General features: G+C 36.7%; 44 protein-coding genes, 3 long non-coding RNA genes, 8 other non-coding genes and 3 pseudogenes across 76 annotated transcripts; 22 read left to right on the top strand and 36 right to left on the bottom strand.

Moving 5' to 3' along the window:
- Nucleotides 1–3559: 3559 nt before the first annotated feature.
- Nucleotides 3560–7098, bottom strand: LOC147551394 (tlg2p-like protein a). The gene is made up of 8 exons (XM_086670339.1): nt 6674–7098; nt 5266–5542; nt 4896–4985; nt 4732–4809; nt 4402–4479; nt 4250–4315; nt 4084–4164; nt 3560–3997 (listed from the first exon to the last, which is right to left on the bottom strand). The coding sequence occupies exons 1-8, from the start codon at nt 6862–6864 to the stop codon at nt 3890–3892; spliced, it is 969 nt and encodes a 322-aa protein (XP_086526465.1). The 5' UTR covers nt 6865–7098; the 3' UTR covers nt 3560–3889.
- Nucleotides 7099–7446: 348 nt separating this feature from the next.
- LOC147551393 (protein DEHYDRATION-INDUCED 19 homolog 4-like) lies at nt 7447–10806 on the top strand. Its single transcript, XM_086671428.1, has 5 exons — nt 7447–7856; nt 7931–8073; nt 8726–8803; nt 9165–9430; nt 10394–10806. The coding sequence occupies exons 1-5, from the start codon at nt 7790–7792 to the stop codon at nt 10503–10505; spliced, it is 666 nt and encodes a 221-aa protein (XP_086527554.1). The 5' UTR covers nt 7447–7789; the 3' UTR covers nt 10506–10806.
- Nucleotides 10807–12784: 1978 nt separating this feature from the next.
- On the bottom strand, nt 12785–16918 carry LOC147551392 (uncharacterized). The gene is made up of 6 exons (XM_086671629.1): nt 16247–16918; nt 15805–16019; nt 14258–14507; nt 14086–14171; nt 13893–13984; nt 12785–13673 (listed from the first exon to the last, which is right to left on the bottom strand). Exons 1-6 carry the CDS (start codon nt 16556–16558, stop codon nt 13411–13413), a joined length of 1218 nt encoding a protein of 405 aa, XP_086527755.1. The 5' UTR covers nt 16559–16918; the 3' UTR covers nt 12785–13410.
- Nucleotides 16919–23112: 6194 nt separating this feature from the next.
- Nucleotides 23113–27174, bottom strand: LOC147551391 (uncharacterized). Of its 2 annotated transcripts, none has more exons than XM_086671627.1 (4): nt 26882–27174; nt 24773–26441; nt 23676–24559; nt 23113–23481 (listed from the first exon to the last, which is right to left on the bottom strand). In XM_086671627.1, the coding sequence occupies exons 2-3, from the start codon at nt 26432–26434 to the stop codon at nt 23714–23716; spliced, it is 2508 nt and encodes an 835-aa protein (XP_086527753.1). In that variant the 5' UTR covers nt 26435–26441; nt 26882–27174; the 3' UTR covers nt 23113–23481; nt 23676–23713. The 2 variants fall into 2 exon arrangements, with proteins under 2 accessions (XP_086527753.1, XP_086527754.1); XM_086671628.1 differs by having other exon boundaries at nt 24773–26460; nt 26882–26957.
- A 728-nt stretch (nt 27175–27902) lies between these two features.
- On the top strand, nt 27903–34767 carry LOC147551390 (kinesin-like protein KIN-14G). 2 transcript variants are annotated; one of them, XM_086668986.1, is made up of 18 exons: nt 27903–28384; nt 29170–29336; nt 29465–29593; nt 29686–29937; nt 30039–30107; nt 30295–30363; nt 30487–30564; nt 30640–31035; nt 31116–31197; nt 31295–31390; nt 31486–31662; nt 31757–31863; nt 31954–32134; nt 32218–32374; nt 32656–32909; nt 32999–33162; nt 33244–33887; nt 34326–34767. In XM_086668986.1, the coding sequence occupies exons 1-18, from the start codon at nt 28273–28275 to the stop codon at nt 34456–34458; spliced, it is 3267 nt and encodes a 1088-aa protein (XP_086525112.1). In that variant the 5' UTR covers nt 27903–28272; the 3' UTR covers nt 34459–34767. The 2 variants fall into 2 exon arrangements, with proteins under 2 accessions (XP_086525112.1, XP_086525113.1); XM_086668987.1 differs by having other exon boundaries at nt 28071–28384; nt 29686–29941; nt 31954–32132; nt 32216–32374.
- A 1185-nt stretch (nt 34768–35952) lies between these two features.
- On the bottom strand, nt 35953–36033 carry LOC147551389 (small nucleolar RNA SNOR75). Its single transcript, XR_015239093.1, has one exon. It is a non-coding gene; the product is annotated as a small nucleolar RNA SNOR75 (small nucleolar RNA).
- A 386-nt stretch (nt 36034–36419) lies between these two features.
- Nucleotides 36420–39142, bottom strand: LOC147551388 (putative protein phosphatase 2C 73). Of its 2 annotated transcripts, none has more exons than XM_086671625.1 (6): nt 38790–39142; nt 38216–38463; nt 37767–38078; nt 37522–37639; nt 37177–37400; nt 36420–36844 (listed from the first exon to the last, which is right to left on the bottom strand). In XM_086671625.1, the coding sequence occupies exons 2-6, from the start codon at nt 38456–38458 to the stop codon at nt 36662–36664; spliced, it is 1080 nt and encodes a 359-aa protein (XP_086527751.1). In that variant the 5' UTR covers nt 38459–38463; nt 38790–39142; the 3' UTR covers nt 36420–36661. The 2 variants fall into 2 exon arrangements, with proteins under 2 accessions (XP_086527751.1, XP_086527752.1); XM_086671626.1 differs by having other exon boundaries at nt 38216–38518; nt 38604–38935.
- Nucleotides 39143–41642: 2500 nt separating this feature from the next.
- Nucleotides 41643–43757, top strand: LOC147551387 (fructose-bisphosphate aldolase 3, chloroplastic-like; annotated as a pseudogene). Its single transcript, XR_015237872.1, has 5 exons — nt 41643–41925; nt 42018–42051; nt 42413–42467; nt 42766–42858; nt 43064–43757. The product of XR_015237872.1 is annotated as a fructose-bisphosphate aldolase 3, chloroplastic-like (transcript).
- Nucleotides 43758–46454: 2697 nt separating this feature from the next.
- LOC147551386 (phospholipase D zeta 1-like) lies at nt 46455–53429 on the bottom strand. Its single transcript, XM_086671624.1, has 20 exons — nt 52729–53429; nt 52471–52572; nt 52223–52338; nt 51966–52107; nt 51661–51831; nt 51320–51493; nt 50948–51190; nt 50725–50841; nt 50266–50405; nt 49995–50144; nt 49733–49889; nt 49176–49646; nt 48906–49016; nt 48670–48816; nt 48394–48591; nt 48135–48236; nt 47832–47963; nt 47679–47744; nt 47378–47439; nt 46455–47297 (listed from the first exon to the last, which is right to left on the bottom strand). Exons 1-20 carry the CDS (start codon nt 52975–52977, stop codon nt 47045–47047), a joined length of 3303 nt encoding a protein of 1100 aa, XP_086527750.1. The 5' UTR covers nt 52978–53429; the 3' UTR covers nt 46455–47044.
- A 3376-nt stretch (nt 53430–56805) lies between these two features.
- On the bottom strand, nt 56806–56896 carry LOC147551385 (small nucleolar RNA snoR53Y). Its single transcript, XR_015239082.1, has one exon. It is a non-coding gene; the product is annotated as a small nucleolar RNA snoR53Y (small nucleolar RNA).
- A 166-nt stretch (nt 56897–57062) lies between these two features.
- Nucleotides 57063–57167, bottom strand: LOC147551384 (small nucleolar RNA snoR69Y). Its single transcript, XR_015239123.1, has one exon. It is a non-coding gene; the product is annotated as a small nucleolar RNA snoR69Y (small nucleolar RNA).
- An 876-nt stretch (nt 57168–58043) lies between these two features.
- Nucleotides 58044–60912, top strand: LOC147551383 (uncharacterized). Its single transcript, XM_086671623.1, has 2 exons — nt 58044–60106; nt 60245–60912. The coding sequence occupies exons 1-2, from the start codon at nt 58120–58122 to the stop codon at nt 60571–60573; spliced, it is 2316 nt and encodes a 771-aa protein (XP_086527749.1). The 5' UTR covers nt 58044–58119; the 3' UTR covers nt 60574–60912.
- Nucleotides 60913–61491: 579 nt separating this feature from the next.
- LOC147551382 (uncharacterized) lies at nt 61492–63811 on the top strand. Its single transcript, XM_086671622.1, has 3 exons — nt 61492–62189; nt 62611–62671; nt 62965–63811. Exons 1-3 carry the CDS (start codon nt 61939–61941, stop codon nt 63709–63711), a joined length of 1059 nt encoding a protein of 352 aa, XP_086527748.1. The 5' UTR covers nt 61492–61938; the 3' UTR covers nt 63712–63811.
- Nucleotides 63812–64096: 285 nt separating this feature from the next.
- On the bottom strand, nt 64097–67148 carry LOC147551381 (Tetratricopeptide repeat (TPR)-like superfamily protein). 2 transcript variants are annotated; one of them, XR_015238538.1, is made up of 3 exons: nt 66761–66899; nt 64794–66669; nt 64097–64752 (listed from the first exon to the last, which is right to left on the bottom strand). XR_015238538.1 is itself a non-coding variant. In XM_086671621.1 (3 exons), exons 2-3 carry the CDS (start codon nt 66640–66642, stop codon nt 64361–64363), a joined length of 1500 nt encoding a protein of 499 aa, XP_086527747.1. In that variant the 5' UTR covers nt 66643–66669; nt 66761–67148; the 3' UTR covers nt 64097–64360. The 2 variants fall into 2 exon arrangements, 1 of the variants encoding a protein (XP_086527747.1); XM_086671621.1 differs by having other exon boundaries at nt 64097–64534; nt 65317–66669; nt 66761–67148.
- A 1840-nt stretch (nt 67149–68988) lies between these two features.
- Nucleotides 68989–69763, bottom strand: LOC147551380 (L10-interacting MYB domain-containing protein-like). Its single transcript, XM_086668562.1, has 2 exons — nt 69638–69763; nt 68989–69552 (listed from the first exon to the last, which is right to left on the bottom strand). Exons 1-2 carry the CDS (start codon nt 69761–69763, stop codon nt 68989–68991), a joined length of 690 nt encoding a protein of 229 aa, XP_086524688.1.
- Nucleotides 69764–71942: 2179 nt separating this feature from the next.
- LOC147551379 (exopolygalacturonase-like) lies at nt 71943–74247 on the bottom strand. Its single transcript, XM_086671619.1, has 5 exons — nt 73907–74247; nt 73280–73597; nt 72891–73180; nt 72555–72780; nt 71943–72471 (listed from the first exon to the last, which is right to left on the bottom strand). Exons 1-5 carry the CDS (start codon nt 74072–74074, stop codon nt 72229–72231), a joined length of 1245 nt encoding a protein of 414 aa, XP_086527745.1. The 5' UTR covers nt 74075–74247; the 3' UTR covers nt 71943–72228.
- IBR3 (acyl-CoA dehydrogenase-like protein) lies at nt 74084–82668 on the top strand. Of its 2 annotated transcripts, none has more exons than XM_086671616.1 (17): nt 74084–75232; nt 75341–75475; nt 75688–75828; nt 75998–76129; nt 76442–76618; nt 76981–77058; nt 77279–77398; nt 77946–78044; nt 78138–78255; nt 78953–79182; nt 79303–79497; nt 79704–79846; nt 80509–80593; nt 80700–80909; nt 81056–81208; nt 82023–82127; nt 82240–82668. In XM_086671616.1, the coding sequence occupies exons 1-17, from the start codon at nt 75098–75100 to the stop codon at nt 82429–82431; spliced, it is 2448 nt and encodes an 815-aa protein (XP_086527742.1). In that variant the 5' UTR covers nt 74084–75097; the 3' UTR covers nt 82432–82668. The 2 variants fall into 2 exon arrangements, with proteins under 2 accessions (XP_086527742.1, XP_086527741.1); XM_086671615.1 differs by having other exon boundaries at nt 78929–79182.
- Nucleotides 82669–83380: 712 nt separating this feature from the next.
- On the bottom strand, nt 83381–86131 carry LOC147551377 (endoglucanase 17-like). Its single transcript, XM_086671618.1, has 8 exons — nt 85693–86131; nt 85377–85583; nt 85036–85236; nt 84842–84934; nt 84566–84727; nt 84376–84475; nt 84068–84231; nt 83381–83962 (listed from the first exon to the last, which is right to left on the bottom strand). Exons 1-8 carry the CDS (start codon nt 85930–85932, stop codon nt 83630–83632), a joined length of 1500 nt encoding a protein of 499 aa, XP_086527744.1. The 5' UTR covers nt 85933–86131; the 3' UTR covers nt 83381–83629.
- A 7900-nt stretch (nt 86132–94031) lies between these two features.
- LOC147551376 (pectinesterase-like) lies at nt 94032–96939 on the top strand. Its single transcript, XM_086671617.1, has 2 exons — nt 94032–95464; nt 96052–96939. The coding sequence occupies exons 1-2, from the start codon at nt 94396–94398 to the stop codon at nt 96753–96755; spliced, it is 1773 nt and encodes a 590-aa protein (XP_086527743.1). The 5' UTR covers nt 94032–94395; the 3' UTR covers nt 96756–96939.
- A 104-nt stretch (nt 96940–97043) lies between these two features.
- On the bottom strand, nt 97044–98327 carry LOC147551375 (F-box only protein 8-like). Its single transcript, XM_086668561.1, has one exon. It carries the CDS (start codon nt 98325–98327, stop codon nt 97044–97046), a length of 1284 nt encoding a protein of 427 aa, XP_086524687.1.
- A 9136-nt stretch (nt 98328–107463) lies between these two features.
- LOC147551374 (putative pectinesterase/pectinesterase inhibitor 58) lies at nt 107464–108021 on the top strand. Its single transcript, XM_086668560.1, has one exon. The coding sequence runs from the start codon at nt 107464–107466 to the stop codon at nt 108019–108021; it is 558 nt and encodes a 185-aa protein (XP_086524686.1).
- Nucleotides 108022–108432: 411 nt separating this feature from the next.
- Nucleotides 108433–109716, bottom strand: LOC147551373 (putative F-box protein At1g46984). The gene has a single exon (XM_086668559.1). The coding sequence runs from the start codon at nt 109714–109716 to the stop codon at nt 108433–108435; it is 1284 nt and encodes a 427-aa protein (XP_086524685.1).
- Nucleotides 109717–112346: 2630 nt separating this feature from the next.
- LOC147551372 (uncharacterized) lies at nt 112347–113575 on the top strand. The gene is made up of 3 exons (XM_086668558.1): nt 112347–112413; nt 112470–112660; nt 112737–113575. Exons 1-3 carry the CDS (start codon nt 112347–112349, stop codon nt 113415–113417), a joined length of 939 nt encoding a protein of 312 aa, XP_086524684.1. The 3' UTR covers nt 113418–113575.
- Nucleotides 113576–124511: 10936 nt separating this feature from the next.
- Nucleotides 124512–125753, bottom strand: LOC147551371 (F-box only protein 8-like). Its single transcript, XM_086668557.1, has one exon. It carries the CDS (start codon nt 125751–125753, stop codon nt 124512–124514), a length of 1242 nt encoding a protein of 413 aa, XP_086524683.1.
- A 1350-nt stretch (nt 125754–127103) lies between these two features.
- LOC147551370 (pectinesterase pseudogene) lies at nt 127104–130713 on the top strand (annotated as a pseudogene).
- A 51-nt stretch (nt 130714–130764) lies between these two features.
- Nucleotides 130765–131992, bottom strand: LOC147551369 (uncharacterized). The gene is made up of 2 exons (XM_086668555.1): nt 131083–131992; nt 130765–130796 (listed from the first exon to the last, which is right to left on the bottom strand). Exons 1-2 carry the CDS (start codon nt 131990–131992, stop codon nt 130765–130767), a joined length of 942 nt encoding a protein of 313 aa, XP_086524681.1.
- A 1399-nt stretch (nt 131993–133391) lies between these two features.
- Nucleotides 133392–134444, bottom strand: LOC147551368 (F-box/kelch-repeat protein At4g19930-like). The gene has a single exon (XM_086668554.1). The coding sequence runs from the start codon at nt 134442–134444 to the stop codon at nt 133392–133394; it is 1053 nt and encodes a 350-aa protein (XP_086524680.1).
- Nucleotides 134445–137606: 3162 nt separating this feature from the next.
- Nucleotides 137607–138044, bottom strand: LOC147551367 (F-box protein At4g19940-like). Its single transcript, XM_086668553.1, has one exon. It carries the CDS (start codon nt 138042–138044, stop codon nt 137607–137609), a length of 438 nt encoding a protein of 145 aa, XP_086524679.1.
- A 1695-nt stretch (nt 138045–139739) lies between these two features.
- LOC147551366 (epoxide hydrolase 3-like) lies at nt 139740–141534 on the top strand. The gene is made up of 4 exons (XM_086667605.1): nt 139740–140291; nt 140392–140574; nt 140842–141083; nt 141169–141534. Exons 1-4 carry the CDS (start codon nt 140007–140009, stop codon nt 141419–141421), a joined length of 963 nt encoding a protein of 320 aa, XP_086523731.1. The 5' UTR covers nt 139740–140006; the 3' UTR covers nt 141422–141534.
- Nucleotides 141523–143368, bottom strand: LOC147551365 (large ribosomal subunit protein eL18y-like). Its single transcript, XM_086667606.1, has 5 exons — nt 143170–143368; nt 142975–143064; nt 142740–142868; nt 142470–142652; nt 141523–141828 (listed from the first exon to the last, which is right to left on the bottom strand). The coding sequence occupies exons 1-5, from the start codon at nt 143170–143172 to the stop codon at nt 141670–141672; spliced, it is 564 nt and encodes a 187-aa protein (XP_086523732.1). The 5' UTR covers nt 143173–143368; the 3' UTR covers nt 141523–141669.
- A 1489-nt stretch (nt 143369–144857) lies between these two features.
- TRNAD-GUC (transfer RNA aspartic acid (anticodon GUC)) lies at nt 144858–144929 on the top strand. The gene has a single exon. It is a non-coding gene; the product is annotated as a tRNA-Asp (tRNA).
- A 2278-nt stretch (nt 144930–147207) lies between these two features.
- LOC147551363 (glyoxysomal fatty acid beta-oxidation multifunctional protein MFP-a-like) lies at nt 147208–153358 on the top strand. Its single transcript, XM_086666737.1, has 18 exons — nt 147208–147961; nt 148885–148956; nt 149065–149130; nt 149220–149276; nt 149366–149433; nt 149534–149615; nt 149792–149847; nt 149936–150238; nt 150335–150421; nt 150659–150833; nt 150942–151063; nt 151145–151308; nt 151606–151860; nt 151941–152062; nt 152204–152325; nt 152494–152642; nt 152746–152884; nt 152976–153358. Exons 1-18 carry the CDS (start codon nt 147865–147867, stop codon nt 153018–153020), a joined length of 2181 nt encoding a protein of 726 aa, XP_086522863.1. The 5' UTR covers nt 147208–147864; the 3' UTR covers nt 153021–153358.
- Nucleotides 153359–153594: 236 nt separating this feature from the next.
- LOC147551362 (putative F-box protein At1g32420) lies at nt 153595–154914 on the bottom strand. The gene has a single exon (XM_086668552.1). The coding sequence runs from the start codon at nt 154912–154914 to the stop codon at nt 153595–153597; it is 1320 nt and encodes a 439-aa protein (XP_086524678.1).
- Nucleotides 154915–159034: 4120 nt separating this feature from the next.
- Nucleotides 159035–161026, bottom strand: LOC147551361 (putative F-box protein At1g32420). The gene is made up of 2 exons (XM_086669976.1): nt 159280–161026; nt 159035–159149 (listed from the first exon to the last, which is right to left on the bottom strand). Exon 1 carries the CDS (start codon nt 160717–160719, stop codon nt 159427–159429), a length of 1293 nt encoding a protein of 430 aa, XP_086526102.1. The 5' UTR covers nt 160720–161026; the 3' UTR covers nt 159035–159149; nt 159280–159426.
- Nucleotides 161027–164124: 3098 nt separating this feature from the next.
- Nucleotides 164125–167111, top strand: LOC147551360 (exocyst complex component SEC15B pseudogene; annotated as a pseudogene). Its single transcript, XR_015237075.1, has one exon. The product of XR_015237075.1 is annotated as an exocyst complex component SEC15B pseudogene (transcript).
- A 715-nt stretch (nt 167112–167826) lies between these two features.
- LOC147551359 (serine/threonine-protein phosphatase PP1-like) lies at nt 167827–171300 on the top strand. The gene is made up of 4 exons (XM_086666734.1): nt 167827–169251; nt 170047–170606; nt 170686–170889; nt 170990–171300. The coding sequence occupies exons 1-4, from the start codon at nt 169062–169064 to the stop codon at nt 171008–171010; spliced, it is 975 nt and encodes a 324-aa protein (XP_086522860.1). The 5' UTR covers nt 167827–169061; the 3' UTR covers nt 171011–171300.
- Nucleotides 171301–171665: 365 nt separating this feature from the next.
- LOC147551358 (folate receptor family protein) lies at nt 171666–174651 on the bottom strand. Its single transcript, XM_086666735.1, has 4 exons — nt 174496–174651; nt 173439–173797; nt 172028–172365; nt 171666–171944 (listed from the first exon to the last, which is right to left on the bottom strand). Exons 1-4 carry the CDS (start codon nt 174554–174556, stop codon nt 171806–171808), a joined length of 897 nt encoding a protein of 298 aa, XP_086522861.1. The 5' UTR covers nt 174557–174651; the 3' UTR covers nt 171666–171805.
- Nucleotides 174443–177912, top strand: PHR2 (photolyase/blue-light receptor 2). The gene is made up of 4 exons (XM_086666733.1): nt 174443–175840; nt 176765–176994; nt 177084–177185; nt 177547–177912. Exons 1-4 carry the CDS (start codon nt 174863–174865, stop codon nt 177626–177628), a joined length of 1392 nt encoding a protein of 463 aa, XP_086522859.1. The 5' UTR covers nt 174443–174862; the 3' UTR covers nt 177629–177912.
- Nucleotides 177913–178197: 285 nt separating this feature from the next.
- On the bottom strand, nt 178198–179876 carry LOC147551356 (large ribosomal subunit protein eL22y). The gene is made up of 3 exons (XM_086666736.1): nt 179718–179876; nt 179375–179618; nt 178198–178542 (listed from the first exon to the last, which is right to left on the bottom strand). Exons 2-3 carry the CDS (start codon nt 179602–179604, stop codon nt 178398–178400), a joined length of 375 nt encoding a protein of 124 aa, XP_086522862.1. The 5' UTR covers nt 179605–179618; nt 179718–179876; the 3' UTR covers nt 178198–178397.
- Nucleotides 179877–180442: 566 nt separating this feature from the next.
- Nucleotides 180443–184007, top strand: PPAN (PETER PAN-like protein). The gene is made up of 8 exons (XM_086669544.1): nt 180443–180685; nt 181105–181167; nt 181320–181496; nt 182302–182532; nt 182982–183074; nt 183181–183365; nt 183447–183640; nt 183728–184007. The coding sequence occupies exons 2-8, from the start codon at nt 181150–181152 to the stop codon at nt 183847–183849; spliced, it is 1020 nt and encodes a 339-aa protein (XP_086525670.1). The 5' UTR covers nt 180443–180685; nt 181105–181149; the 3' UTR covers nt 183850–184007.
- A 233-nt stretch (nt 184008–184240) lies between these two features.
- Nucleotides 184241–186548, bottom strand: LOC147551354 (LYR motif protein). Of its 2 annotated transcripts, none has more exons than XM_086669545.1 (2): nt 185633–186548; nt 184241–184575 (listed from the first exon to the last, which is right to left on the bottom strand). In XM_086669545.1, the coding sequence occupies exons 1-2, from the start codon at nt 186354–186356 to the stop codon at nt 184463–184465; spliced, it is 837 nt and encodes a 278-aa protein (XP_086525671.1). In that variant the 5' UTR covers nt 186357–186548; the 3' UTR covers nt 184241–184462. The 2 variants fall into 2 exon arrangements, with proteins under 2 accessions (XP_086525671.1, XP_086525673.1); XM_086669547.1 differs by having other exon boundaries at nt 184241–184569; nt 185633–186499.
- A 1326-nt stretch (nt 186549–187874) lies between these two features.
- Nucleotides 187875–192540, bottom strand: LOC147551353 (DnaJ heat shock amino-terminal domain protein (DUF1977)). 3 transcript variants are annotated; one of them, XM_086666730.1, is made up of 3 exons: nt 190205–192540; nt 188905–189305; nt 187875–187945 (listed from the first exon to the last, which is right to left on the bottom strand). In XM_086666730.1, the coding sequence occupies exon 1, from the start codon at nt 191245–191247 to the stop codon at nt 190207–190209; it is 1041 nt and encodes a 346-aa protein (XP_086522856.1). In that variant the 5' UTR covers nt 191248–192540; the 3' UTR covers nt 187875–187945; nt 188905–189305; nt 190205–190206. The 3 variants fall into 3 exon arrangements, with proteins under 3 accessions (XP_086522856.1, XP_086522857.1, XP_086522858.1); XM_086666731.1 differs by having other exon boundaries at nt 188905–189626; nt 190205–191926; XM_086666732.1 differs by having other exon boundaries at nt 188905–189632; nt 190205–191796.
- Nucleotides 192541–192575: 35 nt separating this feature from the next.
- LOC147551352 (translationally-controlled tumor protein homolog) lies at nt 192576–201027 on the top strand. The gene is made up of 5 exons (XM_086667710.1): nt 192576–192769; nt 193680–193753; nt 200239–200367; nt 200455–200612; nt 200739–201027. The coding sequence occupies exons 1-5, from the start codon at nt 192742–192744 to the stop codon at nt 200854–200856; spliced, it is 507 nt and encodes a 168-aa protein (XP_086523836.1). The 5' UTR covers nt 192576–192741; the 3' UTR covers nt 200857–201027.
- A 3356-nt stretch (nt 201028–204383) lies between these two features.
- On the bottom strand, nt 204384–205877 carry LOC147551351 (universal stress protein PHOS34-like). Its single transcript, XM_086668882.1, has 4 exons — nt 205595–205877; nt 205262–205353; nt 205050–205171; nt 204384–204634 (listed from the first exon to the last, which is right to left on the bottom strand). Exons 1-4 carry the CDS (start codon nt 205773–205775, stop codon nt 204547–204549), a joined length of 483 nt encoding a protein of 160 aa, XP_086525008.1. The 5' UTR covers nt 205776–205877; the 3' UTR covers nt 204384–204546.
- Nucleotides 205878–214055: 8178 nt separating this feature from the next.
- LOC147551350 (kinesin-like protein KIN-13A) lies at nt 214056–221804 on the top strand. Of its 2 annotated transcripts, none has more exons than XM_086672066.1 (13): nt 214056–214394; nt 214635–214903; nt 215983–216204; nt 216989–217177; nt 217440–217544; nt 217739–217816; nt 218081–218162; nt 218444–218606; nt 219105–219434; nt 219815–220033; nt 220114–220798; nt 220902–220967; nt 221151–221804. In XM_086672066.1, exons 2-13 carry the CDS (start codon nt 214688–214690, stop codon nt 221331–221333), a joined length of 2538 nt encoding a protein of 845 aa, XP_086528192.1. In that variant the 5' UTR covers nt 214056–214394; nt 214635–214687; the 3' UTR covers nt 221334–221804. The 2 variants fall into 2 exon arrangements, with proteins under 2 accessions (XP_086528192.1, XP_086528193.1); XM_086672067.1 differs by having other exon boundaries at nt 214120–214394; nt 215983–216844; nt 216931–217177.
- An 88-nt stretch (nt 221805–221892) lies between these two features.
- On the bottom strand, nt 221893–227599 carry LOC147551348 (ubiquitin-like-specific protease ESD4). Its single transcript, XM_086672068.1, has 8 exons — nt 226266–227599; nt 226094–226187; nt 225864–225962; nt 225570–225662; nt 223275–223394; nt 223030–223133; nt 222826–222898; nt 221893–222361 (listed from the first exon to the last, which is right to left on the bottom strand). The coding sequence occupies exons 1-8, from the start codon at nt 227111–227113 to the stop codon at nt 222299–222301; spliced, it is 1494 nt and encodes a 497-aa protein (XP_086528194.1). The 5' UTR covers nt 227114–227599; the 3' UTR covers nt 221893–222298.
- TRNAA-AGC (transfer RNA alanine (anticodon AGC)) lies at nt 227506–227578 on the bottom strand. The gene has a single exon. It is a non-coding gene; the product is annotated as a tRNA-Ala (tRNA).
- Nucleotides 227600–228667: 1068 nt separating the features above from the next.
- TRNAQ-UUG (transfer RNA glutamine (anticodon UUG)) lies at nt 228668–228739 on the top strand. Its single transcript has one exon. It is a non-coding gene; the product is annotated as a tRNA-Gln (tRNA).
- Nucleotides 228740–228868: 129 nt separating this feature from the next.
- LOC147551346 (thiamine pyrophosphokinase 1-like) lies at nt 228869–231678 on the bottom strand. 2 transcript variants are annotated; one of them, XM_086672590.1, is made up of 6 exons: nt 231561–231678; nt 230505–230601; nt 230346–230394; nt 229831–229932; nt 229283–229532; nt 228869–229182 (listed from the first exon to the last, which is right to left on the bottom strand). In XM_086672590.1, exons 2-6 carry the CDS (start codon nt 230549–230551, stop codon nt 229061–229063), a joined length of 570 nt encoding a protein of 189 aa, XP_086528716.1. In that variant the 5' UTR covers nt 230552–230601; nt 231561–231678; the 3' UTR covers nt 228869–229060. The 2 variants fall into 2 exon arrangements, with proteins under 2 accessions (XP_086528716.1, XP_086528715.1); XM_086672589.1 differs by lacking the exon at nt 231561–231678 and adding an exon at nt 230689–231121 and having other exon boundaries at nt 230322–230394.
- On the bottom strand, nt 231380–235241 carry LOC147551345 (thiamine pyrophosphokinase 1-like). Of its 8 annotated transcripts, none has more exons than XM_086672595.1 (8): nt 235121–235218; nt 234531–234603; nt 234363–234434; nt 232728–232824; nt 232557–232629; nt 232321–232422; nt 231827–232076; nt 231380–231678 (listed from the first exon to the last, which is right to left on the bottom strand). In XM_086672595.1, the coding sequence occupies exons 4-8, from the start codon at nt 232772–232774 to the stop codon at nt 231566–231568; spliced, it is 585 nt and encodes a 194-aa protein (XP_086528721.1). In that variant the 5' UTR covers nt 232775–232824; nt 234363–234434; nt 234531–234603; nt 235121–235218; the 3' UTR covers nt 231380–231565. The 8 variants fall into 8 exon arrangements, with proteins under 8 accessions (XP_086528721.1, XP_086528722.1, XP_086528723.1 ...); XM_086672596.1 differs by having other exon boundaries at nt 234543–234603; nt 235121–235212; XM_086672597.1 differs by having other exon boundaries at nt 234549–234603; nt 235121–235212.
- A 2589-nt stretch (nt 235242–237830) lies between these two features.
- LOC147551344 (thiamine pyrophosphokinase 1-like) lies at nt 237831–244843 on the bottom strand. Of its 2 annotated transcripts, none has more exons than XM_086672591.1 (6): nt 244698–244843; nt 242292–242388; nt 242108–242180; nt 241872–241973; nt 238398–238647; nt 237831–238248 (listed from the first exon to the last, which is right to left on the bottom strand). In XM_086672591.1, exons 2-6 carry the CDS (start codon nt 242336–242338, stop codon nt 238040–238042), a joined length of 681 nt encoding a protein of 226 aa, XP_086528717.1. In that variant the 5' UTR covers nt 242339–242388; nt 244698–244843; the 3' UTR covers nt 237831–238039. The 2 variants fall into 2 exon arrangements, with proteins under 2 accessions (XP_086528717.1, XP_086528718.1); XM_086672592.1 differs by lacking the exon at nt 244698–244843 and adding an exon at nt 242519–242682.
- A 62-nt stretch (nt 244844–244905) lies between these two features.
- On the bottom strand, nt 244906–244978 carry TRNAA-AGC (transfer RNA alanine (anticodon AGC)). The gene has a single exon. It is a non-coding gene; the product is annotated as a tRNA-Ala (tRNA).
- A 1023-nt stretch (nt 244979–246001) lies between these two features.
- TRNAQ-UUG (transfer RNA glutamine (anticodon UUG)) lies at nt 246002–246073 on the top strand. Its single transcript has one exon. It is a non-coding gene; the product is annotated as a tRNA-Gln (tRNA).
- A 216-nt stretch (nt 246074–246289) lies between these two features.
- On the bottom strand, nt 246290–248603 carry LOC147551341 (thiamine pyrophosphokinase 1-like). The gene is made up of 6 exons (XM_086672588.1): nt 248415–248603; nt 248096–248192; nt 247906–247978; nt 247274–247375; nt 246733–246982; nt 246290–246609 (listed from the first exon to the last, which is right to left on the bottom strand). Exons 1-6 carry the CDS (start codon nt 248545–248547, stop codon nt 246488–246490), a joined length of 777 nt encoding a protein of 258 aa, XP_086528714.1. The 5' UTR covers nt 248548–248603; the 3' UTR covers nt 246290–246487.
- Nucleotides 248604–248919: 316 nt separating this feature from the next.
- LOC147551340 (ATP-dependent Clp protease proteolytic subunit-related protein 3, chloroplastic-like) lies at nt 248920–252653 on the bottom strand. Of its 2 annotated transcripts, none has more exons than XM_086672587.1 (10): nt 252233–252653; nt 252035–252136; nt 251115–251237; nt 250802–250861; nt 250071–250167; nt 249880–249953; nt 249714–249767; nt 249543–249626; nt 249303–249440; nt 248920–249167 (listed from the first exon to the last, which is right to left on the bottom strand). In XM_086672587.1, the coding sequence occupies exons 1-9, from the start codon at nt 252506–252508 to the stop codon at nt 249345–249347; spliced, it is 966 nt and encodes a 321-aa protein (XP_086528713.1). In that variant the 5' UTR covers nt 252509–252653; the 3' UTR covers nt 248920–249167; nt 249303–249344. The 2 variants fall into 2 exon arrangements, with proteins under 2 accessions (XP_086528713.1, XP_086528712.1); XM_086672586.1 differs by having other exon boundaries at nt 249307–249440.
- A 1359-nt stretch (nt 252654–254012) lies between these two features.
- LOC147551339 (uncharacterized) lies at nt 254013–254585 on the bottom strand. Its single transcript, XR_015238672.1, has 2 exons — nt 254399–254585; nt 254013–254268 (listed from the first exon to the last, which is right to left on the bottom strand). It is a non-coding gene; the product is annotated as an uncharacterized LOC147551339 (long non-coding RNA).
- Nucleotides 254586–256064: 1479 nt separating this feature from the next.
- Nucleotides 256065–258358, top strand: LOC147551338 (uncharacterized). The gene is made up of 3 exons (XR_015237831.1): nt 256065–256352; nt 256449–256497; nt 258091–258358. It is a non-coding gene; the product is annotated as an uncharacterized LOC147551338 (long non-coding RNA).
- A 2097-nt stretch (nt 258359–260455) lies between these two features.
- LOC147551337 (uncharacterized) lies at nt 260456–260953 on the bottom strand. Its single transcript, XR_015238667.1, has 2 exons — nt 260840–260953; nt 260456–260715 (listed from the first exon to the last, which is right to left on the bottom strand). It is a non-coding gene; the product is annotated as an uncharacterized LOC147551337 (long non-coding RNA).
- Between the last annotated feature and the right edge of the window lie 11227 nt (nt 260954–272180).

The following is a 272180-nucleotide window of genomic DNA, read 5'->3' as shown; positions in this document are numbered from 1 at the left end:
TAATTGATTCTACATTTCTACCAACGTTATTTTCAAGGTATATTATACATTAAATAGAGATAATCTGATAAAATAATTTTAGTTATCAATATTGAATAAATTTTTCTTAATAAGGCCTCGTTTGGTTCCGCTTAAAAAAAGCTAAAAGCCAGCTTTTAGCATATTTTAAGCGCTTATTGAAAACTTTACGCGTTTGGTTCAAAAAAGCTGTAGCTTATTTTAAGCTAGAAAAACCCATTTTCTCTAAAAAGCAGAAGCCACAATTTTGTGGCTTTTTTATAGTTGCTTATTAAAAGCTAGCTATGAAAATAAAATAATTTTTTTTTTGTCACCATCAATAAACATCCACCACTACCTCTACCACAACAATCACTCCACCACCTCTGACCATAACCTCACCACCTATGCCACCATTCAACCACTTCCATAGCACCTCCGGCGCAGCTCCATCACCACCACTCCACCACTTTCGCCGCAACTCCACCACCATCACAACTATTCTACAACCATCAAATTTTTTTACTACCACTCCACCACCTTCGTCACCACTCTACCACCATCACCGAACGTTTCACCATCTCCTCCGCAACTCCACAACCTCCGACGTAGCTTCACCTTCGGTGCAACTCCACCACTACCACAACTGCTTCACCACCATCGCCACAAATCGACCACTCCACCACCACACTATACCACCTCCACCAACCCCATTTCACTACCGTCGTTGCAACTTTACCCCCTAACCACCACCACCCCTTCCATTCTACAACCACCATCACTACCATAACTCCGCTACCATTGAGCACCACCATAACACGTCCACCACCATTGAGCACTATCACCACTGCATTAGGCTTAAATTTTGATCTTTATGTGTTTATTAAAATTAAAAAAATTCTATTAATTTATTTTAGTATTTAGTGTTTATAATTTTTTTATTAATATAATGATATAAGCATATTGTTTGATAACTACAATACGGAGATTACATTTTTTTACCAAATGTCATACCTAGCTTTTTAAGATATAAAAATACTTTTTATGTAGCGTACCAAACGACTCAGACAGATTTTTAAAAAGCGCTTTTATTTATGGGCTTATAAAAAAGCTCATAATATAAGCTATGTGTGTACCCAAATGAGGCCTAAGTTCAGTTTCTCAAAACTAACAAAATGGAACGAAAGTAGTATTGAACTCACTGAAGGAAAAAAGAAAATAAAAAACAAATGGATAGGAAGTTAGGATAAATCTTTTTTGAGCTAAGAAGGAAAGTTAAGTAAAGAAGTTGAAACAAGATTTTGTTTGGAGGTAGGATCGAACTCATGACCAACGTACCGAAATACAAGACTTGACTTTTACCATCTAAGCTACCATTGCATTAAGTTTTTCCGTGTATGTCAAAGCATATTTCACATTGATGAGGTAAGCTATAGCCTACCCTCTGTTAAGTTTGTGGTCATCCAATTCAAAAATAATTGGCAATGAGTGTAGAAGACGTAGACATTATATTCTTGGTTGCAAGATAGTCATTCTCCCATGTGGGACAATTTCCACGCGTCTCCTCACGTGTGGCGTGGTTAGCGTAACACGTGTTTTTTTAGGTGACATGGAGCACGTGTGGCTTGTGAGCCTATCACATGTGGCCTAGCTATAATACCATGTTAAGTTTGTGGCTATCCAACTCAAAACAATTGGTAATGAGTGGAGGACCTAGACATTATATTCATGATTGCTAGATAGCTCTTCTCCCTTGTAAGACTATTCTCACACCCTCGTTCCTACATAGATCTGCCTCTAACCCCTTCTCATTCTCTCTTTCTGTCTTTTTTTATATTTTGGCGAAGAGACCATCCTCTCGCCGGAGAGTTGGTGTTGGTGGTGAGAGGGGGTCAAAGAGGGAAGAAGAATGAAAAAATAAGGGTTGTGAACTCGAGAGTGTCTTCCAGACACAGACTAAACGGTTCTTTTTTTCAACCCATGTTTCCGGCGACCCCTATTTCTCTTTCTGAGTGGTGATTGTATGAGCTTGAGTTCACCACCGTTGATCTTTCAAGATCAACACACGTCCAGCTGTCAATCTCCTTAAATTGTGGGATTGTTAAAACAGGTAAAGAACAAGACATCAAAATCCCTTTAATTACAAGTCTGCCCACAAACATCTATTTAATCCTTTAGAACTTGATCTTCCCATCTTCAACCAAAACAGGAAAAACTCCATCTTTCCATCAAATTGAGAATTACTTTATAATGAATTTTTAACATTGACATTTAAGTTTTTAATTGGTCAAGAAAGAACAATCCTAAACATGAAATTTCACTGATTAACAACGAATCTTCACCCCCCTAATTCATTGATTTATTTATGATTCTTATAAAATCCTAATCAACTATAATTTTGGTGTATCATTCTCTCTCAAATTTCACTAAATCATGCATTTAAACAATTAATTTTAGGAGGTTGAGAGATAAAGGAGTAGCTTTTAGAGAAAGTTCCTTTCAAAGAAAGTCATTACACCATGATCATCTAACAAGCTAAAGAAAAGAGATAGAGGTACATTGTATCCAGAAAATAAAATAGTTAGGAAAGATCATCTTCTTCCTCTTCCTCCCTTCTCCACCTTTCCTGTTTTCCTGTAAAGTTTCCTAAGAAAGTAAAGGTCTAAGAAGAGATAGAGAGAAGATCCAATGTCTCACAGGTTTCACAACTGAATTTTCTGACTTTTCAAATAAGGAAGAAAACAATTTTAGGAGAATTTTATTTTGATCTTCAGTTTTATCCGATTTAAAGTCCCTTCTTCACCTTTAAGATCTCAACATACACCGGTTTCGGTATTCATGGAATTTGGCGGTTTTGTAATTAGCAATGTATTCTATGTCTTATTAATTAATAATAGTAGATATTCCTTATATTTAGGTGAAGTACAGCTGCACATTCTTAGAGATGGTTTAATCTAACTATATCAACGGTCATCGAGCTCAAGCTCATATTTCTCATTGTGAGCTTGAGCTCATTGAAACGGGGCTCTTTCTCTTTCAACTTTTTTTTAACTCTTAAGCGGATATACTGATAATATTCCTAGAATATGATTCCTCGTAATTTATAAGTTAACATTTGGTGTGAAACTCATAATTTGGCTCACATATAAAATAAACATTTGTAGCAAAAATTGCAAGCAGCACAAGTTCACGATAATATAAGATCAAGCTCAAAATCAATAGCCTAACAAACAATTCACAACTCATTTAAGTTAGAGAACTTTGCCATTGTCCATCATCCTTTGGTGTAGTGGTAGGAAATCACTCTTAAGCCCATGAGATCTTGGGATTAAGGCTCGGTGGAAACAATTTATCACTAAGATTTATCCCATGGAAGTAGATGTTGTTAAACTTAAGGATCGACCAATTATATGTAAGCTTTCAACAAAAAAAAAAAAAACCAGATTGTATCTGAGAAAAATTTCTCACCAAGATTTATCCCTTGCAAGTAGATGTTGTTCTAGAACTTAAGGATCAACCAATTATATGTAAGCTTTCAACAAAAAAAGAAAAGAAAACCAGATTGTATCTAAGAAAAATCATATATAAACAATCATTAATAAAATTTTGTTAAAACATTTAGCCCATTTTTTTCACCATCTAGTTTTCTTTTTCCATTTTCCAACAAAAGAATAGCTACAAGAACTAGTCACATAAATGAAACCTTGAGGATAATAAACTACCCAAACCCCTGTAGAATTTAGGACTTTAAACCTCTAAATACAACAAAGGTTATCTAACAAGGACTCTTCCATTACAAACTCCCAAGACTTTTCGTTCGCTAAGGAGCTTCAAAATGAAATCGACCAAGGTGTTCTACCCAAAAAGGCTCTTCGGAAAAAAAACCCATGGATCAAAACAATGTCTCCTTCAAGATCAAGAGGATCAACATGATGAAGCACATAATAACAAGGACTGTTGCACACATCACCATTCCTCCTTTTCTCTGTGCCCTGTCTGCCTGAAAATTGCAAGTACTTATACTTCAATGCAAGTTTGATGAGGAAAAGAAGAAAATAGCCTTATGGAAGAGATGGGAGAGAGAACCTTCTGCAATTGTTTATAACCTTGCTCGACTGACACACCAACAGTCTGAATGTTGTAATCTATCCGATCAACGATGGTACCCTGTTTAAAAATATTGAGGAAGTTGACCAAAATGGAGAAGTGAAGAAAATTTTGGACCTAGTAAGAAGGGTGAAGAATAGAGGACCTGGTCTATCACAAGGACTGAGAGATCCTTCATTATTTGAGCGAGCTCATTTACTGATTCCACAACCTATAAGAATTTTGGTTAGTCAGTGAGAAAGGGTATTTCAGGATTTTGGAAAAAGAATGAATTGCTAGCACAGTGTTTGCAGTTACCTGATTAATCTCCCTCTCCCTCTCTGCCGTGAATGCCTCACTTTTTTTTATCCTCGACATTTGGTGATCACTAAATCCCTGAAAACAGGAAGTACCGATAAGATAGTGTTCGCGTAAACAATACACACACACGCGCAAAAGCACAAGTGGCCATATTCTTCACTGTGCAAAAGCACAAGAGGCCATATATATATATATATGTACCTCTCTATAAGTTTAGTCATTCACTTGAAATAAATTCAGAGTAATGAATTAAGAAGTTAAATAGCTCCCGTCGTTACTAATACTACAAATATAATCATTTGAGCATGTGATGGGCAGAAACTATACCACGTCTTCGAAGTCATCAACATCCAACTTTGACCTAGTCTCATTTAAGTTCATCTCTATGTCATACCCATCTTGACCCTGCACCACAATTTACAGAAGAGTTTAAGAATGATACCCAAGTGCGCTAAACTCAGTATAGCAATGCTTATTGTTTGACATTTCACCTCTTTCTGTTGCCGCAGACGTTTCAAATAAGTAGACTGCTTTTTCCGTAGCTCCACTGACAGGTTTTGTAGATCCGTGGCAAGAGAACGCTGCAACATAAAAGAACAGTTAAGATTTATCATGCACGAGAGACCTCAAAATCAATCACTTACCCCGACAAGACCTCAAACGAAAAGAACAATTTTTGCATGAAATATTAAGGGGTCTCTGTGTTTTTTCCGTCATGAGCCTAAATGAGAAAATGATCCTCTCCTTATCCTTCCATATCAGATGAATTTATAACTAATAATAATACCCCTTTTGAAAGTATTGTAGAGTGCTACGCAAAATCTGGCAATCTGAAAGAGCAAACATCTATGACTTGCATACCTGTACATTTTTCCTAACATTTGAATCCTCAGAAGGTCCACTTGTAGAAAGTTGTTGTAACCTTTTCTCAGATCTTTTCAACAAACCAGTAATCTCGTGGGTAAGGGACTCAATGAAACGTTGATCATCTTTGCCATCTCCAAATGAAGGCATCAAAGCTTTGGCATGAGCCTTGACTAGCTCTGCCATTTTGGTTCTTGCACGTTGCATATTCGCTGAAATTTCTTCGGAAACATCAACCCAAGCAGGAGGTAAACCAATAGTAAATGCATCCCCACTACGGAAGAGAAACACATTATCACTCAGATAAATAATCAATGAAATAAAAAATATTTTGAATAGTAATTATAGAAGGATATACAGTGTCTGAAAAAGAAAAAACACCAACTACATAACATTCAACCGCCACCCCACTACAGAAGGTAATGGTGTAGCCACATAGGAATTCTGTATCTATGTTAAATATTGAAGAAGTCGGGTTCCTGTGTTGGTAGGCTCACTTAGAATAACAGATGGATATGATTATGATCCTGTAAACTATTTATACTTTCTTGCAACTACAAGGGCACATAAGACAGCACTTAAATTGATAAATGAATATAACCAAGTCTCTTCGATCCTTCAGCTACTGAGCTGGAGACAGTTTTCAAAAGATTAAGCAGTTGTGTATAGTCTTAGAGAGGACTGGTGAAACAGGTGGTTTACTAGGACAAATTCAGATGCCAGCTACAAACAGATAAAATATACGAGCGGAACATAGTCTGGATAAGTATTTGTTGAGCAACCAAAAATGAACATGTACGACATGCATATTTTGCATTTTCTTTTCACCCATCTGAATTTGAAAGTCGTTATCACCATTGGACGTTGATTGCTAAACATAATGGAATAACTGAAGACGTTTGAATAAAATGAGTTCTTTGGACAATAGTAGTTGTCCTGTTCAAATATGAAGTTCAACGGCAAGTCGGGGAGAATGTTCTAACTTCTAAATCGAACTACTTCAAATTTATAATGTGGAGTATGTCTGACTTATACCACTCAAAGTCTCAAACTACGGACTTCAAGAAAGTAAAAAACGCCGTAGGCAAACCAAATATCTACCCACAAGGAAATCCACACTATAAGTATAACAAAGCATAGACTTATAAGAGGCTTCCAACCTCAAACATAATTGGACCTAATTCCTTTTTCTTATACTAATATGTTGATTATTAAGAATTTGATAGTCCAATCTCACATATACCCATTAGCATAATCTATGAGCTTCTTCACACCAAATAACATGAACCAATTTCCAAAATGTTTAAAGCATATAAAGAGTTTAACAATTTAAAAACAACAAAAAACCCAAATTTGTATATAAAAGATATGAACAACATAATTAGGGTTTTTGAAATTACCCAACCTGGAACTCCCTGGATCATCAGTACTAAGAGGAGCATAGGATCGATTTGAAGGAAGAAGTGATGCATTAACCAATTCAATTACTGGACCACCAGAAGTAGAAGGACCATAAGAAGAAGAAATCGGAATTCTAACGCTCTTCAAAGCATCTCTATACTTCCTAAATAAACTAGTTCGATTTCTCGTCGCCATCAAATACGAAAACGAAAAAAAAATCGAAATATCAAAATCAAATAAGAAGTTACACAAGAAAATAGAATTTGATTGTAGATCTAAATATTAGGCAAGTGTTTGAATTAGGGTTTTTAAGAATTTCAATTGAAACCCAGAAAAGTGGAATTAGTCGAAACAGAGATCGAAGAATGAAAGGGGGGTTTATTTAGATTGCTCCTACGGGAAGAACACGCTTGGACCATTATAAAACGTATTTTACGACGAGGTCCAGTTTTTATTTTATATTTACAATTTACCCCTTCATTTTTCACACTACTAGCTCTTACTGAACGTACTAAATTAGATGACAAAATACGACGGTTTTATATGTACGACCTAAACACACATGCGTCTTTTCAACACAATCCCATGAAGAACGAAAATGTATAAAATATTGATTTTTCTGATCTCCTAAACGTATAAGGAAAGATCTGATAGAATGATTATTCGTGTTATTGAATAATATCGTTCTTTATTATCATGATCTAATGTTCCACAATCAGAAGAGGCTAGGTTTAGCCTCAAATAGATAATGCACTTCTCTTTCTCAAGGGAAACGTGTGGGGAAACGATTTCATTCTTCAATCCTAAGCTTTAAGTTGGTCATATCAGTTGGGAGGGGCATTTAAGAAATTGAGCAAGAATCAGAGGGCAGATACGAAACTCATTAATACAAAATAGAACACCAACAAGAGTATTTTTCTCACTCATCCGTGTCTGTCTTCTCCAAAAAAAAAAAAAAAAGCTGTCATTTTTATTTCTCATTCTTCCTCTTATCTGTAAGAATTCCCATCTTTCTACATTTCTAGGGTTTCCAATTGATTCCTCAAATTTAATTTAGAATTGGGGTTTGTTCCAGAGGGTCTTTATCTTATCTTGTTAGAGTTTCCGACCGACAAAAACAATGGATGCTGATTCATGGAGGAGTCGTTTCTCAAGGAGATATCAATCTGCTCTTCAAGCTCGATCAGGTAATCCGATCGTCTCTTTCAATTTTGTTGGGGATTTCAGTGTTACCCATATTTGAATATGTCTTGATATACAGATCTGTACATTGGATTTGATGAAATGGAGAGCGATGATGATCCTCGAGCTGAATTCCCTTGCCCATTTTGTTCTGAGGATTTTGACATGATTGGTCTTTGCTGCCATATCGACGAAGAACATCCAGTTGAAGCAAAAAATGGGGTATAATTTAATTTTCTTCCTGTTAATCAATGACAAATTTGTGTTTTTGTTAGATCGTTGCTTAATTGCATGAAGAAGGAAATTAAGAAAATTTTAGGGTTTATATGGCTTAGTACTACTAGATGTTGCTGTAATCAGCTAGGTAGAGATTGTTTTTTTTCTTTTCTGTTTTGATTTAGAAGCTAAGAACCAGTCTATTAGTAGATTTCATGATTGTAGAAATAGGAGCTTGGATCAGAATTTTATTCAGTACCGATAATCTTAATACGCTAGAATTAAGTTTGGGGATTAATGTTTTTCAGCTCTAACAAAGCCGTTACCTTTCTAACAAGTTCTTTTGGGGCAGTTTGGACTGATCAAGATGATCCCAAAAGATCCAATTGATTCTTTTTCTTAATCTGATTAGGTTACTATGAGTATTTTCACCAGTAAGTGATCTACCACGTTGTTTATTGTGTTTAGATCAATGGGTTTACCTTAAAATAGGTTAATCTACTCATACTTTTAGTTGACGACATGTTATGGTTTCTCGTCTATGACTATGAGTATTTAACATTTTTGGTTAGAATAGTGGTATGGGGTTTCTTTGATTTCATGAAACATGTTTCGTAAAGTGAATTTTTTCTTACGTTTGGTTTGCTTTGATTTGTAGGTATGCCCTGTTTGTGCGATGAGGGTTGGCGCGGATATGGTTGGCCATGTAACCATGCAACATGGACAGTTCTTTAAGATATCCTGTTTTTTATTTGTCATTTCTTCATTCATGATTTTGATATATCATATGTGCTTTAGTTTTGGTTATAATTCATTGTTTGGTTTAGATGATTTCATGTAGTCACATTCATTTTAGCCATCTAAATACGCATAAAAACAATTTTAGCATTTAAGTAGTTGGTTTACCAAACACTTGCCATTAAATCTTGATCAGATTTCCTCTTTCAATTTGTTTTCATCTCTAGATTATTTTCTTATATGAAATTGTCAATTTTTAACCCGATATCCATTATTTCCTACATGGTTCGTCTACTATCTTTTATTTGTTCGGAAATAAAGAATTTACTCAATATCTTGATTCCTTAACTTCGATTTACATGCAACGTAGGAAGAGAATCCATAGTAAAGGTGGATCACATTCAACTCTTGCTTTATTGAGGAAAGAACTTCGAGGAGGGAATTTACAGGCCCTTCTTGGGAGCTCTTCCTATGCAGTTCCATCTTCGAACACATCACCTGATCCATTGCTTTCATCATTTGTATACAATTTGCCAATACCCGATGAACAAACCATTATGGAGTCTCAATCTTCAACTGAATCGAGCTTAATCAATAAATTATCCGATGAATTTGTCGTAGAAAGGTACCGCTATTTAACTTTTCCTTTTGGGATTCTATGAATTTATCAAATTTATTAGGGATAGGATTATTCCAGTATTCTTCAATGTAGGATTCTGCAGTTCGTGGATTGAGTTATGTCGTATGTTTAAATTGTATGAGACAACCAATAAGCAAATCAACCTTAGGTGGTGTTTCTTTTATCGTCTAAATCTGACTTGTCTGGGTCTGATCTCTCACTTGTTTCGGTATGGGACACAATAGTCATTCATGCAATAGGCTCTCAATTCAAACTTATTTTTATACTTGACCCAAATGAACACAAATTCACTCTGAGCCAGCTATTAGACGAGCCAGACACACGGTCAGATGAAAAACAAACATTCTGGGACACTCGAGTGCATTCAAATTTCAAACTTCGAGGTATAACTTGGAGTCTGTTGTTTTGAACATACAATTTTGCATTTTGAATCCACAACTCACTTTGTTTATTTACGTGTTCGATTATTCAAATTGGTTATGTACTTGTACATTTAGAATTTGCTTCCCAAGTCTGACAGATTTAAGAACGAAGGAAAACGAAATATTGATGTTTTCGTTAAGAGATAATCAGATAACTACACAATTGGTATATCAAGCCCCTGCTTGCTTAATTGCTTAATTAGGTTGAACTTTTGATATCATCTCGTTAACAAACGGTCAAATCTTAGCTTCAACTGGAATTCATGATCTAACCTAACCAAACATGTCGTGTTTTTATTTGTCTAAATCTGATAGTTAGGGTCACGGGCACAATAGTTGTTTTAGATTATTTTAGACAATGGCATCTTCATTCAGATCTCGAGTTAGATTTTAAGATCTGAATTTGGAAAAAGAACTTCACTTAAAACTGGATCTTTTGAAACATTGGAGCAGTTATTCAGTTTAGTTCTCTTATTTGGGTTTTCTTATTGAATCTTCTAATGGTGTTATCAATTATGTGTAACAGATCTTCCGAAGTCGCGCCTTTGTCAGAGGAGGACCAAAAGGAGAAAGCTAAGAGGTCTGAATTTGTACAGGGGCTTTTACTATCTTCGATCTTTGGTGACGAGGAGTTATAAAGAAGGTATCGAAGGCTTACAATTTAAACCCGGGGTCGTAAAGTAATACAGAGTAGGTTGGGTTTTCAGTATCAAATCTCTTCTCATACCTTGAAACTTGTTGTGTATAAATTAGAAGGTGAAAAATGGACTGAAAATAGATAAAATTATTGTTTTCTCCTAGTAAGGTTTTAGTATAATAACTTGTAATAATTTGGTGAGATCTTAAATCAGAATGTTAGAAAATCATATTTAGAAATTGTTTGAAGAAATGTAAGTGATGATTTTCATATGAAATATGAAATTTTAAGTTACCTCCTCATTACTAATGTGCAATCTGAGGAAACCCCTTCCTTGTGTCTGATTAGGCATACACCTCCCTTAACTAACAAAATTCGTAAAATCAGTATTTCAAATGATCTTTCAGGGAGTACCTTCTAAAGAGGGGGAAATACTAGGGTGTTCATTGGTCATCTGCTAACCAATCCGAAAAATTTGAATTATACCTATATTGCCCTCATTCCAAAGTCCAAATATCCAGACTTATGCAGACTTCATGCCCACAACCTCTATAATTCAACCTTAAAAATTATCTCTAAGCTTACCAGGATTTAGACCCATGGTCATTTTCATCATAATCACACACAGCATGCTAAACTCAGTCTTCTCTTCTGCCCTTTATACTAAATGTCCCAAAAAATACAGTAATGGCATCCTGACAGAGATTTTTGGCGGGGATTGGGTGAAAACGAGCATTGGTGTTTATGTGAAGGTTTGGTAAGACCTGGTCAAACCAAATTCAAAGAGAGTACTAGAGTTACCAAGGATTATGAAGTCATCGACAAGACTTACAGATTGAAAAACACGTGTACCCCTAGTAACACACAAGAAATTGAGCCAAACACTCTATTTTAAATTATTTAAGCTAAAAAAAACCAAGTTATATTTTGTTTGGTTAAAAATTCAATATTTGTATTCTGTCTGGATAAAGGTCCAATATTTTTAATAACTCTCTTGCAAGTTGTTTCAAGACCTCTTACAAGTTGTTACAAATTTTTTACAAATTGGTGCAAATAACAAAAACATTTAGAGAGTTGATGAACACATCTTGCATGTAAGACAAATATTATTATGAAGCCAAGTCTTTCAAAAAGATATAGGAGAGGATAGGAAAAGTAGATAGAAGAAAGATTATGATGAGACAAGAAACAAGGTAATTAGAAAAAACATGAGAGTTTATAGGCTATGCCTTTTCTTGTTAAAAGCAAGCTTAGCTCCTTCTCTTCCTCCCTTCTACTCCTCCTCGTCCTCTATGGTGGTTGTCCGCGGACAAATTTTTAGCGGAGAAAAAGGAAGATGGCATTGCCTCCTTTAACCATACTTGGTTAACTTATTTTGACCAAGTGTTGGGTGAAAAACACATTACCTTGAATAATATGTTATTTCCAATTTTCGAAAGTTTAAGGGTTAGTTCTGATATGACCATCGATTTGTGAGTAATTGGAGAGTAGGACCTCATATTTGTTGAGCATTTCAAAATATAGCCTCAGCAACTATATTTATGGAAGTAAAGTCAATCGTAACCGTCAACATTTTTCTCTTTTCACCTTTTCTTTCGGAAGTAGTTCCATCTTTTTTTTACGAGAGGAAGGCAAGCTAGTTTGGGTTAATCAGTTTTCCAACTGAGTCATAAAAACGTTGATTCCACCATGCCCCAATTTGGCCTCACCCCAATCGTTGGCATAGAAAAGCCCCCACAGAAGTTAAGAAAATTTGATGAATAATAAAAGAACGAGGTGTAGAGACCAGATCCATATTGAAATAAACCTGACATGTGCGACTAATTCATCCGAATGGTCACCTCATATTAATCTCGTATCCATTAGAGTAGAATGGTCATACAAGAGAGAATTTGTTGGCAGCCTTGTACACACATCCCATCACACTACCGGAGCCGGCCATGCCCAGAGTAGTTATCTTAACTGCAAGAGGGGGATGCCGAAGGCACGGGATGCAGAAGACAAGGCCATTGACTGGTATGAAGTCGGAACAAGGTACTGGTAGCCTGTACTGGAATGTCTGGCTAGATCACCTACTTTACAAGGAGAGCTAGTAAAACTTCAGTCTGAATTGGAAACACATTGTTCAAAGTAACTCAATATGAAAATGATGCTTGGAACCTGAGCAAAGCAGGTCAGACTCAATACAAGAAAAACACCACCCTACTTAAGACATAGACTTCCTGCATCAAGAAAAGAGTAAGCCAAATACATAACAATGTAGAACCTAACACAGTAATATAGCTAACCACATTCAATTTCATTCAAATTTTTGTAAAGATACTATATGTTCGGGTTTAACTAATTACCCAACTACTACTGACTATGTTTTCGATTAATATTGGAACAACAAAAATCCACAAGCTACTATAATACATAGCTTTTTTAACCCATACTGTGAGTGAGTGAGTGAGTGGTGCTCTGTTTTCTTTCCATCTTTTCGTCGTCATCTTTATCTTTCTACCTAAAAAAACCTTGACAAATGACATAAATAATGTAACCCGTTTCCAGATTCCCCTTCCTCGACCACATAACCAACAAAAGAAAAAAAAAAACTTACTGACTCGTCCAACCTCTGATATGCTGCTGATTACTAGCTTCAAGGCCCCGACGTTTATTCCGGCAGACCTTACCACTAAATCAGTTTTGGTTTTCATTAGGAGGTAATCTCTCACTTCATCTTCTAAAACTTCAAGGACGGTCGAATAAATAGAGGATGAGAATACAGATGTAACTCCAGACAGTGATCAGTACGAATTAGGAAAGTTATGCGACAGGAATTTCTAGAAACTGGGTCAGTTCCAGTTGAAGGACTAAATTGAGAATTGTAGTGCTTATTTTGGCATTTAAAGGAAACTCCGGCCCTCCTACCTCCGGAAGGCATTGTGAGAAACAAAGAAACTATAATCAGGGTGGTTGACCTGTAAGAGCCGGAGCCAGTTATCAGCGGCTTGCAATAGTGAGCTTGCTCGCTGACGCTCATATAATCCATTAGGAGTCCAAACTGAACCTTTGAACTTGTAAGATGCAAGTCCAAAAACAGGCAGTGATAGCTTTGGAGACGCATCAGTCATCCCATTAAACTTAGCCAAGGTAGAAGCAAGGCCTTGCTGTGGGAAATTTGTACCATCTGTCATAAACGGCAAGATTCTGTTAAAACTGGTGACGTGTGTGTGTGTGTGTGTGCGCCCGCGTGCGTGTGTGTGCCCGCACGTGTGTGTGTGCGCGCGTGTGTGTGTGTGCGCGCGCGTCCGTGCGTGCGTGTGTGCGCGTCCGCGCGTGCGTGTGTGTGTGCGCGTCCGCGCGTGCGTGTGTGTGTGAGAGAGAGAGAGAAAGTAGTAAAACTTACTTCTGGAAGGAGTTGACAGAGAATGGAAGGTCAAAAAGCAAGCATCCAAATCCCTAAGTGTTTGACCAGTGGGTATCCTATATATCGGGTACCTACATCCAACGGTACATCGAGTGTTAAAAAAACAAAAATAAATGTTCTGAAAATTCATCAAATTTGCTAATACTTTCTTACATTATATGAAAAATCTTACCAAGCTACAGACATCCAACTGGAGGGTAGTAGATCACAGCTCTTGTATGCCTTAAGCTCTGGAAATCGAGATGCAAGAACAGAAATCTGTGGTATACCAAGGCAATAGAAGTCATGTTACGACAGAATGCTTTCAAACTTGACATAGCATTTGAGATCAGGCCTGAACTTGCCTTATCGGCCAAAGGTTTTCTGTGGTATGGGGTTTCCTGCTCCATGTACTGAAAAATCATTTGACCTGGTGGGTTACCAACCTCACCATCGTCCCCGGATGCCTCCATAAGGGGTCTACAGAGCTCAGTTGAGTTTTGCTTGGTCCACATCCCCTCGGGAACATGTTTAGACTGCCTTTCTAAGTCACATTCACTGCCATCACTACTAGTTTCTCTTGAAGAATCTGCATCACTTTCCTCACCAGGACGACTGCCACGGAGCCATACAATAATTACTTACAACGGTTGCACATGTGATGGTAATACTTGCACAACCATCAGAAAGGATAATAGATAGTAACGAAAGGCTAACGGAGCAAGATGGAAGCCGCTAAAACCAAAAATTAGATGGATATGAGACACAATTATAGGTTTATTGCAGAATCCAAGAAGTGCAGGGCATAGTAACAAAACGAATAAAGTAAAAGCTTAGTAGCTTAACCTCATTCAAGGGATTACATCATTAACCTTCTTGGCATCACAGAACAAACATAGTACCACAGTACCACTCCACCCCCTCAAATGAAAAATAAAAAAAGTTACCTTCTTAAGTTGTTCTTACTTTTTTTATCTATGGGAACAACCAAACAACACGAATACAGGCCTCCTCTCGAGATGAGTTCCATGTTTAAAATTTTAACCCAGTTCATAAGATTAAGAAGAATATACATGTTTCACACCAACAAAGGAGGAACTGCCAAATACCAACAGAGAGATGTTTGAGGCTTTGAGCCTTCTTTTTCTCAATCTTCAGCATATAAAAACCGAAATTAGATAGCTGGTAGTGATATTAGAAAACTCTGTTAGAAGTGAACTTATATTATAAGGTGGATACTCGTAAAGCTCCATCATCATTGCAGGTCATCTGTTAAATACTGCCGCCTATGCCTTTTGAGTTTGGTAACTTTGTGGCGAGAAGAGGTTTGAAAATTGCAATACAGTAATCAAAAGATTAAGCAAACGGTGAACAAAATAACAATAACAGATGGTAGAAGCTGAACAGAAAGAATGTGAATTTCTTAACTTCCTTATAGCGGAATAAAAAATATGACGTGATGAACTGAAACTGAGTCTAACTGAAACTAACAAGACAACCTTACTTTCTGAGAAATTGACCCTGAAATCGCCTATATCTACTCAATCGAATCCAATGATAAGTAGTCCAAATATTTATTCAAAGCATACACTGAGTATCCATATAACTATTGTTCAAGAAAGACCAAAGAACGATATTTTACTCATCTAAGACGTGTCCTTATATTAGTGGAACGAATAAGCTGCATTTACAAAGATAACTTAAAACTGAAATATATCTATCACGAATTCTACCACGAATTCTCTATGCCCTCGTCCTCTGTTTCACTCGGACGCATGTTGACCATCAATAACATTAACTAATACAATATTGAATACCAACAGACTAAGAAATAAAACACTACATATTGTCAAAAAAAACTAATCAAGATAAGGTAAAGAGAACAATAACGAATCAAATTAAGGATTATTACCTTGACCTAAAAGAAGGGGGTTTCAAAGGGTCCACATAAAGTTGAATACCAGACAAGTATGGAACATAATATTGCACAACTGAATCACTACCATTCAGCACAAGAGGTACTCCGGCTCCATAAGCACTCCATTCTTTATAAGATTCCCAAAGATCCCCGAGTGTGAAATATGGGTAAAACTCTGAGTCATCTGCCCTTAAAACCTTCATGCTAGTCTACAATCATAAAAACCCAAACAATTAATACAAAAAAAATTCAATTTTTCAATGAATAAAAGTTGATAAATAGCCATAAACTTGTAATATCTAACACAAAATAATCATTCTAAACAGGAATCAAAATTACTATGATTAAAAATTGATATATACCCTAATCTTGTTATCTCAATGTGAATAATTAAAACAAGAATCAAATTTTCTATGATAAAGAACAAATTTTATACCTTGGATAAAGATTGTGCTGGAACAGAAGGAGTAATCGATTCTAAAAATCGATCCAAGTTAGTTGAATTAGTCGATCCGTTAGAAAGCGAAGAACAAACTGATGGTTTCGACGATAAAGAGTCGTCGGAATCTGTACGATTATCCGACTCAATCGACGTTGTTATCGGCGTCGTCGGCCTCTGAAACTGATTTTGTTTTTGTTGTTGTTGTTGTTGCAACAACTGTTGTTGATGTCTTCGCATCGGCGGCGGATTATAAAATCGGTCTCCGGTATGACTACGAGCGAAAGCAAATCTTCCAGAACCAGACATTGCTTCCGATGAAGAGAAAACGAACAGACAGATTCGATTGAGGAAATCTTAGAGAGAAAGAGAAAGAGAGAGAGTATCGATTCGATTGAGAGTATCAATTTGGATGATTGAAAAATTAATAAGGAGAGAGAGAGAGATATAAGGTAGTAGTAGCAGTAGTTATGATTAAATTAGGGTTTCTTCTAGGGTTTTTGAGATTGGCTTCAAGATCTATATTAATGGAGATGAGTATGAAGAGAGAGAGAGAGAGTTGTGCTTGTGCCTGTGTGTATGTGTTGTTTAATTTGGTATTTAATTAGGAATTCTATTTTCTGTTTGAAACGTTTTTTAGAGTCCAAAATACATAAACCCCACGGCCACGAGGACCTTGCTAATATTATACCAATTTATGATTTCTTTCCTATGGTTGTCCCCTGGTGTTTCTGTCCTGGTGATCATCGGTCAGTTGTCGATCAAGTCAGTTAAATTCTTGTCATTTATCTCATTCTGTTATGTTAAGAATGAAAACACTATTATTTATTGCGATTTTTCGTATAAGTAGCTAAAAAATGCAATTTATTTTAGTTTTAGAAGACATTTATTGCCTAAAATGGAGGGAATATTACTCTTTTTTATGAATATAAGATCTCTGCGTAGAAAGAATTCGAAGTTTTCCATATTCTATTATGTCGTATTGCATTCTTCCATATAAATTTTCAGGTAATTAAAGTACAGAGAATTTTATTTCTTTTTTGTAACAACCACTCTATTACCACTACTATAACGACTACATCAACATATTATTGTCATTGTTGTGATAGTATCACCATGCGCACATCTTCACCAAGATAATTCCACCATGACCGTGAGTCTGTGATGATTACCACAACAACGCTATCGATCCCACTAACCTATTAATTTTCCGATCTACCGCCACAACAATAACACCTATTGACATACTATCACATCTCCAACAACATCATTCTACCACTCACAGGATGACTAGTGTAACACTATCCATACTACCATCATAAAACTTCCACAACACATCCTCACCACAACCAACCAGATTTCTATTTCGTAAATTTTGATTTCATCTTTTTTTTTTTGTTGAGATTTTTTTGATTTCATCTTGGATGATACTTTCTTTTTTTTTTTTTTTTGTTGAGAATCTTTTGTTTTTCTTATGTATATATCTCGCAATAATATTTAAAATATATATATATCATTTTAAATATATAAATAATAAATTTGTTAAATTTGAGGCCATTTGATTAGACATATTATCGTCCTTATCACATCTTGATTATGTATTAATGTCATGTAATAACTAACGTTGATTACAGTTCATTTAAAAAAACTTATACATACATATTAAGGTGTCGTTGGACAACCAAAAGTAGAAGTACTTTTGCTTGTAGTAGAAATTCTTTTGCTTTAAAAAAGTTTCAAAAATATATTTGGCAGAAATGTTACTTATAAGTAAAAAAAAGTCAAAAAGTTAGTTTGGTAACTCAATTTACTATTGATAATTTTATTTTTCTTTCTCGTAGAGATACTTTGATTTTAATTGAATTTATTTATGATTTCCACGATGACTCTTGTATACGAAGTAGTGGTGATATTGGCGGTAGTGGTGGTGCCCTGAAGGTATGGTTATGGGGTGTGGTGGTGGTTGAGGTTTGATGGTGGTGGTTGAGGTTTGATGGTGGTGGTGGTAGAGGTATGATGGTGGCAGCGGTGGTGGTTGTAGTGGAGGTATGATGGTGGCGATAGTGGTGGAAGTATGGTGGTGGTGGAAGTACGGTGGTGGCGATGGTGGAAATACGGTGATGGTGGAAATACGTGGTGGTGGTGGTGGATAAGGTATGTGAGTGATAGTGACTGAGTTATGGTGGTGGTGGTGGATAAGATATGTAGGTGCTGATGATGGAGGTATGGTGGTGGTGGTGAAGGTATCATGTTGGTGGTGGTGAAGGTGTGGTGGTGGTGAAGGTATCATGTTGGTGGTGGTGAAGGTACCGTGGTGGTGGTGGTGAAGGTACCGTGGTGGTGGTGGTGGTGGTGGAGGAGCTACGAGGTGGTCATTGTCGAGGTGTGGGGGTGTATGGTGGTGGTGATGGTACGAAGGTGGTAGTTAAGGTGTGGTGGTGGGGGGTAGAATTGTATGGTAGAAGTTTAGTTGTGGTAGTGGAGCGGATATAGAAAAAAATTCGTCAAGTAAAATTCATGCATGTCTCAAAAAAAGTTACTTTACTTCGAAGTCAAAAGCTAAAAATATTAACTTTAAAAGAAAGTCAAATTTTTACTTAAATGAAGTCGGTAATTTTTGCGTACTAAACTAACTTTTTCACTTTTCTACTTAAGTAAGTAAAAAAGTAACTTATTTTAGTGTTGCCAAATGACACCTAAGTAAATAATAGTCTTGAATTGTATTCTTGACCCATTGGAGAAAAGTGGCGGATCTAAAGCTTCAAATGCTCACACCCCTAAGATTCTAGACATCATAAACAGTTTAGGCCTCTTGGATATAGGGTACCAAGGAACACCTTATACTTGGAGCAACAAGCAATTCGGCGAACACCTCATTCAAGAGAGACTAGATAGGGGGTTAGCTAATCTTCATTGGCTACAACATTTTCAGACTTCTGGAGTCACCCATCTGGACGCTGTGGGCTCGGACCATGCTCCTATTTTACTTGACAACAAGGACCTCAGCCAGATTAGGCCTAAACCTTTTAAATTTATCCGTACTTGGATGACCCACCCGGAGTGTTACAGTTTCATTGAAGACAACTGGAATTACATCAAAAATAATCAAAATAGTAATAATATTCAAGGAGATCTCAAAAAGCTTAGTAGAAAGCTCACCAACTGGAATAAAAAAGTCTTCGGTAACATTGACAACAACATTAAACAAACTATCAAGCATATTCAGGACAGCAACTCTAAAGAGGAATACATCAGACATAACAATAAACTTGAAGAGTTGTACAACCAACAAGAAAGTCTATGGAAGGAGAAGTCTAGGAATAATTTTCTCAGGCTAGGAGATAAGAATACTAAATACTTCCACTCCCAAGCCATCCAAAGAGACAGAACCAACAAGATAACAACTATTAAAGATAATCACGGAGATTGGAAAGATGACATTAAAGAAATCCAAGATATCTTCTCTTCTCATCTCCTTAGTATTAGCTCCACTATCAATCCGAAAGAAGATCCCTCCACTCTTAACCTTTTTAACTCGGCGATTACACAAGAACAAAATACGGAGCTTCTAGCCATTCCGAGTAAGGAAGAGATTGATCAGGCAATCCAGAGTCTTAAAAAAGAGGCGGCCCCAGGTCCAGATGGTTATCCTCCTTTCTTCTTCCAATCTAACTGGGATACGGTCGGGCCTGACATCTACACCCTGGTCCAAAACTTCTTTGAAACACCCTACCTACCTCCGGAAATCAACCATACACACATCTGCCTCATTCCCAAAACACCCATCCCTCAAACCCCTGCAGACTATAGACCTATTAGTCTCCTCAATACAACCTACAAAATCATCACGAAGATCCTTGCAGATAAATTTAAGCACACTTTGAAGCCTATCATCTCTCCTTTCCAAGCGGCATACGTTCCTGGCAGACAAATAACAGATAACATCATTATAGGCCAAGAAATTATTCACTCTTACAAGAAGATGAAAGGAGCAACAGGATACTTCGGACTCAAGTTGGATATGTCTAAAGCTTTTGACAGAATTGAATGGAAATTCCTTACAGACATCATGAAAAATCTAGGCTACGAAGATCACTGGATCAAGATGATACATACATGTATCTCAACATCCTCAATGGCTGTCCTAGTTAATGGTCGTCCGGGCAACACCTTCTACCCTTCTAGGGGCATAAGACAAGGAGACCCCCTTTCCCCTTTTCTCTTTACTCTGGCTATGGAAGGTCTAAGCCGCAAGTTGATGAATATCAATGACAACAAGTTCCAGGGTTTTCCCACTAATAGAGCTGAACTGGAGATATCTCACCTTCTCTTCGCGGATGACTGTATCATCTTCGGCAGAAACACGATTGACAACATTCACATCCTCAAGAAGATTCTTCAGGAATTCTGTGAGACCTCGGGGCAAATGATCAACTATGCTAAATCCAATATATTCTACTCCAAAAACTCACACCCTAAGTTCAAGAGGATGATTATGCGTACTCTTAAAGTCAAGTATGCTTCCACCTCGGAGAAATACCTAGGAGCCCAGCTTTTCATAGGAGCTCAGAAAACTAAGGTCTTCAACGATATTCTCGATCATATCAATAACAAGCTCAACAAATGGAACAACTCGTTTTTATCCCAAGCTGGTCGCACGGTGGTCATCTCGGCGATCGCGGCGGCCGTACCCCGATATCAGATGCAGTGCTTTGCAATACCGAAAGGAATATGCAAACGCATCAAGTCCATTCAAAGGAATTTCTGGTGGGGTAAGTCAAAAGGAATTTGTACCAAAGCCTGGTCGGATATCTGCAAGCCAAAGAATCTCGGAGGTCTAGGTATTCATCTCCCGGACCAAGACAACACAGCCCTCTTATCCAAGCTGGCCTGGAAGCTTAAAACTGAGCCAAATACTGCTTGGGCCAAAATTCTCAAGGCCAAATATTTCCCGCTCACGGATAAACCAGGTCCGGCGAAACCTCATCATTCTTGGAATTGGAAAATCATTAGGAAGCACTACAGCATGATTGAAAACTTAGCTGTATGGGAAGTGCAATCAGGTAAGGACATCAAGATATGGGAAGATAACTGGATCCCAGATACTACCGGTCCCATAAACAACCATAATCACTCGGGCCTTAACAAAGTTTCCCAACTCATCACGAATAACGCATGGAATGAGGAGGTCCTCAACGCTAACTTTGATATTGAGACGCAAAACCTCATCAAAGCCATCCCGGTGAACAGCGAAGGCACAGATCAGATTAAGTGGAAGCTTACTAAGTCCGGTAAATTCACGGTTAAATCTATGTACCAGCACTTAAGCACCAACAACATTAATCAATATCCCACAGAGCAGAATTAGAAGTTCATCTGGTCTATTCCAACGGTTCCTCGTATCAAGATCTTCATCTGGAAAATCTGCACTAAATCTCTACCTGTCAGAAATAGAATAGGAAAATACATTGACAACAATATAAATTGTCCGAACTGTACAAACATAGAAACCATAGAGCATGCTCTTTTACACTGTGTTATTGCTAAAAACATATGGTTCCACTTTAATATTATATCGGAAAACATCACTTCAATTACGGACTGGATCTTTTCATGGGAAAAGAACTCAGATCTATGTTATACCAGTGAAGATATCCACTTCGCGATAATTTTATGGATACTATGGAAAGTTAGATGCGACCACTGTTTTCAACATGAGGTTAATGACCTAAACATAATTATCAAAATGATCGAATCGTTTCCTAGGAAAATCAAAATCTCGAAAGAAAAGAATCAAAAAACTACAGAAAAATGGCAACCACCACCCGCTCAATCTATAAAAATTAACGTTGATGCATCTTTTATTAATATAACATCCAATGTGGGAATCAGCTTAATTGCTCATAACTCTGAATCTAAATTTATCGAGGCGCAAGTTAAAACATTGAGGGCTAGAAACAGTGAAGAAAGCGAAGCTATGGCAATACTATACGGTCTAGAATGGGCGAAAGAACAAGATCTAAAGACTATCATCATAGAAAGTGACAACATCAACATTATCAATCATCTCAACAATAAGAAGAATTCAGTTCACTGGCAATCTCTGATTCATATCAAGAAAGCGCGTGAAATCAAAAGAATCTTCGAGAAAGTCCTATTCAAACACACCAAACGAGCGCTCAATTACCATGCAGACAAGCTAGCCAAATGGGCAAGAAAGAAGAATAGAAATAAGAAGTGGCTTAATATTCCTTGTATTTTAATAGATAAATATTGTAATAACGTTATGATATCTTAATGAATGGCTTATTTCAACAAAAAAAAAAAAAGTAAATAATAGTTTTCTCAACAAAAAAAAAAAAGTAAATAATAGTTTAAGAAAAAAAACTTTAGTTGTTATGGGTTGGCCGAAGCATCACATGAGTAGACTCTGTATACAAAAGATTATAAACTTAACACATTAACATTACCAACAAATTCCTATTTAAGGATATCATAGTTGCAAGAAACTATATTAGATGTGTTTTTTGAGATTCAATCACATTTGCTAAACGAATTGGCAATTATAATTGGAGAGAAGTAAGATTCTTCACTATCCAAAATAACCTCTTCTATGTCATTTAAGATCATTTGATCTATCTATTACTTATTTTTCTTGAATCAAGTTGCTTATAATAGCAATTTAAGTTATTTTTCGAAAAGAATAAAGAACAATATTGATATAAACACGGTGCTTCTCTATATATCATCAAACCCAAAGAGAAAGCAAAAGAGAATAAGTGTTCGTATCTTTTCGTAAGAGGGAAAAAGAAAAGCAAAAGAAACCGAACGCACAAAACCAAATGACATGGCTAACATCGAAAGAAATAGAAACGTATTAGAATGTATTCATATCCAAGAATTCAAATAGAGTATCATGAATTATTTCCCCCCAATAGTACACTACCAAACTGATGGAACACTGGTAAGAACTGTTCTTTCTGCTACAAGTATTCAGAGTTTTTTGCATATCATTTCTGTAGAAGAAAAAAAAACAAGTAAGAGTCCCAAGATGAAGAAGAATCCATTCTCACCAGAGCTCCTAAGAAGAATTGAGACCAGATAAACAGCAACCATTCGACAGATTCATTGTCCGACCATCTTTCGTCGTGACAGGTCAATGGACCCTGAGTCAGCTGGTTCAGTCATATTGGTGAAGAATTGACAATATCCTTGAAAGCATGCTTGTGGTTCTATAAAATTAAAAAACACTGTTATATCCCCACGGTTTGATGAAGTTGGAACATACCAAGAGTACATTTTCATGTTTCAGAAACTTCCTGAAGTTCTTTTGACTAGCAAACAGAAGATCTGTGATATGGCATGAAAAGAAAACGCCCCGAGTACATCAAATTCACAAAACAAAAAGAGTGCAGTTAGAACATACCTAAGTTTTGTATCGACAAAGAATATCGAGTGTTCGTGTTATTTTGCACTTTCTCCGTGAAAACAGTTGTTATCTCTATATGTATGGGGAGAAATACAATCGTCTGACTTGATTCCACACTGGTTGAATTGCTCAGACCCTGATAACGTGTTAGTCCTTTCAATTGTCTCCCGGCTTACCACCTGTCTCAGATGACTTAATCTCTCTGAAAGGGGTTGTCTATCTTGAGTATCTTCTACAGAGTCATCAATCGATGTACTGAAAACGTTACTTAATGAAGTTCCTGCATTTCGGGCAATTGTTTCTTCTTCTTCACACTGTTCTGGTACAAAGTTGACATTCAAATCGATATGAGAGATAGAGGCTGGTCCAGGAACCGTTTCAGAGACCTGGGTCTCTCTATAGCTAGAAACCCGATCGTGCACCTGACGATGAATCCTACGTCTTCCCAAGAGAGTTGATACCCCTGTTCCAGAAGGTGAGACATTATGAACATCTCGAGTAGGATATCTTGGGAAATTCAGACTCCCGAACCCATGAGTAAACAAGGGTTGTGGTATAGAGAGCGGTGAATACTGAGAAGGTGGAACAAGATCTTCAGAACTGATTCTTTGGGTGGACATGCCACTACCTTCATGAACAGCTACCGGATCTCTAAATTGTGAATTTGAAGAACTACCTTCAGTCATCATGCAACCTTCGCAATACCAATTACCTACGGGTACTTCTCTATCTAGACCAACACAATATGTATGTGCAGGCGAATCACAGATATCACACAACAACATAAGGTTATCATCTCCACCTTGATGGCATTCCATACAAATAACATTTTCATATGGATCGAAATAGCCTCTTACTTCTTCTTCGGAGGGCCTGTAAACCTTTAAGAAACATCCAAACTCGTATTAAACCAGGTATAAGCATCACTATTCATAAATAAACAGCTCATGTTCCTGAAACATTTTCCTACTTGATCTATGTTCATGTTGTAATTTCTGGCGTAACGGATGGGACTTTCATAAACCAAGTACATTTTCTTTCAGACATGATAAATTAACGACAACCCACAAAAGATGGAAAGGGAAAGAAGTTACCTGATCACGCATTGGCACCTGAATCACCGAGTTCCTTAAATCAATTCCGACATCCGACCGTGGGGACCTAGTGATTCTCTCAAACCTTTGTTTGCAAAGTGGGCATCGTGACTCAACTTTAGACCACTCCATAATGCATGCAAAACAGAAATAGTGACTGCAACAGTTTAATGTTCCCCGGATTACTCCATTTCCTTCTTCGGATAAGCAAATTCCACACACTTGCTTCCCTGTATCATTCTGTAAATCATTGATAGTCGCTTTCCCTTTTCCTTCTATCGGTCTTTGTTGTCGAGACTTAGAAGCTCTCTCCAGATGCAATCTCTTTGGTGGAGATGAATTCCTCAAAGATGCTTTCAGGTTACCACAGAACTTTATGGCTTCTTTCAGAGACTCCTTCTCTTCCTCCGAGATAGTATACTCTAAATTAGACGGCTCAGAGCAGGCGGAATCCGAATCCCAATCTGTCACAATTCTCTTGTTTTTCTTCCTGGATTCAATCCTTCTTTTCTCCCTTACAACACTAACAGTATCTACAAAGTCCTCATCGCAACTATCTGTTGCCTTCCTAACCCCTAGTATGCCCCTCTCTCTTTTCAGAGGCTTCTTTGAAACCTTAGACTTGCTCTTCCTTTTTCGACTCTTCCGAGATGTTTTTTTACGAGACAAATGCTTTGTTACTTTGTTAATCTTCTTCTTGACCTCAAATTCTTCCTCATCCAACGAATCAACCCCATCTGGTGCAAATTCCTCGTCCTCTTCATCATCATCGTCATCATCATCATCCTCGTCGAGACAATACTCTTCCTCGTCATCTGAAACTCTACTTCTCTTTCTTCTCTGACTAACACTAGCTCCTTTTCTATCCACAGGATTCTCATCTGATCTCGAACTTCTTGACCTCACAATCATTGGTTTTTCCACTTCTTCCTGTTCACCATCAGTATCATCATCAAAACGATACTCTTCTTCCTCATCCGAAACATTAGCTGTCTTATTTGACTGTCTAAGCCTTGTTTTTCTTATATTCAGAGAGTTCTCTTTCGACCTCGAACCTCTTGACCTCAAAACCTTTTGCTTTCCCACTTTCTCCGGTTCGTCATCATCATCGTCAAAACAATACTCCTCTTCATCATCTGAAACACTAGTTCTCTTACTTGTTCCTCTAACTCTAGTTCCTTTCGTATCCACAGATTTCTCTTTTGATTTCAAACCTCTCGATCTTACGACCTTTCGTTTTTCCACTTCATTCTCCTCGTCACCATTATCATCATTATCGACATAATCATCATCACCAACATAATCATCATCATCATCATCATCAACATGATATTCTTCTTCAGTATCTGAAACACTAGTTCTCTTAACTCTAGTTCTTTTCGTACCCGAAGAATCCTCCTTGGATTTCGAACCCCTTAATCTACCAACTTTTTTCTTTTCCACTTCATCTTCAAAATCAGGACTATTACCTACTGCCCTAAAATCAGAACCCTCTTCTGATGTCTTGTCATCAGCAGAAGCACAAAATTCCTCTGAACCCTTAGATTCTTCATCTTCTTCCAATACATAATCATCATCATCTGAATCATCAGAACCTTTATCCTTATAAGAAACCTTTCTGTTCTTATTTCGATTTAATATAATTTTACCCCCTCTAGCCATCTCTTACCTATGAAACAAACAAAACCCTAGATCAATCAAAATTAATAAAGGAACAACCTTTCTTCTTTGATCGAAAGAGTAAACTATGAATCAACTTTAACAATCTAAAACAAACAATTGGGTGACTTCCTTGATTCAATTTTAGCCCCAAAATTGAAACCCTAGATTTTTATCAGCAAAGAAAAGCACTTTTTTAATCGTTGGATTTTGAAATCAGAAAAGGAAATTACTTAAGGATAACTAAATAAACCCCAATTCTCAAAATCTTGAAATGAACAATTTGTCACTACTAAATCACAAGAATTGAATTTTATTGGTTTAATTTGTTCATCATTTTAGGGGCAAAATAAAAAATAAAAAAAGGCATAATTTCTGATAAATGAATGACATCCAAACAGGCCGTAAGATTCGATGAAACAAGTGAGTGATGAGAGAGAGAGAAAGTACCTGCTGATGGCAAGATTGAGGAAGAAAAGAATAACCCCCAAAAAAACGTTTAATTCGCGAGATTTGGTAAGCTTTCTAACCAATTTTCTGCTACTGGTTTTTATACACAACACGGAATCAATTGCTTATTACCAAATTACCCTTGCAAAAACTTTCCTTTGCAAGTGCTATTTGCAATATCAAACTTGTCTGATCGAATTTTGGTAGAAGCAGTTGGGGTCCCGAGATTTATTTAAAATAATTTAGTCGAAGATGTACTTAAAGTTAAATAATATGGGCTTTAAAGCCCCTTCAGAAAGCACATCAGGACTGTTACGTATATTTGAGGATTTAAAATATCGTAAAGCAAATCGTACGTATCTATAGTTGGAGTTCATGACAAAATGACAAGAAAAAAAACATAATCTAATTATGGATAACGACTTCATCATTAAAATACCAGATGCCGCGGATTTGAGGCAATACACACAGATAATGTTGTTATTTTGGCAACTTTGTGCTACGAAAAACAAATAGTAGGAGATTGGAGTGTTGAAAATTTGCTAACGAGTACTAGCTTCAACTATACTCATGCGTCGTTGTTAACATTCACTTAGACAATCTACTAAATATACACCACAACTATCGCTAATGTGTATTGAAGAAGTTGTTATTTTTCTGCATTTTTTATATGATATCTTAGAATTAGACACGTGTACATATGTTGCATTAACAATTATAGTCACCAAAAATACTTTATCTTAGAACCATAATCTTTTGCCTAAACATTATCCAAATTTAGTCCAACCATCATCAAATTTTCACTTATATGTGAGATTTCAATCTACTAAACTAGAAGTGTGAAATAGGTGTTAGACAACCATAATGGAAGGAAATCAACATCTCACTAGACCCCAAATCATGTGTTTGGATACTATAAGATCTATTTGATCTTGTCTTAATAAAATATTATTTTTATGTATATAAATAGAAAATGGGAAGAAAACGTATACTAATAGAGAGAATGATAAAAATAACTTTTGTTCACATACGATCATAAAAATAGAAACCGTTTTTCTTGTAAAGTCGAATGATTGGTCATTTTGTAGAGAGAGAAACATCCATTAGAATGGACAGAGAAGAAACAGAGCTTTCATATCGGAAAAACAGGGGACTCTAATAACTTCACCCCCCCAACAACTCTTCCCACTTTCTTTTCTTTTCTTCTCTCTCTCCCCCACCATCTTCTCCCCTTCCTATTCATATGACCTTTCAACTTCCAATATTATCAAAAATTTGATCAATTAACTCAAAAATTTGATCAATTAGATTGAACCCATATTGGAGCTTTAATGGTTAAACAATTTATTTGATTTCTTTGTGAAGAAGATTTGTGTATTTGGTTTTGTCAAATGTCGAAAGAATCTGTTCTTCCATTTTCTGTGGCAACTGTTGTGGCAGATGTTCTTCAACAAAATGGAACTCGTGTTAGAAATATCAATACCCCAAAAGCAGAGGAAGCAGGTACAATCCCATCCCCTTTTTTACCCATCTTTCTTCTTTCCAGGATGGTATTCTTTATTGTGTTAAATGTTTCTGAGAATTGGTTCCTATCTCTCTCGGTGTGGGTTATGTTCGTAATTAAGCTTAGTAAGTAGCGAGGCCTTCTGGGTGGGTTCTCCTTCGCCATGAATAAAACCCCCCACTCAGTAGCTCTGGGTGTCAAAAACAGGGACAATATCGCTAACCGCTAAAGCTTCGGGCGTTACAAATGTCTAATGTGCGAGAATAATCCCACGTGGGAGAATGATGATCTAGTAATAAATAATATAATGTCTAGATCCTCTCCAGTCTCCACTCATAGCAAATTAGTTTTGAGTTGGATGACCACTAACTTAACATGATATCAATACTAGGCCCACACATGATAGCTTTGAAAGGCACACGTGCTCCACGCCAGTTGAAAAAAAAAACACGTGTTAGGTTCAAAGAATGTCACACGTGAGGGACGTGTGAGATTAGTCCCACATAGGAGAAGGGTGATCTAGTAACCAAAATATAATGTCTAGCTCTTCTCCACTCATAGCCAATTGGTTTTTTGTTGGATGACCACAAACTTAGCATAATGCACCCACACCCATATATAAGTTATTGATAAGAAATTGCATATAGTTTCATAATATGAACATTGTTTATAACAAGTTAAATGTTTGAGTACTCTTATATATAACTAGCTATTAATGGTGGGATATGTATCTGAAATTTGATAAGAGCTTGGAATAATGGAAATGGGCCACTTTTTTTTGTAGCTTTGAGGAGGTATGAAGCTGCAGCATGGCTAAGAAAGAAGGTTGGATTTGTTCTATCTAAAGATTTACCAGAAGAGCCTTCAGAAGAAGAATTTAGACTTGGTTTAAGAAGCGGAATTATTCTTTGTAGTGCTCTTAATAAACTTCTTCCTGGATCTGTACCAAAGGTAGGACTATATACACACACACATTATAAGAAAATGCCTTCTAATACCAATATTCGAATTTTGTTTAGGAAAGAAGACATTGTTTTTTCTTCTATTTTGTGCTTATGCGCGTGCTATAACTGTTTAAGGTTGTGGAGAAACCATCTGTCTGTCTTGATGGCACGGCTTTACCAAACAACTTTGAGAATGTGAGGAATTTCCTCCATGCCTTGCAGGAGATGGGCATTCCTACCTTTGACCCTTCTGATTTTGAACAGGTGAGTTTCGAATTTTTCGAGTTTTTGCCAACTTTGCTAATATGGGTCAGTATGAAACAATTTGAATTTGTTACCTTGCTTGAACTTTTCAGGGAGGGAAATCTAAAAAGATAGTGAAATGTGTTCTGGCACTGAAGTCCTATTGTGAATGGAAACAAGGAGGTGGGAATATTAGTTTGTGGAAATATGGTGGGACTTCGAAATCTAGCAGTCCTGGGAATAGTGTAGTAAGAAGAAACTCTGAACTTTCTACGAGTTCCATATCAAGGAGCCAGTCTGAGAAGTCTTTGGATGATTCAGATGATTCAGACATTGACGATCTTCAGGACGACCCAACTGAAATGGTTGGTAAGCTATAACTCTAGTGGTGAAAGACTATATACTAGTCATACCTATATGCAAAAAATGACTGATCGAACGAACTTTGTCAAATTCTAATATACAGCCTGCTCAATCGTTGAATGTGCTTCTTCGCGCTGTGTTGTCTGACAAGAAGCCTGAAGAAGTTCCATTGGTGAGGATTTCGAAACTCTTAAAGGTGTTTTGATTCATGATTTGAGTCATCCAAAAGCTCACTTGTTGGCCTAGTAGATCTACTTTGCAGAACCCATGTGAAAGGCGTGTCTTTCTATAAGTTTTCGCCGTCTGGGTACTACTTTCCTTGATGTTGAGATAGTACTGTGTTGTTCTGATACTTGCAGCTTATGGAATCCATGCTAAGTAAGGTTATGGAGGAGGTTGAACGTCGTCTCGCTAGCCACCAGCAGTTGGTAAGCTTTCTTTATCCATTATCGAACTATTCGTGGTCCTATATGGGTTTAGCTTTGTCCTCTCATGTAGAATAAGATACCATTAATGTCGTAATGTGTTTGATTACTGTCATTATTTGGCAGATTAAAACAGAATCAGTGAGTCTGGCTGTATCCGATGACAACAAACCTCTTCCCGGAACCGTCTCTGGTGAATCAACGGTACGGTTATATACAAGCATTTGATGTTTACCAGCTTCTTTTGGTTTTCTGACACATCCCTTTGTTGATTCAAAGTTGAATGAGGAAGAAGACAATGCAAATGATACGGAGATGAAAGAAGAAAACGCAAATGATTCGGGGATGAAAGAAGAAGAAAACGAGAGTACAATGGAGAAAAAAGAAGAAGAGAACGAGAATGAGCCGGAGATAGAAGAAGAAGAAGTGTATACTATAGAAATCAAGCAACAAGAACAAGTACATAACACTGTGATAAAGCAAGACGAGGAAGTTCATACAACGGAGATAAAGAAAGATGAAGATGAAGAAGATACTGCAGAGGTGAAGAAGGAAGCGGAAGAGTCCTTGAACCGAAAAATAGAAGAGCAGTTAAGACAAAAGCTTATTGAGGAATCAAAACCTAGGCTTTTAAAGCAACAACAACTTCTTGATCAACACCAACGAGATATTCAGGTTTGAAGCAAGCAAAGTCGTAAATTCTATTGGATGTCCTTTGGACAAATATCGTCTTGCTAAACTCTATGTTTTTGTAGGAACTGAGACACACTCTTCAAACTACAAAAGTTGGTATGCAATCTATTCAAACAAAATACCACGAGGAGTTCCAAGATCTTGGTAAGAGCTCGAAAATAACTATGCAAATCCTTTCTATGCTTCTTTAAATAAATAGAGTTTTGGTTATCTTATGAGTTCATCTATGATTCCTTAACAGGTAACCACTTGAGTGTTCTAACTCATGCTGCTTCCCGATACCGTAAAGTTTTAGACGAGAACCGGAAGTTATACAATCAAGTTCAAGACCTTAAAGGTAAACTTTGAGTTGCCTCGCCACAATATCCTTCTAATAAGTCTGGTGAAGTTGTACTTCTAAATTTATTTGCATCTTTTCCTATACCTAATTAGGAAGCATTAGGGTCTACTGCCGAGTGAGACCCTTCTTACCGGGAAGACCTAGTCGTTCAAGTATCGTGGATCACATAGACGAAGGAAGTATTGAGATCATCACCCCTTCTAAGTATGGAAAGGAAGGACGTAAATCTTTTAGCTTCAACAAAGTTTTTGGTCCATCTGCAACACAAGGTTTTCGACATCTCCAATTTTTTTTTTGTTTCTCTAGTATTTCCTACTTGTTAGTACCACTCATGAAGACTCATTAGTCATTTTCCAATTGTAGAGGAGGTCTTTTTGGATACACGACCGTTGATCCGATCGGTTCTAGATGGTTTCAACGTTTGTATATTCGCATATGGTCAAACAGGATCAGGGAAAACTCACACAATGGTAAGTGATGTTAAATCCCACTGCTTGAACTATAATCACTTCTGGATGTTACATGAATCATAACCGAGTTCATGGTATTCGGTTATTCAGACAGGACCACCAGAGCTCACAGAGGAAACCCAAGGAGTAAATTTCAGGGCATTGAATGACTTATTTAATATATCAGAACAAAGAAAGGGAACTTTTCAATACGAAGTTTCCGTTCAAATGATGGAAATTTATAACGAGCAAGTTAGAGATCTTCTTGCTTCTGACGGTCTTAACAAAAAATATCCTTCATACTCTATATCTCGTGTTTCTCTTTTACTTAACGTAGTTTCTTATTTCTAGATTTTTCTTAACCGATAAACACATTAGAAATTCACAATAGTTCTCATGGGCTCAATGTCCCAGACGCGAACCTTGTACCTGTTACATCTACATCTGATGTTATTGAACTCATGGATGTCGGGCAGAAGAATCGGGCAGTTTGCACAACCGCCCTTAATGACAGAAGCAGTCGCTCTCACAGGTACGCCTATACTCCTTTAGGCTTGTAAACTAAACCCATATGTGCAACTGTCCTGGTTGCACCACCCCAACCTTCAGATTCTGTATATGAAGAGACGAAAACTAGTTCCTCTCTTTTTTCCTTTCGGTAGCAGAACTACCAAGAACAAACCGATCCAAATGATTCCTCTAGAATAGCTAAACCGACCCAAATGTTTCCTCTAGAATAGCTATTCTTCTCTATTTCACGATGATGGAATGCCCAATAACTAGTCGGTGTTTTTATCTGAAATGCTTTTGCAGTTGTCTAACAGTTCATGTTCAAGGAAAAGACTTAACATCAGGAGCTGTTCTTCGCGGGTGCATGCATTTGGTAGACCTAGCAGGAAGTGAGAGAGTAAATAAGTCCGAGGTAACAGGAGATCGATTAAAGGAAGCAGTACATATCAATAAATCGCTTTCCGCACTAGGAGATGTGATTGCTTCCCTTGCTCAAAAGAACTCACATGTTCCATATAGGAACAGCAAACTTACTCAGCTTCTCCAAGATTCACTTGGTAAGAGCTAACTAAGTTCTTGTACTTACAATTCCTATTTTTTCGTATTTATAATCTGATTCAGTTTATGGGCGCTAAATCATGTAAAGGTGGGCACGCCAAGACACTCATGTTTGTCCATATAAGTCCTGAATTGGATGCCGTCGGAGAAACACTTAGCACACTCACATTTGCGGAGCGGGTCGCTACTGTCGAACTCGGGGCTGCAAAATCAAACACAGGAAGTTCTGATGTCAGAGAGCTCAAAGAACAGGTTCTTACTTCTTCTTTTTTTAGTCGGTAAATGAAGTATCTTGCTGTTCTTTTCGTTCTCATTTAAAGGTTCTTGTTTTAGATTGCTAGTCTGAAGGCTGCTTTAGCAAGAAAAGAAGGGGGCGAATCAGTTAATATACCACGTTCGATGTCATCCAGTTCAATTACATCTTTATCCTCTAGCCCTGAAGTACCCCCTCCAACTCTAACGAAACCTAGCGGGTCATTACCTTTGTATTCCGATATCGTAAAAGGTGGGCCAATTACGCGTAAGAAACAACAAGTAGAGCATTTAGGCAATGTAGATATAGTCGATGACAGTAAGATGGATGAGAAAGACTTAAGTACTAAAGGTTGGATTGAGAAAGTCATAGTAAACAAACAAGACATGGTAAATGGAACCAATTCCCCTCGAGAGAATGGGGACGTAGAAAACCGAAAGTTGCCAGAGCTTTTCTACCAAAGACATAATTCGAAAATACAGCAGAAGCAAAACAATGGAGTTAAAGGAACGAAAAAGAACCACAACAATGAACAAAAACCACAATTTGAAACGAATTCTACATATGATTCAGATGGGTTTGATTCTGCCATAACAAGTGATTCTTCTGAACAAGATTTGCATTGGCAAGGGAGTCTTCTTCCTAAAGTTAGCAGTGTGCCTACTAGCCTTGGATCAAAGTTGAGGAAACCTAGTCCGAAAGCAACACGAACCCAAGATCAAAGGTAAAATTTCTTCATTGGTACAAACATTCTTTTCTCTTTGTTCTTGCAATCACAAGTTGGGTTTGTCTAACATGAATAGATAGAGCAACTATGATACAACCAACAAAAGTGTTGGCATGAAATTCAAGTGGACGACTAGACTAGACTTCTCTTCGTTTTGTTAAGTTTGCGATCATCCAATTCAAAACCATATCGCAATGAGAAAATGATCGAGATATTTTATTATTGGTTACTAGATCATTCTCCTATGTGGGACTATTTTCACACGTTTAACAGTTGCTTATTTTTTAGTCAAACAACTTCAGATATTTTATTATTGGTTAGCAGATCATTCTCCTATGTGGGACTATTTTCACACGTTTAACAGTTGCTTATTTTTTAGTCAAACAACTTCATATATTCTTTTTCACTTATGGAGTTTAATTTTTATGTGACCAGTGCGATGCATAAGAGTTCTTCAATTCCGACACTAGCTGCACCATCGCAGGCTCGAAAGAATGTGGCCTACCCACCTCTTCACAAGAACGGGCGACAAGGTCCTCTCGACGGGAAGAAAAGATATGGCAAGTAAAATGCAGGTTTTGTGAGTGAAAGGGACAAAATGCTTCTAGGGCTGTCCATCTATGAACAAAGCAAGCATCTACAAAAGAATGAATGAAACATACAACATTAATTTGCAATTGGAACTTTGAGTTGATGATATTGTTGTATTTTCAGGAATCTTTATTCCAACAATGGCCATCTAATACCCTTTTATCCAGTCAAAAAACAATGTCACTGCCAAAAATAATCCTTTTGTATCAAAATCATTCAAGATTGAGTCCATGCCCTCACCCCCACCTCTTGTACTCTTCAAGGTAGAAAGGTAGATTGACTAACATAGTCCAGGATCAAGAGGATATTAAATGTGTAAATTGGACTAAAAGATGGTTAGGCCTAGTGGTGGGATTTTGGCCAGTGGCCCGATACCCGCCCCACATTCGCCCTGAAGCGTCAGTGGACTCCCGATGATCGAGCCGATCAAAACCCGCCAGACCGATTTATATTTAGTGGACGGGTGCGAACAAGAGGGCCTAACAGGTGTACCATGCGAGTCCGTCCATTTAGGTTGTCCGTTTACCCGTCCATTATACTCGCTCCATAAAAAATATGAACCATTAAATGTTTAGAGTAAGACGATAGTGGTAGTTTAGATTAAGGTTATGATATATAACCCTTGAAATTGGAAGAAGTTCAACCCTTTACTTTCCTCTTCTCCTCGGCTTTCTTCTCGTTAGTTATAATCTATGTTTCCCGGAGTTTTTACTTTTGTTGTTATTGTTAACTAAGGATATAAAAAAAAAACAAAATGTCACAAAGATTTGTGTAGGGTTAAGTATCCAAACACAAATCATTCCAATCCAAACCGGCCTTCACCACTTCCTCTTCACCTTCCTCCTCAACAACCCACTTTAAGAACCCTTTGGGATTTGTTGGGATTGAATCATCTAGCAACCGACTAAATCCCTCAAATTGGTTCGGACGAATGCACAACCAAGATTTTAAAAAAATTAAACTAAATTTTTGCACCCAAAAGTTAAATATTTGACTAACATTAGGTTTGAAGGAAGAAAAAATTAAATTAAATTTTTGCACACAAAATTTTCTCATGGCTTTCTTTTCATTTTTTTTTCCTTACTGTCTCTAAGCTCATCCTATCTGTATAACAAATTAGTTAGAAACAAAAAAGCTTGCTAATAAATCTGCTTCTCACTAAGAAAGAGATAATTTTGAAGTATGATTCAGAGGCTGATTTTTTGCAAGGATGAAAACCCTAAAATTATCCAATTTCATATAGAGAAATTACCCTTCCAAAATTCAGCTATTAGGCCATCTTCAGATTTCAATTTGAATTTCAATTGAATTAGACCAAGATGAAAAGTGGTTTAGCCACCACCAATTTACTAAAAAAAATACTAATTTTGAGTATAAAATTGAAAAATAAAACTTTAATTACCAGCAAATATTGTAAAATTAAATCCAAAAAAAAAAAATAAAAATAAAAAGAAGAATTGGGGGTTAGGGTTCCTCTCAGACAAATGCCTCATTCTCATCAAGGTTTTGAATGGATTATCAGACTCGTCATCAATTTTTGACATCACTGAGAAACCTCTTCACCCCATTTCTTAACTTCATTTAAAGATCTTAAAACTCGACTATAACTAAAAATTATTAAACAAGAAAAAAAAAATCTAAAAAACAAGAGAAGAACAATCTGCAGATATTGAAGTATCCTGAAATCCTTCAACATTTATAGAGACATAAAACCCTAAGTTAAACCCTAAGCCCACTCATTGGTCGTGGCGAATTACAGAAATCTCCTTCAACATGATAATGATCTTTTGTCACTCAATTCCTCGCCGCCGCTGAGGGTGTAAGCCCATAAAATGAGTAACAGAGCCCAATAATAGCCCATAAAATCAGAGGGCCTAAAACTGGCCCAAGAATTCAATTTTCCAAAAGAGAAAAAATGCACAAGAAATATGCGATCACTTTTGTTTTGGGTATTTGCAATTCAAGCTATACTTCATTCATAAATACATATACATTCTAAAAACAATAAAATGACCTGCTTGTCTCTCTAATAGCTCAGAGACATGGTACCGCTCAACCAAAGTGAGACTCACATATATACATAAATAGAAGCGAGGGGGCGGATATATCGAAATCAAACAATGGGTTAAGTACCTCATCCCTTATTTTAGTCACTTCGGTAACTAAGTGGGGTCGAACTTCTAATAGACAGGTGAATTGTGAAAGAAGAGGCAAATAGCTGAAATGTCGTCGGTTGCATAATCTCTTCTCTTGCGTTTCCATGCTTTTACTGCACATTCCACTAGTCTTTTCCCAGCTCTTCCTCTGTCTGGTGTTGAAGAAACAATCTCAACTGCTTCTTCATTCGAAATCACATCCCATACCTGATGCACAAGACAAGGAGAATTCTAATTACTTTACTAGTACTCTTTTTTCCAGTTGCATATTTACTCGGCCTAGGGTGCAACAGGCCTGTGCCGCTTCACGTGTCTGTCTAGACGGGCCATTTCCGGCCGCCACAGCCCATCGTGGCACACTATTTACTTTTTTTTTTTTGTTGAGAACACACTATTTACTTGTGTATGTAAGTGGAACTGTTTCAAGGAGCATAAGGGTTTCAGTTATCAAATCTCCATCCTTAACTAAGATGTAATGTTTAGATGAGGTAGTTCGTGTAGGTATAAAGCTTCGAAAGGAACAGGTATAGGATACATACCCCATCCGTAGCGAGGATGACAAACTGGTCTTTACTTGTTATATTCCTTTGTGTGACTTCAGGCACAGATATAACCCCATAGTTCTTAATGCAGTAGTCCCCAAAGGCTCTTGACATCGCCAGTCCAGGAGCTTCTACATCTGGTAGCCACACCCTATGAACCCCTGGTTCATCTTCTAAACAGAATACACGGCCGTTGCAGTGCATTATTCGCTCAGTCTCTTCTGCAGTAAAAAAAACAATTGTAATTAATAAGATAAAACATAAAGGCGATAAAAACATGGAAAGTAATCGGTACACAATATGTACAAGGGAGTGGAAGGGCAAGGGAGAACGAGAGATTACGAGGTAAACTTGGCTTGAAGTCGATAGTTAACTGAACAGGAACCAATTCACCATCATCAGACATGGTACCCAACACAGCACGGGAGTCACCAACATTTGCGATAATCATGATTTCACCCTAAAACAAAAAGTATTGGGGAAAAAAGGCTTATTTGGTAAGAAGAGAGTAAGACCATCGATCACTATTGCACGAAAACCGATTACAAAACTAAACAGACAGCGGAAAAGAAAAAGGAGAAAATTACTTGTTTGACGATTGACAAAGCAGTTGTACCACTGTTGAAGCTATCAATCTTCCGATGTCGCTCAAGCTCCTTATCGATGGTAGCACAAGTCTTTAAATAGGCTTGTTTCCATATATCAAAGTGATGAATCTTCTGATTCAACCCCAAGGATTTTGAATCTGGATCAGTGGAAGCTATCGCAAGAGCCTCTTGCCAATTATAGAGCAAATACGATGGCATGGAGTCTCTTACTTGTCTTGATACGTAATGCCCCCACGGCCCATGCCCGTCAAACACCCCACAGAAAATCATATCTTCTTGGCACCCAAATTCCTATAAATCATAAACTACATTCAGGTAAGAATTTGCTTCATTACAAATTCAATATTTGTTTCCCCAATTATAGAAATACTTCGATTAGATTAGTACTCATTAAAACAAACAAGAATACAAACGAAAAAAGATAATACCTTCCACACGATGGAGCAGTCTTGATTCACTCCTTTGTTTCCTCTCTTAGAGAAAACAGATGCAAGATTTTTCGACCCGTCTGCGTTAACAACACCATTGGAACGGAGAACAAAATCGTTCTTCTTAGCTTGTTTAGCCGTCACTTCAGAAACGTCTTTCTCGATTTCGCTCGAACAACTCCTTCCTTTCTTTAGAGATAATGATCTCGTCAGTCCGTTGAACAGATACGAAAAATGCCCCATTCTATCTGTAATTGAATCCCACAAATTGTGTATAAGAGCAAAACTAATGTGGATGATGATCTCGTCAGTCCTTCCTTTCTTTCAGTTTTTACATGGATTCCATCAGTATATTCTCTTTTTTTTTTCAAGTTATCCTTTCCAAAACCATAAAACTTCAGAAAAGGAAATCATAAAAGAATCTCTAATTTTAGCTAAAAAGAAAGTAGGATCAAAATTCAGTTTTTATTTCTGGAAGTGAAAACAGAGATGAATAAGAAAGCTAGTTGCTATCGGAAATTTGTGGTGGAGGAAAAAACTATAAAGATTATAAAGAAGAGATGATAACAACTACCTGAAAATGCCGCCGGAAATTGTTGTTTATTGGACGGAATCTGACGGAACACAGTTGAGACAAATTGTGAAGACGAAGGTGAAAAGGTTCTTCAGATCTTTTGAACTCTCCATGAATCAGTTTTAACTTGACGTCTAGAGAGGGAGAGAGAGAAGATAAGAAAACCCATGTTCGTGTTTTATACACAAAAAAAACGAGAAAATCCCAGCTTTGCCTCCAAAAAGTAACTTTAGTTTGGGGCCTTTGGGCTATCTAATTTTGTTTTCGACCTCAAAAATTACCAACTCACGAAGTTGCTCCCTAACAATGACCCTCTTTCATTATTTTGAATTATTTAGTTTGTCAAATTTAATAGTTGATTTTTTTTTCTTTTCTTTTTTACTCTTCTTTTTGAAGTGTTGTCTTCCCTATTTTTTTTCTTTTTCTTCTCCGTCAGAGAAAGTTCCTGCCAGACGACCTGTCATCTGCTGTCAATAATTTACTTCATTTGCCTCTCTCATCTTCCAGACACACTATCGAAATTGTCTATCTCTCCTTCCCTGTATTTTTTTTCACTCTTCTTCTTTTTTTCCCAAAGTCTATTTCCCCTCTTTTAAAGATTTTAAGCCAAGGCGAACCATCATCTAGGATGCCCTCCTAAATCTTATATTCAGTTGGCATTTGTGAGGATGCAGCAAAGGAGAAACTCTCTTTCTCCGAAACAATGCAGTGACTCGATAAAGAATAAAAGAGAGATACGACATTTAGAAAAATATATGAGAGAGAAGAGGTGTGAGAAAGGGGGAAGAAGATAAAGAGATAGGGGAAGAAGAGAGTGAGGTAAAGAATAGAGAGAAAGCTCTGATGGTGGTGGTCGTTTGTCTGAGAAGGGAGGAAGAAGAAGAAAAAATTTTGATGGAGCCGTTCACAGATAGTCGGGCAACCGTTTGTTAAGGTCCTTTTTTAACGACGAATAAGAAAGAAAAGATGCACAACCAATATTACAGAAGAGAAACGTAACTGCTAAAGTTGACTAGAAAAATGATCTATTTTGAAAGTCGATCATCATAAGGGGGTAATTTTGATAAAATTGGTCAATTTTAAGAAGCCAAAATGAATTAACCCATTTAGTATTTCACATGAGTTTTTTATTTGCATACATGTTATTGGTTTTGCTTTCAAATAGATAAGGATGAAAGTATGCCACAATTTGGGATCAAATAGACATGAAGCAACTTTTTTTTTTGGTTGAAATGGAAATGAAGCAACTGTTAAACCAAAAAAGAGAAATGAAATGAACAAGCAAAGAAAGTGACTTTAGTGACGACTAATGTGGATCACTTGGCCCATATTTCAGTTAGGATTGTGTATTTGTGTTTATGTATTTTCCTACTTGTATTTGTTAGGGAAAAAGTTAACCACTAATCTAATGATATCTTAGTTACTATATTATTATATGGGTCAATTATGTTTTGACTCCTAATTTGTGATCAACTCACCATTCTGGCTCCTATCAGAGCATCTTCAATGAGACACTCTAACAAACACTCTAAAAATCTAGTTGTCAAGTGTCATATAAAGATTCTCTTTCCTAAATGTCAATATATAAGCACTCTGATTTTTGTTGGTCTCCAATGGAGATCTCTAAAGTCTCTATACTTAATAAACATGTCCCTCTTCAATCCAATAGATAAAAAGTAGTTGAAAAGTAAGGTTTTCTATTGGTTGGAATTATAAAGGAACACTTGGAGAGTCTCAAGTAGACACTCTCATTTTAGAGTTTCTCTCTCTAGACACACTATAATAAATGTGTCCACCTCATATTAGAGTGTCTAACAAAGCGTTCCATTTGGAGATTGTTTTTTATTAAAAAAAACTCCAAAAAGTCATGTGTGGCACTCTAAGTGTTAGAGATTGAGTGTCCCATTGGAGATGCTCTTAGTGTCTGACAGTTCGATTTGATTCTCGGACTTTCTATTAGGCCTTAAACTTTTTCTAACCTCCTAATTCTAACTCTCATGACATTTCTGTAATTTAATTTCTTTTTTATCTCTGTCCACCTCACCTCAACAATTTCCACCTCACCTTCTTCTACATAAGAAAGTTGTTGACCCACAATTTTTTGCAGCAGACTTCATTTTTTTTTAACTTCGTCTTCTTCCCCAATCTCTCATCTTCTCCGCCTCCCTTCTCTCTATATTTTCTCTTTCGTCGCTCTTCTCTTTCATGTCTCCCTCTCCCTCCTCTTCTCTCTCCACCCTCCCCTCTATTCCCGCGGAGGGGTTTCCCTTCTTTTGAAATTGTTTCTGATATTTTTTTACATTATCTCTTGCTTTCACCCATGTCACCCCTGTATTTTTTTAAACGAATCTTCAGGTGACTATTTCTGGTAATATATCTTCTTGCTTTCACCCATGTATTTGTTTACATTATCTCTTACTTAACTTACAAAATCAATCCAAACAGTTTAATTTTTACCTAATATTTGTAATTAGTTATTAGTTAACATTATTTAATTTTAACGAATCTTCGGGTGGTTGTTTTTGGTATTTTATTATCTTCGTCAATTTACTAATGACTTTTAAGCAGTTTTAAATTTATCTTTCATATCCATTAAATTATGAAAAATCTCACGTAACTTTAAGGTACAGATAACCTATAATAATAATAATATCATAAAGAGAAAATGACTGTTTGAGTTTAAAAAAATATCAATATAATAGAAAAAGCCAACACATTTTTCAATTAATCATTAGTTATCAAATTATTAGGGTTAATAGCAAATTGAGTTTAAAATAATTTGATTAATTATTATTCAGGTCAAAATTTTAAAACAATTCTTTCTATATTCCAAAACTGCCCTTTTTATTTTTTTCCTCTCTCTAGTTCGATGGAAACCCTAGAGGGAGAGAGAAAGCTCTAATGAAGAACACGAAAGAGGAGCAGAAGAAGCAGAGAATTGAAGCCACTTCAATTGACGAAAGGAATTCGATTCCGGAAGCCCTAAAACCTAATAATGGTCACGGTTAATCAGATTTTTCCAATTCATCTTCCTTAGATGTTTTCACTACTCCTTCCAGTGGAGTATTTAGGGTTTCATGGTCAACATGACTATGCAATTGAAACTGCTGCTAATGATGTTGTACTGCGCGAACAAGTATGCGTTTTGATATTGAAATTTTCTTTTACTTTTTTATTTTGATTCTGGGTTTGGTGTGCTAAGATTAGTCGTTTGGTTTAATCACCGAGAGCTGGCAACGCAACAAATCATACGTAATCAAAGGTGAGTTATTAGAGTTTAGGGTTTCATTTCAATAACTTTTTACCTGAAACATGAATTTTGAACTTCAAAATGCATGATAGTGTTAAGTAATTACTGTTATATTTTGATGCCTAAGTAGTTTGCACAATGCATTTACTAGTTTCGCTTTGTGGTTAGTAAAATTAGGTTTTCAATTCAAGCTGTCAGATTTCGTTTTGCCCCCTCTTTAATTTCATTTCTAAGTACGTTTTAAGTGTTTCTTTAATTGTTTCTAGGGCCTTTATGTGAATTTTTACTATTTTCATGTTCTAGTATCCTAGATTATGCAATTGTTGATTGCTGATTTTTGCAATTTACTAATGGCAAGAGATGATTTTTGTAGGTTCTAATGCTCGATGTGCTGGATACCACAAGCAAGGAGCTCGTTTTGCAAAATGGTTAATCTCACCATTGATTTTGTGCTTCTTATGCTTAAACGTTTTATGCATGTTACTCGTCTCATAAATTTGACTTGAAAATACCTGTATATTACTATTTTGTTTTTTATGTTTTCACGAGTCACACTTTTGCCGAGCCAATAAAAAAAGATACATAGAGATTTCTATATTATAACTATGGTGTTTCATCTGCTATTTTCACATATCTAAATTTTGAAGTTTGGTGAATCATTTATGTTTTTCACTTTCAAGCAAGTCAGATTAATGTGTTTGTGGTCGGCTATTAATCTTTTTGCAGGAGGACAGTAGTTGCCAGTATCCCTATGGTCCTTCCGCTCTGGCGGTTAGTGAAGCCGCGTGGGGACTTGCACGTTATGCTGCCATTGTTCAGGTATGTTACATTTGAATGCTTGCCTTTAATTCTAAAGATTAGACAAGTACGAGATTATCTAATTTCGTCGATTAAAGTGTTCGCCTGTTGGTACTTGATCGTGGAAACAAATTAAATTTCACATTTGACTTACGATTTTGATGGTTGAAGTAGGGTTATTCAAGATTGTAGTTAACAATTCCAGTTCTTCTAATTTATGATGCAGGATAATGGTCTTGTGCCAATAGTTGAACCTGAGATTCTTCTCAATGGGGATCACCCAATAGAGAGGACCCTTGAGGTAGCAGAGCAAGTGTGGGCAGAGGTATTCTTATACTTGGCACAAAACAATGTTGTATTTGAAGGCATACTGCTCTAGCCCAGTATGGTAACCCCAGGAGCTGAGTACAAGAACAAGGCCAGCCCAGAGACCATAGCCAAGAACACTTTGACATTGCTCAAGACAAGAGTGCCTCCTTCAGTTCCTGGAATCATGTTCCTTTCGGGAGGACAGTCCGAACCCGAAGCAACTTTAAACCTAAATGCAATGAACCAGAGCCCAAACCCATGGCACGTATCCTTCTCATATGCACGAGCCCTACAAAACTCAGTGCTGAAGACATTGCAGGGAAAACCAGAGAATGTTGAAGCAGCTCAGACGTCTCTCCTTATTCGGGCCAAAGCCAATTCCCTTGCTCAACTTTTGGTAGGTACTCCGCCGAGGGCGAAAATGAAAAGGCTAAGAAAGGAATGTTTGTCAAGGGTTACACTTATTAAGCTCGTATAAAACATCAATCTATTATAATGGCTTTCTATTTATATGTACTATGACTTATTTGAGTCTGGATTTGCTCTTTTGGTAGTTAGTTTGCTTAATTTTTTCTAGTCCACCATTGTTACTTTTGAATAAGGAGTTAAGCCAAGAATAAATCTTTATTTTGCTTCATAAAAAGAAGACCGAGAGATGTGGTTGTAGATATTGACCTATCATGTTTAATCTTTGTGCTAAGAGAGATGGGTGGTCAGTTGGCACTGTCATTGTTGTTGACCTCCAAAAGTTCAATCTGAAAAAATAGTCAATATAAGTTGCAAATCATGTTTGCAGTTTACATTATGCAAACACGTGTTTGTCATTTACATTATACAAACACGTTTGCAAAGCAGAGTGTTGCAAACACGTTTGCAAAGCAGAGTGTTGCAAACACGTTTGCAAAGCAGAGTGCTGCAAACACGTTTGCATAGCACACTGTTGCAAACACGTTTGCATAGCACACTGTTGCAAACACGTTTGCATAGCACACTGTTGCAAACACGTGCATATCACACTGTTGCAAACACGTTTGCATAGCACACTGTTGCAAACACGTTTGCAGAAAAACGTAAAGGAAAAAAACTCCGTTTTTTCTGGGTTTTTTTTTTTGAAAAAAAATATTGAAAGTGGATCTTGTTAGAAAGCTAATAAAAAATCAAATCTAAATATATAATTTTTATAAAAATCCGACATCTCAAACAAAAGTTATATCGATTTAAAGTTTAAAGAAAAATAAAAGAATTTAATTACACAAAATGACAAAAAGAGGTATTTTAGTATTTCCACACTTTTTGACCTGAATAATAATTTTCAAATGTTTTGTGTTTTTCTACTCATTTTCAATATTATTTTGACATTTCTAGAAATTATCCCTATCATAAATATGTTTCTACATATGCGATGACTAGGTAAAATGCGACCACCTCTCTTTCTTTACTCTTGGGGTTCTCTCACTCTTAAAGCCCCCACATATTAGGATAGTTCGAGGGCACTCTGAGACTAGGACCTAATCTAGATAGGGCTTGAACAATACGGACTTAGGCCAAACCGAGTCTCACAAGAGCGCCAAGAGAAGGGCCGTACAAGAGCAAAAAGATAAGGCGCGTATAGAAGCACTTCAAGCACCCTAGGTCCCTAGGTAAAGTGAGGGAGTTATTCCACTTTTTTGGGATGAGGGAGTTATTCCACTTAAGAAGCAGGGGCAAAACATGAAAATACAATGAAATGCAGAATGCTCCAAACTAGTGGATTTGGTTAAGTTACAACAATAGGGAGATTTGATATTTTCTTTTCATTGATATCATATATTTGCTTTATATGATTCATCATCTTGATTATTATTATTATATAGTTTCTATTAATCTTCATCATGATCACACTTTATCTTAATTACTGGCATTTCCCAAAGAAGTTTCGTTTTATTTTAATTTGTTTAATGATAATATTTTTGTTTTATTTGATCTATAAAGTTTGAAAAATATATATTTTATTCAATGAAAAATTAAATAACAAATATTTTAATACACTAGAAATATATTTGTGGTCGTATATCAATATGAGAAAAAGGTTGAAGGAGTGGTGAGGATTGAGAAATGGGTCACCAACAAAAGAAAGGAATATTTATACACAATGGTCATTGTTGGTTTGCAACTTTAAATTTCATCAAAATTCAAAGTTCCTCAAACCCACTCACTATATTAGAGGCTTTCATGTCAAATACATATAGTCCTAAAAACATCTTTATTTAGTGGGAATTAAGGGGGTTGAAGGGATAAAGTCTGACTTCCATGGTGGTTGGACAAAAACTCTTAAAATTTTTTAAAATGAACTTTGTTATAAATTTAAATGTTGTATTTTAAGAGGATGTGTTCTTGAAGTTCAGATAATACCAATAGGAGCACAGGGAGATACACTTGACTATTCAATCAAGTGACGGGTTTAAAACATGATAACACTTAAACAAACATTATCATTAGCGATCCAGCATGCTACTCGCACGACATTATAACAAAAATATAAAATATTATTGTAGTAGCATTCTACCTATTATTCAACAAGAATTTTTGTGCATTTTCTTGAGTGGAAATATATGAAAGTGACAATAGATATATCGTGATATACAAAAATGATAGAAGCTACCATAGAATAGTGGGTAGTTGGTCCAAGCTTTGATAATTGAATAACAAAATTTCCTATAAATATAATTGCATGAAATCAAAGCTATGATGGTGAGAATCTATGTTCCTTTTTATTTGGTTTTATCTTTTCAAGAGACTTTGTTATAAAAATCAAAAGATTAATGTTGAACCACAAGCTAAGGCATCTCACTATCATCACACAAAAATGAATATCGTAGTCCACTATTTTTCCAAAGGGTGGGCTAGTACGAAAACAAGATGTAATACTTTATAACATAATAAAAATAAATTAGAATACACATTAATGTAATGTAAGATTTGAACCTACAATTTTTCCCCCAATAAAAAAAAAATTATGAAAACATGAATAGTGGGATTGAGGCTATAAAATGGTCTTAGGATTTTATGGTGGCAGTGTGGCACAATTTATCAGCAATAATAATGAGAAGGAATGATGGAGCAGGCACCAATAATGTCCCTAGTCAAAGGGTAAGAGCTGAATTAAGATGGGGGCAGGCAGGGCAAACAAGTCAGGCAAACATCAGAATTTTTCGAGAGAGATAGGAAGTGGGGCGGCCACCGTGACAATGACATCTAATTTTTCTTTTTCAATTTTTATTCTATTATTTATATATTTTTTCATTTTACTTTTTTTAATAAATGTATAATTATTCAAGAATATGTAATTACATAATATAATATATACAAATGCTTACTCATTTTCTGTGGATATATTATTAACATAGTAATGGACACCTTTCAACAAAAAAAAACCATAGTGATGGACACATATTTCGCTATGACGATGATCACTTGTTTACCAGTGAAGCCCACGTAACAGCAGAGGTGTCCGAGTAGAGGGTGAGAGAGCCTATCTAAAGCTGGTGGAACCTCCGCCTTTATGATCCCATGTAAGAGTTACGTATGTTTCCATTCACGACACTGATAACTTTCCAGTACTACCAACTTTGCACTATCAACAATCAAAGAAATGCTCTCGTATCGTCTATTGTCTGCTCTACCCTAAGCGACCACGACGTAGAGAGACAACTGAACTTTCCAGCACCCAAGGGCCAATTGTGAGGGACTACTTCAACAGACTCCAAATCAACGATTGTTGAGAAAGGTGATTAATCACCCATTCGAACTACCTTACACGCATTAGAGGGTCAACCATGCCAGTGACTACGAGTCACAACCACATATGGATGGAGAGGCGTAAGAACTACTACACCAAGACAAATACTTGTCGTAACGATTATTGAAAGACTTGAGCAGCTACATAAAACTCACTCTCATTGAAAACAGGTCTCAAGTCTTCTTCTTGAGACATAAAATCCAAGGGAAATGATACAAGATGCCCTTTTACCAACTTCAACCTTTCCATTGGATCTGTAACTTTGATATCTCCTTTCTGAAAAGCCTCTAGTTTCTCTGGAGCTACCCCTAGATCTATTGTAGTATGGCCTAATCTAGATTTCCAGTATGCTATGCTTTCTCTGATCTCAGATCTGCATTTTCATAGTTTTTAAATGATAAAAATGATATAGAGATATATGTAAAGAAGATACATATATGATCTTAATCTCACCTTGAATGTAAATGATCATTAGGGATGCAAGCAAAAATGTCTTGGTAGATCTCAGTGTTTGTCTGCAATATAAGATAATGAGAATTATGATACAACCAAAAGCGTAAATTTGTCACGGATGAAATATTGGAAACTATATGCGTTAGGTTCGTCGTCGAAAGAAGAAATCTTCAACGTATTAGATTAGAAACATTCGCTAACTACGATTCTTCATTTTGAAAAAAAAAAACAGGTTCAAAACTTGTTATTTCGACAAATAAATAAGGAAAGGAAATAGACCTTTCATTCTTATGAATCTCACCTTTGCAGTTGTCATCCAGATATCTTTATAAGTTGCATCAACTACTGGGTCACTAACTTTGCTTATCTGAAATTATTGCCACTCGGTGTGAGATAATGCTATAAAAACAGAGAAAATCTTAATTTATGAAGTTTTAGTATGTATACTACTAACCTCTTGCTCACTAAGACCAAGGTGTTCGGACCATAGTGAAAGGCGAAGACTGAAAGCAAATTTACCAGCCTTCCATGGCTTTCCATTCATGGATGAATGGACAAATTCTTTATCTTCAATAACTACACCCATCTGAAAACAGAATGACGCGCCGAGGAAAACTTTGAGTGATGGATAAAAGCAAACATACCCAGATGGAATGAAATGAAATGGAGAATAACTTTCACATAGCAAAATCAAGCATTTGAGCTTCAGAAATGAATCTCCTAGAAACAGAAACAAAGAATGACAGGAATATTTTACCTCAGAATCTCTTGATCCAAGTAAACTCCTGTCGTTTATATTAGCTGATCCAATTAAGGCAATGCGGTCGTCAATGATCATTACTTTACTGTGCACATACACCTGCATAATATCATAAGAATATTTAATTATTTCTATAATGTTTAATTTTTCTTTTCGGCATAATGCAGACTATATAGCTTGTGCAGTTTATCAGTAAATAATAGAGGTCTGATAGACAACAGCTAGAAGCTTATATGGTTGGCATTTTGAACCTCACCTGATTAGTCACCAAAGGTCCACCATCAAAGAGTCTACCGTAGTTTCTCAGACTGTAGAAAGAAATATAATCGTGGAGTTTATGGCCAAGCACACCATTTAGATTATGTAGTAATGAACTTTGGCCTCTGCAAATGGTTCTATACTGCCAATGCGTTAGAGCTCTTGCAGGTGCTGCACCACCATCATCCATACTTCCCTATAAAACTAAAGTTAAACATGGAAAGGAGAGTTAATTTGAATTTGGAAATTGGAACGTGATAGAGGAGTTAAGAACCTGAAAGTCGGGTAAGAGTGGCATAACAATAATAACTCTGAAACATTTCTGTTGTTTGTATGCTCGAAGGATACGTGTGTATAGAGCTTCTGAGACACGGTTTCGTATTGCCTCATCTTGTGAAAGACCTGAGATGAAAAATTGGTTCTGGGAACAGGACAGATAACAATACTGGTTAGTACAAATCCAAAAAGCACTTCCTAGTTAGGAAAAGACCTTTCCATATGGTAAATTACCTCAATGTAAATGTAGTATTCTGCTTTGTCAATAAGAGAGCAGTAAGCATTGTGAATGCTGTCCTCAGTTTGGCTTGTTCCAGCAGACCACTGGCTGACACTTCTAATAATCTACACCACAGTTATCATTCAGGACGGGCATTAATACGCTCTTGAATTGGAAAATATATAGTGAACATAAAATTCAAATTAAAAAGCGTGCAGAACTTAGATAAAATCTAATCATCAAAAATATAAGAATTCAGAGAGTATGAAGAGATAAGAGCAAACCTGACAATGACAAGAAGTACGAGGACCAACTTGTCGAGCTTCATCAAATGAAACGACCTGATCACCCTGATCCTGTAGCTCCCACCACTTATATGAATGTTCTACAGCATTTAAACACATTTCCTTGGAAAGATCCACAGAATTAAGGTCATCCGCAAAATCATTTAGTTGCAAACATGGACTTTCACTAAAGCCTTTCTGCTGATTACTGGGAAGATGAGTTTTCTCCAAGTCAACAAAGTTCAAATTTCCGTTCACTGCATCTTGTGGATTAGCTTCTCGAGGAAAAAGCAATGGGATGTCTTCTGATGAGACTGGGGAGGGAAGAGAATCCTGGTAGTCAATCTTGCAACTATTATCTTCGACATTCTTACTTTCAGACTCTAATACAGTTTCAACGTAATGTGGAATTTCCATAGTGTTTTGAGGCATAAGTAGGGGAATTGCTGGTAGATGCTCAGCTTTGCTTCTCTGAATGAATTATAAATGCTGATTAGAACCACAAAACATTTGACTTGTCACACTTTATCTATATGAAAAGTAATAAATCTACCCACCTTCGCATAGTTCCACCGCTGAACAAAATGCCTCGCAATATCAAGGCAAGGAGGACCCCAGAGAGCACAATGAACATCATGCCATGGCATGCGAGGGTATTTAGAACGGTCCAATACATCTTGCATTGTTTCTTCCCAAGAATTTGGTTGTGATTGCCTGAAAGGCAAAAGCAAGTTGAGTAACCATAACAAATAAGAAATGGACCAAGAGCAGAAGCTCAAGCTCTGCTTTCTATCAATGGAGGAGTACATAAGAATCTACCTCGGGTTATAATAGTCTTTCCCTGGCCATGTCGTTGAAGGAAAATCACTTACTTTATGTTCAAAGTTGTCATAACGACCAAAACATAAATCGAGACCTCCTATAAAGCTAATCTTATAATCAACAATGACAAGTTTTTCATGATGGGACCTACAAACAAAAATATCCTGTCAGGTTCTGCCACAGCAAGGGTACTACTTATTGGATAGGAAATGAAACATCACGCGCAATACCAATTTTAAAGTTAAGCAGATTCTAGATAGTGTCCTACCATAGATAAATGCCGCTTGACAAATGGTCAGGATAACGCAATACTCTCACGTTCTGATGAATATTGAGAAGCTTTCGCTTAGTAGACGCACTGTTGATATTCATAGCAAGAGTAACTTCCTTGTAAAGAAGAATGTATATCTGCATTTAGTCATCAGGTAACTCAAAACCGGAGAAATTACAAATTCGTCCTAAAATAAATTTCAGAATTGGAGAGTTACTGCTGCCAGACTAATTTCCTTTTTCATATTCTGAATACAGTAGCTACCTAAACCAATAGAAACCTAGAGCATGAAACATGAGAAAAACTTTGTGTGATGGCAAGATCTTTCATATCTTGGTTTTTAAGAAGGATAATTTATACAATTAAACTGTTACTAAGATGATGTCGATTAGCAGTTTATAGTCTCGAAAGTGAACAAAGCACGTATAAAAAAAATAATAATGCAGTAGATTAGACCTGAACCCCTTGCTTAGCTTTTCTTTCAAGTATAGCATCAAGTCTGGAGGACCCGCAAGCATCGAAAGGTCGCCGGAGATACAGTTCTGGGCACAGCCACCAATCAGTAATAAATATCTGCATTGAACTTCTGATCAATTTAGTATTTCTCCAGGATCCAGTTATTTGGTAATTGGAAGGAAAATTGTATTCCTGTTATGTCCAAGCAATCAAAGGAACAAACCTCGGACTCTGCTTCCTCCATGGCCAACGCAATCGCTTCAAATGCTGCAGCCCCATCTACAAACCACTGAGCCTGACTGCCATCTTCAGTCAAACCCCTTGGTGGAGCAAAGGAACCAAAGCGGTGAGGATAACACCAGCTTTCAGGTGGTCCTAATCCAGCACCATTAATTGCAGCAACCCAATCTCTAGCCTTAGCGTTACTTCTAGTCCGCAACTTGATACAATGGCTTTCAGAGGATACCTATCTTCATTAAAATGAATATTTGTTACCGATTAACAATATAATAAACTTCAAAAGTTAAAATCAGAAACGATGGAAAAACTTCAATAAAACATTTATAAATATCAAAAAGTTTAACAAGCAGCATACCATAAATGTATAACATAACGGATTGCCTTCTCTTATTTGTTTGGCTAGAGAAACGTATCTTCCTCCCTTTCCATTTGATGTGGGTAACACACTAAAGAGAATTATATTCAAGGGTTTGGTATCAAATGGATCTTCAAGCAAGGCCAAGAATCCAGGTTTCAAAACAGCCCACACCTACAAGCAATTTAAGATGAACCAGATAAGCATGTATAAAAATGCAAACTAGATTAGGAAGTTACCAAGTGATTAAGACATAGTTAAGTTACAGGTGCTCAAATGATATAACAAATCATCCGTTATTTTCCACAAACTCCATAGGGTTTAGGGATAAGATTTATTACCTTTCGCCAGTTGCCCTTGCAACAACTAAACAAATTGCCCATACAACATTTTGTGTCGTCTTTCTCTTTAGGACTTTTCCTCGGATGTTTCACCATTACATAATTTTCTTTTAGTTTGGGGCCATACTCTGAAATAAATGATAACTTTGAAACCTCCAAAAAATTGCAAACCTACAAATGGTAGAGACAATCCCAACATTCAAATAGTGCGACAAAGATCTACATCGTGCACATCTTCTTCGAGTAAAATTTTACAACAAAATACAAAAACAAAGGTTTAGTGCGAAAAAAAGTCGCGCAGGTACCTCTCTTGAGTTTACAATGTCCATGTTGCCTAGAAAGTGATTCAGATACCCTTGCATTGCCACCTTTGATTTGTTCAAAATCGTTTGTTGCCTTCCTAATGTTGGGCAAATAATTGGTAAAGCGGCACGGGATGGAACATTTCTGCGGCAGCAAACCGATTCATTTAAGTACAACAAGTTTGCACCAAAAGAAAAAATAGTTCAGAATTTGAATACAAACTTTAACCAAAGAAAAATGGTTCAAAGAGTATAAGCACCTATTCTTAGTGCTCTCTTTGTGATGTAAATGAGAAGTATCTTCGTCCCCTTCATCATCATCTTGCATACTTGCAACATGGTCTCCTAATCCTAGGTATTGAACCCATTCTTTGACCTTCAATTCAAAAATACTCACATTTAGCAAAAAAACCTAAAATCTCATTAAGTGCTAGTACTTGTATTTATTGAGCATACAAATCAAAGAGGACTTTTGATGGAAAGTAAGAAGTTGGATAACTATCTCTACCTGTTCTTGTTTCTCATGAAATTCCTCAATAATTGCTCGTTTCTTCAATATAAAATGTAAATAGATCACATTTGAAGCTTTCTTCACTAATCTCCATTTAAACTGATAAAATTAAATACTTGATTATAACACAAAAATTATTCATCTAATTAAACCTAGAGTTCAATCAAATTTCTGAAAGTGCATTTGCACCAACTGAAATTCAAACCTAATTAACTAAACATATGAAATTAGAAAGGAAAGTAGATGAATTAATACCTGTTTATATTGAAATTCAATAGTGTAAGAATAAGAGAGAAGTTTGGCGCTGAAATCGGTAGAATCAGGTCGAGATACAGAAATAACAGTTGCCTTTGGTAATTCATCAAAAATGTAAGGTTTTTCACAGGTCTGATTGAAGTTATTGCGATGAAAAGATGATGATGAAATCGTCGAATTAAGTAACGGCTCAGTTCCTGTTTCGTCGTCACCACCGCAAGACAGTAGCAGTTCTTCCTCTAAAGCCATTACTTCAGAAGAAGAAGAAGAAGATGATGATGATGATGTGAGATTCTCTCTCTAAACTCTCTCTCTCTCTCTGTCTCTCTAAAGTCTCTCTAAAGTCTCTCTCTCCCTTGATAATGGGAGGTGGGAGCCGTGGGAGAGAGATGCTGAAAATGAGTTGTGATTGACTGTTGGTTTAAGCTAGAGAGAGAAGGAGAGAGAGAGAGAGAGAGAGGGGAAGAATAATTCGATCATACAAACCGATTATTAGAGTGGGGTCAGTAATTTGTAGTTACAGCTGTGTTTGGGGGTTTATGTACCACTAATAAGCAACATAGCTTAGGATATCCCTCTCCAAATGATTGGAATATCCCTTGTTTTGTTAACAATCAAAACTAACTATCTTCTATACTTACATACGTATACATAGAGATATGAAAGAAAAATACTAATGGCATATTTCATTTACTTATTATGATTGAGTGTTTAAAATCAATTGTTATATCATTAATGATAATTTTGTTATGCGACTTTCTTATGTATTTTGTAGCACTCGAGATTAGTTTTTCATTTCGAAAATTTGTGTTGGCCTTGTTTTGTCATAACGCCCATCATATAATTTATCAGACAATTATTACTGCACCATTCTCTTGATATTTGTCGAGTACAACTCATGCATTTTGCATGTACATTAGACAATATATAGGTATATATGATTGTTGGATGTTGTGGTCCTTATTGCCAACAAGTATGATGATCAAAGCACTTTTTATATTTTGAGAGGAGTCACGTTATAAGAAGAGATTCATACGCAAACTCAATTGTTTATATTTCATTTATGTTTCGTAAGAGAACTTTTCTTCTTTTTCTTTACTTTTAGTTACTCTTTGGATCCTTTCTAGCTATTATTCTAAATAACTAAAATTATAATTTGACCCCTCAACAAATAATGCAATCACCCCAATAAAGGAACTTTTTAGACAAGAAACTAAAAGAATTTATAAAAATTAAGAATATGCCTTCTACAAAAGCTTATGATTCTATTTACTTGTGGGGGAAGATCCAAAACTATGGATTTTTGTAAGAATATCCAACTTGTTTGTACTCCTTTAGAATATGCTTTCCCTTATGATCCTTCTCCATCTATTATGCCAAACTTATCAATTTTGCTAAAGCTATAAGTTAAATAAAAATCATTATTGGCTGATTTATCAAATAAATAAATAGTATAATTAAATTACGTATAACCCTTAAACATATCTATTCTACATGGCTGATCTATAGCTAGTCACAAAAGAGGGCCTTGTTGGAACATGGAACTTCAATACGCTCTCGAACTAACCCAAAATAGTTAAATTGTGGATGCCTATAAAGCTTCTCTTTGAACAAACGCTAGCACAATAAACCATCAATATTTTTGGGCCATATAATATCTGTATTTCTTCTTCTACTAGCAATGGGACTGCAAAATAATAGGTAGAGAGTTGTGTAGAGGAAGGGTTTTAGGCACGCCCATTATCCGAGGAGGAAAATGCTGTAAAACGTCGATACACAGGTGGATGGGCAACATTTGGCTACATTTGGATCACTGGCTTACTGAGAACACTCTAGTAGAGTTTTACTCACAGTCGCACTCATTTATTTATACTGTTGGTCGGGGTTTCTTTCTATTGGATTGATTATGCGCTTACCCTGTTATAGTTAGATTTTATGATTATAATTATTGGAGATAATCTTCCAGTAATCTTTTTCTTTATCTTCTTACTCTATTTTCTCGTCTTCTTTTTGTTCCACGCAACTCTAATTTACAACAAAACGTGGACTACCTCAGAGATCGTACAAATTTAAACCCAAGTTTTTTTTACTACTAAACTCTATGATTCTCTTTCTGTGCAACTCCTTAAACCGAAAGGGTCTGCCTATAAACTTTCCCTTTGAACAATGGCTAGTCCAAACAAAACGCGCCAAAATTTTGGGACCATACAAGTAATACCTATATTGGAGTGTATTTCTTCCCTGTAATTCTCCTTTCTATTCGTAGTTCAGTTGGCTTTAGACTGTAGTTTAGTTGGACTATAGATCCGTTTATGTAAGAGTTTAAATTTGACGGTTATTATGCTTATCGCGTCTCATTGATTTATCAATGTTATTTTAATGACTTTTGTAGTCACGTTTTAAAAAAAAATTAGATACGGACAAAACCCTAACACTCGAACGGTGGTACGCTACTTGGAAACAATGGGACCGACCACAGTGGTATGTGGTCATCAGGCTGTGGGTGGGACTAGGGGTGGGAATCGGGCGGGTATGGGCACCCGCGGGTAATTCTGAGTCGGGCTCGGGGCGGGTCGGGTAAGTTTCTCCTCTGCCCACTCGGGTTCTCGGGCGGATTCGGGCGGGCTTTTCTGAAATCTCCTATGATCAAAGCCCGCCCATGCCCACTAAAGCATCGGGCAAGTCGGGCTTCAGGCAAATCGGGCATCGGGTTTCTTTATCAGATATTTTTCTACCAGATCAGGAAACTCTAGAAATTTGATATTGTTCAAATAAGCTTCTCTAAACAAATTGATACCAAATCTTTACAAAACTTATAAATCAAGAATGAAAGAAATACTCAGATTCCGTAACATAAGAAATCAACAACTGATATAGATCTATATATGCAAACATGAGACTTGGTTGTCTCCACTTTTTTTCTTGTCTTTGTATGTTCCATTAGTTCTTCTTTGTTCTTCCTTCACATCAAAATAATCTTAAAATTTGACCACTACATAGAGATGGAAGATGATCCGAATAACTTATTTAATAGAGAAGAAGGTTGGCACAAGAAGGTCTAGTAAATAAGAGAGAAACGGCTAGAGAGACAACGTAGATTCTTTTTCTCTCTCTATGCTACCGAATTTTTCAGATTCAATGTGGTAAACTATTAGGGTTGCTTCAATGTGTAGTTTATATATCTTGGGAGAAACCTTAAATCTACTTTGGGCTTTATAGTAAAGTATCATCGACACTCAAAGTGATTGGCATCTATAGGCACCCGTCGGGTGAGCATATCGGGCTCGGGTATGGGCAGGGTGGCGGGCAGAGCTTTTCACCCGAGCCCGCCCACGAAAAATCATCGGGCTGGGCGGGTAGTACCCATCTTCGGGCGCGGGCGTCCATGGACATTGTCGGGCGCGGGTAAACGTGACGGGTATCGGGCTTTCGGGTAGAATTCCCACCCCTAGGTGGGACAGTGGGGGATTGAATGAAAGATTATGGGTATTGAGTGTCATAAAATGGTTTTTCTTCTAGTATTTTCGTTAGCTCTTCTCTTCTTATTTAGTCACAATCAATACTTTTTTTTTTTATGAGATAGTCTCGGTCAATACTTGGAGTCTCATATCTACCGTATGTTACTTCGATTGTCTAATTATGATATTTTAGAAAGTGATTTGTTATATACAAAGCAAACAAGCCATGATTGTCCTCTCTCTCCTTTGCAAATTCTTTCTCTGCAACTTCTACCAACCATTACAACAAAAAGTTGTTGGCATCATCCTTTTTATCTTGTTATTCCCCTCTATTTCTTATCCACTCCTTCCAATCACCCATTTTGCTGCTGAGAGCACTTAATTGGAGTTTCTACTCAGAGTTTTATTGAATTATTTGTACTCTTAGGATCATTTTTATGCGATTAGATCTTATGATAATGGGCGTATTTGACTGATTTACAATCTTTTTGCTTCTTCCTTTCTTCTACACAACTCTCAACTTACACTATAATTTGTACTTAATTTAGAGACTAACTTCAATTGTTTTTAATCTATGAATTTTTTTTCTCATGCCAATGCTCAAACAAGAAAATTAGAGAGTTCCCTCAGAAAGATCTGGATAAGAATTAAGATTCATTCATTAAAATAAATCTCAGAATTAGCATGGATTTTTATTCATCATTGGGAACTACTATGATATTCTCTACCAAATTACCCACATTCAATCAGAGATTAAAATCAACAAAAAGAATCCTAGAAAAAAACACTAAAATTGGATCTTTTTGAAAAAATAAATAATTGCCCAAGATAATAGATCTTTCTCTTTTTGGTGGAGGGTTATGGAAATCAAAGGGATGAAAAGCTCAGATAATGGTTAATGGTTATTTTCCCTGACCTTCCAACAAATGAAAGGTCTCATAATGAGCTGGGATTATAAAAACACTATCATCATCGCCCCCAACCTAAAAAGAAACCCAAATTTCATCAAAACCCCCAAAACCAAAAACAAGTAGAAGAAATAATAATCGATAACAACCCTAAAATATTTGAAAAACCAGCAGTTTTGATCGAAAAAATGAAATCTTGAAGACCGGAAAGAAAGAAGAAGAGGAATTTCTACAGTTTTAATCGAAAAAATGAAAGCCCATAACTGATAATCTGAACATCATTCATGGGCTTATAAAGGATTTTTCTAGGGTTAGGGTTGGTATCAAATTACTAATGTGACCCCTTTATCAAGCCAAACAATTTTACATTTACGTCGCGAATTGATATGTTTTTTAGCAACAGATAATGTGACACTACTTTCTCTCAAAAGAATATGATGCTTTAACTTTCTTTTTCGGCGACGATTTTTAAAAGTGTTACAAATTGTTACCATTCACGTTGTGCTTGTACCCCACATGAAACCCTTGACTTCCCTATAGATACAAGATTCTTGGAGGATTATTGTGTATATACAATTATGGGGATATTACTCAATTATCCAATAACAAATTCTATGATAAATAGTATGAACCAATTAGATGATAATACACATATCTAGGCTCAATTCATCTTCCCTAATTCAATACATAAAAAGGATCTTAAACAATCTTGAATTATTCTTTATGACAAGAGATATATAGACAGCCAAGCATAAAATTCAATTATAATACATGATTAAATTCGTGCCTAGCAATCCTTTAATCGTGCTCCCATATATGTACTTTTATTAAAATAACACTTTTCTTCCACCAAATCATCAATAATTTAGTGAATAAACAACACAAAATATTAATAACTACCTTTCTTTATTCATCACTATAAAACCACCATGTATGTCTCCGTTTCATTTCATCGGTCAGGTCATCATCTTCTTTCCGATCATCATTGCATTACACACAGAGATAGATAGGTTACTTCTTTAATAATGGCAGCCATTAACAATCTTCTTTGTGTCTTCTCTCTTGCTTTTCTTGCACTTGCAATTACTTCGTCAGCTGATTATGGGTCTCCAACAGTCCCTTCAGTCGAAAAGCCTTACATGCCCACAACTCCTTCCGTTGAAAAACCTTACGCACCCACAACCCCTTCTGTTAAAAAACCTTATGTATCTGTAACCGCTTCTGTTGATGTGCCCACAATCCCCTCAGTAGAAAAGCCGTACTTGCCCACAATCCCCTCAGTAGAAAAGCCGTACTTGCCCACAATCCCTTCAGTCGAAAAGCCTTACGTGCCCACAACCCCCTCAGTCGAAAAGCCTTACGTCCCCACAATCCCCTCTGTTGATAAACCTTACGTACCCACAACCCCTTCTCTTGAAAAACCTTACGTACCTACAACTCCTTCAGTTGAAAAGCCTTATGTTCCCACAGTCCCCTCTGTCGAAAAGCCTTACGTCCCCACAGTCCCCTCTGTCGAAAAGCCTTACGTCCCCACAGTCCCCTCTGTCGAAAAGCCTTACGTCCCCACAGCCCCCTCTGTCGAAAAGCCTTACGTCCCCACAGTCCCCTCTGTCGAAAAGCCTTACGTCCCCACAGTCCCCTCTGCCCAAAAGCCTTACGTCCCCACAGTCCCCTCTGCCCAAAAGCCTTACGTCCCCGCAGTTCCCTCTGTCGAAAAGCCTTACGTCCCCACAGTCCCCTCTGTCCAAAAGCCTTACGTCCCCACAGTCCCCTCTGTCCAAAAGCCTTACGTCCCCACAGTCCCCTCTGTCCAAAAGCCTTACGTTCCCACAGTCCCCTCTGTCGAAAAGCCTTACGTCCCCACAGTTCCCTCTGTCGAAAAGCCTTACGTCCCCACAGTCCCCTCTGTCGAAAAGCCTTACGTTCCCACAGTCCCCTCTGTCGAAAAGCCTTACGTCCCCACAGTCCCCTCTGTCGAAAAGCCTTACGTCCCCACAGTCCCCTCTGTCGAAAAGCCTTACGTCCCCACAGTCCCCTCTGTCGAAAAGCCTTACGTCCCCACAGTCCCCTCTGTCGAAAAGCCTTATGTACCCACAACCCCTTCTGTCGAAAAGCCTTACGTACCCACCACACCTTCCGTTGAAAAGCCTTACGTACCAGCAACTCCATCTGTTGAAAAGCCTTACGTCCCCACAGTCCCCTCTGTTGAAAAACCTTATGTCCCCACAGTCCCCTCTGTCGAAAAGCCTTATGTACCGACAACCCCTTCTATTGAAAAGCCTTACGTACCCACAACACCTTCCGTTGAAAAGCCTTACGTACCAGCAACTCCATCTGTTGAAAAACCTTATGTCCCCACAGTCCCCTCTGTCGAAAAGCCTTACATACCCACAACCCCTTCTGTCGAAAAGCCTTACGTACCCACAACCCCTTCTGTCGAAAAGCCTTACGTACCCACAACCCCTTCCGTTGAAAAACCTTACATACCTACAACCCCTTCTATTGAGAAGCCTTATGTTCCCACAACCCCCTCTGTCGAAAAGCCATACATCCCCACAGTCCCCTCTCTAGAAAAGCCTTATGTACCAACAACCCCTTCTGTTGAAAAGCCATACGTACCCACCACACCTTCCGTTGAAAAGCCTTACGTACCAGCAACTCCATCTGTTGAAAAGCCTTACGTCCCCACAGTCCCCTCTGTTGAAAAGCCTTACGTACCCACCGTCCCCTCCGTAGAAAAGCCTTATGTACCAACAACCCCTTCTGTTGAAAAGCCATACGTACCCACAACCCCTTCTGTTGAAAAACCATATGTACCCTCAATCCCATCCGTGGAAAAGCCTTACGTACCCACAACCCCGTCCGTGGAAAAGCCTTACGTACCCACAACCCCGTCCGTCGAAAAACCTTACATCCCCACCGTCCCAAAATACGAACTCCTAAAGCCGAAAAGCATTGCAATTCAAGGACTTGTTTACTGTCAATCAGGCATTAATCTCATCCCAATTGAAGGTAAATCTACAAAATTATCTTCCCAAACTCTTAATTTTTTGTATATAATTACTATCTTCATGGTTGATAACAAGAAAAAAAAGAAGAAAAGATTGACAAAGAGAAGTACTGATTAATCTTCCTGTGTTGGTTTTACAGGAGCTATGGCCAAGGTGACATGTTTGGCAGTTAAAGAAAATGGATATGAATCTTCTCCATACTCAACCATGACCAGCCCAACTGACAAGAAAGGTTACTTCTACACAATATTGCCTGAACCAAAACATGGATTCAAATACCTCATTCAATGCAAGGTCACCCTTGGAGTATCACCATTAAAGACTTGCAGTGTTCCTACTGATATCAACAATGGTCTTATTGGTGCACTTCTTGGATCATACCACATTCTTCCCAACAAACAGTACTTGTACTCTGTTGGACCTTTTATCTACACCCCAACACCTAAGCCCAACAATGGCAAATACTAGAGAGAGAAAGTTTGATGATAAAAGATGATCTCCATATCCAACCACCTTAAAGGGTTTTGTCTAATTTCTTTACTTATTCTTTGGTTTTCATTGTTTGCAGTATCTGATCTTACCCATATACATATATGGTTGGGGTAGTTACTGATTTTCATGCTTAATTTACTGAAAAATTATTGGTTTTGTATAATGGAGATGAAATTGTGAATGTTTATTATTCATTTTTCTCTAGTTTGTTTTGATTTGTTACTCACAATAATAAAATCTAATTCTTATTTACTGGGTGTTCATTGTATTACTGTAATTAAGCATGAAAATATAATTCTTTGTTGTTTTGTTTGTTAACTTAATTTCTTAATTCAAACTCATTTGGAGGGATATATCCTATAATCAAGGGGTGTCTGGTCAGTGTGTCTCATGTTTTAGTTGCTAGAAATTGGAGCTTACAATTTGTATATGCTTGCTATTACTTAGAAGTGTTTTTCACTTATTAAATAAACGGTCTATATTAGCGGACAAGTGAAAATCACGGAACAATAAGAAATATGAACCACCCTCTTAGTTTATCTTTTCCTAATTTAAAAAAAATACCTCATCCATGCAAAGGAACCCTACAAAAATCACCATTAAAGACTTGTAGTGTTCCTACTAAAATTGGTTCACTTCTTGGTCCATATCACATTCTCCCTAACAAACATTACTTGTACTCTGCTGCACCTTTTAATTACACCCCAACTCCTAAGTTCACCAATGGCAAATACTAGAGAGACAGTTTGGTTTTCATGCTTATTTATTCAAATTTTGGTTGGTTTTGTATTGATGACATGAAATTGTGAAAATTTATTCATCTTCGTCTAGTTTGTTTTGATTTGTTATTCACATTAATAAGATCTAATTCTTATTTAATTGGTGTTCATTGTACTAAAGTAATTAAGCATGAAAGTATAATCTTTAGAAAAATGCAATTTGGCCCGAAAATGTGGCCCGCTCCAGTTCGGGTGGGATTCTCTCTCCACATGCCTTGACTAACGAGAGTCAGCTACATCAGCTTTCGGTATGTAGTGGACCGGACAAATAGCATTTTTGAATTCTTTATTGGTTTCTACTTTTTACCCTTACTAGTTTAAATTCAGACCCTTTTTAAGTGAGACCCTATAATCAAGGGGTGCCTGGTCAGAATGTCTCAATTTTGAGTTGCTAGAAATGCTCAAATACATAAAAGAGGCAGCCGAGTCTAACTACAATGTCCGCTTCAAATTCCGACCAAAATTCTTTCTAACAACATTCAAATCTCAACCTCTCACAGATTACCCATGTTTATAATTCAAATCAAAATCGAAATCAGATAACAACCCAGAAAACAGAGAGATGGAAAAATCCAAAACCAGGACTAGAAATAAGCAAGGAAGAAAGAAGAGTTATGAGACTAATGGTGGGAAAGGTGTGGGAATAGTAGGAGTTTTGATTTTTGGTGGAGCTTTTGCTGCTTTAACTTTTCTAATCACTTTTACAAACAAGAAGAAGAAGAAACCCAAGATCAATGTACAAGAAGATGATAAAAATCAAGGACTTCTTTCTCTTCTTCAATTTTCATCTCCATCTCCAGAATCTCATTTCTGGTACATAAACCTTAGCTATTATCAATATTGTTCCCATTTTTTGGCACCGAGACTTAAATTCTGAAGTAAAAGGTTTTGTTTTTGGCGAAGGCTCCACGAGCCCACCAAAAAAAGCCTTGACATTGACGAAAGACACATGATTCGGGCTACTCATCAGAGTATGCATTGACACCATAGAGTCATAGACCCACACATCCCATTTTGTCCTCATTTATCCACCACTCACCGTTGGGGTGAGATTTGGTTCCACAACTAGAGATCTCAGTACTTATTAAGCTTGATCACACTCTTACAATCTAGATTCCAGACACTTCCTCGAGAGATGTAGGATTAGGAGAGAGAGAGAGAGTGAGAAAATTTGTGGGTTTTTATTATTGATTTCATTCGTTTTGGACTAATAAAGGTAGTTATTTTGTTGCAGCAGCAGGACTATTGAATTTAAAGCAGATAGGATCGATGCGACTCAGATTGATTCAGCTGAGGTGGTGCTTTCGTTTTACCAATTTCAGATCTGTAATCTGACTCGAGATCTTAACTAAATCGAAGTCAGAATTTACCAACATTTGTCTTGAGTGTGTCTAAATGGCTATGCCAGACTGAGTTTAGGTACATCTACATAAGAAATAGTAGCATAAGTCTGAGAGGCCATTGTCTCTCGAGTAACCTGAACTGAATATTGTATCTCTCACCAAAACCAGTCAGACTCACACGACTTACATTTATACGAGTCGGATTCAAACGAGTGAGAACTAATTATGTTTATCATTTTATCCAGGATGAGAAGTCACAGAATATAGTTACCAGCTACGGAAATCAGGAGATTATCCATGATAATGCAGTCATGGATCAAATTCGTAAGATCGATTTTGATAGATTTTCATCAGCAAAAATGATTATGTGCTTAATTGATCAACAGAACATAAGAAGTGAAGCTCCTCATCAGGTTGAGAATGTATCTTCACAACTCATGGGAGCCATTACTTTGTTAGGAGAAAATTTTGGCGCCGATGAGATTAATCCCGACATCGAGAAGATGATACTCCAACAAAGAGAAAGTTTAGATGAATACAGTTATGACGATGAAAGTGAAGATGACGAAGACGAAAATGAAGATGACGAAGATGAATCAATTTTAGGGAAAGGAGAGGGTGATTCAGAAGGAACAGGAGATTCTTCAAGGGAATCAAATGTTGAACCAATATGGCCTGTGGAATTGATTGAACGAGCACCACTAGAATTGAAGGAGTCCAAGGAGCAACATTTCTTCTGCAATTTAACAGAGAAGATGAGCAAAGAAGGAATAGAAACAGTAATCGAAGAAGACGATGATATGTGGAAGGAGTGTAACGAAATTCTGTTTCAGATAGTTGACGATGACAACGATGATAGGTGCATTATTACCTCACAGCCAGGATTTGGGATGTGGCCAACTTTATACATGGGTGTATTACTAATGGTCCTTCATCACCTCTTCATAACTTATTATCTTAATCCCAATTTTGCCTTGTTTTCTATTGCTTAACTCAACTTAACTACATCATTTTCTCGTAACCTTCTTTCTTTTGCTTACTCACTGTATTTGATCAAAATTTGATCTATTAATAACTTTTTCATAATCTCAATTACTCCAGAGCAAAATTTAGTTCTCTATATTTACGAGACTACGAGAGTGAATATAGTACGAGACACATATTACAACCGAATCTAGGGTTTCACAAAGTTAAGAGTGCGAAAAATAATTCAGGGTAGGAGTCCAACAAACTCAAAGACTGCAAAACTGAGTCTGACTTGTTTTATAGTTATTTCAGATTACTTCATACAATGAACACTTAGGTCCGACTCATATTATGTCATGGAACTAAAATCTCTCAAAAATGAAAAAGGAAAGGAAAAAAAAAAACAGAGGCTTTGTAGATTATGATCCATAACATATCAGAAATATTTCACCAAACAAATTTTATAGAAACTCAATACAACAAATATGTGCGAACAAACATAAAAATATCGGTCTTGGGTTCGAAATCAACAATTGCAAACAACTCATGCTTCCAACCAAGATACGTATTATTACTTCCCACACACATTATATAGGAAAAAGGGAAATAGAATTTGGTATGGTATTTTCTACCTATATGAAGAAAGCAAAGTTTACTTGTGGCAGACAAGATCTTCTAACCAGCCATTTGTGTTAGACGATGAATAGTACTTTTTGCTAGCCTGTTACCGGGATCAATCTTCAGGACTGCCCTTAGGTCTTCTGCCCCGAGTTTGTATTTTTCAGTGCTTTCGTACAAAAGTGCACGTTGTACCAGGATAGCTACATTTGCAGGATCTTGTTCGAGCACCTATCGACAAACACAAAATGAGGTTACCATCAAGAGAATTGCATTTCAATTAGTTGCGAGTTCTTCACTCATTAATATGACTAAACACTTGATACGATTAATTTCATATTCCAAAAGAGTCTTTATCAGCTCATATAGAATCCCAAATCCATAGTGTTACGCGCCAAATCTAGTAAGTGGGATAATGGCCAGTTCAGTAAAGTTCATAAAATTAGCCCCTAGTTGAAGCTTTATCGCACGCATAAGACTTAATTGAAACTAGTAAGCACAAGACTTTCAAGTAAAGGTTATATTTGGCAGTAACTCCGATATTTGTTTTCTCTAACGACAAATCACATAAAATGGGTATACTAAGTTAAAAAGTTAGCCCCTCATTCGAGCCTTCTCACAAGCAGAATACTGAAAGGAAGCTAGCAAGTACAAACCATTCATTTGCAACAAAACAAAAAGTACAAACCATTCAAATATGGCAGTAACTCCGATGTTTGTTTCCTCCACCGACAATAGATGTCATAAGAATATAATGCCATATTTGGACTTCTGAAACGCAACGACCAAGTTTTAATATAGGCTACCAGTTTCGGATAGTACTATGGAAATGGACACTTACGATGGTTAGGGTTTATTCGATTATGTAAATTGGAGTTCATGTTTCTTGACTTTATTCTTATCCAAATCTAGTTTGAAAAGTCAAAATGAACCCATTAAGGCATGATATAACAAAATTGTAATCTACGAAAGCTTCGAAATACTTAAGGAAGATGGAAGGACAATAGCAATACCTTGGAACAGTCGGCGACTGCCTTCTTATACTCCCCAACTTCTTTGTAGCAAGAAGCTCGAGATGACAAAACTTCTACACTTGCAGCAGAATTCCCAGATTTCTCGAGAAGCACAACTGCCCAGGAAAGCCATTTTATAGCATCAGCATGCTGCCCTTGCTTTTGACTATCCAATCCCTTTGTTTTTGCCGACGAAGCTGTAACTCCAGCCGGAGGAGGGGGAAGACCTTCAAGCTCAGTTGTAGTACCGGTATCATTCCCACCAAAATCTGCACCCATATCATCCCAATCTTCCATCTCTGAAAACTGTTGCTTTTGACTGTTAGATCCTCCCGGTGCTGCAGAACCTGAACCGGAGGATGGCGAAAACAGCATATCAAGTGGATCAACACCCTTCGATTGTGAAGCAGGTTGCTTCTGAGATGAAAAATCTTGAATTGGGATATCAAAATCTCCAAAACTTTCCGTCTTTTTAGCCGACCCAGTATTCGATCCCTTTGAATTGTTATTGGTAGCTGGAAACTGATAAGAAGGAACCGATGGAGTGCTCGGTTTTGCAGCATCTTGGAAATCCCCAAATGAGAAATCTCCACCACTGCTAGCATTTCTAGATGCTGAATAGACATTAATACTAGGTTCCTTCTTAGATCCAAAATTCAGTAAAGACCCAAATGGATCTTTCTTTGAACTTCCCGAAACTCCTCCTCCTCCTCCAGTTTTCATCGATGAACCTCCAAGATTACCAGTCTTAATTCCATTGTGATTACCACTCTGAACACTCGAAAAACTCCCTAATTTCTCACCAGATGCCCAACTAGCACTGTTATTCATTAAATTGTTGTTTTTCGGCAAAGAATCAGCTAAATTACCCATTGAATAAGAACTCTTATTTTGTACTGGTATTGCATTTTTCAATGGGACATTAGCATTACTCTTATTTTGCCCTAGAGCAGATCCAACAAGATCTCCAAACAAATTAGGGTTTTTCTCAGGAATACCAAGACGAGTGGTACCAGCAGAAGATGCCGGTGCCCCGGAAGTCCAACTCTTCCCGAATATATCTCCTACCATTGAAGTAGGTGCGTTTAAACCAGGTTGAGCGGTTTGACTCGGTAAAGGCTGATGAGTCCATGCGGGTTTGTTCGGGTTCCACGATGGTGAGGGTTTTGACTGTGAAACCGAAGATGATGATGAATATGAATAAGGAGAATTCTGTTGTTTCTGAGCGTTTAAGGGTTGAGATCGATTGTTAGAAGAAGCAGATCCAATACCAAAATCAAAATCATAGTTGTTGAAATTACTTGTTGTTCCAATGTTAGATTTCATTTTTGCCGTTTTCTTTTCAGGTTGAATCTGTTCAAATTTGAATTACTATCAATAAATTGAATAGTTAGAGAGAGAAACTACTTAGATCAATAGAGAGAGAGAGAGGAAGAGGGATTACCTGAATGGATGAGGAAGAAGAAGAAGAAGAGATCTGGATCAAGAGAAAATGCTAAATTGCGCCACCACCTCTTTCTTCTGGTTCTACTTGTTTAACGCCTGACCTTCCGATCACTTTCTTACTTTTATTTTAGGTGGGTGCTTTGGCCTTTGGGTAATACAGTACTACTTTGGTTTGGGGTCATAAGAACGTAATTTTAAGTCCCAAAAATTAGGCATATTTGCTTTTAACCCTCCAATCTTCGTCTTAGGCTCTAAACTACTACCTCAGACCACCACCATCTCCGACCACCACCACCCCTCCTGACCATCACCACCCCTCCTGACCATCACCACCCCTTCCGACCACCATCATCACCACTGCCCAAAATCACCCTGGCCACTCCACCATCACCATTTCTCTTGCTTTTCCTCTTTTTTTTTAATCCTTTGTTCAAGTTCTCTCTATTCCATTGAAGCGAAGGGTTCGTTCGTCGAATAATTTGCCTTTGTCTAGTGAGGGTAATCGACCTCCAACTCAGACCAAGTGGTTTCAACAAAGAGAAAATTTCCTTCATCGGTTCAAGGAGAGAAAGAGGATAAATATCAAATATACAAAGAAAATTAGTGGTGATGGTGATCGTGGTGATAGCCGGAAGTGGTGGTGGTGGTGAAAATGAAGCTTAGAGGTTGAAACATACATGTTAATTTTCGGAATCAAAATTAAGTTGCTCTCGAATTCGGTCGTATCTTAGTGCCGATTGAAAATGTACTCCCTACCAGAAACGGTATACTTTGAAGCACCCACCTTATTTGTATTAAGGGGGCAAAAAGTAATTAACCTCTGAAGTAGGGAGTACATTTTCAATCCGCACTAATTGAGGTTATTTCTTCCGTCCTCCGTACACTCTTGTCAGCCCCTAGATTGAACCGTTAGATTACTTTCTGTAGATTGTGATGCTATACCATCGACGGTCAAAATCCAAGGGATGCTGTACGATTCTTGTAAGGTGGACGCTAAAATATGCTGAATGGACATGAATGATGTGGATGAATATTCAATTGCCCCCACAAAGTAAGAAAAATACAATCTGGAAAACTCTGTTTCCAACCATTGTGTAGGCCCAAGAATGAAAGTTAGCTTAGATTCTATTTGCATTTCAGCCGTTGATTTAGTATTAATTATCTTAAGCTGATAATTATACTACTTAGGTGTCGTTTGGCAACACAAAAGTAAAAGTACTTTTGCTTGCAGTAAAAGTTCTTTTACTTTTAAAAAGTAGAAAATAACATAAAGTTAGTTTGGCAAAATACTTACTTATAAATTAAAAAGTCAAAAAGTTAGTTTGGTAATATTATTTATACATATTTGTTTTTTGTAAAAAGAAAACAAATAGTAAATAAATGAAATAAATATGAAGAACAAATTCATATTTAAAAATAATTAACCTTATAACCAGTAGAAGAGTTTGTTTCAACAAAAAAAAACCAGTTAGGAGAAAGAAATTACTACTTCGCGAAGTAAAATAATATCAATATGTGAATCAAATCTAAGATTCATAATCCTTCCATATTCACGTTGTAAGCATTAAAATAAGAAATAACCATAGTTCTACCTATAACGGCAACCGATAATGTGCAGCCATACTATGGCGTATCATGTCTCTCATGGCACACATTTCTCTTCGTCCTTCTTGAGAGTGTTGAAATCTATCTGCAACATTTCGGTTACATTCATTGTGCCCGATCGTGTATAAGAATATGCACATTTGTTCTTCTACACTGACATAACGAGTATCTCTCATGAGACCGCGAGCCTTAAGTGCATCACATAAGTCATACAATACATTTGCCTTCAAACGGAACATATCTGGGCATCGGTCTACATGTCCATTCAATACGTTATGTACATATTCTCTTCCACTAAACGAATCATTCCTATATGGTTGCTTTAAAAAATATCTTATATTATATTCTTGAAGCAAATGTATTGTCATTAATTCATTTGCATTGTCTTCTCTATCAGTACTTGTTTCACTATCAGAACTCATCTTTCAAAATCTCTAACCTGTAAACATGTAATAGTTATAATTTCATCAAGTAACAAAAATGAATTGCCAAATAATTCATTAAGAAATTGTCATTAAAACCAGTACCTACAATAATTAAGAATTTGTCATTGTAAAAACAAATAGTTTGTTTTTTTGTAGATAGTAAAAAGAAATAGTTGAAAATAAAAATCTAATGCATCTAAATGTTTCCACTTTCAATTGAACTAATCCAACCCATCCTTCGGTGGTCAGGCATGCGGATAAAAGCCTCTCGCCATTCTTTCTCTTTAAGTAGTTTTAAGGCACTAATGTATGTATCGTTGTTGACTAATGTCCCCATGCCATCTAATATTTCAATGCATTCTGTCATTGTAAATTTATTTTTTTCATCCATTCTACTTTTGGAAGACTCTGCTAATATCTTCAATGTCTCATTTATCTCAAATCCTCTATTGTCTCTTCTTGGTCGTCGAGCTATGCTAGCAGTATTATTAGGACGTGGTCGAGCTGTAACATCAACATTTTCTTCCTGCTCATCTCTAACATGTTCATAATTCTCATTTTCTTCATCACCTCTTTGAGAACTACCATGAGGACTACGAGATCGACGTCGATTTGGGCTATCTTCCTCATCAGACGAATCGAATTCTCTATCATGCGATCCTCTAAGACGTCCACTAGCAACAGTATCTCCAAAAATAATCGCTAATTTTTCGTATTCTGGACAACCATGTTTACGAAACCTACTTGCCCTCGGATTTGTCTGTTAAATAAAAGGTAAAGAATTTTAAATTGGACTATCTTTTATGCTAAAGATACAATTACAACCTAAGAAGAATAAAAATTACCTTAACATAGTTGTCCCACCATTCATTCGTAGCACTCACAGTACATAATACTGAATCCCAACCTAAGCCAGTGTTTCCTTCGACAAGTTTCTTATGGTCCTTATATCTTTCCTTGAAGATCGTCATCTTATTTTTGAAAGCCTTTAAATCATGTTTAAGTCTGAACCTTTGATAATATTTTTTCATAATGTCTGCCCATTCACTTTTTGAGAATGTCCCTATCACCCTATTTTCGCCAGATGCGATTACCTTTTCAGCCATCAAATCTATAAAATACGCCTCCGTTACTTGGGACCAAGAGGCATTAGTTGCAATTGCGTTCTCGTAAGGAGGCAATGTAGATTGATTGATACTCATCTAGAGTATAAATTGATAAATTAGTTGGTAATATTATAAAGCTAAAAGTATAGCAGTCAACCTCCTAAACTGATAAATTTTGAAGAACATAAAAGAGAGAAATATAAATTGTGTAACACATACAACTCCAATGATTAAGCACCAAAATCTTAATTATATGAGGTTTCTCATGTAATATTGACACAACAATCAAATTAAAATGAATCACAACTTAAATACATTAAAAAGAAATTCTCAAACAGTGAAGCTAGATATAAGCCATCTCTCTAGCTTCAAGACCTAGGACTACAAAAAACTGCTACCATTTTGTTTTGATTTGATTTTTTATGTGAAAACAATAAATCGAAAAATTCTAAGGTCGATATAAGCCATCTCCATTAAATTTAGAACTTTGGTGTCAGGTAATAGTGATAATACCTTGATGATTTCAGATTTGAAATAAAGAACACACAAAAAAAAAAATCAAGCATCCATGAATAATAAGAAGTTCTGTAACTAGTAAAATTCCATCTACAGTTCTGCACAAAACAAAAACTCCTAATAAACTAAAGCATTCATACTGTTTTAGTAGTTAACTATTACTTTCCTAGGTAGGAAAATTAATTTTATGGCTTCTTAATAATACCATGATGATGTACCCTTCATGAATTCAAGGACATGATAAAGTTGAATAAAAAACAATAAAGAAGAGTTATGGAGAAGATATGAATATAAAAGTAGAATCTTACCTTTTGTTTTGGAAGAAATAGATGGAGAGCTATGGAGGAACTGCTAGGCACTTTGTGGGAATGTTGAGAAGAAGTGGGAACCCTAGATAAAGGGTTGAAATTTCCCCCCCAAAAATGACGCTTCTGTTCCCTCCTTTTTTTTCACGGGAAATGGGACGTAAATTTCCCTCCAAAAGAAAAAGTTGCTTTGCTTTCAAGTCATAAGCAAAAAAAATTTACTTTGAAAAAAAGTAAGATTTTAACTTAAATGAAGTCATACTTATATGCATTACCAAACTAACTTTTTTACTTTTCTACTTAAATAAGTAAAAAAGTAACTTATTTTGGTGTTGCCAAACGACACCTTAGATATCGTGTATCACAATGATTTTCTCATTTAAAAATTTACATAATAATTAAGTAATTTACCAGTTCTACACCCTATGCTAATTATTGCTCGACCTACTATTCATGTATTTTAGCTAATCGAATTGCGTGTCTGAGAGCTTTACAATTTTATTGTACCTTCTCCATTGATCATTTTTGAACTTTCAAGCGATATTGGCTGACAACTAAAAGATGCTATTTGTCTCCAGAATAGACAACATATGTCGTGACAGAAATCTATTTTATAATGCAGAAAGTCAACTAAACGTTGAATACTCTTACATAACTTTACATTTGACCACAATGTTGGCAACGGTTAAAAGTTGTGACCTTTAGGTTAAATACTTATTGTTTCCGCAACTGTAACCATTTGTTGCTAACTATATTGTCGCATCATATTTGGAGTCATATTTTAGCATAATAATTCATATATTTTCGGAAACTCGTCGTGAGCAAATAATAAGATGTGAATTGTGGAAGTATATTGTATGCTCACTTCCAAAGATTCATAGATGATATATTGTAAGGAAGTTAATCGTCATAGTATATAGAAGTGTTCTAGGTCCTGTCTCTCTGTAATTTTAGTTTGTCATTTATACTTTTATGTGTCTGCGTACCATTGCAATTTATTGCCGTTCTTGGTTCTATTTAACAACATAGTTCACTCTTTTTCTAAGAACGGATCACGGTTAAAGAAGAACCAAGAAGTTCAATAAATGTTGAGAAAATCGATAACAGGTTAACCTACTATTATACCATTGGATAAACTTTACAAAATATAGTATCTTGTTTAGTTTCTGGTATTTTATTCACCTCGACATGGAAAATAAATATATCCACAAACACATAAAATCCATAAGTAATGAAACATATATAAATCAATTAACATTTGGAAAGTAATTAAATTTATAATCCACATTGAACTTCCTCTCATCATCCACCCAAGTATACATACTTTATATTTTGGAGGCAACCATCTTCAAATTAACAACAAAAATTACAAACTGAATAGAAAATCTTCCTTTCTATAGTTCTTTTTTTGCTTGGGGTTGGGGAGGTAAGAAAGAACCACATAGAAGTAGAACCACCCAAATTATGATAGAAGAAGCAGGAATGGGGATGAGGCCATGAACACATAAATTAAGCAACAACTTTACAAGGTGGTGGATTTTGACGGCCCCAGAAATGAACTTTAGCATGAGCACATGAACCAGATGCCTGAGCACCTGCTGGCTTAGCCCCAACAAATTTCAAATCAATGTTAGCCATATCCACATTTTGGCATGGAATTTGAGAACTGCATCCAACATTCACTGCTATATTTGAAACTGATGTACCATGAATGTTTCTGTAATGAACATCACTTATTGCCACCAATGAAGGCTGAAACAAAAAATTATCAAAATTAACATCGGTCGGTCGTCATCGTTTAATATATAGAAGAAAAAAAAGAAACATATACTTACCTTTTTGTTGCATGAATTTCCTGCACAATAACTTTGGTCAATGATGATTGGGTTCTTGACATTTTCCATTATGATGTCCTGGAAGATGAAGTGAGAAGCTTTAAGTGGTGGAGAAGCTGGCCAGGTTTTGATTCTAACCCCATTTTCAGTTCCTGATAATGTGCAGTTCCTTACAATAACTCCTCTCACATCTTTCTCTGTATCTCTCTTCCCCAAACTCCCAATACTGTTTAAAACCCAAAAAAAAGTCGAAGAAATTGTAAGGATCTTTCTCTATAAATTTACGTCTATAAAACCAAAATCAATGTTTATGTAATGTTGGACTTTGGTATGTACCTGATACCATGTCCTGGACCGCAAGTAACTTTGGAGACAGAAATGTTGGTGGAGCCTTGACCGATGGAGACACAATCGTCACCAGTTGCAATAACACTTCTGGAAATTCTTACGCTAGTTGACTCACTTACGTGAATACCGTCAGTGTTTGGGCTTTCTTTAGGGGCGTTAATATGGGTACTATGCACCTTAAAATTAGTACAACCATGAATTAACATGTGGAATCCCATGGGATTAAGTGAGTTGATTTGGCGAACGACTCCGTTCATTACATTGTTGAATTTTATGCTCTGCATCAAAAACATTAAACAAACTAGTTAGATTACATAAATCATCGTATACGAAATACTCTATATATTTAGGACAGAATGGTAAAGATATTTACGTACGGTTGCCATCATGACACAATCAGAATTGCTGCTACAATCATCGTATTTCCATGACTCGGCACCTTGACCATCGAAAGTTCCTCCACCTGTCAAAGTTATGCCGTTTGGAATGCCTTCGAACAAAAGCCATGCATCATCAGCATATTCACTAAGATCAGTTGAAGCTTTAAGAGTTCCCTGCACTTGAACATAGATATTAGGGGTGGTACATGGTCCATGAAATATGACCGGCCCTGTCAAATATATCCCTTGGGGGATAAGGAGCCTGGCATTGCCGCCTGCAAAATGGCAAGCTGCGATCCATGCCTGCATGATTGCCTGCACGAATAATAAGTAATCAGTAAATCTTCTTTATATGTCACATGGAAATGAGTATATTGTACCCTGTCCTATGAAAAATCTACGGTTTGTTATCTTGAGTTCAAATTATTATGTCTAAAGTCGAATTCATCAAATTATGCGTACGTTCTTAGAATAAAGAACAAAGATTGAATTTCTCAAGAAATAGAGTTTCTCGTCTACATTTTTGAAGATTTGCAATATATTAAGAATCTATATATTGGTTCATCATATTACAGAAACATAAATTTCGGTTAAATTTGAGACAATGTTCAGAAAACTAGTTACCTCAGAAGCATCATCATGGCCATTGGGCTTAGCACCGTAGTTTAATATATTAAAAACAGTAGGGTGGGGGCCGATAAGTTTTCCAACAACTCCGGTCATCACGTTAGAAATGAATAAGGGCAAAAGTAACAGAATCACAACTCCAATATTAAACCTAACGGTGGCCATTGTGACCCTGCAACCCCAAATGAAAATAAAAAATTATTGAAAAGAAAGAAAAAAAATTTATTTAAGATTTGAGAGGTAGGTTTTAATCCTTTAGGCCATTTATATATTTCAATCTGTCTCTTCAATTGCCAAATAAATCTTTCTATACTTACTATTTTTGGTTTGTAATTGTTAGCAAATTTGTTCCTCTAAATAGGGATATACACTTGTATTTTCCACCTTTTCCTAAATTTGGATCTTGTTAGCCCGGGTCTTGTGTTTAGTTGTTTAAACATTATGACTAATGACTCATCCTTGCCCTAGACTATACATCCAAAGTTGAGGTTTCTAATAGATTTGATTTTCTTTACAGAGATATATCTAACCCAATGAAACTCTTCAATTCTTTTCCTAAGAGATACAAACACATTCATTTGAATTTTGTACCCCTATTTTCTAGTTGCTAACATCTCCTAACTCAAAAACTAGATGACATAATGACAATGAATTATAGTGGATCCATTTTTTCCCATAAATTGTTTAGCTTAGATCCCAGTTATTTTCGATGAAAAGACATAATGTTAGTAGTCAACGAAAGTGTGTTCCATTAGATCGAGTCTCTTGTCTCCTTACTGATTAAAATATGTGAATTATAAAATATAGATAAATCCACAATTCAATTAAAACTTTGGATCTTGTCAACACTTGGTTGCCCAAGTGGTCGAAAGTGTTACACAAACTCAGAAAAACTTAGAGGTCCGAGGTTATTGCCACGGGGTCGGAAAAGGTTGTGTAGTTAGATTAAGGACATAGAAATTGACGTGGTATAACATTATTGTTCCAATCCCTAATTCTATCAAATCACGACAGTAATATCTGGTTATAAGTTGTTGGTCCCAAGTAGCTTTCAGTTTTCCCCTAACGCGTTCGAAAAGAGATAACATCGAAGTTATCAATCAGGTCACACAAGAAAAGACCGATTAATTTGATCACTGTTCTAGAGAGAGAGAGAGAGAGAGTTTAGAGAGAGAGAGAGGTAATTCCATGGCGATCAGTACATCTGATCTTCTGGTCAGAGTAAAACCAGGTAACGAGTTAAACACCGATTCATTGCTCCGGTATGCTCAGGCAAACGTCAAAGGCTTTCCGTCTTCTCCGGCCAACCTCACTCTTTCTCAGGTAATCATTTCAGCTTTACCTTTCTCAACAATTTTGATTCACTAAACTGATCTTTCAATTTCAGTTTCTTCTTCACTAATTAGGAATTTTCTTTTCTCTTTGATTTAGTTTGGACATGGACAATCGAATCCGACTTTTCTTATGGAAGTTAGTTCAGGAGCTTCAATGAAGCGTTACGTTTTACGAAAGAAGCCTCCTGGAAAATTGCTTCAATCTGCTCATGCGGTCGAAAGAGAATATCAGGTCATTAGAGTTTCTTTCTTTGATTTCATTGGTACTGATTTAAAGAGATGAAGATGAAAATTATATATAATTAGTGAACTTTAGTTCTAGCTAAATGTGGATGTAGTGACTGAAATGTTCAGTTCAGTATATTATGTGATTGTTCTCTGATATGCCTGATAATTTGATATTTGGTTTGAAGAGAGTCTGATTCTTAAGATGTTTTGTCACAGGTGCTTGAGGCATTAGGTATTCATACTCAAGTTCCTGTTCCTAAAGTCTTCTGCCTTTGTACTGATCCGAGTATAATTGGAACTGCATTTTACATAATGGAGTATTTGGAAGGCCGGATATACTTAAATCCAAAGTTACCAGTAAGATTTTGAATTTTCATTCACTACTAAGTATTAGAATGCTAGGTTATGGCTGTCTGGCCGCTGGGGAATTCTCTTTGGGTTTTTTTTCGGCCATTGACATTGGTTTTACGTTAAAGTTTGATGTATACTCTTAGTCTAACTTGTGTACTTTCATTTGGTTGATTAGGGAGTATCCCCTGACAAGAGGAAGGCAATCTATACAGCAGCAGCTAGAACTTTAGCTTCTGTTCATAGTGTTAATGTGGATTCGATTGGGTTGGGAAAGTTTGGGCGTAGGGAGAACTATTGCAAGCGACAAGTAAGTCATTAATCTAGTAGTATTTTCTGCCGGCTCTATAAACAAATTTGTATCATATGCGAAGTTTTATAAGTGTTGAAGCTGGATGTGCTTAGCCTCAGCATGAACTTATATCTTCAATTTGGGAGGAGGAAAAAAAAGCAACTCTCATCCTCCTTGAGTCAGTATATCTCAGTTTAATAGTTCCGATTTCTAATGTTTGGGATATTGGAAAAAAGCATGCCAAGGAAGCAGGCAGGATGTCTATTTCATAGGCTGGTGCAATTTTTACCTAAGAACGGATAGACTTTTACAAATATTTTTTTGGTTCAGGTGGAGAGATGGGCGAAACAGTATATGATTTCTACTGCTGAGGGAAAACCTAATCGAAATCCTAAGATGCTAGAGTTGGCTGGATGGTTAGGGCAACATATTCCGCTTGAAGACTCTTATGGAGGTCTTGTTCATGGTGACTTTCGAATTGATAATCTAGTGTTCCATCCCGTCGAGGTATGTATTAATTTTGCGGGCTTCTCAAAGCCAACTGGCAGTGAATGGATAGACCATAGGAATTTATTTTCTTGATTTTGAGGTTACTTGATTCCTGTGAGATTCTCAACAATGTGGTAGTTGAAATTTCTCCTTGTAACTATCTAAACCTACTATGCATTTAACCAGTTTCCAACCATGAATCACAGCCGCAGAATGATTGGAGTTAACTTCTAATCATCAATTACATCCATGAGCTGTATGGGTTTAATTGATGATTTACAAGACATAAAGCTTTTTAAATATAGGCCATGTACCTCAAGAAACTCTTAATTAGATGCAGGGATTTGAAGCACACATCTAAGAAGCGCTTTGTGATGCAGGATAAGGTAATCGGCATACTCGATTGGGAATTGTCAACACTTGGAAACCAAATGTCTGATGTCGCCTATAGCTCCATGGTATGTATCCAACTTTCAATAGGTTTGACCGACAATTTCTCATTACTTGTCTTTCTGATGAACTGGGTCATTTGTGGTGCTCTTTGGTGTCAATATTATACGATTCTGCTTTTTTTTTATCATTCTCAGTCTTCTTGGCTGTAGAATGTTAAAAAATTTCCCAAGTAATGAAATTGAGTTTGACAAACATAAGTTGCTTACTTTTTTCCTTTCCTGGCAGCCTTATGTTTTGGATGTAACAACAGATAACGCAGAATCATACGAGGGATTCGAAGTCCTTGGCATTCCCCAGGGGATTCCTTCACTGGCAGAATACCTGGCGGAGTACTGCTCTCTGACTGTAAGTGTCATCTTTATGGTTCTGATTATATAATCAATTGTTATGACTTATGTATTTAGTGTTTTCCATCCCACTAGCTGACTTTATCAAAGAAGGTTTGTGATGCATATTGAGGAGGTAGTCAGGGCGGTGGAAATAGCAAACAGTATTAGTAGTTCACGATTCACATGCCGAAAATGAAGCCATAATTTGGTCAATTTTTACATAGAATTATAGGACATAGATAGTGCCCAAAATTGACCCTACCTAATTATAGTAAGTCATAAGTAATATCAGGTCGCTGTTGGGCTGACTGGAAAGAGATAATGCAGCTCTAAGATCACATAACCTATGCAACTTATGTTTGTGATAATGAAAATGATGATCTTTATAGGTTTGTTGGAGGATAAACGAAACGATTTTACTACGTACCCCGCATGTTTGCAGCATGTATGCATCTGTTCTTTCGAGCAGTTCGTGATGTTTACCTAGAAATTATGTTTTCCTATCTACTTTTCTTTCTTAGCTTCTAAGAAACTAATCTGTTATTGGGTATATTGAAATGCAGGGAAAGCCATGGCCAGTTGCAGATTGGAAGTTTTATGTTGCCTTATCCTTGTTTCGTGCTGCCTCAATCTATGCGGGGGTGTATAACAGATGGGTTCTGGTATTATTTATCTTTTCTTTTTACCTGTTATAAGCATTTATTATGTTAATTTATGCATACAGAGATCTAGAAAAGAATAGTACTTTATTGCAGGGTAATGCCTCAGGAGGTGCCCGTGCTCAAATCACTGGGAAAATGACAAATGTTATAATAGATTGTGCATGGGCCTTTATCAACCGAAAGTCAGTGCTTCCTGATCACCCTCCATCAGGTAGTAGATAGATTATGTGCTTTTGGTATCAAGTCGGGTCATTCTTTTGGTTGAATTCTATATTAAGGCTTTTAAAGTTTCTATAGAAATTCAAGCCTGTAAGATCTATGTGCCAAATTATGATTTACATTTACCACACCCAGATTTTAAGTCTGATACTACACCTTTTAAGAATATTTGTTCTACTATCCCTTCCATCCTATGAACTATATTGAAGGATGCCATGATAGCTGGAAATAGTAGTCCATATATTTCTAGACTTGCTACATTTTTAGGTTTAGATAAATATTTATCCTTGTTATGTCATTTGGTTATTTAGGTTGTATATTTTTCAGTTTCGGTCTGAAATACGAACAATAGTTTGTGCACCGCACTTGTCTACATGTGTTCTTGTATCAATTTATTTCTCTTCTAAAATCAGATTAGTGAAGCAAGTTTTCTTTTCAAACTATTACATATTCATAAAACCTGAAAACTCACGAATTCGACATAAATACTTTTTTGTCAGTTTTAAATCCATTAGTGAGTTGAAATCATGCAATTTATCATATCGAATAAGTTACTCCATATCCAGTAATTCTAAGTTCAGATTCATGAAAAAGACAAATAGGACCTTTTTTCCAGGTCTCACTTAAAATGTCAACTTATGTTTGCAGTTCTCATTCAATTACAGGAGACCATTTGAAACATTTTGCAGATGAGAGTGGAGGTGAAGCTCTCCTAAACGAAGGAGGAAAATATATTCCTAATCAGAAGGTTGTAGAACTGAGAAAGAAATTGCTAAAGTTCATGGAAGATCATATATATCCTATGGAAAGCAAGTTCTCTGAACTTGCTCGATCTAACATGCGTTGGACAGTTCATCCAGAGGAGGAGAAATTGAAAGAGCTGGCAAAAAGAGAAGGTTTATGGAACCTCTGGATACCCGTACGTAAAGATTCAGACTCATTGTTACTTTCATACGTTCCGATTCTTAGTATGTTAGAGGGACAAAGTAGTTAATATTTAGTCATCCGTTTCAGTCGTTCTTTTGTGTGTGTTTTGCAGTTGGATAGTGCTGCTAGGGCAAATAAGATACTCTTTAATGACAGAAACCACATTCCTTCTAGGGATGCAAGTAGTCTTCTACTGGGTGCTGGACTTTCAAACCTCGAGTATGGTTACCTTTGCGAAATCATGGGGCGTTCTGTTTGGGCTCCTCAGGTGTTTAACTGTGGTGCACCTGACACTGGAAATATGGAGGTAATTCTTTTTCATAGGGAATTATAAGTTAACATGTATCAGTACCGGGTTTCCGTCTCTATAAGTGGTAAATAGTTAGACAGTTAGATTTTAAGTGATAACTTGTTTTTATAATTGCAGAAAAGTATCTTCTTGTTCTTTCATAAACTATTTCTCGAGTGTTGTAGAAATAATTTTTTTAATATACTTAGATTATGCTATTCTAGGTGTTGCTGCGGTATGGAAATAAAGACCAGCTACAAGAGTGGCTTATTCCTTTACTTGAGGGGACAATTCGCTCTGGATTTGCAATGACAGAACCACAAGTAGCATCTTCAGATGCAACCAACATTGAGTGTTCAATTATAAGGTAGGTCCGTGCTTGTGCGAATTATGAAGGTCGAACACTTGCATAGATGATTATCCTGGAGACAGTTTATAGTATTTATGAGCAGACAATGCCATGTATTAAGTTTACTCAATCATAATACAGATAGAGTATGTAACTACATTTAAATGCATAGGTATGACGTATATGTTCTCAATTGACTCTTAGATATTTCTTTTGTGTTATCATCTTCAACTATCTCAGATTTTGACTTGTTGTTCTTCATATAAGGATCAAAATGAATCTTAGAAGTAGTTCAGTCTATCTAAAGTATCAACTAGTTCGAAAATATGGTGTTCTCAAAGCAATTGTCAACTGAAATTACATGATTGTGAAATTTTTGCGAGAAATTCATGTGAAAAATGTAGTAGGTCTCGTGGTGATCTGCGTATTCATATTATTGCAAATTTTTAGCCTAAAAGTATTCTTCTTGATGAAGTTTTCTATCATACTATGTACTCAATGAAATATTTTACCTCTCTTTGAATGTCATTTAGTTGTTTATCTAAAGACACATGATAGCTTCATGACTTCATGCTACTATAGGGAAGTATGTTCTTCCTAAATAAGCTCGCTCGGCGCTGCACCTTAGTTTTCAAATCATTTCATTTAAAATAATCAGTAATTCTGATTTTCTTATGCAGGCAAGGTGACTCATATATCATAAATGGAACCAAGTGGTGGACAAGTGGAGCAATGGATCCTAGGTGCAGATTACTGATAGTTATGGTCAGTTAATTGTCTTAAAATTTGCCCATTGATCTGTACAAATAGTTGTCTTTTAATTCCCGTTTAAGCGAGGAGTTGTGAACTGAATAGTAACAAATATCTGCAGGGAAAAACAGACTTCAATGCTCCAAAGCATAAACAGCAATCCATGATCTTAGTAGATATTAGAACTCCAGGAGTTCATGTGAAGAGACCGCTAATGGTATTTGGTTTTGATGATGCACCTCATGGACATGCAGAAATTGTGTTTGAGAATGTCAGAGTACCAGCGAAAAATATCCTGCTTGGGGAAGGTCGTGGATTTGAGATTGCTCAGGTAAGGATCTACTGTCCCGTTTGGTGTACCACACTCTATACTTGGTTGCGGTCCAAAACGATCACAAGTACAGTATTGTAATGAATCTTAAACCTGAAGATTAATCGTCAGTACTCATGCCTTACCCTCCCATGTGAATATTGCAGGGTAGGTTAGGCCCTGGAAGATTACACCATTGCATGAGACTGATCGGTGCTGCAGAACGTGGCATGCAACTGATGGCACAGAGGGCTCTTCAAAGGAAAGTGTTTGGGAAGTTGATTGCAGAACAAGGTTCATTCCTGTCTGATATGGCCAAGGTAAAAGTTTCATAAAGTACCTCTAAATTCTAATGATATGAATCAGGTGCAACTTTCTTCTGTTTTCATTTTCCTCGTCAGAATAACTTTATAGAAAAAATCAATCTGCTTGTACCGTTGTACGCTTAAGTGGGTAATCAGTCTCTAGATCCCATACCTCAGTCGGTCAGCACAACCCCATGTACTAGAAAGATCCAAAAGATGCTTGGACTCCCCAGTCCCCAGTATTATAAAAACAAGCTTTCGGGAATGGTTCAGGGTGATAGGATTGAAGTATCCGTGTGAAGTTAGGTTTTATGCACAACAATCTGGATCACTAAATATAATTCATCAGAGGTGTATGTTAAAATGAATCACAAAAGACCAGTGAAGAGATGAGAGAGAAAACCAATCACTCACAAGAACGCGAGATTATATGGACTGTGGTTATGTCGTAAAGACTTACTCCACCGCGAAAAATGGCAAAGGTGTATGTTATAATGATTTCACTATTTATGAAGAATAAGATTACAGGATTTCTCAAGACTTCTTAGCGAATAGCGATAACCTTTCCTCTCTCTGCCCACTCTCTCTCTCCCCAAAAACAAATGAACAGTAAACAATGACCGCCCTTATAAGACTAGGGCAATGGAACGTATATTGGACTGGGCCAAAAGATTTGAGTGGCCCTCCGTTCCCTGGACACGGATACAAAAAAATGTTTTTCCCACTTCGCAGTTCGTGTCTGAGTAACCCATATTCGACTTACTTTTTCTAATAGTGTACTAAATCGCTCTTGAAGCAGCAGTAATCTTAAAAGTTTCATACTTAACAGTGTCGGATAGAGCTTACAAAGACAAGATTGTTAGTTTTGGAAGCAGCAGACCAGCTAGATCGTTATGGAAATAAGAAAGCTCGTGGAATCATCTCAATGGCGAAGGTGAGTACTCTAGTTATGATTTTAAACTTCGCGAGTAAATAACCTGCAATCTGTAAAAATCCACCTGCACCAAAAATCTAAACCACTTTTATTTCACGGGTGGACTGAGCAGGTTGCAGCTCCGAATATGGCGAACCAAGTACTGGACATGGCAATTCAAGTTCATGGTGCTGGTGGTGTATCATCTGATACAGTTCTAGCTCATCTCTGGGCCACAGCAAGGACATTGAGAATCGCTGATGGACCAGACGAAGTGCATTTGGGGACAATCGCCAAGTTAGAACTACAAAAAGCTAAACTATGAAGTATCACAACCCGAAAAAAGGGGAAATAATTGGAGAAGCAGGAGCAACTTCCGTTGTTGTAGTATAACATACAAGTAAGATATATAAGAAAAAAAACAAGTAGAATCTGACAAGCTACACAGAGATAATAAAGCAGCAATGCGCAATACTAATTCTGCCAAATGTAGAACTTAATGAGGTCAGATTCTACCTCCGTATTCATAGTTGCATTAACTTATAGTCTCCTTATTCTGCAATTTCTGTGATTGCCATTGGTTTTCATTATTTTTCAAATGACAAATGTGACTTTAAGGTTCATGGTGCCCAGTATCTCTAGTTAGCCGGGTCTGCAGAACCAGCCTGATGTGCCGTTAAACAAGTACGGCCGAACATGTGGGTCCCTAATAGACTCACAGGTCGGGTGCAGTAGCCCAGCCTGGGGTAGCCTGACCCACTTGACCTCTTTATTCTTGCATTTGGGAGGAAAGAACCAACATTTTGATGGAAAAATAGGCATATAGTAACAATATCTTGCATTCAGTTCAGACCTTTGTTGGTGTTTATTTGATCTTTTCCCCCCTTCGTTTTTGTGAAAAAAAAATGTCCCATAAAGCAAATGGGCCACCTTATCTTCAGCTGGTTATTAGGAAGCAGTACAATTTCTGACATGCTTTTCTGATTTCTTCTGATACATATAAGCATGTCCTTATCACCATGTGGCATGTGCTCTTACTTGTTATTACATATTTACACACTTCGTTATCTTTCTCTTTCTAAACAAAGATGTCTTTCTTTAATCTAAATTACCTCACTTTGGGCAGTGTTATTACTAATTAACTTCATATTTTAATCCCAATTTGAACAGCTCGAGTTAACAAAATCCCATCTTTCCATACTTTCCCATAATCCCATCCCCCATTAGGTGACAAAATCCATAACCATAAACATCGTCAGAGCCACGAAACGATAATAATAATAACCATAACAATAACCTTTACTGCATTTATATTTAATAGAGCGGATGGGTTTAGGCTCTAACCCTTTAGATCTTTCGCCATGACCCTAATTCCATTTTACATATTACACATAACATTAATCATACTAACAACCATAATACCCAAAGAAGTTACAATTAGAAAACTAAACCCTAGAAACTTTACCTTATAATCAAATATTACATTCAATGAGATAATTTTCCTTGTAAAAGGACTAGTTTAATTAGAGTTGCCCAAAAGAGTGAGCAAGATAAGTCAATGACCCAACCAAAGGTGCATTCATATAAGTGGATGGTTCAGATTGCTCATAATCAATCCTATCATCTGGGAACTGATCATGTTGATCTGGTCCACCAACTACAGCACCAACATGAACATTAGGGTTTGGTGTTTTACAGTTCTGGAAATTGAACCCCTCTTTGCATTGAATTTTCCCAGGATGAGATGAAATGGACGGTATAGATGATCCTCTATGGTGTATCCTTTCGGGATATCTGTTTCCGTACCCCACCATATACGACATTTTCAACGGGTTGTCTCCCAACAAATAATCCACCTACAGCGCATTATAGCAACACCAAACAATATGAGTACAAAACTCTACCGTTAAAACTGATTGATTCTAAAATACGCCGTGAGTGTACAAAATTGAGATTCTTACTTGTTTCTTAGCTAAGCTTCTGAGTTTCTTCGGTGTGAATGTGACACTACCACAACTGACCACCCTGTGTGCGGAGGTTAAGTATTTGGCGTATGTTAGCAAAAGGAATGACGTGGAGGTCACATATTGCATGTTACTATCACTCATTTTGATAAGAAGCCCACCTGTTTTTAGGGTTCCACAAACAAGTCCAAAATCCCATTTCATAGCCGTTAGAACACACAAAAGTAGCCGTTTGGATTTTTAGAGAGAGTAAAAGAGAGAGAGAGAGAGGTAAAGAGAGAAAGAGGTAGAGAGAGAAAATGAACCTGGGGTGTACTGAGAAGAGCCAGGAATTAGAGAACAAATGAAATTATCAGCATGAACTTTATAATCACCCAAAGATTGAACCTTTTGAACAAGAAATGCCTAAACAAAAAAAGGGTAAAAACAGATCAATATCACAAAACTTTCAAAAACCCTAATTTCAAAAAGAAAATTTAGGGTTAAACTTTTGACCTTAGAGAGAAGAATTCTTGCTCCAGCATGTTTGTTATCCCAACCAAATATATTATCAGTTTCATCAGCTCCAAGGGTTAACCCATTAGCATGAATGTAGTTCAAAAAAGTTGATTTTTTAGTAGCTTTTTGTAACCAAGCAGCAGCCCACAATAATTCATCCTTTAACCAACAAAAAAACCCAAAAATCATTAGATTCACAAATCAACATCTTATAGAAGAACCCCCAAAAAAGAGTCAAAATTAGGTCAAAATTAAAGCACTAGTAGGTTTTACCTGATAACCAGAGTAAGAACAGTAATATGGGCAGACATATTTCTTCAAGCTACTACTATAAACTCCTCTGTACTTGTCAGCAAATGAAAATACCTAAATACCCACTCAAACCAAAATACAAGATTTAGAGAGAGAGAGAGAGGGAGATGAAAGTTGGGTAGTTGTCCATTGAAGAAAGTTGTGATTTTTTTTACCATGGCAGCTCTTTTGAGAAGAACTTTGGAGTAAGATGGATCTGATTTTCTGAAAACTAAAGAAGCAGCAGCTAGGGCAGCAGCAGTTTCACCAGCTACATCAGAACCAGGATTGTTTTTATCAATCTTGAAAACAGATCTTGGTGTATCCATATCTTCTGGTCTTTCCCAACAAGAATGATCTTTTGTTGCATCTCCAACCTGCAACCCATTCATTCATTGAAAACCCTAGACCCAATATCACAACTTCTACTTTACAAAATCAAATTTCCTAAATGGGTTCTTAAGAAAACCCCCAAAATGAAACTCAAAACAGAGAAGAAGATGAAGAAGAAGTGAACCTGAACATAGATGACTCCTGGATGGGCAGTGGCTTTGAGAAGATAATCAGTAGCCCAACGAATAGCTGTTCTTGCATTTTGCAATTCACTCTTCATTAAACCACCAAATTCAAGAACACTCCATGAAAGCATGGTGGTTGTGAAAGCCATTGGAAACCCAAACTTCACATTGTCACCAGCATCATAATATCCTCCAACCAAATCAACCTGCATTTTATCATTTTGCCACCATTAGAAACAAACCCACCTTCTTATTTTGAACAAAAACATAAAAAGTTAAGTTAAAATGGGTAATGAGAAGGTTGAAACAACTCACATTCATGGCTGATCCATCAGATAGACCTGAATCTTTTCTCCATGTGACTCTCTGGTTAGAAGGAAGCTTCCCTGATCTCTGTCCTTCAAAAAATAGGATTGATTTTGTGAGTGCATCTTTGTAGTTTTGGGAAGCAAATTTGTGTTTGCTTTTGTGGGAAGATGGATAGGCATTGCTGAGTAAGAAAGAAGTGAAGAAACAGAGTAAGATTAGAAGAACAGAAGAAACAGAGGAACCCATTTCAACCCCTTTTAGTCCACCACAACTACCTTGCAACTCTCTCTCTCTCTCTCTCTCTCTCTCTCTCTCTCTCTCTCTCTCTCTCTCTAACAACACACACTCTCACCTTTCTGTTAAAATTTGTGAAACAGAGAAGGTTCTATTTATAAGCAAAACTGTGCCAACATTTGTTATAATTAACACCACTAAAAGAAGCCTCAAATCCTGTTACTTTTGCTAATTTTACTTTGTCATGTTAATTGTACTTGGAATAGTATAGAATAAAGGAAGGGTAAGAAAGTAAATACATCATATATATTCTTTTACATTTTTGTATTTCTTTTAGTTGGAAAAAATATATATATAAAAAAAATTATTCTCTAGCATCCCTTTTAATCTTGTGCACCATTCACTTTCCCAAAGACTCACATGGAGATGACTGCGATCATTTTTTAAACAATATTTCTTTCTTAAAAACATACACGAGAAAATTGATTTAGAGTATCGACTTTGCTAAATGTAGAGAGCTTATGGTTCTTGATGCTATGCTCTTGTATTAAAAAAATAAACCATTGAATTTCTATTATTCTTACAAACCTAGAGTCAACCGAGATCTATAACCTAAAATGTCTCCAAAGTCCCAATAAGATGAGAAAATTGATTTAGAGTATCGACTTTGCTAAATGTAGAGAGCTTATGGTTCTTGATGCTATGCTCTTGTATTAAAAAAATAAACCATTGAATTTCTATTATTCTTACAAACCTAGAGTCAACCGAGATCTATAACCTAAAATGTCTCCAAAGTCCCAATAAGATGAATGGTACGTAGATTTAGAATTTTTCTTAAAAAATTTAGTTTAGGGTTATTTCTCAAATAGTCTTTTAGTTTATGCCTAGCTTTCCGTTCAACTCCCAAATTTGTTGAAAATACCTCGATGACGAAAGTTGTAGAGAGGATAACGAGATGAATGACAAAAATAATTAGTTTTAAACCAACTATCTTAGAGCATCTCCAGTGGGACACTCGATCTCTAACACTTAGAGTGCTACATATGGTTTTTTGGAGTTTTTGTTAAAAAATCATCTCCAATGAATTACTTTGTTAGACACTTTATTATGAGGTGGACACATTTATTATAGAGTGTGTCTAGAGAGAGAAATTCTAAAACTAGAGTGTCTATACGAGACTCTCTAAGTGTCACTTTAAATTTTAAACCAACAAAAACCTTTTCTTTTCAACTACTTTTTCCATATTCAATTTAAGAGTAACATGTGTATTAAGTAGAGAGATTTTAGGGATCTCCATTGGAGACAAAGAAAATTTAGAGTGTCTCTATATCGACACTTCGGAAAAGAAGAATTTTATCTGACACTTGACTACTAGATTTTAGAGTTGTGTTAGATTGTGCTATTGGAGAGGAACTACCCACACAGAGTTGTCCTTTGTTTATGGCTAATATAACCAATTATAAACAAGGTACAATAACTAACAATTAGATATAACTAAACTAGGTTGTTTAGAGAATAAGCATGTTAGGAATTTGATTAGGAGGAGACTAGGCATGTTAGGGATAGCATGGTGGATATCTTAAAATAATTAGTCTTAAACCAGAGATGGACACATTAACTACATGATTAAGTGAGAGATAGCATTATTAATAAGAGGGGTTGGGCAAAAGGCCCAAAATCAGCCCAACAATATGTATCAGGCCCACTGCAGATAAAGAATGAGGGGCAGGTCCAAAAAAGTCAGGCTAGGGGTGGAATTTCCGAAACACCCTTCTTCTTTTTGAAATTTACGAAACGACCATCAAAAAATTCCCGGGAAACTCGAAAATTTCTGACAAGTAATCTGACACGCCTCCCATCAGACTGTGTACTTTCCATAAATTCACAAAATTGCCATCAAAAAATTCCCGGGAAACTCGAAAATTTCTGACAAGTAATCTGACACGCCTCCCATCAGACTGTGTACTTTCCATAAATTCACAAAATTGCCATCGAAAAATTCCCGGGAAATTCGAATTTTTTTGGAAAATAGTCTGACGCACCTGACATTAAACCTTGTACTTTCCATGAATTTACAGAATTGCCATTACAAAATTTACCAACTTGCCATTTTCGTTCTTTTTTCCAGATTTATTTCTTATTTCTTTTTTATTTTCTCCCACACATATTTCTCTCTCCAATCTCAACAAATTTCGTTCTTTTTTTCCAGATTTATTTCTGATCTCTTTCCAATCTCAACAAATTTCTTCATTTTTGGTAGTATTTCATTGATTTGTATAAAGAAATTTTCTTGTGTACCGGGAACTATTTAGTGTACTGGTCATTTTTTAGATATGTACTACACATTTTTGTACTGGGAATTTTTTTGTGTACCGGGAATTGTTCTGTGTACAAGCCATTTGGTTATGTACTAGAAATTTTTGTAGTGGGAATTTTCTTGTGTACCGGGAATTGTTCTGTGTACTCGTCATTTGGTTATGCACTAGACATTTTTGTACTGGGGAATTTTCTTGTGCACCGGGAATTGTTCTATGTACTGGTCATTTGGTTTAGTACTGGACACTTTTGAACTGGGAATTTTCTCCTGTACCGGAAATGGTTCTGTGCACTGGACATTTGGTTATGTACTTTGATGTTTTTAGAGATGAAGAAGATAAAATGTGAAACAAATAAGAGTGATGAAGAAGAAAAATAAGAACATAAAACTTTTAGAGAGAGAGACAGAAAACTTTGATGTTTATAGAGATTGAAAGAGATGAAGAAGATAAAATGTGAAACAAAATAAGAATGATGAACACCCAAAAATGAGAACATAAAACTTTTAGAGAGAGTAAGAACAGAAAATTGATGTTTTTAGAGATTGAAAGAGATGAAGAAAATAAAATGTGAAACAAAAAAGAATGATGGACATCCAAAAATAAGAAAATAAAACTTTTAGAGAGAGAAAGAAAAGAAAATTTATGTTTTTAGAGATTGAAAGAGATGAAGAAGATAAAATGTGAAAAACAAAATAAGAATGATGAAAAGAAGATTTTTGGATGTATAAATAAGAAGAAAGAAGGAGTTGAAACAAAATATAATGGGAGGGATCCAAAAAAATTGGCTGAAATTTCGTCAAAAAATGGCGCCATTTTTGAATTTTCAGAAAATCTGAATGTTTCTCTGACATGACGTCATGTACGGGGAATTAATTGATTCGCTGTCGTCCGTCAGATTGTCAGAAAACACAGAAATTTCCCGTGGAGGGGTAAAAGAGGGATAAATAAAATAAAAACCAGGAAACTGTGAGCTGTCCTGACAATTTGGACTGGGTTCTAATTTTTTTTTGGGCTGGAGGTAATGCTTATTTACCCTCCATTTTTTGGGCGTCTCCCTCAAAAATCCTATTAATAACAGAAAATATAGGAGCTGGATGATCCATACAGAATATAGATTGAGATATAATTCTAGAGAGAGAAAGGGAGCAAATAGTTGTACATTACTCAACCACGTTTATGATAGGAAAAAAAAAACTAAAGCAGGGGTTTTCTGTTTGCTTTAGTGAAATGTTAATTAAGATAATTAAAAAGGTAATTAAGGAGATTGATTAGCTTGTATTTTTGTGGATTCATAAAGCTATAGTTAGGGCATGTGTATCTCCTCAAGTGGGTCCATAAGAATGGTGAGATCCAACCTCATGCATGTGTTCCTTGTCTGGAATCATCACAGCTTTAATAATACCCAATTTGGTTCTTCATTAGAACTGGTTCAATTATTGATTGGGCCTTTTTAACACATCTTCATACTTCATTTAGATACTAAATAGAATGTAGAATGTTAAAACTACTAATATTTGTGTTATTTATTATATTCTTAGATCAGATCCGGTTGTATTCATCTTCGTCTTCAACGTAATATTGTTCTGAAATATACAGTAACTATCAAAATCTTTGTCGGAGTTTTCACTACATTAGAATAGGGTAGCCAAAAACCCATACATGTAACTAATATTGATATATAGTGAAACCAAGAAATAAAAGGATAAAGAATGGATTTATCAAAAACTTTGTCCAAACTTTCAATCTCACACAAGGTACCAATAAACACCCATACACTTTCACAATGTAAGGATCTACATGTGTTAATATGGGCCAATGGTATGTCACTTCCATACAAAATCTTACATCTCAAAAGGAAGGGTCATCTTATCTGTACTTTCTACGAAAATGAAGACTAGTTTATACATGATATAGATTGATGGGAAATTTTATAAGGCCTCCCTAATTTTGTTAAAAGGCCTCCCCATGAACCATTTTACTTGCTAAATTATCACTGAGGGGAGACCTTTTAACAAAAATGAGGGGGCCCTATAAAATCTCCCTAGATTGATTGACCCATATTAATCAGTAGGCCTTCAACAAAAAAAAAAAAAAATCAGTAGAAATTAAAAAATATCTACATTCGCCTTAGTTTCACATAGATTGTGGTCTTGTGGATGGGGTTGATTGTCACACTTGTAGTCCGAGTGCAAATCTCACTTTTAGAGTTAGCTATTGAGATGAAATAGACCCAAGACCACTTCACAAATCGTACCTGAATACAAACTAACTAGTCTTTCTGGTTGATTATTGAAAAGAAAATAGTCTTCCAAGTCCAATGTGTGAAGCTAGTTCTTTGGAGTGAGATGTGCGGAAAATTGGGACAAATAAGGCTGAAGAACAAATCCTACAATATGGAAGTATAATGCATTTGTAAAGAAAACCACCCGGACATTAAATGCTCGGTAATACACTAAAGTTCTAGTGTTCTACACTAAATTATTCGTGTAATAAACACGAATAGGATGAAAATGATTTACCAATGGTTAACAACCTTTTTTTTTTTTTTTACTGGATTTCACCCTTTACCTATGCTTCTTACCTACAGATCTTTCTCAATTGATTGTGTCAAGAAACCCTTTACAAAGTTGGAGAAATGCTCACACATATGCTTATTATTATAATAAATTATAAGTCTGAACCAATTAGAGATAAGAGTTTAATAAAATGTTTGCATTGGAGAAAAGCTAGAAAGAGAAAAAAAAAAAAAAAAAACAAGTTGATGTTTGCAGTGAAACTCCAATTAGGAACAAGTGAATTGGTCTTATTCTGCAGTGAATGCCAGTCTTACCCTCTCTGAAATTTTCAGAGTTTTAGAGAGAGAAAAAGCTGAGTGTAAGTAAGCAAGAAAGAATAAAAAGGGGGTTGTTGGTCGTAGAAATCGAAATAAACAACTTTTACTTAATTTATGAAAGATGGGGAACTGAAAACTATTAAACAAATAGAATATATAAGTACCTTTTCTTTGGGTGCTTCTAAAAGCGCTCCATCCTTTGCTTCTCATGCCATCACTCTCTTGGCACTCTCCATCGACTTCGAACTAAATAGTCCGTGTGATAGTCGCCCGTCATTCATGAAACTATCTGGAATCCTGAATTATATGTGTACACTCAGATTTAGTAAGTGCCGAGGTTTTTTGTGAGACTTGTGAAACTTTTGCTAAGAATATAATTCTTCACTTGTGTGAAGTGATAAAAATGATAACAATATCAACAACTGTTAGGACGTAAGATACCACTGTCTGCACCACACAAGTTGGGCCCGTAGGTTCTCGGACTAGGTCTAATCCGTGTTCTTTAAGGGGCGGGGGGGTAGTGGAGCAAGACTTTCGCGGACTCTTGAAAGTCCGCGAAAGTCTGAGGCATTCAAATCCAGACATTTGAGAGTCCACGAAAGTCTGAGGCATTCAAATCCAGACATTTGAGAGTCCACGAAAGTCTGAGGCATTCAAATCCAGACATTTGAGAGTCTATGAAAGTCTGAGGCATTCGATTGTAGACAAAATATGTCCCAGACTTTGGTGGACTTCATAGTTTGATGAATTTGTGAAGGATTTGGGACAAATTTGGAAGCCAAAATGTCTTTCAAAAAACAAGAGACATTTGAAGTCCATCATGTGATCAAAAAACAATAATAATATTAAAATAATAAATGTCTACAAAATGTCCATCAATGTCCACAAATATTCACAGATGTTTACGAAAGTCGAAAAATAGATTTTTAAAATGTTAGTATAAATATATTATTTCATGTGATTAAACAATAATAATAATATTAAAATAATAAATGTCTACCAAATGTCCATCAATGTCCACAAATATTCACAGATGTCTACGAAAGTCGAAAAATATATTTTTAAAATGTTAGTATAAACATATTATTTCATGTGATTAAACAATAATAATAATATTAAAATAGTAAATGTCTACCAAATGTCCATCAATGTCCACAATATTTACAGATGTCTACGAAAGTCGAAAAATATATTTTTGAAATGTTAGTATAAATATATTATTTCATGTGATTAAACAATAATAATAATATTAAAATAGTAAATGTCTACCAAATGTCCATCAATGTCCACAAATATTCACAGATGTCTACGAAAGTCGAAAAATATATTTTTGAAATGTTAGTATAAATATATTATTTAATATATTATTTCATGTGATTAAATAATAATAATAATATTAAAATAATAAATGCTACCAAATGTCCATCAATGTCTACAAATATTCACAGATGTTTACGAAAGTCGAAAAATATATTTTTGAAATGTTAGTATTAATATATTATTTCATGTGATTAAATAATAATAATAATATTAAAATAATAAATGTCTACCAAATGTCCATCAATGTCTACAAATATTCACAGATGTCTACAAAAGTCGAAAAATATATTTTTGATTAGCACAAATATAATATGCATTACACATTTTGTCAATGGACTCAAGATCTTAAAATGTCCCCAGGACATTTTGTCTATGGATCAAATGTCTTGAAATGTCTATAAAGACATTTTGTCTACAAACTCTCAATGTCTTGAAAATGTCTATGAACACATGTTGTCTATAATAACTCATCCGAAATGTCTTGAAATGTCTACGGGACATTTTGTCTATGAAAGTCTGTGAAAGTCCCGCTCCACTACCCCCCTAAGTCGAGCACATATGAGGTCTAATCCGAGTTTCGTCAATCTGTTAATCTATGGGGGCGATAAGAGCCTATCTAAGAGACAAGGAAGTCCAAGATAAAATGAATGGCGTTTATAGACTGAGCGAGTTTCTTTTTCTTATCACAGAAAAGGATGGCTCAGATTTGACCTTATGTTTTCCATGTGCGGCTCTGATCTTTTTCACATGCTTAAAAGCAACCTTTTTAGAGAGAGAGAAACAAGAAAAGACGGACTCCTTCTTTCTTGGGTTTAGGATTTGAAAATCAAATGGTCTCTCCATTTTCCTCATATAATAATATCTGGACTGCCCTTATTGTCTTGAGATTTGCGCAAAACAAGGTTCTTTTACTCCGTGAATTTCGGTTATTTTTCAGTGTTTTATTGGCGCGAAAAATAAAAACTTTCCTTGTTGTACTAAGAGAATAAGACCGAGGGTTTCACCGCAATACGATTTGAATGCGTCACAAATCTCTATAAAATAAGATCCATATATCAACGACTGGGAGAGTTCTATTGAGGTTTCAGTAAGATTTCCGGTGGGTGGTTTGGGCAATACAAGCAGAATATTGTGGCGGGAAATGATCAAATGTGTTGGTGGTGCTCGAGGAAATTTTGTTGATTGCTTTAGTAAAATAATAATAATTTTGATTTGTGAATCTTATTTTTACTTAAACATCACTCGAGGTATCATCGTAACAGGCATCGATATGGAACGCTTTTTATTGTTTCGTTATATAGTTATGACTATTATGTCGATCTGATTTTGCTTCCTAGTACCAATGTTTGACTGTATTAGTTCATGTCAGTCTTCTTGTTCGATTTTTGTAAAGTTTTATTGTAAAGTAATTGAATCTTATATAATACATGCTGATTCTATATCTAAACTGAGACGACACTCGATCGAAAAATGGTCTGATAACCACAAATCAAATACTCAAAGTTGTGGTCATGTTTAGTTTTACCATGTTGATTGGAATGCGGTAAAGATTAATCGGAAGAGTAAAGAGATTTTGGTGTTTGACTAGGTAAAAAAAGGGTGGTGTCTATAAAATTTCCCAAATCTTATAGGCCTTTTACAAAGTTTTTGGGGCTACATCTTGGCCCAATATTAGATTAGTACCCTTTGAAAGCATAGCTTAATTGGTGGAGAGCATTTGACTCTTTAAAAACACCCAAAAATACAGAGGAAGCTAATAAAGGATAATTGAAAATTGCATGGTCAAAAGAATTAACTAACTACTATTTTGTCTTGGCTCTCCTCACTCTTAGAATTCATCTTCCCATAACTAACTTAACGACCATTTTATCTCATTTTGTTTCTCCTTTAAATATCCTCTCATAACTACTAATATTTGTAGCTAATAGCTCCCTTTTCTTTTTATCTAATCAAAGCTTCTTTCCTATATAAATCGTTTCGAAAAAAAAAAAATTTATAGAAAATATGAATACTTCTTCTTTCATCCTTGTTGCCATAGTTTTTGCAGTAACCATTGTTGTTAGCCATGGAACCTTGTCTATCCCATTATTAGACAACCTCCATGGTAGTGAAGATCAAAATCAAGAACATCATCATCACCACCACCATCAACACCATCAACATCATAATCATCCCATGGATGCTATAGCAAAGAAAGCCATAGAAACCATTTGCCAATTTACTCAATTCAAAGAATCTTGCGTTGAGAGTCTCTCATCCGCTGCCCAAGGCATTGGTACCGACCCTAAAGAGCTCGTTAAAGCCGCTTTTGGAGTTGCCGTTCATCGGATTAGGGAAGTCGCGAAACGTTCCGTTTCTTTACAAGAAGTAGAGAAAGACCCAAGATGTAAACAAGCTTTAGTAAATTGTAATGATCTTATGGATGATGCGGTTGAAAAGATTAATGAATCTTTTGAAAAGTTTGGTGGTTTTGGTATCACTAAAATTGACGATATAATTGATGATCTTAAAATTTGGTTAAGTGCTGCAGTTACTTACCAAGAAACTTGTTTAGATGGGTTCGAAAACACGACAAGTAATGCAGGAGAGAAAATGAAGATTGTCTTGAATGCTTCAACTCAACTAACAAGGAATTCATTAAGCATTGTTTCACATATATCTAGTGCTTTTAGCTCATTTCCAATCCCAAACATCGGGCGAATTTTACATTCAGAAGAACCTTCTTCTTCATCTTCTGCTACAAAAGATGTTTTTCCAACATGGGTTTCGGGCGAAAAACGAAAACTACTTCAAGCGTCATCTTCTGGTCCTAATATTAAACCTAATGTGGTTGTTGCTAAAGATGGAAGTGGAAAGTATAAGACCATTAACGAAGCACTTAACGATGTTCCAAAGAAGAACAATGCTTCTACATTTGTTATATACATTAAGGAAGGTGTTTATAATGAATATGTGATGATAACCAAGAGCATGACCAATTTGATGATCATTGGAGATGGTCCTACGAAAACCAAGATTACTGGAAACAAGAACTTCGTCGATGGAACCAACACATTCAACACTGCAACATTTGGTATGCAAAATTCTACTGTTTTAATATTGTTTCTTCCAAATGTCTTTGCTAGGTGGGATCGTATCTGGGCTGACCCAGTCCCTGATTATAAGTCACCGTGTGCCCGAGGGTTTTGTTCCTCGGTGATACCTCACAAGCACACCCAAAAGGCCTTGACGTTTCCCAAGGTATGGGTGTCCTAGGGTTCGGGTACTCGCCTAATTAGAGATGTAGGAGTAAGTGTAGTCTCTCACACATTGGGTCTCTTAGACACCCTTCTCACCAACCTTAGGATCAACTTTCCTCGACGACTGTTGCCATCTGTGGAGACCCAACATGTGATCTGTCAATATCGCGACCCAATTAGCCATCAACAATTGGCTCAAGGCTTTGTTCCTGGATCATAAGCCCACCGAGAAGGCCGCGACATCCCTTGGTATTGGTCTCTTCACCTATAGCCAAGTGTATACACACTAGTTTAAACGACACCAGACTAAGTATGGTCCCCCACATGTGTCATCCGCAAGTGAGATCCCTTACACTTTACACACCCTTCTTTTCCCTCTAAATAACTAAATCTGAGTTTTGGTGTGAATTGTATGGAACAGCTGTGGCTGCACCTGGTTTCATAGCTAAGGACATAGGGTTTGAGAACACGGCAGGAGCAATAAAGCATCAAGCAGTAGCATTAAGGGTACAATCCGACATGTCGATCTTTCACAACTGTCAGATGGACGGGTACCAAGACACCTTATACGCTCATGCCCTTCGCCAGTTCTACCGAGACTGCACAATATCTGGCACGATAGACTTCATATTTGGTAACGCAGCAAGTGTCTTCCAAAACTGTAAAATGGTGGTAAGAAAGCCATTAGACAACCAACAATGTATAGTGACTGCCCAAGGAAGGAAAGATCAAGAAGAACCAACCGGTATAGTTCTTCAAGGGTGTCACATAACTGCAGATCCATTATACTTCCCAGTAAGAAAACAGATCAGATCTTACTTAGGAAGGCCATGGAAGGAATACTCGAGAACAATAATAATGCAAAGTGAGATCGATGATTTGATTCAACCAGAAGGGTGGTTGCCATGGATGGGTGATTTTGCTCTAAATACTTGTTTCTATGCTGAGTATAATAACAAAGGACCAGGAGCAAATTTAGCAGGTAGGGTTAAGTGGGCAGGTGTTAAGACAGGCAAACTAGCTTCTAACGAATTTGTAGCTTTTACTCCCGGTCGTTTCCTTACTGGTGATTCTTGGATCAAGCTTTCCGGAGTTCCATTCACCTCCGGCATGTTGCCTATGTAGAGTCTTTTTTTTATCAAGCGGATAATTTATCGGCTTATTAGTCTTATTCGTGTCGACCAGAGAGACTGCTTAAGTCTCCTAATTAGACATGGCAGAAAGTTCAGTCTGCAATATCTTTTTCTTATAAATATGTAAAACATCCGCTTAATTCATTTTTTTTTATAATATGCTTAATTCATTCTTATCTCATACATGTATCAATATTTGAAACATATCCGACATATATAATGAGATACAATATTTAAACATAAACATGAGAAGATTCCTCGTTTATAATAATGAACTGATTTATTTTGAAAGATAAAGAAGACAATGGTTATGAGAGAGAGCATTGTGTGTCAAAAGACTTGGGGAGAAAGTAGTAAAAAAATTATCATAACATAGATGTCGAACCAAGGAAGGGATTCCATTAACTTCAAACTCGAACCAACTATCCTTCTTCAGATCGTAGCAATAAAAAGACACACATCTCTCCTTCCCCACTTCTTTACGACACACACATTTCTCTGTTGTTAATATTACGATGATCTTCTCATTCGATCCATAACCATGAAATTTAACACGTTGATCCTTCTTCAAATCAAAAGGCAACACAATACTCACTTCACTCCAACTTCCATCACCATCGCCATACATAAAGATCTTATACATCTTATTAGTCATTTTAATTGACATAGCTAAATTCCCACCCACTTCTAATAAATCAACAAGACGATCATCATTAGACATATACGAATTCCATAGATAAGTTGTTTCGAAAGGATAATGAGGTAGATCAAGGATGAAATTAGGGACTGTGATTGCTCTGAACTTCTCACTTCTTACATCAAATGCAACCAAAGATACTGGACGGAATTCACTACTCCACAAACCACAACAAAGATGATTAGTAGTCCAGTAAATAAAACCATTCACATAAATAGAAAGTCTTGATAGATCAGTAGCATAGGGTGGGGGGGTCTCAATCTTTCTCCATGTACTATTCTCATTATAACCTTTACGCTCTCCGCTGGTCAAAACGTAACAAAAACTCTCACCTCGTGTTCGACTCCACCACACACCAACTACTTTGTGTGTATTAGTGACAGGATCAAAACCAAATCCGTGGGTGAACGACTCGAACGAGATAGTAGGATAAGGTATTCTAATCTCATCCATTATAAGCATACAAGATGATAATTCTCTGGTACTCACATTCCATTTAGGAAGAACAAAAGCAACAAATGGGTCAATGTAACATATCAAACCATTTGTGGGTTTCAAAATCAAATTGCCATAGTTTGATGAAGAATCAACCACTCGTATTGTGTCAACTACTAGTTGTTTATCTTCAAACAAAACATCACAAGTGATGAAGGCGTGTTTTCGGCCGTCAGGCCCGTCTACATCTTCCATGGACGAAGACTCTTTCTCCGGATGAGGATAGGCAATAAACAGACGACAAGGAAGGCGTGTTTTCGAAAAAGCAATGTGAGAATCAATTAAGGAAAGCCAATTCCTAGAAACAGTCTTGAAACGGTGAAGGGATTTGAATGGGAGTCTGGTTAGTATCTCTGCTACAAACCAATCCATTAAAATAATACAAATACTACTACCAACACCAGGGATTATGGAAGGAGAGAAAGGGGCGTTCTGCTTGCATTCCTATATATAAGGGACCAAGGGAGAGAAATTTGATAAGTATTAGTAAAACTGTAAAAGTTTAGGAAGGTCGGTTGAGATTTTGTTATGACCAGATAAACTAGAATTTCATTTATAATCCAACATATTAAATGGTTTTGATAGTTTTTTACTCCTTTCAGTACAACATGAATTTAAAGTAAATAACAATATGAAATTTACAAAGTAAAGACAACATGAAGGAAAAGGAGTACAAGATTGCAAAGATAAAATAAAAAAATCTTAAAAGTCACAAATTAAAGATCTTAAAGATCACGAAAAAGACCCTAAAGGTCGTGAACATTATTTATACTAATGAAGAAGATTGAACCAAGTAGAGACGCATGACGGTTGCATCAAGAGCACCACTCAACATGGATAATATTAAATCTAAAAGATTTATACAAATAAAGAAGAAATCTCGGCGTAGTATCCCTCCCCATGCCAGTAAAATTTGAAGATCACGGACCATGGGCTGAGGAGTTTGACACAATCTCTATTTGATTTGGACTATTTCTTTTTCTTTCTTTTTCATTTTTGACATATAGGGTTGAGTGTGTATTACATCGTAATGATCTTACCATACACAAATCTAGTATGATTTAAGAGTAGGAAACCTACCGTATAGAGCAAGATCCCATGTGCATTTGAACCAAGATCCTTTCAATCCCCCAACAAGAAAATTCTATTCTACCGCCCGCTTAATTGGCTCACTACCTTTGTTCGTGTACCACTGCATCTACCACATGTACTAGTTACTCCTTGACGGAATATATCAGTTTCGATCCATTGTAAGACATTTTTTTTTCCTTCCGTTATCAATACGAAAGAACCTAAATCTTATACCTCTACTTAGGGGTGGGAAGCGGTCCGCTTAGGCGGGAAACGTGCACTAACTCAACCGGTCCGGGCGGAACAGACACAAGTCTTAAGTGTCCACCCGGACAAAACAAGCGAATATTTCAGATTTTTATCCAATAAAGTGCCCGTCCGTAACTATTTTAATAGTCGGGCAAACCGGGTATCGGTCGGTCGGACACCGGTCACTAATGAACAAATAAAGAAATTTTTATTCGAAATTAAAACTATTTAGTAGCTACATACAACTTTCGAAATTCTCACTTTACAATTCCAAAAAGTAAGTGAATACAAAATTAAAAGATAATCATTGAGATTTCTCACGGATTACGATCGATTCTATTCTTCTTCTCATGGATCACGATTGTGTACAGAGATTTTGGAGGAGAGAGAAATTAGAGAAGTAGAGAGGCGAAGACAAGATTAAGAAAAGTGATTTCTACGGTTATATATTTTTACTCTTGAAATCTAACGGTTGTAGCTAAGTCTACAAATCTAAAGACTTAAAATCAATCATGTAGGTGGGCGTGTATAACGGGTAGGATAAACGGATGGATATGGACGGATTCGGTCAGGTGGACTATATAAGCGGGCGGACTCGATCGGTCGGATCACCGGGTAAAGACCTATGTCCGCGTCCGTCCGCTTAAGCTCTTTCAGTCGGGCGGGTGCGGACCGATTAGGGCGTCGGACGGTCACGGACCCTTCGGACTCGGACGGTCGTGGGCGGTTCCGGATTTTCGGGCCAAAATCTCACCCCTACCTCTGCTAAAACATTTCCAGAATGGCATGACGCAATAAAGAAGAAGATAAAAGCACTTTAATAGAACATGGTCTTTGACTCCCTTGCTTCTTGGTAGGATGCCCATTGGTTGCAAATGAGTTTATATGATTAAATATCGCTATGACGGTTCAATGTAACATCATTAAGCGCGCCTCGTCACCCAGGGTTACACCCAAATTGATGGCATCGACTATCATGATATCGACTATCATGATACCTTTGCCATAGTCGCCAAATTAGTCATTGTTCGTATTCTCTTATCTATCGCCGTCATTCGACGATGGCCTCTATACCAGTTGCATCTCAAGAATGTATTTCTCCAAGGTGACTTGGATGAAGAGGTGTACATGACTATTGCACCTGGTCGTACCAAATTGGATGACCATCTTGTCGTTTGCATAAATCCCTTTATAGATTAAAACAAGGTTTTGCATGTGCAACAACCTCGTTCAACACGCATAGATGAGACGGCTCGAGTTAGGGTGTACATTTAGTATTCTAACCGACCAAACTAATCCGATCCAAATAGATTTGAGCTGTTTGGGGACCGATCCAATGGTTATCCGGATTAGTTTGGATACTAAAATGTCAAAACGGAGTGGTTTGGTTCGGTCAATGGATTTTTTTTAACGGATAACCGAACCAAACCATTTATTATTATCTTTTGTATATTATATATGTAATAATATATGATTGGACATGATGGATGATGCAGATTCAATTGTTTATCGTTTTTTTTATATTCTTCGGATGTTGATAAACTATGTTGAATTAATCACGTACATGTAGACTTAATTGTTTGTAAGATAATACTAATTCTTAACATGTTCTAAGTATAATTGTAGCAAGATTTAAACTTGAAAACTCGAAATTTTGTTCTAGGCAAAATTTCGACCTTTGGTTTGGTTGTTAAACCGAACCAAACCAACCCGTTCATGCATAGGTTGGTTCTGTAACCAAACCAAACCATGAACGAACTGGTTGGGATTGAGATTTACAATAACCGAACCCTTTGGATCGGACGATGGATAGGTTCAAAAAGTTGGTTATCCAACCGATGTTCGCCACTCGAGTTCTCTAATACTTGAAAGGCACCAGGGATCATGGACGTCTAGTTTCTTCCTCCAGCACTCTGGCCATTGCTAGTTTCACAGTCTTTTGCATAAATCCCCTCACTATGCTTAACGCGAGCCTGTTGTCTTGGATCTTGTTTCCTTCACTGGCGAACTCTGGTAGCTGAAATACTTATTTCACAACATACACATTTCCCTATCAGAGTTGTTTCAGGTTTATTGCGACAACTTTGCTTATTGCTGCTTATTGTGTTTTCCACGAACAAACTCATCGAAATCGATTACTATTTCATTAGTGAGAAAATTGAATCTGGTTTTATTAAGATAACTCTTACTCAATCTACTAAACAAATAGTTGCTGTTTAATGTTTGATTCGACTGTCGTACAGGAATAGGAATATAATTTCTCAATTATTTTTTGTAAATGTTCTACTATATACCCGTTCAAATAGGAAATAATCTAACATAGAAAGCAGAACAATGAGATATAATTCAAGAGAGATAAAGAGAGCAAATAGTTGTACATTACTCAACCACCTTTATGATAGGAAAAAAAGAACTAAAGCAGGGGTTTTCTGTTTGCTTTAGTGAAATTGTATGGAACAGCTTGTTGGAATCGGAGCCGATTTATGATCAGTTTTATTAGTCAAAATCAGAAGATGGGCATACCATTGTATTCATCTTGTCGAGCTCTTCAATTTAGAGTCAAGAATTGCTCAAATCCGATTTCGGATGAATGAGATATGCTCGATCAAAATTTTGATGGGGTTATGACTTGATTTAGGCGATTGGTGGGAACACTTCGGGATCATCCAAGGGATGACGTTTAGTCCGCCCTTTGCACTCAAGATCTAACAGATCTTATTGCAATCGTCGTCTCCCTTAAGCCAACTGTCACCAATAGTGTCCCAAATCCAACAGACACGTCCCTAAAGTATGTATCCATTCAATTCCTATTTATTTGACTCAAAACATCTCCGAATAAAAAATCTGTTTTTTCTATTAGATTCGTAGTTGTTAAGAGTCTATTCCAGAGCACTTAGAAAAGATAGTCAGTTCAAGTTAATGGGGCATTCTCTTCCAAGAAGTTCATATTACTTATAAGAGTTCGTCAGACTTTCGATAACAAGACGTACCATCTATACTTCGAAAGTGTACTCCGTTTTATCCTGGGAGACTAACACCATTACTGTTGGTACTGTATACAGGGTGTATATTGTCTTAAGGTAAGAGGTATCCTCGACTCGGAGTTAGTAAATCTTCTTACCATTTTCTTTAGTTATTTATTATTTTTTTTCTTTCGATTTTGCTTGATTCAAAGAAATAAATCTAGTATCTGGAAAGCCAGAATACATTGACATGTCTTTTCTCTAAGAATAGATTCGATAAGTCTTATGATTTATCTCTCATTGATAGAATGAATAACCAAGTATATCTAGACAAGATTATTGTGTTATAATTGAACACCGTAAACAACAATCTTAAGACAATATAAATCATCGATTTCGGGGTCCATTCTTGACCATTTTAATCTTGTTTGCCTACTGGATCTCTAAATTTGTATGTTGAGAAAATAACATACACTTTTGTTGTGGCGAACCCAGTAGTAAAACTCCAAATTAAAAAAATGGATTATACCCGAGTGGGTGATACCTCATTTATGCAAATAAAAACATAAAACAGATAAGTTTTCTTTCTGAACTATTAATTTATTAAGTAATGGAAACCAAGTTACATTGATGTTGGGTAGTTGGTATCCACTTCCTTCTGCTGGTATGTCCAACTTATATTGATTTGTTCCAGAAATGTCAGAAAAGTAATGAACCACACACATCATTTTTCTCAATAACATGAGCAACTACACAGTCACAAATTGTGTGTGGAATTTACTTTTTCATGGTGCAAGTGGAAGATAAGGAAAAAAAAAATGAAGGATGAGAAAGAAAGGCACTAATATGCCAACAATGCATTGATTATACTTGTACGTCTGAAGTAATCAAGTATCATAAATCAGATAAGTCCTATTATCTCTCTGATCTCTAACCCAAAACTAGTTATATAAGTTTGTCTTCATGCATATTGTGAGGGTTCTAATTCTTTATATTAGTTATGAATGCATACTTTGATGAACTTGAAAGGGTGCATACATTTGAACGGACACCAAAAATCTGTCTCATAATACAGTTCTTTGTTGGTGCTGGTTGAAGTTAGGTTACTGGATAAAAGGTTGTGATTATTCACTTTGTTAAAAAATAGGTCATAAGGGAGAGTAAAAGTAGTTAAATTTACCAATGTTGATTTTGTTAACAAGAGAGAAATGGGATTACACTCACTTTCTTGTATTATGATTACACTGACATGCAATACAAAAGGAATGAGGTGAAACAACAGGGAAAGTATTGGAGGCAAGTCCTAAATAGGGGTCGAAGACCATCAAGATCCGGATATCAGTTGTGTTTGAAAGGACTTGAAGATCATGAATTGAGACCCAACAGACATGAATATATGTTATATATATATATATATTGTGTGTGTATGTGTGTTTGTCAACTTTGATGATCTTTGAATTGAAACAAATTCAAGTCGTTAGACATCTCTTAAAATGCTTTCGTGTAACGCTTCCTTTAGAACCGATCTAGGGAAAAGCATGCTTGTGATGTTTAACTAATCTAAGTGCATGGAAAGCATAATACGTATGCAAGGTGGATAATGTTACAGTTCATGCCTTTAAGTTGAGAAGGATTAGTTAAATTTCTTTGGATCATCTATATATATCATGAACTAGAATGCATGGTTGTTTCATCCCTACATCATGAACTTCCACACTACGTTGTTTTTGCTTAACAATTTTTAATGATATTGCTTCTTACATGATGGGGTATAAAATTCAGAACCAATTTATACAAATTAAACTATGATTAGTTATTTTGCAATAGTTTGAAAGTCCATTAATTTTTTACACCAATTTATTTTTGAGAATGTGAAGTAATAGTGATGATGGGATGTGATATTTGCAAATATAATTTTTGAATGTTAAGTTCATATTGGAATATAACTGAACATATAATCCTGTAGTGAGACAGTATCAAATCTTTATATTTGAAAAAGGTGGATGTATGTAACTTATTGAAAATAAGATACTTTTAGAAAATGTGGATTTCTGGAAAGAACTTCCAACGTCTTTGTTCTTTGTGAATTGATGAGGATTCCATAAAGTGATGCAATACTGATACACCCAACCATGGGCTAGCATGTAAGCAAAGATACAATGCATAAACCAGTGATTGTGAAATTTGGTGGTTCATTGTTGTGATGCTAGTGATTTCAAACGGTCACTCACTGCATGTCTCTGTTTCACGTTTCTTGAAAAAAAAAAAAAAAAAAAAAATCAAGCCCGTGAAGGTTGATATGAGAAAATGATCAAAGATTGATTGAAAAATCAAAGATTGATGGAAGAATCAAATTAATGAAAGAAGAGATGATTGTGAAACTCAAATGAACTAAAAGTTAATAGAAATATCTCATCTAGAGATGGGATATGATGGAGATGACTAAAGGTCTAAAGAACAAAACCGAAAAGGTGGAGGAGGATGATAACTTTTTGGTAATCAGTAAATTACTCAAGATGAAAAATTGGCATACTAGCGAGACAATAATGCATGACATTATTAGTACACGGAAAGTACTTGACAGATGATAAGTTATCATTCCTAATATCAAAAAAAAAGGAAACTTTTGTGCTAAACGAAGAAATGTTAGGTTGGATAATAAAGGAGAAGAAAATAATTCCCCTGAAATGTGGGGGGGTCAGATACTCTTTAGTAACCATATGGAGCTATATATGGAAAATTTCAAGAATAAGAGAAAGTATCCTCCAAATGTGGGGTTGGGTCGTAAAAGGACCAGCATGTCATGTAATGACAGCAGACTCTCCAAATTCTGTGTGAAGATAAAACGACATTAGAAAAATATTACATTGACGTAAGACTAATAGAATGCGAAGTATGGTTCGTGTGATTTATGTTTTCTGAGAACTACAAGAAAGCATTCACAAGCCATGACAAGATGAAAAGCATCTAGCGTGTGAATGTCTAAGTACATAGAGCTCACTCAAAATTCACCAAACAAACGAGGAAAAGTTCTTCCCCTTTATATGAAAGGGTAAGATTTTTGTGTGCTGTCTTCCCTCTTTGATTAGTAATACAAAAGGGTATGATGTGATTTATAGTTGATTAATGAATCACTAAATCGGGTTGGTGAATCAAACTATTTGTTTGGACTCGTGGCGTACACATAGTGTTTTAGTATCCGATAGGATTATAAAAATTTTGGTTGTACATATGATAGCGTATAGATAGAAAACAACAACTGAATCATATCATAAAATTCCTTAAAAGGCAGACGTGCAAAGCTATGTCGAGAATGAAATCTTAAAGGCCTTGATGGATTCATTGCTCTGAAATAGCAGCGGAAATAGACAAAAATAGTTGCCAAATTTCCTGGAGGATATTTATGTATGGTCCAAAGCCAGTGCATGCGTACAACTTAAGGAGTTGCTGCATAAGCACTAGATGCGGTAAGTCTTGAAAATATTACAGACTAATGCCGTAAAGCAATTGCTCTCAAACTGGTGACATAAACCATTATTATGTCAAAATAGAAGACACCTTACGGATCCGTATAAAAATAAAGGTGACACAGAGAAGCTAAAATTGCATCATCAAGAGGAATGGGGCTAAACGCCTAAAGTAAATGAGTAAAGGCATGATGAAACCCTACCTAGAAGATTGGAGATCCCATGATCTACGTTCAAAGGGCAACTGAAGTTATATCCTGACTCGAAAGTAACACTGAACGAGATTTTATCTCTTTCCCGTTCCTAAGATGATATCAGTGTTGCCTGCATTAGAGAGCCTAAGCTTAAAAGCTTTTAATAACTCCGAAAAGACTTAGAATCAACTTCTGAAGTAAAGGTATAGCAGGATACCTTAGTAGGAAAAACCTATATGTGTGAGAATTGTGGCCGATTCTATGAGAAGGTCGTGTTAGGCTGACTTCTCTAGTAACACACATGAAAACCGGGATCGTTCATGGCCGAAAAGAACAAAACCGAGAACTTGCATAAGTAAGAAACTAGTTGTGTGATAACTATATTGATTTACCGTAACCAGGACTCAGTTCAAGACATAAAGTTCACTGTTGTCCTTGTAAACCATGTAGATATTCACTAGGAAAGGTTCAAAGCCAAAAGCTACCTCTTCCGATGCAGCAAAATTTCGCATATGAACTTCAATTTGTCACTGTCAATATATAAGTCTAGTATAGGGTTACATAGATCTCGAATATCCATTCATGTGGGGGATTGTTGGAATCGGAGCCGATTTATGATCAGTTTTATTAGTCAAAATCAGAAGATGGGCATACCATTGTATTCGTCTCGTCGAGCTCTTCAATTTAGAGTCAAGAATCGCTCAAATCCGATTTCGGATGAATGAGATATGCTCGATCAAAATTTTGATGGGGTTATGACTTGATTTAGGCGATTGGTGGGAACACTTCGGGATCATCCAAGGGATGACGTTTAGTCCGCCCTTTGCACTCAAGATCTAACAGATCTTATTGCAACCGTCGTCTCCCTTAAGCCAACTGTCACCAATAGTGTCCCAAATCCAACAGACACGTCCCTAAAGTATGTATCCATTCAATTCCTATTTATTTGACTCAAAACATCTCCGAATAAAAAATCTGTTTTTTCCATTAGATTCGTACTTGTTAAGAGTCTATTCCAGAGCACTTAGAAAAGATAGTCAGTTCAAGTTAATGGGGCATTCTCTTCCAAGAAGTTCATATTACTTATAAGAGTTCGTCAGACTTTCGATAACAAGACGTACCATCTATACTTCGAAAGTGTACTCCGTTTTATCCTGGGAGACTAACACCATTACTGTTGGTACTGTATACAGGGTGTATATTGTCTTAAGGTAAGAGGTATCCTCGACTCGGAGTTAGTAAATCTTCTTACCATTTTCTTTAGTTATTTATTATTTTTTTTCTTTCGATTTTGCTTGATTCAAAGAAATAAATCTAGTATCTGGAAAGCCAGAATACATTGACATGTCTTTTCTCTAAGAATAGATTCGATAAGTCTTATGATTTATCTCTCATTGATAGAATGAATAACCAAGTATATCTAGACAAGATTATTGTGTTATAATTGAACACCGTAAACAACACAGCTGTGGCTGCACCTGGTTTCATAGCTAAGGACATAGGGTTTGAGAACACGGCAGGAGCAATAAAGCATCAAGCCGTAGCATTAAGGGTACAATCCGACATGTCGATCTTTCACAACTGTCAGATGGACGGGTACCAAGACACCTTATACGCTCATGCCCTTCGCCAGTTCTACCGAGACTGCACAATATCTGGCACGATAGACTTCATATTTGGTAATGCAGCAAGTGTTTTCCAAAACTGTAAAATGGTGGTAAGAAAGCCATTAGACAACCAACAATGTATAGTGACTGCCCAAGGAAGGAAAGATCAAGAAGAACCAACTGGTATAGTTCTTCAAGGGTGTCACATAACTGCAGATCCGTTATACTTCCCAGTAAGAAAACAGATCAGATCTTACTTAGGAAGGCCATGGAAGGAATACTCGAGAACAATAATAATGCAAAGTGAGATCGATGATTTGATTCAACCAGAAGGGTGGTTGCCATGGATGGGTGATTTTGCTCTAAATACTTGTTTCTATGCTGAGTATAATAACAAAGGACCAGGAGCAAATTTAGCAGGTAGGGTTAAGTGGGCAGGTGTTAAGACAGGCAAACTAGCTTCTAACGAATTTGTAGGTTTTACTCCCGGTCGTTTCCTTACCGGTGATTCTTGAATCAAGCTTTCCGGAGTTCCATTCACCTCCGGCATGTTGCCTATGTAGAGCCTTTTCTTTTATCAAGCTGATACGTTATCGGCTTATTAGTCTTATTCGTGTCGACCAGAGAGACTGCTTAAGTCTCCTAATTAAACATGGCAGAAAGTTCAGTCTGCAATATCTTTTTCTTATAAATATGTAAAAGATCCGCTTAATTCATTCTTATCTCATACATGTATCAATATTTGAAACATATCCAATATATATAATGAGATACAAAATTTAAACATAAACATGAGAAGATTCCTAGCTTATAATAATGAACTGATTTATTTGATTCCTAGCTTATAATAATGAACAGATTTATTTCGAAAGACAAAGAAGACTTAAACCACTACACAATGGTTACCAGACAGAGAGAGAGCATTTTTATGGTGCATAAAGACTTGGGGAGAAAGTAGTAAAAAAGCTCTGATTACATAGATGTGGAAGTGTGGAAGGGATTCCATTAACTTCAAACTCGAACCAACTATCCTTCTTCCGATCGTAACAATAAAAAGACACACATCTCTCCTTCCCTACTTCTTTACGACAAACATGTCTCTCTGTTAATATTACGATGATCTTCTCATTCGATCCATAACCATGAAATTTAACATATTGATCCTTCCCCAAATCAAAAGACAACACAATGTTCACTTCACTCCAACTTCCATCACCATCACAATATATAAATATCTTATACATCTTATTACTTATTTTAATGGACATAGCTAAATTCCCACCCACTTCTAATAAATCAACAAGACGATCATCATCAGACGTATACCGGTTCGAGTAACCAAGTGTTTGGTAAAGACAATGAGATAGATCAAGGATGAAATCAGGGATTGTGATTGTTCTGAACTTCTCACTTCTTACATCAAATGCGACCAAACATATTGGACGGAATTTACTATCCCACGAACCACAAGAAAGTCTAAAAGTAGTCCAGTAAATAAAACCATTCACATAAATAGAAACTCTTGATAGATGACTAGCATAGGGTGGGGTCTCAATCTTTCTCCATATACTGTTCTCATTATAAGCTTTACTTCTCCATGTACTGTTCTCATTATAACCTTTACTCTCCACGCCAGTCAAAACGTAACAAAAATCCTCGCCCGGCAGTCTTCTACTCCCCCACACACCTACTACTTTGTGTGTATTAGTGACAGGATCAAAACCAAATCCGTAGGTGGACGAAAACTCGTATGAGGTAATAGAATAACGTATTCTATTCTTATGTGTTATAAGCATAAGAGATGATAATTCTCCCGTACTCACATTCCATATACGAGGAACAAAATCAAGGTCGGATTCGGTGAGACATATCAAACCATTTGCTGGTTTCAAAATCATATTGCAAAAGTTTGATGAAGAACCAACCTCTTGAATTGTGTCAACTACTACTAGTTGTTTCTCTTCAAACAAAACATCACAAGTGATAAAGGCGTGTTTTTGTATGTTAGGCCAAGTGTATGTATCTTTCATGGACGAATTAAACTCGGTACCTGGAAGAGGACGGGCAATTAACAGACGACAAGGAAGGCGTGTTTTAGAAAAGGCGATGTGAGAATCAATTAAGTAAAGCCAATTCTTAGAAACAGTCTTGAAACAGGAAATGGATTTGAATGGGAGTCTGGTTACTAACTCTGCTACAAACCAATCCATTAAACTATTACTAACACCAACACCAGGGATTATGGAGGGAGAGAGCGAGAGAAAAAGGGTCGTTCTGCTTAATTCTTTTTTTTTTTCCGATTGATCTATGTTCCTATATATAAGGGAGGTATATATATGAGGGATGGAAACTTGCCCTACTAGGCAGGTCGGTTGAGATTATAAGGGAGGGATATATATATATATAAGGGATGGAAACTTGCCCTACTTAGAGCATCTCCAATGGGAGCTCCATCCCTCCAAAAAGTACAACTTTTGGAGGGATGGAGCTCCAAACCATCTCCAATGGTTCTCCAAAGATTTGAAGAACCATGAATAGTGCTTCTTCAAACATGAAGGGGCACTATTCACCTTCTCCATATGAGATGTGACTTTTTATTTGGTCCTTTTGTTTTTATGTGTTTAATTTAAGTCTTTTAAATTATTTTTTTAGTCCTAATTTATTGTATAAGTTCTTACTTATTCATTTTAAGTCCCTACTTTAATTTTTTTTGGATTAATTAAGTTTCATTTCAACATATATTTTGATTAATAAAAAATAAAATATATTGTAATTTTGTTTTATAAAGATTAACATAACTAAATTTTCATTAATGGAAATAGATAGTACAACTCGAAACTAAGACAAATTAAACTGAAAAACTACGATAATTCTTCCAAACATCTTTAACAATTTAAAGATTAATCAGTTATGTGAAGCCTCACCTTTTCTTGCCCACAAATGATCAATCAAAGCATCTCGTAACGCATAATGAGCCTGATTATCTCTAATCTTCCTGTGTCGAGATAAAAATTGTTGAAAACGTTGAGTCTCATTCTCAGGGATATTCACATTGTGAGGAGATGTTCCATATAAATTCGTAACACTCTCAGGATTTTCACGCCCGCCCTCTATAATCATGTTATGTATTATAATGCACGCAGTCATTATATCATGGAGTGTGTCTTTATTCCAAAAACGGGATGGTCCCCTCACAATGGCAAATCGGGCTTGAAGTACTCCAAATGCCCTTTCAACATCTTTCCTACATGCTTCTTGCATCATTGCAAAATGTTGTTTTTTTAGACCTTGAGGTTGAGAGATAGTTTGAACAAGAGTTGACCATTTGGGGTATATCCCATCAGCTAAATAATACCCGACATTATATTCAGTTCCTTGAATATTATATTTTACGGGGGGAGTTTTACCCTCAGCCAAATCTGCAAATAAATTAGATGATTGTAGCACATTAATGTCATTATTTGATCCCGGAAGTCCAAAATATGCATGCCATATCCAGAGGTCGTAAGACGCAACTGCCTCTAGAATTAAAGTTGGATGTCCACTACGGCCAGAATATTGGCCAGCCCAAGCTGTAGGACAATTTTTCCAAACCCAATGCATGCAATCAAGACTCCCTAACATTCCAGGAAAACCTCTTTCTTCACCTACTTTCAAAAGTCTTGCAATATCAGTAGCATTAGGAGTTCTCAAGTATTGTGGCCCAAAAACCTCGACAATTGCTCGACAAATTTTTTTTAAACATTCAATTGCAGTCGACTCACCAATCCTTACGTATTCATCAACTGAATCTGCCGGTGTTCCATACGCTAACATTCGCATGGCAGCAGTTACTTTTTGCAAAGTAGATAATCCAAGTTTGTTCGTCGCATCTCTTTTTTGAACAAAATAATGATCATGAGATTTCACCCTATTAGTAATGCGTAAGAATAAATCCTTACTCATTCGAAAACGTCTACGGAAACATTTGGCGTCCCACGTTGGATTATTTGAAAAATAGTCGGTCCATAGCTTAGCGTGTCCTTCTTCTCTTTCACGATTAATCATTCTATGTCCATAAACTGAACCTCCATGGCGTGGTTCAACGTCGTCTTGTAAGAAATAATTAACCATGGCATTGTGACGAGTATTTAAATATTCAAAATATTGTTGTTGTCGTTCATCTTCAATTTGTTCTTCAAGTTCTTCATCATAGTCGGGACCATCAGATCTGCCTTCACCATAATTCATTGTTGTTATACAGATGTGTTTGAGAAATATAATGAATTGTTGTGATAAAAAATGAAAATGAGACTGACTATTTATAACTATTAAGAGATTGTCACTTAATCTACCATATCTTATCTCTACTTTTTTTTTCAGATTTTCTTTTAGACGAGTTGTCATTTCATCCACCACAGCTTATCTCTACTTTTTTTTTTCAGATATCCTTTTAGACGAGTTGTCATTTCATCCATCACAGCTTATCTCTACTTTTTTTTTCAGATTTCCTTTTAGCCGAGTTGTCATTTCATCTGCCACATCTTATCTCTACTTTTTTTTTTTTCAGATTTCCTTTTAGACGAGTAGTCATTTCATCTGCCACATCTTATCTCTACTTTTTTTTTTTTCAGACATTCTTTTAAACGATTTGTCATTTCATCTTCCACATCTTATCTCTACTTTTCTTAAAGATGAGTTGTCACTTCGTTAACTAAATCTACCATATCTAATCTCTACTTTTCTAGGTCAGTTTTATTTATAAATACATACACATCCAAATATTCTACATCTCTACATTTTAACAAATCCATATCCTCTCTACATTTTAACATATCTAAATATTTCTGACCTTACAAACATGGCAAGTAGAAACCATAACGTATCTCGTGGTCCTTCATTTTCCAATGAGGAAGACATTGCTTTATGTAACGCATTTCTGGAGATATCTCAAGATGCGATACAAGGTAACTTACAAAAAAAGATGCATTATGGCTTCGGGTATTTGAAATTTATGAGAAAAATACACCCATCAACTTAGCTGAGCAAATTAGAACGCCCAAGTCTTTGAGTTGTCGATGGACCACGATTACGAAAGCAATAAATAAATTTAGGGGATGTGTGCGTCAAGTTGATCAAAATCGAAATCAAAGTGGTGCTAGTCAGCTAGACATTGTAAGTATTTGTATACATCCGTAAACCTCTATCTTATGTATGTATATTGTATTTGATTTATCTTTAACTCTTGCAGATTGTTCAAGCGAAAGAATTGTTCAAGCAAGATCCTAAAGAGAAAAAACCATTCTTGTTTGATCATATATGGTCTATACTTCAAAATACTGAGAAATTCGCTAATCCAAGACAACGAAGTTATAATGAGAATTTTAATAGATCCACATCCGAATCACCCACACCGGAATCGCCTGGTGTAACATTTTCAGTAAACCTTGGTGCAGACGAAAATGAAACTCCAGAAGGAATCCAATCCGGTCAATCTAGCCGACCCACAGGAAGAAAGAAGGAAAAGATGAGAAAGAGGATGGACGACTCGAAAACTGATTTCATGAACAAAATGCAAGATGAAGGACGTAAACTCATGCAAGCATATGAAGATGAAAATATACGAAGAGGTCAAAGGCATGCAAACAACACCCAAGTCAAGTTAATAGAAGCTCAAAATGAACATGATAGATTGGAGCTTCAAATTGTAAGCAAGGACCTTAATTCTATAGTCGACCCGCTTGAACGTCAGTATTATTGTTTAAGGAAACAAGAAATAATTGAGAAAAGAATTCAAATGGGAGGATACGTAGGTGGGTCTGGAAGTGGGTACGGAAGTGGATACGGAGATGGATCTGGAAGTGCATATGGAGATGGGTCTGGAAGTGGATGCGGCGATGGATCCGGAAATGGAGACTTACCTCCATATTAATGAAGAAGTTTAAGTTTAAGTTTAAGTTTAAGTAGTGCAATGTATTTTTTTTTTTTATCTATTTTTAGTTTAATTTTCTTTTCATGCAATGTATTTTTTTTTATTTGTTTTTTCTAATATATTAGTGAATTTCAATATAATTATTATGTCTTTTTTAATTTACTATATATGTAGTAAATGAGTTTTTGTTTAAATGTTAGATTAAAATAATGTAGGAAATGTTTTGAAGGGGGGGATAGAGATGGAACCATTGGAGAGCCCCTCCAAAAGTGGGCCCCAAATTTGGAGAAGATGCTCATTTGGAGGGGCATTTGGGGAACAACCATTGGAGATGCTCTTAATGGGAGCTCTATCCCTCCAAAAAGTACAACTTTTGGAGGGATGGAGCTCCAATCCTTCTCCAATGGTTCTCCAAAGATTTGAAGAACCTTAAATAGTGCTTCTTCAAACATGAAGGGGCACTATTCACCTTCTCCACATGAGATGTGACTTTTTATTTGGTCCTTTTGTTTTTATGTGTTTAATTTAAGTCCTTTAAATTATTTTTTTAGTCCTAATTTATTGTATAAGTTCTTACTTATTCATTTTAAGTCCCTGCTTTATTTTATTTTTTTTGTACTAATTAAGTTTCATTTCAACATATTTTAATTAATAAAAATAAAATATATTGTAATTTTATTTTATAAAGATTAACATAACTAAATTTTCATTAATAGAAATAGATAGTACAACTCGAAACGAAGACAAATTAAACTGAAAACCAGACAAATTTTCATTAATAAAATTTTTCATTAATGCGGAGATGGATCCGGAAATGGAGACTTACCTCCATATTAATGAAGAGTTTAAGTTTAAGTAGTGCAATGTATTGTAATTTTTTTAGACTATTTTTAGTTTAATTTTCTTTTCATGCAAATTTTTTTGCATTTTTTTTCTAATATATTAGTGATTTTTAATATAATTATTTTGTCTTTTTTAATTTACTATGTATGTAGTAAATGTGTTTTTGTTTAAATGTTAGGTTAAAATAATGTAGTAAATGTTTTGGAGGGGTGGATAGAGTTGGAACCATCGGAGAGCACTCCAAAAGTGGGCCTCAAATTTGGAGAAGACTCTCATTTGGAGGGGCATTTGGGGAAGAACCATTGGAGATGCTCTTAGGAAGGTCCGTTGAGATTGTGTTATGATACCTAGATAAGTATTTGGATAATGCTACTCACTCCCAAAGTATAGACGAAGTCAAGAAAGTAAACACTATTTGGTTAAACTGTGTTATCATCCTAAAGTATTAATGGAAGTGATTATTGTTACCCTTCTGGGGCTTTCATCATTGCGATCTAGTATCTCTTTCTGCTTTCTGTAATCCCTTCTTTTCTTCAATCTAATCACTCATATCTATTATGGAGGTTAACAACTCACAGTTTTTACAATAGTTTTGTTGGTCTTACCACAGATGAAGTTACACCAATCATAGTTGCCGACGAAGATCTCATTCTGATGTTATGGAAAATGGTGTTCTATGGTTTCAAAGTTCAAAGCGAGTTGATATCACATTTGCAATGCAACGAATATCAAGGCAGGGGCGGAACCATGATTTCAGGTCCGGGAGGGCAGACCAGTAGTTACTACAAAACCTATTTTTAATGCGAGCACCTAAAAGCACAGAAAACCCGTTTGGGACTATCTAATCATCCTCATCCTAAACAACCTCAATGAACCAATAAATTTATGATTATGTAAATAACCCTCAATCATACAAGTCCAAGAAACAATATCTCCTTCAGGCATTTCGTCGAATACATCTCTGGAATCTTTTAAATTACCACATTTCATGTTATAATATATCAACGTTGTCATTACAATGGTAAATTAATGAAACCCAAACTTAATAATAGCAGCCTGAATCTATTTTCTATTGGTGGGAGATCCAACTGATGCAGTCTAAAGAGCATTGGAGAGAGTATATTAATTGATGGTTAGAAAGTTTTACTTGGTAGGTCACGCTGAAGCAGAGTTGTAATGGGTAGCTAGGGTTCCTTCGAATCCTTCAATCGACTTGTAATGGGTACTGGTAGCTAGGGTTCCGGGTGCTAACAACAGATTTGTTGGGGGTCTTTCGCCCCTCCCACCTTTCAAACAGTTTTGTTACTTTGGATCGAGAATATTAATGTTAAAATTAATTTTAGTTCACCGAATCTTATCCATACTACGATTACCGAGCATAACACTTCCATTGTATGGGATCCCTCTTGTATCTATGGACCGCCTAGGGTCCAGGACCGACAGGTTTTTCTGTCTGATGTACTCACGAGAATTCAATCGGTCACTAACCCTATCTGTTGTATAGGGGACCTCAACGCATTAACTTGTAACTCTGAAATGGGGGTGGGGGGTCTGATAGTATCCCTTTCATGTCTCAATTCCGCAGATTTGTCCAATATGCTCGTCTCATGGACCTGGATTATAATTGGCCAGACTATACCTGGGCTAACTTAATCTATGCATCATTTAACTCGAGAACGATTCGTCATGGCGCTAGGTACCACGTCTTGGCATTCTGAATTTCTGGAAGCTACCTAGATACAATAGCGATCATGCCCCCATTCTACTTAAGTTAATAAGTGCATAGACAACTTTTACATAATATCCCGAAATTCGAGGCCTTTTGGACTAAACATCATGACTACTTTACTACCATACAGATTAAATGGGAGAATTCAACTGCACCTTTTTATTCTATAAGTACAAACGGTTATTACCTCTCTTTTTCAATGGAGTAAGTAGGCATTTGGTATCATCAAACAAAGATTAAGCATATTAAGGCAGAGACTCAAGAAGGTTCAATCTCTCCAACTGACAGATACACTTCTAGATGTTGAAAGTAATTTTCAAGAGCAAATTATACATTTGGAAGAGATTCAACGCACAAAGGCAGAACAAAGGTTGAAATCAAACTGGGCTCGGAATGACGATAGGAATACTAAAGCTTTCCATGTTTCCATTACAAATAGAAGACAAAAAAACTACATCTACCAACTTACTTTATCATCAGGTGAGTCCACTACTAATAAGGAGGACATAGCTAATGAATTGATTTCTTTCTTTCAGAATTTGTGCAGAGCAGAACCAGTTACATAGCCGCCTATCGAGGTTTTAAATGCATTCAAAGTCATTTTGGACACTGCACTGGCCAACATCTTAAGGAGACCAACACAAGAGGAGATCAAGGTTGTGGTTATGGAAATGGGCTCGCTCAAAAGCCCGACCGGGGTAGGGGTGGGAATCGGTCAGGACCGGTCGGTACCGGACTCTAACTTCATCGAACCGGTCGACTCGGACATAAATTGTTGGTGACCACCTATTTACTCGGGCGGACTCGGATGGTCACTCTCAAGAATTCTTTGTCCATTGACCGTCCAAGACCGTTTATTTTACCAGGCCAGTCGGATACCGGATGGTCTCGGTCCGGACTTTCCAATAAAATTTACTTAAATTCAGAACTTTATCTTTATTACCACAAACAAAATTACTTACAAATGAAGATGTTTAACCAAGAAACCAAAAGTTAATATAAAAAAAGAAAAAAACACAGTTGATTATCATTTGACAAGATATAATTAAGCCATGTACTAATGTTTGATCTTCCAGAAGACTATATGACTATATCCAACGACTATCATATATTCATTTGTCTATAAAAATTCAACGGTCAACCTCTAAAAATGAGGACAGTTTAGTCGGTCAACCTATTCGGTCATTCGTACCGGTCGGTTATTTAGACGGTCTATATTGGTCGGTCGGTTAGCGGTCGGTCCTTTGACATAGAATTTTGACTGTGACCGTCCGCCAATTCTTTCGGGCCGGTCGGAACTGACCGTTATGACCATCGAACGTTCATGGACACTTTTTATCTCGGTCGAACGGGTCGAATAACGGTCTTCCGGATCTTTATCCCACCCCTCGCCCGGGGTCAGATGGACTACCTTGTTTTATTTCCAATACAACTGGGACATCATGGGCGATAATCTTACAAACTACACCCAACAGGTGTTCATATCAGGTAGTATCGGTTCCTCTTTTAATAAAACCACATTAGCCTTAATTCTTAAGGTCCGTCTTCCTACATCTAAGTGGAATTGACTTGGAGTCTGCACAATGAGCAGCATCTAAGTGGATTTGACTTGGAGTCTGCACAAACTGACTCAAATCATTTACTACATAGGGATGTCGGGACGTGTGACGGTCAGGTAAATAAGACGACCAATGAGGTGGCGGTAAATGGATGGGTTTTGTAGAGGAAACCCATCTGAAGGACTGAGGCACAATTTTTGTAAAGGAAACCTATCTACCACATGTACGTTACCCTTTGACTAAATATATCAGTTTCGATCAACTTAGTCTCCTACATCAGACATTTTCTCCTTCCGTTATCACTACGAAAGAACCTAAATCTTATACTGTAAGAGGGCTTGTGGCGGTTTAGATGATATAGGCGGTTTTTGAATTGGATAGATGGCGGTTTGAAGTTTCCAATTTTGGTTCAATTTGGTGTCGGTTTGAAATTGATGCCACCGGCTTATAATATATATAAATAGGGCTTGAGTGTTTTGTTAACCACAACATCAAGATAACAATAACTTTTAGAGAGAGTTAGAGTGTGAGCAAGTGAGAGAGAAATTTTGTTCATAGTTTTGAGCGGTGTTTAATTTCTCGGTCGTCGAAGATTTAGTATAGAAGGTTAATTTCTATACGGTACCATCTTAGGACGAACTTGCGGGTTGTGTGAGTCGTCTTCATCCATCCTTCAATAAAGATTTCTTGTTCGCCCGAGGACGTAGGCTTTAAGCCGAACCTCGTTAATTCTGCTTGCATATTTAGTTTTGGCATAGTTTTTCGATTAATCTTCATAATCGGATCAATTTCTAGGATAGGTTCGATAGCTTCCGCGACTTTTAGTACTATCAATTGGTATCAGAGCCTTGTTGAGATTGAACGAAGAGAAGATGGGATCGAGAAGTGATACGGTCAAATCATGGAAATATGAGATAAAGAAGTTCAATGGAAAAAACGATTTTTCTTATTGGCAGATGCAGATGAAGAATCTGCTAATCTCGCAGAAATTACACAAGACGTTGACGGGAAAGAAACCAGGAGATATGTCAGATGAGGATTGGGAGGAGTTAGATCTCGAAGCACGGGCTACCATTATGTTGTGTCTTGAGAGGGGCGTGGCGTTCCTCGTAGACGAAGAAACAACGACACGAGTGTGTGGTTAAAGCTAGAAAGCAGTTTCATGACGAAAACTTTAACGAATCGGGTCTACTTAAAATCCAAATTATTCACATGTAGAATGGAAGAGGGTTCTTCTATTCAGGAATATGTGAATAGGTTTGACAGGATTATCTCAGATTTGAAGGATATTGATGTTAAGGTTGAGGATGAGGATCAAGCCCTCATATTGTTACTTTCATTGCCTAAATCCTATGAGAACCTTGTTCAAACTTTGATGTTTGTTGGTGACAGTCTAAGCATGGAAGAGACGAGAAATTCGTTATTAGCGGATGACCTTCGTAAGGTTGCTACTAGCAGTATGACGTCAGGTGGAGTAGAGAAGGATCAAGCACAAGGGTTGTTTGTAACGAGGGGGGAGTAATGAAAGGGGAAAGGGATAGGGCGGGAAATCTAGATCCAAATCTAGAGGCTCTTTCAAGAATACGTACTTTAGCTGTGGTGAGCTTGGTCACTTTAAAGCGGTTTGTCCAAAGAGAAAGTTGAAGCAAAAGAACGAAGGCTACAAGGAGAAACAAGAGATGCAAGAGGCGGGATATGTGTCAGAAGAGGCGGACGAATGTTTCTCGGTGACAGAGGTGTCTGAGAAGATCTCCGATAAGTGGATGCTTGATTCAGAGGCGTCACACCATATGTGTCCAAATAGGGAGTGGTTTACTACCTATAGGAGTATAGATGGTGGTAACTGGGTGATGATAGTACATGTAAAACTGTGGGACTCGGAACAATACGTATCAAGATGCACGATGGAGTGGTGAAAACATTGACGGACGTAAGACACATACCCGATTTGCGAAAAAATCTAATTTCCCTTGGTGTGTTGGAGCGGAACGGCTGTAAGATAATTATAGTGAATGACTCCATAAAAGTCGTTAAGGGTTCTTTGGTGGTAATGAGAGGTACTCGTTACAGTAATTTATACAAACTTTTGGGGACAATAATTACGGGAGATGTAGCGGTAGGAATCCGTAGAAGGGATCCAACGGCTTGTACGAGGCTTTGGCATATGCGCCTTGGGCATATGTCGGAAAAGGGTCTACCTTTGATGTGCGGGAAAGGCTTGTTGAAGGACATGAATAAGCTTTGCATGGAGTTTTGTGAGCATTGTGTGTTCGGGAAGGCACACAGGGTGACGTTCTTTACAAGCAAGCACATGAGCAAATAGGTATTAGACTACGTACATACCGATGTCTGGGGACCGACAAAGTTAGCTTCCAAGGGTGGTTCCAGGTATTTTGTTACATTCGTTGATGATCATTCGAGATTTGTCTGGCTTTATTTTCTGAAGCATAAGAATGAGGTATTCAACACATTCCTGGTGTGGAAAGCAATGGTTGAGAACAAAACTGGTCGAAAGCTGAAGACGCTAAGGCCGGATAATGGGACCGAGTACACGGATGGGGCATTCAAGGAGTTTTGTAATCAGGAAGGCATTGTGAGGCACTAGACAGTAGTAAACACACCTTAGCAGAATGGAGTCGCAGAGAGATTGAATCGTACACTACTTGAGAAGGCTAGATGTATGCGCTCCAATTCGGGATTTGACGTAGAATGGTGGGTAGAATCTGTTGCTACAGCTTGTTATATTGTGAACAGGTCTCCACATTCTTCTTTAGATGGCGGCATACCTTACGAGGTGTGGTTAGGTTAACATGCAGATTACGGGAGACTTAAGGTTTTTGGTTGTACGACCTATTACCATGTTAAAGGTAACAAACTTGATAATAGAGCAAAGAAGGCAATTTTCTTAGGATATGCTACAGGAGTTAAGGGTTATCAGCTATGGTGTACGGAAGACAAGAAGTTTGTAATCAGCGGAGATGTGGTGTTTGATGAGTCATCTATTGTAGCTATGGCGAAAACTACGGTGCCTAGTTGTGGTGATGTTGGGTCTACTAAAGCTCAAGTCGTGGAAGTAGAAATCGAAGATCAACGGGTTTCTAGGAATCATGATCAGGTGGAGCATCAGGATAATACTCAGGATGAGGAAATTGATGAACCCGATCATGAGAAGGTTCAAGGGGAAGGTACACAAGTTTTACAACAACAACAACAGGATGTTTCGGTACACACTAGGCCGAAACGGTTATATAAGCCGGTACAGAGGTTAGGGTCAGACAAACCTCTTAGGCATTACGGGCAGGAAAATGTGGTTGAATATGCACTCTCGGTGGAAGACGACGAGTCGGTCACCTTCAAACAAGCTATTACCGCGGAGGAAAGAGAGAGTTGGTTGGTTGCTATGCAAGAAAAGATGGAGTCTCTTCACAAGAACAAAACATGGGAGGTTGTCCCATTGCCGGAAGGTAAGTCTGTTATTGGTTGTAAATGGGTGTACAAGAAGAAAGAGGATTCTTCCGAGATCAAGGGTACAAGGTATAAGGCAAGACTAGTGGCCAAGGGTTATGCACATAAAAGAAGGGGTCGACTACAATGAGATTTTCTCCCTGGTCGTGAAACATACTTCTATTCGGGTGTTATTGGGTATTGTTGCTCACAGTGATCTTGAGCTGGAACAACTCGATGTTAAAACCGCCTTCTTGCACGGTGATCTAGAAGAAGAAATTTATATGGCTCAACCTGAGGGATACAAGGTTGAGGGCAAAGAAAATCAAGTATGTCGTTTGAGGAAGTCTCTTTACGGATTGAAACAATCCCCTCGCCAATGGTACAAACGATTTGATTTTTTCATGCTAAAGCATGGTTTTCGCAGAAGTGACTATGATTATTGTGTATACATCAAGAAGCTTCGCGAAGGTGACTTTATTTATCTCCTTTTGTATGTGGATGACATGCTTATTGCTTCTCGAAGCATGGTGGAGATAGATAAGTTGAAATCTCAACTCAGTCAAGAGTTTGAGATGAAAGACATGGGCGCTGCAAAGAAGATACTGGGAATGGAGATTAAGAGAGAGCGGACAAGTAAGAAACTGTACTTGAATCAGAAAGGTTACATCGAACGAGTAGTTTCTCGATTCGGGATGCAGAATGCGAAGGCGGTGTCAACACCTTTGGCACCACACTTCAGGCTCTCGGGAAGACAATCTCCCACTACTACGGTGGAGAAGGATCATATGGATCGTGTACCGTATGCTAGTGCAGTTGGCAGTTTAATGTACGCTATGGTGTGTACTCGTCCAAATATTTCACAGGCGATCAGTGTGATTAGTAGGTTTATGGCAAACCCGGGGAAGACACATTGGGAAGCTATGAAGTGGGTCTTGAGGTACTTGAAGGGTACTGTTGATACGGGTTTGTTCTTTGGTGGAGAAACATGTCAGGTAAGCGGTTATGTTGACTCAGATTATGCTGGCGATCTAGATAGAAGACGATCTACTACTGGTTATGTATTTAAGTTACATGGTGCTCCAGTTAGTTGGCGATCGATGTTACAATCTACAGTTGCGTTATCTACTACGGAGGCCGAGTAAGCAGGAGTGCGTAGATGATCTAGGGATTAAGCAGAAGTGGGATCTTCTGGATGATCTAGGGATTAAGCAGGAGTGCGTAGATGTTCGTGTTATAGTCAAAGTGCGATCCACTTGGCGAAGAATCAGGTTCTTCATGCTCCAAGATGACTTAGATGAAAAGGTGTACATGACTATTTCACCTGGTCGTACCAAATCGGAGACCATCAAATTTGTCGTTTGAACTTTGAACAAATACCTTTACAGATTAAAACAAGGTTTTGCATGTGCAACATCCTCGTTCAACACGTGTAGATGCGACGACTCGAGTAGGGGTGTACATTTAGTATCCTAACCGACCAAACTAATCCGATCCAAACAGATTTGAGCGGTTTAGGGACCAATCCAATGGTTATCCGGATTAGTTTGGATACTAAAATGTCAAAACCGATTGGCTTGGTTCGGTCCATAGATTTTTTTTTTACAGATAACCGGAAAAACAAACTAAACTATTTATTATTATCTTTTGTATATTATATATATAAGAATATATGATTGGACATGATGGATGGTGGAGATTCAATTGTTTATCGTTTTTTTTTATCTTCCTTGGATGTTGATAGACTATGTTGAATTAATCACGTACATGTAGGCTTAGCTGTTTGTGGGATAATATTAATTTTTAACATGTTCTAAGTTCAATTGTAGCAAGATTTAAATTTGAAAACTCGAAATTTTGTTCTTAGCAAAATTTTGACCTTTGGTTCGAACCGAACCAAACCAAACCGTTCATGCATAGGTACACGGTCTCTACTTGATTTGGACTACATTTTTTTTTTGACATATAGGGTTGAGCGAGTAGTACATGATAATGATCTTACTATACACAAATCTAGTATGATTTATATCTTCAATAACACAAAATAATAAATAATAGATTTCAACCCAAGGGGTGTCTATTCTGTGACCTCTAAATTTGTAAGAGTAGGCATACTACCATAATGTACCATTAGAGCAAGATCCCATGTGCATCTGAACCAAGATACTCCAGTTATCCCACAAGAAAATTCTCTGGCATACTCTGACCTCGATCTTGTGTCAATTGACTTTGCAGAAGATACTTATACTTCTTCTCGACCAGTCCCATTGACGACATCGACTGCTCAATTGGTTCACTACCTTTGTTCGTGTACCATTGCTTCTACTACATGTACGTGTTACTCCTTGACTAAATATATCAGTTTCGATCAATTTAGCCTCCCGCATCGGGTATTATTCCTTCCGCTATCACTGCGAAAGAACCTAAATCTTATACCTCCGCTGAAACATTTGATACATGTATGTGATAATATATATCTGTGGCTTGTAAATTCATAAAATTGTGTTCTACTTGCCTTATGTCCTCACATTCCCACACCTTTAAGGCATCTCTAAGCTCACTTCGCATCTTAAATATTTGGTAACCACAACTAAATATTGCTGGTTCATGGTTGATCCATTTTTAGCTAAATCGCCCGTTCAAGCGTAGTTAAGCATATACTTGGGCGCATATTCAGAAATAAGAATCAGGGTATGTTTTATTACAAGTCTAATACTTCTCAGGATCCACCTTTCTTTCTATTGAATAGGGAACTCAAAACATTACAAATCACAATAACCCAATTTATACAACACATGAAACTTGGACAAGTAAACATGGAAATAGAACAACACTTGCAGGTTTTTGTAGAAGAGGGCAATCAAAATCTTGAAGAGAAACACAAAATGGGTTGTTGTCTAAACAGCGTGTTATTATCGTCTCGAAGTCTCTTAATCTATATTGCCAAGGAAAAACCAAACCAAATAGACTAAAACTTCAGCTGGTTCATTCTTGGGTTGTCTTGCTTTCTCTATGGCTTGCCAGTTGGTACCAAACAAGTAGATGATTAGTCTTAAAGCCGAGACTTAGCAGGTGTGGGTTGCTTCACCGTGGCACTCTGTAATACAATCGAGCAACAGTTTAAGTAAAGCTTCCTAAGCAGTGTATGAAAAAATACCGACAAAAAGATAAATCTAAGGATGGTTTATTGGAGGCCCTCCTTGGGCAGCTCGTTCATCCAAGACTTTGATTCATAAGCCATTAAATAACGATCATACGGAACGGATTACGCATGTGGCAAAACCTGGTTCGTGGAAGAAAATTGCTAGATCAATTACAAAACCATTAAATAACCATCAAGTGAAAATTATAATAATTCAAATAAGAGATACAAAAGAAGAGTAGAACAACAAAACACAGTTCAGAAGTAACAGAGGCTTTGGCGACCCCCAAGAAGGTTTTTATAGAAGAACAAGAACTTCGACACCGTGTTTTGAACCCACCAAAACTGGGACACAATGGTTATGAGAGAGATCATTGTTAAGGTGTGAAAAGACTTCCGGACAAAGTAGTAAGAAAACTATCATAACATAGATGTGGAACTGGGGAAGGGATTCCATTAACTTCAAACTCGAACCAACTATCCTTCTTCCAATCATAACAATAAATAGACACACATCTCTCTTTCCCCTTACGTTTATCACAAGCATATCCTTGTGTTAATATTACGATGATCTTCTCATTCGATCCATAACCATGAAATTTAACACGTTGATCCTTCTTCAAATCAAAAGGCAACAACACAATACTCACTTCGCGCCAACTTCCATCACCATCCCCATACATAAAGATCTTATACGTCTTATTACTAATTTTAATAGACATAGCTAAATTCCCATCCACTTCTAATAAATCAACAAGACGATCTTCATTAGACATATATGGATTCGAGTGATCTACTCTATCGTAAGTATAGTGAGGTAGATCAAGGATAAAATCAGGGATTGTGATTGTTCTGAACTTCTCACTTCTTACATCAAATGCAACTAAACATACTGGACGGAAATCACTACTCCACGCACCACAAAGAAGAAGACAAGTAGTCCAGTAAATAAAACCATTCACATAAACAGAAACTCTTGATAAATCACTAGCATAGGGTGGATAGGGTGGGGTCTCAATCTTTCTCCATATATTATTCTCATTATTATTATTATTATAACTTTTCCTCCCGGGGACCGTCAAAACATAACAAAAACTCTCACGGGATAATATCCTCCACCAAACACCAACTACTTTGTGTGTATTAGTGACAGGATCAAAACCAAATCCATAGGTGGATGATAAAAAGTAGAAGACAGAAGAAGGATTAGGTATTCCATTCTCATATCTTACGCGCATACGAGACGATAATTCTCCTGTTCTAACATTCCATATACGAGGAGCATAAACAAGGTTGGAGTCAATGAGACACATCAAACCATTTGCGGATTTCAAAATCATATCGGACAACTTTGATGAAGAATCAATCTTCTTTTTCATTGTGTCGAATACTACTTTTTTATCTTCAAATAAAACGTCACAAGTAATCAAGTACTCAATATAAGAATCATCCTCTGTCTCCGGAAGAGGATGGACGATAAACAAACGACAAGGAAGAAGTGTTTTCCTAAAGGCGATGTGTGAATCAATTAAGGAAAGCCAATGCTTAGAAACAGACTTACAACGTGAAAGGGTTTTGAATGAGAGTCTGGTTAGTATCTCTGTTACAAACCAATCCATTCTACTACCAATAATACCAATTACCAGGCAGGAGTATATGAAGAGAGAAAGAGAGGGGAGTTGTGCTTTCTGCCTTTCTCTAATTTCCGATTGATCAATGTGCCCTATTTATATTTTATATATATATATATATATATATATATATATATATATATATATATATATATAAGGTAGTGAAATTTGCCCTACTTACAAAGGTCGATTGGGATTGTGTTGTAAGTCCCCCTTGCTTCTTGTGGCTACCGATTCAATGAGCTTGAGCTCCTATTGGTTATTTTCTTTGAGAATATCTCTCAGGTCAAATAAGCAGCCATATTTTAAGGGATTGTACGCTCACGCCCTTCGCCAGTTCTTCCGAGTAGGGATGTCAACGGGGCGGGTTTGGGACGGGTTACCTCTTTCCCAAGTCCGCCCCGTTAGTAAACGGGTTTTACCATTCCCGTCCCAATAGTTAATCGGGGTGGGTATTTAATTACCATACCCGTTCCGATTAGAAATGACTTAACCATTACCGACCCGCCCCGCCCCGTTTAACATGAAACGGTGCGGGGCGGGTCGGATTTAAACATAAATTTCATATTTTTATTTCAAATAAGTTAGATTAATCAAAATAATATAAATATTATAAACAAAATTTTATAACATTTTGGTTTTATCAACTATAAACACTACAACTTATTACATAATATAAAATATAAAATAGTTAAATTGATGATATAAGATAAAAAGTTTTAGAAACCTATTGTATATATAATACATAACATATATAATCGGGGCGGGGCGGGTTTTACTACCTAATCCCAAACCCGCCCCGAACCCGGTAAATGGTTTTATCTTCATACCATTACCGTCCCATTTAATAAACGGGGCGGTAAAAGCCGTTCCATTAGGGACGGGTTCGGAAAAAAACCCACCGGTTCGGACCAAATTGCCACCCCTACAGTTCCGAGATTGCACATGCACAATAGACTTCATATTTGGTAATAAAGCAAATGTTTTCCAAAACTGTAAGATAGTGGTAAGAAAGCCATTAGACAACAACATTGTGTAGTGACTGCCCAAGGAAGGAAAGATGTACGATTAAACAAACTACTTTGTGTGTACTAGTGACAGGATCAAAACCAAATCCGTAAGTCAACGAAAGAAACTTCAGCGAGATTGTACGATTACACCTTCTATTCTTAAATTTTATAAGCATACAAGATGATAATTCTGTGGTACTCACATTCCATATACAAGGAACAAAAGCAATGTCAGATCAATGAAACATATTAAACCATTTGTTGGTTTCAAAATCATATTGCAATAGTTTGATGAAGAATCAACCTCTAGTACTGTGTCAACTACTAGATGTTCATCTTCAAACAAAACATCACAAGTGATAAAAGCGTGTTTTCGGATGTCACACCATGCTTGGTTCCAGCCCGCTTTCTTGGAAATCCAAGAAGCAAAACCACTATCGCTCGCCCTTCCGCAGAAACTGAATATCGAGCCCTTGCCACACTCACCTGTGAACTTCAATGGCTCAAATCACTTCTTCTTGATCTGGGAATCAATCACTCATCTCCCATGCATGTCCATTGTGACAATCGTGCTGTAATTCACATTGCAGAAACCCCGGTATTTCATGAACGTACCAAGCACATAGAAATCGACTGCAATTTAGTCCGTGAAAAGATTAAAAGCAAATTGATTTCTCTGCAATTTACTTCCTCTTCGGAACAACTCGCAGACATTTTCACGAAGCCACTCGGTGCAGAAGCTTTCAAGTATATTATTGGCAAGTTGGGCATCATTGACATTCCTGTTCTAACTTGAGGGGGAATATTAGAGTCATGGATATGGATCGGCCACCCGATCCATATGCCCGAGCTGACCGACCCGGTCGGCCAAGGGGAACCGGACCTACCCGGTTCCACCTTCAAGAAGACTTCTTGTTGTATTTTAGATTAACATCAAATACTTGTAATCTTATCCTAGAGTTACCCTAATTGTATTTCATTAGTCTATAAATACTTGTGAACTCATTGTTATCAACACAAGAGAAATATTAATATCTAGATGCTTCTTCTTTACCATAATTGATAACTCTTTCTCTCATTCGACTAATACTCGAATTATCCAAAAAATAGTTCTCACAGATGGGAGTTTGGTTACTAACTCTACTACAAGCCACTCCATTAAACCATTACTAGTACTACTACCAACACCAGGGATTGTGGAGGGAGAGAAACGGGCGTTCTGCTTAATTCCCTCCGATTGATCTATATTCCCATATATAAGGGAGAGAAATTTGATAAGTATAAGTAATAGTTTAGAAAGGTCGGTTGAGATTGTGTTATGATAAGTATTAGGACCCAATGTGATAAACCATAATTTCAATCCTAATCTATGGTTTTGATAGTTTTTGACTCTTTTGTACATCATGGATTTACTAAAGTAAATCTATATACTTTCAACTAAAAAAAGGTATAACAATATAATAAAACAGAAGGAAAACGATGACTGAGGAAACATCCTTTTTAATAAAGGTATTGTCTGGAAGTCCTTTTTAAAATTTAAAATATAATCTTTCTTAGAAATAAAATAACCTAGCTATTTGAAGAAGAAAATAACTTTCCTTAGAAAAAAATAATTAATTTAAGAAAAAAAGAAACAAAATATATTTTAAGGGTTAAAAAAGAAAATAAAATCTCTCTCAATAAATAATAACCAATTTAAGAAAAAAAAAACAAAAGAAAATAATTCAAAAAACTAGGGTACTGAGATTATAACAATATTAAATATGGAAGGTTAATACTACGGGGCGACTCTAAAGCACTGGGTTAGAACTTCGTCACATTTGGTGTTGCCACTCATCGGATTAGGGAGGTGACGAAACGTTCCATTTCTTTACTAGAAGTAGAGAAAGACCCAAGATGTAAACAAGCTTTATTAAATTGTAAAGATCTTATGGATGATGCAGTTGAAAAGATTAATGAATCTTTTGAAAAGTTTGGGGGTTTTGGTATCACTAAAATTGACAATATAACTGATGATCTTAAAATTTGGTTAAGCGCTGCAGACTGCAGTTACTTACCAAGAAACTTGTTTAGATGGTTTTGAAAACACGACAAGTAATGCAGGAGAGAAAATGAAGATTGCCTTGAATGCGTCGACTCAACTAACAAGGAATTCATTAAGCACTGTTTCACATATATCTAGTGCTTTTAGCTCATTTCCAATCCCAAGTCTTGGACGAATTTTACATTCAGAGGAACCTTCTTCTTCATCTTCTGCTACAAAGATGGTTTTCCAACATGGGTTTCGGGCGAAAAACGAAAACTACTTGAAGCGTCATCTTCTGGTGCTAATATTAAACCTAATGTGGTTGTTGCTAAAGATGGAAGTGGTAAGTACAAGACCATTAATGAAACACTTAAAGATGTTCCAAAGAAGAACAATGCTTCTACATTTGTTATATACATTAAGGAAGGCGTTTATAATGAATATGTGATGATAACCAAGAGCATGACCAATTAGATGATCATTGGAGATGGTCCTAAAAAAACCAAGATTACTGGAAACAAGAACTTTGTCGATGGAACCAACACATTCAACATTTGGTATGCAGAATTCTACCGTTTTAATATTGTTTCTCCCATAGGTCTTTGCTAGGTGGGATCGAATATTCGCTGTCCCAGTCCCTGAGTATAAGTCACCGTGTGCCCGAGTGTTTTGTTCCTCGGTGATCCCTCACAAGCCCACCCAAAAGGCCTTGATGCCCCAAGGTAGGGTTTTGGTACTCGCCTAATTAGAGATGTAGGAGTAAGTGCAGTCTCTCACACATTGGGTCTCTTAGACACCCTTCTCACCAACCTTACGATCAACTTTCCTCGATCGTTGCCATCTGTGGAGACCCAATATGTCGATCTCTCAATATCATGACCCAATTAGCAGTCAACGATTGCCTCAAGGTTTTTTTCCTGGATCATAAGCCCACCGAGAAGGGCACGACATCCCATGGTATTGGTCTCTTCACCTATAGCCTAGTGTATACACACTAGCTTAAACGACGCCAGACTGAGTATTGTCCCCCACATGTGTTATCCGCAAGTGAGATCCCTTACACTTTACGCACCCTTCTTTTCCCTCTTAATAACTAAATCTGAGTTTTGGTGTGAATTGTATGGAACAGCTGTGGCTGCACCTGGTTTCATAGCTAAGGACATGGGATTGGAGAACACAGCAGGAGCAATAAAGCACCAAGCAGTAGCATTAAGAGTACAATCTGACATGTCGATCTTCCACAACTGTCACATGGACGGGTACCAAGACCCCTTATACGCTCACGCCCTTCGCCAGTTCTACCGAGACTGCACAATATCTGGCACGATAGACTTCATATTTGGTAATGCAGCAAGTGTCTTCCAAAACTGTAAAATGGTGGTAAGAAAGCCATTAGACAACCAACAATGTATAGTGACAGCCCAGGGAAGGAAAGATCAAGAAGAACCGACCGGTATAGTTCTTCAAGGATGTCACATAACTGCAGATCCGTTATACTTCCCAGAAAGAAAACAGATCAGATCTTACTTGGGAAGGCCATGGAAGGAATACTCGAGAACCATAATAATGCAAAGTGAGATCGATGATTTGATTCAACCAGAAGGGTGGTTGCAATGGATGGGTGATTTTGCTCTAAATACTTGTTTCTATGCCGAGTATAACAACGAAGGACCAGGAGCAAATTTAGCAGGTAGGGTTAAGTGGGCAGGTGTTAAGACAGACAAATTAGCTTCTAACGAATTTGTAGCTTTTACTCCCGGTCGTTTCCTTACTGGTGATTCTTGGATCAAGCTTTCCGGAGTTCCATTCACCTCCGGCATGTTGCCCATGTGGAGCCTTTTTTTTTATCAAGCGGATAATTTATCGGCTTATTAGTCTTATTCGTGTCGACCAGAGAGACTGCTTAAGTCTCCTTATTGCCTTTTTTTATCAAGCGGATAATTTATCGTAGCTGGGCACTCTATCATTTCCCTACGCTTAAATCATTCTTATCTCCTACATGTATCAAGATTTGAAACATATCCAACATATATAATGAGATTCATAGCTTATAATAATGAACTGATTATTATTTTGAAAGATAAAGAAGACAATGGTTATGAGAGAGAGAGCATTGTTATGGTGTCAAAAGACTTGGGGAGAAAGTAGTAAAAAAAACTACCATGACATAGATGTGGAAGTGTGGAAGGGATTCCATTAACTTCAAACTCGAACCAACTATGCTTCTTCCAATCGTAACAATAAAAAGACACACATCTCTTCTTCCCCACTTCTTTATTACCACACACACATTCCTCTGTTGTTAATATTACGATGATCTTCTCATTCGATCCATAACCATGAAATTTAACACGTTGATCCTTCTCCAAATCAAAAGGCAACACAATACTCATTTCACTCCAAGTTCCATCACCATCGCCATACATAAAGATCTTATACGTCTTATTACTCATTTTAATTGACATTGCTAAATTCCCACCCACTTCTAGTAAATCAACAATACGATCCTCATTAGACATATAATAATTCGTAAGTTCAAATGTTTCGAAAGGATAATGAGGTAGATCAAGGATGAAATCAGGAATTGTGATTGCTCTGAACTTCTCACTTCTTACATCAAATGCAACCAAAGATATTGGACGGAATTCACTATCCCACAAACCACAAGAAAGTCTAAAAGTAGTCCAGTAGATAAAACCATTCACATAAATAGAAACTCTTGATAAATAACTAGCATAGGGTGGGGTCTCAATCTTTCTCCATGTACTATCCTCATTATAACCTTTACGCTCTCCGCTGGTCAAAACGTAACAAAAACTCTCACCTGGTGTTCGACTCCACCACACACCAACAACTTTGTGTGTACAAGTGACAGGATCAAAACCAAATCCTTGGGTGGACGAAAGAAAGTTGAATGAGATAGCAGGATAAGGTATTCTTTTCTTATCCATTATAAGCATACAAGATGATAATTCTCTGGTACTCACATTCCATATAGAAGGAACAAAAGTGATGAGGTCGGAGTTGATGAAACATATCAAACCATTTGTGGGTTTCAAAATCATATTGAACAAGTCTGATGAAGTATCAACCTCTAGTATTGTGTCAACTACTAGTTGTTTATCTTCAAACAAAACATCACAAGTGATGAAGGCGTTTTTTGCGACGTCGGACCCGTCTACATCTTCCATTGACGAAGACTCTGGAAGAGGATGGGCTATAAACAGACGACAAGGAAGGCACTTTTTCTTAAAGGCTATGTGAGAATCAATTAAGGAAAGCCAATTCTTAGAAATGGTTTTGAAACGGGAAAGGGATTTGAATGGGAGTTTGGGTAGTATCTCTGCTACAAACCAATCCATTAAACTACTACTAATACTACCACCAACACCAGTTATAATGGAGGGAGAGAAAGGGGCGTTCTGCTTAATTCCCCTGTTTTCAGATTGATATATAAGGGTGGGAAATCTGATAAGTATTAATAATAGTTTAAGGAAGGTCGGTTGAGATTGTGTTATATATGATAAGTATTAGGCCCCATGGGCTGAGGAATTATATTCCATGTGCATTTGAACCAACATCCTTTCGTTGCCCCACAAGAAATTTATATTATGTACTCTGTGTAGATTGACTTTCCAGAAGATAGTGTTACTTCTTCTCGACCAGTCTCACCGGTGAACGCATGCTTAATTGGCTCACTACTTTTGTCCGTGTACCATTGCGTCTACTACACGTACGTGTTACTTCTTGACTGAATATATCGGATTCGATCAATTTGCCTCCCACATCGGGCATTTTTTCCCTTCGCTATCACTGCGAGAGAACCTAAATCTTATACCTCGCCGAAACATTTGATACATGTATGTGATAATCTATATATGTGGCTTGTAAATTCATTATATTGTGTTCTACTTGTCATCTCTAAGCTCACTTCTCATCTTAAATTTTTTGTAACCACAACTAAATATTGTTGGTTCATGGTTGATCTATTTTTAGCTAAATCACCGTTTCAAGCGTAGTTAGACATAATAAGAATCGAGTATGTTTTATTACAAGTCTCATACTTCTAAGGATCCACCTTTCTTTATATTGAATAAATGAATAGGGAACTAGAAACATTACAAATCACAATAACCCAATTTGTGCGACACATGAAACTTGCACAAGTAAACAAGGAAATAGAACAAAACTTGCAGGTTTTTGTAGAAGAGGGTAATCAAAATCTTGAAAAGAATGACAAAATGGGTTATTGTCTAACAGGGACCTGTTATCGTCTCTTGATCTATATTGCCAAGGAAAAACCAAACCAAATAGACTAAAACTTCAGCTGGTACATTCCTAATTGGACATGGCAGAAAGTCTAGTCTGCAACTTTGTTTTTCTTATAAATATGTAAACGACCCGCTTAATTCATTCTTATCTCATACATGTATCAATATTTGAAACATATCCAATATATATATAATGAGATGGTACAAAACTTAAACATAAACATGAGAAGATTCCTAGTTTATAATAATGAACTGATTTATTTTGAAAGATAAAAAAGACTTAAAAACTACTACAAAATGGTTATGAGAGAGAGCATTGTTATGGTGCTAAAAGACTTGGGGAGAAAGTAGTAAAAAAGCTATCGCGACATAGATGTGGAAGTGTCGAAGGGATTCCATTAACTTCAAACTCGAACCAACTATCCTTCTCCCAATCGTAACAATAAATAGACACACATCTCCCCTTCCCCACTTCTTTACCACAAACACGTCCCTTTGTTGTTAATATCACGATGATCTTCTCATTCGATCCATAACCAAGAAATTTAACATGTTGATCCTTCTCCAAATCAAAAGGCAACACAATATTCACTTCAGTCCAACTTCCATCAACATCACAGTATATAAATATCTTATACATCTTATTAGTCATTTTAATTGACATAGCTAAATTCCCACCCACTTCTAATAAATCAACAAGACGATGATCATTAGAATTATACGAATGCTCTATAGGATAACGAGGTAGATCAAGGATGAAATCAGGAATTGTGATTGCTATGAACTTCTCACTTCTTACATCAAATGCAACCAAAGATAGCGGACGGGAAGTAGTCCAGTAGATAAAACCATTCACATAAATAGAAACTTCTGTTAGATTACTAACATAGGGTGCTGTCTCAATCTTTCTCCATGTACTATTCTCATTATAACCTTTCCTCTCTCCGTCTGTCAAAACGTAACAAAACCTCACACCCCCATCTGCTGGTGCTGGCCCCGCCCACCACACACAAACTACTTTGTGTGTATTAGTGACAGGATCAAAACCAAATCCGTAGGCGGATGGAAGAGACTTGAGAGAAGGGCATTGAGGAAGCATTCTTATATTTCGAGGGCAAACCATTCTATTCTTAAATTTTATAAGCATACAAGATGATAATTCTCTTGTACTCACATTCCATATACGAGGAACAAAAGCAATGTTGGAGTCGATGAAACACATCAAACCATTTGCGGGTTTCAAAATGATATTGCAATAGTTTGATGAAGAATCAACCTCTTGTATTGTGTCAACTACTACTAGTTGTTTATCTTCAAACAAAACATCACAAGTGATAAAGGCGTGTTTTCGGATTTCAGGCCAACCTTCCATATCTTCCCAGGGCGGCCAATCTTCCCAAGGCGAATTAAAATCATATGTATCCGGATCTTCCTAGGGCGAATTAGAATCATACATATCCGGAAGAGGATGGACGATAACCAGACGACAAGGATGGCGTGTTTTAGAAAAGGCGATGTGAGAATCAATTACGGAAAGCCAATTCTTAGAAACAGTCTTGAAACGGTAAAGGGATTTTAATGGGAGTCTGGTTACTAACTCTGCTACAAACCAATCCATTAAACTATTACTACCAATACTAGGGTTACGGTCTTACGGAGGGAGATATAGAGAGAGAGAGAGAGGCGCTTCTACTTAATTTTGGGATTGATCTATATTCCTATATATAATGGAGGGAAATTTGGCCCTACTTAAGGAAAGTCGGTTGAGATTGTGTTAATACCTAGATAGGTATTTTGGCCCCATGGGCCGAGGAATTTAAAAAACTTCATCTGATTCATTCTTGAGTTGTTTTGCTATCTTTATGGCTTACTAGTTCGTACCAAAGCAAGCATATATTAGTCTTAAAGTCCAAACTTTGTAGGCGTGGATTGCTTTACCAGGGCACTCTGTTATATCATCGTGCAATAGTTTTAAGTAAAGCTTCCTAAGCAGCTTATGAAATATGATCGACAAGAAGATGTATCGAAGGATGGTTTACTAGCTAGAGGCGCTTTTTGGGCAGCTTCTTCAGCCAAGTAAGCAGATGGCTTGAAGAATCCGCCGTACATTCTACTCCACTCATCCAGCCTTGAGTTGATCACCAGTGGCGAGTGTTTTCTTTGGGAACTTTTCACTTCATTGATAAGCCAAGAGGCAAGTTCTGATTACAGTACAAGTTGAAGACCCAACATTATAACTAACATAGGTTGAAGGCTGTGATGCTGTTGGATGCTAGAAATGGATGGGCTGAGATTAGCAACTCAAATATTGTCAATTGATATCAAAATAAAGAACAAGAAAAAAAATTCCCAAGAAGATAAAATTAATCAAGGAAGACAACAGAAAAAGAGTAGAACAAGAAAAAAAATTCAAAAGTATCAAGGGTTTTGACGGCCAGTCCAGGCTAGACCAATGATCATACAAAGTTGGAATTGTAAGGGTGTGGAGAATGCTTTAACAATTCTCTTTGTGATTTATGAATTCATTTATCCGGACAATCAAACATTCTACTATATTTTTGTCTGAAACAAAATTATCACAGACTTTTTCAGAAATCCGAATAAATAATTCTTTTTTTTTGTGTTGAAAGCCAGGTAAAGAAATAAAATTATAAAAATTGTTTTATTGTTTCGTTTCTTCGCAGGTCTGAATGAAAGATTATAGCTATGATTTGAACCCCACCAAAAGTCGTTGACAACTACACATGTTACCACTTTACTAAAGAAGACTTGAACAGCTTCACAATGGCTAATGAGAGAGAGCATTGTTAAGGTGTCAAAAGACTTTTGGAGAAAGTAGTAAAAAAGCTATTATGGCATAGATGTGGAACCGAGGAAGGGAGTCCATTAGCTTCAAACTGGAACCAACTATCCTTCTTCCAATTGTAACAATAATCAAGAGACATTGTGTTGGTAGAACTGTGGTTTTTCCTTTGTGAAATATACCTCCACGGAACATGAGTTGTTGTTTTAATGATTATACAAGAACTTAGAAGCTCACGTGTGATGTTTTTTGGCCTATTAAGTGAAAAAACCTATATACTCCTTAGTTACTAAATCACCCTTTCCCCAACCAATTGGCGATGAGCGAGAAAAACCTATATACTCCTTAGTTACTAAATCACCCTTCCCCATATGAGATTAGTCTCAAATCATTGAAATATTCAAGATGCAAAACAAGTAAAGAGTTTGACATGAAAATTGAGTTTAGTTTAATTCTCCACTTGATGGGCCAGAGTCAAAGCTTGTTGACTTCAAGAGGAAAAGGAAATGCCAATCCAGCTCTACTTACAGGCCAACACAATCACTATATAGAATATTTGGCCTCAACAGAAAAAAAATACGATCGCGATCAACTTGTTAGGTAGTCCTTAGAACCTTATTGTTAGGCAGTGTTTCCACATACTGCAAGGTATTTTGCTTCTAGAGCTTGTTCAAGGTCAACACACACTTCTCTACCTCACTATTCTAGGAATCAAGCCAACTCAAAATGACAAAATAAAAATCTATGGAATAACTCGTGTTCGGGAAGATGTTCTAAGCAATAAGAAACTGTTTTTATCCTCAGTCAGACCTGAAATCTGACTCGAGCTCTAAATCAAGTAAGATTCCAGTCTGTTTGTTTCTATTTAACCCGTGATGACTGACTTGTCTGAATGATTGATTCGAGTTAATTTTTGGTCCATTCAACCCATATGAGATAGATTCAGACAGTAAGAAAAACAAACAAATTAATCCCACCACTAAGGGAAATACATACTCTGCTTTAACCTGCAAAGTTCTTTAGATTATCTTTCTTTGTTTTCTGATAAACACAAGTTTCTTTTATCTCTTAAGCTGACTTCATAATATGAACGAACTATTGAACTTACTTTCCCTTGGTGCTCTTATCCTGAAAACCCCCATTTATATCTTCTAAGTTTTGTAGTGTTTTTGGAGGTTGACAAAAGGTTTGATCTGAAAACTTTTGGATTTCTAAAAGTATGAGAACTGAAATTTGGAGATGGGTCTTGGGTTTAATGTACTTGATGTTTTTGATCGATCTCTGGGATCTGCTGGAATGGTATTGCTTGTTGGAACTTCCGTTGACACGTTCAAGAACTGACGGGTCCTGTAATCAGTTGTTTCGCGAGGATAAATCAAGGATGAAATCAGGGATTGTGATTGCTCTGAACTTTTCATTTCTTACATCAAATGCAACTAAATATAAGGGACGGAATTCACTACCCCACGCACCACCACGATCAAGGAAAGTAGTCCAGTAAATAAAACCATTCACATAAATAGAAACTTTTGATAGATCAAGAACATAAGGTGGGACCTCAATCTTTCTCCATACATTATAAACTTTCCTCCCACCGACGTTCAGAACGTAACAAAAACTCTCACCCGATAATAATCTCTCGCCGTGTAATTGACTCCAGACACCAACTATCTTGTGTGTGTCAGTGACAGGATCAAAACCAAATCCGATGGTGGATGAAAAGATTTTGTCTCAAGAAGGTAATACATTCTTATCTTTTATAATCATACGAGATGATAATTCTTCGGTACTGACATTCCATATACGAGCAACACGATCAGTATACGAGTCAATGAGACATATCAAGCCATTTGTGGTTTTCAAAATCATATTGCAATAGTTTGGTTTACAACTAATCTTTCTTATTGTGTCAACTACTACTTGTTTGCATTCAAACAAAACATCACAAGTAATGAAGTACTCGAAAGTGTCGTCCATGGACGAATCTACCATTTTCAGTTTCTCTGTCTCCGAAAGAGGATGGAGGATAAACAGTCGAGAAGAAGGGCGTGTTTTCGAAAAGGCTATGTGAGAATCAATTAAGGAAAGCCAATTCTTAGCCACAGTCTTGAAACGGTAAAGGGATTTGAATGGGAGTCTGGTTAGTATCTCTGTTACAAACCAATCCATTCTACTACCAATAGTAATACCAGGCAGGATTTATGAGAGAGAAAGATAGGGGAGTTCTCCTTTCTGCCTTTCTCTGCTTTCCGATTGATCTATGTTCCTGTACATATAAATAAGGTAGGGAAATTTGCCCTACTTAGGAAGGTCGGTTGGGATTGTGTGTACAAAGTAACTACAAACCACAAAAAAAAATCTCTTAACCCTAGATTAATCTAGATGATTATATAAAGGCACCATAAAAATTGTGTTCCTCCCTCTATTTGATCTCTGTCTTGATGTGGTGGCGTCTCACTTGAGTGTATTGTAACGAACAAAAGAGCGATTCAGCACTGTCACTCGAAAGCTCCGGCGACAATTATGTTCCAAGCTATACTTGCCAAGCACAAGTCATCATTTGCTTCGACGTTTGACCGTAACCCTGACTGAGGCAAATTAAAAGGGTCTTTTGGCAGCGGAGTTACAAGAAACTAGCAAACTAATGTACTTAAGAGAATAAGAAAGGAATACATCAACACACTTGGGTGGAGTTCGATCTTTATTAGTAACTCTCAAGTACGAAGGTATAGATTACAAACACTCTTAGCCACTCGCACTTGCACTATTAGTAGGCTTGCACACTTCCCAAGTCACTCACCTACTTGGTTGCTCTGAACTTGAGTGGTTTGCAAATTAAGACCCCATACCCTGTTATAGGCCTGATGTGGTGTGTAAATCTCACATTTAAGCCACTTAACTTTGATGTGTTGGTTCGTTTCGTGTTTTATTTCTAACAATTTACCTGTTTTTCTTGTAAGGTAGCTTATTTGGAGTTATGCATTTGATTTCGGAATAAAAATGATCATTTCATCACATTTTCATCTCATGCGGACAGATTGAAAGAAGAGAGCAACATGATTATTTTAGTCAAAATCTGATGGTAAATAACAGGTGGAGTCAATAGTGAGTCCGACAGCGAAAACAGAAGTCGAATCAAAATCCGGACAGGAAAGTCATGGACAACAAAGAAGTCGAGGGACATTTTAGTTTTTTCCAAAAAAATTAGAGATGTAGAAGAAACATATGATGAAGGAACACGTTGGTTTCTAAAGCCAACAAGTCTTGATCAGAGTGGTAAGAGATATAGTCTCCCACCTAAGAAGTCGAAGGGTTCGACAATTAAAAAAGAAACGTTAGTTTCTAAATGAGAAGTAATTGCCAAGTCAACAATTGGTAGCCCAAGTGGTTCCAAGGTGTTGACATAAACTCCAGAAATCTCTGGATGTCCTAGGTTCGAATCTCAGAAAAGGTGGAATCTTTGGTTATTTGAATTGAGATTATGTAAGTATTAATAAAGTTGTTAGGCTTCAAGTCATTCAAAAAGGGTTTAAGGTCCAATCTTCTCAAAAAATAGGTTTTTAGTCCTTTTCCGTTTTGAAGAAACATTGTTGATACATAATGTGTTATGTATAACACATATAAAAAAAATGAAATAAAGTATGAAAAAAATGAAATAAAGTATGAAAAAAATGAAATAAAGTATGAAAAAAATGAAATAAAGTATGAAACTTTAACAATAAATAACAGGTAATTTATGAAACAAAACAAGAATCAATAAACAGAAAAACACTTTAATCTTGACATATAAACATACTTTAACTAAGTTGGACTAAATATCCATTATAATTATTATTTTGGCTTAAACTCCTATATTAATATTAGGGTGGACTAAATGTGTGTTTAGGGGTAGATTTTTGGACTAGAAATCCAAAATTTGAAAAAAAAAAAAAAAAAAAAAAAAAAAGAGAGTAATTGCCAAAATTTTATGCCCCATTTTGGTCGGACGAAAGGTGTTCGCACCCCATTTGAGATTTTCTCCACGTGTCGAATTTCTAATTATTAGTCGGGTGTTCACACCTCATTTGACACTTCATGTGGGTCTTAAACTAGTCTTCTTCACAACAATCTAGAGAGAGAGAAAGAAGAGAGATGGAGACGATCAAACATCGAAACGTATTGGTAAACGGGATAAACATGCACGTAGCAGAGAAAGGAGAAGAAGGCCCAATCATCCTTTTCATTCATGGATTCCCCGAGCTCTGGTATTCATGGCGTCACCAAATTCTAGCACTCGCCGCTCGTGGCTACAGAGCCGTCGCACCAGACCTACGTGGCTATGGTGACACCGACGCACCTGCTTCCATCGGTAGCTATACTGTTCTTCATATCGTTGGTGACCTAATTTCTCTCATCAACTCCCTAACTCAACAACAGGTAATAATCCCCATCCAACGGCTTGGATTTGTTTTGACCCTAATAGTAGTAGTAATTGTGATTTTGAAATTCTCTGTGTTTTGTTTGTGGGGGGGTTTAGGTGTTTGTTGTGGGACATGATTGGGGAGCTTTGATTGCTTGGTATTTATGTCTAATTAGACCAGATAAAGTGAAAGCTTTGGTTAATATGAGTGTTGCTTTCCCAAGAAGAAATTTATCTACAAAGCCAACTCATCGAATGAGAGCAGCCTTTGGTGATGATTTCTATATCTGCAGATTCCAGGTCGTCTCCTCCTATTTCTCTGTTATTCTATTCTATTTCTCAACTATTGTATTGTTTTATAAAGACTTCAGTAGGGAAAGGTGTTTACCTGTTAAGAGGAGTACCACAATCTATCTCACCTCACTGCCCATTGGTATTGAACCTTGCTAGGAAAGTGAGAGCTTAACATCAGGAACACCACACTCCGTCTCACCACCGACGTGAGAGTTATTATACATTTTTAGCATTTTCCATTTTCTGATAGGAATTTGAAATATTGGGTTACAGGAACCAGGAGAGGCAGAAGCGGAGTTCGCTCGATTGAGTACTCAAATGATAATGAAGAAATTTTTGGCAATGAGAACAAAAGGTCCATTATGTGTACCTAAAGAAATAGGATTTGGTGGTTCACCAAATAGAAATGTTGTCTTGCCTTCTTGGTTAACAGAAGAAGATATCAATTACTATGCTAGTAAATTCGAGTCGAAAGGTTTCACAGGGGGATTGAACTACTATCGCAATATGGATCTGTATGTATATTTACTTAAAAATTCAATAAAATTTGATGCTGAAGCCGCACCCTTTTCATGCTGGTCTCATGTTTGTTTGGTGTAGGAGTTGGGAGCTGACAGCACCATGGGCAGGGGTGGAAGTGAAAGTACCAGTGAAGTTTATTGTCGGAGATGAAGATGTGACTTATACGACTCCAGGGACGAAAGAGTATATACATGGAGGTGGGTTCAAGGAAGATGTGCCGTTCCTGCAAGAAGTAGTAATTATGGAAGGAGTTGCTCATTTTCTTAACCAGGAAAGACCTGATGAAGTTAATGAACATATCTACGAGTTCATCAAGAAATTCAGCACTTAGGGTGTTGTTCTGTCAATTATATAAACGAAGTAGATTTCACGAGTTCAATCGATTCCCTGTTTTTTCTGTATTTCAAAATAATAAGAAAATAAGATAGGGTATTTCAAAATAAATCTCAAGTTTAAACTATTGTATCAGGAAATGGGAAATTACCAACAAATACTCAGTCTAACAAAATTTGAGCAACAAGAAAGTATTATGAATGGATCCAACAAAGTAGGGATATGTAGAAGGAAGAAGTGAAGAAATTAAACCCTAAAACCCCTGCTGTTCCTTTTTCCTCTGGCCTTCTCGAATTTCCTACCCTTTGATCGCACATAGGGTTTGGAGTGACTGTGTGGTACACCAGGAGCCCTGCCGAAGTGCTTCACTGCTTCTCGGGAGTTCTTTGGACCTCTCAGAAGGACCTGAAATTTACATCCCCAAGGAATTGGACACGTTAAAAATGAGGTTCAAGTTCTTAGTTTCTTGTGCTTCGGAAACATGCTATCTGTTTATTTTCTAGTACAATTAAAAATCATAAGAGTTCACTTAATTTCTTAAAGCCAAAACTAGACCTGTCTATAAGATGGGAAATGCTCAACTTGTTTCTCTTACTAATGAGAACAAACGTGACAGATGCAATAGAGTAAGGGGTTCCAATCTAGACATGAACATTATATACATTTGAACTCAGATTACAATAATAGTAGACGAAAAGAAACCCATTTTATACTATCAGATGATTACACTTGAATCCTAAAAGAAATCAAGACCTAGAAAAAGTTGTGGGTAATTGGTAACTTATCATCCAATCACCAACTGACCGGAGGCATATGTTATAGTACTCGTTCCAAGTTCAATCATAGAAAGGTTTCTCAAAGATGTCAAACCTAAACTAAGGTCTCAATCAATACGATTTCCCTAGATCAATAGCAACTACATGATACTCAAATCACAATAAATATTGAGCAACAAAAGATAATTGGTGAAAAAACCTTTCTTCATTTATGCATGCCAAACCATATAAAGAAATTCCGTAAACTAAAAATTCATTTATATGTCGTACCGTGTTCTGGCCAAGAGGAGCCCTGAGAGCAAGCTGATCAAAAGTTAAGCATTCTCCACCTGCCTTCTCAATCCTGGCTCTAGCCGTCTCTGTGAACCTCAAAGCAGCAACCTTTAATGCTGGAACCTCATAAACCCTAGTATCATCAGTGACAGTTCCAACAAGCACAGCAACCTTTCCATCCTGATACATTGAAATACCAAAGATACTCCAATAAGAAACATAATTATAAGCAGATTAAACCTAGAGAGAGAGGTGAAATGAAGTTACCTTTCCCTTCATGTAAGTAATCAATCTAGAAAGAGACATCGGAGCCTTGTGAACCTTGCTCATAAACAACCTCTTCAATATCACGGCATTGAACTTGCTTTCAGTTCTCCTCACCAAAAACCTGTAAAGCTGATAAACAAAGACCAAATCGAATTCGTCAAAATTGATTTGAGTTTAAGAGAGAGATTGAGAGACGAAGAAGATAGAGATGTCAGATTGTATTCGATGAACTAACCTTAACAAGAAGCTTCAAGTAAATGTCATCGGATTTAGGTGCAGTTCTTTTGGTCTTCTTGCTCTTTCCTCCGGCAACTAAATCGATACCCTAAAACAATGCAGAAAATTATCATCAACAGTTTTAACAAGAGATGCTTAGATCTAGAGAGAGAAGGTAGAGAGAGAGAGAGAGAGAGAGAGAGAGAGAAAGAACCATTGTGGCTGTTGCTGTAGTTGATTCACCGGTTTCCCGCCGCGGATGACCTGAGCCTGAAGTGAAGAGAGGAAAGGATGCTTTTTATTTCCTTCTTATTAGGAAGAAACATTTCTCTCCTTTAGGGTTTTAATTGGGCTCGGTGTACTAAGACCCACCTTTCTCAGTGCACCCCAACAGAACATCTCACCAGCAATGCTAGGAACTACTTATATCAAAGGCGCTATATGGCCCAAGTCTCGAGGCCGACCACGGCCCCAAAGGTGACATGACCGACTCTGATTGGTCTAGTTGTCCTTGCTCTTCAATGGTGGACCATTTGGGGCTGGCTGCATCGCCCCTGCCGTTGTGGTTGGCCTCGAAAGTCGGGCCACTTAACATTTTTCTTTTCGTAATGTCGTCACATGAAGTAAACTGTGATTAGCGAATGCATGAACTAACGAGTCACAAAGTCTAATACAATAAACTTATGTTACACCATCGGCTCTGTCGTCGTTGAATTTCTTGGCCTAGATTCCAGTACGTCCATGGTTGTTCCTCAGTCAGGCTTTGTGTATTTTATATTGCAATTTGTGTTAATTGTTGTGTTTGTCGACAGGAATTTGTGTGACGTGGTCAAACTTGATAAGAGGGTTTGAGTGTTTGAGCCTCACATTCCTCCAGCCTACGAGCACTAACAAGTCTGCAAGCACAACGTCGATATTGATCTAGATGTATTCCGACAGGGGCACTATGTGAAGATGAGTTTGTCAGTGGCGTGGCTGAGATTTTGGAGGCCCGGTGCGAACTTTTACCAGGGCCCTTCATATGATGTAAGAACCGAAAAATATTTACACGCGATATATTAGTAAAGCTAAAATTAACTGAAGAAAAAGTTATCATGACTAAAATACATTATGTAGAAGTATTAATGTATTGCATAATACTATTAAGAATATTTAAATTATATTTGATGTAAGTAAATAAGTCAAAGAACACAATATGAATATTTGAAAGATGCAATTATATGAATTAAAGAAGAATATAGCAAATAAGTATGACTTGGAGAACCCAATTCAACACGTAAAGCCTATACTTTATGCATAAGAAATTATTGAAAAAGACACAATCCTATTGTATTTTAAAGAGAGAGAAAGAAAAACAAAGAAAAATAAAGACAATAGTAGAGAGTGAAAAGAAATGAGAAACATAGACTCGTAGAGATAAAGTTAGATAAAATATAAAAGACCAAATAGAGAAAGAGATTGGAGATGCCTTTAGAATAGTTAAAATGTAATAATATGGGCTATATATATATTGGGTTGGGTGCCCTTAAGTATCATATCCTATAAAAACATCTCAAAAAAAAGCTTGGAGATTACTAAAATGGGGCCCTTAGATGGAGAGGGGCCCTGTGCGACCGTACCGGTCGCACCCCCTCTCCCACGCCCCTGAGTTTGTCTTAGAAGCATACGAGTCAAGTGAAGGGAGAACGCTAACGGACATGGTGGATTTGAGCTCTTTGGTAAGATGAATTTTGGGACGGGTGAATAGAGGTGTAATCCTCAAGCAATGGAAAAATAAATGATAGATGGTCTCCTCCCTTTAGCCACAATGTAAGCACATAAGGTTAACATTATTGTTGATTGGGGTAATGTTTTTGGGAACGGCTGTTGAAGAGCTGACTGTTAGCATATTAAAGCAACCAAGTCGTTGTAGTATAGTGGTAAGTATTCCCGCCTGTCACGCGGGTGACCCGGGTTCGATCCCCGGCAGCGGCGATTCACTTTTTGTTGTTCGTTGATTTCCAATTAGCCCCCCTTTACAATATATTTTCCTATGGTCCCTTGTTTTTTACAGACTGCCTAAATGATAGATATTTTTTGTCTTCTCCGTTAAAGGTTAGTTATGCTAGCTTTCTGTTTTCATATTACACCTTTCTAATTTTCTTTGAAGGATAATTTTAGTTTAGCTCTTAAATTACGACTAGCTCGAAAAAAAAAAAGAATTAGTGGGGATAACGGGCAACCTTGATGTTTGAAACTATAAAACTTTCTTTTTCTACTGCCATTAAGCACAAAAATTTGGAATGCTACCGACCAAACATATTCAACTATGAGTGTTTCCACTTACCTCTGACTTTGAAAGCTTAAAGAATTGATCTTAAGAAATCTCAATCGATAATTTTGTGGTCCTTTCTCATATCAAGTTTGAGAGTAAAAAAATTTTTTGTCGATGTAGACCGATGCATTGAATGAAATATTTCTCTTCCATGATAGTATTATATATGATATTGCTAGAGGGAACAAATATTGTTTGAAGTTTAGAGATGTGTTCATCTAAATAGTGTATCGGTATGTTTGTCAGGATTTTGGCAATCACTCTGTAAAGGATTTTATATATCTAGACGTATAACAAGTTTAATTGATTCGGTCAAAAAACATAAACCGGTGAAATTTTTTGAGTACATAACCTTTTTAGCGACTCAAAATTTTTGAAAGTGGTTTTTTATGTGTGATACCTCTTGGATCCACGTGAACACACAAGTATTTCCCAATAGTCTTTATAGACTGCACTTCAAAGACCTTCGGGAAAGACATGAGTTATACTATCGGTGAACCCACCCCTCTGACCTCTCTCTCTTTCTCCATCTCTATTATATTTCTGTCTCTATGAACACATCAGATCTGTTCGTGAAGAGTATGGATCTGTTATTAATGAACAAATTATCAAAAAAGTTCAATTGTTTAAATTCAATTAAAAAACTTAATGACCTCCACTAATGGAAGTTATCCTAAAAAGAAATACAAAACAAGAAGATGAAAAATGAGAAGAGAGAAACATAATGGACTAAAAAGAGAAATAAAGAATAAAAAGATAAAGAAAGGTATTAAATAAGATATAATTTGATCGTTTTGTCCATGGAAAATTGAAAACAATACAATCCAGACATTCCCTCTAACTTGGGGGTAGTGGATTGAGACATTTGAGGATTCTCAAATGTGTGGGGCATTCAAATCCAAACATTTGAGAATCTTGAAATGTCTGAGGCATTCAAATCCAAACATTTAAAAATCCTGAAATGTCTGAGGCATTTAAATCTAGACATTTACAAACCCCCGAATGTCTGTGACATTCAATTATAAACAAAATGTCCGCGGACTTTGGTAGACTTCATATTTTGATGGATTTTGTGAAGGATTTGGGACAAATTTGGAGCCCAAAATGTCTTTACAAAAGTAAGAGACATTTGGAGTCCATCATGTGATTAAACAACAATAATAATATTAAAGTATTAAAGGACCACCAAATGTCCATCAATGTCCACAAATATTTACAGATGTCTACAAAAGTCGAAAAATATATTTTGAAATGTTCGTACAAATATATTATTACATGGGATTAAACAACAATAATAATATTAAAATACTAAATGTCTACCAAATGTCCATCAATGTCCACAAATATTCACAGTTGTCTACAAAAGTCGAAAAATATATTTTTGAAATGTTCATACAAATATATTATTTCATGTGACTAAACAATAATAATGATATTAAAATAATAAATGTCAACCAAATGTCCATCAATGTCCACAAATATTCACAGATGTCTACGAAAGTCGAGAAATATATTTCTGAAATGTCTGTACAAATATATAATTTAATGTGATTAAACAATAATAATAATATTAAAATAATAAATGTCAACTAAATGTTCATCAATGTCCACAAATATTCATAGATGTCTACGAAAGTCGAAAAATATATATTTGAAATGTTAGTACAAATATATTACTTCATGTGATTAAACAATAATAATGCTAAAATAATAAAAATCCACCAAATGTCTATCAATGTCTGCAGATATTCATAGATGTCTACGAAAGTCGAAAAATATATTTTTGATTAGTACAAATATAATATGCATCACACATTTTGTCAACGGATTCATGATTTTGAAATGTCCCCAAGACATTTTGTCTATGGATCAAATGTCTTGAAATGTCTATAAAGACATTTTGTCTACAAACTCAATGTCTTGAAAATGTCTATGAAGGAGCAATTCGGTCTAGTTTGACCTGTTAGCTTATTTTCGCTCACCTCTATCATATATCAACCAACCATGATAGGTTATTCAAAAATCGAGACGTATTTGGACCAAAATCCTAAGTGGACGACTTAGATTTGACCCACTCCGGACACAAAAAATGTGGTGAGTCCAACGCATCCATTTGAGCTCGAATTAGTCTCATTTTTTCCTCCGTCTCCATAATTGTTGCAACAATTACACAGGGGATGGTTCGAACCACATGGTTCCACAACCGTGAGTCATGGTTCGGACCACAAGGTCCCACATAGGTTAATCGGTTAAATCACAAAATTAAGATGGATAGCATTGAAAACTGTGATGCATTGAAGTCATCACCTGCCTAACAAACCCATCCAAATTGATTTTCTTTTCTCATCTTCAATCTGACGTATTATACACATCCGATCCGCTGAAATTATTGAAAGCTTCAAGAAAAACAAAAACTCGAGAATTCATCATCATCTAAATCAGTGATTTTCTCTCTCTAGAAATACCCAACTCTTATTACATCACAAAACTCCAACAATCTTTTTCCCTTTCTTAAAACCCACCACCTTCTGAGCTGAATCTGTGAGTTTTGATTTTAGAGAGAGAGAGAGAAGAATTTAGAATAGAGGGAGAAAGATGGGTAGTAAGGGAAGAACAGTCATGGAGGTTGGAGCTGATGGGGTTGCTCTTATCACTCTCATCAACCCACCTGTTAATTCACTCTCATTTGATGGTAATATATGTTTATTTGTTCATATCTTATTGTCATGTGTTTAATTTCTTATTCTAGGGTTTGGGTCAAGTGAGATATGTTAATGAGGCAATTGATTTTGAGATGTTAGCTAGTAACAGTACTTGATTAAACAAATGGTTGGTTTGGTTTTTAATTAGGGATCATTTTGGATTTCTGTGGCTTGTGTTATTTATAATCATAAAATTACTGTATTGAATTGATCTATAATCCAAATGGGCAGTCTGGTTTTTATTTAGGGATGCTTTTGGATTATGTGGCTTATGTTACTTTTCATCACACAATTACTGACATTACTGTGTTGAATCAATCTATAATTGGTACTAAGCGCTTTATCTTGTTGTTTCTTGGTGCTTTCTTAGCACCCCATGATCTAATAAAATCCAGTTAGAAAATACTATATTGAAAATGAAAAAATCAGACACGCTTGAATATCCCAAATTTAAAGTTTTGGTGGGTCAACCTGCGACACAACATGAGAAGAAAGCCGGAAATATGGGGCTCATTCCTCAAAGAGCATATGATGTTTTTGATTGCTTTCAAATTCCAACATAGGTCTACGTGTTTGTTAAAAGTTTATAAAGAGCTCATGGTTATTTAAGAGCAGATCAATCATAAGCAAATATATTCCGGTATAATGCAGAGAGAAAGCAGACAAGCTTGGCGTTGCTTTAGTATTTTTCCATGCTTGATATATATTACAATGTTAGAGAACGGAGGTTGTAATGTTTCTATGTAAATTGTCATGGAAATGCTTATTTCGGATTTTGGACGAACCTAAAATTTTCTTGTTTTTTGCATCTTCTTGTTGCTTCAACAGGTTGTGTAGTCCATTAAGGTGTTTTATGTAAATAGGTAAACTGAATGTTAAGAAACTAATTTTGTCTTTCTTATTTCTTCTCCAGTACTGAACAGCCTAAAAGAGTCTTTTGAACAAGCTTTGAGTAGAGATGATGTGAAAGCAATCGTTGTTACAGGCAAGTTCAGAGACTTCCCAGTATATGTCATTTCTATAAAGGAGAAAACAGTTCTTGCTTGCGTGGTTTATCAGAAAATAAGTTTAACAAGTTGAGGTATCTGAGCAGGTGCAAAAGGAAAATTTTCTGGAGGTTTTGATATCACGGCCTTTGGTGGACTTCAAGGGGGCAAAAGTACGAAAACCCTTTACGTTGCCTTAGATAGTAATGTTGTTATGCTATGTTCATTTTTTGGGGTGGTTAAAGTTCTGTTTATTTTACAGTTGAGCAGCCAGCGCCTGGTTACATATCAATAGACATTGTCTCCAACACCTTAGAAGGTATTCCTTTGGGATCTATATTTTTATTTCAAAACTTTGATGTTTGGACGGGGCAAGCTTTGACAATTTTATTTGAAATAATGGTTCAGCCGGGAAGAAACCTTCAGTTGCTGCCATTGATGGCCTTGCCTTAGGCGGTGGATTAGAGGTTGCAATGGTATGTTTACAGTGTCTGGTTTAGGGCTGAGAAATTTATTATTGACTGAAATTTCTTTGGCGTTAGACGACTAGTTAATTAATTTTTTCCCTTCTATCAGGCATGTAGTGCACGTATTTCTACCTCAACTGCCCAGCTAGGCCTTCCTGAGCTTCAACTTGGAATTATTCCTGGATTTGGAGGTACAGTTATTTACTGCAATATTTGATATTGTGGTTATTAAGTAAACTGTGATGTATTTGGCTTTCAGTTTTCTTTTTTCTGAACAAATAAGTTCTTCTCTGAAGGCAACAACTAATCGGAACTTCATCCGTTTATGTTATTCTCAAGCTTAATTTTCCTACGTGTTATATCGCAGGTACACAGAGGCTTCCACGACTCGTGGGTCTTTCAAAGTCTTTGGAAATGATACTGGTAATGTTATATGCCTGCTGCTCGTCTAGAAAACTGAGTAGCCTACTTTCTCTGTGGTAGATTTATCTTAACCGCTCACTCTAAGCAGATGTCTAAGCCAGTGAAGGGTGACGAAGCCCATGCTCTGGGCCTAGTTGATGCCATAGCTCCTGCAGATGAGTTGGTAAACGCAGCTCGTCGTTGGGCCCTTGATATTGCTGAGCGTAGAAGACCTTGGGTTGCCAGTCTTTACAAAACAGACAAGTTAGAGTCCCTGGGAGATGCTAGGGAAGTGCTCAAGTTTGCAAGAGTCCAGGCCCGAAAACAAGCTCCAAACCTCAAACATCCGCAACTCTGCATTGATGCCATCGAGGAGGGCATAGTTTCTGGCCCCATGGCTGGACTAAGGAAGGTATATATATTATATGAAATTTCGAATTTCATCTTTTATGCCTTCTCTAGGCTTCAATTGGTATGCAAATATGTGACATGACAATGGTTTTGGCAGGAAGCGGAAGTTTTTCAGACACTTTTACACTCCGACACTTGCAAGAGTTTGATCAACATATTCTTTGCTCAACGTGCAACCGCAAAGGTTTGAACAAGAAACACTAGTTTGGTTGTTTACTCTCTTTCATAAAAAAAAGTTTTGAATCGTGGTTGTATTCCACACTTGGTAAATTTTAAAAATCTCACAGATCTCATGTTCACAAAAGTAACTTACAATTTAGTTCACAATGCTTTTTAGGTGGTCTAAAATTTGTAAACCATGGTGAAATAAATTGCTTTCCTGACAAGAACTAATCTACATAATGATCATACTTTGCATCAGGTTCCTGGTCTCACTGATCTGGGTTTGAAGCCAAGAAGGATTAAAAAAGTTGCTATTATCGGGGGAGGACTAATGGGTTCTGGAATTGCAACAGCATTGATTCTTAGCAACTACTCTGTGATTCTGAAAGAAGTAAATGAGAACTTCTTACTGTCTGGGATTGGAAGGGTGAAAGGTGAGTCTCAGATTTTTAGACCTTTGCGTATTTTTCCATCTACGGTGTGGTAGAACTCATTCTGTTAATTACTTTAGAATCCTGCGTCCTGATAACTATTTTCTGCAGCCAATTTACAAAGTCGTGTCAGGAAAGGCAAAATGACAGAAGAAAAATTTGCGAAAACTTTCTCTCTTCTAAAAGGTGTTCTTGACTATGAAAGCTTTAGAGATGTTGATATGGTCATAGAGGTCAGGCATGAATCTTTTCTTTCTCATAAAAATTTAGCCTAACTGAGATTTTAACTTAACTGGTTCTGTTTTGTGGAACAGGCTGTGATTGAGAACATCTCGTTGAAGCAACAAATTTTTGCTGATCTTGAAAAGTACTGTCCACCCCATTGCATACTTGCTAGCAATACTTCCACAATCGACTTGAGCCTGATAGGTGAAAAGACCCGCTCTCATGATCGGATTGTTGGGGCCCACTTCTTTAGGTAATATATTTTATACATGTATTTGAGGCGGGGCTTATTAAGATTGCATAGAAACAAATTGTAAGGACACATGTAGATGCCAAGGCCTGATTTTCGACAGTATTCTCTTAAGTCTTAACCATTAAAAGCATCTTGAAAATATCATCTTAGTCTGACTCCTGCAAACCCATCGTAACCGTTACAACTTACAAATACAAACCCATCAAAGATGTCAAGCAGTCCTGCCTCTCTACATATGTTTACATGGTGTCCTTTTATCTTTCATGGCTCGACTTACATTTTATGCTTATTTTGCAGTCCAGCACATGTGATGCCACTCTTGGAGATAGTTCGTACCGAGAAGACATCTCCTCAAGTAGTTGTTGACTTGCTAGACATTGGAAAAAATATCAAGAAAACCCCAATTGTAGTTGGGAACTGTACCGGATTTGCAGTGAACAGGATGTTCTTCCCTTACACACAAGCAGCATTATTACTAGTTGAACATGGTACAGATGTATATCAAATTGACAGGGCAATAACTAAATTCGGGATGCCAATGGGTCCATTTAGGTATTTTGTCAATCAATCTTTCGTTGGCCAGAATCATGATTCATGTACTTGCCACTTATATTCTCTTTTTGTTCATGCAGATTGGTTGATCTGGTTGGTTTCGCGGTTGGAGTTGCAACTGGTTCCCAATTTGTTCTGAACTTCCCCGAAAGATCTTATAAATCTCTTTTAATCCCACTCATGCAAGAAGATAAAAGAGCAGGTACTGATAATTCTCGTCTTGAAATAATAGGGCAGAGGGCTAGTATCTTAAATCTAGTTCTTCTGCTAGGTTTTGTCTCTTTATCATCTCTGCATTGTCAAAGTTATCATGGTTAGTAACATATTCTGGCCCTTGTTTCAGGGGAAACCACTAAAAAGGGTTTCTATGTCTATGACAATAAGCGCAAAGCTAGTCCGGATCCTGAAATCAAGAAATACATTGAGAAAGCAAGGAGCATTTCTGGAGCAAAAGTAGATCTCAAGGTTTCTTTCTTTCTCTCCCCATCTCCTCTACATTTTACTCTTATGACCTCTTTTAAAGCTAATAGTTTAGCTTGCTACTTCGATCTCCCACATAGCTGCATCATATCAATAGTTCCTCGTTTAAAAGAGTCGGTCAGGTGATTTATATAAAGATATACTTGGATGCAGTTAATGAAGTTATCAGATAAGGACATTGTAGAGATGATATTTTTCCCCGTTGTCAACGAGGCATGCCGTGTACTTGCCGAAGGAATCGCAGTCAAGGCAACAGACCTAGATATTGCTGCTGTTATGGGAATGGGATTCCCAGCTTACAGGTAACTAAAAATCATCGCTAGTAGATAAAAAAACGAGTTTCTTCTCCTGTTTCGGAAGTAGTATATGATTCTGCAAATCTAAAATGGTGCATTCATTTGTCAGAGGAGGACTCATGTTTTGGGCCGACTCACTTGGATCAAAATACATCTACTCAAGGCTGGATGAGTGGAGTAAAATGTATGGCGGATTCTTCAAGCCATCTGCTTACTTGGCCGAACGTGCTGCCCAAGGAGCTCCTCTGGTAAACCATTCTTAAATTTATCTTTTTGTCGATCACATTTCATACACTGCTTAGGAAACTTTACTTAAAATGTTGCTCGATGATATTACAGAGTGCCCCGTTGAAGCAATCCACACCTACTAAGTCTCGGCTTTAAGACTAAATGTGCCTGCTTGGTACCAACTGGTACGCCATAAAGAAAGCAAGACAACCGAATAATGACTCAGATGAAGTCTTTTTCTATTTTGGTTTTGTTTTTTCTTAGGAATATAGATCAATAGACTTCGAAACAATAATAATACTCTGTTAGACAATAACCTTTCTCAGAATTCTTCAAGATTTTGATTACCCTTTTCTACAAAACCTACAAGTTATGTTCTATTTCCTTCTTTACTTGTTGCAGTTTCATGTGTTGTAAAATAAATTTGGGTTATTGTGTAATGTTTTGAGTTCCCTATTTATTCAATGGAAAGAAAGGTGGATTGTTAGAAGTTATTAAACTTGTAATAACACGAACTCGAATTCTTATTTCTGAAAATGACCAACCACGAACCATCACACAACCATCAACGTATAGTTGTGGTGTGGTTGACAAAAAGATAAAGCTATCAAAAGGAGAAGATAATTACTTTCAAAACATAGAGAACCAAAAACTTCATCACCTTGATATGTACCCCATCACAAGTTACCACTTTACTAAAGAGAGAGAGAGAGAGAGAGAGAGAGCATTGTTATGGTGCCAAAAGACTTGGGGAGAACGTAGTAAAAAAGCTATCATAACATAGATGTGGGATCGAGGAAGGGATTCCATTAGCTTCAAACTTGAACCAACTATCCTTCTTCCAATCGTAACAATAAATTGACACACATCTCTCCTTCCCGGCTTCTTTGCGACAAACATGTCTATCTGTTAATATTAAGATGATCTTCTCACTCGATCCATAACCATGAAATCTAACATATTGATCCTTCTCCAAATCAAAAGGCAACACAATACTCACCTCACTCCAGCTTCCATCACAATCGCTATACATGAAAATCTTATACATCTTGTCACTCATTTTAATTGACATAGCTAAATTCCCGTCCACTTCTAATAAATCAACAAGATTACCGTCATTAGTCATATACGGGTTCCAGAGATGACCCGTTTCGTGAGAACAATGAGGTAGATCAAGGATGAAATCAGGTATTGTGATTGTTCTGAACTTCTCACTTCCTACATCAAATGCAACTAAGCATACCGGACGGAATTCACTACCCCACGAACCACAACGAAGATCAAATGTAGTCCAGTAAATAAAACCATTCACATAAATAGAAACTCCTGATAATTTATTAGCATAGGGTGGGGTCTCGATCTTTCTCCATGTATTATTCTCATCATAACCTTTCCTCACTCCGACCGTCAAAACACAACACACACTCTCACCTGATCTTCGACTCCAGACAGCAACTACTTTGTGTGTATTAGTGACGGGATCAAAACCAAATGCGTAGGTGGATGATACAATCTTGCATAAGAAATTACGATAAGGTTTTCCATTCTCATCTTTAAAAAGCATACAAGGTTCTGTTCCAAACCATGGTGATAATTCTCCGGTACTGACATTGCATATACGAACAGCATGTTGAACGTCAGAGTCAACGAGACATATCAAACCATTTGCAGGTTTCAAAATCATATTGCAAAAGTCTGATGAAGTATCAACCTCTCGTATTTTGTCAACTACTAGTTGTTTATCTTCAAACAAAACATCACAAGTGATGAAGTACTCAATATAAGGCCGAATGTCTAACTCATTGTCTAACTCATTGTTGTCTAACTCATTGTTGTCTAACTCGTCCCAGGGCGCATCTACAGTTTTCTCTTCCTCTACTATTTTAGGAAGAGGATGGACGATAAACATACGACAAGGAAGGCGTGATTTCGTAAAGGCGATGTGTGAGTCAATTAAGGAAAGCCAATTCTTGGAAACAGTCTTGAAAAGGAAAAGGGATTTAACAGGGAGTCTGCTCACTACCTCTGTTACCAGCCAATCTTCATCCATTATATGATTTTACTTGTCAAAATTAAATTTGTATGAATTTTGAAAGTTTGTAGGGGAATTAAGAGAAGGAGAAAATAGGTACCAAGAGAAAGAACACCAAATTTTAGCTGTACTTATCTGAACCGCGGAGATGTGTAGAAGGGAAGTTGTGCTTTCTATATGAAAGAGAGAGAGGGAGAGGGTTTGGTGGGGGCGTTGTGGTTTGCCCTCTCAGTGGGGATTTATATACAAGAGAATTTATAGACAGACGAGAACATGAATTTATATACGAGGAACTTTGCCCCAGTTGGAATTCCCACAAAATTTAGATAGTTACCAAAAAAAAAAAAAAGACCTCGTCATATTTCTAAAAATATTCACTTTCAAGATGTTCAAGGGTTTTTATGGACTTACTCCCGCATCACTTATCGGTAATAATGATGACTAATTGAGTTTATTTTCTTAGATTTACTATTTTGGACAAAAATACATAGGCGTACGTGAAATAATTGTGACCGCCAAGAACAATTATTCTTTTAACAAAAAAAAAAAAAACAATTTTTTTTTTTTTTTTTTTTTTTTTGAAACCATTGATACCATATATCATTCATAAGTGAATAAATCACTGATTACATGGATAATTCTTATTTCTCTCGGTTCAGCAACATGAGAGTTACATAAGTAAATTCTCAGAATTTCGAATGCAAAGTGCCTCATGAAGTGAGAGAAATTGGACTAGACACTGACGAAATAAGAAAGAAGAAAAATGAAAGGATCCTAAAGATCACGGATGAAAAGACCATATAGGTCAACAAAATAACAGGAAAATAACACCACCAATGTTACAACACTAGTACTAAAATGACCACCCTAGTCTTCACCGGAAATACCGTCGTCTTCACTGGAAAAAACTTTTTTCATCATCGGAAAACCGTCTTCAACGCCGGAGAACCGTCGTCATCTCCGGATGACCACCACCACCACAGAGGAATCGCCGCCAATGCAACCACCCACTGCCCCATGGCCGCCGTCACGGGCATTAAAAGACTTGAAGAAGAATTTGGATTAATAGGTTTTCCTTTGGCGATGTTCTTGAATCTGAGACAAAGCTTCCATATATTGATAGAAAATTGAGATGAAGAGACAAGCAAGTAGTGTCAATATGTAATTGTCCATGAATTTGTCCTCCATGAATCGATTAGGATTGTAACTTTCTTATCCCAATGGAAGTTCATGTGCATCTTCATCTTCTTTCTGTGATTTTTAGAGAGAGAAATAGGGGGAATTGTAGAACGTACTTTACTTTGATCAGTACGTAGTACCCATCTTGATAACCCTGGAAATTATTAATGGAGGAAGAGAAAAGGGGATCCGGCGAAGGGATCACCCTTCGCCGGAAGAACAAGACGGAGATCTAAGAAGTTACTAGGAGAAATTCTAGAGAGAGAGAAAGGAGAGGAAAACAGATGGTTTTCTTTTTGTTCTTCTACATGATTCCTAGTAGTTATTCCACCTTAATTTATTGTTTGATTCAGTTGTAAATATGACTAGTAAAGATTGATTTTGTTTCTATATTATTTAATTTATGATTTCATTATCACGGACTGAAAATGTGGTAGTTTTGGTAAAATACATAAATTAATGAGGTAAGTTCAAATACCAACTACTCAACGGGGTAGCCTCAGTTACTAATTAGAGTTGAGCGGGTAAGTTTAAGAAATATTTTCTTGAACAAAAAGGTTATTTTCTAATTAGCTCCCTAAAGTGTGGCAAATGTTTACGTGACCCCTTATAGTGTAAGAAACGTCCAGATGACATTTTTTTTTCTATTTTTCAGTGCACCAATGCAAAACTAAAGAAGAAAAAGACATAATAAAAAAAATTAAATGTGACTTATTTTTATTTTTTTAGCCAGGGCATAAAAAAAAAATACAAAGATGGTCGTCTCGAAATTTCTCAAACTTTAGAGGGAGCACCACGCGGGAAACTGGTCACACTTTAGGGTGCCAAATATGAAATGTTATGACATAATCAAGTAAACCAAGAAAAACAATAGGAAATAAAGAACAATCGCACAGAGCACAAGAGATTTACGTGGTTCGGTTGGTAAGACCTACTTCACGAGAACAACGGTGAGAATTCGACTTATTTTCTCGACATCACATATCACCTGTGGGTCTAGTTTATATAGTCACTAAAATCCTAATCCCACCAATACATCGCCTCACCGACTCTCTCTTACTGAATCTGAAATACACATGGATACGTTAACACTAATAACCGACATAACCCCTGCTCTACATCCCAGCTCTATCTCGCAATCCTACTTCACATACCGGCTCTGGATCGATGATCAATGCCACTAGGGAGATTAATTTATAGGGCCCTCCCGTTATTGTTAAAGGCTCCCTCCTTTAAAAGGGCCCCCCAAATCAACCATTTTGGTTAAAAGGGCCCCTCTAAGAAAAAGCACCCTCCTTCCTTTAGTTTGACCTAACGGCTAAGTTAACACCGGTAGGTCAATGTAATTAAACCTAACTATTTGACCGAGGGATACCGCTCTTCCATCCTCCTCATAACTTTTTCCCGTTCTCTCTTCCTCTCTCTCGCTCTATCTCATTCCCTATCTCTGGTTCCCTCTCTGTCTTTCTCTTGGTGAAAACCTAACATCCTAGATTTATTTTTTTTCGATTTCTTAAAATAACATCGCTTGAATATTTAAATCTACTAGTTAGCAACACAAAGAAGAAGAATTACAAATCTTATTTCGTCTGGAAGTGGATGAAAATCAAGAGAGGAAGAAAAGCCACAAGTGAGCTTTCCCGTCGCACCAGACCGAAAAGCTACTGGTGGCATTTTCGGTGGCATCAGACCGAAAAATGTGCATAATTCGGCCCGAGGCCACCGGATAATGTTGCAAAATTCGGATTGAGGTCACTGGATAATGTTGCAAAATTCGGACTGATCACACCGAAAATCAGGTCAGTAGCATCCGTTGCTACTAGATCAAGGCCGACCTAGATCAATTTTCGGTGGGCCAGGTCGAGTTATGCAACATTATTTTACTAAGAGAATCAGGTCAGTAGCATCCGTTGCTACTAGGTAATGAATCCACTACGGTGTTTTCCCATTGGTTACATTGTTTTACTAAGAGAAATCATATTCGGTCTGGTCTCACCGTATCATGTTCACATTATTCGGTGGAACCAGACCGATTTGAGTTCCGTGTCGAACAAAAAAAATTACTACAACCAACAAATAGATCATAAAACATGTAAAACATTGTTAGGAAATGTTCATACACCTCTTGGGAGACTAAATCTTGTCCAAAAATTGATGTTTTTGGATCTTTCACTATTTCTTCAAAAATGTCGAAAGTTGTTTCATCCATGGTGGTTTGCAACAATGAAGATGTTTCGTAGTTTCAGAGATGAGTGCAACAGCAATGTGAGATGTTGCACAATTTCAGTGAACTTTCCTTGTTACTAATGGTCGTCGGTGATGGATGGCAATTCCGGCATTAGAAGAGGGAAGAAGAGTGAAAGAACAGATTGGGTTTTGGGAAGATTTATGATTTTCTTAACTAAATTGAACGTGGGTAAAATACGTCCTTAGGGGATTTGTTTCACCCACTCCATGGGAGGGCCCTTTAACCCAATTAAGTCAACGAAGTTTTGCTAAGTCAACGGAGTCATGAGGAGTCCTTTAACAAGAACGGGGTGCCTATAAAATCTCCCATCCCACTAACGAATCCAAAATTTGTTAGATGGTCGTCAGAATAATATCCAAAATTTGTTAGATGGTCGTCAGAATAATAATACTCTGTTAGACAATAACCCATCTTGTCTTACTCAGAGTTCTTCAAGACTTTGATACCTTTTCTAGAGTTCTTCTAGTTCTATTTCCATCTTTACTTGTTGCAATTTCATGTGTTGTAAAATAGATTTGGATTATTGTGATTTGTAGTGCTATGAGTTCCCTATTTATTCAATGGAAAGAAAAGAGGATTGTGGGAAGTTATTAGACTTGTAATAAAAATATCTCGAATTCTTATCTGAAAATTACCAACCATGAACCATCAGACAACTAGCAATGTATAGTTGTAGTTGACAAAAATTTACCATGGGATTGGGAAGTGATCTTAAAGGTAAAGTCGGACATAAGCCAGATAGAACACAATATAATGAACTTACATAAAAATAGATTATCCAATGAATGTATCAAAGTTCCAAAGATATATAATAGATAATAATGAACTGATGAAATGATCTTAAATGTAAAGTCGGACACAAGTCAAATAGAACACAATATAATGAACTTACATAAAAATAGATTATCCAATGAATGTATCAAAGTTCCAAAGATATATAATAGATAACAATGAACTGATTTATTTAGTACAAGATAATTACTTCCAAATCATCGAGAACCAAAAACTTCATCACCTTGATATATATGTACCTCATCACAAGTTGTGGACAACAATACATGTTACCACTTAGAGCGAAAGAGAGAGAAAGAGACAGAGCATTGTTATGGTGTCAAAAGACTTGGGGAGAACGTAGTAAAATAACTACTATGACATAGATGTGGAAGTGAAGAAGGGATTCCATTAACTTGGACCTCTGACCAACTATGCTTCTTCCAATCGTAACAATAAATGGACACACATCTCTCCTTCCCCGCTTCTTTACCACAAGCATATCTTTGTGTTATTATAAAGATGATCTTCTCACTCGATCCATAACCATGAAATTTAACATATTGATCCTTCTCCAAATCAAAAGGCAACACAATACTCACCTCATTCCAACTTCCATCACCATCGCCATATATGAACACCTTATACCTCTTCTTACTCATTTTAAATGACATCGCTAAATTCCCATCCACTTCTAATAAATCCACAAGACTACCGTCTTTAGACATATACGGGTTCGTGCCAAGACCAGTTTTGTAAGAATAAGTTTTGTAAGAATAATGAGGTAGATCAAGGATGAAATCAGGTATTGTGATTGTTCTAAACTGCTCACTTCCTACATCAAATGCAACTAAACATAGTGGACGGAATTCACTACCCCACGAACCACAAACAAGATCAAATGTAGTCCAGTAAATAAAACCATTCACATAAATAGAAACTCCTGATAATTTATTAGCAAAGGGTGGTGGGGTCTTGATCTTTCTCCATGTATAATTCTCATCATAATCTTTCCTCCCTCCGACTGTCAAAACATAACAAAAACTCTCACCTGATCTTCGACTCCAGACAGCAACTACTTTGTGTGTATTAGTGACAGGATCAAAACCAAATCCGTAGGCGGATGATACAATCTCGAATAATAAACTAGGATAAGGTTTTCCATTCTTATCTTTATAAAGCATACAAGGTTTTGTTCCAATCCATGGTGATAATTCTCCGGTACTGACATTGCATATACGAACAGTATGTTCAAGGTTGGAGTCAATGAAGCATATGAAACCATGTGCAGGTTTCGAAATCATATTGCACCAATTTGATGAAGAATCAACCTCTCGTATCGTATCAACTACTAGTTGTTTATCTTCAAAGTAAACATCACAAGTGATGAAGTATTCGATATAAGGCCAAGTGTCTAACTCGTTCAAGAAAGCATCTACATTTTTCTCTTCCTGAATTTTTGGAAGAGGATGAACGATAAATAGTCGACAAGGAAGGCGTGTTTTCGTAAAAGCCATGTGTGATTCAATTAAGGAAAGCCAATTCTTGCAAACAGTCTTAAAAGTGAAAAGGGTTTTAACAGGGAGTCTGCTCACTACTTCGGTTACCAACCAATCTTCATCCATGAAGCTATTACTATAACTACTATTAACAATATCAATATCAATAAGATATGGTAATAAATATTTACTGCTATTCCTTATATGATTTACTTGTCAAAATTAAATTGTATGGATTAAGAGAAGGAGAAAATAGGTACCAAGAAAAAGAACACCAGATTTTAGATATACTTATCTGATCCGAGGATATATGTAGAGGGGAAGTTGTGCTTTCTAAGTTTAGGGTTGTGTCTTCTATATGAGCGAGAGAGAGGGATTGGTGGGGGCGTTGTGCTCTGCGAGGGGATTTATATACAAGAGAATTTATAGACAGAAGAAGAGAACGGGAATTTATATGTGAGGGAAGTTTGCCCTAGTTGGGATTTCCACAAAATTTGGATAGTTACCAAAAAAAAGAAAAAGATGACATTTTTGTATTTTTCTAGAGTTAATTCCTATTTGGCCCCCTGCTTTGTGACCAGTTTTTTTTATGGCCATCTATTTTCTGTAAATTCAAATATGACCTCTTTTTTTATGTAATGTCATAACTACCCTTCCTTTAGATATTTTTTTTCAAAATAAAATTAAAAATAAACCATTAATTCCGCCTCATTTCCCTCTCCACCACACATCTCTCTCCACATCACCTCTCTCTCTCTCTCCACCTCACCTCTCTTCCAAACTCACTTTTCTCTCTCTCCAACTCACCCCCTCTCTTCCGGTCGGCGACATTTAAGAAAAAAAAAATTCCTCTCATATCTCTCTCTTTCTCAAAAAACTCCGGCGAAGGGGAGAAGAGATAAGTGACTTGGAGAGAGAGATGACAGATTTTTTTTTTAAGGTCACCATGGCGACATTCGTGGGAGAAGAGAGAGGTGAGTTGGATAGAGAGAGAGAGGTGAGTTGGTGAGAGAGGTGACGTGGCGAGAGATGGGTAGTGGAGAGGAAAGTGAGGTGGAATTTATGTTACCTTTTTTATTTTATTTTGAAAAAATAAGAATAGGAAGGGTAGTTAGGACATCTACATAAAAAGGGGGTCATATTTGAATTTACAGAAAATAGGGGTCATAAAGGAAGTTGGTCACAAAGTGGGGGCCAAATAGAAATTAACTCATTTTTCTACGTACCAAAGCGAAAAAGAAAAGAAAAAAAAAGCAAAAGGACATGATTAGAAAGATTAAATTTGACTTTTTAGTCAATGCATTACAAAATACAAAATATGGTCATACTTTAAAGGAGCATGTGAGCGATCGGGCACACTTGTAGGGTCAAATAGGAAATAACCCCAAAACGTCATTTTCCTTTTTGTTTTTCGAGAACCAACTTTCAAACATATGTAAAACCATCTGTTTGCGAACTCAGTGTGCAAATTTCGTGAATTTGATTTGCATGTTCAAACTGGGTTTACAAATCTCCCAAATTTGATTTGTATACCTAACAAACTCGATTTGCATATCTTGCATTCATGGTTTACAAATTTTACTATTCGATTTGTAATTGCAAATTTGTTTGTTTTGGTGTCTTCCATTGTTTGAAAATCTATAATATTTTTTTTCTTCTTTCTACTTTCTTGTTTATTAAGCATTTGATTTTTCATGCATATCAAGTTTAAACCATTAAACCAAACCAAAATAAACGAATTGAACTTTAAGGATTAATCGAGTCGGATATTTAATTGCAGCTCTTCAAAAAACAACTCGAACTAGATCTAAACTTGAATGAACCAAATCTGAAAAAGGAAAAATCTTGTTTTTATTGAAGCTTGAGTTTGGCGCATAATCATCGGAGACGGAGGTGGAGATGGAAATGGAAACCACGAAAAACCCTCACACAAAATGACGATGATTTGGTGATAGTAATGTCCCTTTGATTAAGATGGCAATACAATCAATTTATCAGATAGGAGAAATGATGAAGAAGATCGTTAAGTCCAATTTTTTTGCGGGATCATATTGTTCTAGTTGACTTTAGAGGCAGAAGATCATGTAAAGAATTATGTCATTGTAACACTCCCCTGTTTTGTTTTTCTTTAAGTTCTATTTTTCAAAAAGTAGACGACAAAAAGGCTTCGATTAGACATAGCCACGTTCTCTTTCTTCACAACTTCACTTAATAATCTAAAACAAAAAAAAATGGTGAATGTCTCTATTTGATAAACCCCTTTATTTCACAAATCACAAGTACTAACTAAGAGATAGACCGTTTGATTATTAGGTCTGGAGTCTGAGAGGTGAAGTTGTAGATATGACTGATGGCCTAAGAGGAACTTCAACCGGTGGGGGCTGAGACCCTTAATTCAAATTAAGGGCCCCTCCCCACCGGTCCAACACAACCGACCCTTATTAAGGGCCGACTGAACATCCCCAATAAACTGTTGGGGAGCTCCCAATGGTCATGTTGGGGATCACATCCAACAACCAGATTTAGTCGTTGGATCACATCCAACGGTCCAAATTTTTTTTTTTTTAACCAAATACTGTAGTTATTTTGATTAATTTTTTTTTGAAATCTAACAAAGTTCACACATTCATTTTTTAAAAAAAAAAATTACAAAAACCCACACATTTTTTAAAACCCAACGTGTCGGTCCCTGAATAATTTTTCGACCTTAGAAAAAAAATATTGTTTCGAAGATAGTTAGAACAAGTGTTTCCGTACATACACAAGTTTTTTGCACACTCACAAAAAACTCACAAACGCGTTTCCTACATGCACATATTTAGGGCCCCAAGAGAGACTGTGGTTGGAGTTGAATTTTAAGAGCTGAGCTGAGGCTGTAAAATTTGAGTGAAAAGGTAGTTTTAAGAGCCTGGGACAATCCCTAGTTGGACTTGCTCTAAGAGACGAAGTTGTAGATAGATGATCCAAGAGATGAAGTTGTGAAAAGATGATCCTAAAAATAAAGAGTTAGAGATACATCATGTGAGAGGTGAAGTTGTAGAGAGACATGATATAAGAGGTAAAGTTGGCGGGGCGGAGACATGAAGTGAGAGGTAAAGTTATAGAGAGATCAATTTCTAGAGATGATTGAGGACAAGATATAATGATTATTGAGTAGAAAATATATGAAGAAAACAAGGAAAAAACACACAAGAGGTGAAGTTGTGAAAGAGATGAAGTGTTGAACCAACAGATTTGTTTAAAATAGTCAAATTTGAACTCTGACTGCAACTAAGTTTAGTCCCACATAGCTCCGCCCTTGTTCATATTCTTACTAAATATCGACCTTATACTCTTCGAGTTTTCTAAATAGATGCACTACTACTACAACAAGCCCCTATATAGATTAGACACGAGAATAAAATGTGATTTTTAGAAATCAGATTTGTTTTAACTTGATTGTTAACTTCTAAATATTCTGAGAATAAATTTGGTGTTACATAATAACATCCATATTAAAATACTCCTAATTACCAATTAATCGAAGCATAATTCTTCGAGAAATTGTCAACCGCGAGAACCCCCAAAATTCCCGCCATTGACCGCCAAAATTCTACTAATTTACGAAAAAGTACTGAAAAAAAATCGACGGTGGCATTTTCGTAAATTTATATTCTTGTCAGCCTGTCAACGAAAATTCCGAACAAAATAATCGCCGCCATTATCTTCTTCCCAGTTCTTCCATTCTTCTCATTCTCTCTCTACTAAATCTTCGCCGTTCCAGTCGGAATCCGTCAGATTCGCATGTTGTCTCGCCGGCGATCACTGTCTAACTTGTAAGAACCAGAACAAGAAGCAGTAGCTATGCAGTCATCGAGGACGAGACGGAAAGCTGCTCCGGTAAGTAGAAACGGCGATTCCATCGACAATCTCGATGAACATGTCGTCTCATCAGTGATTTCTAATGGTGAAGATCTAGGTCCTCTTGTACGGAAAGCTTTTGCTTCTGGTAAACCAGAAACCCTATTACAACACCTTCGTCAATTTACTAAATCAAAAGAATTTGAAATTGAAGATGTTTGTAAATCTCACTATCAAGATTTTATAATGGCTGTTGATGATCTTAGATCTCTTCTTTCTGATGTTGATTCTCTTAAATCTTCATTATCTAATTCAAATTCGGTTTTACAATCTGTTGCTATTCCTCTTCTAACAGCTCTTGATGCTTTTGTTGAAGCTCGAAATATTAGTCAAAATGTTAGTAACGCTATTGAATCTGTTCAGATCTGTATTCAATTGATTGAACTTTGTTCTAGAGTGAATTTTCATCTTTCTAGTAACAATTATTATATGGCTTTGAAATGTATTGATGCTTTAGAGAGAGAATTTCTTGAGAAAACCCCTTCCGTTACGATCAGGAAGATGTTAGAGAAACAGATTCCGGCCGTACGAGCTCATATTGAGAAAATGATAACTAAAGAGTTCGGAGATTGGCTGGTTGATATAAGAACTGTGAGTCGAAATTTAGGGCAATTGGCCATTGGACAAGCTTCTGCCGCGAGGCAGAGAGAAGAGGAATTGAGGATCAAGCAAAGGCAAGCGGAAGAGCAGAGTAGATTGAGCTTAAGAGATTGTGTTTATGCTTTAATTGAAGAAGATGAAGATGAAGCTAGTAATGAAGTTGGATACGAAGGTAAGGATATGTTTAGTAATGGTGGTAGTGGCTTATTAGGGTTTGATTTGACTCCACTTTATAGGGCTTATCATATTCACCAAAATTTAGGGCTTGAGAATCGGTTCAAGCAATACTATTTTGAGAATAGGAAGCTTCAATTGACTTCTGATTTTCAGGTATCTTCTATGACTCCTTTTCTTGAATCACATCAGACATTTTTTGCACAAATTGCTGGATTCTTTGTAGTTGAAGATCGTATTTTACGGACTAGTGGTGGTTTGATTTCAAAATTTGAAGTTGAAAATTTATGGGAAACTGCTGTTACTAAAATGTGTTCTGTGTTAGAAGATCAATTTTCTAGGATGCAAACTGCCAATCATCTATTGTTGATAAAAGATTATGTTAGTTTGCTTGGTGTTACTCTTCGTCGCTATGGGTACCCAATTGATGCTTTGCTTGAAGTACTAAGCAAGCACAAAGACAAATACCATGAGCTCTTGTTATCGGATTGCCGAAAGTATATTGGTGAAGCTCTAGCTGCAGATAATTTTGAACAGATGATGATGAGGAAAGAATACGAGTATTCGATGAATGTTTTAGCATTTCAAATACAAACTTCTGATATAATCCCAGCATTTCCTTATATTGCACCATTTTCTTCGACAGTCCCAGATTGTTGCCGAATTGTCCGATCATTTATTGAGGATTCCGTAAGTTTCATGTCTTATGGTGGGCAGCTTGAATTCTATGATGTCGTGAAGAAGTATTTGGATCGGCTTTTGAATGAGGTTTTGGATGGAGCACTTCTCAAGCTTATCAGCTCCTCCATCCATGGAGTCTCTCAGGCAATGTTAGTTGCTGCGAATATGGCTGTCTTAGAGAGAGCTTGTGATTTCTTCTTTCGCCATGCCGCACAACTTTCAGGTGTCCCATTGAGAATGGCAGAAAGGGGTAGAAAGCAGAATCCATTGAAAAATGCCCGTGATGCCGCAGAAGAGATGCTATCTGGGATGCTGAAAACTAAGGTCGATGGATTCATGACATTGCTGGAGAGTGTGAATTGGGTTGCAGATGACGTTCCGCCGAATGGGAATGAATATGTGAATGAAGTGATTATTTATCTCGAGACGCTGGTTTCAACTGCTCAGCAAATACTGCCAGTTCAAGTACTCAAGAGGGTCTTACGAGATGTACTCTCTCACATATCAGAGAAGATCGTAGGCATCTTCCTTTCAGACTCCGTTAAGAGGTTCAATATAAATGCTGTTATGGGAATTGACATAGACATTCGAATACTAGAAACATTTGCAGATAACCAAGCTGAAATTTTATCAGATGAAGATGCAAATCAGTTGAAGTTGGCCATGACAGAGTCGAGGCAGTTAATCAACTTGCTTTTAAGCAATCACCCGGAGAATTTTCTGAATCCTGTGATTAGAGAGAGGAGTTACAACACACTAGACTACAGGAAAGTGATTGCGATTTCGGAAAAGTTAAAGGATCCTTCAGATAGCTATTTTGGAAGCTTTAGTTCAAGAGCAGCCAAGGTGGACCCTAGGAAGAAATCTCTTGATGCTTTGATCAAGAGACTCAAAGACGTGAGCTGAACTGGTACGCAACCTTACATGTTTACACAATTTCATGTAGAGTTTTAATGGCAGATGGTATCTTATCAGGCAATGCTTATCATGATTTATAAGTTATCTGTCTCATATCTTCCGGTTATTTGAATTATTTATGCTGTCTTCATGTGCATTATGTTATTTCGACGTGTTCGTCTCTTTTGTGAATTGTGTGAATGTAAAAAACTAGATTACTATTTACTGTAAACAGGAAAATATCAGTTGATTTGGTTATTGTTTTATATCTATGTCTACTTGAGTTGTTTTTCTATACTCCATCTGCTTCATGTCATTTAGTTCTATTTGTTTTTCGAAACAAGTTCCTCATTTTCTTTATATCTATGTTAAGAGTTGAGGAGGCGTTTCAGACTGGGCTTCGGATGCCCGCAAAGCATTTCCGTGTTCATGCCGACATGAAACTTCTCAAGACTGTAGTGTGTTATTACTTACTAGTGAAACTAAAGCCGTGTGGCGACTGTTCTATAGTCCGGGAAAAGCCCGCCACTGGGCCCTTTTAGCAGTTGCCCAAAAAGGCGCAGCCCGTTATGAATGAAGTTGGGTTTGGTTGTTGTAAAAGAAGAAGAGAATTTGAGAAGGAAAATAAATGAGGTAATGAGATAGAGGACCAATCTACCTCTAATATTTAATGTCAAAAATAGCAAAACTGTGGCATGGTTGAAGCTGGCAAATTATTCATCTTTCTATACCTAACTCAATACTTGTTGTGGCAGGGAATAAATGAATAAAGAACAAGACAGAACAACAAGATTATATATACATTTATAAATAATGAAGGGGCATGAACTAGTGCATATAATATATAATAGAAAAGAAAAGGAATGGAAGAAGTCATAATCTGGCAATCTGTACAGTTGTATAGATGGGTGCCCTGATCTACTAGTCCACTAACTTGTGGACCTAACTAATCTATCTTATTCTTCCTCCCCTCTTCTGTCATTTCTTTTTTTTTTTCAAATAAAAAGAAATTATGCTGCAACAGGGCCCCATATGAGTGAAACACATCCAACGACAGGCGAAACAAGAGGATTACATTGTTTAGATCAAAGCTACTGTCTTTCCTATAGTCTTACTCAAAATATTATTCGACATATATATGATTTATTTTATTTTATATCACTAAATTTTTTAAAAGGATGGAAAACTTGGTACAAGAAATATATATGTATTCTGGTTCGTTCTTCCCAACAAGACTTCATAGGAGTAACGCCGGTCAAATAGATAGATATCCCATCAAAATCATTTGTGGATATGTAATCTAAGTGTTGGCTTGCACGTTTAGCAAAGAGGCAGGTCATAATACCCTTATGGGCCCTATACAATTCATATTACTTTGAGTTTTATCATAATATAATAATAACTTACTGAATATCTCCAAACATAGGTCGAAATCTTTCTGGAATCAGATGTGGAAGGTCAGATTTCAGCCTATGTTTCTCTTTGACAATTTTTGGGCGAAATCTGATTGTCCACGTGTCATTTAGTTAGTTTTCGTCTATGTTTTCGGACATTCTATCATTGCTCTAATTTAATTTTAAGAACCCCTAGAGCATTTTTGTGGATGGCACACCAGAAAATATAGACTCAGATATTGTATACAGATTGGGCCTTAAAATGGATGGATTATTGGGCTTCAAATATAGTGGATCTCTCATTCTTATCCAGGAGTTTTTTCAGTTACCACCAAATCCTGGTTGTTAATCAAGGGATCAAAAATCTAAACAAACAAAACAGTTTGGAATGAAGTTATCCGAATTCCACGTCTGACAAGGTTGAATTAATTTTAGTTTTAGAAAGAGAAAGAGAAGAAGAAATCAACAAAAAGGAAGAAGAAGAAGAAGAAAGAGAAATGAAGGTAGATTTCTGAATGAAAAAAAATTTATCAACAAAAGTGGGTAGTTTTTATTAATATTATTATTGAACGCGTTTGGGTTTGAAAGATTCAAACTTGTTGAATCTTGAAAATGATTCTATACCCAGTTCGACCTTTTTAGAGAGAGAAAGAAAGAAAAATAAATGAAATGAAAACGATTGTTTGGTGGATTCTCTCTTTCTCTCTCTACCTTGTCTTTGAGTAGTTCCTTCTTTTTCTCTGTAGATTATATTTTTGTGTTTTTTGGTGAAGAAAGGGTAAGGGAGGGTTTTGATTTGTGGGTGGTGGTGGGGAGAAGAAGATGATGACGATGGAAGGAATGATGGATGGAGGAGTATTAGATGATATTATAAGGAGATTGTTAGAAGGGAAAGGAGGTAAACAAGTTCAGTTATCTGAAGGTGAAATCAGACAGCTTTGTGTCAACGCTCGCCATGTCTTTCTCTCTCAACCTAATCTCCTTCAACTTCATGCTCCCATCAAGATCTGTGGTTTGTTACTTTGTTTCTCTCTCTCTCTCATTCATTCTGATTTGTCTTAAAAATCTACTATTTCTTATTTTGGGTTTCGTTAAAAAATTGATTTCAATCTGTTAATGAAATTGAATTTCTGTTTAGATACTTTAAATTGGGTATACCATTTGAGGTAATATTATATGGATTTTTGGAAGAAAATGGGAAATTTTCCCAGAGTTAGGCAGAAAAGGGTTACAGAGCTATGCAACCTGTGAATTTGCATTGGTGAAAATTTTGATAGGTCAGTTTGTGCATGGATCTGTCTATGAAATGGGTTGGATTTTCTCTTAGTTTTCAGGGTGAAAAGCTGTACCCTAATCTCTTGGAAGGTTGATAACTCAATCGCCCACAACCATTTATATCAATTTAATGGATTAAAATACGGATTGGAGTTCTTTTGTTCTGTTGAAATTGGGTTAACTTTCGTGTGATTTGTTTCTATTGATTAATTCATGGCTTAATTTTCTATCTTAGAATTTCTTTATCGATGTAGATAGGTTTTTGATATGTCGATACGAATGCATCTTGCTATTTTAGAAGGCTCTGCCTTTTCGACCCATAATCAAGTTCCATTTAATAATTGTGGTAATGTTTATCTCTAGCTAGAGTCTTGGGATATTCATAAATGGTTGCTCGTTGTGGGCTTTAGCGTGAATTGTATTGGTTTTGCATTTCTCAAATTTGGTTCAGCTTAGGGAAGCTATGATTCTTAGATGAGAGCTTTGTGTGTGCCTTGTGCTTACTATTTTCTAACATAACCGGCTCTTACAGGAGATATTCATGGACAATATCAAGACCTTCTAAGGCTTTTCGAGTTTGGTGGTTTTCCTCCTGCTTCAAGCTACCTCTTTCTTGGAGACTATGTAGATCGAGGCAAGCAAAGCTTAGAGACGATATGTTTACTTCTTGCCTACAAAGTTAGATACCCAGACAAGCTCTTTCTTTTGAGAGGAAACCATGAAGATGCAAAAATAAACAGAATCTATGGCTTTTATGATGAGTGCAAGAGAAGATTTAATGTTCGATTATGGAAAATATTCACTGACTGCTTTAATTGCTTACCCGTGTCTGCTGTTATCGATACCAAAATCTTTTGCATGCATGGAGGTCTCTCACCAGAGTTGGAAAGTTTGGATCAAATAAGAGATATCAAGAGACCTACTGAGGTACCAGATGCCGGTCTTCTATGTGATCTGCTATGGGCTGATCCTGATCCCGAAGTCAAAGGATGGGCAGAGAGCGATCGAGGTGTGGCTTGTACCTTTGGACCTGATAAAGTTGCCGAGTTTCTGCAGAAGCATGATCTTGACCTGATATGCCGTGGTCATCAGGTGAGCAAAAAACGCCCCCAGTTCTTCACATCTAAATTTGAGTATCTTTTGCGGTTCGACTAACATTTATAACATTTAGGTGGTGGAAGATGGGTACGAGTTCTTTTCTAAAAGGAGATTAGTTACGATTTTTTCGGCTCCAAATTATGGTGGAGAATTCGATAATGCAGGTGCTTTAATGAGTGTTGATGAAGGTTTAATGTGTTCGTTCGAGATCTTGAAACCAGCAGGAAGTGAACCCGCCCCTGGAAGTTCTAGTTCTTCAGGTTTGACTATTAAGAAGGTAGATGCTTTTTCTTCTCATGTTCATCTAGCAGTTGTCTGAGCAAAATCTTTTGCTGAATCAAAATATACTAACCAATCTTATTTTTCCGAATGAATAGTTACCGAGAGGAGCAAAATAAAAGGATCGATCGTGTTTTATCAAATGAGTTTCGTTGACAGTTTTCTGCAACCAACTGTGATTAGGAATGGGAAGTCACGAGGAATGGAGTTTCAGTCGTGGGCAGTATGCTCATCTTCGAAGAATGACAATGCAGTCTGTAAATTAGAAATGCACAATATCCTTGTACAGGGATGGAGATTTAATTTTTCTTTTCCTTTGAAGAAAAAGAAGGAACATAAATTGTTTGGGCTTATTTTCTTGTTTAATTTAGACACATTTCTTGAATCCATAAATCCAATTTGATTAGTAGCTTCCTTCTTTCACAAAGTTTAAGTTGAGAGTTGGTGATGTAGATCAAGAGTCCTCAAGGGCAATTCTCTTTAGGTGATGGTGATGTAGATCAAGAGTCCTCAAGGGCAATTCTCTTTAGGTGAACCAAGATTTTAATCTTCTGTTGAAGCTTCCGCCAACGAGTTTACATCCCTTCTCTTTCAAGAAACACGATACATTAAGCTATTTTATTAACCAATTTGACTTTCTTTTCCCATAATAGACGTTTTGTGTCTTTCTCTTACGGACATGCAAACTAATTGTAGAGTACCCTAGGAAAATTCAAATAAATCTTTGAACTAAAAACTCTTATAAGAATAAGGTAATCAGCAAAAACAAGTGCATATCAAAAGATGGGACTAAATATATTCCTTCGAACTATGAGTAACCAAAATCTTCAAAATCATGAGTTCAATCTACAATCAACTTACAACTTAAACAATAAAGCAAAAGTAAGGCGAGTTGAGAAACAAAAATCAGTCATCTATCTTCCATTTCCCTTCCTATTTCGTGGACTAACTGGAGTCTGCAAGTTCATCTTGGCTTCTAGTCTCCTTGTTGCTGCAGCAGCTGCACGCAGAGAAGCTGCTTCTCTTTGCCGTTGGCGATGGCTTCTCCTTTTGCTGAAAAAGAATAACAAAACAAGTGTGAGGTTCAAGTAGACGATTTTGTGCTTATAAAGTAGTAAGTGGAAAGTGGGCTCGACCTAACAAACAAAAGTCCTGCTGTGAGTACCATCCCTCCTACTGCCCATGAAACTCTTTCGTTGGATGATGGTATTTCTCTCACCCACTGTTGAAAATCTTTGAATGATTTTACTTTCTGAGTTCTCCTGGTGACAACAGATTGTGAACCCTTCCATGAATCAGCAATCGAATCTAAACTTGCTTTTCCACCATAGCAAGATGGGCTAATCCCCATTTTGGAGTTATCTTCTGATGTTTTAACTGCAAATCCTGCAAGTTGGCAGAGTTCTGTACCATTAGAGGCCCATTCTGAGACTCTGCCACAAACAAACTCCTCTCCTCCACAAGGTGAAAGTACCTGCCATCACAAATAACAACTAATCAGATCTTTCATATGTGAAGAACCCAAAAACGTTGACAGTTTAGGCATTCCCAAGTAGATCTGAGATGAAACTTAACAAGTCTATCTCAAGGTTACCAGATACTCTCCTCTACCCTACGTACCGCGTACCCGATTCACCGTACCCGAATTTCGTACCCTTTTTGGGTGGGTTCGCGATCCAGTACCCCACAATTAGTGTACCTGAATTTTTAGTCTTAATTAACCTAAAATCTTTGTAGAAAATTATAAATTCGACTAATTGGGTAGCTAAACCACAAGAACTTTTTTAATTGGCTTGTTAGATTGTAAGCTTGATGGAGAAATGATGTTAAGAGTAGGTGTATCTATTATAAATGCATCATAGAGAGCATTTATTGTCCATGAAAAATAGTCCAAAACGTACCGAACTCGAAAATGGCGTACCGGAGAAGTATACCCCTAGCGTACCCGATACTCACATGGTAGCGTTCCGCGTACCGGTACCCGTACCACGTACCGGAGCGATCCGCGTACCAGGCAGGGACGTATCCATGTTAGGGCCAGGAGGGGCCATGGCCCCCCTGGCCCTTTATAATTGCCACCTGTTGCCTTAATGAATTTTGTATTTCTTACCTTAAAACTAAGTGGACCCCCTTAACCAACCAAAATCAATCTAAACCTATCGTACCAAGTCCGATCCAAGGATCTAAACAACCTATAATGTCTAAAATACTTGACCTTGTCATCAGACTCATCACTACCAGGTAACCTTGGTCTATCTAGGACGTCTGGTGCTGAACTTGCTACAACTACTATTGATATCTAAACTAATGCTCATTCAGTTACCCTTGAGAACGGTTAACTGATTAGGTTAATGTAAGAGTAGGTGAGAAACATATAATAAAATCTCGCTTTTGCCCAAATGCACTCCATATCATAATGTAGGTACACACGCACCGACAAACGAACCCCCACATGTGCACACACACTCACACACAAACAAGCCCCCCCTCCCCCCCCCCCCCCCCCCCCCCAACACACACATGCACACACAAAGGCTATAAACTGACCTGGGTCGTGATATCTTGAGAGAAGTAAGCATCGGCGCAAGCCTGAAAGACCTTATCACACAAGGAGGCACATATAAGTGGAGGTCCTTGTTGAACACCAACACGTGGATCACAGATTGAGCATTCTAACAGCTCCCACAATTGCAAACAATCTTGGTTGGCTTCTCCAACAGAAGCTAACCTTCTAATCGTCAACAAAGCTGGGTGTGTCTGAGCAACATCACAACATGTGTTTCTACGAAAAACCCTACAAAGTGTCAAATCCTTGGGTCCCTTGGGTACTTTCCCAGGAGATTTTCCTTCAGAAGAGAACGGAGGAAAGCGCCCGCCCTTGGATATGCATACCCCATTAGGTTTCCCTGCATTGAAACATAATCAAATTAATGCCACTTAAGAATGTAAATAATCAAGTAAATGTATGATTACCGATCCAATAATCACACAAACTATAGGCAGGCTATCCAACAAATGAAGATTGTTCCCCAACGAAACACAAATCCTATTTTCATTAACAACAGACTTTCGTGAGTCATTGATATAGACGTGGGCGTGAATGAGAGCGAACTACGAAAATGGAAGGACAAGAAAGGGCATAAAAACATAATTACAGCATTCAAATGTTCAAACTTAACTCAAGTACACGAAAAGCAAGTCGCTTCCGTTGTAAATATGCACACCTAATCTCTTGTTTTCGTATCATGGGCATTTAGAGTCATAAGCCAAGATAATAATATATGCCTAGCAATTAATGATAGATAAATTGAAGAAAGACAAATAAACCAGAATCAAAATTTGTATTTGAGCCAATAGTTAACCAAATTTTAGCAGAATAACTACATGTTTATGATCATAACCAAAATATTAACTAGTTTGAACAATTATAAGAAAATGTCAACTAAATACCCAAATTCAAAATGAAACTAATTTGTTGTTTTAAGTTCCAAAGATGTATTTTGACCTTCCTAGGGTTCTAGAAAAGAACTAACAATCAACAATAAGATCAAGACCCAGATAGCGAAATAGAGAGAGAAAGATGTAAGAGAGAGAGAGAATTTACCAGTGGATGAGAAAATAAGAAGGTTGAAGAAGAGGAGCAACAATGGAGTCGCGTTAACCATTGATTCTGATCTTTCTCTCTCTCTCTCTCTAGTTCATTTCACTTTCTCTCTCTAAATTGGTTGATTTTGGCCGAATTGGTTCACGACTTCATAACGAAAGTCTATACGTACACGTGTACAGTGATTAATTGATATGCCATATACAACAATGCTTCTGCGAAGTACAATAGCGAAAAGAGATAAGGGGTTGGTGGAGCAAATTACTTTAGAACCTAACCAGAGGAAGAGAGAGAGAGAGAAACTCCAATCGGCAGTCGAAGAAGAAGAAGGTTGTCTTTCTCTCTCTAGAAAACTACCCATTAAAGAATGGATTCAAAGCTTCAAAACCCAGAACCAGAAGAACTTATTAGAGTAGTAGAAGTTGAAGAAGATAAATCTTCTTCTAACAAACTCATACCTTCTTCTCTTTCTACAGCTTCCATTTCACTTTCTCTCTCTACTATTCTCCCTACTCATTTCCTTCCTCATTCAAAACCCACTTCTCTTCCTCCAAACAAAATCAAAATCCCATCTCAAATCTCAGCTCTATCTACCCTTTCTCTATCTTCCTCTTTCTCACCTTCCAGACCCTCCTCCTCACTCAAATCCACAATCTCAGCTTCCCCTCTTCAAAACCCACTCTTTCACGCTCCCCGTCGTTCATCTGACCCATCAAACGCTGCTGGTATCCGTCGATCATCAATTGTTTGGTTTCGAAACGATCTTCGTGTTCATGATAATGAATGTCTCAATTCTGCTAATAATGAATCAATTTCTGTTCTTCCAGTTTATTGTTTTGATCCTCGTGATTATGGGAAATCTTCATCCGGGTTTGATAAAACTGGGCCTTATCGTGCAACTTTCTTGATTGAATCTGTATCTGATCTTAGAAAGAATCTTCAAGCTAGGGGATCTGATCTTGTTGTCAGGATTGGAAAGCCTGAAACTGTTTTGATTGAATTGGCTAAGGCTATTGGAGCTGATGCAATTTATGCACATAGAGAAGTTTCGAATGGTGAAGTTAAAGCAGAAGAGAAAATCGAAGCGGCTTTGAAAGAGGAAGGAGTTGAAGTTAAGTATTTCTGGGGAAGTACATTGTTTCATCTAGATGATTTGCCTTTTGCTTTAGATGAAATGCCATCAAATTATGGTGGGTTTAAGGAGAAAGTGAAAAGTTTGGAAATTCGGAAAACTATTGAAGCTCTTGATGAACTTAAAGGAATACCAACAAGAGGAGATGTGCAGATTGGGGAGATACCCACATTGTTGGATCTGGGGCTTAATCCAAATTCTTCAAGGACTCAGGTTTGTTTTTCGTTTTGATTTCTTAATATTGGATTAACATTTTAATTTGATAGCTAGAAATTGTGAGGTTATGATGCAGTTTTAAATGATTAGTTAACAATTTTAATTGATATTCATTCTTGTAGTTGTTAGTATTTAAAACGCTTGTACTAGAAGCATAAATCCTAACTAGGATCGATTACTTGCTCGTGACCTTTATAACCTTTATATTGCTGCTTGCGCTTATGGGTTTCTCGGTTGCCATGACTTCTAGCTACTAGGGTACCCATCGGTAAAAACTCTGCTGTAAGGCTATTTATAGTGTGATTGATCAGAACCCGTGACAATGATATATAGAAAACAAGAGTTTAGCCTCGCTTCTTGCTCAAAGTTAATACAATCCTCCTTTTACGCAGATACTATGCAGTAGTTTCTGCATAATGTTAACATAGATAGGCTAAATATGTTATTTGTGTGTATGTGTGTGTGTTGGGTCTGCGCATTTGTGTGTTGGGTAGAGATTTGGGAGGCTAAAGTATTTCCTTGTTAATTAGGAGCATTCTTGTTATCCTCCCAATAGTATTAGTTCTTTAGACCACTTGAATATTAAGCTGTAACGAAATGTTCAGAACTGCAATGAGAACTAGGGGTTACTTTGTGGTCGTAATGCGCTTTTATGTCCTAAGCAAACTAATGTTATCAACAAGCACCACAGTTGAATTTCTTCCCCATCCTCAACAGAAAACTGCCAGTGGCCTGTAGCATGGATAAGGACCAAATAAGATGACATTTCTAGTTCACGTGTACAGACAAGATCACAATTGATAAAAAGAATGAATTTTAATACCAACCGTAAAGCAGATTGGCTTAATACCGAAGTATGACTCTTTAAGTTTAGAGAGATCAATTTATGAAAAGTTGTGTGATAAGGTTGTCTTAATGCAGGAAGGAAAACCGCTTGCTAATGCTTCTCTTGTTGGAGGAGAAACTGAAGCCATGCAGAGGCTTCAAAAGTTTGCCGCTGATTGCTTGTCCCAACCTAATAAGGGAAATAAAGAAGGTAGACCAGATAGCATGTATGGTGCAAACTTCTCCTGCAAAATCTCACCATGGCTAGCCATGGGATGTCTCTCTCCACGTTTCATGTTCGACGAAATAAAGAAATCTACCACTAGGTATGCATAAAACTCCATATTCTCCGAGGTGGTTTAGTGTACAATAGCAATTAATGGTGTTCTTACAAGAAATTAATTATGATTTGTAGAACAATTTCGAATATTACTGCACGGAAAGACAATGGAGGTGGCTCTCCTGGCGATGGGATGAACTGGCTAATGTTTGAATTGCTGTGGAGGGACTTCTTCAGGTACGTTTCAGACGTTGAAATCTTCTCATTTCTTTAGCGTTCTCGAAGAACAAGTATGCCCATTAGATATGATTACTTGTTCTTGTTAAAAAAAAGGGCATCTCTGAAGTTGAATATGCACCAAGTTACCTACTTATCATTTGGTGTGAACCCCTCTGATACAGCTACTTCAGTACCTTTTGCTATCTGATTTACCTATCCCCTTGAGGAAGACCTATGCTTCTTCTCCACAATCCTATTCCTCGATCTCAATAATATTTTACCTTGTAAACACACCTATTGTTCAGTTATTTGTTGAAGTTAAAGTGGTATTTGGCCCATATGTTTAAGCACTCATATTCTTACTATGCTGAATTTTCAGATTCATCACCAAGAAGTACAGCACAACTAAGAAAATGCTCGATGGGGCTCCAGTGACAGCTTGCACGGGGGCCCTGGCTTGAACCAGCTGCTAGCTAAGAGTTTCAGTGCAGATAAAAGGAATTACAAGTTTAATCAACTCCTTCGCAGATTTCTTTCATTTGTTTGTTGTTTCAAGTTTGTGTAGAGGTAGATGTTAATGAGTCTTCACCTGCCTCAAAGGTTGGACTAGAATCTAAGAGGATCGTTGTTCATTGCTTCAAAGGCGAAACTGGAATTTAAAGCAATATTTCTTATGTTCTTAGGAAGTAGATTATTTTGGGATGTGAACCCTTCTATGTTAGTAAAATTATCCATATTTAAGCAACCAAATTGTTCAGACATTGAGAGTGAATTTTGCCAAGACATATTTTGTGATTTGACCTAAATTGGCAATACCTTCTATCCTTTTGATTTGTTATTTTTTACTCAATATCCTAATAATTAAATTTGACCATGAATCATCTTAATCAAATGGATCCAAAATCAATTTAGAATCATCCAAATCGAGTCAATTCATGCATCTCAAGTTGCTTATTTTCAGCAGTGGGTACAATTACTCCAAGAAAAGAAAGAGACCTAACAAGCAAACATATGATAGAGAACACAGCAGTAAACAACCAAGCTTCATTATAGAAAAACCCAAAATCCTAATAGAAGTTCGACAAAATTTTAATAAAACATCAAAATTCACAGCAGCTGCTGCAATACTGATGATTGCCCTAAATAAGAAGAAAACTGCAATACATGGCTGAAAATTCCGACTGTTTAAAAAGCAAAAAAGATAGATCATATATGAAGAAACGATGATCTTCAATCTTCTTCTTCTCCTTCGTTCTCAGCGATGTTGAAGTAACGAAGCTCATAAACGTTCTTGTCTTTGTTTGCAGCAATCACCCTGAGCCAATCACGTACATTGTGCTTCTTCAAGTACTTCTTTGTCAAGTACTTCAAATACCTAAACAAAGAATACAAATAACCCACAATCAGAAAATAAAATGAACATCAACTCCAAAACACTATCAGTGAGAAAAGTAAAATACCCGAACAAGAAAATGAATAACAAAAGAGTGAAAATTTAGCTCTCTATTATATTAGAAATTCTACATGCTTCAACGTTCCAAGTGGAAAACAATTAAGTCAATCAATTTATCCTGGAACACAGAGTTCCGACATTGATTATATCCCATGAGACATGCCGAAGAACAAGTGGGTCGATACAACTAAGAAAAAGAATACAAGCCCATAACTTACCAATCGAAAAAGTATAACATCTTTTTATTACAAAAAATGGAGGTGACACTGTACAAGGGTGGAGTAGACATATTAGTCTGACCCCGAATAAGGCCTCAAGTGGAGAGATGGTAGATTCCACCACCTCCCAATTGGTTTGGTTTTGACAGTACATTCAGTCTCGACTACTTAAGTGGTGTTCCTTTTCTTCTCATTACATGAATCTGACTCACTCGGCCATTCAGACGAGTCAGACAACACAAGTAAGCACAAAATAAACATTCTATAACCTAACTAGAGTATAACCAACCAAATCTCCCAACACAAAGAAGATACTGAAATGACAGTACAAATCCATCACCCATGTATCAATGCAGTCATTGTTTACATGTTTTTAGCTACTCATTATGATAAAAAAAAATACAATCTTTGGATACAAATATGTGTATATATCATGAACCTTTTACTCCATTAATCAAATGAGTATTATTAACAATGGGTTCAAGTTCATAATCAATATATGAATGAAAGAAACAGATGAAGATATAGAGATATACCTTTTGGAGAAGTTGCTATCCGAAGTGACGCTAATTTTGTTCTTTTCACGAGAAATGGTAACGGCATCACCAAGAGCACCAGCTTTACCACCAACCTTGATTCTCTCCTGGAGGAATTTCTCAAGTGAGGCAATGTCCATGATCTTGTCTTCGACTGGTTTCGCACAGTCTATTGTGAAAGTAACTGTCTTCTTCTTCCCCTTTGGGGCAGCTGCATTTCCTCGACTCATCTTCTTCTGTGCTTCTGCAATTCACGAAGAGAGATTGAAAGTTTTGGAAAGGATATAACAAATGTTAGAGAGAGAAAGTTATGGAAGGAGGGAAGACTGATGATGATACATACCTGTGGAATTTTAGGGTTTCGGAATGGGAGCTTTGGAGATGAAAACCGCCGCTTTGGATGAGCAAGATGAGTTTTGACCTAGCTTACGGTTTTTGTAGTGGCGAGGAACTATTTCAATTTCCCCTCTTCTAATGCCTAGGGGTGTTTGTTTTGTTATTTGGCATAGGATATTGATTATGGTGTGGGAGTTTATTTGTACAAACAAATTATTCATAAATTTTGGGTTATGATGGTTTCTTAATCTTAAACATATATAAGCCGAACTCTCTTCATTAAGTTACATTCATTTCTTTATTTGTAATTCAATTGTACGTGTACAACATATTTGATAATGTAGTTAATCAGTTGAATTTTCTTGAAAACTTATGGTATGATTTATGTCTCTGTGCATCAAAATGTATGTCTTACTATTTAGAATCATGTTTAATTCTACCTAATTCTATTAAGAAAATTAATTTAACGAACTCGACTTGTGATTTGTGAAGTTTAATCATAAGAGACTAAAGTATATAGTAGGTATTAACATAATATCATTAGACGTGAGAACATTCTAACATACCTTTTTTTTTGTTGTTGAACATTCTATTCTAACATACCTTGTCAGGACAACTTATTATTCTTGGCAAGAAGGCTCATGGTTTCACCTTTATGAGAAAATTGAGTAAATTTGGTGCTTGTGTGAAAATAGTTACTTTCTTAAAAGACCAATCAAATTCATGGAAAACAAATCTGCCAAGGAAAAATATTTCCCACCAAATGGAAATCAAACACACCCTTAGGTTAAGAGTAACAATAGTAAGAGAAAAAATTATTACTTCATCGACGGCTGAGATAAGATCTAAATTTCTCGATCAACGGGGCAAAGGAAAAAAACCCCTAGCAAAACCCCCAACTTTCTTCTTCTCTCATTCCCTCCCATTCTCTCTCCCCCTTCGCATCTCCCTCCACAACCGCCATACCTTGAGCAGGTTCTCTCTCTCTCTAAACTCTTTCTCTCTCTAAATTATTAGGTCAAAAAACTTGGTCGCCTTCACTGTAAGCTGAAAATAAGTAGGTTAATATGATCAGTTTTCTAGTTCAGCAGTTCTTCTACCAATTTCTTACAAGGAACCAACGATTTTTTCTAGATTAGGGTTTCAGTGTAGAAACTTTCTTTTTTCTCCTAATCATCCATGGGGATATGGGGATAATCCCTTTGAAAACTATGTAACTAATTAGATTACTAGTTTAAATCTGTCACTGAGAACACTAATGATTGATTTTGTATATATATTAACATTAACATATTATCCGGCCAAATAATAATTAGATGCGTAAGTGGATGCAGTTTATGTTATAGATTCGAGCATTCGGATTTTTATTGACATAAAAATGTTACTTTTGTCAGGAAGCTTGAAGGATATATCGAAACCCTAAAGGTCCTCTTTAAGATATGGCTCGATTTCGCAATGTAAGTAATTTAGTTTATTTTTGTTTTCTGTTTCTGTTAGACCCAAAGGATATATTTTATTGGGTTGATAACAAAAACAATTTTGTGCGATTTCTTAAATGAAATTTTTTCTCCGTATATTGGAAGTAATTTACATTTTCATTATTTTGTAGAAGAAGAAAATGGGGTTTGTTAAGCCGATAGTAAAGAATCCCGTTGTTGATCATGTCACGGGAGATAAAATTCCAAAAAGCTTTGTGTTTGCGAAAGGGAAGCTTCCAGGTTCTCTTAAGCAACTCGAAATGGACTTGAGGAAATTGATGCTTCCACACACTGCACTTAAGCTTAAGGTTGCTAATCTTCTTTCTGATTTTGATAATTGATTTTTAGTTATCTTTTTCATGTTCCCAAGTACAATTTGAATTTGTGATGCTCTTTGTTGCCATTGCTCGAATCAATTGTTTATACGCTTGAGCTAAATGCTTATCCTTCTCTATTAATGACACTGCTTTATCTTCGAGAAATTCAGTATGCTATATGTATTTAGGAATCATTGTCTCTCACTTCTTTAATAACGTAAAAAGAAGCACAAGGAGAAACTAGAAAGGTTGGGGACGTCCAAACCATTAAAGTAGTGTTGTAGGAAACATTTGTATTATCGGTTGCTTATATTTTTGCGCATATCAGTCATGCCAAATCGGAGGAAATAGAGACCATTCTTGCTCTTGCTGAAGTCAAAGTATTTTGTTTATGCATTGTGATATGACACTTTCAATACTTTATCTGCAATTCTTAGCGAGTGATTGTTTTGTGGAGGTTAGTTTTGAAGCTCCAAAATTGTATTGCTTCTTTTTTTTTTTTGCTAACAAGCTTCGTAGATTACGCAATAGAAAATTTCCAAAGCCTACTTTGCCAAAGTCCAATTTAATATTTTGATTCCCTCGTTTCCATGATGGACAACTTCTACCTCCTTATGTTTTTCTTTGAGAATGTTACCTACCTATCCCTTTTAGTCTAGCAAACTATAAATGTCAATGCAGCCGCCTTCTGGTCCACCATTACTCTCAGTACGCAAGTACTTATGTTAATTAGTTTATAACTTAGCTTATATCTTCAAGTAGCTTATAATAGTTTGGAGTTTTTATACTAATTCAGGAGAAGAAGCGAAACACTCTCAAAGATTTCTTGAATGTTTCTGGACCTATGGGTGTAACGCATTTCTTGATGTTATCAAAAACTGCAACTGCATCCTATCTTCGGGTTGCAAGGACACCTCAGGGCCCAACTCTAACATTCAAAATACACGAGTACTCGTTGGCAGTTGATGTTGCTCGATCCCAGAAGCATCCTAGATGCCCTCAAGATCTTTTTAAAGCGTCTCCTTTGGTAAGCTTCTACCTCCAGAATCTGTTGGATATGTTCATGGACAAAAGAAATAATTTTAGATTTCTTTGACTCTTAGTGGGTGCCTCTTATTTAATTGCTCGTGTAGTTCGTTACTCTGCGTCTAGTGCACAAATCTGTGCCAAGCTAGTCTGAGACTACTCATTAAGTGTAACTCGGCATTTGTATTATCACACCGATGTGTCTATTTCACACTGCTTGATGATTACATGCTCCTGAGAGGAAATTATCTTAATTTCCAATTCATACTAGTTTACCTTCTTATAGTGGTGCTTAATACTCCCTTCTTGGGCCATTTTTATATCGATATAAGGTATAAATAGATGGGAAAAGTTTGGGGGGCTTTTAGACTTCTTAACTTGTTTACTTAATGGTGCTATTATGTGTTCGAAGGTTTTTTCAACCTAATATGTGGAAACAATTATTGGCAGATTGTGCTTTCTGGTTTTGGTACTGGAGAACAACATCTAAAACTCACAACCATAATGTTTCAGAATATATTTCCAGCCATTGACATTAACACTGTGAGTGATAATGTTTTAGATCCCAACTTTTGCTATTGATCTTGATATTATAACTTATTGTGCTCAAATTCTTTTCTGAGTGAATGTTCTCATTCTTCTAATGCAGGTCAAACTCTCTTCATGCCAGAGGATAGTGTTACTTAACTATAACAAGGACACTAAACTTATTGATTTCCGTCAATTTTCAATAAGATTGCAGCCTGTGGGAGTTTCCCGTAGAATTAGAAAATTTGTCCAAAACCATCAAGTTCCAGATTTGAGGTCCCTTCAAGATGTCAGCGACTTTCTAAAGTATGATTTCTCTGACTACTTGAATAATCGTTCTAACATTTCACTATGAACCATTCTGAAGTTTTGATTGTATGAATGAAGGGCTGGTTATGGATCAGAAAGTGAAGCTGAAGTTGAAGGATCTAGAGTAACACTTGCCAATGATATTGGGCGAGTAAACCGAGCTTCCACTGAAAGTGCTGTCAGGCTTCAAGAGATTGGACCAAGGATGACTCTTCAACTCATGAAAATTGAGGAAGGACTATGTACTGGTGGAGTCATATTTGATGAATATGGTAAGCGTTGAACTCGCAATAGCTTACTTTTTTTTTTTCTGTGATCAAACCTTCCTTATTGTCATATTTTCTTTTCTGATTCCTCAGCAAACGAAAACGAAGCTCAAAAGAAGCAGGCGAATGAGGCTCATGCCGATGATCAGATGAGAGACGAGGAAGATGAAGAGGCTATCGAGGACGATGAAGAGGCTAGTGAGGACGACGAATAAAGGAGACAAGCTCAAATTAGGCCTTCTCATAGTCTAGATAAAATTACAGTTTTTATAGAGCTCGTGCAAAAAAATGATAGAAATGGTTATGAGGAGTTTTTGATGTTGACATGAACTTGAAATGACATTCATATGGAAGGAATGCTCGATTTTTTTTCTGTGATTTCATGCTTCCTGTCCGCCTCGTGTTGCTTGCATACATATGGAAGGTTTCTGTAATTTTATGCTTCTCGTCCACCCCGTGTTGCTTGAAAAATTTTGTTTTGATACCAGAAGGCGATATTGTTAGCTCTTTACCAGAACAAGTTGATAGTGTTAGCTCTTCGCTTAAATGACCAAAAATTAGTTCTTCATTCTTGAACTTCCAAACAAATACTGTAGCCGAACAAAAGAAGCAAATCATATATCCATTTAATCCAAGAATAGTATAAAATCAATAAGATGATACAACTAGAAAAGAAACAAAGCATGATTCATGTACAATTTTATTTTTCTTTATTTAACAATCGTTGTCCTTGGACAAAGCAATAATCAAGTCCGACTCGTCAATTTGTCAGGGAGACTACTTGGGGTCGGGCTTTAGGTCCTCTGGCTCCTTCATCATTGACATGGCTCACGTAGGAGCATCCACCATTCTCATATCATGCTTCTTTCGTCTGCATCTGCTATGAGCTCTTTGCCCTGCGAACGTATTTTCCTCTACCATCTCCATGCTACAGTCTGTATCTATACATAAACAAAACCAGAAGTAAGAACCACATTCACAGATCGACCACAAAACACTAATCACTAGATGGATCAAATTAATCTCAAGACTAAATTGAATATACATCGAATAAAACTTTAAATAATGATCAGAAATGACATTAAGATATTGTAGTGGAGAAGGTATAGCGTTCTTGAACATCATATTGATACTGATTCTTCTGTAAACACATCGTTTAGAGAGTGAACTTTGTCAAAACCAGTTGCTCTAAAAGCTTAAGAAGCTGCTAGTTTCCTAAAGACTGTAGTTGCCATATAGTCAACAATGCCTCCCCTAGAAACAGCAGCTACATAGTCTAGTTAATACATAAGTCAGCCTTTCGTGTATAAAATCAAATTAGTTTCCGCAAGTTACCTAGACATTGTCCTATCTTATATGTCCAAGTTCAAACTAATCGCCCAAACAGTAGAACTGAGAAAACGGCTATAGTTAGGGGTCAGAAGTTAACTTCCACAACCAAATTTTCGATAAAAATGCCAAAATACGAGTTTGAGTATCATGAGAGTAGCTCAAGAGTTTTGCATCGCCATATAAGATTTTTCCTACAAAGGACTAAAGTCACTAAACTAAAACTTATTATTTATCGAACCACCCCTAAACTAGATGTGTAGACGATGTTTCGTATATAGGCTGTCGTCCATCTCAAAAATCGAAACAAAAACCCTCCTACAATCAAGTTCCTCATTGGCTTTCTAATCTATCACAAACGACTTTCAGGTGATTCCAAGTTTGACACACTATAATTTAAGCAATGTGAGCCTCCTCTAAGCCCTAAACTCCTAATAACCTAACTACCTAAGGTAATCCTTTACATACATATGCATAGCTTTTTCACTTCATCCAATGAGGTCACTTCACTACAAACCAAGAATGAAGTGAATCTAAAGAAAAGAAGCTTTCATCAACCCTCAAAAGCTAAAAGATACTAAAATCAACAAAAAGTTTGTTCCTTTATTATGATGAACATTGAACTAATTTCACATAGAAAAAGACAATAAAGGAATCAACTTTACTTACCTCTTGATCGTTCTCCCCAGAATAAAATTCGTCCATCATCTTCTTCCTCATCGAACTCATCCCCAAATTCAGCATCTCCTCTATAACCTGGTTCACTCCCATACCCTGATTCATTCCCTTGATTATCAAAACCCCCCATTTGCCAAGACCCATATACCAAATTCTCCTTTTCACCTCCTCCTCCTCCACCATTATCTTTCCTATCCTTCCTCCTCGAATTCCTCGCTTCACTCACATCAGACGACCAATTTGAATCCCCATTCAAAAACAACTCACCACTTGAATCAGTACCAGCAGCTACCAGAAAATCAGAGCAAGTCGCATGAGCTGCCGATGCTCCTCCGACTGACCCACATCTACGAGTTCCACTCCGATCACTACTCCGACCAGAAACTGATCTAGACCCACGACGTCTTCTCTTCCTAGCAAACCACCGAAATTTCTCTCTTCTATTTGGTGCCACCGAAGATTTCTCATCTTCAATCAAGGTTAATCTAGACATGTCTATGTTATCAATTGAGAAAGTTGTGGTTCGATCTGATAAACAAGGTCTTTTACTAAGAACACCATGTGCTCTTGATGGAGAAGAGGAGTAGGGTTTTGTATTGGAGTGATCAGAATCTAGGGTTTTGGTTAGAGATTGGAATTGAAATGGTCGCCAACTATGGAGCTGGTAAGTGCAAGAATCAATGGCGCGACGGGGATTTAGGGTTCTATGTTTCATTATCTCACAATCAATTTGGTTTAATTTGGGGGTTTAGGGTTTCATACACAAGTGATAGAGAGAGAGAGAGAGATTTTATAGAGGTTTTTGTAGTGTTTAATGGAAATCTGACTGAAACGTATTTCAGGAGAACTCGGAGAAGTAAAAACGAGTGACAACCAAAAGTGAACTAATTAGAGCCACAAATATATCGGAATTTATATTACCCCTAATTTAGTATTATATTACGAGAGTGCCATCTAACTAGTTGGCTTAATTGTTGAAGTCTTGTTTGGACCCAACAACTCAAGCTTATTCTATTTTTTTTTTGTTGAACAAGCTTACTCTATTTCATCCAAAAAAAAAAAAAGTCAAGCTTATTTCTTTTGCAAAAGAGAGAAATAAACCTCAATCCAACTGATCTGACTCTCAACAGAAAAAAAAAAAAAAAAAATCCAACTGCTGGAATGAAATTTACAACAATTTTTTGGTGGCTTGGATATTTGTGAACGTGAACCCAACCGTTTAATTAAAATTTACGTACTTTTTTCGGTGGCTTGGACGATTTTGAACAAAAAGTACAGGGAGGGCAAAAAGCCATGGCCAACCCAAATATCAAGTACTCCCTGTAATTCGACGATGAACCCTCCTCCATGGATTGTATTTCTCGCTTGAAAATTAATAATTTAGGTTATGATCAAATTTCTGAAAACTTTTTCATTTAATGGAAGTAGGCACATGTCTTGTACTTCAACAAAAAAACAAGCCCATGTCTAGAATTTATTAAACTAAAATATTGGCTTTATACATGGCCAATGAGCTTACAACGCAAGTAAGGTAAAGGGAACTTCTAAAATTTGAGTTACATTCTCATTGAGAGCAAATTTTGTTAATAAGTGAGCGACTTCATTAATCTCACGTAGACAATATTTAAATTGCACTTTTTTTTTTTTAAAAGTGCGACTTCGCTTTGGATGTTATAGTCTTGATCCTCCACAGAGGGGTTTTCGTCAGATCTTAAACAAGTCCTGGTCACCACCATAGCGTCCCCTTCAATAATACAGTTCCAACTAAGTAGAGATTGTTTCAACAAAAAAAAAAAACTAAGTAGAGATTTTGCTCAAGCAATGGCTAGTTTAGCCATGATTGCTTATGCTGCTAATGCATTTGGAGTTGTGACAATCTCGGTATGGGCCGCAACGAAGTTCCCCCAAGGTCTCCTGACAAAAATCTTACGTTGCTTGATGTAATTCGTGCTTTAAATTATTTTGATCCACACCGCAAATCACGGCAAAGTGGCAAACCACATATGATTTCTGTCTAAAATCGTCTTAATTTTTATTGTTCTCTAGCATTCCTCAAATTGAATGATTTCTGTCCAAAATCGTTTTAATTTTTATTGTTCTGTCGCATTCCTCAAATTGAAATCTGAAATAGACAACATGATTTCACCAACCAATTATATTTTTAGATTCCGAAGCTATCAAAGTATTGTAAGTATTGCAAGCTTGGTGAATAAATAACTCACAATGTGGACGATAGCACTGAAATCTTCCATTTTCGATATTTCTTACGAAATGTAAACTAGATTTTTAAGGACTCAATATCATCTATTATATAAAACAGAAGGGAAAACGATGACTGGGACAAACATCCTTATTTAATTATGTATATTGTCTAGAAGCCCTTCTCCAATATCACAGTGTAGTCCTTCGTAGAAATAAAGTTACCTATTTAAAAAAAATAACCGGTGTCACTTTTAGAAATAAAGTATCTAATTTAATAAAAGAAGAAACAAAAGATATTGCAATAGTTAAAAAAATAAATTGAAATATCTTTCTCTCTCAATAAAATAACTAATTTAAGAAAAAAGAAACAAAAGACAAGAAACAATAAGTATAATACTAAAAAATTAAGGTATATAATAATAATAAATATGGGAAATTGTCAAATTTATTTGGTACAAATTTGTTTTAAATTTATATGATAAAAAAACGATGACGGGGACAAACATCCTTTTTTAATAAAGGATATTATCTAGAAGCCCTTCTCAAAATTTAAAATATTGTCTTTCGTGGAAATAAAGTTACCTATTTACAAAACAATAATCTTTTCCTTCTTAAAAATAAAAATTACAATGAAAGAAAAAAAAAGAAAAAAAATAAATTTCAAAGGTTAAAAAAAGAAATAAAAATCTCTCTCTCACTAAAATAATAACTAATTGAAGAGAAAATAAAGAAAAAAATAATACAAAAAAATAATAACTAATAAAAATATCTCTCTCAATAAAATAATAACTAATTAAAGTCTCTCTCAAGTGTCCGTGCCTAGGGCACGGGATATACCCGAGGGCACGGACACTTGAAATTAGTATTAACTAATTAAAATCAATAATTGTTTCCTTCTTAGAAATAAAATAACTAATTTAAGAAAATTAGAAACAATATAAATTTCAAGGGTTAAAAAAAAGAAATTAAAATCTCTTTCTCTCTCTCTCAGTAAAATATAACAATAAATTTCGTAACGTTTGATTGATATAAGTGTCCGTGCCCTAGGGCACGGGATATACCCTAGTTTAATACAAAATTGAAACATGAAAAAGCAATCAAACTGCTCATTCACAGGCATTTGTCAATTAAAATGGAAAGAAATCTCATTACAATATCAAAACAAATTCTAACTACTTTAGATTGTTGTATATATAAAAAAGAATAACCCAAGAACTCCTTCGTCTGCTTCAAGGCAACCCTAGACAAATCTCAGATATATCTACCACATCTGAAGTGTTGATGTTCTATCTTGGGTCGTCGCTACTGGTGGTAGTCGGGCACTATAGTATGAGGTTGAATACCCAATAACATATAATAACTGCGAAAATTGAACGAATCTTCATCGAACAGTCTTGTTACATACTCTCCGTGCTCGGTGAACTACTAATGCCTCCACTTTTAACTACTATAATTTAACCTTCTGCATTATGAACCAAACAAGAACTTGAATTATGAGTATGAGAAAATACCCAAAAACAGAGCATTCCATAATCCCTATCACAAACAGACAGGATCGACCAAGTAAAGAAGTCACCCTTTATAAATCTAGTATTCGAACATGGAAGAGAGTTGAGACTGACATATCTCATAAATCCCCAATACTCACAGATTCCCATCATAATAACGTCATTATGGTATGTCTACCGACTGAAACAAGAATGCCTCATCAAACAAGAAACAAAACTACAAAAGAGATGATCATGTCTTTGTGTTTGCCCAGAGTGGTATGTAAATCCTTGCCCTGTAACTACGTCAAAACTTAAGATTCGTAGGGTTACGTAATAACACGACCAATGCATAAGTAGGTACTAATGACCAAGGCCAACACAGCAATACCTTAAATAGTTAGGAAAGATATATTATAGAGTATATACAATGTGAAATAGGCGAAAAGATAGGCATCATAGATTCACATGTATTCGCATCTCTTGTCGTATTGTGAGTTTATCGGTTAAAAGAAAGCAAGAAAAGAAAACGAAGATAGAAACACCGCTTGAATATAAGAAATGGCAAACAATAATGTCAAAGAAAAGTGAATGTGAAATGTATACTCGGAAACATCTGAACATAAAACCAAGATCACACCTTTCTCAAAGTTCATAAAGCATAATATATTATCGAATGACAAAGATTCCGAAAAAAGGCACCACAACGTTGATCCTTTCTACACGATTTACTTTAAACAAGGCAGAAATACAAGTAACATAGAGAGAAATATTTGCCATTATAAATAATCATGTTACCTACTCAGCATGAATATCCTACAATAACTTATAGACTTAAACATCGGTATTTTAACAAAAGGAGCATCTAACTGACCTTCAGGCTACTCCGAAATTTTGCAGCTTGTCACAGTGTGGCGTAGGATAATTTCGATTCCATTGACGCCTTTGAATCTCTGCGTGACAATAACGCCTGAGTACATTTTTGTAGTCCATCACCACATTATACTCGAGATTTTCTCTAGAAGAACTTCCGGGCGGATAATTCTGATCAAAGTTTGATGATTTAACATAGTATTCGACACCATATTCCTCTGTTACCTTCGTAAACGGGTAAGCATTGTTCTTTTGCAGAGAGTATTCGGGCTCGGTGAAAGGTAAATACGCGAGCAAGATGATGACCAAGAACGGCAATAACTGAAGAAGAAGCAGAAAGTTAAATCCTCCTTCATTAACAGGTTCTCTTCGTTGACGAGTAGGTTGTCTAGTCCTATACATTTGAGCCGCCCGAAACATCTCAGACTGACCAAAAAATGATCTGAAGATCTCATCAGGGTCAAAATCATCATGAAAAAAATCATTTGTTGTTCTTCTCCTTCTTCTGATATTATGTTGTTGGTTGTACTCGAATTCATCAACAAGACCTGTTTGATCATATTGCCTTCTCGAATCTTCATCACTCAAACACTTAAAAGCCTTACAAACCTTTTTGAATGCCTCTTCTGAACCCGGAGCTTGGTTCTTATCCGGATGAACTTTAAGCGATAATTTCTTATAAGCTTTTCGTATTTCCTCAACTGAACTAGACTTTTCTATACCAAGAATAGAATAGTAATCCTTATTCCTCCTGATTTCACGAACTAGTTTAACGTGTTCCTCAGTGTAACTCCGTTCAACATTAATCGAATCGGCATTGTGCGAACTTTGATTTTGAACTACATGTTTACCCTTATCTAAATGTGTTGATGAAGATGAAGATTCTAGGGTTTCACAAGCATTCATTAGATTATCAACAGATAGATCTTTATTAAGACGAAGTGCGATCTTAATGAATTTCAGTGCACGTTGTTTATCTCCAGATGCAATAGCCGATTCAGCTATCTGAATACATCTAGCCGCTTCATCCTTGTTACCTTCCATGATCAATCTCTCTCTCTTAATTATAACTCCTACTACAAATTTATTCAAGATTACTTTTTTCTAACAGTAATTCAAAATCTTAAAGTGAACCATAAAATCGCGATCCGAAACCACAAGTTCAGAAAATCTGAATTAGGGTTTTGGAACAGAACCATACCAATTTCTCTAATCAACTGACAATTAGTCTTTATACCAACATCATAATAGAGAAAGAGTTTAATAGACGTAAAATACTGAATGAGATCCAAACCCTATTACTCAAAAGCTGATAACCGAAAGTTTAATCATTTCTTAAACATACTTGTTGATCGATTCAATTGAAATATAACAACATTAGAGATCTCAGATCCAATTAGGGTTTCATATTCTATGCGAGTGAATGAAGAGAAGAAGTAGTGGTGAGGAGAAGTGACTGACCGATTAAATCAAAAGATAATCTTACCACCATAGAAACGATGAGTGTTATTCACGTTTTCCCTTCCTAGAGAGAGAGAGAGAGAGAGAGAGAGTAGATCCTCTTGAGTTGGGACAATTGGGCGGAAATGTTTTAGGAGGAAGTCTTGTGGGACACAACCAATTTATAGTTGCCACTCACAATTAGAGACAACTCATTAAACAAGGCCATTTCTTTTCAAAAGCTCACATTAGTTCTAGTTAGGAGTCTGGGTTATAGATGTGCACTCAAAATTAGTCAGTGTTATTGTTTAGGTTCGTTGAACTTTCGTCAAAAAAAAAAAAATCTTCTTAGAGATATTTCTCCAAACCTCTGCGTGACTCTCTCTCTCTCTTTCTCTTGTCGTTAATTAGTATTATAGTTGCAGCATTGAACATGAGGCGTCTAAAGCGATGATAATATTGATAACTAATAAGGCTTGAGGTGTCACATATTCAATTTACACATTCCATCTTAATCTCGCCTCTCTCTATCAGTAAATATCTTCTTAGAGATATTTCTCCAAATCTCTGCGTGACTCTCTCTCTTGTCGTTAATTGTTTTGCTAACGGTCTCTAGCCCTCTCTCTCTCTCCCTCTCTCCTGTCCAACGTGGGTGGTTTATGGCTAAAACTTTATATATAACCAAACCCTAACCTAATCAACACGACGTCACCGATGTAGAGTCTTCATCCTCATTGATGACCTATTCCGGAAGAGTGGTTTTGCCTGTGGAGTTTTACAGGTTGATTTTGATTTTGAGTGGTTCACTGTGTCCCGTTTGTAAAACTCATAGTACCCACTATCAAATACCCATACAGGGCCCAAAGCAATGCTCATAGCCCTGGGTGGCCTCGACCCACCTAGCAGGTTCGGTGGACTCGCTCGATTAATAATTTAGCAACCGAAACCCTCGGGTAGTCGGCTATATACGGCGGTGGTCAAAACAGAAAGAAAACCTTTTTAACCTCAATATATATAGAGGAAGCCAAACGTAAAGAGAGAGACGTCTCTTGTCTAGTTTTTTCTGATTCCCTCAGAAATTTTTCGATAACAAAAAATATGCTTGTATATCAGGATCTTCTCACAGGTTTTAATCAATTTCCTTATAACTTTCTTCATCTTCTTATATCTAGTTTCTGTATTAGTATCACGTTAAGCTTCTTTTTCCCCAGATATTATGATGTTGTGTTAGTTCATGCATGTCTTTTAATCTTCTCCTAGCTAGGGTTCATACATGTTACTGTTTTTGGTTGTATGGGTTTTTTTATTTATTTAGTGTTAATACGTTCAATTTGCGTTTTGGTAGAAACCCTTTTTCTTAATGCTCGTCTCATCAAAATTTGGAGATATGAATTGTTCGATTTGAAAGTGCTAATTGAGATCTGAATTGTACACTAATGGTATCTGAAAGTATTGTACTTTCAGTCAGATTTGAACGGCTTAAACTTGCTCTGTTTATGTCTTCTATTGGTTGCTTATTAGATGTTTGTTTAAATAGGTTATTGCTAATGGGGTATTCTCGAAATCTTTGTTTCCACAAAAATTTGACCTCTATCTAGGTTCAACTATCTCCCCATCCTTTTTACTGGTGAAGCATTAAAAAGTTAACCTGTATTGGGAATATTTCTCTTTTATTGGGCAGATTGTGGTTTTAGATTCCCTTGTTTAAGAAATACATGCCTTAGTATTATTTTAAAGAAAGATTTGTTGGTAAGAGTTCAAAGTCGGTTACCGAAATTTTGTTTTCTACTTTGTTAGTATTGCAAACGCCAAACAGCAAGTGAGTCAGTTAATTATTTACCATCTTTGTAGTGTGAGTACGAATGCTCGTTTTTAATTGTGTAGTTTTCGTTATGGACTCACTTGTTAGCTAGCTTGAATGGCTAATTCTTTGCTGCTTCATCCAGTTCGGACAATTTGATACTGCCACTTATGTTATATTATTGGAACTTCACTTAAATATTGTTGTTTGATAATGACGTGCTGATGGCTTTCAGGTGACGAGCTTCTCTCCGATTCCTTTCCTTATGTGGAAATTGAAAACGGAATGCTCTGGCAAGTTGAGGGAAAGGTTGGTAGTTCTCCTCGCCCCTTCCTTTTTTTCGCATGATATGTGTATAAATATATATTTAAAATCTCTGATGTTGCCTTCCTAGAAGTTGAAAAATAAAAAGAGAGAGAAAGTGAGGAGAGAGAAAGTGAGGAGAGAGTGAGGAGAGAGAAAGTGAGGAGAGAGAAATCTCTGTTTTTCGCTGTTCGGTTTCATCATGTATGAATCTTCCTTCTCGGTGGAGGTGGATAAGAAGATTTTTTGGTTTGAGAAGATGAACCCTAATTTCACGAGGGTTAGGGAAATTCGCAACTCCATGGAATGGTCATGTAACTTACCGGTAGAAGGGATTTCGGGTCTGGCTTGTTTCGTTAGGTCTAAGGCGTACAAGTTTTCGACATGGAAGGAGGACATGGAAAGAAGGGGAAGATGCAGAGATAATGGAGTCGTCTGGTTTTGGGAGACGAGGGAGAATAATTTCGGTCCGTTCATCAGGGTATATCGGACAGGCGGCAAGGAGAACGCCCAGAACTCTCTCTGTTTCCCAGCTGGAGCGAATGGTATTTTTTGGAAGATTATAGCAGATCATCTAGATCTCACGCTTCCTTTTTCACAAAAATCTAAGACTATTATTCTCCGACGGCTTAATAGCAGAGGGTCTTTACTTCAGCCGGAGCAAGTGAAGAGTTCGATACACTTTCAACCACCAGCACCCACACATATTCCCGAGACCATTTACTCCCATAACACCAACGTTCCATCTTCATCATCGGCCAAAACCAGCCCCATTCACCCTCATAATTCATACCTAAACACCAGCCAACCCAAGTCCAAAACCCTATCTCCATCGACATCTGTCAACAAACCGGGAGTAGTTTGTTTTCCCATAGCCAATGCATGCAAGGGTCAGGGCATATCCCATCAACCAAATCTTCACTCCACCTCCTATAAATCAGCCCTTCTACAACCGAGACCTGCTATCATCATTAACAGAGAGACTCCTAAAACCTTATTCTCTGAAACCTTTCATTGTTCGGATATGGCCTTAACCCCTAACGGAACCATCAGTTGGGAAGACACGGTTTTGGCGGAAGCGACGTATGCCGTCGACGATTGGGGGAGTGTGGAAGATTTAGTCAGGGGGATTCTGAAAACAGAGGAGGTATCCTTGATTCCTTTTAACAGGGTTCGAGCAGTAATCAAGACCAAATACAACACGAAACCCCTGTTGGATTTAGGCGAAATCTTTATGTCTCAGGTTGAGAGGTTGTTCTTTCGTCGTTGGCATCCGGACTGTAATCAAGTTAACTTATCCATGTGCAAGGTCAATGTGAAGATTTTTGGACTCCCTTTCAACCTGTGGAATGAAGAGGTTTTCCATGATATTGGTGAGACGTTTGGAGACTTTTTGATGATCGATGAAGACACGAAGAACTTCAAGGTACTAGCTTTTGCCTCTATTTTCATTAGGTGCGACATCACGTCCAAAATTCCGGAGAGATTGATCCTTTTGGATAGGGGGGATGTGGTGGAAGTGTTTCTTCACTGTGTGTTTTCACCGGAAACTATGGTGTCGCCGGAAAGTGGCCAGAGGGTGTTCGGATCAGCCCATTCCTCCGATGTTGAAGATCGAGGCGACAGTGACACAGACCAGTACATCAGGGAGCAATCCAAGGAGTTGACTAATGCTGAGGAACAGAGGATCAATAGCTTATTAAGGGATCCTAGGAAAGAGAAATGGCCGATGGGGTCTGATCATATTTCTTCTTCGGTGATAGCTCAAGGTCTTATCGCGTCAGAAGTCATGGTGGTTGAAAACCCAAGCAACTTTTCAGAGAAAAGTCAAGGTACGGGTCAAATTCAAATTTTAGAAGGGGGCGCTGAAGACAATGGCCAGAGGTCTGGGTTTATAATTGGGGGCCCAAAGAAGACAGGCCCAGCAAAGAAAAGAGTCAAAATGTATTTTCGTACTAGAAAGAGGAATAGAAAGTCCAGGAAGATTCCTAGGGCACCCTCTCTCTTGGTGTCGGACTTGGGCAAGGCCCTTCTGGATTCTTTTAAGGGCACCAAGGGTAAAGCGAATCCAGGGATCCCCAAGGGCATTACTCTTGACAAAGATTGGACTGGGGTTTTTTCTCCCCTTTTTCCTGCCGTTACCCCAGCAAGTGCGTTTTCTCAGGACCTATCAATCGCTGCGATCAATTCGAGTATGGAACAGAGAATGGAGGAGTTCTTGGCTACAGGAAAGGAGTTGGGTTTTGATCTAGATTTTGAAGGGGCCAAAGGAAAGATGGAGAACCTGCTTAGGTTGATAGGATCAGATCTTAAGGAGAATTTTGAGAGGGTTGAAGAAGAGTCGGTGATGTTCACTCAACCGTTAGCTATCAGGGGTCCAGAAGTTAACACTCCAGTGATTGTGGGAGAAACAGAAAGGGCAACCGATTATGTAGAGGAGTCGCCCATGGATTGTGACCTAGCCATGGTGATTCATACTCCGGTTCAGAATAGGGTCACAGCTGAGGGAGATAGGACTCCAGATCAGAGTAGTGGACAGAAGAGGGCAGGAACAACATCTAAGTTAGAAAGGGAGGCAAGAAGACTCAAATGGACGTTGAGGGAGTCAGAATCAGGAGGTAGCAGGAGGACCAGGTCGTGTTCAAGGGTGGTAACTCGTCTTGATTATGTCAATTAACTTCATTAGCTGGAACATTAGGGGGTTGGGAGCAGCGAAAAAGAAGGCTGCAGTCAGGAAGTTAAGGATGGAGATGAAGGCAAATTTTGTGTTTCTTCAAGAAACAAAGTTAGATAATATTAATGATGGTATTGTGTTTAGTCTGTGGGGTAATTGTAATGTGGCTTGGTGTGCTTTACCGGCTACTGGGTCGGCAGGGGGTGTGTTATGTATGTGGGATCCTGCTTATTTTGTTTGCTCAGACAAGGTCTTAGGTAGTTTTTCTATTTCCCTTAAGTTATGTAATGTTTCTGATGGTTTTGAATGGATGGCGACTTCGGTTTATGGCCCGTGTGTTTCTAATCTCAGGGAATCGTTTTGGATGGAATTGGATTCAATGTTTGATCGTTGGAATCTTCCTTGGTGTATTGGGGGGGATTTTAACGTTACTAGATTTGGTTTTGAGAAAAGGAATAAACATTCCATCACTTCTAAGATGAAGAGATTCGATGAATGGGTAGGGAGGAATGAGCTTATTGATCTTCCGGGGAATGGGATGGCTTTCACATGGTCCAACAATCAATCGAACCCGGTGATGAGTCGTTTGGACAGATTCTTAATCAACAAAGCATGGGAGGATCGGTTCCCTACAGTATCTCAAATTATCTTGCCAAAGCCCCTGTCGGACCATGCTCCCATTCTACTGAAATCTAATGCCAAGAGCTCAGGTAATCCTCCTTTCAGGCTTGAAGATATATGGATGTTGGATGGGGAGTTCGTTCCACAGATTAAATTGTGGTGGGAGGAGATGGATAAGGATGCTTCTTTTTGGAATAAATTGAATATTGTGAAAGAAAAGGCGAAGAAATGGTCGAGAGAAAAGTTCAAAAAACAGAAGGAGTCTTTGGCTAGGCTTCAGGAGGGGATACATAGTTTTGATAAGTTGGAAGAAACCATGAATTTAAGTGATGAAGATCTAGTTCATAGACAGAGCTTGAGAGTGGAGATGGAGAAAATTCTCCACCTTCAGGAGATTAGTTTGAGACAAAAGTCGAGAGTAAATTGGCTGGAGGCAGGAGATAGGAATTCAAAATTTTTTCATGGAATTATTAACTGTAGAAAGAGATCGAACCGGATAGCGGCTTTGAGAGTAGGCGACGAGCTAATTTTGGAGGACAAGCAGATCAAAAGCCAGGTGGTCGAGCACTTTGCTAACATTTATAAGGAGCCAGCTATGTGGAGGCCGGGAGTGGGCAGACTTAACTTGCCATCGATTTCGAATCTTCAAGCGGAGACTTTGGAGGGGGTATTCACGGAGGAGGAGGTTCTTCTCGCAATCAAAGATTTGGCGAAAGATAAAGCTCCGGGGCCGGATGGGTTCCCCATTAAATTTTACGCCAAATGCTGGGACATCATTGGAAGTGATTTTATGAAGGTACTCTCGGAATTCTGGTTCTCGGGGAGCTTGGACTGGAGACTGAACCAATCGTTCCTTGTGCTCATTCCCAAGAAGGACATCACTGAATCATTGAACGACTATAGACCAATAAGTTTAGTGGGGGGTCCTTACAAGATCATCTCTAAGGTATTGGCAAATCGTCTTAAATCGGTTCTGGACTCCATTATTTCTCCTAATCAAGGGGCTTTTATTAGTGATAGGCAAATTCTAGACGGGGTCTTAATTGCTAATGAGCTGCTGGATTCCAAGATGAAATCGAAGTCTTCGGGTATTATGGTAAAGGTGGACTTGGAAAAAGCGTACGACAAAATCAGTTGGGATTTCTTATACGATATCATGTCTAAGATGGGTTTCGATTACAGGTGGAGAACGTGGATTTTTAACTGTATCTCTTCGGTTTCCTTCTCGGCTCTGATTAATGGTACTACGTCGCCTGTGTTTATGAATTCCAGGGGGATTCGCCAAGGGGACCCACTATCGCCTCTTCTTTTTTTGCTCGTGGCTGAAGTTCTGAGTTGTATGGTTAAAAGAGGAGAGCAGATTCATTGGTTCGATGGCTTCAAGGTGGCAGATAACGGTACGCCTATTACTCATCTACAATTTGCGGACGACACCTTATTTTTTATTCAGGAAGACATCGACCAGATCCGCAAATTAAAAGATACACTCATTTGGTTTGAAGCAGCCTCCGGTCTTAAGGTAAACTTCGGAAAAAGCCAAGTGATTGAAGTTGGCAAGGTGGAAGGTTTAGACGACTTGGCCACGATTTTTGGTTGTGTTAAAGCATCTCTTCCTATCTCTTATTTGGGTCTGCCTCTGGGATGCTCATACAGATCCAAACATTTATGGGACCCAGTCATGGAGAAGGTGGCTAGACGCCTCTCGCCATGGAAGGCAAGACTCCTGTCTAGAGGGGGGAAATTGACTCTTATCAAAGCGGTGTTATCGGCTCTTCCTATTTATTTCTTATCTCTTTTCTCAGTTCCAGCCTCGGTGTGCAATGAGTTGGAAAGAAAGTTCAAGGACTTCTTTTGGGATGGCGAGTTGGAAAACAAGAAAACCCATTGGGTGGCATGGGAGATTCTATGTAGGCCGATCGATCAAGGGGGATTGGGTATCAAAAGTTTGAGGAGGATGAACGATGCTCTCTTATCTAAATGGCTTTGGAGGTTCGGCAAGGAAAGGAGTCTATTATGGAGAAAAATTATAAAGGAAAAATATGGGGAAGAGGATCTAGGGTGGATTTCGAAACCTCCTAAAAAAGCATATGGGGTCTCGGTTTGGAGGGGGATTTTCAATAGATGGCACAAGTTTAAATCAATTTCAAAAATCAAGGTCGGGGACGGTACGAATACGAGTTTTTGGGGGGATATTTGGGTTAAGGATATCTCTCTCAAAGAAGCTTACCCAAATCTCTTTGTGCTTTCCAATTCGAAGGATGGGGCTGTGAGTGAGTTTTTCGATATTAGTTCTAAGGTTTGGAGGATGGATTTTAGGAGAGGGCTTTATGATTGGGAGGTGGAGGAGGCAAATCGTCTTTTATTAGATCTTGAGCCGTGTTGCCTTTCCAGGGATCCGGACGCGAGGATTTGGATTGCAAATCCGGATCCGACTACGGTAGACGTATCAGTTAGAGCGATGTTTTTAAAATTGTCAAATCAGGAGGTGGAGATCAATCCGGTCTTTAGAGATGTTTGGAGAAAGAATATACCCATGAGGGTGAGCGTATTTATTTGGGCTGTGATATGGGATAGGATCCCAACCATGGACAATTTGAGAAAGCGAGGATTTGTTTCGCCTAATCGTTGCGGCTTTTGTGGGAAAGATGAAGAATCAGCCGAACACATCTTTCTCCATTGTGATAAGACGAGGGAAGTGTGGAACTACTTCACGAGTAGTATTGGTAGTGCATGGTGTAGCCCCGGGTCCATTAGTGATCTCATGTTTGCTTGGAAAGGAATTAAGGGCAGTAAACACAAGAAGGCTATCATCAACATCATCCCTAAAGCAATCATTTGGGCGATTTGGAGTGCTAGAAACGATGGTATTTTCAGAGATAAATCCCGATCGCCAGAATACATCTTCTTCGCGGCTAAATGCCTTATTTACCATTGGAGTAGATTGTACAAGTGGGCTAAAGTTTTCTCTTTCAATTGCATGGTCGAGTCGTGGGATGTTTTTGTTAAGTCGCTTTAGAGTGCGTTGTGTTTGTTTAGACCCTATCTCTGTTTTTGTTGTTTTGTATTTTTTGTGTTTTGTGCTCGTTTGGCCTCGTTGCCTTGTCTCTGCACAGATGTAATTCTGTCGTTTTTCCTTAATCAATTAAATCAACTTATTCAAAAAAAAAAAAATCTCTGATGTTTTGATATATAACAGTGGGTTGTTCAAGGAGCTGTTGACGTGAACATAGGTGCGAATCCTTCGGCAGAAGGCGGTGAGGATGATGAGGGTGTTGACGATCAAGCTGTCAAGGTCGTCGACATTGTCGACACATTCAGACTCCAGGTTTGTGACATGCGTTTTTCTTAGCAAGTTTAAGACCCAATATTTATTCGCCAAAGTTAATCGATGAGAAACAATTACTTTTTGTAGGAACAACCTCCTTTTGATAAGAAAACATTCTTGGCACACGTGAAACGATATGCGAAATCGTTATCAAGCAAGTTAGAAGGGGCAAAACTAGAAGAGTTTCAGAAGCACATGGGAGCAGCAACGAAGTTTCTTCTCTCAAAGCTGAGTGACCTCCAATTGTAAGACCTACTTCACCTTCACTTATTCTCTTCGATACTTCGTTTCAGGACTAGTACTTTTCAGTTCTTCCGAATTCGTTTATGAAGAGTACAGTAATAAGCTTTAAATGTTGGCTCTTTGTGCAGTTTCGTTGGGGAGAGCATGAAAGATGACGGTAGTTTGGTTTTTGCTTACTACAAAGAAGGTGCAACCGATCCAACATTTCTTTACTTCTCCTATGGATTGAAGGAGATTAAGTGTTGAGAATTGCTTCTATGCTATTCATACTTATGGTGTTTTTCGGTGGATTTAGTTTTCAGTTTAAGTGAATTATTAGTATTTAAACTAAAATATTTGATGGAAGTTAAATTTCTGTTCTCTTTGGATTTTGTTTATGAATGGGCTAATCTAATTCTAAATAAGAACATTTGGTCCCTTCTAGTTCCATTTCTCATTTCTTGTTTTTGCCCCTATAACCAATTGAACCCCATATTTTTTTCATTCTTTTATGGAATAATTGGAGTCATGAGAGAGGTATATCCACGAAACCTATATGGTTAACAAAGAAACCTTCTAGATTCGCATCGACGTGTTTGAATTTTTTCTTTTATAATCTCCCGTGGTGCATTCTCTCCAAAAGTCTAGAGGTTACATGTTTGATATTTGGTCGAAATGGAATTCTATAACATATTGATCCGCGTAACTATAAGAACAATTGAACTCAAATAATTCTGCGAAGAAACAAAGGGTTGTAAATAAGAATTCCAACTTGCTCGGTTGGTTTACGAGGAGATTCATGTGGTTTCTTCCTCCATTGTGAGATTCTTTGTTAGGGATGGACATACGTCGACCTGTCTGAGTAGGGGACGCGTCTGAGTAGTGCACGTGTCTGTGGTACCTTTCTCTGTTAAATTCTTTGTTAGGGATAGAAGTACAGGCCGACGACTCTGAGTAGCGGACACCACTGAAGAACAGACACCTGCCTCTAAGTAAAAGTGAATAAAAACTAAAAATATCTAGTCGTATGTCGGCTCCATGTCCTTGATTAAAAAATGAATAGGTATTCATACAAACATTTCTATCAACAACTCATGTGGTTAGTTCAACAAAAAAAAACTCATGTGGTAAAAGTTACCATAAAATGGATAGGATTAGTTATATAGGAGAGAGAAGCTCTCGATGACGTCACAGAAAATTTTGGGAAAATGGCTTCTCCCCCTCCTGATCTTCCAAATCTGAGTTAGGGTTGTAAGATCCACAATCTTCCTACCAAGAAACTTAACCATTAGTTATATATACCAGTCAATTCAAGCACAGTGCACCTCTTAGTGAGAGCAACTAGATCTAGTTATTTCTATCAAGAATAAACTCAACATCAAGAGAGAAAAACTCAATCTAGATTGATCTATATCAATTTTTTAGAGTTTCTTTGGGATTTCAGTTGTCGTCCTTTGGTGGATCTCGTCAAGACCAAGTCTGTTCTTGCATTACCTTTGTCTTCTAGCTTCGTTCAGTCGGAAGCAATGGCTAGTCATGCCTTTAAATGACTCACTTCTTTAGGGATTGTTGATTTCTTGACTTTATATAAATACTTTGATCTTATAGTCATGTTCACTTCATCTCCCTGTTCTTGGATCCCACTTTTACGATGTTCCGGCCAAGATTTCGCCGGTCAGTGTTTCTCCGGCCTAACTGAACGAACGGTGAACATTTAGGTAAACTCAAAGGAAAAGTCTAAACGACCCGTTTTTTGTGGACCGTCTGTTGGACCGTCCTGTCCATGTGGACAAGACGCCAACAAACATTCCACATGGCGGGTCGTCTTTTCGAAACAAATAGGTGACTGGAGAGAGAAAGGGTCCGGAAAGAGAAACAAAAAGTTATCACTCTCTCACTCTCTCTCTCTCTTAGCTGCTCCTTTCTCTCTCTAGCTAGTCTCTCACACTAGGAATTTTTTATGAAGATAAATCACCTTCTTCATCCTTCACTCAACCTAAGAATCCCAAATAGATGAAGATATCAAGTAGTTAAGAACTTAAGACTGATATACTCGGCAAATCCGATGTTAGAGAATTTCACAGACCTGTTTTTATATAAGTTGTCTTTATTTTTTTCACTAGAGATCCCTTGTTTCAAATCGAGAAGGGGAAAAGGAAGATATCTTTTTCTTGTCGGATCTTACAAATCTACTTACTAGGAGATGATTGATCTAAATTTGGGGAAAAACCCTAGTTTTGAAAAAAGATTGATAAAGTGATGACTCCATATGGTTTGATTTTGAGAGTGGAAATAAAACCTAATTTTGGAGTCATGTTCTGCAAGTGGAAATCACCCTAATTTTCATCCATTGATGACGAAAATTAATTTGTCATAATTTTCATCCAGTGATGACTCCACATGGTTTGATTTAAGATATGAAATTAATTTGTCCTAATTTTCATCCATTGAATGCATCCAAAAGCCATCCAAAAGCCATCCAAGTTGAAGATATCATGGACTTGGAGAGTTCAAGTTTGTTCAGCCATATAGAAGACCATCAAAATGCATCCAGAAGCCATGGAAAACAGACCTTTAGTGAGAAGAAGATTTAGAACAAGAAATTTTAGATTATTTCCGTTAAAAAGTTTTCTCTCTCCAGACCCTTCCTCTCTCTCCAGTCACTTATTGCATTGAAAGAAGATGATCCGCCCATGTGGAAAGTCTGTTGGCGTCTTGTCCACGTGGACAAGACGGTCCAACAGATGGTCCACAATTGCGGTCTGTCTAGGCGCGTTGAAACTCAAAACGTGTCAAGTCCCCTATTCCTCCTCTTGGCAGGTGTCCCCTCAAATGTAATCCTAATATTATAACATGTGTCAACCCAAAGACTTCTTCAACCTGCTACTTTACATCCTTTGGGCTCAATTTTCTTTCCTACTCTTGGGCTTATATGTTCTACTACTTGGGGCACCCTTTTAATCATGGACTTTACACACGAGCGTGGGCTTTATTCCTGATGGGCCAACCATTTGATCCTGGTAAATTAATTAGTTATATTACTCAAGTTATTACTAGAGCTGTGTATTCCTGTCATGGAGCGGCATACATCCTTTAGTTACCGTTCGAAGTAGATTTGTCCTTTACTTGTCATGGAGTACAACTTTGTTAACACTCTCTCCACCCTTAGTAGCCTTGCTACATCTTTTTGCCGATTCAATCGAGTCTTTTGACTTGAAGTGGATTAGCGACCCTAACTACCAGGTATTCAATTTTTCTTCCTTTGGTATGAAGTTGGATATTATTTCTCTATCGAGAGAAGTCTGGAGGGTAATCCTGGAGTCAATCGATTCCATACTTCAGAACTTATATATCTTTTTCGAAGATGTTAAGTTCTTGTTTCATCCACCCTGGGAGTTATGCTTTGTTGTGTTTTTGGTTCAAGTATGGACGGATCTGTTTGAAAGGTAAATGGAGTTGTATTGGTTTATAGGGATCCCATGCTCGAGTCTGGATTGGTTGCAGTGGACAATGGCTTTGCTACACTCTTGTTTGTTAGATTCCGTTGCCATTGTGCCACTTTTGAACGATGGTCTGACAACTGCTAGATAAGAAACAGCTTGTCCGACGGCTTACGATAAAGCCATGAAGGTTACAATTAGGAGTATAAGCTTCAACTTGTATTTTTCGATTTTGAACTCCATTGTTGTAACTGTGTTTCTCTTCTGTAAACTCTGCTACTATAAATAATACAATGTTTACAGTTGTCTTAAAAAAAATGTGGTAAAAGTTGCAAAAAAAGAAAAACTCATGTTGTAAAGATAAATTTTATTGGATATGTTCGGATATGTTCTATTAGTAGGACATACAATGAAATGGAAAACAAGAGGCTCTAGTACAAAAATATATAACCATACTTTATTTAATAGTCAAAACCCCAAAACTTTAGTGAAACATATTGTTGGTATAAATGGTTCATCAATTTTTGGTCTTAGGCTTCTTCACAATCATCACATTGCAGTGAGCATGGTGAGCACAATAGTCACTTACACTTCCCAAAACAGCTCTGCACAAAAATCAAATAAATATCATCAAATTAGGAAGAAATATATAACTACTCCTATTATAACCATTCACCCCTTGAGTAATATATTATGTTTATCGGGAAAACCGTAATAGTTTTTAATCCGTAAGGAGTCTAACTTATACCAGTTTTTTTTGGAAAAAACATTATAACCATAGTTTTTCATCATAAAGTTTGTGCCATAGACCTAATCAAGATACACCGATGTTTGCCTTGAAAACCTGGGCCCTATCACTGTCTGACAGTTGACGTGGGCGGCTCGAGTTGGTCACATCTTAGAGAGAGAAGATATTTGATCAATTTGGGTCGATCACATCATCCGTCGATCCACTTTTCGGGACAAAAATAATTGTTCTAAAGATGTTTTAACCAATGAGGGCATGTATGATATATGTACCTTTTCAATGCTCCATAACCATGACTACCCACAACCAACACAGTAGCATGGTGTTTGTCTACAGCATCACAAAGAACATTCCTAGCATCACCTTCCACCACATCCACCACCACATCTTTCACCTGCACATTACCAATTCAAATTAATCTTCACTTACCCCATTACCTAATTCTCTCTTTCTTTCACTACAAACTGAAATTATATATTATTACATATTTGTTGGTTATCTCTTTGGTCTTATCAATAACTCTAGTAGCAGCTCTCTTCAAATCCATCTCCACAAATGGCAAAACTTCCGCAGCTCCTGAAAAATATTAATCCACATTCTTAGTACATTTTTCCAAAGATGTCATATTCTAAACAAGAGAAACTAGACAGACTCTAGGTAAAAATCTTATGTGGCTTGTTATATTCGTGCTTTCAATGATTCTGATCCACTGAACTGTGAATTAATCACGACAAATTTCGTAGAAATTCTGCTAAGAGTCTGCCTAGTTTTTCTTGTTCTCTAGCATCACTCACTGGCTAGATGGTTAATCAATTACCAGGTCCAGCGAGACCAATGACGGAAGATGGGGCAGGTTTTGAGTGGACAATGACAAGCTTATAAGGTTGTTGTTCTTCAGCAAAAGGACTGAAGAAACGATCCATTGTCCATTGAAGAGCATAAAAACTATGTTCACTTTCATCAATTCCAACCATCATAATGGGTTTCTCTGCTGCCATTATATATGTCTTCTCCTCTTTCCCTCTAGTTAATTATCAATGGAATTGTATTGGTAATAATATTTGATTTCGAAGTTGAATTTCTTAAGATCATATACTAGTGGAATACGGTTAATAAAAGAGATAAAATATGTGTTACTTGTGTAGTATTGTCCTCACAATCTCCTCTATTCTCTCTCTTCCACAAGAAAATTTAGTGATTCATCTTTCTCTCTAACAAGTTCAGAACTTCCTTCTTTCTCTCTCAGGAATGTAGAGTCAGGGACTAATATATTTCTTTCAGGTGGCCTAAACACCAACAAATACCGATGTTGCTTTCATTTTCGCGTACAAGACTAATATATGATTTTGTTGATAGGGGCGGAAATTCTAAGGCCCAAAATCGGAGGGTTAATAGAGAATCAGGCCCAATCCAAAATATTAAAGAGAAAAAAACCCAGTAAGTAAAAATACACTATTACCCTCACTTACATAAAGATAAGACAACACTATCCTGACCCAAATTTCGTCCAAATTTCCCGCCCAATTCAGAGACATCCCATCAATGTTCGTTCGTATCCCAAGACTCAAAACCCACCCATCCCTTTACTCTTTAGCCGAAACACAAACGAGACAGTTTAGTTTTACTCCCTCTCCCTCTCTATAAGAAATCATCTTCTCTTTCCACTCCTTTTCGATTCTGAGAAATCATCTTCTCTCTCCACTCCTTTTCGATTTTAAGCTGAAGCTCCATCTTCTATCTGAAAAACCTACGGTTGTGTTAGGGTTCCTGTCTGTTCCGGTGAGAAACACCTCTTAACTTGCCGCCGGTTGAGAAGCAACTCTCTGAAAGGTATAAAAGAGTTGATTATGTTGATCCTAAAAAGTTTTTTTTCGCATCTTTAGGAGAAAACGAAAAATATTTTTGATCGATTTTAAGTTCAAGCCCCAAATGTTTCGTTTCGTGTAAGTTACGTAATAGTTAGGGTTTTGTAACTCGATGTATTTTTGATGTGTTTTTTGTCTTAAGATCTTCATCATGTATCTTAAGATCTTTATCATGTATCTTAAGATCTTCATCATGTTTTAAAATCTAGATTTTGTTCTTCAGAAAGATTTTGATATATAGAAACCTTTATGTCTTCCCAGAACACATTTCGATATGTTTTAACTAATTTTGTTTATTTTGGATGGTTTGTTCTTCAGATCTACATATTTCAAAACACATTGAGATGTGTTATAAACAATTTCAGATCTGTTTATATATATGCTTTTGTGGCTGTTGTTTTATATGAAGAAAAGTAATCTTTTCTAGAACACATTGAGATGTGTTATAACAATTTCAGATTTGTTTAGATATATGGTTTTGTGCATGTTTTTTTCTTGAGTGTTTTTAACATCTGGTTTTATGCAGAAGCCTAAGGAAGATGGAAAAAGGAAAAAAACCAGTGAACAGTCTAAAAAAAGTGGGTTCTTCAATGGGGAAGGAGGATAAAACTTTAAGGATTAACCCAAGGAAAAGACCTTCCTCTGCAACACAGGAATTGCCTCCTAAAGGGCAAAAAAAACAAAAGTTGGCCATTATTACACATGGCCAAGAAAATACTGAAGAGGTCAGAGAAGTCTTGGTTGATGAGTGGTTTTAATCTGTTGTTTCAAACTTTTTTTATTGGATATACATTTGTAAATATATTTGTTTTTTAATAAATATGTTTTCAGTGGACAAAATGAGTTGTTTGCATATATTTAAATGTTCATGTCTTGTATGTTACTGTCTATTTAATGCTTCTGAATGTACTGATCATTGATTATTTGACTGTTGCAAGGACCAACCTGTTGGGGAAAAATATCGACAGGAAAGAGAAAGCCATCGTGGAAGTCGATAAGAAAAAAGGGACATCAGTACAATATAAGTGTACCTTCAAATTACCAGTGGACTTAGCTTTGATGACATTCAATTGCATGACTGAGGAGCAAAAAAAACCATGGAGGATTCACCTTTAATCTTCATCATCATACAATCATAAGTTTTTTTCATAGTGTTTTAGAAAAAAAAAAATTCAGATCTAGAGATTTTAATCTCCATTGATGAGGTATTTCTTGATGTTTCTTTATTTAATGATGTGCAATCTTCTTATAAGATTTTTGAGTTTTACTTCTACGTTCTATAATTTCTTTAACAATGTGAAATCCATTATACAGTTTTTTGTTCTAAGAAACCAAAAAGTACAAAGTTAGATCTATTTTTCGGGTTCTCTATCTAGAAATTACGTTTTAGCAGATGTTGATTTTTAACAGACAAATTTTCAGGTGTTTTAAGTATTTTAGAATATGTTGTTCGTTAAGGAGTTTTGTTTCAAACATTTTAGGAGTTTGTTGATGATTTTTTGGGGTTTTACTTGGTAAAAAGCTATTGTTCTTCGCTAAGCATTTTGGGAGGTTTTTTGGAGACATTTACAGTTATGTTGAAGACATTTGGGATTCTGTTTCAAACATTTAGGGTTTTGTTGTTGATTTTTGGGTGTTTTACTTGGTAAAAAAGCTTTTGTTATTCGTTAAGCATTTTAGGGGTTTTGGGAAAAATTTAAAGTTAAGTTGAAGACATTTTGGGTTATGTTTCAAACATTTAGGGGTTTGTTGATGATTTTTTGTTGTTTTACTTGGTACAAAAGTGATTGTTCTTCGTTAAGCATTTTTTGTTGTTCAAAATACCGACACTTCTTCAATAATGAGAACACTTTCTCTTTTGTTAGAAGCATACTTATCAATTGTTTAATCTATATTTTTGCTCTTCATATTCGGGATTCATTCTGAATGAGAATGTCTTTGACATTTTTCGCTAATTCTAAACATTTTTAGAAATGCTGATAACGTTCTTTTAATGTCTCGAGCATTTTCCAATATTCCTACTGCATATAATCATTTGTTCATTCCGCTTGCAGAATTTTCATCTATAGAACCGGATAGAGTACATGTTAAAATAATGATAAGAAAAGCTAGTTTGTGAATCATGTCGAACCCAATTGTAATTATCATTCTTCCGTATGTCTCCAACATGAATTAGAATATTTGCATATGTTGCTTATTTGTCTTAAAAACTCTTCTTTTTGTCTATGAATTTTATATATTGTTCCAAACATTCTAACTCATGTTGTATAGTGAATGGATCCTTACATGGCTAACTCTTATTTTGTAAATTTCTTATTCATCCAAAAGAGTGTCAAACAATGTAAAAAACGCACCTGAAGAATGTCCATAACATTATTGATTGTTTCTTCATATTTTGTTTAATTCTTGAGACAAACTGTTTATTGTCTCTGCATCTCATATATTTTGAAGAACAAATTTTTTGTTATCTTAATCAGAAAATGTTATGAACATGTCCAACATTGTAGGTGACATTTTTGAAAATGTCCAGAATAAAATCGCAAATGCTTAAATCAGAACCCAATATGTTTTCAACATAACTTTAAATGTTTCAAAAAAAACCCCAAAATGTTAAACGAATGACAAAAGTTTTTTTACCAAGTAAAACTCTAAACAATCATCAACATTCCCCTGAATGTCTGAAACAGAACCCAAAATGTCTTCAACATATTTTTAAATGTTTTCAAAAACCCTCCAAAATGCTAAACTAAGAACAAAGACTTATTTACTCAGTAAAACACCCAAAATTCATCAACAAACCAATGAATGTCTGGGACAAAACCCAAAATAACTACAACAAACCCGTAAATATTTGAAACAGAACCCAAAATGTCTTTAACATAACTGTAAATGTTTTCAAAACCACCCAAAATGCTAAACGAAGACAAAAGTTTTTTTTACCAAGTAAAGCACTTAAAAATCATCAACATTTCCCTGAATGTCTGAAACTGAACCCAAAATGTCGTCAACAAAACCATAAATGTTTGAAATAGAACCCCAAATGTCTTCAACATAATTTTAAATTTTTCCTAAAACTCCCAAAATGCTTAACGAAGAACAAAAGTTGTTTTACCAAGTAAAACACCCCAAAATCACCAAACAAAACCCTAAATGTTTGAAACAGAATCCCAAATGGCTTCAACGTAACTGTAAATGTCTCCAAAAACCCCTAAAATGCTTGAAGAAGAACAATAATTTTTTTACCAAGTAAAACACCCAAAAATCATCAACAAACCCCTAAATGTTTGAAACAAAACCCAAAATTTCTTCAACATAACTTTGAATTTTTCCCAAAATCCCCAACATGCTTAACGGAGAACAAAAATTTTCTTTTACCAAGTACAACACCCCAAAATCACCAACAAAACCCTAAATGTTTGAAACAGAATCTCAAATGTCTTCAACATAACTGTAAATGTCTCCAAAACTCCAAAAATGCTTAACGAAGAACAATAGTTTTTTTACCAAGTAAAACTCTCGAAAATCATCAACAAACCCCTAAATGTTTGAAATAGAACTCAAAATGTCTTCAACATAACTTTAAATTTTTCCCAAAACCATATTCGAGTCTGCTCATTGCATATTCGAGTCTGCTCATTGCATCAACATCGTTTCTATAACAAATTTAAAATGCTTTAAACATCAATTAATTTATGTAAGAGACAAAATCTGGATTTTGGTGGTAACATCTATAAAAATAAATAAAACATTTTTCAGTTTGCTATTTGTATTAACGTCGTGCTAACAACATATTCTAAAATACTTAAAACATCTGACAATTTGTCTGTTAAACATTAACATTTGCTAAAACGTAATTTCTAGAGAGAGAAACCATAAAATAGATCTAAGTTTTTACTTTTGAGTTTCTTAGAACAAAAATATTACATTAAATTTGGAAGAATATATCTAATATATCTAAAAAGATATCAAAGATTGAAGAACAAATCATATGCTTAAGTTTGAAGAACAAATCATATGCTAAAACTTTGAAAATGAATGTAGTTGATGTTAAAAGTACAAAACAAAATAGTTCTTGAAGATGGAACCAAATTTCTTTAAGATAAATACAAAAAACAGAAGATGAGAGATGAAGAAATAGTTTTAGAGAACTTCAAGAAAGGTTGAATAATGCAAAAAAGATGAAAATGAAGATGAGAGATAAAGATGAAAGATGAAGATAAAGATGATCCTACTTTGGAGATAATGACGATCGAACCTTGAAGACGAAGGTGCGGTGAAAAAAATTCAGGACTTAGAGACAGAGAGAGCACACTGGTAATGTAGAGAGAGAAAGAAGAAAATAAAATTTTGGTTTAAGAATAAAAAGAGGGGAAGTGGGTTATACATATAAAAGGGTACACTGGGTATTATCTAACTATATGGCTTCCTAGAGATGAGAAAATGTACATTTGGATCCGAAATTGGGTTTGATCTTTATTTATTTTTACAAAACTGGGTTTTCTAGTAATTATTAATGTATGGGCCTAATTTTATATTTGACTCTATTTTTTGGGCTTTTAAATAAAAAATTCTTGTTGATATAGAAGGCTTTGTGGGCGCATCAAAAAATTTCTTCATTTACTCAGCTTTGGTGTCACATATAGTCCAATATCTGAATGTTCTCTAAAGTGTTGTACCCCCTAAGACGAACATGAGCTGACTCTAATACAACTTGTAATGTTGCAACAAAAAAAACTTGTAATGAAGTCTCAACATTTACCGATATAATTTGCATTTGGTCACTTAACCCCCCGTCCAACGGGCACATTGGTTTGTTTCTAGCAATGTTGCACAAATTTTGCAGCAACAAAAAAAGCAAGTGGTACAAATATAAAAAGAATTTCTCAACATTTACTAAGCTTGAGATTGTATATATAATACACATTTTGTCCTTATGGCGTGAACTATCACATAAAAAAAAATCACTGTACCATATATCTAGATTGAATTTCATCAAAAAAAAATATCTAGATTGATACTATGTAAGAATTGGTTATTTGAGCTTCAAATTAAACATATATGAGATAATAATAATTTAGAGACAGATAAAGTCGCTGGAAGTTTGAATATTAGATAATTAGTTAATAAAAGTAGACTTTTGATATAGCATTGAAAAAGAAAGGGGAATTGATTCGTGTGATACACTCACTAAACTAGTATTCCACCTTAGTTGTTGTCATCATTCTTCAATGTATTAAAACTTCAACTTTTCTCCTTGAGAAAAGGAAGAAACTTTCCCTTTGTCCCCCCACCTCATGCATTGATTAAAACACTGGGACTTATATATTTTACCTAACAAAGGACTAAAATGCACTTATGAATTATGATGTTAAACTAATGCACGACAAATTTGCTTAATACCCAACATTAGCATGTTGTTACAATGACAATACACTATAACCGAAGGGTTTTTTTTTTTTTTTTGGAAATCTATAACGGAAGGTTTGATTTCCAATCCACTAGTAAAAAGCATGGGGGTAATACAATGGGATATAATGAATCTTTTGGTGCCTTTCTACGGAGAATCTGTTCACCTTTGCTTTCATTAGATTTATTCGGTCTTCATCCACATAAGAGCATCTCCAATCCAAGACTCAAGAAAAACTCTAAAAATCTTATGTGTCAAATGTGAAAAATAGATCTCTAAATGGTTCTCTTTCCTATTTGGCTATTTAGAGATACTCTACTGGAAAGTCTTCTCCAATGCAACACTTAAAATAAACTCTAAAAACCTATATTTTAGTGTAAAGTTAATTGATTTGCTTATGTGGCACTTAGAGATCCTCAAGATGAATTTAGAGTGTCATCTTCTTAAGGATCTCTAAAATAACTACCGCCACCTCATTTTAGAGATCTAAGTTAAGTGTTGCATTGGAGATCGCTTTTGAAAGAAAAACTCTAAAAAATCGTATGTGGCTCTCTAAGATTTAGAGTTTGAGTCTTGCATTGGAGATGCTCTAAGTTGGTCGAAATATCCTAATAGTTGTAAAGTAACGTATTTTTCGGCGATGCCTATACCCGCTCGAGCGGGACCCACATAGAGAGGATACCAAAGTCATTCAATATCAAAACAGCCCTTTATTCAATTTTGTTTTGAGTTAATTCCTATATGGCCCCCTACTTTGTGACCAGCTTCCTTTATGGCCCCCAAATTTCTGTAAATTCAAATATGGCCCCCTATTTTCATGGAAATGTCATAACTACCCTTCACATTAATATATTTTCAAAATAAAATTAAAAACAAAAACCTAAATTCCACCTCACTTCCCTCTCCACCACTCACCTCTCTCCAACTCACCTCTCTCTCTCTCTCTCTCCAAGTCAGCACTCAAACTTAAAAAAAAAAAAAAAAATTTTTTTTTTCACTCACCTCTCTCTCTCTCCAATCAGCACTCTCATGAAGGTCGCCGGCCGGAAATTTTCCGGCCGGCGACCTTCATACTTAAAAAAAAAAAAATTTTTTTTTTTTCACTCACCTCTCTCTCTCAACATTCCGGCGAAGGGGGTTTCCCTTCGCCGGAATCTGGTCTGTTCTTCAACAGACCTATTCTGGTCTGTTCTGTTGAAGAACAGACCGTCTGTTCTTCAACAGAACAGACCAGGTCTGTTGAAGAACAGACCAGATCTGGTCTGTTCTTCAACAGAACAGACCAGATCTGGTCTGTTGAAGAACAGACCAGATCTGTTGAAGAACAGACCAGATCTGGTCTGTTCTTCAACAGAACAGACCAGGTCTGTTGAAGAACAGACCAGATCTGGTCTGTTCTTCAACAGACCAGATTCCGGCGAAGGGAAACCCCCTTCGCCGGAATGTTGAGAGAGAGAGAGAGAGATTAGTGAAAAAAAAAAAAAATTTTTTTTTTTTTTTTTTTTTAAGTATGAAGGTCGCCGGCCGGAAAATTTTCCGGCCGGCGACCTTCATGAGAGTGCTGATTGGAGAGAGAGAGAGAGAGAGAGAGAGGTGAGTGAAAAAAAAAAAATTTTTTTTTTTTTTTTTTAAGTTTGAAGGTCGCCGGCCGGCGACCTTCATGAGAGTGCTGATTGGAGAGAGAGAGAGGTGAGTGAAAAAATTTTTTTTTTTTTTTTTTTTTAAATTTTGAGTGCTGACTTGGAGAGAGAGAGGTGAGTTGGAGAGAGGTGAGTTGGAGAGAGGTGACGTGGAGAGATATGAGTGGTGGAGAGGGAAGTGAGGTGGAATTTAGGTTTTTGTTTTTAATTTTATTTTGAAAATATATTAATGTGAAGGGTATGTATGACATTTCCATGAAAATAGGGGGCCATATTTGAATTTACAGAAATTTGGGGGCCATAAAGGAAGCTGGTCACAAAGTAGGGGGCCATATAGGAATTAACTCTTTTGTTTTTTGATGAAGGCCCTTTCTTCAATTAATGAAATGTTTCCTAATTTTATTGGTAGACACGATGAAATGTAACATCCAATCTTATTTGTTTAACTATGACATGAGAGCGTACTCCTCTCTTCTAAGCGTGCTGGCTTTGCCATTATCCGCCTTCGTCTTCAAATATATATATATATATATAGAGAGAGAGAGAGAGAGAGAGAGAGAGAGAAAGTAGAGAGATTTAAAGCTTCGTACAAACTTCGAAAATAGGGTTTCGATCTTCTCCAGTTTCACTCCAGATCTGAATAGCAATAACGTTCCTGTTAATTCCGGCCGGTACGGACAAACGCATCATTTCGGATCGAATCTGGTAACTAATTTATTCATTTCTCCTCTTTGATTTATCGGAAATGGCTTTTAAATCTTCGCTGAGGTTAGATTTGAATAAGATCACTAGCATTTAGGTGGATTTAAATCTCAGATTTGCGAGGGAAATCGTTAATGTTTTGATTGATATTCAGTTTCTTAATTATTCTTTTGCTCTTTGTATCAATCTATGGTTAATTTGACTTTATAGGTTTCTTAATTAGAATAATTGATTAACTTGCAGTGATTGTTTAGAAATTATAAAAATTGGCTCCCCAACGCCGGTCTCATTACCATATGGGTGGCCATATGCACCAGAGCAACGCTGCTGCTGCGGCAGCTGCTTTGTATGATCACCCTGGTGGTGGATCCTTACATAACACCGGCTCCTCAAGTGATGCGGGAGATGCTGTCATGGCAAGGTGGCTTCAGTCTGCTGGTTTGCAGCATTTGGGTTCTCCTGTCTCTTCAACGGGGATTGACAATCGGTTCTTACCAAATCTACTGATGCAGGTATGGAAAAATTGATATCTTCGTTTTTGCAGTTGCTTTCAGGACCATTTCCATTTAGATTCCTTTTTTGCATGATGGAGCATATAGAAATTTCGCTCTCAAGTTGTGGGTTGCATGGTATCTTTGTCGAATAGCTTTATAACTTGTGACTTTTGAATAGTGTTTGGTGGGGGAGGAATCCCCAAATCCTATGGTTATCTCCATTTTACATGATTAGTATGCTCTTTTAGTGCTAGGTCAGCTCGCCTCCCTTGGTCTAGCCAATAGTGAAACGGATTTTGACGATTATCTCATTATCTTTTTAAAATATTTTTCACTTTTTCGGTGAAAGAGGATCCTATTCCTTATAATTTATTTATAGAATTTGTTCTTTTGCAACTCCAATTGTATTCTACTTGAGGAATCCTCAGATCCATTGTTATCTCCATTCTACACGACTATTATGCTGGCCACAACTTGGGTGAGCATATACCTCTCCTTCCGTGGCTTAGCAGACAGCAACATGAATTTTGACATTTATCGCATTATTTATTTAAAATGCTTTTCATTTCTTATGGCAAATAGCAATGTTAAAAAAAAATGTCTTTCTGCTTCGATGCGGTTTTCTTTGACAATGCAAGACGGTAGAGAGGCGTAGCTTCAATGTCATTGTCATATATTTTAATGTAGTAATAGTATTTTGTTCTATTGATAGTATATTTTCTTGAGTTTGAAAGTTAATGGATATGAGTGCTTTCGGTCAGCTCTACCCATTTGACTACCTCGACAAGTAAAGAAAAAGAGAGGAAAGAACAACAAAACGAAGGCGTAAATTTTGATGCAGTACACCTATATTTTGCCTCGAGAAGTGCACAACAATGCATATCTAATGAATTTCTAGAATTCGCTCTTTTGCAACTTCAATTGTACTTTACTTCCAGTCAGTTGTTAATAAGTATTCTTTCCTTGCTGGTAGTTGTTTTTTTCTTGCACCTAAGGTATATCTGGTAAATTTGTTCCAAGTTTTCCTATTTCATATGTAAATTAACTTTTTTTTTTGCTTCTTAATAATGCTGGTTCTGTACTTCTGTGATACGAAGGGTTACGGAGCACAATCTGCAGAAGAGAAGCAAAAGCTTTTTAAATTGTTAAGGAACCTCAATTTGAATGGGGACTCTGGTTCAGAATCATACACCCCAACTGCTCAAAGTTTGGGAGGGGTACCTGCAGCAGATGGCTTTTTTTCCCATGAACTCAGAGGCGAATTTGGTGCTGGGCTTTTAGATCTTCATGCCATGGATGACACCGAGCTTATTCCAGAGGTACAGTGCTTTAGGGTATACTCTGTTTGCAACCTTTATTATATCATGTTACTATCATACTCATTATATAAATATCACTGTTATACTTTATAAAAAGAAAATCAGTGTTATGTGTTTACATTGGTAGAAATCAAGTTATTTAAATTTTAAGGAACTGCTGGGCTCGAGACTCAGCTTGGATTTGACTAAGAAGATTCCTGAATCAGCACAGTTACCTGGTAGTAACTACAAAAATTTGTCTTCATGAAATATATTACTTATGTATAAGTTTTAATTTGGTCTGGTGTCTTCCTACCTCCCTCGTCTTAATGGCTTGGTAAGGCATCAAAGGGAACAAAGACAAAAAGCATCTCCTAGGACCTGGTTCCAAAAGCTGAGGTTTGGGCTTCTTGGAAGGCTCGGAATAATGCCATTTTCTCGAGGAAAAGGATGCACAAGGACTCTATCCTCTTCAATTCTAAAAGCCTCATTTTTCACCGGAGTATAAGATACTAATGGGCTAAACATAGAATTTTTATGGACATGGCGGAAAACTGGGATACTTTTGTCCATTTGTTGTAATTTTTATCTTTTTTAATCCCTTCCCCAAGGGGTTCTCTTTGTAAATGTTTTCATCGTGTAATTCAAATTGTTCAATATTGTATATATATATATATATATATATATATATATATATATATATATATATATATATATATATATATGTATATTATCATCGTTAACTAGCTACCAGAATGATATTTATTGTGAGCAATTGTTAATATCATTTGTATCTCCTCCATAGGATGTTATGTCAGAAGCCTTCGAGCCATCGCCCTTTATGCCTGCTGATCCAAGGGGGTTCGATAATGATTTTGATGTGGTGCCTACTAGATCAAAAAGAGGGCAAACCACAGAGCCTTCCATCAGATTTGTGCAGAATGAAAAGGATATTACCACGAAGGAGAGCAACCTGGCCAAAATTAAAGTTGTGGTAAGTTGGTTATTTGCTATAATGCTATTACTGCTTGTTATTGTATTGAATGATGGTCACGAAATCGTTTTTTTCTGAGAATTTAAATATTTGTTCTTCTCCTTTTCTTAATTCAATCAAATTATTCAAAAAAAAAAATTTAAATATTTGCATATAAGAAAAATCTCCGAAAGCAATCTAATGATTATATACCAAGACAAGGAAATCAGCTGAGACGTTGTTGAAACTTACTGACTTTGGTCATATTCCATTGTAATTATAGGTTCGTAAAAGGCCTTTAAACAAGAAGGAGCTGTCACGTAAGGAGGAGGATATTGTAACTGTGGTTGACGAGGCATATTTAACTGTCCATGAGCCCAAGCTAAAGGTTGGTTGCAGATATGTTACTACTGAATATCCTACTTATGTTAAGTGAAGGAATTTAAACCGTTCAAATATTTAAACCAGTTAATCCTGATATATAATATATAAAAATAAATCCTGAGATAAGATGGGAGAGGGATGTGTGACCTTATCTTCGTTATTCTATGTATGGGCTAACTTTTTGTTTGTGATGTGAAGGTGGACTTGACTGCTTATGTGGAGAAGCACGAGTTTTGTTTTGACGCTGTTTTAGATGAGCACGTGTCTAATGATGAGGTAGCATATGGATTTCAGAAGCTTGAGAATTTCTAGTTCATGTAGAAACTCTGTAGTAAATTCGTTTTTTGGCTTCATCATCATAGTTTTGCCCCAAAAAGTGTTGGAATTTGCACCACCCTGTTTGGTTTTATTTTAAAGCTTTTTCGGTTTTGTTAAAATGTATTTCTGCACACTTGTATATCCAAATTCTACCTTGTATTTGTCATTTTTCTCATTAGAATCTAAGGCTTGATTTGCTTTCCATATTTGTTTGTTGAACAGGTATATCGTAACACCGTAGAGCCAATTATACCTACCATTTTTCAGAGAACAAAAGCGACATGCTTTGCCTATGGTCAAACTGGTGAGTAAGATCTTTCAAAACTCTCTTTTCTTTTTCTTTCTTTTCTTCGTTCAAAACTATCTATTACCAATTAAACGAGCGAGTCAGAAAGTTATCATAAGTTCCTTTAGATGCATTACTAGGGGTATTTGGGCGAGACCTTGTTCTTGTTATATCCATCTGCCGTTGGCACATATTTTGACCCTTTGTTTGTGAGAACTCCATCTGATAAACAGCTTTTCATATTCATTTTTTGTACTATTGTTTGATTCATTGATTGTACTCGCTGATGTGCTTTTCAGGTAGCGGTAAAACATTCACTATGCAACCTCTGCCTCTCAGAGCTGCGGAGGACATCGTTAGGTTATTGCATCATCCAACACATCGCAATCAGAAATTCAAGTTGTGGCTTAGCTTTTTTGAGATATATGGAGGAAAACTTTATGATCTTCTCAGTGACAGAAGGTCTTCATCTTTTCCTTTGTGTGTTGTTGATTGTTATGGTCTTGTGGGTTTAATGGCCTTTTAATATGCAAGTATTATGCGAGTCATGTATTGTTTTGAGCACTTATAAAACAGGGGTGCTGTATGTATGGGGAAATCATTGGTCAGGGTGTCAAAATACCCAATCTGTGAATAACTTGGAAATGATACCCGTGGGTTCGAATGAGTTTTCATATTAATAAGTTTTCGTATAGTTATGGACGTTAGGAATACGGATACCTACCAAATAACTACTTGGTTGAACAAGCGAGTCTGAACACTATCTAATGGTCGAATCTTGTCTCGCTCTGAATCTCGTATCCAACTAAGATGTTGGTTTTTCAGCTGCAGTTTTAGGTTGTTTTGTGAGTTTACTTATGTCCATTCTTGCATTCATTGATTTAGTATAGAGGAAATAATTGACCTTTCAGGAAAAAAAATACTGATAATCATATATCATCTGTTGATCTTCTTAACTAGAAAACTCTGCATGAGAGAAGATGGCCGTCAACAAGTTTGTATAGTTGGGCTACAGGAATTTGAAGTCGCGGATGTACAGATTGTTAAAGAATATATTGAGAGGGGAAATGCATCAAGAAGTACGGGATCTACTGGTGCTAATGAGGAATCGTCAAGATCTCATGCTATTTTACAACTCGTTATTAAGAAGCATCATGAAGTAAAAGGATCTAGAAGGCTAAATGAAGTGGTTGAACCCAAGCCTGGCAAAGTTGTGGGGAAGATCTCTTTTATTGATCTTGCAGGCAGCGAGCGCGGTGCTGACACTACTGACAATGACAGGCAAACACGGTAAGTTCTGAAGTTCTTTTCGTTGTTTCGACGGTCAATTCTTAGGGAACTGACGAAGTCGTTTTCCCGTGGATAGCTGTTTTAAGTATGTTAAGAAGTGGTAAAATGAGATTTTCGCTGCATCTATTTATTTTTTACGAAGTGTGTACTCAGGTTCAACTCGCATGATAAAAATCTAAGTTTTAGCGACATCTAAGTTTGTATTTATTGGTTATCTAATGAAGTACAGTATACTCAATGTCTTGTTCTTACAAACCACAAGGTCAAGAATATTCGACAATGAACTAATGTGCTAGATCTCAAGATGACATCTATCGAGTTACTTCAAAAATCTACTGTCATCCTTATTTGTAGTCTCATGGGTTGTTTTCTCCACTCAGGATTGAAGGGGCAGAAATCAACAAGAGCCTTTTAGCCCTGAAGGAGTGTATCCGTGCTCTTGATAATGACCAAATTCATATCCCGTTTCGTGGAAGCAAGCTCACAGAAGTGCTCCGTGATTCTTTTGTTGGCAACTCAAGGACTGTGATGATCTCTTGTATTTCTCCAAATGCAGGATCTTGTGAACATACAGTCAATACTCTGAGATATGCCGATAGGTAAGCTCTTGTTGTCTTACTGCACCAGATTACTTTTCTGATGATGTTTATCTAATAAAAGGCAACTGTTGACTGAACAGGGTTAAAAGTCTATCAAAGAGCGGGAATCCCAAAAAGGACCAGGCCTCAGGCTCCTTGATACCTACAAATAAGGAATCTTCGTCAACATCATCTTTGCCACTTTCTGTGGAGTCTGAGTATGTTTTTGAACCAACTCAAGAAAAGAAAGTGGTGGATGGAGGCAGAAGAGGTGTAGAAAGAGAACCCTCTTCCTATAATGCTCTCCCTGAATTTGGAAAACAGCCTTCTAGTGTGCCCTCGAACAACCCTTTCAATAGGAGGGAACAGCAATCTGGTCTTCCATCATACCTCTCCAATGGCAGGGAACAACCTTCTAGTCTTCCATCACACCTTTTCAATGGGAGGGAGGAAAGTGCCGTGACTTCTAGTTCTCTGGACAGAGAGAGAGTCAACTCGAAAAACACTTATGGTGGTTCAACTAGTCAGAAACCTTATTCCTCTGCTCAAAATTCAAATAATACTCTAGAGGAAGAGAAAGTGCAGAAGGTTTCTCCAACTCGTAGAAAAACATACAGGGAAGAAAAGTCGGATAAGCAGGGGAACTTATCTAGGAAAGATAGTGCACCTGATTTGTCCACTACAAGTTACAAGCAGCAAAATACTTCTGAATCTAATTCGAACAATGTTGGGGCAAGACAAAATGCTTATGTTACTCAGGATGGAGATATCAATGCAATTCTTGAGGTCAGGACATCAATTACACCAATTATATGCTTCATTTTCCCTTTTTGATTGATACTTTCTCTTTTAGCTGTCCTTAAAGTTTATCTTGTCCTTGATACATCAGGAAGAAGAAGCACTAATTGCAGCTCATAGGAAAGAAATTGAAGACACCATGGAGATAGTTCGAGAAGTGAGTATTCTTTCTAATTAACAATTACTTTTTTGAATATGTCAAAACAGTATAATGTAGTCCGACGAAAACTTAACTTTAATCCATTTCTATAAACTACAATGCCATTAACGTAATATATTTTTATTCCTGGATTTGAATACTCAACTTTCTGTATTTGTTATCTCTTCGCTTCAAATTTAGGAGATGAAGCTATTGGCAGAAGTAGATCAACCTGGAAGTCTCATCGACAACTATGTAACACAGTTAAGTTTTGTTTTGTCACGAAAAGCAGCAAGTTTAGTTAGTCTACAAGCTCGCCTCGCAAGATTTCAACATCGATTGAAAGAACAAGAAATACTTAGCCGGAAAAGGGTCCCTCGTTAATCTGGGTTTTCAATTACTTGGGAGACTCCTAACATAAATTGTGTCACCACCCAAACCATCAGCAGCACCGCCACCAAAACCAAAATCATCACCACCACCAAAACCAAAATCATCACCATCGCCACCACCATCATCTGCCTGTAATTTATCATTTCTTTTGTTTAACCTTGTAATGCTGTTCAATTGTCAAAACAGACTTCCAATTCCATATGTACAGTTGCTCTCTACCAGCAGGGAGTTTTGGTCTGAACTTGAAGTTTCAGAAAAGAAGCCAGTGACACATATTCATGGAGTTTGCTGACTATCCAGTAAGGGCGTGAAGAATCCTTTCTGTGTTTTCGTTGCCAAGTTTGGAACATTTGAGTGTTTAAAGAAGGGAGGGAAAGTGCTTTGATTTCAATCAGTTCCATGTATGCTGTAAAAACTATTGTTATTAATACATTATCAAAGCAGAAGAGCAAGATTTAAACATCTTCCAAAATTACTCAGAACATTTTTTATTTTACGAAAAAACTTCAAACTTTGATTTCTCTAATAATACGTTAGACAATGTAACCAATTACCATCAAACCGAAGTGAACTTGTTCATTATGTCAGGAAACCAATCAATTTCGTATAATGGAAATATGGGAGGAGCTTTACTACAAACAAGTACAGGATTATACAAGGTATGGAAAGCAAACTGAAATCTTTTCCTGCCTTAAATTCTAAGCTCTTTTTACCGATGCTTTTCATACCATACGTGGTAAAAATTTAAAAAAAGAAATGGGTAAAACCAGTATAACTTGGATGAAATATTTAACAATGAGACAAGGTTGGTGGAATCTTATTTGTATCAAACAAACATTCTCTGAATTGGAACTATCAGATTCAACTATCTTCTATCGCTCTTGAGTTATCCAAAAACCTTTAAAATGGTTGATTTACCGACAAGGAGCTATACATCTGGTCACTTCTCGTCAGGCTCACTCAGCTTTCAACTTCAGGATCTCTTTGGCCGTTCTCCTCCGGAAATAGGGGATGTGTTCCTGTAATGAGATCATGTTCATAAATTTCGATCAACATAGAGTTACAACATGAGTATAACTTATTCAAAAGGTAATCTAGAATCAACAATCATCTTTTCTTTTTTAGTTTTTGTTCTTGTTTCACTAAAAAAGAGAGAATTAATCAAGAAACCATAAAAAGTTAAGGCTTGAAGAGTGAGGAATGAGGTAACGAGATGGGAAAGAGGAGTACAAGTTTTAGTTAGGTTTTCATTTCGGGTAGTTCTGATCTGGTGGATCATACCCACCCCTAGCAGAACAGGATTTGGATGGAAGCCCCTTATTTGACGCAATCCGATTTAGATCTCTCTGTAGCAGCGGGAATTTATTTTATATATATTCTGACGGGGTCATGAATCCAAGACAATACACATTTTTTATATTCACAAGTTGAAAGAGATGCTGGTCATGCAATAACAAGAGATGAGACATGAAACATGAGTTACCTGCTCAAAATAAAGAGCTAAACCTCTGCTATAGAAGTCAGTGTACTTGATCATGAACATGCCACAGTCTGACCTGTCATTCGAAATTGAATCTAAACCTCAGATCTATACTGTCTTTAAATGCAACTAGAAACTCCGGATGCTAAATATGAAAGTCGAAACTGTGCCAAAATTCAGAGTTGTACTTGAGTAAATTTTACATACCCGTTCTTCTGTAGTGGAAGATCATGAACATATTCTACCTTCCAAGAGTCTAAGTTTATGGCTTCTGCACTTTTATCATTTACTTCATCGACGAAATATTTAGCCTGAAACCATTAAAACCAACTTTAGAAACAAAGATATTTAAAAAGATTTTCGTGTTCCAGTTCATATGCTATGCTAATAAGCGAACCAATTAATCCCCTGCTACATAGTTTTAGATGAAACGGTCGATAATATAACCGTACCAGTACGTTTAGCACTTGCTTATCCACGCCTCTTAGGGAATCAAGGTACTGGAACTTTTTATCCCTTATATTGATAACGGCCAAGCACCAGTGGATCTCTTTATGGATGGGTACAAATATCTGCAACAACATAAGTTTTTAAAAAACTTAGAATTAATAAAGACTAAGAATGTTGAAGAACGTAAATAGCAGCCTTAACCTCTGCAACAGAGGAAGGCAAGAAGACAAAAAAAAATTACATTAGAAAAATAAAAGCTGCCGAATTTCCACCATGTCATAGAAAAGACAGATGTTTAGCCCAATGAAGCTTCCTGCTCCAAAGGTAGATGAAGCACTTCGAAGATAACAAGATGCTTTCCTGACTTAGGTTGTTCCCTTTGAAAATGCTCTCATTTCTGGCCTTCCATAAAGCCAATATGACTGCCTTAGGAATAAGCTCCAAAATTTGCTTCCTATTCTTGCTCTCTTTTATACCATCCCAAGCTAAGATGGTGTCCTCGGTAGAAAAAGGAAGGACCCAAATTATCTCCAAGCTAGAGAGGAATAACTCCAAACTGAACTGGCTACCTCACAGTGAAGTAAAAAAAATGAAAAGCCGATTCCTCTCACCAATGACATTGAGACTCAATGAATGCAATGCGAAGAATTTTGAGTCTCTAAATTCTTGTCAGGGCTGAGTCCTAACTTAACTCATATTGGGCCACAAATATTGTCAGATAAAGATATACTTAACTAGTGAGGCATTTGCTCATATTCAACGTGCTAATCGTCAGAAGCCTACTGTAAGATCTGACCGTGCTGCCTTGGTATCCTCTGTTGAACAAATCAGTTATGCTCGTGGGAAACAAGGTGGATCCTTAACAACTGTAAGAACAATCAGTTCATGCTCCTACACTAGGACAGTCTGCAGGTCGTGTTTGAGGGCGAGGCCTCAAACATTGCACGAGGGGAGGTAGCGGCCGTAGAGGGGAGGTTTGTAGCAAGGAATGAAATTTCGCGAAATATTTCCTAAATTTAGATTAGGTGCACGAAATCACACTTATAACTAATTCCTGCATAGTTTCTACCAACATGAAGAAAATTTCGACCGACATAATGGAAATCTAGAAATATATCCGGAGAAACTAAAATTAAAAACATATTTCTTCCTTCATCTTTTTCATCTTCATCTCTCATAGATATCTCTTGACTTTTTATGTTACGTTGTTAATGTTTTTAAAATCTATTTCAATGATTTATTCCTTGACTTAACTGCCTAAAGTGATTTTATCTTAGCAACAGCCCTGATATAACAGTGTAATTGACGACACCTTTTCAAACTAACAAAGTTTGTTACCTATTAACTATTATATTATCAGGAAGAATGTTATCTTTTGGGTGTTATTGACTAAAAGTTATTCAAGTTACTCCCCGTCGTAACACTGTAACTGTTGATACCCATCAAACAAATGTATTATGTTAATTCGTTATGTACATCAATTTTATGTTTCATAATGGTTTAATAATATTGTTATATGCAATTGCATCGCATTTCTTTCCATAGATTTGTAAAATTTCTACATTAACGTAGAAACATTTCTATTTCCGGGTTGACCGAAATTTCCACCGCAACCTAAATTTAATCCTTGGTTTGTAGATGATGGATTCGAGGTATGATTGATCGAGCCTAGGGGAAAAGCAGCGGTGGAAGATGATAGGTCAATAGAAGGTCCATGGTCGTTTTCACTGATCTCCCAAAGCAAAATAAAGATGTTGTCTCCGCAACTCCCAATCGGAGGGGTAGTAAGGTTAGAAGGTCTGTCCAAGGAATTGGTCATCACAACCCATGCCAAGGAAGAAGCACCTGAGGTTGGCATGTTGCAACACCGTTCCAAGGAGTTACTTTCTTTCCCTGATCCTGATAAAGTTTGAGTTAATCTTTTCGAACCAGAAGGTTTTGCGTTCGACGAAAGCTTAGAGGTGAAGGTGGCCATGGCAGGGGTAAGAAGAATAGAACAAGGAAAGAGAAAGGTAGTAGAAGAGGAGATGGATTCAAGGGAAATACTGATTCCTCAACTGGTTAGCCTACAAAGCCCTACGATACTGTGTCGGAACCACACCGTGCAATGACTCAACGGTGGTGAGGGTGGGAAAGGCTTATGACTAGTGAATCAGGACGCCAGCGTCGCCATCGGAGGAAGGAAGTTAGAGACAGACAATGAATAAGGAACACTAGTAAACTCAATAGAAAGATGAAAACAATTTCAAATAAAGATAATTACGATATACAAGTGAAAAGCAGAATAGCTGCATTACTTTATCGCACTCGAGAAGGGTGTAGCCTATCTTTCTTTGGGTAGTCCATCTTCTGACGGATTGGAAGTCATAGCCATTCTTCCCGCCAATCAACTAGAAAATGAAACAAGAAAGTAAACACAAAATCACAAATTAGATGGATAAGGGTAAGCAATTTACAAAAAAAAAAAAACTCTAAAGAATGAGATGAATAAGGAGGATGCTCTTGAGACAACTTAAGAAAATCACATCCAAGTGCCAACTAGGGAAAAAAGGAAAGTAAAAACAAAGTCGGCACAATAGCACAAATCCTACCTTTTTATAGAAAAATGTATTGAAGAAATGACATTTCAAAAACTTTTTTGGTTCCCTTTGTTCCCTTTCCTTCAGTAATTCAAGGTACAAATTTATGACCTACAAAAGAGGAAATACCTGCAGATTAAGAAAACTAGTTTAAAATTAAACTACTTATACCTTCCTCCCAGAGACCCCTAGTAGAAACCTACTTGCAAGATAAGCTTACCATAAGAGGGAAAAAGAATTACCTCATCATTCAGCCAAGAACCTGGTTTTAGGCATTGTAGAATTTGGCCTGTAATATCAATATTAGAGTTCTGATGTGTGACCAAGATTTTCCGCCTACAAAAAGGTAAGCACTTAAATTTTCATATCTACCAAACGGCGATGTTATATATCAAACTTCCAGCAGTATCTTACCGATTAGAATTCAAAAAAGCAAAAGAGACTTGAGCATCTTCATCATTTGTAAGAGGGACAAAAGGCTCTCTGTATACATCCTGAAAGTTAATCGAACCAAATTTGATAGGTAAGAAATTCAACTGCGAATTCCGCTTCTCGGCGGAATCATACAATGTTCTATGTGGATGAATATCCAGTCCTGGATTTACTGACATAGATTCCATCATCTTCCCAACATCATCCACCATCACTTCGTGATCATTCAAATCAGAAACACTCATGGAAGTCGTGGGACGATCGTTATCAATACGTTCTGAAAGTCTATCAATCATAATCACTCCATCACTAACCAAAGGAGATCTTTGGGTTTTCATGGCAGGTATCTCAACAACCTCAAGTTCTTCCACACTTGAATCATCAGAAATGACATCCTTAGAACACTTTTTAGTTTCCAAATCAATCACAACTTTACCATCCTTTCCCAAATGCTGTAAAGTACCAAATGCTAAACCTTTAGACTGCTCATACCGAGAATTAAGACTACTAACATCCTTCGAAAGCACACACTTTTTAACCGCAGCATCAGTAACCTCATTATCCTTTCCATAATATCGTATAGTACCAAATGCTGAAACTTTTCTCTGCTCATACTGAGCATTGAGAATATTCTCATTGGGTGGTTTTGGATTCCCCCTTGGAGGACCAAAAAATGATGAGAAAAAAGAATACATTGATTTTCGATGTGGAGCATGAACTTCTCTCCTGAAATTTTGAGTAGGTTCTGGGTATTGACGAATTCGAGAGACACTACTACTCTTCAAAGAAGAAGAATCAGGGGAGATAGTATTATCCTGATTGATATGCATTATGGGTTTCTTTCAAATATGAAGATTATTAGGTTGACACTCTAAATTAGGTTAACAAGCAGATGCAAAACAATAGTTACTTAAGAAACTATCACCAAAATGATCTGAAAATTCTTCCATTTATACCCAAAACCCTAAAAGTTACATCCATCTAACTAACTACTATGGTTTCCAATTAGATATTCAAAACCAATCGACGATCAAAGAAGTGGAGTAATATAAGCTAAATTAAACTTACACAGATGAAAATGAAGCGAAGAATATACTTATGATCCTTTCGACCGATTGAAACCCTCGTCTGATTGAGACTTGATTTTTTCTTGGGATTTTGATAGTTTGGGATTTCTCTACATGGAAAAAAAAAGAAAAGAAACGGGTGGCTGTAATAAAAATGGAGATGCGGGGTATCGATCCCCGTACCTCTCGCATGCTAAGCGAGCGCTCTACCATCTGAGCTACATCCCCTTTGATGACTAACTTTGCAGTAAAATTTAATACCTATAAGTCACTTCTTGTAGAGAGAACAATTAGGTTTAGCTTTTGTCCACCACCCTTTGGTGCAGCGGACACCCCTCTTAAGCCCATGAGGTCGTGGGATCGAGTCTTGGTGGAAGCAGTTTGCCATCAAGATTTATCTCATGTAATTTCGACAATATATATAATAAATAATATAATAATTTGTCGGGCTTTAGGTCTCTTTCATTCATGGTTTAAATTAGCCAGTTATCGTGCTCATCACATCTTCATGATGTATCAATGCTTTGTAACAACTAACGTAGATCGCAATCGATTTCTCAAAAAAAAAAGAATTGGCTGAGCTTTGGAGGTGGTAGAGACCCACCGCCACTTAGAAACAAAGAAGTTTCACGACCACACCAACCAGGCAGCGGTCCCACGTTATGGGAAGGGGCGGTTAGGGTTGGAAACACGTTGGGTTCAGGTATCAATGGGGGCATGCAAGCAAGACCTTGGATCAGGACTTGGATCACCCAAAATTGAAAATATTTTGCATAAAAATGACATAGAAACTTTGGAGAAGGCTCTATATCAAGCAAGGGCCTAATTAGAGTAAATAGGTAATAGAATAAAAAATAGTAATTTATCTTCTATTTTATACCATTTATATAAAACTATTGTAGCTTACCTCTATATCTCTTTCGACCAAACTGAAAACTAAACTATTGTAGCTTACCTCCATTTATTTAAAAAGATAGACTATATTAAAAAACCAACTCAACCAAACTGAAAACTAGACTTTATACGTAATGACTAATACATCTAAAATTTTATCTAATCTCTCTAATCATTTGGGCTACTAAATGGGTCATATGTTAGGGATACATTCTCAAAGAACACATCTTTTATTTGTTTGGATGATCGCATTCTCGAGCTACCTTACCACCTCTAGAGCTTCTTCATAATTGGAAGGGAAAGGCTCTCTACTCTTTCTTTTTTACGAAAGAAGGCACTCTCCTCTTGAACTAGGTTTTTGGATGGCAAAATAAGAGAAATGATTGGTCTATAATCCGAAACGAAGAAACGTAGCACGTCAAGGGTTCTATGGTGTAGTGGTTAGCACTCTGGACTTTGAATCCAGCGACCTGGGTTCGACTCCCGGTAGGACCTTTTTTTATCATTATATTTTGCTTTTCATTTTGAAAGTTAATTTCCCACTGCCCTTTTTTGCTTTTTGTATATAGCACACAACCAACCTTCTCCAAATCTACTTAAAAAGCCATATTGACCACAGGATAATAATTCAAATACATACATACACACATTCAATGTTGAAAGAAGTAATCGTAAACACTCTTTTCATTTAGTATATAAGTTTCTTTCAACATTCATCAATCTTTTATTTCAGACAAATAAAATAAATACACCGCGGAACACGTAAGAACCAAATGATACAAACATTACGCATTAACATTATCAATTTCGTACCCTTCAAATCTGTTTTCTGATGGATATTGTCCAGAGAAGGTCTGAATCAGATCGAACTGTAATCTTCTTCTCTCGAACAATGTTTGATGTACTTATTAAACCACCAAAATGCATTTCTGTATCATCTGAAATTTAAACACGTTTGAAAATTTTAGCAACTCATTATATATTGCTGAAACCTAAGAGACAGTTAATGATCTTTTTTCTAAGGAGTGAGAAACTTACTGAGATCCCATTGGAGTCCAGTGGTTGTGGATATAGAAGATGATGTGCCAATGGGGATAAGACCACACTGTGGGCCTTCAACGTCCGGTAGAATATTGATCTTGTGGTGGTAGTTCTTAGAAAGGAGTAGGATTAGGCAAGCTTCAGATAAAAGAACTATCCGCATATCCGAGAAAGAAGAGAGAACGTTGATGTTTCCCATCTCGTGGTCGAATCTCCCTCCAAGTGCATCACCAACTAGAACGCATAGCTGCAACTCAATTATCTATTAGAATATGAACATGTCGAAACAAAGGTAATAAGTTTGCTACAATTATGAAGAATCCCATAGCCTATTCGGGTTTACAACACAGAAAATATTGGTTCTAAGTGATCAATATAGTAATTTTGGGGTTTGAGATTGGAAGATACATGATGAATCCTCTCGATCATCAGCAAGATCGAGGTTGGTTCTAAGTTGATTTAGCATGAAACTTAATCATGCCAAGCTCCGCTCTGGAAATCAAGAGCAACGAGTTATGGGAATATAAAGCAAAATTCCAACTTACATTAGACTTGTCCAAGTTTGGTGTAAAATCTCTAACAAAGTTTATGCACTTGTGCAGATCTGTGGTGTCTTGCTCAGCTGATAAATCCACTATTAGGGTTCCCTGAAATCCATGAACAAACATAAATATGCGTTAGCTTGTCATAGAAACACGACATCAAAATGCAGTTTCGCAATATCCCTTTAATGTGTTTGGTTTTGGTTTTGGATTTGCCACAAACTTAACATGGTAGCAAAGTAGATGCACGCGTAAGAGGCCCAACGAGCACATGGGCTCCACTGAAAGGAATGTGTTAGGCTCAAAATATTGGCGCACATGAGGAAGCGTGTTAGGATAGTACTTCTAAATGAACAAATCGGTTTTTAGTTGGATAACCACAAACTTTATCAGGCTAGAGGAGTAAATGCTTCATTCAGTGTTCAGTAGAATGTCATTGACATGAACCCAGAAGTGGTGAAGAATAACGTAGTAACAGAGTAGACCAGGTTTACCAAATTGGTGTAGAACTCTCTAACTTCTGCTCTAATTGAATCCAAATCTCCAATGATAGCATTAGGCTTGTACCTAAAGTAAGCAAAACAAACCATATTTCTGAAATTGGATATGAACAATTAACCAGAACTGAAACAAAGAAAATAGAGGTGGACTATGAATAAGTAGAAGTTGATCAAAACCTGTTTCGAACTGAAACAGGATCTTCATTTGGAAAGAGGAGGGGCATTTCATCGTAAACTCGATTTGATCCACCATCTGCGAGTAAACGTAGCTTGGCTATTCAACACCAAAAGAAAAGAACCACAGTTAGACAACACTATAAAACAACTATAGGAAAGGATTGACAGAGAGAGAAACAAGTACAGTGAGTCCAAAGGAGAGGTGTAGTTGGAAGAAGGGGTCGGTTAAGAAGGACGAGAGCGTAAGTTCTAGATGGTTCATCACTTGAAGGAGTTGAAGGAAGAAGGAATGTTGAAGAGTGAGACAACAGTGCCATGGTTGGTGATATGTGTGTCTCTCGCTTCTGTAACAGAAGACGACTAAAGGTCATATGGTGTAAACGTGACTTAATAAAATAAGTACGAGAGAGGTGTACGAGAGGTGTCATTTTAATATTTTCTACAGAACCAAACAGAGAGTTAGTTAAGGCTCTTGCTTTCAGGCTCCATTAAAAAGCATGAGAGAGAGAAAGAGAGAGGATGGCTTCTGCTGATTCAAAGTAAGACCTTAATGAAGACAACTCTCTCTTCTTCCTTTTGGAATGATGTGTTTTCTCAATTTTCAGATGGACAAAGTCATCAAGTTGACAACTTAATTCATTCATTTTAATACTCAAAGTAGATTGTTAAATATTATACGAACAAACCCCCCACGCCAACTCTCAAAACAAACATGCCCAAGCACTTTGACTTTATGAGCTTATTGGTTGAATCTCATCTTCATAAACTCACTTAGGTTTTCTGGCATATCCCTTTACTAAACATATCTCATAACATAAAAGGAAATATTTCGAACTTGGGTTTGCAAAGGTTTGAATGAGTAAGGTGCTCACATATTTAAAGAAGTAAACTTGACAATTCTTAACAATTAATTTCATTAGATAAGTTCTTCCCAACATTCATCAATATTTTTATTTCTGGCACAGAATATAAAAACACTTGGACACTTGGTACACAAAATAAACACACTTGCACACATACAAAGCGAATCATACGAACAATAAATCAATCTCGTACTGGCTTCAAATCGTTATTGTCCAGAGAAGGTCTGAATCTGATCGTACTGTTACCTTCTCCGCACTAAGAACAACGTTTGATGTACTTATTAAACCACCAAAATGCATCTCTGTATCATCTGAAATTCAAACATATATAATTGGAAATCTTAGCAGTCAGATCTTGCAGAAACCAAAGAGAGAGTTCATGAACCATGAGAGCACCAAAAACTCCATTATCTTAATGTTAACAAAGATTATTGTTTTTGTAAGGAAAGAGAAACTTACTAAGATTCCATTCAAGTCCAGAGGTAGTTGATACAGAAGATGATGTGCCAATGGGGATAAGACCACAATACGGGCCTTCAAGGGCCTGTAGGATATTGATCTCGTGCTGGTAGTTCTTAGATAGAAGTAGGATAAGGCATTCTTCAGATAGAAGAACTATCCTCATATCCGAGAAAGTTAAAAGAGCATTGACATTTCCCATCTCGTGGTCGAATCTCCCCCCAAGTGCGTCACCAGCTAGAATGCATAGCTGCAGCTCAATTATTCATTATTAGAATATCAAACTATAGGCAATAAGTTGTAATGGTCATGAGGAACACTATCATTTGAATCCCTTAGCTTATCATCATGGATAACATTTACTGAAGAAGGGTTGGTCCAACGTGATTCAGTGTGTGCAATTTGCGTTTTGAGATAGAAAGATACATGAAGAATCTTCTCAATCATCATAGAGATCAGCTAAAGGAATTATTTCAATACAAAATGCTACTCACATTAGACTTGTCGAGGTCTGGTGTGTCATTCTTAACAAAAATAATGCACTTGTGCAGAGCTGTGGTGTCCTGATCAGCTGATAAGTCCAACATTTGGGTTCCCTGAAATCAATTCATGAGTCAAACATAAGAAAGAGCTATCAGGGTCGAGACTACATGCATTGATTCAGCGTTATGTCATCGACATGGAATCTAAAAGTGGTAGAGAAGAAGGTAGTAAAAGATTAGGAGTTTACCAAATTCGTGTAGAACTCTCTAACTTCTTCTCTAATTGTACCCAATTTTCCAATGATCACATCAGGCTTGAACCTAAATTAAACAGAGCACCATATGTATGAAGAATTAATAAAACAAAAAACTGGTTACTAAGAGGAGTTCCGGAAGATGAATATGTATGAACTTAAGACCTGTTTCGAACAGCAAAAGGATCCTCATTTGGAAATAACAGCGGCATGCCATCGTAAAGGTGATTTGCTCCTCTATCTGCGATCAAATGTAGCGCGGCTGTTCAAGAAAATTAACTTACATAATTAGGCAACACTCAAAAACCCAAAGTTTCTCAGAATAGCAAGGGAAAATAGCAATAGTATATGATCAAAAACAAGTATAGGAAAGGACATAGAGAGAGAGAGAGAGAGAGAGAGAGAGAGAAGTACAGTGGGTCCAAAGGAGAGGTGTAAAATGAAGAAGGGGTCGGTTAAGAATGATGAGAACGTAAGTTTTAGATGGTTCATCATCTGCAGGAGCGTCAGCAAGAAGGAAGGACGAGGAATGAGATAACAGTGGCAGTGCCATGGTTGCTAATATGCGTTTCTTTTTAACTTCTCACTAAAAGTTTAGTTTCCTGAGGTACTTTTTTATCCATAGAGTGCATGTCTATTTTATAGGTTTTCAGAGAAAGAGAGAGAAGGCCTTTTGTGGCTCTGCCAATTCAAAATGATTTTTTTAATCAGCGTAAGAAGGGGTAATAAAAATGTCTCAGTCAAAGTTGCAGTATTAGGCACGACAGCGCAGATTCACTGAAGTAACCCATTTCATAGCTCAGAGAATTTAGAAACCTAATTTAATGAAAAACCAGGTGACTCCTCAGGTGAATCCATGTGCAGACTAAATCTAATGCTGACACCATATACAAGTGACACCTTATCACCTATACCGAATACGGAAAGTGACTATCCTATTTAGATTAGGAGGAAATTACGTATCACCCATATATGGTGCCTACACTAGAAATAAGGGCACGGGAGTGTCACTGAAGTATCAAAGTTTATCACATGGCGAAATAGTTATCTGTGACGCCTATGACGAACCCTCTTGCACCTAAATCTAATACATACACCATTGACGAGTAATACCTACACTTTCGTTTATTATTAGGTCTATTAGTCCAACTGATAATAACTCTACTATTGATGTTGTGAAACTACACCTTTTTAAAATTCATTTGTGTATTACGTCTACTGGACAACTAGTTGTTGTTAAGCTACACCTTGTCAATATTACGCCTACTTGACGATTAGTCTGGTACAGGTATCCCAAGTTACACCTTTTCAATATTTCTCATATTTTCAGTTTATCCAAGGTTTGAACTTCGAAGAACGTTTCAGTAACTTCATTCCTAAGTAAACATTCGTCGCTATACCTACTTTGCAGAAAATTTTAAATGCTTATTCATAGGTACAACTGTATAACAAAAGATAAACGAGAGAAGATTGCATTTGGAGAACTTTTCAGCTATTTCCTTCCCAAGTTAACTATTTCTTTGCATCTAATCTTGAATTGTTGCTTATTTAAAATTAAAACAAAAGATAAACAAGAGAAGATTGCATTTGAAGAACTTTTCAGCTATACCCAATTCTTTGAATCTATTTTAAAATGCTTATTAAAAAGTAAAACAAAACAAAGATAAGTGAGAGTAGATTTCATTTGAAGAACTTTTCAACTACTTCATTCCCAAGTTAAAATTGGTTAATTATACCTAGTTCTTTGCATCTAATTTTATAAAACAATACAAAAATAAAGGAGAAAAGATCATGTGGCACCTTCATGTGGAAGATGAAGTTTGATGAAGGTTTAAGCTTCACGAAGAATATATATAAGTTCGCTGAGGTTACCTGCATTCATGTTAGATATTGGATCAATAACTAGATAATTTTATCCTAGTATAAATTTAGTTCAGGAATTCAAGAGAAAGTGAATTGCAAACTCACTCTCACACTCACCCCCACCTATGTTTGGTATTCACCCTCTCGGTAGAATCCTATTCCGCTAGGAATGCTAATCCTGCGAAGCAAGCATCATGTTGGAATGCGACTCCGAAATCCGAATCACATTCCTTTCTCATGCCTTAAACATATCTTTGCAAGATTTATGATCCTTCTACATATTTATGATGAAAATTTGATGATGAAATTTTCAAAAGATATAATGACTATAGAAGACTTATATTGGCATTAGACGAGGAGTTTAAAATACCCCATAGACAACCCTAAAACCAGCTATGATGATGTCCCATACCTCAGGTGAGGAGGGTTCATCATCTGCCACTATTTCCTCGAAATATGATAATCAGGTAAAAACTCTGAATTAAGTAGACAAGCAGATGAAAATCAATTCGAACTTCAATAACTATCACCACACATTGGATTGCCTGTTAGAACCAGGTATTCTCATTCATTTAAAGTAATTGAAATTCTACCCATTATAGCAACAAAACCCTAAAAAGTAATTCCATGTACATTCTAACTGATCTTGACTCACAATCAGATAATCAAAACTTCAGAAGCTACTTAAAACTTACTCAGATATAATCGAAGTGGAAATTTTGATCCTTTCTACTGCTTGAAAAACCCTATCGGACTGCATTGGATTGAGTTGAAACCCTAATTTGAGAGAAAATGCGGGAATAGCTGTTATTGAAAGTCTTTTCCCCGCTGCGGGGCCCCGGGAAGAAAAGTCAAAATCCAATGGTCAAAATCGAAAGAAATGGGTGGAAAAAATGGAGATGCGGTAGTGGGGGGAAAAAAACTCGGAACATCCCTACCTGATCCGTTCGACCGAGACAAAAAGTACCATGGACACCCGATGATCATAACGGTTAGTGTTCGACCGGCCCGAAAGAGTTGGCAGACAGTCACGATCAAGATTTTGTGTCGAAGGGTTGTCTGCTAATCGACTGGTACGAGTGACCGAATAACTCGTCTTCGTTTTTAGAGGTTATAGACCGACGGATTGTTCAAGAATGTACTTTGTCTTGGCTCTTGTACTCTTGTAGTGTCAAATAATGTATGTTATCGAAAATATGAGGTTCAATGATTAACGCATGTCTTAATTATATGTTTGCCAGATGATCAATTTCTTTTATAATTACTTGTTTTCTTGGTAAAACATTTTCATTTGTAATTTGTAATTTTGTTTGTGGTAATAGAGAAAGTAACAAGTCTATGTAAAATTTAATTGGAAAGTTCGGACCGAAACCGCCAAGTGTCCAACTAACACGATATTAATAATTCTATGTTCGGACCGAAACCGCCAAGTGTCCAACAAACCCGATAAAATAAACAGTATCGATCGAGTCGACCGAGCCGATGAAGTTAGATACCGATATCGACCGATCCAAACCGATTCCCACCCCTAAAGCGGGGTATCGATTCCCGTACCTCTCGCATGCTAAGGGAGCGCTCTATCATCTGAGTTACATCCCCTTTGACATACAAATTCGTAGATGACACACATTTATTAGTTACTTTTGGAGTTATTTGTGGCAAACCTAGTCACTTTGTGGTGAGGGAAAACCTCACTGTTTATGATTAATTTTTGAGGTGAAAGAGACCCAATACCAATTAGAGGGCAAAAAAGGCCAGGGCCGGCTCTGACTTTTCGGTGGCCCGAAGCGAGGTCTGAAAATGTGGCCCCTTCTATCAAATTGTAAAACGTATAAATGTATTACATGAGAACCGTAAGTACCACAAAATATTTTCATCAAATTTATATAACAAAAATAGTTTTTTTGATAATTACAATCACTGAAATTTTGTTCTTCTCAAATTTTTCGATGCAAAGTCACTAATAATCGTCGAATAATCAAGACTGACAGCCACATACTTCTCAATAGATAATATAGCTAACCCGTTTAACTGTTCTTGCGACATAGTAGATCGAATATAAGACTTAATCAACTTCAACTTAGAAAAACTTCTTTCTGCAGAGGCAACAAGCCAACAACAGTTGGTATGGTTAACATAATTCTATAAGAAACTCATGTGTTCGGGTAACAACCTTTCATATCTTTCAAAAAATCTAGTACTTTAATTGGTCTTTTGATCTCTTTCGGTAAAAAATGCTTCAAAAGTTTCAGTTCAGAAAATAGATCTAGTTCATCTATGTCATATGACTCGTTATGTTTGAAAAAGGTTTCAAAGCGACCACATGGATCTCTTAAATCACCATCATCTTGGGTAACTTTTTTAACTCAAATAGAAAACAAAATATGTCTTTGTACTTCTGAAACTAAACAACTTACAACGAAAAACAATAGACTTTGTTTCTAGAAATTGAATAAGCAGTCTGGTTTGGCACTTTGGCTTGAAGAAAGGAAGGGATATTGGGATTTCATGATTTGGATATTTAAGAAGCATTTTTGTTTCATAAGTCAAACAAACTGTTGGGGCTCGCCATTCATTTAAAGATCATCAAATTTGGTGGCCCTTTTTACTTAACATTTGTTAAATGGGTCCCCTTATAATTTTCTTAGAGAGTTGGGCTTCTTATATATTTCTTAAAGAAATTAATGTCTTGGTGGCCCCTAAAAACCGGTGGCCCGAAGCGACGCTTTGTTCGCTTTGGCCCAGGGCCACCCCTGAAAAAGGCACACTATCTGATTACGAGTTTTGGTTGGAGATGTGATGGAAAATGGACTAGGCTTTTTAAGGTATCAATAGGCGGGAAGACCTCGTGTCAGGCGTTCCACACTTTAAAATGCTAAGAACACTACAGTTTTAGGCGGGCTGACCATAGCCACTTCACAAACGCTCTTATCAAAATGGGCTAATCGAGATAAGACTATTTCACAAAGAACCAACTTCAACCAAACTGAAAACTAGATATACCTAACGACAATACATGTAAGACCTTTAACTAATCTCTCTACTCATTCGGGGCAATTGAACTGAGTCATTTGATGAGGCTACCATTTTTTAGGTTTTCTCCATGCTAACCCATTATTTAGCCCATTCTTCTTAATGTTTTGGACTCTCAGGATTAGGTATCTGATGGGCTAACTTACCACATCTAGAGCTTCTCCATAAGAGTAAGGTGAAGACTTTCCTCTTGAACTAGCTTTTCGAGCGTAAAATGGTTGGGTGGGGATGATGGATCTTCTATTCCTCTGTGATATAATATATAGAAGGAAAAAGACGAACTGTAGCATGTCCGGTAGGACCTTTTTTCATTTGAAGTTCTTTTTTTTTTCTTCTCTTCATAGCAGACAACACAACCTTCTCTAAAATCTTCTTCAATATACTTGCTATGCTTTTACTTAAAAAACCATGATAACCATAAAAATATCATTTCAACCATGAGCAGTTGGAAAATTGCATCGAAAATCATACTAAAGAAATGAAAATACAAATACATACATCGAATGTTTAAAGAAGTAAGAAAATTTAACTCTTCATATTTTATTTTGATAGACAAATCCTTTTCGACATTCACCAATCTTTTATTTCCGGCTGATAAAATAACAAACACTGGGAACACATAAGAAGGCAACAGTACACATCAACGAATCAAAACTCGTACCCTTTTGAATCTGGTTTTGAAAGGATATTGTCCAGAGAAGGTCTGAATCCGATCGTACTGTTACCTTCTCCGCACTAAGAACAACATTTGATGTACTTATTAAACCACCAAAATGCATCTCTGTATCATCTGAAATTTAAACATATATAGTTGGAAATCTTAGCAGTCAGATCTTGCAGAAACCAAAGAGAGAGTTCATGAACCATGAGAGCATAAAAAACACCATTATCTTAATGCTGACAAAGATTGATTGTTTTTGTAAGGAATGAGAAACTTACTAAGATTCCATTCAAGTCCAGTGGTTGTGGATACAGAAGATGATGTGCCAATGGGGATAAGACCACAATACGGGCCTTCAAGGGCCTGTAGGATATTGATATCGTGCTGGTAGTTCTTAGATAGAAGTAGGATAAGACATTCTTCAGATAGAAGAACTATCCTCATATCCGAGAAAGTTAAAAGAGCATTGACATTTCCCATTTCGTGGTTGAATCTCCCCCCAATTGCGTCACCAGCTAGAATGCATAGCTGCATGATAGAGATGAATGGCAGCAACTGTTAAAGGCATATGAGAGACGTCAAAAGAAGGATTGCCAGACCCAAATTCTGATTTGGCGTGTCTTGCATGAATGGCCCACTTAGAACCTTGAATAATGCGGGCCTGATCCACATGTCTTTGTGGAGATTCTACTAGTTTCTAAGTATTAGGATGGTTAAGTGTCTTTAATGTCATTTAGTGTCTCTTTAATGTCTTTAATGTCTTATAGTGTCTCTTTAATGTCTTAAATGTCCTTTATAATGTTTTTTAGTGCTATAGGAGTTTAGAAGTTCAATAGTCTACAAGTAAAGACAGCAAAGGTGGGTTTTAGGCCTATATAAGGCATGTAATTCTGCTGTTTGGAGGACAGACAGAGAGTATTCCAGCAGCTAGTTAAGCTTTATGTGTTTGTGTGATGCAAATACCCCAAAGGTGTGATGCCTAAGGGCTCTAGGAGTGATTCCTAGTTTGTACTGGTGTGATACTAGTGCGTTATTTCTTATATCTATAATATAATCAAGCTATTTTCTTCCTTATTTCCAACTTCCCATTTCAGTCCTACATCAGTTTGGTACCAGAGCGAGGTTACATGATGGCAACTAGATCCGGACTTAGGAGAAGATTAACTGAGAATGAACGAGACGATATCATTTTTGAAATTACAGAACGACTCAAAGACGTGCAAACCAGACTAGCTAAGATGGAAACTCGAACACACCATCTTGCTAAACATCCTGAAACTGCAAAAGGAGATGAGCAAGCCGGAAATAATGAAGAGAAAGCTCTAGAAAATGAAACTTTATTTGATTATGGAATCTATGAGTATAATGACCTAGAGGTGGAAGAAAATAGTTCCCATGTATCTGTTGTTGGACTCGTTACCACATCTCTAACAGTGGAAAACGAAGAAACTAAAGACATTGTTGCTCATCAAAGTGTTTCTATCGAGGTGGATTACCATCAAGGATATTGGATTAATTGGAAGGGGCACCCACTTACTGACTATACAAGGATTAGATATGATGAGTTCAAAGTACTTGACGAAGACCTTCATGCATTTAACTCGCCAGAGTCGAGCTTTCTCAAACCCGGGAGAATTGATAGAGATGATGAGTCCAAAGTACTTGACCAGGACCTTGATGAGAAATTTTATGCATTTAACTCGTCGGGGTCGAGTTTTCTCAAGCCCGGGAGAATTGATAGAGATGAATGGCAGCAACTGTTTAAGGCATATGAGAGACGTCAAAAGAAGGATTGCCAGACCCAAATTCTGATTTGGCGTGTCTTGCATGAATGGCCCACTTAGAACCTTGAATAATGTGGGCCTGATCCACATGTCTTTGTGGAGATTCTACTAGTTTCTAAGTATTAGGATGGTTAAGTGTCTTTAATATCATTTAGTGTCTCTTTAATGTCTTTAATGTCTTATAGTGTCTCTTTAATGTCTTAAATGTCCTTTATAATGTTTTTTAGTGCTATAGGAGTTTAGAAGTTCAATAGTCTACAAGTAAAGATAACAAAGGTGGGTTTTAGGCCTATATAAGGCATGTAATTCTGCTGTTTGGAGGAGAGACAGAGAGTATTCCAGCAGCTAGTTAAGCTTTATGTGTTTGTGTGATGCAAATACCCCAAAGGTGTGATGCCTAAGGGATCTAGGAGTGATTCCTAGTTTGTACTGGTGTGATACTAGTGCGTTATTTCTTATATCTATAATATAATCAAGCTATTTTCTTCCTTATTTCCAACTTCCCATTTCTGTCCTACATCAGTTTGGTATCAGAGCGAGGTTACATGATGGCAACTAGATCCGGACTTAGGAGAAGATTAACTGAGAATGAACGAGACGATATCATTTTTGAAATTACAGAACGACTCAAAGACGTGCAAACCAGACTAGCTAAGATGGAAACTCGAACACACCATCTTGTTAAACATCCTGAAACTGCAAAAGGAGATGAGCAAGCCGGAAATACTGAAGAGAAAGCTCTAGAAAATGAAATTTTATTTGATTATGGAATCTATGAGTATAATGACCTAGAGGAGGAAGAAAATAGTTCCCATGTATCTGTTGTTGGACTCGTTACCACATCTCTAACAGTGGAAAACGAAGAAACTAAAGACATTGTTGATCATCAAAGTGTTTCTATCGAGGTGGATTCCCATCAAGGATATTGGATTAATTGGAAGGGGCACCCACTTACTGACTATACAAGGATTAGATATGATGAGTTCAAAGTACTTGACGAAGACCTTCATGCATTTAACTCGCCAGAGTCGAGCTTTCTCAAACCCGGGAGAATTGATAGAGATGATAAGTCCAAAGTACTTGACCAGGACCTTGATGAGAAATTTTATGCATTTAACTCGTCGGGATCGAGTTTTCTCAAGCCCGGGAGAATTGATAGAGATGAATGGCAGCAACTGTTAAAGGCATATGAGAGACGTCAAAAGAAGGATTGCCAGACCCAAATTCTGATTTGGCGTGTCTTGCATGAATGGCCCACTTAGAACCTTGAATAATGCGGGCCTGATCCACATGTCTTTGTGGAGATTCTACTAGTTTCTAAGTATTAGGATGGTTAAGTGTCTTTAATGTCATTTAGTGTCTCTTTAATGTCTTTAATGTCTTATAGTGTCTCTTTAATGTCTTAAATGTCCTTTATAATGTTTTTTAGTGCTATAGGAGTTTAGAAGTTCAATAGTCTACAAGTAAAGACAGCAAAGGTGGGTTTTAGGCCTATATAAGGCATGTAATTCTGCTGTTTGGAGGACAGACAGAGAGTATTCCAACAGCTAGTTAAGCTTTATGTGTTTGTGTGATGCAAATACCCCAAAGGTGTGATGCCTAAGGGCTCTAGGAGTGATTCCTAGTTTGTACTGGTGTGATACTAGTGCGTTATTTCTTATATCTATAATATAATCAAGCTATTTTCTTCTTTATTTCCAACTTCCCATTTCTGTCCTACATCACTGCAACTCAATTATTCATTATTAGAATATCAAACTATAGGCAATAAGTTGTAATGGTCATGAGGAACTCTATCATTTGAATCCCTTAGCCTATCGTCATGGATAACATTTACTGAAGAAAGGTTGGTCCAACGTGATTCAGTCGGTGCAATTTGCGGTTTGAGGCAGAACGATACATGAAGAATCTTCTCAATCATAATAGAGATCAGCTAAAGGGATTACTTCAATACAAAATGCTACTTACATTAGACTTGTCGAGGTCTGGCGTGTCATTCTTAACAAAAATAATGCACTTGTGCAGAGCTGTGGTGTCCTGATCAGCTGACAAGTCCAACATTTGGGTTCCCTGAAATCAATTCACGGGCCAAACATAAGGAAGAGCTATCAGGGTCGAGACTACATGCATTGATTCAGCGTTATATCATTGACATGGAATCTAAAAGTGGTAGAGAAGAAGGTAGTAAAAGAATAGGAGTTTACCATATTCGTGTAGAACTTTCTAACTTCTTCTCTAATTGTACCCAATTTCCCAATGATCACATCAGGCTTGAACCTAAATTAAACAGAGCACCATATTGCTGGAGTTGGCTATGAAGAATTAATAAAAAGAAAAAACTGATAACTAAGAGGAGTTCCGGAAGATGAATATGAATGAACTCAAGACCTTGTTCGAACAGCAAAAGGATCCTCATTTGGAAATAACAGCGGCATGCCATCGTAAAGGTGATTTGCTCCTCTATCTGCGACCAAATGTAGCGCGGCTGTTCAAGAAAATTAACTTACATAATTAGGCATAACTTAACAACCCAAAGTTTCTCAGAATAGCAAGTGAAAATAGCAATAGTATATGATGAAAAACAAGTACAGGAAAGGACATAGAGAGAGAAGTACAGTGGGTCCAAAGGAGAGGTGTAAAAGGAAGAAGGGGTCGGTTAAGAATGACGAGAACGTAAGTTTTAGATGGTTCTTTATCTGCAGGAGGGGTAGGAAGAAGGAAGGACGAAGAGTGAGACAACAGTGGCAGTGCCATGGTTGCTGATATGTGTCTCTTTTTAACTTCTCTAAAAGTTTAGTCTACTGAGGTACTTTATTATCCATAGAGTGCATGTCTATTTTATAGGTTTTCAGAGAAAGAGAAAGGAGACCTTTTGTGGCTCTGCCAATTCAAAATGTTTTTTATTTTTTGAGAAAGTCCAAGGTTTATAATAGGTTGATATGCTCAAGGCAGAGGAAGCTAGGTCAGTCGGAAATATGGTTATTGGTTCAAGACGCAAGTTTGATTTATTTATCCAGCGTAAGAAGGGGTAATAAAAATGTCTCAGTCAAAGTTGCAGTAGTAGGCATGACAGCACAGATTCACTGAAGTAACCTATTTCATACCTCAGAGACTTTCGAAACCTAATTTAATGAAAAACCAGGTGACTCCTCCGGTGTATCCGCATGCAGACTAAATCTAATGTTGACACCATATACGAGTGAGACCTTATCACCTATACCTAATACGGAAAGTGAGTATCCGATTTAGATTAGGAGGAAATTACGTATCACTCATATATGTTGCCTACACTAGAAATAAGGGCATGTGAGTGTAACTGCAGTATCAAAGTTTATCACATGGCGAAATAGTCATCTGTGACACCTATAATGAACCCTCTTGCACCTAAGTCTAATACGTACACCATTAACGAGTAATACCTACACCTACACTTTCGTTTATTATTATGTCTATCGGTCCACCTGATAATAACTCGCCTATTGATGTTGTGAAACTAGTAGTTGTTAAAATTCATTTGTGTATTACGTCTACTGGACAACTAGTTGTTGTTAAGCCACACCTTGTCAATATTACGCCTACTTGACGATTAGTCTGGTACAGGTATCCCAAGTTACACCTTTCCAATATTCCTCATATTTTCAGTTTATCCAAGGTTTGAACTTCGAAGAACTTTTCAGTAACTTCATTCCTAAGTAAACATTCGTCGATATACCTACTTCGCAGAAAATTTTAAATGCTTATTCATAGGTACAACTGTATAACAAAAGATAAACGAGGGAAGATTGCATTTGGAGAACTTTTCAGCTATTTCCTTCCCAAGTTAACCATTTCTTTGCATCTAATCTTGAATTGTTGCTTATTTAAAATTAAAACAAAAGATAAACAAGAGAAGATTGCATTTGAAGAACTTTTCAGCTACTTCCTTCCTAAGTTAACGTTGATTAACTATACCCAATTCTTTGAATCTATTTTAAAATGCTTATTTAAAAGTAAAACAAAACAAAGATAAGCGAGAGTAGATTTCATTTGAAGAACTTTTCAACTACTTCATTCCCAAGTTAACATTGGTTTATTATACCTAGCTCTTTGCATCTAATTTTATAAAACAATACAAAAATAAACGAGAAAAGATCGTGTGGTACCTTCATGTGAAAGATGAAGTTAGACCAAGGGTTAAGCTTCACAAAGAAAATATATAAATTCGCTGAAGTTAATTTATATATTTTAGTTTAGGATTCCAGGAGAAAGTGGATTGCAAACTCACACCCACCCCCACCTAGGTTTGGTATTCCTCCTCTCGATAGAATCCTATTCCGCTAGGAATGCTATTCCTGCGAAGCAAGCATCATTTTGGAATGCGACTCCGGATCACATTCCTTTCTCATGCCCCTTCTACATATTTATGATGAAAATTTGAGGATGAAATTTTAAAGAATATAATGGCATTAGATGAGGAGTTTAAAATTTCCCATAGAAAACCCTAAAACCAGCTATAATGATGTCTCATACCTCAGGTGAGGAGGGTTCATCATCTGCCACTATATCTTTGAAATGTGATAATCAAGTAGAAACTCTGAATTAAGTAAACAAGCATTTGATAATCAATTATACTCAATCTTCAATACTATCACCACACTATGATTGCTCTTAGAACCAGGTATTCTCATTCATTTACAGTAATTGAAATTCTACCAATTATCACACCAAAACCCTAAAAAGTAATTCTATGTACGTTCTAACTAATCTTGACTCACAATCAGGTAATCAAAACTTCAGAAGCTACTTAAAACTTACTCAGATATAATTGAAGCGAAAATTATGATCCTTTCTACTGCTTGAGAAACCCTATCGTACTGCATCGGATTGAGTTGAAACCCTAATTCGAGAGAAAATGCGGGAAGCTGTAATTGAAAGTCTTTTCCCCGCTGCCGGGCCCCGGGAAGAAAAGTCAAAATCCAATGGTCAAAATCGAAAGAAAAGAAACGGGTGGCTGTAATAAAAATGGAGATGCGGGGTATCGATCCCCGTACCTCTCGCATGCTAAGCGAGCGCTCTACCATCTGAGCTACATCCCCTTTGATGTTTGAAGTTGTAGATAACAAAAATTTATTAGCTACGCTTGGAGTTATTTGTGGCAAACCTAGTCACTTTATGGTGAGGGAAACCTCACTAATTATGATTCATTTTTTTAGGTGAAATAGACCCAATATCAACCAATTAGAGGCAAAAAAAGGCCCAAGGTCGTACACACATCTCGAGTTTTGGTCGCGTGATGGAATGGGAAATGGGTTGGACTTGAGTATCAATGGACATGAAGACATCAGGTCACACGCTCCAGACTCTAAAATGATAAGAATACAGTTTTAGGCGGGTTTGGATCAGGTAGACCATAGCCACTTTTACAAACGCTCTTACCAGGCAATGGGCTAATCGAGATAAGACTATATATATTACAAAGAGCTAAATTCAACTAAACTGAAAACTACATATACCTAACGACCAATACATCTAGGACCTTACCTAATTTCTCTACTCATCCAAGGAAAATGAACAAGTCGATTGATGGGCTACCATTTTTTATTTTTCCTCCGTGCTAACCCATTACTTAGCGAGTAGGGAGGATTAACCTTTCTCAAGCATTGGGTAGCCCATTCTTCTTAACGTTTTGGACGCTCCAGATTAGGCATCTGATTCTTGGGCTAATTAACTTCCCACAGCTAGAGCTTTTCCACATGCATGAGGTAAAGACTCACCTCTTTTCTTTTTGAGAAATCGACTATGATCTAATTTAGTCGTTGCAAGACATTTATACATCATGAAGATGTGATAAGCAAAATAACCGTCTAGTTAAACCAATAATGAAAGAGGCCTAAAGCCCGACAAACTTATTACATTAGTTATACCTTTAATAACTCAAATCCAATGACCATGGATTCCACCTCCTCTGACAATCGAACCTGAGACCTCCAGGAATTTGGACTTTAGAGTTTATGTGAACACTATCAACTACTTGAGACTCTCCTCTTGAACTAGCTTTTTAGGTGTGAAAAGGTTGGATAGCCTATATAAAGAAAAAATATGAATAGTAGCACGTCAAGGGTTCTATGGTGTAGTGGTTAGCACTCTGGACTTTGAATCCAGCGACCTGGGTTCGACTCCCGGTAGGACCTTTTTTTTTAGTGCTTGAAGTTCTCTTTTTTCCTTTTCTTCATAGCAGAAAACCTTTTTTTTTAGTGCTTGAAGTTCTCTTTTTTCCTTTTCTTCATAGCAGAAAACCTTCTCTAAATTTTCAATACACTTGCTATGCTTTTACTTAAAAAACTAGTGTAACTATAAAAGTATCATTTCAACCATGAGCAGTTGGAAAATTGCATTGAAAATCATACTAAAGAAATGAAAATACGAATACATACATCGAATGTTTAAAGAAGTAATAAAAATTAACACTCCTCATATTTTATTATTTTGATAGACAAATTCTTTTCGACTTTCACCAATCTTTTATTTCCGGCTGATAGAAATGAACACACGGGGAACACATAAGAAGCAAACAATACATATTAACAAATATAACTCATACCCCTTTAAATCTGGTTTCGAAAGGATATTGTCCAGAGAAGGTCTGAATCAGATCGAACTGTAATCTTCTCCTCTAGAACAATGTTCGAAGTACTTATTAAACCACCAAAATGCATCTCTGTATCATCTGAAATTTAAACATATTTGTAAATTTTAGTACTCTTTTATGAACCATTAGAGAACCATAAACTCCATGATCTTTTAACATAGATTGTTTTTTCTTGTAAGGAGTGAGAAATATTAAACTTACTAAGGTTCCATTTGAGTCCTGTGGTTGTGGATATTGAAGATGATGTGCCAATGGGGAGAAGACCACAATGTGGGCCTTCAACGGCCGGTAGGATATTGATCTCGTGGTGGTAGTTCTTCGAAAGAAGAAAGATTAGGCAAGCTTCTGATAGAAGAACTATCTGCATATCCGAGAAAGTTGAAAGAACATTGATGTTTCCCATCTCATGGTCGAATCTCCCTCCAAGTGCTTCGCCAACTAGAATGCGTAGCTGCCAGTCAATATAACCATGCGGAAAAAAATAGACAATATGTTAGTAACGGACTAAGGTTGACAAAGACCACGACTACGAAGAAAAGGTTGGTCCTAAGGACCTAAGTGATTCAGTATGCGCAATTTTGGGGTTGGAGTTCGAAAGATATATGAAGAGTCTTATCGATCGTCAGAGAAACCAAGTTGGTTCTAAGTGTTTCAAAATGAAAATTTACAATGCCATGAGCTTAAGGACTTATTCAAGTAAAAAAGAAGCAACGAGGTATGAGAAGATACAAATGCAACTTACATTAGACTTGTCCAGGTCCGGTGTGACATCTCTAACAAAGTTTATGCACTTGTGCAGATCTGTGGTGTCTTGATCAGCTGATAAATCCACTATCAGGGTTCCCTGAAAATCCATGAACTAGGTTAGCTTGTAACTGAAACATGGTATCCGATGTGTCAGAATAGTCCCACATGGGCAAAAGAAACTTTCCTAAACAATAATATAATATTAATATCAAGGTCTTCTCCAATCATTACTAGATGCTTAGGGTTTGAATTTGCCACAAAATAAACATAGTTTCAGAGTTGACCCATAGGCCCAACGACCACAATGCTCCACGTCACGCAAACGTGCTAGGTCCAAACAACGCCACATATAGGGGCATGTTAGAATAGACCGACATGAACAATGGGTAACAGTATTAATCTCGTAAAAGAAAAATATAACTAGGGCTGATCCACTCATTGGCAAATAGTTTTGAGTTTGGATGGCCACAAACTTAATATATAATACCCCCAAGTTTCGAAATATTCGAGACCTTATCAGGCTAGAGGCTTAAATGGTTCATTCAAGTACTTAAGTAATATGTCATTGACATGATTGTAGAAGTGGTAAATTATAAGCTAGCAGCAAACAGAATGGATGAGTTTTACCAAATTTGTGTAGAATTCTCTAACTTCTGCTCTAATTGAATCCAAGTCTCCAATGATAGCATTAGGCTTGTACCTAAAAATAAGCAGAACAAACCCATATTTCTGAAGTTGGCTATGAAGAATGAATCAAAATGTGTAGTATTTAAAAAGGAATATAGAAGAAGATGAATGTATAGACATTGATCAAAACCTGTTTCGAACAACAAGAGGATCTTCATTTGGAAAGAAGAGGGGCATTTCATCGTAAAGGCGATTTGCTCCACCATCTGCGAGTAAACGTAGCTTGGCTATGCAACACCAAAAAAAGAACCATAGTTAGACAACACTTAAAAAGTAGAAGTCCATAATAGCAAATATTTTTTTTGAAATCGTTGTAAGATTCGAACTCTGGTCTCTCCATTAGAGAAATATACATGTGACTAATAATAACTCAAAAACGCAAAGGTAAATGATGAAAAAGAAGCTAATAGAAACAAGAGGAAAGGACTTCGAAAGAGATAGAGAAGTACATTGGGTCCATAGAAGAGGCGAAATTCGAAGAAGGGGTCGGTTGAGAACGATGAGAGCGTAAGATGTGAATGGTTTGTCATCGGAAGGCGTTGAAGGTAGAAGAAACGACGAAGAGTGAGATAACAAGGCCATGGTTGTTGATTGATTTCTTTCTCTCTCTCTCCCTGTTTTATAGCTTTTTACTTGCTCCTATATCAACTTGGGAATGGTGTGGTTTTTAAAATATCGAGATGGATAAAGTCATGAAGTTGACAACTTCATTCATTCATTTTGATACTGATACTTGAAGGTATAATATTGATAATGTCAAACTACACTTTTTCAAATTCATTTGTTTATTATGTCTACCAGACAACTTGAACTAGTTGATAAATTACACATTGTCAAATTCCTTACATTATTTATGTCTACTAGACGACTACTTCGGTATTGTTTATGTCAAGTTACACCATTTCGATATTTATTACTTTATTGTGTACTAGTACTCTTGACTCCAAGAGCTTATTTGTTTAATATCATCTTCATATTCACCGTATTCATTAAACTAAAAGTATCCCATTATACAAAAAGAAATGAGCTAAACGGGCAAAACCCTAGTTACAGTGTAAGAGTTCAAAGTATAAACAACTCATCATTGTTTTCACAATCTAGATAAGAAACATTTGATAAATTTCACAAATACTTATGATTCTCCATCCGATCTTTCCTTCTTGCCGGCCTGATGAAACGTTGTCAAGACCTTCGAGGAAACTCTGCAAGAAGAACCAAGAATTTTGATAGGAATTATGCACTAATGAGAAATACTTGATGGTTCCTAATTGTGTAAATAAATCAATGTCTAGTAATCGACGATGAAAAATTCAAAAGATATAAGGAGCATAGATTACCTACATTGGCATTAGATGAGGAGGAGTTTATAATGTGCAGTTTTACATCCCATCGGCAACCTTAACACCAGCTATCTTGTCCCATTCCTCGGGTGAAGGTGCATCTGCCATTATCTTCTCTTGACCACGCCATAGAATCTGAGCCACAAGTTTTAGCAAAAAAACCGTGGTTATAAGAGGAAGTCTAGAAATAAATACGTGATAAAAGGGTCAAACTTTTGGGTTAGGACTAGAATGTACCTTGTCAATGACGCCAAACGACTGAGCCCTTGTTGAATCCATATAAAATGGTCGCCTCATCAAGTTTGCAACTGTCTCGGCCGACTAAAATGAAAGAGTAGGCCATGTTAAGACTAAGAAGAAGTTTCACACTTCGAATAAAAAAAAAATTCTTATCCATTATAGACTCACATTTCCCGTGTGCCTTGCTAGTAGTTTAACGAGTGTGTCCCTGTTCGTAACAGTCTAAGGAAAGAGAAACAGCGAAGTTGGGTTAGAAGACTGTAAGACCAAAAGCATAAAATATAAACAACTTGCTACAAAGACTACTATAGTGACTGACAAAATGTGGGTCAACCTCTTTAGCACGTATAAGTACGTCACTTGCAGGCATTAGACCAGATGATGGTGCGCGAGGTTGTTGGATCATTGCTGAAACATAATTTGTGCAACTCCTTAGCAATAACACATAGGGACGGGATATAAGAGGCATAGGGGGAGATTAAGAGTTGGGGAATGTTGCCTTTAACTTAGATGTTCATATCAAACCTTTGGCATGTGGAAACATAAACCGTCTCCCCTTCTTCCCTGCAGCAAGTAAGAGACAAGCCTGACCTATGGCAGCACCAACAGCTACTGTCTCTATCTGCATGCACACAAACACCAGTTCCTTCGTAAAATTTCAGTATCGGAATTGAGTTTGTCTATGAATTAGTTCGACCATTTTAGCAAGTAGTTAAATTAGGTAAAGAAAGACATTGTCCATATGGGAATGGAATAGCAGATAACTAGTATTCATTTAGAACCCGCGAGTAAGAACTAGTCCTGTGAAGACTGAAAAGTCAAATGCGAAAAGTTGCATAAACTCGCAACTGATGTCAATCCTTACTCCTTAGTTCCTTACAAACCCACTAAGGACACCATGTAAACGACTCTTTCGTCTTTTAGAAAAGCTTGAGAAGTTAAACAAGAGTTCAAGACATGACGAGACATGAATCAAGTAAAACTTAGCAAATAGTCTGGCTAACTACGTCATTACAAACTCTCAGTTGATCAAGTTCTAGGTATGCACTTTATGCAAGAGAAGATAAATTATCATTTTCTTGCTTGGTCAGAAAAGAATAAGATACACATACTTCAAAAAAACGATTAGATACGCCATTTGATGATTTACACAGAAGATGCTCATACAAGTTGCATAAAAAAGATGTACCAAATAAAAATGTAATAACTATCATCTTAGAAAATAAGAGATACATTTGAAGATAGACTAAACTTACATCGTTTTTTAGCTGCATCATCGCGTCATAGATGGCGAAACCCTCTGATTCCATCCCAACCTGAAACATAAGGATTTTGAAGCCTTAATGAGTTAACGAAGTTATAAATGAGAAAGTGCAGGTAGTTAAAAACAAAGGTACATTGTTTTTTCTGGTTAAAGGATAGCTGAAGTCGAACAAAGAAGCACTAGAAAAAAAAAAGCCTTGATCCAAATAACATATTATGAGATGATGGGTAAAAATAATTTTAGGATAAAGAATATAGCCCAAAACCATGTAACAGTATGAAAGAAGAAAAACATAAAACGCATACCGTTTCACCATCATCACGGGTTGTTCCAGTCGAATTAATGTAAAGATAGATTGGCTCTTTCGGATCCATCCACTGTAGGTAAAGCAATTCCGCTATCACGAGCTCTGTCACAGCTGGTACCAACTAATTTAAAAACAGTTCAGTTCTCAATCTTAGAAGCAATAATGCAAACAATAGCTTAATTATCACGAGATAGTCAACATCACTTAACAATAGTATGATAAGACCAAGGTTAGCTAGGAATTTCTTATACTCACTTAAAAAAATAAGTATGGCATATATTCAGCTAGGAGAAATTGTTGAAAGTGTCATGCCTATGGTTCGACATCTAACCCAACAAGCGACACGAGAAACCATTTACAGACAAAATTTTGGCCTGGCCCGTTAACTTATGTTTGTGCTACTCTTATAAAGGGTTGTTATCAATGCAAAAAACATATCTAGTTTTACGGGTTTGGGGAGGGAGTGCTAAAGGAGGCAGAGTGTGAGGGTTTTAGTGAATTACATATATTAAAACTGTAGAGAAATATATGTAACACTGTTCTTCATTCATAGTAAAAATCACCGTGTTACGGAGTAGGTTTCATCATTGCTTTTCTTAGTTGGCTTGTTCTTCATCACTTCGAAATTCTATACCGAATAACAAAAAACTAAATAGGTGTCTATAGATAGTTGCAATAAAGCATCAATTTCTTGAAGGTTTAGCTAGTAGCCTCGTAAGAAACTAAGTATAAATCAACTATATGGATGAAACAGATACTAATTACCAAAAGAACATGTACTTATGAGGTTTAGCTTACTAACCAAATCAATCCGTTGAGCTAATTATATGTATCTAAACTTAATAACTATAGAATTACTGATCATTTAACTCAATTTGAATACATGAAATCAGCTATAAGATTATAAAACGAACTTACTGGCATGCCAATATAAACAATTCTTCCATTAAGAAGAAGCGAAGGCAAATCCGGAGGAGGCTTTCTCGGTCTATGTTCATTATAAGAAACAGATCTTTCGACCTAATTTCAATCAAATTAAAAGTATCAAATTTTGAAGAAATCAAACTAAATTAGAAACAAAATAAACACTAATCAAGAGAGAGAGAGAAATAGAACCTGAGCAGGATTAGCCATGAGTTTTGGAGAATCGAAGAGGTCAAGGTAAGGAGGAAGGTCTGATTTGGAAGAGATTTTTAGGTCTGGAGAAGCGTCGGCTGCGAGTGATGCAAGTTTAGATAGAAAAGGATCTCGTGGATTCAGAGGAGGCATCGGAATCGTACCGGAGCATTTCGTTTTGAAACTTCCGGTAGCAATCTTGAAGCTTCTCTTTGAGGAAGAAGATGAAGAAGGAGATAACGGTAGAAACCTGGTTACTTGCAAGCAAGTAGCCATGGCTGAGTTGATATATTTGTTTCTCTCACTACTTCTGCTTTCTGAAATCCGAAATGGTTTTTGAGGTAAAGAAGAAGCTAAGAGGCTCTAGTGGTGCCTTTATCAAACTAAAATTAAAGTCTCAATGGGCTACATCATTGGACCCAAGTATTAGGAGCTTCAATAGGCCCATTATGTTAGGATACAAGCTGGCCGCAGGCCCGACCGCGTCCACTATCACCCGCACCCATGTTAGACAGATGGCGATTTAGCGCCCAAAGCCCACTTCGAGAAAAATTCGACTCGCGTAGGGGGGGGGGGGGGGGGGGGGGGGTTCGGTTATAACCTGTCTGACTAAACGGCCATGCATGGGCTTTGGTGGATGGGGTTTTCAAATTTACCTGCCCCATTTACCGGATTGTCCTAATAGTCACTAAGGAGATCTATCCGATCTGCCTGAGCCGGAAAGAAGACTACACGTGGGCGCCTATACCCACCCCATTCCCACTCCCATCAACAACGTTGACAATATGGAGCAACGAGGTTCTTCTTGTTAAACAATTGGTCCTTCAAAAAAACTTTGGTCCCCCTATCGGGTACGACTTTGGTAACGATCCCTCTGTTATTACCGTCTTGTCTTTATTTTTGGTGTTGGTAACCAAATTTCCAACAACAATGTAAATGACGGTCCAACAGTTTCGGCTAACACCAATTCTTAGTAGTTTTTTTTTTGGAGGTAATTCTTATTAGTCTTTCAAACATGAGTCCTCAAGCTTTAGAGCAAGTCCAAGGGGGAGGGGGCTGAGGCCCTTAATTCAAATTAAGGGCCCAGCCCCCCGGTCTGTCCCTTGGACTAACAGCCGACCCTTATTAGGGGCCGGCTGAACAACCCCGACGGCTATATGTTGGATCACATCCAACGGCGGATGTGATCCAACAAAGATCTAACGGCCAATTTTTTTTAAAAAAAATTAGTTAATTTGATTAATTTTTTTTTAAAATCTAACAAAAACTCACACATTATTTATTTTAAAATTTAACAAAAACCCACACATTTTTTAAAATCTAACGTATCGGTTCCCGAACAATTTTTCAACCTTAGCTAAAAAATTTTATTTCGAAAATAGTTAGAACAAGTGTTTCGTACACACACAAGTTCAACTGACACCCACAAAAAATCCACACACGCGTTTTCCACATGCACGTATTAAAGGCCCGGGACCGCTCACTCTTGGTTTTGATTTTGAGGGGCTGAACTGAGGCCCTTAAATTTGAATGAAAAAGTGAATTTAAAGGCCCGAGATCGCTCACCCTTGGACTTGCTCTTAGGCACATGAAGTGAAAAACCACCGACAAAACCATCTACTGGGGATTTCGACTATGACTATACGCATATATTTTCCATCCTTTGATAAAAGAGAAAATTGTAAAATTTAAAAAACAGAATTTTGATCTTAGTACGGACAATTAAGGTCTTATAAATCCACATGCTTTGTTGTTTCAAAAAGATCAAATTATGAGAACAAAGCAAACAAAAAACCTTAATTTTGATGATTTATTCATTATTAATGTGAGAAATAGTACAATCTATTAGATTGCAGTTGGGGAGATGCTTTGACGGGTACATGCACAACAAGCAGGATAAGGGCAATAACCCTTGGTATGACCCTGGTCTATGCAGTCTTGGTTGCAAGTTTCGGTGCACGCAGAGATGCAATAAATCGAATCAGGTTGTACTTCACCACCATTTTTGATTGGGTTGGTTAATCCATTCTGTCGTCCTGATCACCATCACAAAATAAGTGTTTAATCTCCTTCCCAAGTTATCACAAACTAGAACAATTTAGTTTTGTAAATATTTTTAATAAAAAAACAAAATGAAAAGAAAGAAGAGGAAAATAAAATTAATACCCGAGGTGACAGTAGAAACAAGAAGAAGAAGGAAAAATATAAAAGAGACTTGTAGAAACTTTGCCATTTTTCTTTTGGTTCAAGTTGTTTGGTTCTATTCAATAATGTATGGATGATAAAATTGAGTAACCAATCAGTCCTATTTATAGAAAATTATTGATCAAACATTGATATCTTCAAATCCCTCAATAGTCAACTGTGGATTAGTGATTAAATCCCAACTTTAATGAAAGAAAATCTAAGTATGAAATTTCTAACCTCTAAATATCTCCTTATTAATTATTCTACTTTATTTGGATATGGATGGATATTTATAAAAATGTTTAGAGTTATTTCCTTTTTGGCCCCCTACTTTGTGACCAGCTTTCTTTTTGGCAGTCTATTTTTCATAAATTCAAATTTGGGCCCTTATTTTCTAGTAAATACAGTAAATACCCTTCTTAATTTCAAAATAAAAATATAAAAAAATATATTAAAAATACGGAAAAAAGAGAAAATTTTCCGGATAGTTATGGCATTTACTTAAAAATAGGTGAGGTGGAAATATCTCTTTTTATAATATTTTTATTTTGATATTAGGAAGGGTATTTATGGCATTTACTTGAAAATAGAAGGTCAAATTTGAATTTATGAAAAATAAGGGGCCAAGAAGGAAGCTGGTCACAAAGTAGGGGGCCAAAAAAGAAATAACTCAAATGTTTATGAGAATGAATTCAATTAGCCAAAAAAATAGAACGAAAGATCTTCATCCAGGTTAAATACCACTATACTCTCTTGGTTTTAGTATATCTCCAAAGTGGCAAAGTCCAAATCAACAATTATACAAATTTCTTACTATACCATTTTATTTTGTGTATCATTTTTATTTGGCCCCCTAATTTAAGATCAACTGAAAAATTTAGTTTTCGTGTTTGTCTTTGGTTGAGATGTTGGAAACCATGGCTTTATTTTTATCTTTTTTGTTTGCTCAAGTGTTATGAGTTACGACTTTATGACGATGAAATCTTGTGTTTTTTATTTGTGAAGCCTTTGAGACTTTATATTATGGTAGATTGGTAGTAAAACTGTGTTATGTTGCGTTTTTACACTCTTTGAGTTATTTTTCTATATATCTATTATATAAAACATGATGTTTTATGCTGACTGGGACAAAAAATTTGACAAACCAAGAGACAAATCCAGAGATAAATCTGGTCGTCGGTTTTTCGTTACATTAAATCTCACCGTTAAAAAAGTACTGTTAAATCTCACCGTCAACATATCCCGTGCATATAACTTAGATATCTCGTAACAGTCAACATATCCCGTGCAAATATACTCAGATATCCCGTAACTAATATTGGGGAAATTTTTTTTGTTGAAATATGAAATGTCATTAAGCAACCAGAGTATTATTACAGTACATAAAAACTAAAAAGTAAGGGACATTTTCCCATATCTTCGATCTTTTCTTTCTGCGTGCCCATTTTGCTAGTTTCTCAGCTTGCTCATTTAGAGTTCTCTTAGTGTAGTTAAATTTGACACTCTCCAGCCTCCTCGCGATATCTTTGATTCTCTGGATGTATGTCTTTGATTGCTATTGAATTTTATGTCTAGCATTTTTCATATGCTTTATGAGGTTAATATTGTCGCTTTCTATGATGATGTATCTTTGTTTGTTTTCCTCTGCCCATGACAGACCATTAAGTATTGCCCATGAGGCCATGACAGACCATTAAGATATTGGGGGAATTTTTTTTTGTGAAATCAATTTTCTTCAGTGCCCAATCTTCCAATTCCTATCCCACAATTTTCCAATTCCTAACCTAAAATTTTCGTAACTCCTAATTAAATATTTCTAACGCCAGAAATAATGGTTAATCCCATGATTTCATCATTGAAATCCACTACAAAACTGTGGAAACCTAAGGATTCATCATCATTCAGTAGTTTTTTATTCAAATCTCTTCATAGGGTGAGTTGTATTGAGTTTTCTTCTTAGTTTTCTGGTTGTGTAGTTTTCTCAATTTCTTAGTTTTCTTAATTGATGATTTTTTTCTTTATGGTACAGAGATAAGGTGGTGATTTCTGAGTTCGGCCTCTCACTGATCATCCAATCGGTAAGTTTCTGTGATTTCTGACTTCTGTTATTGGATGTTTCACATTTGATTATTGATGAAACTTGTAGTTGTACACAACCTATTTGATATAATTCCTGAAAGGATTATTCCCAACTGTTCGGATAATTCAGTAGTGTTAGATGCTCAAATTCTGTAGTGGTAGATGCTAGAATCCTAATCCCTTACTTGTGAGTATGTTAATATAAATTTATATATGTTGTGGTAGATGCTCAAATTCAGTAGTGTTAGATGCTCAAATAATCCCTTATTTCAGATTCATCATTGATGTTATATCAAATCATGCATCTCTGAGATTCTCGACTTAAATTTGTAACTTACTGTACGTTTGAAATAACATATTTTATGTATAACATATCTAGAGAACTCTATGTATAACATATTCTAGAGAATTCAGTATGCAATTGCTTTGAAAAGAAATTTGATGTTGTGTCACTAGAAAATCTCTTTCGTGGGCAAATGCTTTCCTGTAGTTTATTAGTTTCAGTTGCAACTACTTATTAATATGATAAAGCATTAGCATTAAAACATCATAAACTTGACACTTTAGTTGTCACACATTATATTCACACGCTTTCAAATTCGAAGCTTCACATTTTAGTTGTCACACATTATATTCACACCTTTCAAATTCTGCCACGAGGATAGACAAAATAAAAACAAGAAGAATAGTAGGTTGAGTGTACTATCTTTTTGTAAAAGCAATTTGAACATATAAAACTCCGAATGACTTTACTTCTTGGCTTGTATATTGAGTAAAACACTTCAAATAATGGGTGTCTGTTTTGTAAAAGCAATTTTAACTAATAAAACTCCGAATGGGTTGTTGTGCAAATCTGGAGACAACTCACTTGACTATTTATAGCTGAAATCTACTTCTTATGTTCATATTTCGAGTAGTTGGCTTCGGGCAAAATGATACATTTCCTATACCTCTTTCTGTAATAGTTAAACATGACTCACGAAGAGCAAATATCTCCATCATTCTTGAGTTGTAGTTGACTCTCTAAGACATGAAACACTGTAGACATCATGCACAAATTTGACTATGAATTTTTTCAATCTGTCCTAACTCCTAACAAGCTTTAGATGTTCCAACATGGGATTTATGATGTTTTTCTGTGGTCAGTTAGATTCCAGAGAGGCATATATAGTCATAAATTGTTTGGTTTGCTCAATTATTACTATATATGTTATACAGTTTTCGGAACATATGAATTATACCTGAATTTATTAGTTCACTATTAAGGTTCTCACCTGAATTTATTACTACTATCGGTAAGTTCTCTATTCTCCTTTTTGATATTCTTTTTTTCCCGCTCCACATGTGACCAGAGGAATTTGAGTCTTTGGTTGATTTATTTTGTTCCTAAAATGTAGCATGTAGATTGTCTTGACTAATAAAACATGTTTATTCTGAAAATTAGATCACTAAGTTCCTAATCATTTGTTTTTCATCGCATCTTCTTATATTGTTTGGTTTGCTCAATTGTAATTTTGCAAAATTACCATACTATCATGTTTTTCTGGTGTTTCCCTAAACTTATATTTTTCATTTTTTCTCATTTTCCTTAGGTACATGATTTAGAAGGATTATTCTTTGTTTAAACTGGACAAACATCGTAGCCAGCTCCAAGCGCAATCCAAAGAATTTTGAGGGGTTCGTTGTTCTATTTGTATTTTTAACATTAATTACCGAGGAGTTTGTATTGGATTGATTTTTAATGAAAGTATTCAAACTGTCTTTTTATTCTTCACATAATGTAATTAATGATTTCATTGACATAAAGTGGATTTAGTTTAGAATGAACAAATTCACATACAAATCGAGCAGATTGCAGTAGACCTTTGTAATTGCAAACTAGATATTGGATCAAATAAGGTCCTCCGTGCCGGAGGCACGGGTCATACCTAGTATATATATATATATATATATATAATTGCGTATTTTACGCATCGAGTCATACGTTTCGAGGCACCGCTTCACTTTTTGAGAGTTCACCCCTCGAGGCTTAAAAACGTATTTTCAAATATTGATCCTAAATTCCCTACATATCATAATGGTACTGCTGCATCTTTTGTTATTATTTTTTGAATCAGCAACATATTGTTCGAGGATGTGCTTTGTCATGGCCCTTGGGTAAGACAATGGTATGTTATCGGATGTATAAAGGTTGAATCAACGATTAACACATGTCTTGATTATATGTTGCCTAATAATGATCAAATTTATTTATTTTTTATAATTATCTGCGTTTTTTTAGTTAAACCTTTTCATTTGTAACTTGTAAAATTGTAGTTTTATTTGTGGGGTATGAAATGATGTTATAAATTTCTGTAAATTTTTAGTGGAAAGCCCGAACCGAGACCGTCCGGTGTCTGACTGGCCCGATAAAATAAACGGTCTTGGACGGTAAATAGACTGGCAATTCTTAAAAGTGACCGACCGAGAGAGATATTGACGGCAGCAGTGTTGGCCAGATTGTGGTGGTGGAGATAGGAAGAAGAAGAAAAAGAACAAAAAAATTTGTGAAATCAGTCAACATACCGACTGGTTTCCGGTCAATAAAGAGGGAAAATGGAGAGATGAAGTTACTTTTATGACCAAGGATGAAAAATGAAAGAAATGATTGATTGTGAAGTAGTGGGAGCTGAATTGAAACGTTTGACACATTTACAAATTAACACATTTTCTTACAAAGACCTCTACCACTATTCAACCACCTCTACATCTCCACAAACAACGAACCCTTCAAACACGACCTCCATTCCACAACCACTATAGTTGCCCCAACTCCACCACCACGATCACTGCCACAACTTCATCACCACCACTAATCACCATCGCCACCACTAGGGTCAGAACTATGTGAGACCATCCTGGGAGGTGCCCTGGATAATCTAACATATTCACTTTTTTTTTTTTTTTTTTTTTTTAAAAGTAACATATTCACTTTATGCTACTAAAATTTAACAAGGTGCAGTCTAGCTCCACTGGTGGAGTCCTTCGTTTCCAACCTAAAGGAAAGGAATTGAGTCCTTGTCTAGCACAAAATCCTGGTTTCACCCCTGACATTCACAACTCCACCACTAACCATCATCATTGCCAAAACACCGCCACGATCACCGCAACAACTCCACTGCCGCAGGCCCATTATATTAGGATACAAACAGGCCGCAGGCCCGACCCCGTCACACACACTCATATTAGACCGTTGGCGATTTAGCACCCAAAGCCCGCTTCGAGAAGAATTCGGCTCGCGTAGGGTGGGCTTAGGTTATAACCTGTCTGACTAAACGCCCATGCATGGTCTTTGGTGAATGGGATTTTCAGATTTACCTGTCCGATTCACCGGATTGCCCTAATAGTCATTAAGGAGATTTATCCGACCTGCCTGAGCCTGAAAGAAGACTACACGTGCGCACCTATACCCACCCAATTCCCAATCCCATGAGCAACCTTCACATTTTGAAACAACTAGGCTCTTCTTGATAAACAATTGGTCCTTTAAGTAAACCTTTGGTCCCTCTATGGGGAACGACTTTGGTAATGACCATGTAAATGACGGTTCAACAATGTAGCCTAATCACTAATTCTTACGAGTTATGTAAGATTTTAAATTGATGACTTACAATCTTTTTTTCACAGTGTTGGCTTATGAGTTTTTGTAACATGAGTCCTCAAGCTTTAGGCACATGAAGTGAAAAATCACCAAAACCATCTACTGGGGATTTCGACTACGACGATATGCATATATTTTTCCATCCATTCATAAAAGAGAAAATTGTAAAATCCAATCCATTAGTAGGATAGTACTATCTGTCTCTCTCCAACCCAAAAAAAACTGAATTTTGATCTTAGTAGGGAGAATTAAGGTCTTATATAAATTCACACGCTTTGTTGTTTCAAAAGATAACAAATTAGGAGAACAAAGCCATCTAAAAACCTTAATTATGATGATTTATTCATGATTAATGTGAAAAATAGTACAATCTATTAGATTGAAATTAGGAAGATGGTTTAATGTTCACAAGCACAACAATAAGGATAAGCGCAATGGCCACCCTTGTTCCAGCCCTTGTCTATGCAGTCTTGGTTGCAAGTTTCGGTGCACTGAGAGATACAATAAATCCATTCTTGATTATTAGGTTGTACTTCACCACCACTTTTGATGAGGTTGGTTAACCCATTCTGTCGTCCTGATCACCATCACAAAATTAGAGTTTAATCTCCTTTTCCACAAACTAAAACAATTTTATTTTCGTATATATTTTTAATAAAGAAACAAAATGAAAAGAAAGAATGAAAAGATTAGATTATTACCTGCCGAGACAGTAGAAACAAGAAAAAGAAGAAAAAACATAACAGACACTTGTAGAAACTTTGTCATTTTTCTTTTGATTCTAGTTGTTTGGTTCTACTCAATAATCTATGGATGATAAAATTGAGTAACCAATCAGTCCTATTTATAGGAAAATTGTTGATCAAACTGTGATATCTTCAAATGACTCAATAGTCAACAGTGGGTTAGTGATGAAATCCCAACTTTAATGAAAGAAAATCATAGTTTTATTTCATTAATGTAAAAGTAATCATTACAATTTACTATCTTTATTTTTTTTTTTGTTGCAAAGATTTTGATATCTTTATAGCTAAGAGGAAATCTAAGTATGAAATCTCTAAGCTCTAAATATCCCCCTTATTAATTATTCTATTCTATTTGGATATGGATGGCTATTTATAACAATTATACAAATTCCTTGGTTTTAGTATATTCTCTTGGTTAAATATATTCTCTTGGTTTTAGTATATCTTCAAATCAACAATTATACAAATTCCTTACTATACAATTTTATTTTGGGTATCATTTTAGTTGGCCCCTAATGTAAGATCAAATGGAAAATTATTTTTCATGTTTGTCTAATATTCTAATTTGGCTTTGTGAGATCATGATTTTGTTAGTCAAACTTAACCGTAAGTAATTTATTTCGTTTTTAATCTTTCATTTCGGACTTAATTCAATATGTTTATTAATTTTCTCCTTCTATTAAGCCGCAGACTACATGATGTTCGATGACTAGTTTTTTAATTAAAATCTTTTTTCTTTTACTGTTCACATCCTCCTTTTCTCTCCATCACCACAGTCTACCCACCGCCACCGTTATGTTCTCCGTTTCCATTCTCTCCTTTTCTTGCTCTCAATCGAAATTCAGTTGATTTAAACACCACGGGTCTCAGTTGATTAACATATTTGTGAATCAATCAAACTTTAGGGTTTCTGATGTAGGTTGTTGCGTAAGCGTAAAAGTAATGGAACCCAACATTAAAACTATGATCAACTAATTAAATAAACCGATAACATAATAATAAACGACGAAACGATAAACTTAATAATTATTCTTCAAAGATCTGGATAATAATGATAACCTAGACTTCCTTTTATAGGAACTTAATTAGATGCTTTTAGATAGAGCCAACATAGAATTCCTAAATATCAAAGATACTAAAACATAGAAACTTCTAAACCTAGACTTAGTAGGAAATACTCAAACATAGAAACTCTCAAATCTAACCCTAATGGACTCGGCCGTGAGGCCCAATGGCGTGGACGTGAGGCCCATGATGATGGTCTCCATCATACTCCCCGTCCGAGAATGAACTTGCCCTCGAGTGAGACTCAACAATGCGATCCTTAATTCCCACTTTGCACGAAATTTGTCGAAATATCGAAGAAGACAATGATGGACCAAATCACTAGGATAAATCTCATATTGCAAAGAATCTCGCAAAAACAAATGTAGGAAAGAAACTTCCAATTGCGACATCTCCCGTCGTCTTTTAGTTTGTCGAAGAAGACCACCACATAATTCACTATGGAAAAATTAACCATGAATTTCATCATCCACTTAATCACTCCCTCTGTTTTGTCCTTCTCAATAATAACTTGGATTATCTTCCCTCGTTCATCTTTGTGAAGTTTGTAAACTAAAACGCAATCATAATATGTCAAGTTAGGAATGACATGAGAAAAGTCACCACATGGAATCATCATTATTCCGGCTGAACTGTATCGTTTAGTAAATCGAGTAGGGGAAAAACCTCTAAGAAACCTAATATCGAACAGGTGATGGGCATCAACTTCTACTCTTTGAGAAAAGGAACTCCTACAAGAGGGAGCATGAACTTCTTGGTACTAATGTCTACATCAAATCCAACCTCTGTGAAATATCTACAACCCTTTTCTCTGACGCACTGAAGTGCAGCTTTAGTATATAAGGCAACTATCCGTACGATCTGAATACACTCTAATGGAACATCTTGATCCTTATCATCTTGAATAACAGTTAGTTTAACTTTTGACGAATTCACAGCTCCCCAATAGTCATCCAGTAACTTTGCTCCTCCACATATCACAATGTGCATTATGTGCCATGTTGAATGGTGTGTCTGCCTTGTCAAGTCCATTATCACGAATGGTAGCTCCCTTTTTCGAGTGAGTAGCTTGAGAATCCATTCCCATGTCCTATGGTTTTTGAAGATGAGGAAACAAATGCTTCTTCCCAAGTGTTCATACCATGACATAACTGAAGAACGTAATAGTAATGACAGCCACAGTCTTCTCTTAGCGAGTCCGTTGAGTGCGACTAAACTTGCTTTCTCTTTTGATGAAGAAAAGTAAGGACGAGTAATCAGGGTGGGTGAATGCTGACCTGCTTATTTTCTCAGATAGGGAATTTGTAAGCTTCACATCTACTATGTTGTGGTCTATTGCTGTTTCCTTTCCTAGTGGTTGTGGTACTCGGCATTAACCTTCCTTGTAATTGAGCTCTTCAAAGAGAAAGGACCGATTGAGTTATTCATAAAATAGCTGCGTGTTAATCAAATCGTAGATCACAGACGGTATCTTAGAGAGCAAAGTCACCATTTGATCATGAAAATAGTGCATCGTCCATTGATCAAATGGTGACTTTGCTCTCTTAGAATTTTTCATAGATTCTTTCGGACATTGCATGGAATTTTTCCTTGATTAATGAGTCTCCATTGCATTGCATAGAATTTTTCATAGATTCTTTCGGACATATGTTGCTCAACAAAAAAAAATCTTATCTTTGGCATGGACATCTTGATTTCTGAACTAATCTTCCATGTGTTGAATCCAAAAAGTTATATGAAATTGACCGTTGAAGAGTGAAATTTTAGAAACTTTATGAATTTTTCTTTCATCTTCTCGATCAATGTAGAATTGACGTGGAAATTTTATAAACGTGAAATTTTAGAAACTTTATGAAATTTTATGAACGTGGAAATATTTTCCAACATTCAAGAAGAGACATATCCATAAAAAAAAAAATTCATCTGTTCTCAGATTCTTCAAGCTCTGAATACCAGCTGATGTAGGTTGTTGCGGAAGCATAAAAGTAATGGAATCCACCATTAAAAACTATGATCAACTAATTAAATAAACTGATAAAATAATAATAAATGACGAAACGATAAACTTAATAATAAACTTGATTGATTATTCTTCAAAGATCTGGACAATAATGATAACTTAGACTTCCTTTTATAGGAACTTAGACGCTTTTAGATAGACTCAAACTAAGATTCCTAAATATCAAAGATACTCAAATATAGAAACCTCTAAATCTTGACTTAGTAGGAAATACTCAAACATAAAAACTCTCAAATCTAACCCTAATGGACTCGGTCGTGAGGCCCAATGGCGTGGACGTGAGGCCCATGATGATGGTCTCCATCAGTTTCAATCGAGGGAGAAAGAACCTCTTGGACTCCAGATAAATCGAGATTACGATCTTCGACATGGTCAGTGAACTTGTCGAGGACTTTGCTATGTTGCAGCAAGTCTTTTGAGTCCACCAAAATACCAACACCTTCATATGTAACCTCTATTGCATCTCTTGCACTTCTTTCTTTTGCAACTTTACTCTCTCTTGTTTACCTAAGTGCGTCGGATAAGTTGAGCCCTTGTTAGAAAAGATTTTAGGCATAAGGACCGCCTGAAGTAGGTTTACTTGAACTCCCTTCTTTAAGTCAGTTAGGACTTTCTTGAAGGTTGAGAAGAAGAACACCTTTCTTCTTTAACTAGATAGATAGACGAGAACTTTTCTCTAAAATCGCTCTCTCTGCTTGATGGTTGAAGAGACCAATTTTTCTTTCTAAGAAAATTTCACAACTTTTCTGTTTTCTAATTGATCCTTATATAGAAACCCTAAAATCAGAGTTGTTCTCAAACTAGGATTCAATCTGGACCACAAAAAAGATAATACTCTGAAAACCCTTTTCAAAGGAATCTAGGGGTTCCCCTTTATGTGGCCGGACAGATCAACCCATTAATGCGCTTGGCCTGGCTGACCCAATAAGCCTAGAAAACCATCATATGTTCGTCCCCCTTACTTCTTTCCGGGCCTTCCTTTGAGGCATGGTTCTTCTATCTATCGATGGACTCTTCCTGAATCCTTTGGGCATATCAAACTGGATTTAATCCATCTATTGCCAAGCTCTCACTAGCCAATTCTCCTCGTTCAAGCCACCACTCTTTAGTGTAAACCATTGTAGGATCCGATCTATTTTAGCCGCAAATTACCAAATTGATCCGACGATCGTAGTTGACTTCTAGCTAAACATTACAATCCCTAATTCAACCGGACTAGATGATCATCCTGATAAGGTCATCGTAATCATATTCGAAAAACTATATGCATTGCCATCTTGGTCGAAGGACACTCCTTCAGAAAGACATCTCCTTCAGACCGAAAGGATTTATCATTCATACACAGTTCTGAAAGCGGTTGAACCTTCATAAGTAATATGAACTCCGTGACTCCAAATGTGGGTTTTGGATGATTCCGACTTGATTTTGATATTAGTCATGACTTCTAGGCACTATCAGATGCTCCAGACTCCACATTTTTCGATTCGAGATAAAACTCTTGAGATGCTAGACATATTGGAAATTTACTCAACTCCGTATTGTAGACATACTAGCTAGAATGCTTTTGGTTTCATGATCTTGATCTTATCTTCTGAATTTAGACTTATTTTCGAGACACACATGAAATGTCTAACATATTTAGAGACTGAATGGAATCTTTCTTACATTCCCACCGAGGTGCTATCCTAGACATCCATAGAGTTGATATTCTTGAAGCAAAAGCATATAAAATTTTCCGTGCTAAAAGCATAGAAAAAAGAACATAAAGAAATGTGAAGTTTTTTGGGTTCAATAGAGACAAACATGTTGGCAATTGAGACACATTTGGTGACGGTTGGGACTAAAGCGGCGACCTTTGGTGAATTATAATCATCGACAACAATTAGATCTAGAGAAAAATCACTGAAGAAATGCCATTCCTTGGATCATAGAGTCGATACCGTAGTTGTACCAAAATGAGCGCATCATGGTCGTCCGGGCACGCACTTTGGGATCGTCTAGAATGTTGCCTTAGCGCATCAGAAGACCTTATGTGAGCCGTGCGACTAAGGCTTCGGGCGGAGCGCAATTCACCTGATCGAGATATTTTCTGATTGTGCTTCCCCCCACCCCCACCCCAAATCAACTTTTTCTTTTGCCCGTTTAGTTCCTAGATTAAGCAAACTTCATCCAAGTTAATTTTAATCTTGGACATTTCATTTATCTAGAATCAGATTTAAGTGATTCTCAACTCTATACTCAAAAGATCGACGCGACAAACGCAATGCCATATTATATTTCTCAGTTCAACTGATCAAATCGAGCTAAAACCGACTCTGATTCTAACAATCCCCCCACATGAATGAATATTCGGGTTTCTAATAATGGAAATTTTACTATACTGACACGGGTAGAATTCATAAGTGGAACTTTTTTACATCGGGAGAAGGTACTCTTTCAACTTTAAATCTTTCCTAATGAGTAACTTTTAAGTCTATATGGGGCAACAGTTAACTGTAGGTCTTGAAATGGTAATTTCAACCCAAAAATAACTATCACACAACTAATCCCTTCCTTAATTAGGTTCTCTGTTATGTTCCTTTTGCTCTAAACAATCACGGTTTATGTATGTTCAGGAGAAGTTGGCTTAGCAACCTTTCCACTGAACCGACACCAATCCACACACATGTAGGTTATCTAGAAGAAGGTATCCTGCTAACCTAATGTGAGAAAAAATATCTAAGTTTTCAGATTCATTAAAAGTTTAACGCTAAATTTTCAATGCAGGCAACACTAATTTCATCTTAGGAATTGGTTAGAGACAGTGGCGAAGCCAGAAATTTTTTGATGTGGGGGCACATTAGTTTACGGACATCAACAAACTTATTGAATATAAAAATTTTAATTTCAATCATATAAGAATAGAAAAGAAAAATCACATACTTGTCTTCTTTTGATGTCACGACAAAAGAAAAGATGAGAATACGCTTTTGTAAGGGAACCTGAATAACGAAATTTATAACTTCTATATCTTTGTTTGTTTCTAATTTGATTAGAATTAGAATTAGTATATAATGGTAGATTAGAAATTTAATTTTAATTAGAGTAGAAAACAATTTAGGATTTTAGTAAAATAGGAGTGGCTAACGATAAGGAATTATAAAAAATTTCCAATATAGAAAGAAATTAGGCCTAAAAAAATAACATTAATAGGTAGGGAAGTAAGTGGGGTTATTCTTCATCAAAAAAAAAAGTAAGTGGGGTTATTGGTAAGTATACCAAGACAAGGTGAGATTCAGTGGAAAGTGGTGATTTTTTTTATGGAAGTAAATGGTGGTGGTGGGCCATTCACTTTTTTATTCAAAAAAAAAAAAAGTACCTAACAAAGTTGGGCTGTTCTTTTGGATTGGCCACTACTTTTTTTTTTTTTTTTTGTTGAAGGGAATACATTAATATAAAGAGAGTTTTACAACAAACTACGAAGAAAATTAAAATTACAGTATATTAAGTAGTAAAACAAAATAACAAAATTAAAGAAGTGCACAAAATATCTTCGACTTGTCGAACTGTCTTCCTTTTGTAGCTTGCTAAGCTGGCAGCTCTTCTTTAGTATGATATGATATTTGTTCTTGAGCTTCCGTCTGCATGATTTAAAGATAAAACTTTTTCCTAACTTCCTGTAACACTTGAGATGGATTAAGCATACATCTAAAATTTCTTGAAGAAATAGAGATGTTTGCAAAATGGAATCAAACAATGATTCCTGGGTATCCCGCCAGTATTCTCCATCTAAACTTTTTTTTGGATTGGCCACTACTTACTTGGTATAAATTAATAGGCACCCCCTTATTGTATTACTACTAAAGGAGGGACTCACATTTGGGTCGTGGGGGCGCAGGCCCCCACGGGCTCCTATGTGGGCCCGCCCCCTGGTTAGAGATATAAATCTCTAATAGTGTTAATTTTGAGTCAGGATATATAGCTTTAGTTCAGTGGCAAAGCCAGAAATTTTCTTCTGTGGGGGCACTTTTAAAAAGAGAAACCCACATAAATTAATAAATCAAACAATATATATTAACTCGTTATATTTTAATTTAGTGCATTGAATACTTTTCGGGTCGACTCAATAGAAAAGTGGGTCGCCCGACACTATAGTTTATCATATTTAGAAAACGACAAATTTAAACGAAATTTTTCTTCCAATCAACCTATGGCTATTTAATCTTCTTTGAACGATATAAAAAATACGTAGGTAAATTTCATTATATTCTTAATTACTATATATTTAGAGTAATTTAGTTTAAATTTTTGAAGAAAAAGAACTACACAATTTAATTTAGAAATATATACAAAAGAAAGCAAAAAAACAACACTTGCTTTTCAGTGAAAAAAATTTACACGCAATCAAAATTCTAAAGGTAAATAAATTATATATTCATGTTTTTATCTTATTTGATTTCTAAGGCAACCGACTATATACGATCACGTTTTTTACTAAAATATTTTCCTTTTTATTTTGATTGTAATTTAGTGGTTACACTTTATTTATGTAAATTAATCAAGCTAGGTAATTAATATAACACATTGAACAAGAATGTAAATGTTATGCAAGAAAATAATTTTATTTCAAAGAGGAGATGATTTGAAAAATTCGTGTTACTCATCAGACTAGGTTTATCAAAAAATTAAATTACAAAATAATTGGCATATATCATTTCACGTATAAAGAATGAGTTTATGGTGAGATAAATAAAATTGGAGTTTACACTATTTTTCCATGGATTTGAATTACAATTGCTTAATTTTTGTGGTGGGTACGAGAAGTGGAATTTCTTTAATAACTAAATAGTGGGTTTCCTACGAAGAAATGAAACAAAAAAAAATTCATTTACAAATTAAATAAAAGTTATTTGAGAATAGTGTTAAGGGGAGGTCTTGGGAGCTTGTGGGGGCATGCACCCCCACATGCCCCTTACTAGCCCCGCCCTGCTTTAGTTGCTATTTGAACTTAAATCGTGGGATCTCCAGTAGGGTTTCACCATGTCTTTACTCATTTAATTTAGGCATTTTATCCCCATTCCCCTAGATGGTGCGATGTTGGCTCTTCATTTCAACTTTGTTCTATTCGGATCTGCAGACAACTTTAGAATTTGACATAACTCTGATTTATGTCGTCCTTGAGAGTAATTTCTTAAGGGTGTTAGTCTATTGATTTTATATGCTCTAGACTTTCCATATTTTGCAGAAATGCAATAACTGCATGGGTTGATAGCACGCGCTGGTTTTAATCACAAATATATATCTTCCAGGAAGTTTATAATTATTTCTCCTACTTTGCTTTCCTCAGACCAATGGTTCCATCAACGAATTTAGGATTTCATTGTCCATCCAATTATGCACCTCTGTTATTTGAGGAGTTTTTTGTGATGTTGTAGGCCTTAGTGGTTTGTCAAAATCCATTGCTAGACTTTGAAACTCAGATTAAGGTATTGTTCATATATCTTCATTTTTTTTCTTAATTTTATGATGTGTATAACCATACTCTAGGAAACTCAGGTATCTGAGAACTATCTGTTACTCAAATATTATCTCTTTCTTGAATTTGTTTAAATTTGTGTATTTACGCTTATCGTCGTCTTTAAGTGGGTTTTATTCCTTACACGCTCCAAACAAGCACTTTGAGTTCTCAATGTAGAGCAACGGCTTAATCTGGAAAACATCGGGATTATTTTTCTCAATCTCTTTCCCATTCGCGATGAGTATACGTCTGTTATTCTGAACAAATGATTCATAATCCAATCTCGTTACTAAATTTAGTGTTAGAAAGAGAATATATGTCCTTGTGTGTTTTTGTTTTTCTATTTCAAGTCCAGCACATGGAAAAACCAAACTTTTCCATCTCCTACTTCGAAAGTTACATTATAAAAGGTAAGTTGATCACGAGATCTAAAAAGAAGCTACAATTTGTATTCTAATAAGTTATAACTACAAGCTCCTACCTCAAACATGTAGCTGAATCACAAAATAATGTGTTGTTGTACAATATGAAACACAAAAGTTATCTTTAGACATTGGCTGGGTTATTAAAAACGAAAATGATAGTCTGCCCGAAATGGCCGGCGGAAATTGGCAGAAATCTGACCTGGCCGGCCACCTCGGACAGAGTTGCTTAGACGGCAATAATAAAATATGAAGGTCATGAATGAGGCTTTAGTGTCCAATGGGTACGGAAGTTTGATGAAAAAGTGTTAGTGGAAAAATACCGTTGAAGTCTACCATCAGATCAAGCAACTCTTATGGTTGCTGGGTATGGAGACGAAATTACAATAAAAAGGGTCAACTAGGGTCTAGGTGAGCTCACCAAAAAGAACGTCCGCAATGGCAATTCCACTAAGAAACTATAACTAAGCAGATTACCTCTTTTTGGCTGGTTTCGAACCCATTGGTTATGTAGATTGATCCAAAAATCAAGCAATTGAATGTAGTATTGAAAGAGAGAAATTATAATAAACAAACTCCAAATTAACACCAATCGCCTCCGTACAAAGATAACATCGTTTAATTCAGACTCTTCATGAAGTCTAAGATGTGAATCTCTAGATTCAACACTGAAACGAGCCAAAACGGGTAATAACAATATGCCGATTTAGGGCTTTCGGTTAGCTTTCACAAAGAAAGAACGTGAAATTTAGAATCGACCGACAAAGAGGACGGAGATAGTACAGCGAGAAACGAAAACATAGTAAGAGAGGTAAATCGTGACAGCTAGTACAAAAGATTTTCTGTTTTTATGGTTTTCTAACTAAATCTTTAGGCCTCTATTCACTACGGTTCTTAAAACTCGTCAGTTTTTATGTTGTTTGTAATATAGTACCTACATTAACACGAATGACCCAATCAAAAATGTCTTTCAATGGGCAATTTTTTATGAGTTATCTATGGTTTTAAATCCGTAACTAAATAGTTTTTTCCGGTGTTGGTTTACGAGCTTTTGTTTTCCAAACATGTAGCCTTAATTGTAACGCACATGGGTAAGAGATGCCTTGGTCTATAATATCCGCGAATATTTTTGTAGATATATGTCCAACTGAATATAAAACCATCTAATGGAAATTCAACAACGACAAGACATAAATTTTTCAGTCTTAACAAATAAAAGAAAATTGTAAACTCTTGTCGTGTTGGTAGAATATGATAACATGTAATTCTCTCCAACGGTGGAAAACTGAATTTTTTGATATTAGTAAAGAGACTTAGAGTCACGGACAAAACGGCATGATTTGTCGTTTCAAACCAAACACTTGGATAACAAATTAAGACAATATATCTAACTAAAAACATAGCAGAATAACTATAATTTTGATGATTTATTAAGGTGGGTGATTTGGAGAAATAAAGAAATTTTCCGGAGTACAAAATTTTGAGTAGAAACAAAAATTTTTTGTTTCTTCCAAACACTTATTTTTTCAGCTTCCCTCTTCTTCCTCTCCGACTTTCACCATAAACTCCTGCGACCTTCATTGGTAACTCCGGCGACTTTCATTGTAAAATCCGCCGAGATTCACCCAGCAACACTTTTTCTTCTCTCTCTCATTTCTCTTCTCCATCTCTTCTCTCTTTCTCTCTCATCTCTCTATATCTCCAGCGAAGGGGAGGAACCCCTTCACCGGAACCATAGTTTCCGGACGAAATCGAAAATTATTTTTTTTGGAAACCGATTACATTGTCGTACAATTGCCATTGAATACATCAAAGATGTGATAAGCTTGCTACCCGCCGACTCAAACTCTAACATGACCTGGCCTATAGCCCACTCAAACTCTTAAGGCCTAAAGGCCAACTACACTACATTATTTATACCCTAATAATCCCCATTCAAATAACCAAAGATTCCACCTTCTTTGAGATTCGAACCTGGGACCTCCAAGGGTTTCTAGAGTTTTTGTCAACACCTTGGAACCACTTGGCTACCAACTTTTGACTAAACCGAAAATTATTATTTTTCGAGATTGCATTAAATCTTCGATTGAAAGAAAATTATTATTTTTAGTAGTTAAATTAGATCATTCATGTCTGAATTCTATATTCATTCTAACGGGTACTTAAACAGATTTTAGTGGAAACTAGTGTGTGATGAAATTTGTAGATAAGACTTGAGGAGATCTTTCTATTCCACCCACAATATGGGGGGATTAGAAAAATTAGTTCTAGAACCTCTTCCATGTTGTTGTA

The sequence above is a fragment of the Eschscholzia californica genome, unplaced genomic scaffold (genome assembly GCF_041429995.1).
Source record: "Eschscholzia californica isolate CP2 unplaced genomic scaffold, dmEscCali1.0.p SCAF_3, whole genome shotgun sequence".
Taxonomy (NCBI): Eukaryota; Viridiplantae; Streptophyta; class Magnoliopsida; order Ranunculales; family Papaveraceae; genus Eschscholzia; species Eschscholzia californica.
Note: the sequence above shows the minus strand (reverse complement) of the source record. Positions and strands in the feature narration are given on the sequence as shown.

Excerpts from the sequence above, each read along its gene's own strand:
- LOC147551394 (XM_086670339.1), bottom strand. The coding sequence starts at position 6,864 with ATGGCGACGAGAAATCGAACTAGTTTATTTAGGAAGTATAGAGATGCT. Across the intron at positions 4,480-4,731 it reads TTGATGACTTCGAAGACGTG|GGATTTAGTGATCACCAAAT; the intron begins GTATAGTTTCTG and ends TCCTGTTTTCAG. Across the intron at positions 4,165-4,249 it reads CAGTCCTTGTGATAGACCAG|GGTACCATCGTTGATCGGAT; the intron begins GTCCTCTATTCT and ends ATTTTTAAACAG.
- LOC147551393 (XM_086671428.1), top strand. The coding sequence starts at position 7,790 with ATGGATGCTGATTCATGGAGGAGTCGTTTCTCAAGGAGATATCAATCT. Across the intron at positions 8,074-8,725 it reads CAGTTGAAGCAAAAAATGGG|GTATGCCCTGTTTGTGCGAT; the intron begins GTATAATTTAAT and ends TTTGATTTGTAG. Across the intron at positions 9,431-10,393 it reads GATGAATTTGTCGTAGAAAG|ATCTTCCGAAGTCGCGCCTT; the intron begins GTACCGCTATTT and ends TATGTGTAACAG.
- LOC147551392 (XM_086671629.1), bottom strand. The coding sequence starts at position 16,558 with ATGTCTGGTTCTGGAAGATTTGCTTTCGCTCGTAGTCATACCGGAGAC. Across the intron at positions 16,020-16,246 it reads CAGCACAATCTTTATCCAAG|ACTAGCATGAAGGTTTTAAG; the intron begins GTATAAAATTTG and ends TTATGATTGTAG. Across the intron at positions 13,985-14,085 it reads AGTTGGATGTCTGTAGCTTG|GTACCCGATATATAGGATAC; the intron begins GTAAGATTTTTC and ends CGTTGGATGTAG.
- LOC147551391 (XM_086671627.1), bottom strand. The coding sequence starts at position 26,434 with ATGGCTAGAGGGGGTAAAATTATATTAAATCGAAATAAGAACAGAAAG. Across the intron at positions 24,560-24,772 it reads AGGTGCCAATGCGTGATCAG|GTTTACAGGCCCTCCGAAGA; the intron begins GTAACTTCTTTC and ends TGTTTCTTAAAG.
- LOC147551390 (XM_086668986.1), top strand. The coding sequence starts at position 28,273 with ATGTCGAAAGAATCTGTTCTTCCATTTTCTGTGGCAACTGTTGTGGCA. Across the intron at positions 33,163-33,243 it reads TCAGAGAGCTCAAAGAACAG|ATTGCTAGTCTGAAGGCTGC; the intron begins GTTCTTACTTCT and ends TTCTTGTTTTAG. Across the intron at positions 33,888-34,325 it reads ACACGAACCCAAGATCAAAG|TGCGATGCATAAGAGTTCTT; the intron begins GTAAAATTTCTT and ends TTATGTGACCAG.
- LOC147551388 (XM_086671626.1), bottom strand. Across the intron at positions 38,079-38,215 it reads ACTGCTCCATCGTGTGGAAG|GAATTTGGGTGCCAAGAAGA; the intron begins GTATTATCTTTT and ends TATGATTTATAG. Across the intron at positions 37,640-37,766 it reads CTTTGTCAATCGTCAAACAA|GGTGAAATCATGATTATCGC; the intron begins GTAATTTTCTCC and ends TTTTTGTTTTAG.
- LOC147551386 (XM_086671624.1), bottom strand. The coding sequence starts at position 52,977 with ATGGCTTTAGAGGAAGAACTGCTACTGTCTTGCGGTGGTGACGACGAA. Across the intron at positions 51,191-51,319 it reads CGTTATGTTATACATTTATG|GTATCCTCTGAAAGCCATTG; the intron begins GTATGCTGCTTG and ends TAATGAAGATAG. Across the intron at positions 48,592-48,669 it reads CACTCTTACCCGACTTTCAG|GGAAGTATGGATGATGGTGG; the intron begins GTTCTTAACTCC and ends TTAGTTTTATAG.
- LOC147551383 (XM_086671623.1), top strand. The coding sequence starts at position 58,120 with ATGGCAGCCATTAACAATCTTCTTTGTGTCTTCTCTCTTGCTTTTCTT. Across the intron at positions 60,107-60,244 it reads TAATCTCATCCCAATTGAAG|GAGCTATGGCCAAGGTGACA; the intron begins GTAAATCTACAA and ends TTGGTTTTACAG.
- LOC147551382 (XM_086671622.1), top strand. The coding sequence starts at position 61,939 with ATGGAAAAATCCAAAACCAGGACTAGAAATAAGCAAGGAAGAAAGAAG. Across the intron at positions 62,190-62,610 it reads TCTCCAGAATCTCATTTCTG|CAGCAGGACTATTGAATTTA; the intron begins GTACATAAACCT and ends ATTTTGTTGCAG. Across the intron at positions 62,672-62,964 it reads CTCAGATTGATTCAGCTGAG|GATGAGAAGTCACAGAATAT; the intron begins GTGGTGCTTTCG and ends CATTTTATCCAG.
- LOC147551381 (XM_086671621.1), bottom strand. The coding sequence starts at position 66,642 with ATGAAATCTAACATTGGAACAACAAGTAATTTCAACAACTATGATTTT. Across the intron at positions 64,535-65,316 it reads CAGTCGCCGACTGTTCCAAG|GTGCTCGAACAAGATCCTGC; the intron begins GTATTGCTATTG and ends GTTTGTCGATAG.
- LOC147551380 (XM_086668562.1), bottom strand. The coding sequence starts at position 69,763 with ATGACGATCTTCAAGGAAAGATATAAGGACCATAAGAAACTTGTCGAA. Across the intron at positions 69,553-69,637 it reads GGTGGGACAACTATGTTAAG|ACAAATCCGAGGGCAAGTAG; the intron begins GTAATTTTTATT and ends TTTATTTAACAG.
- LOC147551379 (XM_086671619.1), bottom strand. The coding sequence starts at position 74,074 with ATGGCCACCGTTAGGTTTAATATTGGAGTTGTGATTCTGTTACTTTTG. Across the intron at positions 72,781-72,890 it reads GGTCCAGGACATGGTATCAG|TATTGGGAGTTTGGGGAAGA; the intron begins GTACATACCAAA and ends GGTTTTAAACAG. Across the intron at positions 72,472-72,554 it reads GAAATTCATGCAACAAAAAG|CCTTCATTGGTGGCAATAAG; the intron begins GTAAGTATATGT and ends TTTTTGTTTCAG.
- IBR3 (XM_086671615.1), top strand. The coding sequence starts at position 75,098 with ATGGCGATCAGTACATCTGATCTTCTGGTCAGAGTAAAACCAGGTAAC. Across the intron at positions 79,847-80,508 it reads ATTGAGTGTTCAATTATAAG|GCAAGGTGACTCATATATCA; the intron begins GTAGGTCCGTGC and ends TTTCTTATGCAG. Across the intron at positions 80,910-81,055 it reads GTGGATTTGAGATTGCTCAG|GGTAGGTTAGGCCCTGGAAG; the intron begins GTAAGGATCTAC and ends TGAATATTGCAG.
- LOC147551377 (XM_086671618.1), bottom strand. The coding sequence starts at position 85,932 with ATGGGTTCCTCTGTTTCTTCTGTTCTTCTAATCTTACTCTGTTTCTTC. Across the intron at positions 84,728-84,841 it reads GTTCTTACTCTGGTTATCAG|GATGAATTATTGTGGGCTGC; the intron begins GTAAAACCTACT and ends TGTTGGTTAAAG. Across the intron at positions 84,476-84,565 it reads CAAGAATTCTTCTCTCTAAG|GCATTTCTTGTTCAAAAGGT; the intron begins GTCAAAAGTTTA and ends TTTTTTGTTTAG.
- LOC147551376 (XM_086671617.1), top strand. The coding sequence starts at position 94,396 with ATGAATACTTCTTCTTTCATCCTTGTTGCCATAGTTTTTGCAGTAACC. Across the intron at positions 95,465-96,051 it reads ATTCAACACTGCAACATTTG|CTGTGGCTGCACCTGGTTTC; the intron begins GTATGCAAAATT and ends TGTATGGAACAG.
- LOC147551375 (XM_086668561.1), bottom strand. The coding sequence starts at position 98,327 with ATGGATTGGTTTGTAGCAGAGATACTAACCAGACTCCCATTCAAATCC.
- LOC147551374 (XM_086668560.1), top strand. The coding sequence starts at position 107,464 with ATGTCGATCTTTCACAACTGTCAGATGGACGGGTACCAAGACACCTTA.
- LOC147551373 (XM_086668559.1), bottom strand. The coding sequence starts at position 109,716 with ATGGATTGGTTTGTAGCAGAGTTAGTAACCAGACTCCCATTCAAATCC.
- LOC147551372 (XM_086668558.1), top strand. The coding sequence starts at position 112,347 with ATGGCAAGTAGAAACCATAACGTATCTCGTGGTCCTTCATTTTCCAAT. Across the intron at positions 112,414-112,469 it reads TGAGGAAGACATTGCTTTAT|ATGCATTATGGCTTCGGGTA; the intron begins GTAACGCATTTC and ends TTACAAAAAAAG. Across the intron at positions 112,661-112,736 it reads GTGCTAGTCAGCTAGACATT|ATTGTTCAAGCGAAAGAATT; the intron begins GTAAGTATTTGT and ends TAACTCTTGCAG.
- LOC147551371 (XM_086668557.1), bottom strand. The coding sequence starts at position 125,753 with ATGGATTGGTTTGTAACAGAGATACTAACCAGACTCTCATTCAAAACC.
- LOC147551369 (XM_086668555.1), bottom strand. The coding sequence starts at position 131,992 with ATGGAAGATGTAGACGGGTCCGACGTCGCAAAAAACGCCTTCATCACT. Across the intron at positions 130,797-131,082 it reads AACAGAGGAATGTGTGTGTG|GAGATAAGAATGATTTAAGC; the intron begins GTAATAAAGAAG and ends TGATACATGTAG.
- LOC147551368 (XM_086668554.1), bottom strand. The coding sequence starts at position 134,444 with ATGGAAGGTTGGCCTGAAATCCGAAAACACGCCTTTATCACTTGTGAT.
- LOC147551367 (XM_086668553.1), bottom strand. The coding sequence starts at position 138,044 with ATGGATTGGTTTGTAACAGAGATACTAACCAGACTCCCATTCAAATCC.
- LOC147551366 (XM_086667605.1), top strand. The coding sequence starts at position 140,007 with ATGGAGACGATCAAACATCGAAACGTATTGGTAAACGGGATAAACATG. Across the intron at positions 140,575-140,841 it reads TCTATATCTGCAGATTCCAG|GAACCAGGAGAGGCAGAAGC; the intron begins GTCGTCTCCTCC and ends ATTGGGTTACAG. Across the intron at positions 141,084-141,168 it reads TACTATCGCAATATGGATCT|GAGTTGGGAGCTGACAGCAC; the intron begins GTATGTATATTT and ends TGTTTGGTGTAG.
- LOC147551365 (XM_086667606.1), bottom strand. Across the intron at positions 142,869-142,974 it reads ACTTGAAGCTTCTTGTTAAG|CTTTACAGGTTTTTGGTGAG; the intron begins GTTAGTTCATCG and ends TTTGTTTATCAG. Across the intron at positions 141,829-142,469 it reads CTCCTCTTGGCCAGAACACG|GTCCTTCTGAGAGGTCCAAA; the intron begins GTACGACATATA and ends TGTAAATTTCAG.
- LOC147551363 (XM_086666737.1), top strand. The coding sequence starts at position 147,865 with ATGGGTAGTAAGGGAAGAACAGTCATGGAGGTTGGAGCTGATGGGGTT. Across the intron at positions 149,848-149,935 it reads AGTCTTTGGAAATGATACTG|ATGTCTAAGCCAGTGAAGGG; the intron begins GTAATGTTATAT and ends CACTCTAAGCAG. Across the intron at positions 151,861-151,940 it reads ATGCCAATGGGTCCATTTAG|ATTGGTTGATCTGGTTGGTT; the intron begins GTATTTTGTCAA and ends TTGTTCATGCAG.
- LOC147551362 (XM_086668552.1), bottom strand. The coding sequence starts at position 154,914 with ATGGATGAAGATTGGCTGGTAACAGAGGTAGTGAGCAGACTCCCTGTT.
- LOC147551361 (XM_086669976.1), bottom strand. The coding sequence starts at position 160,719 with ATGGATGAAGATTGGTTGGTAACCGAAGTAGTGAGCAGACTCCCTGTT.
- LOC147551359 (XM_086666734.1), top strand. The coding sequence starts at position 169,062 with ATGATGACGATGGAAGGAATGATGGATGGAGGAGTATTAGATGATATT. Across the intron at positions 169,252-170,046 it reads TGCTCCCATCAAGATCTGTG|GAGATATTCATGGACAATAT; the intron begins GTTTGTTACTTT and ends CGGCTCTTACAG. Across the intron at positions 170,607-170,685 it reads TGATATGCCGTGGTCATCAG|GTGGTGGAAGATGGGTACGA; the intron begins GTGAGCAAAAAA and ends TATAACATTTAG.
- LOC147551358 (XM_086666735.1), bottom strand. The coding sequence starts at position 174,556 with ATGGTTAACGCGACTCCATTGTTGCTCCTCTTCTTCAACCTTCTTATT. Across the intron at positions 173,798-174,495 it reads TCTTATTTTCTCATCCACTG|GGAAACCTAATGGGGTATGC; the intron begins GTAAATTCTCTC and ends GTTTCAATGCAG. Across the intron at positions 172,366-173,438 it reads CTCAAGATATCACGACCCAG|GTACTTTCACCTTGTGGAGG; the intron begins GTCAGTTTATAG and ends TTGTGATGGCAG.
- PHR2 (XM_086666733.1), top strand. The coding sequence starts at position 174,863 with ATGGATTCAAAGCTTCAAAACCCAGAACCAGAAGAACTTATTAGAGTA. Across the intron at positions 175,841-176,764 it reads CAAATTCTTCAAGGACTCAG|GAAGGAAAACCGCTTGCTAA; the intron begins GTTTGTTTTTCG and ends GTCTTAATGCAG. Across the intron at positions 176,995-177,083 it reads ATAAAGAAATCTACCACTAG|AACAATTTCGAATATTACTG; the intron begins GTATGCATAAAA and ends TATGATTTGTAG.
- LOC147551356 (XM_086666736.1), bottom strand. The coding sequence starts at position 179,604 with ATGAGTCGAGGAAATGCAGCTGCCCCAAAGGGGAAGAAGAAGACAGTT. Across the intron at positions 178,543-179,374 it reads GATAGCAACTTCTCCAAAAG|GTATTTGAAGTACTTGACAA; the intron begins GTATATCTCTAT and ends TTCTTTGTTTAG.
- PPAN (XM_086669544.1), top strand. Across the intron at positions 181,497-182,301 it reads ACACTGCACTTAAGCTTAAG|GAGAAGAAGCGAAACACTCT; the intron begins GTTGCTAATCTT and ends ATACTAATTCAG. Across the intron at positions 182,533-182,981 it reads TTTTTAAAGCGTCTCCTTTG|ATTGTGCTTTCTGGTTTTGG; the intron begins GTAAGCTTCTAC and ends AATTATTGGCAG.
- LOC147551354 (XM_086669545.1), bottom strand. The coding sequence starts at position 186,356 with ATGAAACATAGAACCCTAAATCCCCGTCGCGCCATTGATTCTTGCACT. Across the intron at positions 184,576-185,632 it reads CTGGGGAGAACGATCAAGAG|ATACAGACTGTAGCATGGAG; the intron begins GTAAGTAAAGTT and ends GTTTATGTATAG.
- LOC147551353 (XM_086666730.1), bottom strand. The coding sequence starts at position 191,247 with ATGGAAGGTAACAAGGATGAAGCGGCTAGATGTATTCAGATAGCTGAA.
- LOC147551352 (XM_086667710.1), top strand. The coding sequence starts at position 192,742 with ATGCTTGTATATCAGGATCTTCTCACAG. Across the intron at positions 192,770-193,679 it reads ATATCAGGATCTTCTCACAG|GTGACGAGCTTCTCTCCGAT; the intron begins GTTTTAATCAAT and ends GATGGCTTTCAG. Across the intron at positions 200,368-200,454 it reads TCGACACATTCAGACTCCAG|GAACAACCTCCTTTTGATAA; the intron begins GTTTGTGACATG and ends TACTTTTTGTAG.
- LOC147551351 (XM_086668882.1), bottom strand. The coding sequence starts at position 205,775 with ATGGCAGCAGAGAAACCCATTATGATGGTTGGAATTGATGAAAGTGAA. Across the intron at positions 205,172-205,261 it reads AAGAGATAACCAACAAATAT|GTGAAAGATGTGGTGGTGGA; the intron begins GTAATAATATAT and ends GGTAATGTGCAG. Across the intron at positions 204,635-205,049 it reads GGTTATGGAGCATTGAAAAG|AGCTGTTTTGGGAAGTGTAA; the intron begins GTACATATATCA and ends ATTTTTGTGCAG.
- LOC147551350 (XM_086672066.1), top strand. The coding sequence starts at position 214,688 with ATGGGTGGCCATATGCACCAGAGCAACGCTGCTGCTGCGGCAGCTGCT. Across the intron at positions 219,435-219,814 it reads GACAATGACAGGCAAACACG|GATTGAAGGGGCAGAAATCA; the intron begins GTAAGTTCTGAA and ends TTCTCCACTCAG. Across the intron at positions 220,034-220,113 it reads ACTCTGAGATATGCCGATAG|GGTTAAAAGTCTATCAAAGA; the intron begins GTAAGCTCTTGT and ends TTGACTGAACAG.
- LOC147551348 (XM_086672068.1), bottom strand. The coding sequence starts at position 227,113 with ATGCATATCAATCAGGATAATACTATCTCCCCTGATTCTTCTTCTTTG. Across the intron at positions 226,188-226,265 it reads GCTTTTTTGAATTCTAATCG|GCGGAAAATCTTGGTCACAC; the intron begins GTAAGATACTGC and ends ACCTTTTTGTAG. Across the intron at positions 223,134-223,274 it reads AGCAAGTGCTAAACGTACTG|GCTAAATATTTCGTCGATGA; the intron begins GTACGGTTATAT and ends TAATGGTTTCAG.
- LOC147551346 (XM_086672589.1), bottom strand. The coding sequence starts at position 230,932 with ATGACACCTCTCGTACACCTCTCTCGTACTTATTTTATTAAGTCACGT. Across the intron at positions 230,602-230,688 it reads ACCTCTCCTTTGGACTCACT|CCAAGCTACGTTTACTCGCA; the intron begins GTACTTGTTTCT and ends GGTGTTGAATAG. Across the intron at positions 229,183-229,282 it reads TGGACTCCAATGGGATCTCA|ATGATACAGAAATGCATTTT; the intron begins GTAAGTTTCTCA and ends TTTAAATTTCAG.
- LOC147551345 (XM_086672600.1), bottom strand. The coding sequence starts at position 233,115 with ATGGCACTGCCACTGTTATCTCATTCCTCGTCCTTCCTTCTTGCTGAC. Across the intron at positions 232,423-232,556 it reads GAGAGTTCTACACGAATTTG|GGAACCCAAATGTTGGACTT; the intron begins GTAAACTCCTAA and ends AATTGATTTCAG. Across the intron at positions 232,077-232,320 it reads CAGACCTCGACAAGTCTAAT|CTATGCATTCTAGCTGGTGA; the intron begins GTGAGTAGCATT and ends ATTGAGCTGCAG.
- LOC147551344 (XM_086672592.1), bottom strand. The coding sequence starts at position 242,657 with ATGGCACTGCCACTGTTGTCTCACTCTTCGTCCTTCCTTCTTCCTACC. Across the intron at positions 241,974-242,107 it reads GAAAGTTCTACACGAATATG|GGAACCCAAATGTTGGACTT; the intron begins GTAAACTCCTAT and ends AATTGATTTCAG. Across the intron at positions 238,249-238,397 it reads TGGACTTGAATGGAATCTTA|ATGATACAGAGATGCATTTT; the intron begins GTAAGTTTCTCA and ends TTTAAATTTCAG.
- LOC147551341 (XM_086672588.1), bottom strand. The coding sequence starts at position 248,547 with ATGGCCTTGTTATCTCACTCTTCGTCGTTTCTTCTACCTTCAACGCCT. Across the intron at positions 247,376-247,905 it reads GAGAATTCTACACAAATTTG|GGAACCCTGATAGTGGATTT; the intron begins GTAAAACTCATC and ends ATGGATTTTCAG. Across the intron at positions 246,983-247,273 it reads CGGACCTGGACAAGTCTAAT|CTACGCATTCTAGTTGGCGA; the intron begins GTAAGTTGCATT and ends ATTGACTGGCAG.
- LOC147551340 (XM_086672587.1), bottom strand. The coding sequence starts at position 252,508 with ATGGCTACTTGCTTGCAAGTAACCAGGTTTCTACCGTTATCTCCTTCT. Across the intron at positions 251,238-252,034 it reads TTGTTTATATTGGCATGCCA|TTGGTACCAGCTGTGACAGA; the intron begins GTAAGTTCGTTT and ends TTTTTAAATTAG. Across the intron at positions 250,862-251,114 it reads CCCGTGATGATGGTGAAACG|GTTGGGATGGAATCAGAGGG; the intron begins GTATGCGTTTTA and ends CTTATGTTTCAG.